At 38.8% G+C, this 288,358-nt stretch overlaps 1 non-coding gene across 1 annotated transcript; it reads right to left on the bottom strand.

The window, feature by feature from the left end:
* Positions 1-231,169: 231,169 nt before the first annotated feature.
* Trnav-aac (transfer RNA valine (anticodon AAC)) lies at positions 231,170-231,238 on the bottom strand. Its single transcript has one exon. It is a non-coding gene; the product is annotated as a tRNA-Val (tRNA).
* Positions 231,239-288,358: the final 57,120 nt, after the last annotated feature.

A 288,358-nucleotide genomic window follows, 5' to 3' on the forward strand; every position in this document is an offset into this window, starting at 1 on the left:
CTAGTAAAATCAAAAGGCATACAGGTGAGAACATGCAGCACATCCTTAGACCTAACAAGCATTGAGTAGATGAACCAATGAGGCATTGACAAAAAACAGAATAGACCAACGGGATCATGGTTTTCCCAGGATCTGTGGTGGTGAATTTACTAGAGCTGGACAGAATCCTAAAGTGGGATGGATGTCTAATTAGGCTAATTAAACAGGGACCCTTTTCTTTTTGGCTCTTCTGTTTTTCTGTTGGCTCTAATAGAGAGAAACGAGATAATGAAAAACAAACATTTCCTAGGGAGCCCTCCTTAAACAGCTGAGGGTTGTTGCAAGGTTGAGAAAGAAAACAACTTCAACTCAATTCAAAAGGTCAGGAATTAGAATAACCAAAACAATCTCATGACAAGAGCCAGTCCCTGGGAAGCCATGAGTGACAGTAGCCCAAGGCTATCTAACCAGTGTGAAAAACAGGAAAAGTCCTGGGAACAAAGAGAAACAAATCTTCCTCAAAGTTTGGGCTCCATTTCATCACCTCCTCCTCCTGGAAGGCCACAAATGACTTCAAAGTAATTCATAGGCAGGAGTCCACTGAGTTCAATACCAGAAGTAATTTCTTCTCCGTAGTCAAAAAATGACTCCCAGTCATGTTCAAGTTCAAAAAAATTGCAGTTCTAGTTGCTAAAACCTGTTGTCATTTCAACACACCCTTAGGAGACTTAGGGTGTCACTCTAGACCTCCAGGGTAATAAACATTGCATAGACTTGGGAGGCAGACAGGAAGGTGAGTAGAAAAATATCTCCCAACAAAATACCAAGTGAATATAAAGAGGAAAAGTAATAAATATAGGGCTGAGGAACTTGGAAGACCCGGTCACTATTAGATAAGATCATGGATGGCAGTATGATAGTCCTCCTGTTGGAGGCACTAAGAAAAACCAGGATCAGTTCTGTGTTTTCTATCAAGAATTCATAACTAGAGTCTCATCACCAAGAGACACAGACAAACTCTGGTGGAGGAACATCTTTAGGAATGAAAGTTTTGCGCTTTTACAAAGACAGAGACATGATCAATAATCAGGAAAGACCAAGAAACTATTCCAGATTGAAGGAGATATCACACACACACACACACACACACACACACACACACACACACAAATGAAATGCATGCTCCTGAACAGGATCAGAAAGAATAAAGAGACTTTGTTGCGACAGTTGTCAAAATTTGAACAGTCTACAAATCCCCTACCACAGTGATAGCTGCCAGAGGGTGGTTTTTCACATTCATCACTGCACCTACATGTATTGGCTGGCATTATGCTGTAAGAAAGAACATTCATTTTTTTTCCTCCTTCATTTACCAACTGGTATTGGTACATACTTGTGGATTTCTACATTATTCAGTGGGCAGCCATCCAATAGTTTGGTGCTCAAGTTGTCCCTTCTTTTGTTAGGGAGACCCTATAGGTAGGCTTCTGTGCCCTTTTGATATGAGCCTCTGGTTCCTCAAACTCCTTTATAACTTCTGGTACCATATATATTCCAGGCTCATCTTGTATTTTCCTGCCCCACGCCTCCATCAGATCATTTTCCCAAGGATTCCTGGTTTCTTATAGCAAAGTATTTAGGACCAATCTGGATATTAGATATGTTTTCTGCTTCTGGGCCCTTATAATGACAATAGGTAGAGAACATATGCGCACACACACATATTATCATTTTTTCATAATGTATAACTATTTTGTTAGCAGTCATACCCAATAAGTTTTATACTTGAGACGTGTAAATACTATAAACTTACAGACATACAAGTTGAAAGTTTTACTATTTACATCTTTTACATATACATATATAATTCCACTTCCAATGATTAAGTACCATTGTAACCAATCTCCCCAGTTGGATTTAAATGCCTTTGGGACAAAGAATGGTATTTTTTAAAAAAATTTTCAATCCACTGCAGCTTACAAAGCAGTCAGTATTTTAACTCAACATATATGAATAGAATGGAATATGTATAGATTTCCACAGGCTTTGAAGACAGAGATAGGAAACGAAAAAACAACAACAAAAAAATTCTCAACATTCCTCAGTGTCTCCCTGTGTTTAATGTTTAAGAACTTCCTTCTTATTTGACCAAGTAGAAGAAATTCATCAGGATGTTCCTAGTCACAAATTAGAAAACTTTAATAAGAATTGTGCTTCTGATTAAATTACTTTAGATAGGGCAGAAGTCTTTCCAATGCAAGGACAGATTGATCCACCTATAGATATTTCTTTAATATTCAGAATCAGAGAAGTGGAGAATATGTAGGTGCTATCTTTGGATGTGACTTGATATGTCTCCCAAGGGTTCATGTGCTAGAAGTTAGTCCCAGTGTGGCAGTGTTGAGGTGGCGATACATTTAAGAGGTGGGGCCTAGTAAAAGGTGATTAGGTTGTAGGGGCTCTGTTGTTGGAAAGAATTAATTCTGGCCTCCCAGAGTAGGTTACATCTAGAAGGAGAGGGTTAGTGCCCAACAGAATGAGTTGCTATAAAAAGAGCAAGTCTAACTCTTCCTGGGTCTTTTGTTTCCTGTCTTCACCATGACATTTCCTCTGGAGACTGCTACCCATGCTGTGATGTGGCTGGAAGGCCTTCACCAGAGGCCAAACTGTTGGAACTGCCCAGCCTTAGACTTCCAGCCGTCCAAAACTGGAAATTAAAAAAAAAAAAAAAAAAATCTTTTCTTTATAAAGTACCCAGTCTTGGATATTTTGTTTTAGCAACAAAAATGGACTAAGATAAATCAGACGAAATATTGAGAAAAATAAAAATGACTCATTCTTTGTTTTATGCTGTAGCTGGGAATATGTGTCTAAGATCAGTTCACATGCTATGAGTTAATTACCAGTCATTTTTGTTTAGTACAGAGACAAAGCAATGTAAAACTATCTGAATTTTTTGAAGTAATTTTCATGTAAAATCATCTACTAATAAAAATTAAGTTTTTCAACAGATTATTTGCATAACAGGAAGACATTCTTCTGTTTACACAAGCACAAAAGACTTGAGAAAGTAGCTACATTCTTGATAAGCTCCAAATTGATACTCTGGCATTTTGAGGTTCATTTATAAATTAGGAGGAGGAATTGGGGATATAGCTCAGTTGGTAGAGTGCTTGTCTTGCAAACATGAGCCCTGGGTTCAATCTCCAGCATCACCAAAAAAAAAAAAAAAAAAAAAAAAATATATATATATATATATATATAAATTAGGAAACAAATATCTTATATGTGAGTTTTCCTGGCCACCAAATTATAGGCAAATGAGACTAATTCAGGTACATTATGTCTAATTTATTCCATCCCTGAACTCCTGTTCTTATCCTCCTCACTCCTGCATCTGTGATAGAAAAGTTAATTAATAACTTACCACAAGATAGTTTAGGTTGAGCAAATGCAGATGAATAATCCAGTGGCAAACGTTCTGGGACCAAATTTCCCAAAGTTTTTCTCACTTGACAGTCAGCTCCAAAAGAGCAGAAACTAGGTTTATTTATCTTAGATCTAGAGTTACTAATAGTAACAACTACTATTTATTGAGGCACCAAAAAGAGTCAAATATCTATTATATCCATTCTAATTCTCATGATAGTCCTTCAAGACAGCATTATGGTTGTACTAATCAGCTTTCCATTGCTATAACATGTACCTGAGATAATCAATTTAAGAAGAAAAAAAGGATCTATTTTGACTCACAGTTTCAGAGATTCCCATCCATGAGCAGTTGTTCCCATTGCTTTAGGTCCGTGGCAAGGCAGGGCATCATGCAGAAGCTCATGGTGGAGCAAAACCACTCACCTCAGGCTCAGGGAGCAGTTGTGCTTTCAAAGGCATATCCCCAATGACCTAAAGACTTTCTCAAGACTCCAACACTTAAGGTTCCAACACCTCCCAATAACACTACTTCAGAGATTGAGCCTTTAACACATGGGCCCTTGGGGGACATTTAAGATTCAAACAATAGCAATGATTATCCCAGTATTCCAGAAGAGTATCTGAGGCTCAGAGAGGTTTTCGGGCTGGGAAGTGAACTGTCAAGTCTGGCTGGTTCAGAGCCTGATTCTTTGCATGAGGCCATGCCCCCTGCTCCACCCCAACACAAGGAAGAATGCCTGCACACAATAGATTCGTTTGTGATCACTGAAAGGAATTGAACTAGACTGGGCCATGAGGAGCCGGGCAGCAGCATCTAGCAGCCCCTGCAAACTGGGTGCAGGCAGACATAGGGAGTAAAATCTCTCATGGGAAACCTGCAATGAGCAACTCCAACTTACTTTTTAGTTTCCAAAATGTGAAATGAGGTAGCTGTGCTTGACCACCAGGGTGGCTTCCAGGGTTACTATTCTTTACTTTGGCCAAAATTCCTTCCTTCTACAGCCCACAACCTGTCTCTAATTTTAGAAGTAGTTTTCATAAAAAAGGCTTCAACCAATTGGCTGCTTTGGAAAAGCAGATGCTTAGCAAACAAAGGTGTGATACATGAGCGATTCCCACTGAGAAAGTGGAAGAATCCACAATGTGACCAAGAATTTTTTTTAAAGGTCCGTATTTACATATCTTATTTTTCTCTTCTGCATTAAAACAAAGAAAGAACAACGAATGGTTGTTTTTCTTTTTCTTTTTTTTCTTTGCTAATGGGGGAGTATTAGCAATGAGAATCAGCATACACTGTAAATAAAAGCCAAATTTCCTATAAAAAATAGAAAGGCCTTTAGATATGTGACAAAAGCTATTCATTCCGTTGTCATTCTCCCATGAAAGACCTAATGCTGTTTTTAAGATCAAACACTCTACCTTGTGCAAATGTGCTTGGTAATAAAGTTGGAGGGGAAATATTGAACATGTACTTATTTCAAATGTATGTTATTTTTAATTTCTAATTGTCCAAATGTGAACCAATATCAGCACCAGGCAAAAAGTGGGGGAAAAGGCAAATGCTAAACCGCTTGGGGGAATGAATGTATTTTCCACATGGAGTTTGAAAATTAACACTTTCGAGAACCAGCAATCATTAGCACATCAGGAATGAGTGTGATACCTCCTCTTTCAGCCCAGTTAATGAAACAATTCTCTTTATTTGTTTTTTTCGCAGAATGCAGCATTCACAGGGCTTACAGAGGCAGAATTCCATGGAGGTCAATGGAAGTTCACCTGTCAAAAATAGAAGTACTGACCTATAAAGAATTTTTTCCAATGTAATCTTTTCGGGTGCTGGGAGTAGTCAAAAGAAATAACAACCGACAGGGGCAGAAACTGATGTTTGGAGAATGGAGGGCTGTCAAACACACATCCTCTGCTGGAGCCCAATAGGTTCTCTGCTTAATTGCGTGCCCCTACAGAACCCAGCAAGCTGGGCTGCAGCAAGCTGATGCCTTCTCCCTAGGCATACTGAGACAGAAGCTTGAACTTGTTCTCAGAATAGAAAAAACGAAACTCCCAAATGATCCCCTCAATAATTAAGTCAATGGAAGAGGCTGCATAATCTGAGGAAGAATTTGCTTTATTTTTGCAGGACTGGAGATAGAATCCAGGATCTTGCACATGCTAGGCAAGTGTTCCACCACTGAGCCCCATCCCTAGCCTGAGAATTTCCAGTTTAGAAGCAAAATTCCCTTTGAAATAATGTCTCTTTCTCCTTAAAGACTGCTGAAAATGTCTACAGGAAGCAGTGGAAACTACTGCTAATTTCCAGTCCACAAACAAACCCCTTAAGCAATAGTTCTGTTCTGTATTAAGAAAGCAAGTGTTTGGTTATTTGTATCACAGGGCTGGAGATGTGGCTCATTGGTAGAGCACTTGCTTGGTGCAAGGCCCTGGGTTTGATTCACAGCAAATAAAAAAAAAAAAAAGAAAGAAAGAAAGAAAGAAAGAAAAGAAAAGAAAAGAAAAAAGACAAAGAGGGAATTTGCATGACAAAAAGGATTTTTCCACATTTAAGAAGTTTCACTACATTACTTTGTTGAATTTTTTTTACAGTTTTACAGGCTCTTCGTATAAAAATCCTGGAAAACATGAATAAGAACAAAAGTAGAACAAAGTCTCCATAATCCATCATCTGGAAATAAACATTGTAAATGCTACCTCCTCCCAGGTATTTTTACTCTCTTCATATACAATTTCACATATATTTTCAGGCGAGAATGGAATCACATTAAATATGCCATTTCATAACCTATTTTTTCACTTAATGTACATTATTGACATCTGTTTTAAATGAAGAAAATATTTCTTCAGCATCATTTTTAATGGCTATATGGAATTTGGTCATTTCATGTTTAGCTTCTTTTGAGGGTCATTTACACTGCTTTCCATTTTTTACATTTATAAAGCAAGCTGTGGTGCAAATTGTTCAGCTAAATATTTACTTTAGTCAATTCCTTATTTCTTTAAAACCGAGTTCCAAATCTGAGACTCTGTTGGAGAGGGCACACACAGCATGTGTTGCTTTTTGTGTGTGTGTGTGTTGGGGGGGGGGTGGTGTCATCTTTTTGTTTGTTTTGCAAGACTGTCATCAGGAAATCTGCCATTGAAATGTGTACTTCTTAATTACCACTTAGATGGAACACAGTTTTGTGTCTTACTTTTTTTTTTTTCTTTTTTCCAGCATGTCCCTGCCTATTTGTAGGCAGCCTGCCAGCTGGTGCAGGTATGTAGATAGTGATAAAATTAAAATGTTGTGATATCTCATTTGGAAAGCCTTTTAGGAGTAATTTCCTATTGTTTCAACAGAACTTCTTGATCCTGTTTCCACTTGTCGTTTTCTTTCTTTCTTTTTTTTTTTTTATTTGCTATTGCCTCAAAGATGTGTTAATTATTGAGATGACAAGCCAGCTCCTTCAGTCCCTATGACAATCTGGTGAGGGAGTCACTATTGTTCACAGCCATGGAATTCAATGAAATCATGCTGTGAATTACTTTTGAGTAGCTACTTTTGCAGTATCTCTGAAGAGGCCATGATGACTTAGCACCCAAGCTTTGTGGCAGGGACAGATGTGGGACGCCATCTTTCTGGTTTGCTCCCAGATTCTTCATCCAGGATTGTGAGGCTTGACTAGCATATACTCCACTTGGAAATGGTAAAACTCCATTTTCCTTAGAACAAATTCCTTTTTAAAATTTATTAATTTTAAATAGATAACATTGTATGTTTATGTCATGCACATGTTTGTTTTGAAGTAGATATGCATTGTAAGATAGTTACATCTGGCTACTTAACAACTGTATCACCTTTATGTGATTATCATTCTTTTTATAGTGAGTGCTATAGCTTCTACTGGGTGTCCCCTGCAAGCTCCTGTTAATGCAGAACTAATCAGCAGTAAAGGGAATGGATTGTGAGAGGTGTAAACTAATCAGTCCATCCTAGTTTGAATGGACTGCCTGGGTGGTAACTGTAGGCAGGAGAGACGTGACCAGAGGAGGTGTGTCACTGGAGGTGTGCCCTGGAAGGGTGCGTCTTCCCTGTCCCTTTTCCCACTTCCCTGCTCTCTATACTTGCCAGCTGCCATGAGCTGAGAAGCTTTCCTCCACTGGCGGGGTCCTTCCACCATGGTGTGCTGCCTCACCTTAGCTCAAATTAGCTGTCTATAACTGAGAACTCTGAAAGCAAGAACCCCAAATAAACTTCCCTCCTATAAGTTCTTCTTGTTGGCTATTTTGGTCATAGTCACAGCAAAAACTGGCTAAAATAATGAGAGTGCAACGTATCCACTCTTGGTACTTTTTTCAAGAACACGGTGCATCATCATTAACTCTAGTCACTTTGCTGTGCAAGTAAGTAATCTCTTGAAATGTATTCATCCTAACTAACTACAACTGTGTATTGAAGGCCAGTGCTTCCCCATCTTCCTCTCCCTCCTAACCACCACCAAGACATGGAATCAAACTCCATCCATGAATGAATAGATAAAGAAAATATGGTCTATCTACACAGTAGGATAATATTCAGTCATAAAATCCACGAAATCCTATCATTTACAAAGACATGGATGAACCTAGAAGACTTTAGAAACAGTGAGACACAGAAAGATAAATACAGCAGGATCTCACTCGTGCTATCCAAAAAAGTTGGTCTCATAGATCCCTTTTAGAAAAGGCTGGGTATAGTTTTGTTGCTTGAAATCAAAGTTCTTTGAGATAGATTTAGCTTCCTAAAGGTGTTTTCTAGGATAAGATGTGACCCTGTTCAGGAGAAAAAAGACTGATTTGTTGAAAACCTTAAGTGCTGAGAAGAGCCTCAAAATCCTGTATTCCAAAATGTCAAGTAATAACTAAAATAAATGTCAGGTAATATGAAGATAAAATTCCTTCCATTTGAACTTCGCATTTTCCAAATCCAAAAGATCAAATAACTTTAAAAAGTATTTGTTCTCTCCTCACCTGTCAAAAGTTTGACTAACCAACCATATCAACAAGACCAAAAATTAATTTTTAAAAAAGGTATTCATCTTACTTTTATTAATATTTTTTAATTGATACCTAACAATTACACAAATTTTTGGAGTTCTATGTGGCATTTCAATACGTGCATATGACTAATGATCAGATCAGGATAACTGGCAAAATCCATCCCCTCAGTCATTTATCATTTCTTTGCACTGGGAACATTCAAAATCCTCACTAGAAGCTATTTTGAAATATTTAATTCATTGTCATCAACCCAGTTACCCTACTGTGCTGTAGAATATAAGGAGTTACTCCTCTTATCAACTGTACCCATTCACCAACCTCTCTCTATCTCCCTCTCCCCTGTATCCTTCCTAGGCTCTGGTAATTGCTATTCTTTCCCCTACTTGTCTGAGGTCAACCTTAGCTTCCATATATAAATGAGAACATGTGGCATTTGTCTTTTTGTGCCTGATTAATTTCACTAAACAACTTCCTCCAGGTTTATCCACGTCACTGCAAATGACAGACCTTTTTATGATTGCATAATATTCCACTGTGAATACACCATATTTTCTTTATCCATTTTATCCATTCATCTGTTGATGGATACCTAGGTTGATTCCATCTCTTGGTTATTGTGAGTAGTGCTGCAGTAAACATATGACTGCAGATGTCTCTTCAACATTCTAATTTCATTTCCTTTGGATATTTACCTATAGTGGGATTGATGGATTGAATAATAGTTCTATTTCTAGTGTTTTGAGCAACCCCACAGTGTTTCCCTTAATAGCTATAATGATTTCCCACCTACAGGGTACAATAATCCCCCTTTGTCCTCATCTTTTTTTTTTGTCTTTTTGGTAATAGCTACTCTACTTGAGGTGAGATTATATCTCATTGTTGTTTCAATTTGCATTAGATTAGTGATGCTGCACATTTTTCATGTACTTGTTGGCCATTTGAGTTATTTTGAGAAATATCTCTTCAGGACCTGGTGAATAATCTGCAAATTTTTTTTTTTTTTTTTTTTTTTTTTTTTTTGCACAGTCTGAAAAAATCCCAGCTTTTGCTCAGATTTGTTTTTTAGGTACCATTTTAATGCTGCTCCATTAAATCCATTTTGTATTGTGGCCCTGGATAAAAAGTAGAATGTATTCTTCAACTTTCTTCCTTCTGGTTTCATGCAATTTTTTTCTGGAAAAAAGTACAGTTCTTTCTGTCACTCTGATGCCAATTTAAGCAGGTACAAATTCCAGAATAATAACTATGCATCACTTTTGTCAATAGCAAGATGAGTTGCAGTTGCCTTTGTTTTGCTTGTATGCTGCTTGGCATCCTGGGACTGAGAGTCAAACCCCAGGTTCTAACGTGAAAAGCCGTTTCTTGGTGCTAACCCCTATCAAGTGTTGTCCTTCACCCTGACCCTCATGCTATCCTGAGATGTATACAACACATACTTGTCTTATACTTTGGGAAACAAGTAGGATGATAACTTTTTTGAAAGCTTTATTATTTTTCTGTTAAAGATGTGCTACCAGTAGATTAAAAAATGTAGAACAAACTCTACGAGTCATGCCTTCAATCTTGTGCAATATATTCCTTAAAGGAAATTTACTGCCAACTTTCCCTGTGAAGGGGAGAGTTTGAAAAGGTGGCTAGCATACAGCCTCCAAGGTCAGTTCAGTCAAAGACCATGCCACCAGGCTTTACCTTTGTCTGGGTTTGGTGGTGGCTCCATCTATACCACGGACCTAAACTATCAGCTGAGTCAGTGAGAAGCAGCTCTATTATCTGAGGTGCTAATTTTAAAAATGCAAAATACCAATGTTTCCTTATTTTTATATTTAGAAATGATACATATATTAGTTTTAATGAGGACATAGAGAATGTAAAACAAGATTGAACTATTATTTCAGAATTTCTGTATCAAACGGATTTCTGTATTTTGGGGAAGTTTTCTGAAAGTGCACAGTCAGCAAGAACTGTGCAATGTGCAATTGTAATGTGGCAGCTTTGAGGTCCTATTATGTTCAAAGGAAGAAGAAAAAGAAGAAAGGAAAGCCAAGTAGCAGTGATGGTGAAGGAGATTTGAATAAATTAGGGGTGAGGGATATGGAGGCTACTTGATGAATTTGGGGTATTGTGGGTCTTTATATAGGGACTTCAGGTCTCACTCAAACATTGGAAAAGCTGGGAGTGTAAAGGAAAGAGAATCCACCTCTGTTATGAACTGAATGTTCATGTCTCTGACAAATTCCTATGTGAAGCCCTAATCCCAAGGGCATATTATTTGGAGGTGGGGCCTTTGGGAGGTGATTTTGCTATTTAGATAAGAAGATAAGGGTAGGGACACCAAGATTGGACAGTGCCCTTATAAGAAGAGGAAGACACAGCAGAGCTCTCTCTCTTTGCCATGATAGCACACAGACAGGAGGTGGTTATCTGCAAGCCAAAATATAAGCCCTTACCAGGAATCCTTTATCAACACTTTGATCTTGCCATTTCCAACCTCCCAATCATAAAAACAAAAATGTTGTTTAAACCACTTGGTTTGTGGTATTTTTCACAGTAGCTAAGATAACCTGGGGACTTCAGCCTAGAACACCAATGTGGGGGTTCTCGAGAATGTTCCAGAAAAGCACTGTACATCTCACATCTGCTCCTATTTGATGGCAAATGCCTGTGGGGAGTAAGGGTTCTCTTTCTCACCCACATTCTACATCTCATGTGTCTCTCATTGGCTGGTAACACCTGGGCCAATGTAGAAAAGGAGATTTTAGAAAATGCTGTTGCTACCTTATCTATCTGCAGCCTAAACCATACTATGAGGTGGCAGGGAATACCAGTTAACAAGAGGCAATCTAGGCTATAAGATACTTTCTTAGCTCCTATGTGTTGCTGAGGGATGTGGGGCAAACCATCTGGAATGGGAGGTGTCCCCGATCAAGTATGGAGAGAAGAGACCACAAGTTTATCAGCTGTAGGAACAAGAAGTCACAAGTACACAAGGGACACCAATGAAAAGGTAGTTAAATAAATAAATAAATAAATAATAAAAATGATATAAATTGTTCTGAGAAGATACCATTCAAAATTTGAAGGTATACAGTAGAGTGACCAGATAATATAAAAAAATTTGAAAAATGACTTGTGTTTAGAACAATGTGTTTGCATGTATAGAACAGCCTACAACACAAAGAATCAGGGAATCTCACAGCAACCAACCACAAGTTTAGATACGGAGCAGTCTTCAACCTCTTCAAGTTCTGCTCTTATTTCACTTACATCTTATGCTATCCTTGTTTCTCTGCAGACTGAGTTCACTGCTTGTCTGTAGCCATGAGAGTGGTCCCACAACCAGTAACCTGAACTCCGGGTCCACAAAACCTTTCCTTCCAAGGTCTAACATGCCAACCTCAATCTCTGCCTCAACCATAAAAGAAGATTGGTCTATGCTGTGGTGGGTGGAATAACTCTAGATTATTGTGGTGGGAGAAGGGAAAGATTATTTTCAAAAGGCATTGAGAGTACACAAAAAGCAATTTTCCGAGGGAACTCTTAGCAGTCTGTGCTATTTTCTTATCATGGCACTATTAAACCATAACCCTGAGTTAGTGCCCTTTCTGTTTGAAGAACATTAAGCATCCATGCCATCAGCAAAGGGATTGTTAAAACATGTATTCCGTCTGGGTGCAGTGGTGCATGCCTATGATCTCAGCGGCTCAGGAGCTAAGGCAGGAGGATCGCAAGTTCAAAGCAGCCTCAGCAATTTAGTGAGGCTCTAAGCAACATAGGGAGACCCTGTCTCAAAATGAAAAATAAAAGGGTTAGGGATGTAGCTTAGTGGTTAAGTGCCTGTGGGTTCAATCCCTGGTACAAAAATAAAAAAATAAAAAAAAACAATAACCATATATTCTTCAGAAGTCAGTTACCAAAAACAAAAGTCCACAAATACAAACAAGTCACATTCAGATTAGAGAGAGTTGAAAAGCCATAGTTGATAATTTGCTGGTAGTACTGAAGGGCAACAAAGTCTTGGAAATAAATTAATTAATTAATAAAGACCCTGCCTTTTTAATAGTCTGTAAGCAAAAGCAAAGTTTTCCAGTAGGACCTCTAGTAAGAAATTGGTGTTCCAGCGCAATTCAGACAAGAAGGAAATAAAACAAGGACAAGACCAAATCAGATCAACACAAGCCATTGGCTTAGCCACTTCATCATACTCTCCCGCTAATTCCTTTGTGAGGGGATCAGAAATTGATTTCTGAATCCAGAGACCATCTTTCAGAGATCGTTGTATATAAAGATACAGTAAAACTGTGTACATTTATTTCCACTAGCCATTATAAGCAAATCCTTTGATTGTTTAATACAGCCCTGAGATACCACGTCTGCCATGTGTTTTTATACATAGATATTGAAATTGAGTAGACTTCTGTCCCTGCTATGGTGTAACCGTGTCTCTTCCACAATTCCAGTGTTGCCAATGTGACACTGGAAGAGGTAGAGTCTTGAAGAGGTGATTAGGCTGTGAGGATCTTTCCTTCCTGGATGGGATTAGGTGCCCTACTAAAAGGGCATGACAGAGGGAATTTCTCATGTTTTCCCATCTGCCTTCAACCATGTGAGGATGCAGAAAGGTGAACCCCACCAAACCCTAGATGTTAGTGCCTTGACCTTGGACTTCCCAGCCTCCAGAAATGAACTTCTGTGCTTTATAAATTATTTAGTCTCAGACATTCTGTGATAGTAGCATAGAATGGACTAAGACCATTTCTTTACAGGAATCTCTTAATAAGTCTTACTTCTGTCCTGACAGAGCTAAGTCCTATTCCTATTCTAAACATATAGGCTTGTGTCTGGCACATACTAGACGCTCAGTAAATAGCTGTACTTTACAGTTTAAGAACTACTTGCAACTACATTAGTTGATTTTATCATTATAAGAGTCAACTTGGGTAAGTAAGGAAAGTAAATAGGATTTAAGTGCCGCAGTATTCTTTTTCTCTCTTCTAGGTTGTCTTTAAAGTCCAGGATGAGCACAGATGTGAAGAAAAACACAGATGGAAATATTGAGTACTGTGTCTTGTGATCAATTTAAGTGGGAAAACCAGATTCTATCAGTTTGCATTTTAGTCTCACCTCCAAATTCCTCCTAGGTTGAGGACTTCTTACTTGGTCTCACTGGAACTTTCTTATGGAATAGATGGTGAAGGTTAGAGATTGGGATAAGATAGTGTGCTGGAAAAACAACAGCAGAATAAATCAACAGAGTTCATGAATTCATGTCAGTTCCTGGAATCATTCATTCATTCATCCTTGCATTCAGCAAACCTTAATTACACCAGGTCCAGGGTCAGCATTGAGGACATGCTATCCTGAATCATGGCCCCTGGATGAACGGAATCCAGCATTCACATGAAGCAATGGCAGAGGAAAAAAGTATGTGAGTGGAATTATAATCAGAGATGTTTGAGCAGTTAGATACTGGCAGGAATTATCTTGTTTAGTGATAAAATTTCTCTGACTAAAACATATCTTACATGGGATCAGTTAGATTAGACTTTGGTTTACTGTTACATCTCTGGTGGAAAAGAAGCTCATTATTTGGTACAACTTATTCCAGCTGTGAATTTCCTGGTTATACTACTAAATCTATACAGAACATCTTCCACATGCTACTTTAGCAAATCTTCTCTATTTCACTCAGGGAGAAATGACCTTTAGAGGGTCATATCAGGAGTAGGTGCCTTCAAAGATTTAAATCCACTTTTTCTTTTTCTTTTTGTAGATATCAGTTCAAAGTGGAGATATGTAGACAAAGCAGACCCCCAAGAGATAGAGGTGAAGTTTCCAGTATTGCAGGCAATGGAGCCTCTGATGAAAAGAAATTCAGGGATATCTCTGTATATAAGTTTAACAGAAAGGGGAAAAAAATGACTGTTTCCTCCAACTTAAAAAAGTGATGGATCTTTCTTGTCTGCATCTTCAACCTACTTAAAACAAAGAATGGTCTGAATCCTGTTGGAACAGATAGTATTGAGTCTGACTTTGGGGATATTCCTATGTCTAATTATGTGTATGTGTGACATGTATCATAATCACCTTCTGTCACCAAAGAAGGGGGCTTTCCTTTATGCAGAAATGAGAAATGTTTTCCACCTACTTTTTTTAGTAATGTGTAGTTATCAATTCTGTCTCAATTCCGGCATCCTGTCCACTGATCACACCTAGCTCCACCCTGGTGGCACTGACCACTCCTCTCTTGTGCTCCCATATACCCTGCACATTCATCTATTGCTGCACTTGTGGTACTTGTTGTCCATACTCTACTTGTTTCCTAATGTCTTATTTCTACACTAGTGTTGGAAGCAGAGGTGCTACCATCTCCTAAAGTGATATTTTGAGAACTCGTTGGCAAGAAGAAAGTTATTTTTTTTTTTCTTTTTGTTGTTATGATGATCTGAAGGGTACCCGGGGCATTGAGTGAGTGAGAACAGGGGAGGTTGGATGTCCTGCAATGTAAGGACAGGTACTAAACTTCATCTCTTTTTACTTTTGGTGGGTCAGCTAGATGTTCACAGAGAGTGGATATAATGGGTGCAACCTCTGTAGGTACTGCTCCAGTCCGATCAGCATGTGTTACCGGCAAGGGTGCAGGAATAGCCTATGCTGAAGTCCCTCATAGGCATGGTGTCCACAATAGTTGTGTTATTTCCCTCTGCCAGTCTATGGGAATGAGTACCTGGGAATAGGACTTGAACCCTCCACTCCCACCCAAGGCATGCCTAGTTGGGTTCAGGTCATCCATTTTTATCTTCCCTATTCTTTAAGTTGAAGTATGTGCCAAGGTTTGAGTAGGACGAGGCTATGGCTGGAGTAAGGTTCAGTTTCTCTTAACTAGACTGTGAGTGCAGCTCTGTGGCATTGGGCTACAGGCTTGAGTGCTGGGCTTGATGCCCACCTCTACTCGGAAGAGAGAAAAGACACAACATAACACCCACAACGTGAAAACCAGCCAGATACAGAAATGCAGCCACAACCAATTAAAGCAACTACAAACACAATACCAATAACAACAACAAAAAAAAGGGGGAAATATTATAGAATAAACTAAAAAAAGTGAAAGTTAATAAAAACAAAATTTATTTTAAAATGGAAGAAAAGACACAGTAGAAGAGAGAAAAATCCTATTGAAGAATAAAATATAAAGTAATAAAAAATAACAAAATCAAGATGATAAAAAGAATAGATGAAGGGAAAGAAAAAAAGTCAAAACTCCCTCCTAGCTGAGGTGTTTGAATTGGGGGTTCTTCCTTGGGGGCATGTGCACACGGACTCCAGAGGCTCATGGCCCGTGTCCCCGTGGCATGATCAAGGTTTGGGCTGTGACAAGCCCTTCTCCCCTGCTGAGCTTCTGCATTTTGTGCGCTGTGCTGGGCAGGCATATATCCTGCTCTGGGGACTACACTGTGCTCCCAGGAACATGGCAAATGACAATCCACAGCATACACCCAGGATGCCTCAGGGTGTGTGGAGCAGTACTCAGACCTCAGGGCCCAAATGATTTGCCGCGTCATTCTCAGTGTGCTCAGATCTGTCTTGAGACATCACACGTGGTTGGTCTTCTTCTCCATCACTGACTGCTGTGTCCTTCACTCAGCATCCTGGCCCACACACCCCACTGCTCAAACCACTGGGTGGTTTGCGTCCATCACCAGTCCCTCGAGCCAGGACTGCCTCCTGGGGCTGAGTCCCTCCAGTCAAAGCACTGGGACCCTTAATTGTGATTACTCCAAACCTTCTGCTCCTCAGGGGAGTTTAATCCTTAACTATAGGACCCAAATCAAGAAGGCTTATAGTACACTGAGCGTTTGTCCAGCAATGAATTGACTTCCTTCTCAAAGCCAGCTTTCTGCACAGGAGTCACTCTCAGATCCCGCCCTGGCACTAGATTTAAAGTTCATATGAACCGTGGACTTCTCAGGGTTGACTGCACCCTCCAGGTTACCTGCCTGCAGCTCTGTTTCACCTTCCCTTGCCAGGAAGCCCAGCAGTTCTGACTTGCTTTGTGCCTGTCTCTGCATTGCCTTTCTGATTCTTTGTGCTATTACTGCTTTATTGGTCCTCAGAGTTTTTCCTTACTTGCTCTTCTCAGGATGTAATTTCTCCTTTGTTCCTCTGACTCTTCTCACTCAGAGTTGCACAAAGAATTTCTATTCCTCCATCTTGCTTCCTCTGAAGATTTCTTAAATAACACTCAGAAAGTGCAGCCTTAAAAGAAAAGAAGGATAAACTTGACCACGTTGAAAGTTTCTGACCTGGAAGATGTCATAAAGACATATTAGCAGTTCACATAACTCATGAAGTATCCAGAAAATATTTTTCAAATTCATATAAGTTGCTAAGAACAGAACAAAATATGCAAAAGTTGGTAAATCAATGACTGGGAAATTCACATTGCCAAGAGATCCTCAAAGTTACTCAACCTTATAAGCAAAAAAAAAAAAAAATGAAATATTGAAACAGCATAGTGTTTTAGGCTCTTTAGTTTGAAAAAACTTAGCACATTTGGAAAAAGAAGTATTAATAAAGATTCAGACTTTCAAATGTAGCTGATAAGGGTATAAGTTGATGCCACCAACTGTGGAGGATAATTTGGCTTGCCTAATTAAGTATGAACAGAGTATATGACTCATCAAATCCATCTCTAGATAATTACCACCAGTGGAGTACATGGAAAACTGTTTTTAAACAATCCAAAGTAGGTAGTATATTTTATAGGACCACCAGGTACTTACATACATAAGCATTTTTAAATACAATAAAATATAATTTAATGAAGCTGTCATTGCCCTAAACTACATATGATGCCCTGCTTTTCATACTAGTCTCTCAGACATCCCCAGGGAGACCAGCAGGAGTGCCTTTACTGCAGCACCTTTGGAATAGCAGTGACCCAGCACTCATACTCCCAGATTTGCAAACTTTCTGAGGACATAGGACATAAGAATCATTGAATTACTTGGTAATTCTCTGCTCTCATTCTACAACTTCAGTAACTAAAGGAGAGAGAAATACAATGGCTTAGCCAAGGATACCCTTAGTGAGTACTGAGTCATCGCCAGAACCCTATTCTCCTTAAACTATCCTTAATGAGTTTCATCTCACAGATCTTTCTGCAAGTTTTATTGTATTTTATTTCTTTGAAAACTAGCAAACCATCAAACCATCAATGGTTGTTTCAAAACCTCATCTGCTACTTTTTGACTCTAATAAAATACTTTTGTCAAGGAGTCTTTGAAGTTCTTTGAACTCCCTGGGAAAAAAGTGCCAGCTTAATGTGATGATGCTGTTCCCTTCAAAGCCAGGCTCCACGTCTTCAGTGGTAATCTGTGCATCTTCATGTGAACTTCAGAGTATCTGTTTCTCTCTCAGCCATTAGGCATCCCTTTTCTATCCATGGCAAATTGAACATGTACCTGAGGCCAAGTTTCCATTGTCACTATAAATTTCTCTTCCAATAGCTCAGTTTAATCATTTGCTGATAAAATGTCTCATCTGGCAAATTCTAATGGTGGTAGAATTACACCATTGATATCAGGTCATGAGCAGCAGTAAATCTAGTTATCAATTTAAGAGCCCAGATAAAGGGGCACACAAAAGAAGAGATCTGCTCAAAAGCAGGATTGGAAAATAGACTCAATATGCCCTTCTGAATAGTTTCAGGTGAACATAATGAAGTGGGATGTGTACATTCCAAATCACTTGGAGTGCATTTTTCAAACCAGTGTCTCACAACTGCTTTTCTATAGGTTGTCATTATATGTACTATAAACAATTTGTCTGTGTTCAATAAGATCATGAACTATGAGGAAGTAAAATTAGACCCATTATTTAATTGTTGAAATTCTCAGAAATTCTATTATTTTGTATTTATTTTGGATCTTCCAAAACAGTCCCCAAATGTTTCTTTGTCTTGTTAAATCACAGCATGTGTTGTGATTTAACATGTATTTTTTTTTCTAGAGCATCCATTAGCATCTCCTCTGTTAATTTGCAGAAATTTCTTTGAAAAACACTATGCTGGAAACAAAAAGTATGGATGAAGGAAATGAGCAACGTAGCAAAAGACTGAAAGCCTAATACTGACAAGAAAAGTATGACTTTTTTAACCCTGAATGTAGGTAGATTAAACACTCATTGAAATCAAAGATTGTGAGATAAAAAAAAACCTGGCTACATTTTAATGTCAAAAGATGCAGGGAAAATAAGAAAGAACAGACAGGGAGAAGGATTATGTTCAAATTTTAACATTATGTTGTAAAATTTAAAAGAGAAAAGTGGGATAGAGAATGATGGAGGGAAGGGAAGAAGAAATGAAGGAAGGAAAGAAATAAGGAAGGAAGGGAGGGAGGGAGGGAGGAAGATAAAAAGGAACAAATGAAGGCACAGTGGGTTAAAAAAAAGAGAAGAGAAATTTAGGTTGACAAAACAACTATCAGGAATAATAGAATTCATTACAAAATTAAACTTACAAATTGGGAAGAAAGAGATAATCCACAATAAATTTATCATAGTTATGAATCTACATAGTCCAAGTGACCTAGAATTCAAATATATAAATAATTCAAATATATAAATAAAAATAGATATAATTGACAAAAGCACAGCTCTGGTCTCACACCAAATCATTAAACTAGATTATTAGGCTAAAATATGGAATAACAGAAATGATTTAAGGGGTATAATAAAGTTATTTTTATCAAATATGTTTATATATCAAATTTTATGCCCAAAGGATACAGTACTTTCCAAAAGTGAATTGAACAGGTACATGCTGCACAGGGTGAGCCAGAGTAGTTTCCACATCTACAATGCCAGCCAAGACTTTAAGCACTGGATATACAACTGACCGCACACCCCCAAGTTCTCCATAAGCTCCAGTGCTCGCTATAGACCTTCTCACTCAACGCCTAGTTCCAGACCAACCCAAGTATTGCTACAGCTCCTTGCCCACACACAACCTGCACAGGAGGTGCAGAGAAACGACACAAAAAGACTTCTGAGGACTATTAAGGGAGCTGGAATATGGCCTAGTAATTAGAGGAGGTGAATAATTATTGCAATGAAAAAAATCAGTAATATTAACAAAAGAGTTACAAAGCAATATGTTCAATATGAACTCACATTTTTACAAAATTATAAAAAATTTGGAAGGACCTGCACCACCATGTTAAAGGAGTATTCTGTGAGGAGTAAGATACAATATGTTTATATTCCTATTTTTGTTCTCAGTAATTTTAGAATTTTCTAAAAATGTGAATCTCTGCTTTTGTAGTAATGAAACATGATTTGGCAAATGAAATAATTGTAAAGTGATCTGTGTATAAGACTGCCCAAAATTTTAAAACTACATAAAATGACTTGAATATGTGGAACTTTTATAATTTTTTTTAAAAAAGTAATCTATAAATAATGAATTTTCAGTCCCAGTTTCAATTAGGCAATATTTTCATCTTTATTATCATAGTGCTAAAAGCAAGAGCCATAAAAGAAAATGAACAATTAAATGAAACTACGTGTCTTTTATAGTTTAGAAGTAATTGAGTGGGAAATGTTGAACAAGGGACAATATCTTACCACACATACAATTTAATAATATGAAGAATTATTTTAAATCAATGAGAAAAAATTGTTCTTCAGCAACAAAAGCAAATGATATTAACAGACATAGCAAAGAATTACAAAGTCATAGTTAAGAAAGTCTGTGACCCCCCAAACACCAAGGAGAGCTTCTGGGCAAAGATGAGCTCACTTCACACTGAGAATCTCTAAATGGGGTTGCAGATTCCAGTATCTCCATGATCGGGCATGTACATGTGGAAGCAGGTCATACGGTGGGGACAAAAGGATGGGGTGTGATGAGGACAGGTGCCTAAGTCTTACCAGAGGCTGTCAAATCCCATGATAGTCAAGAAATTCTGGAATAGACACTGCAAACAAAGAATCACATCTTTGAATATGTAATGAAGGAAAAGTATAGGTGATCTCCCAGAGCAGATTTTTAAAAATATGCTGGTGATGCTGGTGATTTTACCTTAAAGGTTTCAACTGGGTAAATGGAGGCTTTGGGTGATTTTCAAGGGAACAGATGTAGTAGAACTGTAGAGATACCTAGCAGGAAGAAAATAAGTTAGGAGCACAGGACCAGGGAAATAGATGTTGAGAGAGCTTGTGATTTGCTGTAGAAACCAAGTATGAAAAGACCTGGAACAATAGGACAATGGCTACAAGTGGGCACAAAACCATGGGGAAGATCTTCCCAAGATAATAGTTACTGTCTGTGGAACCTATTGGCCTAGCCCAGCTACTTTTCTTATTTATAAAGACAGTCCTTCACCAGCTTGTGTAGTGTCTTCCTAAAATTCATATCTACCTAGAACCTCAGAATGTCATATTTTTTTGGAAGCATGACTTTTGCAGATGCAATTGATTAAGAGAAGGTCATATTGCATTAGGGTAGGCCCTAAACCCAATGACTAGACTCCTTAGAAGAAGGTCATGTGAAGATCCAACAGACATACTAGCAGGGTGACCGTGTGACATCCTGTGGCACATGATGGCAGGGAGATGTCATGTGACTACAGAGGGAGAAATTGAAAGCAATGTAGGTATCAACCAAAGAATGTGAAAGATTATTGATAGCCACAAGAATACAAAAGGAAGCAAGGATGATTCTTCTCTGGAGTCCTCAGAGAGATCATGGCTCTATCAACACCTTGATTTCAGATTTCTAACCTCCAGAATTGTAAATGAATAAGTCTCTATTGTTTTAAAATACCCAGTTAGTGGTAATTTGTTCCAATAGCCCTAGGAAACTGACACCAGCTCCATGTTTGGCAGTGGAGAAGTCAGAGGCTAAATGGTATGGGTTCTAATAAAAAGGCAGGTCCTCCTAATAAGAAAGCCCACAAAATTTTCTTGAAGACACACAAATTGATACTAAAGTTCTCATGCAAAAGCAATCATGAAACAATAATCAGAAAGCAAAGAATAAGAAAAACAGGTGAAGAGGTAGATTTAGTTCTAACAGACAATAAAATATACTACAAACCTTCTGATGAAAACACTATGGTACTCGTGCATGAATAGACAGACAAGCCATGGAATAGATTGGAAAATCCAAGAATAGATTCACATTCACATTGAAATTTACTACCTGATTTATCTTCTTTTGTTTTTGTGCTGTGCTGTTTACGTTTTTTTTTTTTTTTTTTAAACAGATACGGTCAGCCGAAAACATTTCTCCTACAAGAAACAGGACTTTGTCATAAGGTGAAAAGGAAGGTTGATCTCTGCTATGGCTACCAATGCAACAGTGTTGAGAATTGGTTGGATCTTCAGAACATGTTTGGGTCATGGAGTTTTACATTCATAAAGGATTGATGTAATTTTCACAAAATAGGCTCATTATCCTAAGAGGAGTTTGTTATAAAACAAATTCAGTTTCCTTGGCTTTCTTTTATTGCTCTCTTGCCCTTCTGCTTCCCACCATGCTATGTTGCAGCACAAGACCCCACCAGAAATTAAGTAGATGTTGGTGCCATGTTCCTGAACTCTCTGATCTCTCAAAGCATAAGCTAAATAAACCTCTATTATTTAGAAATTTCCCAGTTTGTGGTATTTTGTTTTAGCAACAACAGCCACAAAAAATAAATGGACTTAAGCCATCTTCTAATAAATTGAGAACTCTTGACCTTTGAAAGTAGCTTATGTGAAGAATAGAGATCCAGGAAAAGAGGGTCTTCTTCACTGGCTGTGGTGGTGCACACCAGTAATCTCAGAGATTTGGGAGGCTGAGGCAAGAAGATTGCAAGTTCAAGGTCAGTCTCAGCAACTAAGCAACTCAGCAACTTTCATTTAAAAAGGGCTGGGAATGTAGCTCAGTGATAAAGCACCAGTATGAAAAAATGAAATGATGGCATTCTTCTTCAAATGAGATCTCCCCCAACTGGTAGGAGGGACAATCACTTAAAACAAGAGATAAACATGATGGAAGAATGGGACCAAACCTATTCAGAGGATTCCAGCATCCACATGCACACCGATGAATCAGAAGTAAAGAGGTTGGTAACTGAAATGTATGGGGATCTGGAGCCACAAACCATCAGCCAAGCGGTAGACTGGGATAGAAGAGCAGATGAAGACTTGACCAAGCAAAGACCATCTTTTCATCCATGGCCCCCATAACATGAGGCACAATCAGTGAAGGGAAATTCACGCTGAAGGGTTTTTGCTTCTGGAGAGTGTTGAGACTTCATGCTCTACTTGAGACTCCTGGTCCACCCTGGATGGGACCTGATCTCAGGGAGGCCCCAGTGCCTGGAGGGAAAATGCATCCTGCATTCCACAGTGCAGCAACCCTCTCCAAGGCCATGATCTTTCAGGTCTCATCAACTCCTCAGCCATCCTGCACAACTGATTCCTCCTACAGAATCTGCCACAGACAGGTTGGGCTCCAAAGCAATGCTGGAGAAGCTGGTGTGAAATCAAATAATGATGGACACTTGTACTTTGTTAAGGTCTAGTCACCATCTTAGTTGTGTGACTCTGGGAAGTGTGAGAAGGATGCGTTTCTCATTCTCACTTGTTCTTTGCATAAATCGGATACATTTATTAAGCTGTCTGCAAGGAAAGAATAAGCAGAGGGTAACAGGGTCTTAGTATTCAATAGAGAGTCTTTCAAATGTGGGAAGTACCTGACGTCTCCTTGGACATGTTAGAAAAGAACTAGTTAGAAAAAAATACCAGCAATTTTCCAATCCAAAACCCTGTGGGCTACACAGTCAGAGACAGAGACCTTCTGAGTTCATGCTGTGCTTTGTTTTTGCTTTTATCCTTTTCTGAGTCGATGTTCTTAACTTGAGTTATAGAGTAGTGATAAATGATATATTTCAATTGATGGCAAATATAACATTTTTCCAATTGTTCGAGAATATGTGCTCAGAAATGATTTCGCACATTTGGATTCAATTGACTTTTTAGCAGAATGAAATTAATTGCTGTTAATAAAAGTGTCATTTCTTTATGTTTCATTCTTTCCTAATTCATTAAATAAGAGTAATTTTCGGTCTCTCCCTCCCCTCTTCAGTAATTCTACCTTCTTCAAAGAGACAACTGGGCAACATAATGACCCCTTTCAGTTCTCTGACCAGAAGTGTCATATCACTGACTTCTTATTTACTCTCTTTTATATACTAGGTCAATAAAGCTCTCAAAGCTCTCTTTTCCATGTTCAAACAAAAACCAACAAATTCTCTGCTTTTGCACCCTCATTTCACTGAGGAATTTGCTTTAATCATAATTAGATTAAAGCTCCTGAAGTTCTATTCAACCAACAGTGCATGTTAGAAGGATTCTTAGCAAATAGTTTTCCAAAGCCTGTAATTTGCGTAGTAATGCAATCAGTTCATCCCTAGGATTTGCAGCAATGACTACTGTTTAGTTCAGCATCATGCCTAAAAAGCATTCTAATGGGCTCAAAATGACCATAAGTGCTATTTGCAAAGGCCTGGAAATTGTGGATAATGGTATTCTGTGCAGGAAATCATTCTCTTAAACTAATCCCACACTCTTTTCATTTTGTTTGCCCAGGTTGTGCATGACTCTGCTTAGAATGGCATATCTTGTTGGGTCACAAGCCAGTGACATTGTTAGAACTCTTTAGTTTTACTGGGAGATGCTTGACACAATCTCCCCAATGAAGGCCAAACAGAGAGTAGAATCAATTTTTTGAATAATTCAAAGCAAATTAGCCATATCATCATCTTCACCTTCCACTTAACTTTGCCTATGAAGAGTAAGCTATGTCTATGCATATAACCAATTGGATCTAGAGCTTGGAGTTACCATTCAGATGAGTCAATGGGTCAATTTAATTTCAATGAATTGCATTAATCAGTTATTCTTCTTGCAGTCTCTATGACTGAGCTCATAGCCTGTCCAAGTTCACTATGTGATTTACACAAGGTCCCCTTCCCATAAAAAACTGTCATTGATGAGGTCAAAACAACTGGGTGATTCAAACAATTCAGTGAAAAACACACACACACACACACAATAAAAGGTCACTCAATGTTTGTGTTCCTGCCAATCACAGATCAGGAGCATCCTGGCCTATGCTAGTGCTGAAAGCTGTCAATCATGGACCATAAGTGTCAGTATCCTGTGTTCCAGGGTTGACCTCTACAGACTGACATAGTCAATTAATTCAAGAGAAGTTCATTCAATGACCATTTGTAAATAGTTAATTAAAAAAGTAAACCAGGGAAATCTGCATGTTTTAGAAGAGATGGGCAAGAATAGTAGAGTGGAAGAAGGCCAAAAGCAGTTGGTTTCAGACTTAAACTACCCTAAATTCTCTTGAGTGTGTGAAGTAAATGCATAGTCCTGATTTACCTGCACATGCAGAAGACTTAATTCTCCTGATTATTTTATATCTTCTTTTAGGTAAAGATTAAAACCTACAACTATTTCTAACCACAGGGAGCAATTTGTTAAGGAAATGATTAAGAGGTGTGCAGTTTTCTAATTGTTAACTAATTTAAAATTGATGTAAGTTTTGTGACTGGTTAACTGAGGGTAACCCATCTTCTATTTCTAATCTCAGAATTTGGTCCAACCCTCTGCCCCTCATGGACTGTGGAGCTTATTTGTGTTATTGTGGCTGGGGACTGGCAGATGTGCTTCTAGGAATCTCAGCTATTTCTTAGCCTGTGACCTAAGAAGACCAACAACCTGAAGATGAGGTCTGTGGAGTATGGATAATAATGGAAGCAAAATTGTGGAGTTGGTAGGATAATATAATGTAAACAACCAATTGTTACATTCCCCCACTTTCTGAAGGGCATATAAATCACATTTTCTTCACTTATGCATGACTTCTTTCTTAGGTAGTCTGGAACTTGGAACATTGCTGTGGAAGTCAGCAGGGATTCTCTCTTTCCTCCAGAATTGACTGGCATTGCACATCCTCAGGTATGGCCGTGACTATTGGTTTGACCAGTCAGACATGAGCAGACATAGTGCCAGCTACCTCCATGCAGAAGCATAAAGATCCAGTGTGTATTCAACCACCCTACCCTTTATTCCGCCTCCACAGACACCCCCAATGTTTCTCATGGTAGTGGCGTTTGCTCCATCCATCAGGGCTCAGTGTGGATAAGGACATGAAGCAAGAGTGTCCAAACTGCTCATATGGACATACACCCAGAGAGATAACTTTTTTTTTGGTGTGTGTGTGTGTGTGTACATGTGCATGCATATTAAACCAATACTTATTTATTTATTTTTAGTTTTGGGGGTACATTCATCCCTCAGTATCTGCAAGAGATTATTCTTAGAACTCCCTATGGGTACCCAAATTCTTGAATGTCAAGTCCCTTATACAAAATGGTATAACATTTGCATATAACATATGCATATCCTCCCATATCAATTATCTCTATTTCATTTATAGTGCATGATTCAGTGCTTAGACCTCATGTCATTCAGGTGAATTCAGCATAGTATTTGGCACATAGAAAATTCAAGTTTTAATTTTTTGAATTTTCTGAAAACTTTTGTTTAATATTTTTGATCTGTGGATCCTGTATTGGTGGATTCACAAAGTTGGTAGATCTGCAGATGTGGAATTCATGGATATGGAGGGCTGATGTATGTAGTTCCATGGCATGACCACATCCTGATTCAAACAGTGACCTGATTCAGCCTTATCACTAAGTGAGCCAATTTCTATCACCTGGATACACTCAAAGGTAACTTTTGACCTTAGCTTTAGGGTTTGCATACAATGTTTTGTATGCAAGTATGAGTTTTAGAAAATAGTGATTTCAAGAGAAAGCTAGATCAACTCACAGGACAGATGGCTTTGTGATTTATACATGTAGAAGATGTGTTCAGATGTTTGTTTCTTTTAATGAAAGCTAATGTTTACTGTAGGCTCATATGTATCTTACAATGTGATCTGGCAGTTTAGTTTGTTCCTGGTGATAATTTGTGCAAAGTCTATACTTCTTTATTCTCCCTTTGTGTAAACTCTGTGTCCCAATCTTGGTTATCATGTCTATGAGCCCATATAAGCTACACTTACAACTAACTCTTGAAGTGAACAGGAGGAGAATTTTTCTTACTGTTCAAGTCACAGGGCCAACTGAGTCCTGAGGTGTTGGAAAAGAATATTTCTAGATGATGGTGTTGTATATTAAGTCAATCACTAGAAAGCATCTCAACAGCAAGTACCACTGGCTTTACTTGGAATATATCTTCTTTCCTGTGACAAGCTGGCTCATGCTCTGAGCATTTCCAGTTAACAGTTTAAAATAGGAGCCCTAAAGATTTTAAGCCACTGTAAATGTACAGAGATTAAAATGTAATCTATGATCTGAATATAACAATGTGAACTTATTTTCATAAATCAACTAGAACTGAGAACCATGTAAAAAAAGTGAGATGGTGCAACTTACTTCCTGAATTTAAAAATACTCTTATTATTGTTATTTTAATAATGAAAAGCAAAAAGAAAGTATAAATCAATTGGGTGAATTGGCCAATGTTTCTGTGTACAATGATTCTGGTGGCTTGAACTGGGTTGTACGCACCATCTCTGTTATCTAAACCTTCCTATTCCCCAGTCTCTCTTGGGATGCTGAGGCTATGGGAGATTTCTTCACTGAAACTTATTTATTAAGAGTCTGAGGGTGGTGGGTGGCTCTGCTAACCAGCTTAGTCTTCCAAGTTAGTTGGAAACACCTAGGGTTTGCCTTAACCAACTCTGGACTCTGGTTCCACGCACATCTCTTCCAATGACTTGGCAATGTGTCCACCAGAATGTACATTTACAGTAATGAATTTGTTTCATTAATATGTTGGGCATGTTCCATGGCTGTAAAGTATCCCACAAGGGGAAAGTCATCGCTGAGAACAGACATATTTTATAGCCGCTGTTGATTTACAGGCCGGTAAAGTCACTTTTCAGTTGCCCTTGAAGATAAGAAAGAGCCAGAAAGAAGGTGTGAAATCATCCAGAGATGACCCTGATCTCTTCTGAGGTAGCGATGAAGATACAAAGACAGTGGGCACCTCAAGTTAGCATCTTCCCCTTATGGAGTGGTTTCAGTTCAGCCTTTCTATTAAAAAATCTCAGCTCTCTGTAGAGGTATCTGCCAGGTATGGTGTTCTCAGAGAGACTCTGGAGAAAAGAAAGAATGGAAACAGAGAATGAAGAACAATATGATAGAAGAGGTAAAGGACAAGAAAAGGGCAACAACAAAAAATTCCACATGTGAGCAATGTGAAAGAAAATGATCAGGAATGGGAATCATGAAATATAAAATATAATCTGAAATAAAATTAATGCCAGTGAAAAGACTTAATGAAAATGATAATATGTTCTTGTTTTCGTGTGATGACTACAACTTTCAGTCAGAAACTGCAGTTTTTATTTTGCTCCTAGAGCAACCTAGGAATATTGGGCATTTGGAGTCCAGTAGACTAGAAGGGATGGACACACATAAGGAGCATTGAGTTAGGAAGCTATGCACGTCATTAACCCTCCACTCTCCATCCAAGTTCCCCCTGAAGAGAGTGACCAGGGTTGGTAGCCACAGGAGTGAGCAGGAGGAGAGTGGGTAATTGAAAAAAGATGAGACTCCTGGGACCTAAAACTGCAATGAAAGGAAAAACCAGTATTTTATCCATCATCTACTGCATAATCAACCAATTGATATGTATCAACCAATGTTATCAATCACTTACTGTGGGCTAGACATAAACTTTACTTTTTATAATAAGCCTATGAAATTGACAAAATTATCTTTATTTTATGGATGAAGAAGGAACTTGGGGGTTCAGTGACATATATGAGGATACAAAACAAATCATTCCTTTTCACCCACTTTTGGGTCTCAATTTCATTGATGTACTTTGCTGTCTTACCTTCCTCTGGCCCTTCAAGTAACCAAGACTTCTATTCATATACACTTGTAGGTTTTCCTGCCTCTAATAGTCAGTAATGCCATAAAAAGTTTATTAAGGTAGAAGAATATAAAAATAAAAATTAACAATTTTCCCCCATCCCTGGTTCACAGCCTAGGAATCATCAGATTTAACCATTTCTGTTGAACTTTAAATAATATTATCCTAGCCCTCTCTTTCTTGGTTGTCTTTAGAAATTGCTTATTCAGTCTCTGTTATGAAAAATAAAAGTTTGATGTCTACAATAATTCTAACAGTCTTCTGATTTTTAAGTTTTCAGTTCATCTACTGGTTATCATTAATGCCTTACAATAAAAATTAACATTTCTTGACCCAACAATTTTAGACAGCCTCTTTGACTCACTCTTATGCAATATCAAGGCTCCTGCTGTTACTTTTGTGTCCATCTTGTCTTCTGTCATTATTTTCCACCATCCGTCTACTTTATCATTTCTTCTATATTGCCACAAAATTTCTTTATTTTATTTTGTAACTAAAAAGTCATTACTGTCTTATCTATAAGTGAATTTTAAAAGTTTCTATAATTATTATTTAACATATTGACATTGTCTAACTATATTTCACTGCAGAACAAGTACTGAGTTTGATTGATGGAAAAGAAACCTCTCTAAATTTTTGGCATTCAACATGTGTCGCCCAAAATTACCAGAAATTTCTAGGAATGATGGTGCAGTACTAAAAATATTTTAGCCTTGGGTCTAAAATGCTAAAAACCAAACCAAACAACTTTAGCTTTATGATAGCTGTTGCATTGGTTGGAACTTATGTAGAAATGAAAGAACTATGTTTTAAAAGCTATGTTTTATTGTTTCAGCAGAGCAACTATATTTTTTGATATATTTCTTGATACATACATTATTTTTAGTATAACCCAGGTGGTATTTATTTATTATTCCAATCTCTGTGCATAAATTATCTTATTTACTACTTAAAACAACATTTTAAAATAGATATTGCTGTTCCCAGGAACATCTAAAGAGATGAAGACACTGAGACATGTGAGTTCTGCTTTCTGCTACCTCTACCATGGACTGTATCTGAGTTTTACTGACCCAGGAGACATAGGAAGAAATATATCAATGGTAAAATAAGATTTCAGTACTGACAAAATAAGTGTTACTGAAGAATATAGGCTTCAAAAATTGGAAGTCAAGAGGGGAAAAGAAACTAATCTGTACACTTCATGTTTCTAATGTTAATACAAATTTTTGTCATATTTTTATTGTAATTGACCTGCTTCTTCATTGTAATTTATGGGGAATTACTTTTCTACCTGGCATTGTTTCCAGAGCCCTTGAGCTTTCAGTTAAGTTTGGATTGCTTCTTTTCCACATCTGCTGCAAAGAGATTGTCCTGGCATTCTTTTTTATTTGCTCTGCTCTTGGGTGTAATCAATCTCTCCCTGCCACCTTCCCTCGTCCCTTTTTCCTGAATTTTTGAAAAAATCATTTTGCCGACGCACATCTTGGTGTCTTGGTAATAAATTTTTTGCATCTTTCCCGTCTGAGAATACCTGTAATTTCCTTTTCCTGGGTAGGTTCGTTATCTTGTGTATTCTCTAAACTGCATCCTCCCTGGCTTTAATTTAATCTAACAACCTTCCCTCTTTCCCAAAACTTTGGAAAGTCTGTAGTCTGCTATTGTGTTGCAGTCTCCCAAACTCTTGGCCCCATTATTAGCACTCCGATAAATTCAATGCATGCTCTTCAGGGAATTGTTAGGGAAGAGAAGGAAAATGTGTTCAATTTCATGAACCATAAGGCCTCCAATCAATACTTAATATAATAGTACAACCATTGAATATTGATGCCTTCAAATTGGTACCAGATTGATGTGTAATGAAACAAAACTTACAATTTTTTCTACTGTTTCCATCAGGAGACAGTCACTATATTAGTAGTACTTTAATAAATAGTCTTAAAGCACTTACAGACATACTTGCCTTTTATTTCCCTTAGTAAAAATAATACTATCCTTTCAGTGGAGATTCTTTTAATGAAAGTTGGACTGTTTCTTTCTACCCTGGGCTTTATTAATTAACTTCTCAAATTGAATGGATGTTTATGCTATGATTATGACCTATCAAGACAGCCAGGAAATTACAAACAGGAGTACAGTAAGTCATCATGACAAAGGTGATATGGATCTGAGAAAGTGCTCTGACACACACCTGTCTCATAGGCTTCTTTTTTCATGAAAGATTTGTGTTGGGGACACTGGAACTAGGTTTTACCTCTCTTCTTAGAATCCCAGTTAAACTGGATTCTGATTCTAATTGTGTTCTGAATTTTTTACCAAAGCCCACTATTTAGGGACAAAATACAACATTTCTCAATGATGTTTTAAACAGGATTTTAAAAAATACAGAATTATTTTTAATTATTCTGAACAGCAAAAATTATATATTTAGACATTTCTTCTCATTAAAGTTTCCAATATGGAAGATAAAAGAAAATTTGGTCCAAGGAAAACTTTCTAAATTAGTATTTCTCAATATTTCTTGATCATAGTTTAAAATATTTATTTCAGCATCTCCCAAAGTGTTTTACACCATACTTAAAGGTGGTATGATCTTTAAAAGGTCTTCAACCTCAGCAGTCAGGGAAGAATTGAGTTAAATACTATTTTTAAAGCTCCACTTAAAAAAATTAAACATACAAACAGAAATATTAATATACAAATTGCAGTATAGTAATCCAAATGGGTATGTATCAGTGTATCACATTACTTTATATATGATTTAGTAATCTTTAATAAAATCTCTAATAAAAGATATTTTCTTTTTAATCAATTAATTTTTGGTACTGAGGATTGAACCCAGAGGCTCTTTACCATTAATCCCAGTTCTCTTGCTTTTATTTTTCATGTTAAGACAGGGTCCCTTAAGTTGTGAAGAGTTTCACTAAGTTGCTGAGACTGGCCCCGAATCCTCCTGCCTCATTCTCCCAAGTCACTAGGATTACAGGCACACACCACTGTACTTGGACATAAAAGATATATTTTAGAAAATAAATCACTGATAACTGAAGCTTCCTCTGTTCCTTGCTCTAGTCCAGTTATCATATCTCACTTCTAAAATAAAATTGTATTCATAAATTTGGCATAGAACTTATTCTGTATCTATTTTATCAATTAAAAATACATGGTAACTTGTAGATTTTATTTAATCTTACATAAATGGAATCATACCATGAATGAATCTCTTCTATCATTTTTTTCAATTTTTAAATATTTCTCATTATCAAAGAATAAAGATGCTGTTCATTTCTTTCACTGTTACATGCGACTCTATTCTATGACTAAAACATTTATTTTCCATCCTCCTAGTGATGGACATAAATGTTATTTCCATTTTTGTAAACTCCAACGGTACAATGAGCATTCTTATACATGTTTTCATAAGCACAGGTATGAAATTTTCTCTCATTTAACTATCTATAAGTAGTACTAATGAATTATTACTTATAGACATTTTCAGCTTAAGATTGCCAGATTCTCTGAACTTTAACCAGTAGTAAATGAATGCTTACAGTTAATCTCCCCATATTAGCCAACAATTAGCATTGTCAATCTTATATAATATTTCTGACAATCTATGGTAAGAAATCATTGGGTTTTTTAGACTTATTTTCTAATTATTAGAGAAGCAAAAATATTTTGTTCACATATTTAAAGATAATTTGTTTTCCTACTTCTGTTAATTACTTATTAATACCATATGACATATTTTTTCCTGTGAAAAAATTATTGGCATTTAATTGCTACTAATTCCATTTGATTACCCCCTAACCCCAGTGGGGTGGTTGTTTTCTTTCTTTCTTTTCTGTTTTATTTGTATTTCTTTTTTATATCTTGGATACTTTTTTCAAATTTCCTTTTCCCATCTATGATTTGAGTTTTGCCTTTGTTTATGGCATTTTTGAAGCATAGGAATTTCTCGGAATTTTTTTTCTCAGTACTAGGGATTGAATCCAGGATTTTGAGCATGCAGGCAAGTACTCTACAACTAAGCTACATCCCCAATCTTAAGCATAGGAGTTTCAAGAGAACTATAGGTTGCCATCAAGTCAACCAATCTTGCACTGTGGAAGTTCCAGAAGAAGAGATAGAAAAAGAACCAGAAAGGATATTCAAAGAAACAGTGGTTGAAGACTCCCCAATCCTATGAAGGCAAAAGAAGTGAACTGAAAGAAATTCACAGTGAGACATTTTATAATCAAATTGTTAAAAAGTCAAAGATAAAAAGCAGAAATTTGAAAGCAACAAGAGAAAAGCAACTTATTACACGTAAGGGAAATATCCTAAGACCATTTTTTTTTTTCCACCAACAACCTCGTGAACCCAAAATAAGTGGAATGATATAATCAATACAGAAAGAAAAAAAAAACCTTTTAATTTTAGCTTTAAAGTTAAAAGACAAAAGTATTAAAATAATTATAAATAAATGTAATTAGATATAAATTGGGATCATGAAAATATAAAATATATGAGGGAGCATTGAAGTGTATAGTTTTTTGTATACCATTGGACTTACATTGTTTTCAGCTTATGAGAGACTGTTGGAACCATAAGACAGTTTCTGTAAATCCCAAAGTTAGTGCACACACACACATACACACACACGCACATGCACACAATAACTGAAAGTTAAATGAAGGAAATAAATACATCGACTGAATGGATTAAAAACAAAAAACGAACAAGAACAAATTAAATACTCTCTACAAGAAATTCAGTTTAGGTATATGGTCCCACATAGGCTGAAAGTTAAGGGATACAAAGTGATATTGAAGGGAAATTGTAACCAAACAAAAGCAGGTGTGGCTATACTTCTACCAAAATATGCTTTAAATCAAAAACTTTCAACAAGTGACAAAAAGGTGTTATATAATATAAGGAGCCCAACCTGTCTAGAGAATATAACAACTATAAACTTGTATATATCCAACATCAGAGTGTTTAAATATATAAAACAAATTGACAGAACTGAAGAGAGAAATAGCTATATATTAATATTGGGGAACTTTAGTACCTAGACTTCAATAATTGACAGAACATCCAAATAGTAGGTCAATAAGGGAAAAGGACTTGAATAACATTACACACCAAATGGACCAACACACCCACAGAGACCAAAAAAACAAACAAAAAAAAAAACCAGAAAAATGCACATTTCTCTAATGTATGCATGTATTTTTTTTCTCTAAGACAGATCACATGTTAGGTTGTAAAACAAGTCTTAACAAATTTGAAAAGTTTTAAATCATACCAAGTATCTTTTCTCACTACAAAAGGCATCAAACTAGAAATCAATAGCAAAAGTAAAACTGGAAAATTCACAAATATTTGGACATGAAATAATTTAGTCTTAAACAACCTTTGGGTCAAAGATGTAATCAAAACAGAAATTAGAAAATGCTTCAAGATAAATGAACATGAAAACACAACACAACAAAACTCATGGGATGCAGCAAAGGCAACGCTAGGAGGGAAGTTCAGAGGCTCAGTGCCTGTGTTAACAGAGAAGAGAGGTATTACAGAAATAATAATGATCATCAGAGAATACTATAGACTAGTATATACAAATTGGATCATTGAGAAAAAAAAACAAAAACTGATAGACACCTAGGAACATTCAACTTTCCAAGATTGAATAATGAAAAATGTAGAAAGTCTAGCCAGACCAAGGACTAGAAAGGAGACTAAGTCATTAATGAAAAATTTTCCAAAAAAGAACATTCCAGGTCCTAATAACTTCACAGAAGATTTCTACCAAACACTTAAAGAAGAATTTATACCACATCTTTCTCAAACTCTTCCAAAATATTGTACAGGAGGGTCACTTTCAAACTCTTTTGATGAATCCAACATTACCCTTATATCAAAGCCAGACAAGTCTCATTGGGCCCACAGTCTTTGCATGGCAGAGCAGAAGCCTTGTCCTCTACAAAGGCTCCAAATTACAGAACACTTGGTGCAAGCAACAGAACAAAGACTCCATACCTACAGAGATACATTCTCTTTTCTTTGTTGAAAAACTCAGTAGGTATACCCTCAGTCTCTCCCCTCACCCCAGTAGAACTTTGCTGAAAATGGCAAAAAGTAGCCAACCAAGGCCAATATTCTAAAATTCTCAATTTCCCTTAACAACATAACCTTAATCAGCTTGTGGTCTGCAGGCGAGAGTTTGACCAAATATTTTGCTACTCCTTTAACACATTACAAGTTTTCCAGATTCAATATCTGTTTCATCACCTCCTTTAATAACGAATGCTGTATTTTAGGTGTTTTTATTACAACTTAGCACTTCCAGATGCTAAGTTGTGCATCTGTTAGGAACACCTTTAGCATGGCTTAGGCAAGGTGAAAATTTATTTCTCAGGTAAATGAAGTCATGAAGATGAACAGTCAGTGGCAGATTAACTGGTTTCACAAAATCATTAGAGAATCAGACTTCTTCCAGCTTAGGATCCAACTTCATCCTCCAAATTTAACATTAAGGCTGGAATATTGCATCCCCACTCCAGGTAACGAACTGCATCCTGATGGGCAAAATACATAAGCCAATATTTAGACCCACAGGCATCAGGCTTAAATACTACTTTTGTACAAGATCTTTGGCTGTGGTTATACCTAAAATTGACTGAAAATAAGTATTCCAAAACTTGGAAATTTTTAAGAATCCTAAATTGACCCGCAAAAATCTATGACTATTACTACTCAAATAATCCCTTGGTCCCTGAACTCGCATTAGCAAAAGGTGTTGTACATGATCCCTAAGAGGGACATGTGTTCTAATGCCAACTCAATATGTACCCTTGGGTGACTGTGCCCAAGAACTAACCGGAGGTCTGGGGTCATGGATGACAATGGACAGTGGGTGAGAACATTCCTTCCAGATCCCAGCACCAGGAATATTCTCCAAAGAATGTGCTCCAGTTCCAGATCAGATGCACTCACTATTTACATTCAACAAGGTTTGATCATTGCTATGAGCCTATGACCACTATGCTTCCTAATTTCAAAGTGGAAGATTTAATTACCATGGCCCTTTTCTTCCTCTATCATGCCGTGTTGAGACCCAATTATCTTTAAATATTTGAGTTGTCAGACTCCAAGAAACAGCCAGTGGAGATGGATGGAGAAGACTGTAGACCCAAGACTTGGAGCTAGAGGCAGCAAATAGTTGAACTTTGTGTTCACACTTTGGAGATGGCCATGAATGTGTCCCTTGCATAATAACAACTCTTCCTTTGAATATTTTAGGAGTCAAAAGTGGTGAATGATGATAGAGAACTCAATTTCTATTCTCTCCTTCTTTGTTAGTAATAATAACTCAGATTTCTGACTGAACTTTAATTTCCCTTCCTTACTTGCATTTATATATAAACACATGTTTAAATTCTGGTCAATGCTATGTGAGTGAGGCTGTTTCTAAGAAATGTCTTTAAGAAATGGTTGACATGTGACCTCTGCCCTTCTTTTTTGTGCTTCTTCCATCCTGATAACTAGAGCTTGGATTTGATAGCTGGAGTTATGACCTTTATCTTTGATCACTGAAAATAAAGTGTCATCCTACAAATAGTGGACCTATGAGTTGGCAGTATCAAGGGTTCATACGGATTCTGGAAATCTAAATGCCTACTTCACTTACATAGGAAATAAATATGCCTCTACATTGTTTAAGTCACTATAATGTTGAGTCATTGTTTCCCCTCACATCAAACCTAATCCTAATTTACACCCTTTTCTGGAAACCCCAACATTGTGTTGGAGATAAGTGGTGAGAAGAGAGGAGAGAAGGGGGAATCATGCCAAGGAGACATTTAATTTGTACCTCACTCACCTTATTTCTTTAATTAAATCCAGGAACCCCAAAGCAGAAACATGCAAATCACATTCTCTTTTGTGTAACAAGGTCTGCTGAAATGGACTCAGTGCTCTGGGGCAGTCCGGGCCAGTGACTTCACAGAGGCTGGCCCTGGAGAAGCGGGTAGCGCTGCAACATGGCAAGTTAGGCAGCTGACTGCAGAGCAATGTTAGTTCAGCCTGTGGGGCCTTTGGGTGGCTGGAAGTCATTTTCTCCAGATGGTGCCTTCTGTTTCAAAGGCACATTTTGAAGCCTCAGCAGCTGATCAAAAAGACTTCTGAATATTGTTCTCTGTGTGTGATAACTGAAGTGGGATATAGAGCTGCAGGAAGTGACTCTGTTGACTTCTGAAGTTAGTATTACAGAGCTCTCCTTCTGGGGCTCTTTCTGTCTGTCTCTTTCTTTTTAATTGTTACCTCCTTCCTCTCTCCCACCTCTCTTGCCCCTACCCCTACCCTTCTTCCTCCTCTCCCCTCCTCCTTCTTCTTCTTCATCTTCTTCTTCTCCTCCTCCTCCTCCTCCACATCCTCCTCCTCTTCCTTCTTCTTCCCTCTCTCTTTCATACTCTCGCAAGCGCACACACACACACACACACACACACACACACACACCTCCCAAACTGAAGTTCTGACTCAGCTTGTCAATCATACATTGACATTCTTTTGGCAATAAGATTCAAAACTTCTCCCAGATCCAGATCTGCTGATCACTGGAAAGAGATGGGGAAGTGTTAAAAATGAATGCTTGTTTGCTAAGTATTTAAGAGGATAAAACAAAAGCATGCAAACAGCAAACATGAGTTTGCCTAGGACAGGTCTCCAAATTACTTAAGACAGTTTTTCCATTTAATGTACAAGTGAATCTCAGCTCCCACAATGAGACCTGCTAGAGATGGGAGATGTTGAATTTTGCATCACTAACGAAGTAGCATGGCATCATTTCAAAGTTTCTCTGAATGTTTTTTTCATCCTGACTCAAGCCCCCAACCTTCAATCCCATGGCTTTCCAACTGAGGCATTTTCTAACATCATCCCTTTTTGTAAGTCCTCCTCAATTCTGCTATAGTGATACAACCAAACCATTTTATGAACAATTCCTTTCCTTACCCACAATCCCTCCACCGCTTCCAGTGGTCAACAAGTACCATGAAGGCCTAAACCCCACTGGCTTTCTCAAACAAACCTCCACACACCTCCCTACCAATATTGCAATCCAGTTACATTGAATGTCTTGCCTTTTCTATAATATTACATTTTCTTTCATGGCTTCTTTCTGTAAAATGCTTAGAGCGATTAATGATTATATCCAAAGTCAAACACTTGGGAAAGAGTAGACTTCGGATTTAAACTCATGCACCTTTCCATTGGGCTAGTCATTGTGCTAAATTAATATGGATATGTAGGTTGTTTAAATATGGATGAGTACATTGTTTGCCATTCTTGAAGTTATAAACAGACTTTCAGTGAACATCAATGGGCACTCAATGCCTCTATGATTGTTTCCTTAGAGTAAATGCCTATACATGGGTTCACCCAATCTAAAGATACTATCTATTGGTTCAAACTTTCTGCTAGGTAATTTTGCAACATGTATCCTTTAATCATTTTAAATCTGCTAATAGAGTATAAAATAGCATGATTTTGGTTTGTATTTCTTTGGATACAGGATAAACTAACTTTTTATTCCCAGGTGGTTTGCCTATTTATATGTTTTGTCCATTTTGTTTCCCAGCACTACTGATATCTCTTGCTCATTGACTAGAAAACTAGCATATTAAGGATATTTGTTCTTTGCCTATGATAAATTAAGTATCCTTGTGCTTGCTTGTAGCTTGTCTTTAAGCCTCTTTGACATTTTAGTCTCACTATTTACTTTTTAGTCTTACTCTTGACTAAAATGAGAACTCTCTGAACTGAGTGACTATCAACAGGCAGAATACTTGGATTGGTCTTGATTTTATTTAATGGAAAAATCCCCTCACAGTCTTGTAGCAGGAGGGCCGCATTGATATATGCAGCCGCACCCTGCTGGAGCAACCCCTCTCTGACAGGGAGGCCTCGCATGCCACATGGACTGGTTCTCTAACATTTGAGTCCGTGTATGAAATGCATTTTATTATCCAACATGCCCTCTGTGAGGTCCTTCTTGTTTCTGGCTCTACTAGTCTCTTCTTTAGGAAATCATTATTTATTTACCTATCCAAAGATATTTAAGTACCTATTGTTCAATAAAAAATACAGAAATTCTTGTCCCCATTGAATTATATCCTGGTGGGTTTTATTATTATTGATACTAAACAACAAGCTTAATAAATACATGCATCATACAATGTTATCAAAATTAAAGCAGAACAAAACAGCTAGGGAATAAAGGTGTAGGGTATGAGCTGAAATATTAATAAGGCTAAGCATCTTAATAGTAAAAGACTTGAAAGAGAAGACAGAAACTGTCATACAAATATATAAGGGAGGGAAGTTCCAAGAAGGAGAAAAGGTTAATGTGAAGACCCTGATGAGATTATACCAGGAATGTTTGAGGAACAGTGAGGGCTCATTGTGCTAGGAGAGTGAGTAGGAGGGAGAGAAGAGAATGTGATCAGAAAGGTGGTCTCCGGTACAGAGTCATTGTAAGGGGGGTTTGCTTTGTGCCTACATGAAATTGGGAGCCACTGCATGCTTTAGAGCAAAGGAGTGACACTTGCATTTCAACTTGCATTGTAATAGATTTACTCCAGTTTCTCTGATTGAAATTACTATAGTAGGTACAAGAGTAAAAACAGAGAATGTGAATTCTGTGTAGCAATCCTGTCAGAAAATGATGTTGCCTGGGACCACAGAGCTTAATATAGGTGGTAAAAGTGGTCCACTCTCTGGATATCTGTTAGAGTTTGGATAAGAAAATATATAACAAAATACCTGAAATAATCAACTTATAAAGAGGGAAGATTTATTTTGAGTCACAGTTTTAAAGGTTTCAGTCCATGACAGACCCATTGCTCTGTGGTGAGGCAGCAGATCATGGCAGGGAGCATGTGTACAGAGCAAAGTGTTCATTCACCACATGACCAGAGAGAGGAGGAAGGAAGAGAGGAGAGGGAGAGAGGAAGAGGAAGAGGAAGGGACTCAGGTCCCCATACTCCCTTCAAAGGCATGTCACCAGTGACAGAAAAACCTCCTGCTAGGTACCACCTCTTAAAAGTTACACCAGCTCCCAAAAGAACCACAGGCTGGGGACCAAACCTTTAATAGAAGGGCCTCTAGGGACACTTATCTAATCCACAGCATTTGTCAAAACTAAGAATTGCTACATTATTTTGATACATCCCTACTTGCACATTACTGTGAATTAAACTCCAGACTATTTTCAGATTGAACTAGTTTCCCACTCACTCCTGTCCTTTCTCTCTGCCAGTCTCTTATCCAGGATATTTCATTGCATTAAATTCTCATGTCTTCTAATCTCCTCTGACCTGTGACAGTTTCTCAATTCTTCTGTTTTCTTTGACCTTGACATTTTGAGGGACACTGTTCAGGCATTTTATAGAATGTTTTTCACTTTAGATTTTTCTGACTCTTTTTCATGCTTGGATTAGGGTCTCATCCCATCAAATCAGAGGACATCTGACATCAATATATCTCAACGAGAGTGAAGTTAAATGATCACTTGGTGAAGGTGGAATTTGCCAGGTTTCTCCTTTATATCATTATGATTTCTCCCTCACTCAGTGGTAGAGCACTTGCCTAAAGGTACAAGGTATTGGGTTTGATCCCCAGAAATGAAAAAAAAAATTCTCCTTTTCTGGTGGCTAAGTCTCCTCTACTATCAAAAGCAGTGAGTGAGGAAGAGGGTCTCTGTTTTTTTTTTTTTTTTTGCTTCTTAGCCAAAAACTTTTTTTTTTTATTTTTGAAAATTTTTAAAGCACTCAGAGGAGAAAATAAATATCCATCTTCTGCTGATTGGTTTCTATATGATAGTCACAGAGGCTCTTTACCTACTCTTCCTTTCTTTCCTCTGTCAAGATCTAGCACAGTTTAATCCCTTATGAAGAAGTTTCCAATTATCTCCACCCCCAATTTTCCTACATAACCCCTGAGAAATGCTGCTTAAATAATTCTATATTGCAATATTTTCTACATTATATGTCTGTGCAAAAAGTGAGTGAAGACTAAATTCCAGCTAAATGGATAAAGAGATGAATATCTTTCATGAGTTTCTCCTTTTCTTCTCCTCCTGGAGGGAAGGCAGCAGATTTAATTTTTCTCTTTCCTCCTCACAGTAACTGAGGTTGTAACTAACACTCAATAAATGCTTTTTATCAAACCGAATCCGATCAGTGATGGAAGAGCTTCTAAATAATCCACAATTCTCTCATCAAACTGTCAGACCCAATAAGTGCCAATAAAATTTGGAAGAGGAATTCAATTCCATGGCTGAGTCCCAATGACATTTTCTCACAAAGATTCATAATAATCATCATCACTGGAAGGCTGGGCTATTCATTTCCCTATTGTTCTTTGTAGCAGGGCTGTGAGCTTTGGTTTTTGCTTTGTTTTGTTTGTGTTTTCAAAAACAAAGAATAATGCACAGTTACTTTTGAGAAAAGCATGGAGTTAATGAAATAGGACCAAGGGGGATAGAAAAGAGGAACTACAAAGGACAAATTAAATTCTGTCCTTTTGGCTTTGAGGGTGCCAATTTTTGCATTTTAACAAGCGTAAACCATCCTTTGTCATGTCTGGAGCTCATGGAAGGAGGATAACAAAGTGATTCTTGTGGCAATACTGAATACCTCCCTCTCCCTCCCCCCTTTCTCTCATAAAAATCTATGATCCTTGTGGAAATATTATAAAATGTATGTAAAAAAACAAAGGGGGAATGTCTGTAATTCTGGACAGATGGGAAAGAGGGAAAGGTGCACTATTGTCGACTTGGGTGTCTCTTTTGTGTTCATCTGCAATGGGGAAGCTGATGGCCTCAATCTGAAGGAGGGACTTTTCCAGGAACTTGAGAAGTGAGTGAGGAGCAAGGGGTGCCTGGAAATTTACTACCTTCTTTCCTCAGCATGACACCCCACATCAGATACCTGAGGCAGCACTCTGCAAGGGAATCTGGGAGAAGGCAGAAGTCAAGATGGGCCAAATGGCCATCTTGAAACAGAAAATCAGCATCCTTTTCTGTTTTCCTCCTTTCTTTTTCTTCATCTGGGGAAGAAGGGGTGTTCACTTATTTCTCATTTGCTGAGATAAAATCTGAGCACCACTGGAATGGGAGGCTGAGGTTCTCTTTGGAGACGTGTGATAAGAATCAGACTCTTGCTTTGTATTAATTTTGATATAAGTGAGAAAATAATTACGGGATAGCATAAGGGTCAGCAAATCCAGACATTTTTGTAAATAAAATTCTATTGAAGTACAATGTGGTCATTCATTTACATATTGTCGGTAGCTGCTTTTATACCACAATGGCAGATTTGAGTAGTACAACAGAAACCTAATTGCCTGCAAAGACTAAAATATATGACCTCTTCCAATCAAAGTTTGTCAGTCTTTGCTGCACTTATTGGTAAAATTGACTTGGGGTTGATATGCCCAGGTTCTGGTTCAAGGTCAACCTCTGTCAGTTTTTGTGACTTTAAATAGGTCCTTTCTCTTTCCTTTGTTTCAGTTTCTATTTGTAATTTTCCTTATAACTCTCATGCCAAGTGGGAAAAGTTGGACCAAGACTCCCAACAGGCAAGCCATAGGCTCTGCAGACAAAAGCAACAACCCAGGAGAGATGGCAATGATGAGGAGGGGGAGGTTTTCCTATCTTTTTCCCTGTCAGCTCCTTGAGTCCTTATATGTAACATGTCTCTTGTAAATACCACAGAACTTAGAACTAATGTTTAAATCTCTTTTAATTGAAGGGTTGAGCTTATTTGTATTGTTGTGGATTCTAATAAATTTGGGTTTATTTCTACCATCTTAATTTTACTTCCTATTCGTGCTTCTATCACACAACTCTCGCATCCAGATTTCCATCATGCTAATCCACCATTTCATTCCAGTTATCATGGCAGCCTGTTCCATATGGGTTTAACTTGTATATCCTGATAACAACCCATCTCGGCTGTCTAGTTCCTTTTATCTCTTCCTCTGGGGGGTCTCCATTGCCACCCTATGGGATGCCTCTTAGAACACTCATTGCTGTGATGCTTGCACAAGAGCATGAGATACAATTGCTGTTGCTGGGAGTGTGAAGAAGTTCACACCCCCTGGCCAATGGGTGATGGATAGAAACCAGAAAATAAGTCCTCCCCTCTTCCATCCCCAGTTGGACAACTATGGAGCATGTGCTTCATGGCTCCTCAGAGGATGCCTGTTGGGATTTCAATGGCGGGGTCCAAATGATGCATCCTTAGACTGGCTTTCCATCATCGTTCCCTATTTTGCTCTTTTCTGTATCCCACTTCCGTTTCATGGGTCAGCTCCTAAAAAAGCAGTCTGTGCATACAAGATATCTTCTTCTTTTCTTTTTCTAAGATATATTCTTCTATTTCTTTTTCCTTCCTTTCTTTTAGTCTTTTAGAAGGACTGAAGTATTTTCCTTTGTGCTCCATTTTTTTTTCCTTTTCAAGTTTGGAATTTGCACACATGGTTACATTATTTAGTGATTATCTTCAACAGAGTAATATGCATTTTTAGCATACTTTTAAGCCAATCATTACTTTGCTCCTGGAAAATACAAAGTACTTAAGCTATTTGTACTCTGAATGACAAACATGGCTTATGTAATATTTCTGCCTCTGATTTGCATGTAACATTAATGCCAAACTCGACTACTCACATCAGTAGATGCTGCAGGCAAGTAGTGGCTACAGGGCCCTTAGCTCCCTGGATCTATGCACCAACATTTTTCCTGCCTTTGGGAGAATAACTTTTCTTTTGTACAATGTCATCTATGCATTTCAAAATATTTTCAATACATATTTCTTTTTCTAGAATTTGTTTAGTCTTGAGAAAGTTTCAGAATAGCTACTTAATCTACCATATATTCCCAAATAGGAGGTTTTCATGAGAATCAGAAATTACAAATTTTATGCTTGTAAAACAAGTATGTTAACCAACATGAGTATTTCATATTGTTTGTGAGTATATAGGCAAACTGTAAGTTCCTTTACAGAAAATGGGTTTCATATCTATAGCAAGGGAAAAAGATGTCACATCTTCAATTTCCTTGCTGAAAATCTCTCTTTGTTTAGAAATCATATTTTCATGATATCAGTAACTATATCAAGAAAACTGACCTTAGGTGCTTCAAATGAATCAGGAAATGTAATTTTCCATGACTACATTTTCTGCACCAAGGAAAAATATAAAAGAAGCCAGAATGTCTTCCAACTGATAAAATAATCAATTGTCACATACAACATTAGCTATGTGGTCATGGGAAAATTCCCTTTGTGCTCCCAGCCCCATGCTAGGCAAATGCTGTGCCACCGAGCTACACCCATAGCCTAGTAAAGTGAATTTCATTAAGTAATAACAGGAACCTTTCAGTTAGGGACTGTTCTAAGGTTGGCTCCTAGAATTTTGAAAATTTCCCATGTTGTTATGATGAAAAGAATCAAAAAGAATTCAGCCCAGAGGAGATAATTTGTCCTACTTCCACCAGACCTATATCTCTCCCTGCCCCACAGCAAAACACACACCCAAACTTGCAGAATAATGCTAACCAGTTGCGTTTCTCATGCATACAGCCATTATGTGAAGTGAAATTCCACACAAATGATGCTTTGCAGATCACTCCATAGCTTATAACATGCCTCATATGATGTTTTTTTTTTTTTTTTAATGTATTAGTGTTTTTATTTTTTGGTGTGTCATTCTTAACATTATAGAAAAAGACAGTAAGTCATTCACCATCACCTTACCTGATCATAATGTGCTATCTGGTTGTGTGCAGATTCTGTTAACTTGGGTAGAGGACAGGAGTGGTACCAAGGTTTCATCTTGCTCTTTTACCTGTAGTCTTCTCACAGATGTCCTGAATTCCAGGGTCTCTCTGCCACTGTCAATGTCCAAAGCAAGAACTGGAATTTATGATAAGTTTTCTCATCTGCTTGCAAGATATTCTTATTCAGATCATTCAACATCTAAACTTCCATTCCTATATCCATAAAATTCTGCAGCTTGCATCTGGATACAGACCCAAGACCCAGGTTCTGTCCTAGAAATCTGACTTTCTTAGACAAAATAAAGGATGACCTATCTCTGGAGCCAACTCTATATCTTAAATATCTCAGAAGCCTTCATATATTATTTATTTAATGAATAAATAAGTTCTGAAGTCAGATGTCCAGAAGTCATTTTTATTATGATTTTGATTACCACAGCTAGTCTGTAGTTGTTCCCTGATATCCATTAGACACAGCAAACTGGCACACATTTCCATAAACTTCTAACTACTCTGTCCTTTAGTTCTGTTAGTCCTTTTCTTTCCCTTGAGACCTATTTCATCAAGCAATCCATGGATGGCTATGTTCAGAAGATATTATGGAAACAATCAGAGTCATAGAAAATAATTTATAAGCTTAAGATTTCCAGAAGGAAATCTGCAAGAAGAGAAGATCTGTTGTTACCAAGATCTACTAAACATAATAAATGGAGAGAAGTGGTGTTAAGAAATGGGATATGACCAGAGAAATCACTGTATGACTTCATATATGTTCCCTCCTTCTCTTGAGTCTTTGTATTCACACAGAAATGATGATTGAACATTAAAGTCTTAGGATCTCTGTCCACTTCTGACATTGTATTTTCTGAAGGGAAAAAGATATTTCAATCCACAATTTCTCTTTTACCCAATGAAAAAACCTCTGACAGAAACCAAATAGCAGAACCAGAGAGAGAGTTGAGCCCTGTTATCATGGGTGGAAGCTGGGCCAAAACTGGTTAAGGACCCAGCTGCTGGAAGCCTATTAGCAGCAGCTCGGATTTCCTGGTTCCAATGGGTTACAATGCACTCAGGATTAGCTTTGCCCACAGTCAGTGGTTAATGACTGTTTGTATGGTAACAATCTGCTGTTAGGCTGACAGAATGCCTGTAAAGACTATGTTCAGATTTTTGAGAGAGGCCATGTATTCCCCCCACGGATGGCAAAGCCACTTAGAGAACAAAAAGACTCTGGTATATGTTGCCTAACACCCGTCCAGCATCAAGCTCTGAGCGTCCATCATTACAATGCTAGAGGCAGTTGGCATCCTGCACCATGAAATGGAACATTAACATCCACCAAGGATACCTGGCTTCATTCTCTCTTCCATCACTATTATCAATTTCTTTCCCTTTATGCTTTCTTTCCTTTTCTTTCATTGCAAGCTTTAAAAGGTCTCTAACATTCCAAGGGAGTGGGAGTGGAGTAACCTTTCATATTTTAGCAAGATTTTATACCCCCATCATCCAGTACATAACGTAGCATCTTACAGCATAGATGCTCAAGGACAGCTGAATCACTGTTGACTTTATTTTGGATTCAACATTTAGTTTTTACCCAAGAAATCAAAGGAAATTAAATACAAACGACACACCTCTCTTGGTAGACTTGTGGATTCAGGGATGCTGAAAATATCTGGAGTTCACTTTGAATCTTTTGCTTAATATGATGGAATAAAACTGTGTATCCTTGTAAGTATGCTTGGAAAGTGATTATGTTCTTGTAGACTTGGCATTTAGTAAGTTAGTAACTTAACAGCAGTTTGACTTAGAAGCAAGTTGTAAATTTTAGAGGGGAGCTCCAGGGCTTAGTTGTGAAGAAAATGACTCCTGTCTGATTGAGAATATAATTACAAAGATTCACACAAAGTTACACAAAAAGACCATAATCTTCAGTCTTGTGGGGCTTCTGCCAAGTTGCATGAAAGAGAAAAGTTAAGTTCTAAAAAAGAGGCAGGAGATAAAAGCTTCTGAGGAAAAGAGCCCTAGAGAGAGTGAGAGGGACAACAAAAGGTGGCTTTCACTGGAGGGAGCCCGAGGGACCTAGAAAGACCATGAAAGAGGGAGGCCTGAAAGAATTTCCACACCAACACAGGCCAGTTAAAGATCAAGGACAACGCTGCCTGCTTGGACCTAGATATTCTCATTTCTTTACGTTGGCCTAGAAATACATCTATTTCAACACAGTATCTTTCATGTTTATTGTTGGCCTTTTTATGAACATTCTTTTTTCTTACCTATTGGAAAACCTTTCCTAAAATTTCCTTCCCAGGAACAAAAATATAAATGACCAGGTTATTTTCAAAATTTAGATGAATATAGGAATGTGATGCAGGAGAAAAGAGTCATCTGGGATAGTATTTTCTAAAGTCCCATATTTCAGCTTCCCCCATTATTATATATGGTAAGCTTTAGTGGAAGTTACATCAGTGCTGCTGTGATATACAAACACGTGTTGGATATCCTGCTATGAAAACACAGCAGTGTTCCCACTGATAGGGAAAAAGGCATTGTGACCAACGAAAGCAGAACAGTGACAACAGAAAGAAACTTGTGGTCAGAAATATTGATTCTAGAGGCAAAAATACAAAAGGATGTGTGTGAACCCATTGCGGAATGACCAAGAATATCATTAAGTGCTGATATATACATGTACTCATAGAAGACCCCAACATCGAAATCAATATTTTCACTCTTTTTAATAAGTATAACTTGGTTGATGAACAGTGATGCTCCTTTATATCTCAATGAGCATCCTTTTACCTTTTTCAGACGTCTCAGGGCATGGAAAATTTATGAGTCACATGATTACAATTAGTTGTGTCAATCTGCTTCTCTGTGGAAGTAGACATAAGTTATCCACAATTATGGGTGCATATTGTTTCAGGTTATATAATGATGATCTTTAGAAGCTTATAGTTAAATTTAAGGGAGAAGTGATTCTCCTACAAATATTTTAAAATACTAATGTCATATAGCAAATGTTAATTTTAAAATGGGAGCAAGTGCCAGGCAGCAATAATATTATGAACAAAGGGCATCTTCCAGCTTGGTTTAACCTCCACCTCCATCACTTAGAAACCCGAGGTCTCAGGCAAGGGTCTTAACCCTTGTAGCCTCTGCTTCCTCATCTGTAAAATGTGGACGGCAACACTTACCACTTTGAAGATGGTGGTATTGGATGGCAGGCAACATGAATAGAGCTCATAGCAGGTGATTAACAAATATCAACTGTAGTTGTTTCTGGGGGAGAAGAACTATAGAAGAGATGACTATTGGGTAGGAGCATTTGGAGGCTGAGTTACAACTGAACAGTGGACTTTCCAAAGGATTTCCCAGAAAAGAATGGAAGCATGGCAGTGGGGAAGACAGAAATACTAATCAAATGTCTGGGCATGTGGGTAGAACTTATGGTTGGAATAGAAGCTTTGATTTAAAAATAAGGGTTAGGTACAGAAGGAGTAGAGTGGAGGGGAAGAAGTATATGGGGGTTGGACCATGAGTGACTTTGATTCCTTTATGAACATAATGTGTGTTTTCTCCTGCAGGCAATGAACATCCACTGGATGTTTTTAAGTCTGGGGAAAATATTATTCAAATATTAATGTTACTGACCTGGGAAGGTTAAATGGGAACATAGGGACAGTAAAATACTGAGAGAATGTGCTGAGTGATCCATTTTGAAAGAACACAATGAAGAAAGATTAAGTCAAGGTTGGTGGGTAATTGGGTGAGAGAGGGATATGGTCAGGATTTCAAATCCAGGTGTCTAGGAGAATGAATGTTATTGGCACCATGGAAGGAAAGATGGAAATTCAAGAAAGATATTGATTTAAATAGGAAAAGAATTTATATGAACGAAAATCACCCAGGACTCTTACTAGAGCTACAGTATCTCACATTTTTATTTAAGCTCTTTCTACTGTCCCAGAGACTACATTAATTGTTTGCTCCATATAATCTTCAATCCACACAACAATAATAAATGAGTCACCTTTATTATTTCTATTTTATAAATAAGGAAAGTAAGGATGAGAAGGATAAAATAACATGTCTACCATTACAAAATCAGCAAGTGGGAAAACCAGGATACTAACCTAGCACTCAACTCTGACCTGCTTTGCCTTCCCTCCCTCTTGGACTTCAACTAGAGATGTGCAGGCCAGGCTAGATGTCAAGATTTTTAAGATCCTGGAATGTGGCTTAATTTATGATGAATGAATGAGAAAGTTGAAGCTACAGAAGTAACTGGATCTATTGTAAGGGGAAGTCTAGAGGAAAGAGGAGAGGATTGAAAACCGGCATTAGCAAGTGTCCTCATGTAAAGCACAGGTTCAAAGCTAGGTCAGATTCTCAGTTCCACTTCTTTGTGAAAACTCTATAAACTGCCAAGTCTTTTTATCCTCAATAGGGTAATAATATACCTATCTCATAAAGTTTTGAAAACTAGAGATAATATAGGTAAATGTATTTGGTGAGTTATAAAATAATTTACAAGTCCTAGTCTTAGAGAGAACCTGAGAAGGGAGAGGAACTGTTGAAGGCCACCAAAAAACCCTACAAGGTTCACTGGAGTGGAGTCATAGTACATAGTACCCTGGATCCTAAGGAGAAAGAGCTTCAAGGGCGAGGGCATACTAAAGCATTAAAAGTGACAAGAAAAAGTTGCTTATAAGTAGATCATTGGTGACCTTGGAAAGAGTGTTTTCATTGAGGAAGGGGGGACAGAGTTAGATTTTATGAGATTAAGGAGAAAGTGGGTGGTAAGGAAATGGGATCTGTGGCATATGGACCACTTAATTAAGACGTTTACCTTGAAAGGAAGCAAAAAAAAAAAAAAAAAAAAAGTGGGACAGTAGCTTGCGGGGACAAGCTTAAATTATTACCGCTTATAAGGATATAGCTATTTTAACAGGGATTAACACCTTAAACTAAAGGGATTAAGTGCTGTTGGTAGAATTTCAATCAGACAGGGGATGGGCAGGATTTTCCTGCTTGACACTTTGGGTACTTTCTAAAACTACCGAAATCATACCATAAATAGGCATTTGCTATTTGACCTATATGTTAAACTAACCCTTCATAGTTACAGAATTTGGGGTTCTTATCACTCACTATTGTAATTCTAAATGTTATATAATTTTAATATTTTAAAATACACACTGAGGAATGTAAATTGGTATAATGATTATGAAAACTGTATGGAAATTTCTCTAAAAGTTAAAAGTGGAACTAGCATATGATGTAGCAATCTCACTTCTGGGTGTACATCCAAAGGAACTGAAATAAGTGTGTCGAAGAGACAGCTGTACTCCCATGTTCACTGTATCACCACTCACAATAGCCAAGAAATGGAGACAGCTGAAGTGCCATTGACTGATGAGTGGATAAAGAAAATGTGGCATATACACAATGAAATATTCTTTAGCCATAAAAAGAATAAAATTCTGCCATTTGTGACAACACAAATAGAACTGTAGATTATTAGATTAAGTGAAACAAGTCAGGCACAGAAAGACAAGTGCTGTATGATCTCGATTATATGTGGAATATAATTTTTTAAAATTTCAGAGCAGTTGAGAATAGAATGGTAGCTACCAGAGACTGGGAATGCAGGCAGGGAGAAAAGAAGAAATGTTGACCGATGGTACTAAGTTATTATTAGATAGGCATAAGGAGGTCTGGGGTGTTATGCACAATAGGATGATTATAGATAATAATAATATAGTGTATATTTCAAAAAAAAGAAATCATCTTGAATGGTTTCACCATGAAGAAAAGATAAGTATTTAAGGATATAGCTTTGTTTACCCTGATTTGAAAAGTACACAATTTATATTTGAATTGAAACCTTACATGGAACTCTACAAACATGTACGGTATTTAAGTATCAGTTAAAAATAAATTTAAATAAAAAAGAAGGCAGCAGTTTGATCAAGATGATAATTCTATGAAGTAGATCCTGCAGGAATAGGAATGAAAGGCCACTTACCTGAAAGTTTGATTTCCATTAACTGTAGGCTTGCAAAATATCAAACTTTATTAAAAAATTGGTGGGGGGAGGGTCTTTCAGGTTGCATACCTGTCTCAATGTTCATAAATTCTTCTCCATAGAGAGACAGCATTCTGTCTCCAGACGTCTCCAACTAAATATTTTATTTAAAAATAAATGAGTCAGGATTGCTTTCAAGTTCCTCCATAATCTTGGTCCTAACCAACCAAACATCATTCTTCCTGGGAATATTCCTCTACTCCAGCCTTCAGCCTCCTCAGGGCTCTCCCCCACTCCTGCCCTTCCTTCCTCTCCCCTGCACCTGTGTTAATGCTGCCCCACCTGCCCAGTTTCTTCATCCCCTTCCTCCAACTCCATCCCAATTTCATCCACCCACATGGTTTGCTTTGATTGTCATTTACTTAGGTTATCCTCTTCTCCAAGTCCTCTAGATTGATAAACTGTCCCACCTAAGTCACCACTCCATTGGTAGGTGGAAGGGTTTGGATTCAAACCTTTATCTTAACTTGTAGTTTTACATGATGTCTGAATTGTTCCCTGCCTGGTTGTTTTATTTTCATAAAACATTTTCAGGTTTTTGAGTGCAGGTGCCACTTCTTATAAGGGTACATCTCTTAAATACCTACTTAATGCGTGTGCACTTAGCGGATGCATTTTTATGAACTGATTTGAAGATGTACAGGTTTAAGCTTAAACACAGGGCTTCAAGCAAAGGTTTTGAACAAGAAATTCAACATGTTCTAAAAGTGCCCCCTTTGGAGGCAACTCTCCACATGCAGAGGTTAGTGTGCAACATGACAGAGAGTGATGATCACCTCTAGGAATAGGAAGATAGATCAACAGATAATGAGGGAAAGGTGTCGTTTTTGAATCCTGAGATATCAGGCAGAGAAGGCTAGAATTTTCAGATTGATCGATACATTCTCCTTTTATGCACTACATAGTTGCCACTCATGCCGGAGATATTACATATTGATTTCTGGTGTGTAAAAATATAAAAGGATTTGGTTGTTTGGAGTATTTCACAGAAATGCCTTCTTTCCTCCAGTCTATCTGACAGCCCCATCACATTCCCTTCCTTCTTCATCTTCTTTTCTCCCCTCCCCACAGCCCTGGAGGAAAAGGCAAGCTAAGATCAAGGTTTCAAGTCATATTTCATATTTTTCCATGTGTTTTACAAGGTTTAGCATTAGTTATTCCTGAAAAAAGTCCCATTAGAAGGAGAGGTGATGCTGTTAAATCCATTCTACTTTATAGCTTTGGAAACAGAGGTACCAAAAGGTTAAGTGGCTTGGCTGAGTTGCCCAGCAATTTGAAGGCAGAGATGCGTTTTAACCCCTGAACACCCTGTCTGTGTCAACCGCCTGATGGGATCCTACAAAGAATGTGCAAGTACCAAAGCATCGGCAGTGTCTGTGACGAGGGATGTTTAGATAGAATCATGCATTAGCATGCAACTAGAAAAAAAAATATAAATGGTTGCCATTTAAATCTGGAGCACAGAAGTGGATAGAAAAGAGAAATCATAAGGAAAAGGAAGTTTTAAGTCTAAATTTGACAGAGGGAAGACTATGAATGATCAGCACACAGCTGGCTCTTAGTAAGTGATATAGTGTAGCATCAAAGACTGGAGAGGAAGTTCGGAAGCCTCCTTGTCCCTCACTCTCCAGCAGGAAGCCCCTTTCTAAGTTGAAGGAGCTTCATAATGCACTAGCCTGAGACATGTTAGTATTCTAACTCTGTCTCCTCCTTTATAGCTGTTCATGACTCTATCTGATGACAAAGCGGCTCTTTGCCATTTAAAGGTCGAATGCCAGTAATAGAGAGATGGCATTTTATCATCAGATGAGTGCAAGCAGAAGGGAGATGAAAACGGTGAATTGCGCCAAGTGCAATCATGTCCCTGGATGGAGAGTTCCTGAAAATGTGTAATGTACCTTCAATTAACCTTTTACAAATACCTGGCCACAGGGACCAATTTATTCAAAGGTGGGTATTGGTGTTTGGAAAGCATTTATTACTTGCTGAGATGGAGGAAGGGTATGCTCTTACTGTCCTCTAGTCCCCCAAGGTAGAGAAGCTCCCAAATCTCCCAGTGGTCAAGAAAAGATGCCCCCGATAGCTCTGAGCACAGAGATCAGACTGTCAGGGGCCATAAAGGTAGGAACTCTCCCAGCAAAGAAGATTCTCGTCTGCTTTAAAAAGAAGAATTTTAAGTTGCAGAGTAGAATCTGAGTAATTACGATAGAAAAGATAATGCAACTTTATGTTAAAGGTGACTTTATCATTTGAAAGCCTTGTATACATCTGGTCTCTTAAATTCCTTCGACACCGTGAAGCAGATGGAGAAGGTATTATTTACATGTGACTCAGAGAGACCAAGTGAATACCTCAAGGTCAGCCAGATAGGAAGTGGCAATGTTGGGATTTGGGGGTTACAAGGATTTTTAATCCAGTGCTTTCTGCCATTGCCATTGCATCTTGAAATCATAATTACAGGTCAGGATTAGGGTCTGCAAAAAGAATAGGGGCTGCCTTTTGCCTCAGAAAAATTCAAGGTAATTGTATCCTATTCAAGGGGATGTGGATGTGCTTATCTTTCTCTCTCCCTCTGCCCTCTCCCTTGCACCTTTCCCCTCTTTACGCTCCTCTCTGCCTCATCCTTTCTTCTCTTCTGTCCCCTAATACAAGGAGTAGAAGACCTTAATTAAGGTACAGTCACTAGTGCCCTTGGAAACCCTGGATGGAGCAATATCACAAACACAACCAGTCAGGGAGCGCTCTGATCGTATGCTGGGAGCTTCACTCACTAACCTTTCAGTTCTTGCAGCATTAGATTCTCACAATCATGAGAGGTAGAAATTATTTCCCTACTTCAAGAGTGAGGAGTGTGAAACTTGAAGTGGTAAATGATCCCTCTGAGATCACTCCATTGGTAGGTGGTATAGTTTGGAATCAAACCCAAGTTGGCCAGTCTTCCAAACCCCCACTCTTAGTGTGCATGGATGGATTCCCAGGAAGGCAGGAACCCAGCTGTGTGGGTTAGACAGGTAGAGGCTGGCAGAGGCTGGACCAAGCCCTCCCTCAGGGCAGGTTGGCCCACCTGTCATCATCCTGGTGCAGCTTGACCCTTGAGACCCATCCAGCTATGTCTTTTCTGGGTCTTTCAGGAGGGGTCTGGGATTCATTCAAGTCTATAAAGTTAGTCAATTATATAGAAGAAACAGAAAGTCTCAGTTTCCTCACTTATAAAATCCTAGTAAGAGTACCACCACCCCACACTGTTGGAAGGATTAAAGATGACCAATAAAGACAGAGATTTGAAACGCTAATGTATCCTATTAAGATTTTGTTTCATTATTGGGAAACTACATTGTATTTTCTGCTCTTCTTTTATTGCTCATTTTTTAGCCAGTGTAAGAAAAGCAGGAAAAGAGTGTGTGGAGATGAACGGTATCATTGGAAAAGCTTATCTTGTCTACAAACCTGAGTGGTGACAATAGGGAGTACTTCCTCTCTGCTGGGTTCTCTTTAACTCCAAACCCCTCAGCATCTTAGGCAGCTTTGTTTAGGGCGGACCCTCAACACTGAAGTCATTAGGCCTGTAATTTACCCCCTACTAGAACATGAGAAAATGTAATCAAATAAATATTATTGTTTTTCCTTCCTTTCTTAGCAAATTACCACCTTCCACTCTGCTCTTCCCCCAAGCTCTACTAGTTGGGCAAGTCTGGAACTGATCTGTAGACAGAAACAATCATTTAAATCAAAATGCTGCCATCTGTGAGAAGTTGTCCTATCCGTAAGCCCAGGAACTCCCTTCAGAAATCAGGAAATAAATTCCAATTTGGCTTCAACCAAAGATGCTCAATTGGGTTATTAAATTCCACGTGGTAATTTACATGTGTGCTGTAAAATAGAAATTGCCAAGCAAGATGCATTCCAGTGCCACTAGGACAAAGATTTAATTCCCTCCTTCTTCCTAAGGAAATTCTGCACAGTGACACCTTGGTAGTACAAGCAATGTATGAAGATTGAGGAAAAAGAAAATGAAGGGAGAAAGGAAGATGGAAAAGATTAAGGGAGGGGAGAACAACAGTTGTGGAGGGTTTTTTTTCTGCACATAACAATGTGTTTTAGTATGTGTGCATGTGTGAGTGTGTTATCACTAAATGTATGTCAGTCACGTGCCATTTTTATAGCCAGTCGCTCCACATGCACACACTCTTAGATGCATCAGTGTTTGCAGTAACTTCCTTAATGAGAACAGATTTAACCAGAGCTCAAGTCACAGAAACTAGTGAACCAGTGTAGATGTGCTGCCTGCAGGTATTTGAGAGCTTGCTTTGAGAACTCAGTTTTGTTGAAATGCGAAGACACATAGCAGCATTTAGCCAGCTTGCTTCTTTTTTCTTTGTATTTTCTCTCTTCTTTTATTTCTCTTTTTTCCTACCTTTCCTTCCTCCTTCCCCAACCCTTCTATTCTTCCTTTCTACCTCCCTTGCTTCTTTCCTCCTTGCTTTTCACCCTTTCTTCCTTTTTCCTTCTTTCCATTTCTTCTTCATCCAACTTTTTTACAAAGAGAGAAATTATATATACATATATAAATGATTTCAGTTCTTAAAATCAGAGCTAGATAATTTTATGTTTAATAGGCTTCTATTTCTACTTTTAAATCACTAGGACAGGTGAATTAACTTACGAACATGTCTCGCTTCCTAATGCTCTACCTTTGTTTTCCTATCACTTTTCAGTGCTCCAAAGCAAACCTCCTAGAGGAAATGATCTAGAATTTCACATGTACACACTATGATTTCACCCTGATTCTGACTCTTCCATCTTCACCATTAGGATCTAAAGGACCTTAGATTTCCACCTCTGGTCACCCCAAAAAAGTGTGTTCTACTCTCCTGGACTGCTGGAATAGTGAAATACCAGATTTGTACTTATGATAGATATCAAAAGCTACCTGTATATTCAAATTACATAAATTTAATGTGACCCAACACAGTATTTTCACAAGCTATCTCACTTATGTCTCCCCCAAGCTTCATTAGGTAGATATTGATAACTATATTTACAAATAAGTTATCAGAGGCTCAGCTACACTACTTGGTTTGCTAACACTGCTATAACTAGTCAGTGTTTGTGCCTGGAACACAGTAGTTGCTCAATAAATAATTCTCCTTCAGCATCCCTGGGGGATTGGTTACAGGCCCCTGTAGATAGCTACAGATGCCCAAGACCCTTATATTAAATTATATTATATGCATATACCCTATACACATCCTCCCATTTATTTTAAATCACCTCTAGAGGACTTATGATACCTAATACAATGTAGATGCCAAACGAATAAGTGTGGTACTACATTGTTTAGGGAATAAAGACAAGAAAAATCTCCACATGTTCAATAGAGGTGCATTTTTTCAAATATTTTGGATCCAAGTTTGTTTAAATTTGTGGATGTGGAAACTGTGGAGACAGAGGGATAACTATTTGCTAAAAGAATGAATGGTCAAGCACAAGAGCTGGTCTCCCTGACTCAGAAACACATGTCATTTTCTAACAACATCAAATCACCTTGAAAAACTTCTCATGTCAATTTTTGTGGTTCTGATGATAACCATTGCATACACTTAAACAATCGCTTTATGATTTTTTTGAGTAAACTCTCCATTTCCTGCCATTTTGAAGGTTTATCTTGTGTTAGATTATTGTCCATTAAAAAACCATGTGTTAAGAGACTACCATGCAAGACAGCTAATCCCTAGAACTTCAGGGATGATTTGCTAGAATTGTGGAGTCCAGTAGGGATGCAACCTATAAACAATTTTGATAAAGCAAGTTAGGTACTGAGAAGAAGCACTGTGGGGTGGGACTAGGGTGCAGTGGGAATGTAGTGCACACAGTGCTCAGGTTCAAGTCAGGGTCTGGGGAGGCCTGTACAGAGGCCATGACTCAGGTGTGAGTCTTTGGGTGTAGGGATTGCTAGGAGGAAGTGACCCAGATAAATATGATCAGGACCGATGGTGGATGAGCTATCAAGGGCCAACAGCAGGACATTTCTGAATGATCAGTGAAGAATCCTGTAGACGAGTGCTTCTTGAATAATATGCATATGAATCATATCTCATAAATTTAAATTCTGATCCAGAATGTCTGGAGGGGAGCTAAGATTCTGCATTTCCAGCAAGCTCCCAGGGGATGTAGATGCTGCTGGGCCATGGGTTACACTTTGAACAGCAAGGCTATGGGTGAATTTAAGAGTAGACCAGAAAAACTGTCCACTCATACCCGGTCTTTTTAGTATATGTTGGCATTTATAGAGCATGCACAAAGTATGGGATCAATAATAACCTTTGCTTTGTAACACATGCTCATCATTGACTCGTGCACAGTTAGCTTTACTTTTCTTCTCCCTCCTTTTTCTTTACATTCCTTTTTCATTTTTTTTCCTTAGAATGATGTAATAAGCATTCATGATCTCACCACTCCAAACAAACAAACAAATAAACAAACAAAAACAAGGATTTTGGCAATAACCTATGTTTAGTCGCATGCCTCGTCCTTCCTACTTCTTGTTTTTAGCCCACCTGAATTAGGCATCCTCCCTGTTGTACTGGGTCATTTTCAGTTACTAAAATGAAAAACCCTAGACTCAGTAACCCATAAAGAAAAGAGGTTTATTTGGGTTCATGGTGTTCATTTAATGTCCAGGGGACATGTCTGATGATGACCCTCTTGCTGACAGAGGTGTTACAGGACATCACATAGCAAGAGACAGGGAGCATGTGTGTATCCTGGTTTCTCTCCTTCTTCTTATAAAGTTATCAGAATTCAACCATGGCAGTTCCAACCTGATGAATTTATCTGATCTTAATCACATCCCAAGCCCCACTCCTAAATACCATAGTCAGATTAAGTTTCCACCCACTTAATGCCTCACAATGGGGATGAAATTTTAGCATATGGAATTTTGGGGGACTCTCATACCATATCAAAACCATAGCACCTATACTCCTTAAGTACTTGCTATCTTTTCTGTATCTATATGTATTTCGAAGAATATTATTAATATATATATTGTTTTCAGCTTTATAAAAAGGATATCAAGTTGTATTTAATCTTCATGGACTCCTAGTTTTCCCTTAATAGTGTATTGCTAAGATGTATCCACATTGTTTCATATTGCTATAGTCATTGATTTTGGTGCACAATATATCATTGTGTCCATGTAATTGTTTATTCATGCATTCTCTCTTAATGGATATTTGCATTATTTCCTGTTTTGGGTGATAGGAAATAGTGCTGCTAAGAACTTCATTGAACATTTTGGCTGTGTGCTTGTTCCTCTTAGGAATAAACTTGGGAATGTTCAATTACTGGGTGCCTGAATGTTCAGTTTCGCGAACTAATATCTCAGAATGATTGCACCTCTGAGTACCTGTAGATCTATAATTTCTCCAACACTAAGTATCGTCAGCCTTATAAATATTTGCCAATGAATATAAAATTATATCTTCCCATACTCTTTAGTATTTCCCTGATAACTAATATTGTCACACATCTCCAACATGCATTTTGGCTACATGTGAAAATCTGTTTATGATTTTTTCTCAGTTCTATTTGTCCTCTTATTACTTATTCGTTTTTTTTATTTTTTTTTTTATTTTTTTTTTGGAGGAGAGAGAAATTTTTACTCTGACTTGAACATTATAAAACATATACATGTTGGACCAGGGCTGTAGCGGAGTGCTTGACTAGCATGTGTGAGGCACTGGGTTGGATCCTTAGCACCACATAAAAATAAACAAATAAAATAAAGGCATGCCATTCATCTACAACTACAAAAATTTTAAATGTATGCATGTATTACTACATCACAAGGTACCCCATAGAGATGTATCTTGATACTAATATTTGGTTCCTATGTATTGCAGATGTCTTCTCCAAGTTTTTAAATTATTTTTCCCATTTAAGATTCTCTTTCAATGTACAAAGATTCTTTTGTTTTAAATTAGTCAAATTTACCAGTTTGTTTTCCCACACTGGAATTTTTTTTATTATTTAAAAACATTATCCTTACCCTCAAGTCTAAATTACATATATTTACTATTTCTACTAAGTGACTTAAAGTTCTATTTTGTCATTTGATCCCTAGTCCAGATCAGAGTGATTGCTGTATACAGTGTGATTTAGGGATGCATGTTTCCCTATATCATCTACTGGTTCTTTTCCTGCTCTGTTTATTAAAATCCTTCCTTTCCCCATTCATCTGACCAGTCACCTCCCTTAATACCCAGACCTTGTGCATGTGTGGGTCTAGGTCGGGTTCCTCCTTCTATTCCATTAATCAATCAGTTATCCCACTGCCAACACTCATGGACTGTAACTAAAGAAGTTCAACTTTACCACCGGGCAAGTCTTTTCAAAAATGGCTGGATGATTTTGACTCGAACACGTCAATGTAAATTTCAGAATTATCTTATCAAGAGGACTCATCCTCTTAAATCTATTGATATTTTGCTTAGAAAGGCAATCAATCTGTAGATTATTTGGGGGATATATTTGCCTATTTATAAAATTATCTTTCAATAAATATGGTGTGATCATTTAGGTCTTAAAATATCACTTAAGAAATTTTTAATAGTTTTCTCTGTTAATATTTTCTAAATTTTCTCTCAGCTTTATTTCTAGATCCTTGATATGTTCAAATACCCTTATCAATTATGACTTATATTAATAAGTTTCTCATTATTACTGACATTGGGAAATTTAACTTTTGTATGTAAACCCTTTTTATCCAGATTGCTAAATTTTTCCATGATTTCTAATAATTTACAAATTCCTCCAAGTTTTTCTATATAATAAAGCATACATCTTGAAATAGCAACTGTACTTTTTTTACATTTTTGAAATTGTCATACCTCATAATTTTCATTGCATTTGGCTAGAACCTAAGAATTGTGTGCACCATGTTTAAATCCTGATTTTATATGGAATGTTTTAAAGTTTCCTCATGTAGTATGTTTTCTCCCAGAACTTTTATGTATTTTATCATATTAAGAAATTCTCTCTTCATTTCTAAATAATGAGTACATTTTAATTTTCTATTGCAATTGGTATTGAATTTGTTTGATCTTTTCTGCATTTTGGAAGGCTCATAATTTGTCTTTGAACTTGATAACTTTATAATTACAATTATTTTTTCATATCAAATCATTTTACACAGACTGAGACAATTTCAACATAGATGTAGAGTTTTTTTGTATTTTTTTTATTGTAAACAAATGGGATACATGTTGTTTCTCTGTTTGTACATGGAGTCAAAGCATACCGTTTGTGTAATCATAAATTTACATAGGGTAATGTTGTTTGATTCATTCTGTTATTTTTTCCCTTCCCCCCCACCCCTCCCACCTCTCTTTTCCCTCTATACAGTCCTTCCTTCCTCCATTCTTGCCACCCTCCTTAACCCTAACCCTAAACCTAACCCTAACCCTAACACTAACCCCTCCCACCCCCCATTATGTGTTATCATTCGCTTATCAGTGAGATCATTCGTCCTTTGTTTTTTTGAGATTGGCTTATCTCACTTAGCATGACATTCTCCAATTTCATCCATTTGCCTGCAAATGCCATAATTGTATCATTCTTCATGGCAGAGTAATATTCCATTGTATATATATGCCACAGTTTCTTTATCCATTCATCAATTGAAGGACATCTAGGTTGCTTCCACAATCTGACTATTGTGGATTGAGCAGCTGTGAACATTGATGTGGCTGTATCTCTGTAGTATGCTGATTTTAAGTCTTTTGGGTATAGGCCGAGGAGTGGGATAGCTGAGTCAAATGGTGGTTCCATTCCAAGTTTTCTGAGGAATCTCCACACTGCTTTCCAGAGTGGCTGCACTAATTTGCAACCCCACCAGCAATGTATGAGTGTACCTTTTTCCCCACATCCTCGCCAACACCTGTTGTTGCTTGTGTTCTTGATAATCACCATTCTAATTGGGGTGAGATGGAATCTTAGGGTGGTTTTGATTTGCATTTCTCTTATTACTAGAGATGTTGAACATTTTTTCATATATCTGTTGATTGCTTGTACATCTTCTTCTGTGAAGTGTCTGTTCATTTCCTTAGCCCATTTGTTGATTGGATTATTTGTATTCTTCATGTAGAGTTTTTTGAGTTCTTTATAGATTCTGGAAATTAGTGCTCTATCTGAAGTATGAGTGGAAACGATTTCCTCCCACTCTGTAGGCTCTCTCTCCACATTACTGATAGTTTCCTTTGCTGAGAGGAAGCTTTTTAGTTTGAATCTATCCCAGTTGTTGATTCTTGCTTTTATTTCTTGTGCTATGGGAGTCCTGTTAAGGAAGTCTGATCCTAAGCCACATGTTGAAGATTTGGACCCACTTTTTCTTCTATAAGATGCAGGGTCTCTGATTCTGAGGTCCTTGAACCATTTTGAGTTGAGTTTTGTGCAGGGTGAGTGATAGTGGTTTAATTTCATTCTGTTGCATATGGATTTCCAGTTTTCCCAGCATCATTTGTTGAAGGGGTTATCTTTTCTCCATTGCATATTTTTGGCCCCTTTGTCTAGTATGAGAAAATTGTATTTATTTCGGTTTGTGTCCATGTCCTCTATTCTGTACCATTGATCTACCTGTCTATTTTGGTGCCAATACCATGCTGTTTTTGTTACTCTTGCTTTGTAGTAGAGTTGAAGATCTGGTATTGCAATACTCCCTGCTTCACTGTTCCTGCTAAGGATTGCTTTAGCTATTCTAGGTATTTTATTCTTCCAGATGAATTTCATAATTGCTTGCTCTATTTCTGTAAGGTATGTCATTGGGATTTTAATTGGAATTGCATTGAATCTGTATAGCACTTTTGGTAGTATGGCCATTTTGACAATATTAATTCTGCCTATCCAAGAACATGGGAGATCTTTCCATCTTCTAAGGTTTTCTTTAATTTCTTTCTTTAGTGTTCTGTAGTTCTCATCGTAGAGGCCTGTCCCCGCCTGAGGGAGCCAGGCTGCTCGGGGAAAACCTCTCGATGTCCTGTCTTGGTCCCAGAAGCTGCCTGCAGGCCAGGGCCCACCACTGGGTTCAGGGCTTGGGGTTGGCTCTGTGCAGAAAAGCTCTCACTGGGCGGCCTGCTCCTAGTAGCTGGCTGTGGATCGAGCCTGCTGCTGGAGAAAGCAGGGCTGCTTGGGGAAGACTCTAGCTGCCCTGCCCTGCTCCGAGAAGCTGCCCCTGTCTGGGCCTGCCGCCCGGGGCCGAGCTTCACCCAGTGGGAGGGACTCACCCCGCGGCTCTATGTTGGTCTGGTCTCTCAATGCCTCCCTTTCTTGAATTCTGGGTTCTGGAGCAAAGGGAGATGCAGTCACCCTCTAGTCTGCCATCTTGGATCTCCTAGATGTAGAGTTTTATGCCTCAATTCACTATTCAAGTCACTAGTGTATCCAATTCATGAGAAAAATGACCCTTTAATATTCATTTCAGGTACTGTAATATCTTTGGGATTTTTAATCAGGTTATGATGGCTTCAAAAAAAATTGTACAATCATACTTATTTTTATTTTGCATATCTTTTTCCATCATTTTACCTATGAATTTTGTGTGGCCTATATGCTTAGATGTCTCTCTTGAAAACAGCCTACATTTTGGTTTTGGTTTTGGTTTTGATTTTTGAATCTTCTATATTGTTGTTTTGTTTTAATTAATGAGGTTAGTTGTTAAATAATTTTGACTACTGCATTTGGAACTATTTCTATCAACTTAGTTTTAGTCTGTCCCATTTTGTTACTTTTAATTATTTTTACTTAAAAGATTATTTTTACTTAAAACCTCTGTTTTAAGCATATATATATATATATATATACACACACATACATACATATGCATGTATACATACATCAAAAATTCAGAGTTTAGCACTTTCTCAGGTTCTTTGTTCTCTCTCTTAAATCTTCTAATATTATATGGATATATAAGCTTTCATTCTTGTATTATTAGAGTTATACTTTTCTTCTTTGTATTATCCTCCTTTTAAAAAAGATAGTAAGGGGCTGGGACTGTAGCTCAGTGGCAGAGCGCTTGCCTAGCAAGTAGGAGGCACTGGGTTGATCCTTAGCACCACATAAAAATAAACAAATAAAATAAAATGCATTTTGTCCATCTACAACCACAGGAAAATTGTTTAAAAACAATAGAAGAATCAGGTACAGTGGTACATGCCTGTAATCCCAGCAGCTCCAGAGGTTGAGGCAGGAGGATCAGGAGTTCAAAGTCAGCCTCAGCAAAAGCGAGGCACTAAGCAACTCAGTAAGACCCTGTCTTTAAATAAAATACAAAATAGGACTGGGGATGTTGCTTAGTGGTCAAGTGCCCCTGAGTTCAATTCCCGGTACCCCCGCCAAAAGAAGACAGAAGATTTTACCAATGAATTTGACCACCTTCTTTTATCTCTTGTGATATTCCTTGCTGCCCCTTCTCTACTAGAAAGAAATTCACACACACACACACACAAACACACACACGTATTCACTCATAAAAAGGAAAATCCTGCCATTTGAGACAACATAGATGAGCCTGGGGGACAATAGGCTAAGTGAAATAAGCCATACCCGGTAAGACAAATACTTCTATTTTCTAGATTTTAGCACATCATCTCTCTCCTCCATAGACCTTGCCTTTCAATGATGTATATCTATCTACTTTTCTTCTTCCATCTGAGAAATTTCCTCAATATGTCTTCTAATTCACCAAATGGATACTCAGCAATACTGGTTCTCTATTTCTTCAGTTTGTTTTGTCTCATTTTAACTTCCCTAGTTTTCATATCTAATTTCATTCTCTTGTTTTGGTTCTGTTTTCTCATTGCTTTTTCATGTTACTAGCACATCCTGCCTGTCAGTTTGTCTTTTTTTTTTTTTCTTTTTTTTTTTTTTTAACTAAATTCCTCTAGTGGTGAACGTCCTCCCATCTGATCCTCTTAGACTTTCCCAAGTGCAGGACTTCACCATTGCTCTGATTTCACTCCTGAGGACGCCAGGACCAGATATCAAGATACAGCAGGTGTCAGGGCAGGTACTCACTTGTGCCAAGGCAATGGCAATGAAAATTTAAGAGAAGAATGCTAGTAAATCTTTCCTGTTTTACTGTTTCCCAGCCAACTTCCTGCACACATGTATACACACTTCTTCACCCCGGGGTTTATTACAGCTTTCTTCTATTTCTTGCATTTTCCGTTTGTGGTCTTCTCAGCACCACTCTTGGCAGAGGGATCCTGCAGTTTTTTGAGTCCAGTATCTGGGCTACATACAGAACTGGAACTTCAAAATCATTATTCCCAAACTTTTCATTTTACTGAGGTCACAAAAGTGCAGAGAAGCTAAGTGACTGGCCCACAGCCTGTCAGTCATGTAGATATCCCTGCCACCTCTGCCCTTGCAGTTCATTTAAGACCCAAACCATCTACTTTACAGTGATACTTAGAATTTGCCTAATGTTCCATCAGTTATTATGGCAAGCTATTAGATTGCACAAGTATTAATAGACCTGACTGTAATTCACTTAGACCATTTGGAAGGTATATATGTTTCTTTAAGATTTCATGACTTTCAAGGGTATTAAATCAATCCAAGAAAAAAGTACTGGAAGAACTGCATATACCACTAATGCAGTTTGGACATGGGTTGTCCCCCAAACATTCCTGTATGGGAAACTTGGTCCAGGTGTAGGGATGTTAAGAGGTGGTAAAGTTTTAAGAGGTGGGTCTTAATAGGAGGTTGTTAGTGGTCCCCCTCATGCTCTGGCTTCCAGTCTTACCATGTGGTCTCTCCCTCTCACATAACACTTCTGTTGTAATGCCATCTGCTATGAGGTGCTGCAACTCAGAGGCCTGGGCTCAGGAGAGCCAGCAGCATGATGTTTGAACTTTCATCTTCCCAAACTCTCAGCTAAATAAACCTCTTTTCTTATAAGTTTCCCACCCTCTTGTATTTCATGATAGTAATGAAAATCATTTTCCATAAATACACACAGTTTTCTTTGAGACTTCCTGAGTAATATTAATAGATCCTGTAAACTGAGTGAGATTCACAGCAGCCACATTGAGTGCTTTGGATCCTCCTAGTAGCAACACTCCATGGAATGCAGACTCCAGTGTCCATGAGGATGAAATCAGCAGTGAGAATTAGAATCTATAGACTTTTTGATGGCAAGTAGCGTTTTTGTATGGGAAGGAAACCAGACCAGGAACTAAACAGATTGAAATGGGAAGATTGATCTCTTGCCACTACTTGTTACTAAGATTCTACCCTAAACCCCTAGGCCTGAATTTCGTCCTTCTCATCCAAAAGAAGCCAAGTCACAGAGGAATATGTGTCTTAGGAAGGAAGATTTGAATATGATTCTCATAATAAACACTCAAACTTGCTTGGGAGATTTCATTATCTTTTACTTCCAACAACACAATCTCTATGAAATAATAAAAAAAAAAAGAAATGAGCATCACATACCTATATTTACTGAAGAGAAAACATACATTCTTGTCATATTTAATACCCAGCACCTAAAAAACTAAAAAAGAATTGAGTTTTCCACCTATTTGTTCCTCGGCTTCATTCAGCCTTCTCTGCACCTTTGTGGAAGCACCAATGGAGGATGGAATTTCCCAGATTCTGAGATAAGAACCTGCTTACCCAATCCATTCTCCTGTGACCTCACCTTGGACAGTGGCCTCCTGACTGCAGTAACCCAGTCTTGCCCAGAAGTGACATTTTCCTGGCCATTTCAACTGCGTAATGAATAGCCCTGGATTAGAACTTCAGACAGAGAAGAAAGCTAGGCATTTTCTGGAAACTGCCTGATAAAGCTGAATTCTCAAATAGTTAGTCATCCCAGCCCCTGGTGGTAGAGATTTGAGAGTGCATGGTAAGTTAGTTTCTCAGGTCCATTTATATAAAATAGGCTTTATACTAATCCCCAAAAACCAAAGGTCAAATGTTTTCTCTGATAAGTGAATGATGATCCATAATGGGGGTGGTAGGGGAGAGGGGTAAGGGAAGATTGGAGGAAGGATGGATTGTGTATAGGGAAATGAGGCGGGGCAGGGGTGGGTGGAAGGAAAGATAATGGAATGAGACAAACATCATTATCCTATGTACATGTATGATTACACAAATGGTGTGACTCTACTTTGTGTACAACCAGAGACGTGAAAAGTTGTACCCCATTTGTGTACAATGAATCAAAAAATAGTTAAAAAATAGACTTTATTATATCTTAGAGCTGTAAGTACCCAGAGATCAGGTAGTCCAATTTTTTTTCTGATATGCATGAATAGATGGAGTTCCAAGGTGATTAAATTACTTGTTCAGGGTGACATAAATACTAAGAAAATGGATCTGAGACTTGGGTCAAGGTCTGAATGTTTTTCTTTGTGAGATGGTCCCTCTGCTCACTCACAGAACTGCTTGCACTCTCTCCATGCTTTCTCATTTCCTTTTACATGTTTCCTGCATATTACACTCAAGTCCATGGACAGGCTGGAACTGTGAAGACCCAGTTCCAGAGGAGAAGAAACATCATCAACAATCTTATGTATCTGACATCATTTACTTGTACTGCCACTTTCTAAGTCTGTCACCCATTTGCAGCCCAAGGAGAAGATGCAGATCTGACCAGTTGAGATCCAGATGGGTGTCACCAACATGTGCCCACTCAATCATTATTCAAGACACATTTACTGAACATCCACTTTGTGCTAAACTCTATGTGAGGCATAATGGCTGCTTTGGAGGAGCTCATAACATAAGGAAGATACAGATTCATAAACAAATAATTTCAACAAACAATATACAATATTCACACAATGGAATACTACTACTTAGGAAATTAAAGAACGGAACAAACTACCAATAAGCAAACAACATGAACATGTGAATAATTATCAAAAACAAAAACCCTACAGAACTGGGCACCTGACACCCACATTTGCTGAGAGGAAAGCATACTATGTGTATCCATTTACATGAGGTTCTAGAAAAAGCAAAACTCAACTGAAAAACAGAGAGCAAACCATCAGGTATGTGGGTAGGGATCAGATGAAGGTGGGAGACTCATAGGGAAGGAGGCTGAGGGAATTGTCTAGTGTAATGGAGATGGTCTATATCCTGATTGAAGTCATTATTATGTGAGTTTGAACACTAGTCAAAACTCAAAGAACTGTACACTTAAACCATGCACTTTGCCAGGTGTGAGTGTGGTGGCACATGCCTATAATCCCAGTGGCACTGGAGGCTAAAACAAGACAAGTGCAAGTTCAAAGCCAACTTCAACAACTTGGTGAGAAAAAAGCTCAGTGCTAGGGAAGTGGCTGAGTGGGTAAGAGCCCCTGGGTTTAATGCCTAGTACCAAAACCAAACAAATCAACACTCATGCACTTTATTTTATGAAAAAAATACCTCTAAAGTTGATTATAAAAATAATAGTAAAATATATTCAAACTGAGCCCTTCATTTTATAGCTATTTATGAATTTCCTGTTATCTTTATACCTGGAAAGAGTATGGGGTCATGGGAATTCCTGGTTCTCTACAGAATCTCATTCATGCTTTGATGTGTTCTCCTAGTCCCCTCTCCCCAAGTGAGCTGCACCTGAAGTACAGAGAAGAGATCTCCACGGGACTCAGGGAAAGAGCTGGAACACGTGAAGTATTCCACTTACACCAGGTTACTTGGTTATCATTGGACACAGGTCCTCAGATGAGGAACTTGAGCCAGTGAAGAGGTTGAATAATTATTGGTAGCAAGATGAAACAAGTTAAATATTAGAAGGGTTATTGGAAGAGAATATTTATAAATACCTCATCATAATCCAGATTTTAAATTATTCAAAAACGGATAATTTGCAAGAATGGAAAAAGGGTGTGCTAAATCTTTTATATAGTTGTTTTAAAAGGTATCATATTCTTCTTGATGGTATTAGAGAATTTGAGATTCATTCATTTTTCTAAATAAGGGTAGCTATAGTTTAAAATAAAATCAGATGCATAACTTTCAGGTCACTGGAGGATAAATGTAGGTGCTGACACTTTGATGCCACTCTCCATTTTCCATGCACTGTGTATGTTGGTTAATGGATTGAGCATAGTAGTCCTATGAGGCAGGAGCCATTCCTGCTACCCTGTTTTACAGATAAGGAAATGGAGGGAAGTTGACTTCCCAAGAGCCTGCAACCTCTGGAGAGGTTGGAATTCACACCCAGTTGTGTGACTTCAAATGACATGCCTTAACCAATGCATTACAGACAATTTAAGGAGCAGAACAAAAATTTGGAAAAAGAAAAAAAGACAGAAGAAAAAGAAGGGGGGATTAAAAAATAGGAAAGAAAGCTGTGAAGAGGCATTTTTAAATATACAAAATGTATTAGTGATTCAAACGAAAGGATAAGAAAGAAAAAGAATCCTTCCAATAAGAGATAAAAACTCTAACTGGGTTTAAAATGCTCTATCTTATGATATTTATATCATTACTACAGCTTACAGAAATGATATGACATTAACTCCAAGCAAACTATGTATTACTATATAGTAATTTCATGTGTGACCACTAAAAATATAATGCAAACGTGTATGTAGACAGTATGTAAATTGAAGTGGAATTTTAAAAATGCATTCAAATAAACCAAAAGATAGGATGAAGGAGGAACAGAAGAAAAAAACAAACAAACCAAAAACAAAGCCAGCAACAATGACAAGAATAAAAAAGCCCAGAGGAATGAAGAAAAACACAAATAATAAAATGGTAAGCTTAAGTCCAATGAATGTCAGTTTGTCAGAATGACTAAAACAGCAAGATCATACATAACATTTATAAAAGATCCACTAAGACATAGGTATGTTTAAAAAATAGATAGAAGTTTATGTACAGGACAAACAGTAAGCACGAGATGACCAGGTATCTATATTAAATCTGAAATCAGCCTCCAAGACAATTACCAGTAATTAAGAGAAATATTAATGGCAAAAAAATAATTTATCAGGAAAACATAGGAATCATTAATGGGTATGAATCAAATGCCAGCTTGAAACTACATAAAACAAACACCGATAAAATTAAAGGGAGATAGGTATAATTTAGTAAAACATACCTTGGAAGTTTTAGCACTCTTTCTAAGCATGGATAGTATGGCTAGACCATAAGAAAATCATAAAGAAAAGTCATTAGAAAATCAAAGTAACTACTGCTCAGGTTGACTGTCATTTGCTGGTTGCTACCTACTGCATCTTCTGGAGAGAATGGAGATGGTGAGTTCAGGATCAAGGAGAAAAATGGTTTGATTGATGATATCTGCCAAGAACATAGAGTGTCTGAGAAAGAAAGCTGAACCTGGACCACAAACCTTCTTCACTCTGGCTGAGCATTAGAATCTCTCACAGAACCTTTTATACATAGCAGTGTCTGGGCCTCTCAACCACATATTTTGCTTTATTCATCTGTAGTGGGACCCAGGTATTGGTATTTTTATAAACTCTCCCCATGTGAGTTTCAAGGGCAGCCATAATTGAAAACCCACATTCTAAACTACCAGGAAATGAATATTCTTACAACAATGAAGGACATCCAAAATATGCATAATATATATTAGGACCTTAATGAATCATTTTATCTAGAAATCCCATTTCCAGGGAAATAATAATGATGTAATAATAATTTATGTTCAACTGTGTTTCTTGCAACTTCATATATAATAGTCATACATACATGTATGCATACTTACACAGATAATAGACACATAAATATATAGATACACAGATTAAAAAATGGAAAGGAGGAATTCTTGTGACTTTTGATGTTTTTTATTTCTAACTTGTGTAAAATGTGCATGTGTATAATAAAATAAAAACTTAAAAAAAGGAAAAAAGACTTCCTAATTATTGTAGTCACTCTGAAATGGGGACAGCCTAGTTCAAGATCTCTAGTTCTTGAACAATGGTCAAATGGATTACTACTTAAGCCTGTAAAGGAATTAAGAATAATGTAGATTATGCCCGGCATAATGGCATATGTTTGTAATCCCAGCAACTCCAGAACCTGAGACAGGAAGATGTCAAGTTCAAAGCCAGCCTCAGCAACTTAGCAAGATCCTGTCTCAAAATTAAAAATTAAAAATAGCAGGGGATATAGCTTAGTGGTAGAGTATCCTTGGGTCCCATCCCCAGTACCTAGAAAAAAAAAAACAAACGAAATAATAATTTAAAATAGTTCTGTTGAAAGGTGTGGAAACTGCTGCAATACCTTAGGTTAAAAACAAACAGGAGGTTCCCTTTGATCTGTGGGTGCCTGTTCCTTTCAGCCTTGCCTGGGTGGATCTGGAAGGCGACCATTAGAGAGGGTGAGGCCAGCTTGTCTCCACCTGCTGTCCTTTCCAAGGTGTGGCTGGGAATGTGGGAACTGTTGAGATTTACCCCCAATTATCCTTCCACTCCAGAAAGTTCCCACCTGTTGATCCATCTTCTTCCAAATGGAAAGAATCTGGGCAGACCCATTTGGATGGCATGGAAAGAAAGCCAATCTCGCTCATTAGCAATGCTAAACACTCCCTTGCCCCCACACCATTCCTCCCTCTTCCTTTGTGTTTATTGTTTTAAGACCTCAGATGCTCCCTCTTCTGCCACAAGAAAAGTGATATAAACATCTCATTCTCATGAAATCATCAGGAACTGAATTTTAAGCAAACCAGAGACATTATGTTTATAAAAAAATGACTCTGACACAAGAATTTCAAGCACCAATTTATAAGGAAGGGAGAAGCCTCATATATACTTGTCCTGGAGCCTGACTCTTTAAGACAGCTGTCATCTATAGGGAGTATCTTGAGAAACTAAGTGAAAAGAATGTTTTTTAACTGGGCTCAAAAAGTTGAGACAAACTTCATTACCCTACATGTATGATTACACAAATGGTGTGATTCCGTGTACAACCAGAGAAAAGTTGTACCCCATTTGTGTACAATTAATCAAAAAAATTAAAAAAAAAAAGGGCAGCCCAGATCCTCGGGGCTATCTGATAAACCTATCTTCTCACTATCAGGCAAAGTAGCCAGATGGTCTATGTTCTAATTTGTTTAACATCTCCATAAGAATTGTACTAGCACACTGGGATGTGCTTTGCATCAACAATCTAGAAAATACTCCTTGATATCCAGTGACCCAGCAAAGGTCCAAAGGTGGTGGCAGATCTCTGCTGCCTCCTCCTCCTGCATCACTAGGTAATGGCTTACTCTTAAAAGGAGCTGTAAAGCATAGATTCTTTTGGCCTCTTCCCTGCTTCTGTGCTGCCAAGGTGATGGGTGCTTGTCAATATCATCCTCCAGTGACTGATTAGTTTAGTCTCCAATCCCTGTACAGTGATCATTTATCACAGGGCAATCACGTATGACACAAAATATAGTGCCCTTGTGACTCCTCACTCTCTAGCACTCACTGACAGCAAATGAAAATGACAGTACCTGCCAGGACCAGCCATAATTCAACCTCATTTTCCAGAAAACCTTCATGGGGCACTACAAAATAATGAGATGTGCACTGCCTAGAGGTTACAGCATAGCCTAGCTGCATTACATGCAGATAAATCAGCCCAACAAATGATCAGTCCACCCAGAAATAAAAACCATCCTGTTGTCCTACATATTTTCCTGTATAATTTAAATAAATGAATTTGGTAGGTATTCCTCTTTGGTCATAACCAAGAAGGTGACAAATATTACCCTACCTGGTATTGGTTTTGAGTATTAAGAAAAATAATTTTGTATCCTAATCTTAGGTTCACCCATCTCGAACAACTGAAAGAAATTTGCACCTAAAATAATGTTTATAGTATTTTTAAGAATGATGTCAATCATGACGATGACAACAATGTTGATATTCTGACGTATGGGATGCATTCAGCTTTGCAAAAATATCCCATTCAGTTTTTCATTTAATCTTTACAGTACATCTATGAATTAGATCATACATATAAATTATGCATTATTCAGATGAGATGGCTGAACCCAAAGGTTATAACTTACAGTGTGTTGTGTAACTTCTAAAAGAGTTGAGATGGTAGAGTGAAACAGTCCTGTTGTTCCCTACTCCAGCATGTTGCTGACTAAGCTATTTGAGACTTAAACCCTTCTCGTTTTACAGACCCTGGAGCAAATTCAGTGTCGTTAGCATTAAGGTAGGATTTGCAAATGATATAAAATGAAGCAAAAATCAAAGTTTTGACCAAAATTATTTTCCATTTTGGAAAAAAAAAAAGTTAAGGAATAGTTGAATTACTGCATTTATTTCTTGAGTAAATTTTAGAAAGTATTTTTCGAACCGTTGTTGAGTTAGTTTGTTGGCACTAAGGTGTTCTCAAAGTTTAATATCTCACTGAGTTTAATATCTCACTGTAAATGTTAAGAAAATAGGGTACAGGATTAAAGATGTTCCAAATGTAGTATGCAGTCAGCTATGGAGTGGAAATTTGATCATCTTCTAGTTAACTGAGTCAAGACGGACAAGCTGAAAAGTTTGACTTCTCAAAGGAGACAATGTTAGAATCCAAATCACAGAGACCATGGACAGCCCAGGAAGGACAACCCTGCCTCTAACTGTTCTGCCACACACTAGTCTAGAGAGGTGGTTTGGCTTTTAAAATAGTGACAAAGCCTGATTAGATGCACTTCCTCTTTGTCCTTAAATAACCAACTTTCTTCTCCACTGAGTTGTAAGCTCCATCCTAATATCTAATATCCCAAACAACCATCTAATGCCTAATGCATAATATTTTTTTAAAAACTTTCTTTATAATTCACATACCAGAAAATCCATGTCTTTGTAGTATACAATTCAGATATCTATTCATAAGTTTGTACAACCGTCACCACTACCTAATTCCAGGATATTTCCATCACCTTGTGAAGGTACTCCATATCCATTAGCAGTTACCCCTTCTCTTAGCCCCTGGAAACCACTAATTTGCTTATGCATCTGCCTATTCTGCAGATTTCAAGGATACATGTGAACTTTTGTGATTGGCTTCTTGCCCTTAGCATAATGTTTTTGAGCTTTATTCATTGTGGAGAATGAATAACTCTCATACACTGCTAGTGAGAATGTAAATTCATATCATTATGAAAGACAGTCTGGAGGTTCCTCAAAAATTAAAAATAGACCTACCAGGTGATCTACCTCTCCCTACTTCTGGGTGTATATCAAAAGGATATAAAATCAGCATATCAAAGAGAAACATGTTTATTATGTCACTATTCATGATAACCAAGATATGTAACAACTTAGGTGCTTGATGAATGGATTAAGAAAATGTGGCATCTATACACAATGGAATATTATTCAGCCACAAAGAAGAAAGAAATCCTGTAATTTGCCCCTAATTGAGTGAAACTATAGGACAATGTGTGCAGTTAAATAAGCCAGACACAGAAACACAAGTACCACATGTTCACCATCATACAGGGAAGCTTAAAAAAATAAAAAAGTTGACCTGAAACGTATAATATCAAGTTTAGAGAGTGTGTGGGGAGGGTGGATATACAGGTTGGATTTGATTAGAGCATGCTCTTTTCATTGTTGAAGTATCACACTGAGCCCCACTGAAATGTACAACTAGTACACATTCATCAAAAGTTAAAATATTTTTAAAAATCAAACATCTTTAAGTCCCTGGGATATTTATAAGAAAGACTAATAATGACTATCTCATACTAGAAGTTCCATGCCATAGAATGTATCACCATTTCATGCCTTTTATAGCCTAAAAATACTCTACTGTAAGAATATATTACATTTTATTTATCCATTCTTCCATTGATAGAGATTTGGATTGTTTCCACCTTTTCATTGTCACAATAGGAGTTGAATACTAGTTAGTTGAACAAATAGGTGACCTTCTAAATGTTCATGCCATTTGCTAAATATCTAATATTTGTGAAAATTATTCAACTTCACTAGTAATCAAAGAACTAGAAACTAAACACTATACAAGGTCATTTTCTAGTTTTCAGATGAGCCGAAACTTTTTAACTCTAAGAGCTCTTACCTACAAGGGTGTGGTATCCATCAGGTACTATCTATGGAAAGGAAAATTGGTGCAAGCATTTTAAAGCAAGTTGCTGTACCAGGACCCTGGACATGTTCACATACTTGGACTTCCCTAATTCTGTCTGAGAAATCTAGATCAATCTAGTGCTTTTTTTGTGAAGATGTTCATCTATATTGATAGAATATGGGAAGCAAATCTAAACACCCAGCAACGATAAAGTTTTTTAAAAAGATACGGTGAATGCCTGTGATTAAATTCCATACTTTCATTAAAAATTACAAGTTGAAAGAGCTTTAATAGCATCGAAAAGTATTAATATTCAATGAAAACAGGCATGGTACAGTTGAATATGTGAAACTTTCACAGGAAGGTTGGAATATGAGACACTATACAAAAATGTTCATTTGAAACTTTTTGAAAGGTGAGATTTATGATAGACTTTGTAGGATCATGAGAATGAAGAAGAGAAGAAGAATACTAAACATGACTGTGCCTATTATGTCTTGAGTGTAGTTTTTTGCACATGTGGTTTAGTTCCCCTTGTAAAATGGTAAGTTCTGAGAGGACAAAGATCTTAAACAGCACCATTCTTATATTAGATACACAAAAAAATTTTCCAAATTAATAAAAATTTCACTTTTATTAGACTCCATTTAGCCCGTTCCTCTATGTGAACTTAGAATAGATTATTTCTGGTGATTGTAACTGTCCAGAACCAGGTAATGGATGTCTGGAAAGTTCACTAACATAAGCTTCTGTAATTCTTTTCAACAAAGTTAGCCCAACGTGATTAAAGAATTGTTGGCCTCCATTACCTACCAGCCTCCCAGCCTCAGAAAACATGTTATTATAAAGGGCACATGGGAAACATTAGACATTCAGCAAGAATGTAAATGGATGCTGTGACAGAGACAAATGGCTGATAAGTCACCTATGGGGTGAAATATGTCATGCTTAGTTCTTCTGCCTACACAAAAGGTATGTTTTTATCATGTGTCCATGAGCAAAGTGGCAGGTGGGAGAGGGCACTCTAGTTGTTGAGGATAAATTCAGCAGTAATGTCCTTTATGTTTATGCAACTGTTACAAATTCTGAGTCTGTGGAAGCTTTAAACACATGTGCCCCAAGCATCTTTTTTCCATTATATTTAAACACTCAAGTCCCTTTTATGAAAAATATGTTTCCACATGGTCCTAATTCACTTCTACTTAACTTATCAAAACATTATCCCATAAGATTCATTTTAAGTTCAGAAAAATATCTGAGTTTCTTGTACAAGAGTGGCATTAGTTCTACTTATAAACAAGTTCTTTAAATAACTGATTTTGCACGCGCTTCAGTTTTGCATGTGTTTGTGTGACTTGAGTTTAATTCAAAGTTGAATACCTTTGAAAATGAGCTTCAGACATTATTCAGATAATTCAAATGTTAAGCCTCCATGTAGTTCAAATGAACAGAAGTAAGGAATGGTTTGAACTTACTCTATGTACATAACAGAGGCAAAACTCAGTTAACTGTGTTAGTCAGCTTTTCATTGCTATAACAAAATACCTAAGAAAAATAAACTTAAAAGAACAAAGTTTTGTTTTGACTCAAGGTTTCAGAGAATTCAGTCCAATGTCAGCAGACTTGGTTGCTTTTTGTGGGGAAGAACAAGGTTCAGAAAAGCTATTCAGTTCATGGTGGCCGAGAGCAAAAAGAGAAAGGCATTCCAGTGTCCCCTTCAAGGACGTGCCCTCAATGACTTTTCTTCCACTAGGCCCCACTTCCTAAAGTTTCCACCCATTTCAAAGCTCCACATGCTGGCAGCCAAACCTTTTACACATGAGCCACTGGAGGACATTCCAAACACAAACTATAACATTACCCTTATAAATCAATAGTTGATAAAAGTAATTGAATCAACTGATTATGTTCTGAGGCTTGTGTTATTGTTTTACATATTTTCATTTAATCATCAGAAACTGGTTAAGATGTAGGTATTATTTTGTCCCACTCAGTGAATGAGAAAACCAAAAGAAAAAAATGTCTACAAATACTGACTTGCAAAAGAATATTCACAAAACTTCCTTTTTAGTGTCCCCAATTTGGAAATAACCCACCCACATGTCTGCCAAAAAAAATGAATGAAAGAACAAATTGTGATATATTCATAAAAAGGAATAATGCATAGTGATTTAAAAAAAAATGAACCACTGATATGCATTGCGACATGAATGAATCACAAAAAACATAATGTTGAGGAAGAAATCCAGCCAAAAATGAAAATACAAGTGGTATGATTCTATCTACAGTAAGTTCTAGTTCAGGTAAAAGAAATCCAGTGATAAAAATCAGAAGGAACCACATATTGATTGGAAGTGGGCATGAAGAAACTTTCCGGAGTGATGGAAATGTTCTATATCTTAATTGAGGTGGTGGTTTTGTAGATCTGTGTGTTTCCAAATATTTGCAAATTCTTTTTAAACTCCCTGAATTGTGCATTTTATGAAAATCACATCTAAAAAAGAATATTATAGAGATGATAGTTGACTACATGGATGGATAGATAATTAATAGATAAACAGAAGAGGGGGGTACTTGTTATTTCTTGGAACTAATGGAAAGTTTAGTCATTTGATCCAGGTTACAAACTATAGGGGAAGTAGAATTTGAACACAGTCTTACTCCTTGCCAAGTAGTTCATGAAATAACCCACAAGTATATTTGGCAACAAGTATGTGAAATACATTTTTCTGGCTGCTATGGGGATAAAGAAGTTCAATTAAATGAGTTAATACGTGCAAAGTGCTCATAACAGTGCCTGGAATATACTAAGAGCTCCAAAGTGTTAACTACCATTATTAGGATAAGATACAAGCCTTGCTCTCAAGACAATTATAGGCTCTGTTGGGAAACAGTAATTCATAAGCTATTAAACAACAATGTAAGAATCATAATTTAGTATAAAAAATGGCACAAGGAACCACACAGAAATTCACTGTCTAGATGTGCCAAATAGCTTAAAAAACAAAAGTGCAATAGGGATGTGAGGCACTGGAAAACAGTTCCCATTCAATGGGATAACCACTCATCACCAAGTTATTGCCGTCATGTGGCAATGTAAAATCGCTGTTCATGACCTTCACATTATGAGTTATGAACTCCTATTATGTACACCTCTAATGCACTGGTTAAAAAATGTGGATGGAAAAGTAAATAATGAATAAATATCCTTCCTGAGTCCATAAACCCATATTTTAAAAAAATGGGTATTGGCTAAAGATCATTTTGAGATTCAGGTTTCTCAAGACAGAAGTTTTGTAAGGTTTCCTGGTTTTCCATTTTCTGCATAAAGAAGCTATCCTGGTAAGACTTTGTCATGGTGTCATATTTAAGGAAAATTTCTGACAAGAACAGGAAGAAGAGATGTCTGTAGTCCCAGTGGACTGTGAAGAGTCTGAAGCAAGAGATGCAGGTTATTTTGTGTGCCTCCAGATTTCTTCTTTCCAGATTCAAGTTCCCAATCAGAGTAACCTCAGTTCTTCCACATCATTAGGCATGAAGAAGGTTTGTATAATGTTTCCAAGTTTCCTTTGGTTCATGAAGCAAGGAAGGAACTCTAAAATCTCAATATATCTCCTTATTAAGTCTAACTGGGGTTTTGCCAAATCTGATTGCATGGCAAGATTAAATGATTTTATGGTCAACGGCAAAAGGGTAGACAGTTTAGGCAAAGAACTTAGGAACACAGTTGTAGCAAGACTTCAAGGGGTCCACAACATAAGTGAGATGAAACGTTGAGCCAAGACCAACAGGAAGGGCTGGTGGCATAGACCAAACCCAATAAAGGAACCAGACCATGCGCAATGCCAGCAGATATGGGCATCCTCCATGGTTCCCACTCAGTCTTCCACAGTCCAAAGGGTCCTGCTCCTCTATGTACCCTAGATCCTGATTCACCTCTACAGTCAAAAAAGCATAAAAGACACACTCCTTCTCTGTTTTCATGTAGGGGAGAAAGAAGGAAAGGAAACATATCAGAAAAACTTTTATCTACCCAGAAAATAGGCAGTTGACTAAAGATAATTATGAATCAAACCAAGGAACCAGATTCAACACAACTTTGCTTTTTCCCTTTCCATCAAACCTATTTAGGTTCTTGAAGTATATATAGTAGATCAATTTTAAGTTTCAGTTGATAAGACAGCATATCAGAGTGTGCTTGGAAGTAAATTAGTGACCCGGCCTGAAGGCTTCCCTTCCAGATGTTTATAGAAATAGACATCAGTAAACTAGGATCCTCTCTATGTCCAAAGTCCTTTTTAATAATTCAGTCATCAAATATTTAGTGAGTGTTTATTATGTGACAGATACTGTACTGAGTCCTGAGGATTCATTGTGGACCAAAAGTAAACATGTTCTTACTATTGAAGCTGAAAAGTCTACTCATGGTGGGCTGGGGTATAACTCAGCCTCAGAACACACACACATACACACACTCATGGAGAGAGGCATTAATCAAATCTGTCAAAAAATATGTACAAATACATCGTGAGAGGTGCCAGAAGGAGGCATTACATAGGATCTGAGAGTATCTTGGAAGAGGATTCAACCTAGTCAGGAAATCAAGACAGGCTTCCTAGGGAAGTGATGATTTAGTTGAACTCTATAACTTAAGGAGGTGATTTCAAAGCAGCAAAATAGAGACTCCAGGTAGAGGAAATAGCTGTCAGGCTGTGCAAAACTCAGTTCATACCGGCTCCTCAGAGACTGTTGAATTTTCAGGAATTTGCAAGGCAGCTCATGTCATGTTGAAAATATTTACACCACAGAAAATGAAAATTAGCCAATGCCACAAAATTAGGATTTTTAAAAGAGGGGATGGATTTTTTGTTTTTCTTTTTTTGAGGGCCAGATTTTAGATACTTGTCACCATTGTGACATTTGTCATTGAAAGCAGGAGAGCAGAGACAGTGGACAAAAGAAGGTCAAGTGACTAGAGGACCAAGAATGAAGGAAAATTAAGCAGAGAATTAAGTAGGACCTGGACCATGCAGAACTGTGAAGGTCTTGTTAAGCATTTTACTCTTCCTCTTAAAAGCCACGCAAAGCTATTGACATATTAATAAATAGGATGAATAATCTGTATTTAAAATTACTTTGATAATATCTATCTAGGTGAATATTAGAGACTGAATTGAGAGAAGGTAAGAGAAGATGTGGATGATCATTCAGAAGGCAATAAGTAATCCAGGAAATAACAGTCACTTGGACTAGGATATTGCCAGTTAAGGTAAAGAGACATAACGTTAAAAGTAACAGGGAGATGAAAATCAATAGAATCTGAAGAAGAACTTTATATGGGAGTGAGTTGATGGGGATTTATTAATTGGATGTCTGGTCAAGGCCTTTCACAAAAATAGAAAATACTGACGGGATCAAGTTTTTGGTGACAAGAAGACATGTAATGAGTTGTTTGGTGACGCGTCTTACTTGATATCTTTGACAGTCAAAAAGGACTTGAGGAATGAGGGTTCTGGGTCTGGAGAGAGATATTTACCAGTCATACTTAGAGAGCTGTAAAGGTAGGCATGGATAGTATGGTGAAAATATGGAAGGAGAAAATTGGCCTGAGTACTAAGTCTTAAGGAATTGCCAGTTTTGAGGATATTGTTGAGGAAGAAGAGTCTGGAAAGGAGAATGAAAAGGGGCAATGAGAATTCTATTAGTTTCTGCCACAAATCATTCACAGGTTTATCAAGTGCTACCATAACAACATGAAGGAGGACAAGGCCAGATTGAAGAGGGTGAAGAGAACAGACACTGAGGAAATGGAGACAATGTGTACCGACCACTCTTTCAAGAAGTTTAGCTGCGATGCTTAGAATTCTGCGATCCCAAAAGCTCTACTTGTGTGTGTCTGTTTCAAGTGGAAGAGACATTAAAAATGTTTTAAGACAAAAACTCTGGAATAGCCTAAATTGAGAAGGAGAATCAAATATCAAAGAAAAAGTAAAATAGTCTGGAAGAGGGGCGTGGAATCCACAAGAAGAGGTACAGAATCTATGGTCCTTAAGAGAAAAAAAAAATGAAATAGATACTGATGGGTCAAGGTAATTCATTTCATATGGGAAAATTATAGGAATTCCTGTCTGGTTCTGTATAGAGTAGAGGTTGAATTGCTATACTCTTTATATAAGGGAGAGGGAGATTGAACTAAATAGTTTCTGTGGTTTCTCCCTGAAAAATCTTTGAACTCCTATTAGAATTGCATATGTATGTATGTATTGAATTTTCTGATTTGGAGACTCTCAGAACCTAGAAGCCAAACTTAATGAGCTTATCCACCCCCTTGATTTCAGTGCATTCCCTGAATATATACTGGGCATCCACACTGCTAGACTCTCTGCTAAGCGCTGGGAGGCCAAAGATAAACAAGACAGCTCTGACTTAGAAGAAGTAATGGAATACAAATATTTATATAATTAACTATGCAGTAACTACAAGCACCACAGCAGATAGATGAACAAAACTCAAGGCTCTTGAAGGAGGGAACTAGTTTGGTTATATGGCCAGAAAAATGATCCAAGGCTTTAGATGCCAAAAGCAATGCCTTTCTCACTGTCCACATATAATATTACTCTTATTATTCCACACAAAGATATTCTGTGTTAATCTATTTATGCAACCCACAGAGATGAGATAATCTTTCATCCTTCTTGTTAATATGCTACCATAACTAATCCAAAATCAACATCCAAATGCACTATTGGCTGAGAACTATATGATTTGGATTCTAGTATAAACCACTCATTTCCCTTTAAACATTAGTTTGGAAACCATTAAGCAGTAGATGGCCATCACCCCACATTTATTATTCACTAGAACAATTCTACTTAGCCATGTCTATACAAGGCCACAGAATCAACCACATTTTTGTTACTTTATTATTTTTTTGTTACTGCCTCTGTCATAATTCAGACCAACTAGTTAGAAGTTGCCAAAATGTTTTCCCAGTTTTTAGGTCCATGTCTTTTATTCTCTAGACTGAACTTGTACATGTTAAGAAGTAAAAAAAAAAAAAAAAAAAAAATAGTTATTGATGCTTTGGCATTATGTGGAGTAAAATATACATTTAAATGAACGCTCACCTTCCTTTATGGTTTTTTGGGAAATTCATCAAATATTTACAGAAGACCCACTGTTGCCTGGGATGAGGTCAAGTGCATCAGGGAGGAAAAAAATAAAGGGATAGCGCGGGTTCTCCTGGAGTTCGTAATGCAAAACTGCAGACATTTGATCGTGAACCTGATTTTACAGCAGATATTGGTTCTTCTAAAGGGGAAAAAGAATTTTAAAAAAAATTTAGAACAAAGACTGTGTAACAATGAATTTCTTTCCTCTGAAACTAACAATGAAAATAATTTGGAAGCATCAAGTACTTAATTCCTTTACTTTCTCTCTCTTGAGTCTTTTCCTGCTCTGAGAGCTGTTCCACAGCTTGCTTCACTCTGATTGGAGAAGAATGTGGTGAGCAAAGGAGTTATGATCAATTCCTTAATCTGTTCACTCCACAAACAACCCACCACCTGCCAATTAACAGGCATTACAACTCAGCACCATGGGAGGAATATAAAGACGAAGATGCAGTTGAGAAATGTGCAGTGTTGTGGAGAAGGTGGTGAGGGAAAGAGCAACGCATAATGACATTTATGCTAAACAGGCACACAGGCAACATGCTGTGGAAATTCCGAGATGAGATATCCTCTGGTTGGGGGTTGAGCAGAGTTTCTCAGGAGCATTTAAGGATGAATAGGATTTAAATGTTTGAAAGCTTGGGACAGACTTTCCAAGCTAGAGCTTCTGTCTTTGCCGAAGTTACAGAAACTGTGTTGCAAATACCACTGCATATACCCAGATAAGAATTCTGCTTCCCCATCCTACCCCATTTGGGAACCACTAAAATGTGCCCTTTTGAATGACTGGATTTAGTAATAATTTGTGCAAATCAGCACCACAGACTTCCTTTAAGATATTCCCTCCCTCCTGGGTGTTCTTGTGGAAGCCTTGCTCACCACAGCTCCTGCTGGCTACAGCTTGTCCCATGCTCCACCTGCAACAACAGCAAAAAAAAGGATGGAGTGGGGGCTGTTTGTTGGGGCATTAGGAGAATAATCTTTATAGTCAGTGCAAAATTCGCGGTCTTCATCTGAATTGTTTCCAGTGGGTTTCAACGCTAAGTAAATCTATCTCAACAAGGCCCAGTTCCTGAATCGAGGTGGGGAGACAAACAGTCGAGCATCTTACTTGAGGGAAAAGGCAACAAACCAAGAAAGAGATTAATTTTTAAAAAGCCAAGTGCTAATCCGACAGTGGTTTTCCAAGAGAGCCTCAAGCATTAGTAGATCATTAAATCTTTGTTAACAGGCCAGGAAAAAATGTAAAAGGAAGGAAAAAGTGGGTCATAGTCCTGTTTAAATTTATACAGCATGGAAATTTCATGAAATCACAGCATTGCAGGGATGAAAGAAACCACAGGAGTCCCAACCAGGGCTTCTTCTACTGAGCCCCTCAACAGCATCTCAAGACAAGTTCCACTCACCCTGTCTCCTAAGGAATGCAGCTCACCTGGAATTGCCTGATTCATATCTCAATGGTGGAGACACTCCTTTATTTTCTTCGGAAAGTTGTCTCATTTTGGTCCTACTTTTTTTGATTTGGGAATATACAGGTCAAGTCTAATCTGTCTTTCACCTCCACTCAGAAACTTTAAACTGCCTTTATGACCTTTCTGAATCTTCCTTTCTTTAGGCTATTCCATATACAAAAATGATAAAAAGAAATTTAGCCATATGTAAAATATTTGTTTGACATGAAATTTAAGACACCATGATGAACAAGCATGTGTGTGAGTGCACACTCTTAACATGAGCACGTCCATGTACATACACACAATACCACACATGTACACTCATGTGCATACCATGCACTATATGTGCACATGCATGTATTTTTACATAATGCACATGATGACACACGACTGGAGGTTCTGCTGTTGTGATTGGCTGAGACTGATTACTTGTTAGGTAGTATCCGTCCTGCTTAGGTTACACTCTGTTCATATTTTAGGTTACAGTTCTCTAAATATAGAGAATTCTTTAGGCCAACTTGAGGTATGCACGGAGGCAACTCTAGGCCAAATTTAATTCAACTTAACAACACATAGAGATTAACAACCATATGCAGAGATTATGATGCCACAGTCAAAAACTTAAGCAGGAAAAAAAAGAACTCTCTTAATTTGTTTGTAATTGAACATAAAAAATTCTCAAACTCCTGTTCTGAGATAGTAGAAAACAGAGAATTTCCAATTCAGGGTAGACTTAGAGGTATGTAGTCTCTTTCAGGTAAATACCCAGTCCTACCCAGGATTTCCTTTTGGCACCCCATTTTCCTCTCCTTGCTACCAGTGATCTAGCCTCAGATGCTGTGTAGGGGACTGTCACATACTGCCACCCTCTGCCTCAGCCCTATGCATCAGGGAATTCCATGCTCCTGTGACTCCTCCCTCCTAACAACCTACTGCCCAAGTCTCTCCACCTTTCCCCAGCAGTAAGATCTCTCCTGTCTTCTGACTTGCCCTCAATCTCATCACATCCCTCCTGGAGGTTCAGAGGACCCATAACCCTTCCTGTCCTATTCTGAGTTCATGGGAGACTTAGAGGAGAGAACACTGGGTACCTCTGCTTATATAAGTCATACCCCATCTTCATTTCTATTTTATGTGACTTCACCTCATAAGCCAGAGAAGGAAAATCCGTTAGAAGTCTCCTCACTTTCTTGAACTCTACTTGAAGTATAAGGGACAGGCTGTTTGTGGCTTCCTAAAATTATCTAGAGATTCTTTGGTCTACTCAGAGGTTTGACTGGGGAGCAGGAGAAAGTTTTTCTGTGGTTCCTTTGCAGGTACTTAATAGCCCCTAACTATAAATCATATCCTCTATAGTCTTTCTCCTACTGCCAGCTACTACCCTTTATCTGCTTCAAGTTTGGAAAAGTTTTCTTACATCATTGTGCATTGTGGTTTATGGAAGAAACTCTATCCTCCAAGTCTCCCGATCCTGAGTCTTTGGGGGACTGGCAGGGGGACTGTATTTGGCCTATAACTGTTGCCCCAGAAGGCCCCAACTTCCAAAACCATATCTCTCTTAACTTTTATAAACATTTGAAAGTGTTCCTTGCTCTTGACTGTGTCCATGTCACCTGAGGGGATGAAGTATCTGACATAAAGGGTAGAGGTTCTTGAGACGAAAGGACAACTACAGGATTATTATTATGGAGAGATTTCATTCCTCCATACTAGTGTCATTGAGAGCTCATTGATTGATTCAGGAACATGGGCTTCATACTTAGTAACCTATTTTTCAGCACAATATCACATAGTTTGTGAGTAATGAAAATACAGGAAACACCAAAGTGTTTTTCCTACTCTCTGTTCTCACTCCCAGTCACCTCATGTCATCAAAATGCATGTGGGTTTTCCCCAGATTAAACAAACCATTCTTTAGCAGACACTAGCTGGGGATTCTCTTATTCAATTCAATTCTCATGTGGTATACCTGGAGATTGAGTCAGAGCCCACAGGCACAAGGCTCAGACTCACCACAGAGTCCTGCACTTCAGATGCCCATCACAAGTAGTAGGTTGTCTCCTTTGTATAAGAAGTAAGTGCAAGACCTATGAATAGTCATCATTAAGCCTCCCTTTGGACTGAGTCTAACAGGAGTTTTACTACCACTCAGAGATTTTTTTTTAATGTATATATATTTGGCCCAGTTCTGAGAAAAATGCATTGAAATACATAAGATTTCATAAAGTTCATCCACAGATCCCCTAAGACCCCTGGATCCTACTTTAAGGACCTCTATGCCAACCAAAGGACTGATGTCGTTCAGAGACACTGTTCATCAAAGGGCTGAGATGCTAAAATTCAGGGAGCAGAAACATCTTTATCCCTGAATTGGATGAATAGATTTCCCCGGTGCCTTACAACAACTTAAGGTTTGGCAGAGAAAGGAGTCACTGAAAATATAATGTTATGAAGGAGAAGGAGGAGGAAGAGGAGGAAGAATGAAAACTTGCATTCAAGCAACAATTGAGTACCTCCTGCACACAAGGCACTATACTGAGAGCTGCAAGAAACTAAGGTCACACTCCAGTAAAGAGAAGACAATAGGAGGAAAAGAGAAGAAAAGAATAGAAAAAAAGAAGGAAATATGAAGGAGAGAAGATGAGTTCATAGCTTCCCATCCTTGATCACTCACACCAGGGAGGATTTGGAAACTTCTATGAAGAACTTAGGTGCAGTAACTGGATTAGAAGGATTAGATTGAACTTTTTTTCTTTCTTTCTTTCTTTTAACAAGCCTAAGAACAAATTGTCTGGTCAGCATCAGCCTTTACTATGTCTCATTTGCATTAGCTTCCTCCTTTCATTTTTGTGCACAGTGGAGAGGGCAATTCTTTGAACCTGACTCTCGAGGACTTCCACAGTCTATCACATCCACTCTTACAAATTCATCTGGATCCCTCATAGGAATGATCCTTACTCTTCCCCACTTCTTCCCTCACAGGGGCTGATCCTTCCTTGGACTGCTTCTCATCACCTTCCTCCCTCACCCTGATTCTTCTCTACCATGCCCTATACATATCACTCTGTTGTCTGTACCTCATGGCTACCTCTATAAAATTACTATAGCTCCAGTAGAAGGATGTATTTTATTGGAAGAGAAGCAGTAGATGAAGTGTAGTTGGCCCTCCACATCTGCAGGTTCCATGTCTGCAGATTCATCCAACTGTATCAAAAATATTTGGTAAAAGTATTGCATCTGGACTTAACATGTACGGACTTTCTTTTCTTGTCTGTGACTCCCTAAATGACACAAAAGAACAACTATTTGCATAGCATTTACATTGTATCAGATATTGTAAGTCATCTAGAGATGATTTAAATATATAGGAGGATGTGCATAGGCTTATGTATATGTTACACCATTTATATGAAAGATATGAGCATCCTTGATTATTGGTATCCCTGGGGTTTCTGAAACCAATCCCCCATAGACACCAATGGATAACTGCATCTATATCATGCTATCTCTCTTGCCAGGTAATAATAACTTATTCATATGTTTCATATACATTATAAATTCATATAATCCTCATTGATCTTGACACCTTAAATCACTGACTCACCCTAGTCAATCCATACCCCTTTTTCAGATATAGGTTTCAAAATAGACATCTGGCTCAATTCTGGCCAATGAGAAAAGATGACAGGTTTCCTAGAATGTGCCTAGAAAATGCTTTCCACTCCAGGAAGACATCAGAAGACACTTTCTCCCCTTTGGGCACTGTATGGGTGGATTTGATGCCTAGAACTTTCTCAGTCATTGTGCTCAGGATGGAAGCCACCACATAGGATGCTTGTCCCTAAACCTCTCAGGATATTTAAATTGAATCAACCAATCCAAACATCCACTCGCCCTCTGGACTCACTGATGAGAAGCACAATATCTATTAAACAGCTGGAGTTAAGGTCTCTGCTATTTATAGCCAAATATCCTACCTACACATTTAGCATAGACATGTTTTTCTTGATGATGGCAGGAAAAATAGAAAGATGGGAAGAAGTTAGGCAGCATAAAAAATTAAATAGAATACAGAAGTAGCAAATGAAAGTCAGATACACAAAATAACAACCCCAAAATAACTATATTAGATGATACATATGATTCATTATTGCTGAAAACACAAAAGGTTGTTTGATCCAAGATATATTTCTAATATGGTAGAGCGTTTTAAGGAAGTAATTCAAACAACAAAAAATAGATCACTTTGAAGTCCTACAGACTAAAATTGAATCCCTGCTCCACCCTTGTCTGGTTCTGTGACCTTGGGTAAGTCACAGAATGTTACTGATTCTCAGGTTTTTGTCTATATAAGAGGAACAATAATAATGGCTAAAGCAAAGCATCTTTAGCATTAAAGAATGTAAGGTACGCAATGCACCTAGCAGATTCTTTACAGATAGCCTGTATGTCTCCATAAATGTCCCTTGCTAATACGTGTACTCTTAGTTTTTATTTATTTAGTACCGGGAATTAAACCCAGGGGCACTAAAACACTGAGCCATGTCCACAGCCCTTTTTATTTTTTTATTTTGAGATAGGGTCTCAGTAAGTTGCATAAGGGCTTGCTTGCTAAGTTGCTGAGGCTGGTTTTGAACTCAGATCCTCCTGCCTCAGCCTCCCAAGTCACTGGATTACAGGCATGTGCCACTGAGCCCAGCCTTTCATATACTTTTACAGAACTTGGAGAAAAGTGAGAAATTATCACCTAGGTTGATCACCTGCTCAATAAGAAAAATAAGTACTTTGACCATCAGAAAGAAAAGAAAAAAGTCCACCCAGGCAGAAGTAAAAAAAAAAAAGAAAAGAAAAAAGTCCACCCAGGCACAGTGTAGAGAAAGCAATCAAATTGAAGCGGGTAGGACAGGAAGATGCCTCATTTGTCTTTGTACTTACTAGAATAAGTTGTAATTTGCAGTGTTTGCTGGCTACATACTGATGGTTCTCATTCTGAAAATCAAATGTGGCCTGAAGCTGGTGAATTCTTTCTAAGAATTCTTTGTCTTATCTTCAACCACCTGGATCAAAAACATTCTGATCTCCTAGAACACTGACCTATAAGAAATTCAAAATGAGAGGCCTTGAAAAGCAAAGGAAATTGGGCTTTCCTGGTTCTCTGAGTTCTAGGTCACTGCAAATGGCAGCTGACACATGCAACTGTAAACCATAGGACTATAGGTTTCAGCCCTTCCCAAAATCCTCTCACAGCCTAAGACATCACGTATTAACAGAAAGAAAAACACTCAAGTACCTGAAGGATGAATAGTTTAAAAATTATCAGACTATCCATACAATGGAATATTATTCAGCCTTAAACAGGAAGGAAATTCTGGCATATGCCACAGCATGGATGAAACTTGATAACATCATGCCAAGTGAATGAGACAGAAAAATGCATTTGCTATCATGGACTGTGCGATTCCATTTAAGCAAGTTTCCTGGAGTCATCAAATTCAAAGTAGAATGGTGTCTGCTAGGGGATAGGGGAGGGGGAATGGGAAGTTCATGTTTAATGGGTACAAAGAGGTACAGAGATTCAGTTCTACAACATGAAAAGAGTATTGGAGATGGAAGGTGGTGATGGTCACAAAAAACTTGAAAGTACTTAGCACAACCAAGCTGTACCCTTAAAAAGAGTTATGATGGTACATTGTGTGTGGAGTTTGCTACGATGAAAATGAAAAATCGTTTTAAAAGAGAGAATGAAACAGAACAGGTTTTTTAACAAAGAGGAAGCAAGGAAAAAGACAAGAATGGAAAAATCAAACAGAAAGTTAGAACCTGGTAAATTTTTAATGATAATCTTACATCAGAAAATCTAGCTCAGGCCAAATGAACGCTGTGCTTCTGGGGATGTGGCATTTCCACCGTGACTTTGGTTTTCACCCCCTAAACAGAGTAGCTAGTCTGTGTCTAATTGTGTTTGTTTTTCCCCCTGCAGGGATGTTTAACAGTCCCCTAACCACTGAGATGGTCCCATAAAATTTTATGACAACAATTTCTTAAGTGAAATTTCCATTCAGTCTGTTTGTGGGACCTTCAAAAAAAAAGCCAGAGAAAGCCAAATAGATATAACTTGGGACATTTTCCTGAGGTCTAATTTAATTATAAATCATGACTTTATGAGCCTACCATTCCAAACTCATACAGCTCCTCAGCAGCACAAAATAATTTACTGCTCTGCAAGACAGTGAGCTCATGCCGGGAACCAAAGGGCACCCTGAACCACATTCCTTTGGGAAGCTTTACAAGCTATGTTCTGAACATGTGACGTCTGACATTTGAGATTGGAAAGCTCTGTACCCCAGTCCCACCCCACAGGCCAGTATCACCCTGCACAGAATAGAGATGGGGTTCAGAGGCCTTGAGTACTTAGTGAAAGAGACCAGAAGAGGCAACTCCTGGATACAAATGGCTGTGTTCATCCCCGTGCAAAGACAATCTGCTCTCTGGATCTTTCCACTGTTCACACCCGTGGCAGTTAGGAAATGGCTGTGCTGAACAATCACACTCTCTAATTTAAGGCAGAAGTCTCAGAAAGGGAGTCTGAAATTATTGGGTGTGAAATGCAAATAGATTTAGCAGCTTTCCCACTATTTATGTAGCCTTCAACTCTGCCTGTTGAAGTGGGGTTTTCTTCTTTTTTATCTGAACATCTGGACATTTGTTCAAGACTGTTTGGCTCTGTGAAAGTTGGCCTCAGGGTAGTAACAGTTCTCGGCTCTCAAGACTGGCCAGAATCACCCTCTCTGGAAGGAAGGGATGGAACTCATCACCAGGAGATTTTTCAGTTAAGAGAGCAAGGTAAGGATTCTGAATGTGTGCAGCCCTCTAAGGCTAGGGACAGATGCATTGCTTATGCAAAACCCAAAACTCAGGGCTGAAGTTGTAGCTCAATGATAGAGCACTTGCCCAGCACACATGAGGCACTGGGTTCGGTTCTCAGTACAACATAAAAATAAATAAATAAAATAAAGATACTGTATGCACTTACAACTAATATATATATATATATATATATATATATATATATATATACCAAAGCACAGACAATATGAGGGTGATTCTCTCCACTGCAGTAACTTGACCGTGTGTAATGAAAGACATTGTTGGAAGTGACCCACTGCATGCGTTTCCTTCAGTGATATTAACCATTTGACAGAGACTTGGAATACATTGTGATCTGATCAATCAGAAATGAGTGTAAAGCATATGTAAACTCATAAATTAAGTCACCTCCAACATCAAAACACAAGACCATGGTCACAATCTTACAAAATGTTGATTTCAGTTTTTCTCTAGTGCTGTATGAATGGTTGGGGTAGGGGAAGTGATGATAACCTGAAGTTCAATCCTGGCTCTTCTACTTGCTATCTATATAACAAGGAGAAAAACTGCTTAATTTCCCCAAACACAGTTTTCTCTTATTGGGGTTGGTGGGGGGGGGGAGAGGTTGTGGTGTTTTTAGCAATTCCCATTTATACTATGAGGCTGTTACAATTAAAGTTTACCAAAGGAGAAAGTACCAAATGGCAACATACTTCTTAAATCTAAAATAATTGCAAATATTTATATAACTGTGTTTTATTCATTGCATTAATAATTAATTCATCTAATCTTCCCAGTAACCCTAAGAGAGGGTACTATCTTCAATATACAGATGAAGAAACTAAAGCCTAGAGAGATTTCTTCCCCAAGATCAAAACACTTATATAGCATATGCTTCTCTGAATCATCATGTTATTTTTAAAGAACAAGCTTCCAACAAGTAATGTCTAGTTTGCAACTGACCTTGAGTCATTATTTTAAAAAAATTCAGAGGTTATTATACAATGCTGAGTTATGAATTAGAAGATGATGCTATGACTGGTGACTGGCCCTGAATTATCTCTTATTGCCAAGCCTGGGAAGATGGACCATCCTTAAGCTTCCACACCCCCTGTAGGCTCTAAGAAGCCTCAAGTTCATAGGGAAGAATCTATGGCAGACCAACTCCATCAGAAGTTGTCCAGCTAAGTGGTTCTTCCATCTGCACATGGTATTGTCCCTATCTCTGCACATTGTCTTCCATCTGTGTGTATCTGTGTCCAAATTTCCCTTTTGTATAAGAATGCAGTCATATTGAATTAGGGGCCACTCTAACAACCTCATCTTAATTAACCTGGCCGTCTGCCAAGACCTATTTCCTAATAAGGTCACATTCATAGGCCCTGGGGCTTAGAAGGTCAACATCTTCTAGAGGATATAATTCTAGAGGATATAGTGAACCATAACGTGCCCCCTGTATGTTTTTGACCACCTTTTGTCTCATCAACAATTTTGTTGATATCAAGGCTTCTAGCACTTAGACTCAGAATAGCCCATGTGCCTGTTCAGCAAATCATATAAAAGTGTATGTCATAAAACATACATAGTTACATATGAAAATATATGTCATGGTCATGAATCCTAGGTTACAATCCAACCAAGATGGCTCAGTTAGTCTTAGTCTTACTCCAGGAAGGCTCTTCAATGAAGCTTACTTAATGTACCTCACCCCACAGAAAGGAAGATATCAAGCAACAAATGTTATTTCCAGACAGAAAGAGGAAATCAGAAATCTATCCCTTCCTGACTCAGCAGACTTGGCAGGGTATTTCATGCAGGGCAATTACCTTTATAGAGCAGAAAGAAACTCCATCTGATATCTCAGGGCTTGTCACAGCAAAGGGTTACTACTTGTTCTTTGAAAGTCTGATAAGGAACAGGCATCCTGCCTCCAACTTGGAGCTCAGCCATCCTTAATTCTGAGGCTTCTGGTGACTTTTTATGGCAGGAGAAGAGACGGATGGTAGAGTCACAGCTGTTCTTAGACAAATCAGCTTGAAAGTGATAATTGTTCCCAAAGTCACATGGCTCAAACAAACTACAAGAGAGTGGAATGGAATGTTTGGTGAGTACTAACTGTCTCATCTATAAAGGGAAAAGAGACAGATGTGTGTGTTCTTGTTTTTCCTTTCTTATAATAGAACCCTGAAAAAGGAAAACGAGAAAAATTTAGACAGGTGTAGGCAAATCCAAGAATGTCAAGAGATGCTGGCCACCGACTGGAGATGCTGTAATGGAAATCACCATACTCAGCATGTCTGACAGGGCAAAGTATGAGGGCAACCTTGCCAGAAGAAGGGAGCTGGGTAGAAAAATCTAATGCTGGACCCTTGAAATTCCATGGCTGCTGGGAGGAATCTGAGGTCCCACATGCTTCACTGAGGGGATACAGAGATGTTGGAAAGATGGTGGACCAACAGAGGGCCAGAACCAAGACAAAGAGGCTGCAGTGTGCAACCAGAAGCCCATGGTCGAGAGGGAGCAGCAGGCACAACATCAGTGGTCTCCAGGTGCCATGCACTGCTCTACACAGCTCTCCCATACCCAGAGTGATCCATCGGGGAAAAGGGGAAAAGATGTGAAAGACCAAGCATTTCTTCAGAAGAAATTGAGTCATCAGAAAACCTACTCGTTATGGTTTAGATATAAGATGTCCCCCAGAAGCTCATGTATTAGACAATGTAAGACTGTTTGAGGTGAAATGATTGGATTATGAGAGCCTTAACCAAATCAGTGGACTAATCACATACATGGATTAGCTGGGTGGTGACTGCAGGCAGGTAGGGTAAGCCTGGAGGGGATGGGTCACTGGGGTGAGTCTTTGGTCACTGTGAGTGGATCACTCTGCTTCCTGTTTGCTATGATGTCCTGCCTCACCTTGGGCCCAGAACTATGGAGTTGGTCAAACATGAACTGAATCTCTGAAGCCATTAGCCAGAAATAAACTTTTCCTCCTCTAAATTATTCTTATCAGCTCTATTGGTCACAGTGATGCAAAACTGACTAAAACACTACTTATATTAAAAGCAACTATGAAAACAAACACTGGCAAATTTAAACTTATTCTTTTCTTCCAACATGGTGAGGGAATTCAGAGAAAGATTAGATAGATCATTTAAAAAAGAAGTTAAAATTTTGTGTGCAGCTAAATACAATGTAAGTAAAATTGTGCTTGTGAAATATAGATGAATTTAATTACTTTCTGTGGAAATCTAGATTCAGTTATAAGCATCTATAAAGAAAAATCCAGTTTCTGTAAGTTCTTTCATTAGAAGGAAAAATTAGAGAAGGGTTTTCCTGAATCTTATCCATGACAGTCGTGTGACTTTTTTTTTTTTGAATGTGCAAAGCTTCATCTGGGAATAATGTGCATTACTAACAATTTGATCCATGTCAGGTCTGAGACCTGAAAGCTGACATGATCACTGGGCAGAAAAGGTGTTAGAATAGTGAAGTGCTGCCTCATGCCAAGGAGAGTGAAGAAACAGGAACTCTGGAAGCAGGGAAGTTCCAGGCAAGTTGAAATCCTGCATCCAAACCAACCCATCAAGAGAGATCAGCAGTACATGCAGTGGAATGCAATCAAACATCCTCAGTGCATCAAATAAGAAATAAATACAGAGCCCAGATACAAGCTGGCAGAGATTTGCCTATCAGCAAGTGAACTGTGAGTTTTTATTGATGATGTATTTCAAAGGGTTCAAGGATATGCTTCAGCTACTTAAAACACAAAGAATCCCAGACTTTGCAAATGCTATTCCCTTGCAATGGGATTATGTCCTGATAGACCCATTTTAAATTTAAAATATCATTAGTTGGAAATAAACTACCCACCTACCATGCATGCTGGCTCAGCAACACAGGACACTGTAGAATATCTATCCTTACCTTCCTGATCCTATGGCCGACTAGCAGGTACAGCTCACAACTGTTGCCCACCATCAAAAGACAGTATTGTATCATGTATTGCTAGTCTGGAAAAGACCAAAATTCAAACTCAAGGTACAGTTTCTACTGAGTGAGTTTCACTATCACACCATCAAGTGGAACTGTTGTAAATTGGGGACAACCTGTATTAATAAAGGCTGTGAATGTTTATGATAGTTTGTGCTTATCAAATCATACAGAACACTAACGATGGGTGAAAGACTGAACAAATATCCCAATTTATTCCCCCTTGGTGGGACTATTCTAAAAGTGTTCTAGAGACCCAAAGCATGAATGATGACCACTTGGTTGCATAAATGCAGCCTGAATTACCTTCCTTCCCTTCTCCACCTCATTTCTTCACTCTTTGCTTGTGCTTGCCAGAACCACCTCCCAAATATCCACCTCCATTTCAGTCCTTATTCAAGGGTGTGCTTCGGGGACAGTCTAGCCTAAGACATTACCATATGGAGTTGCAAATGACATACGAAATGGAGGGTATTTATGGAAGAGACGGCAATTCATGTGGAAAGACCTAGAACATGTAGAGTCTGGAAAGGATGTCTTACAAAGAGCAGTTAAAAGAACAAAAGACCTTTAGCTTAGGAAGATGCAATTTAAGGAATACAATTATCCGAAGGCATGTTGGGGAGAGAGAGGATGGCCTGGTGTATGTTGGTTTAGTGGTGACCAATGACATGGTGATCTCAATAAGAATCTCCACGAGGGAAAACTGGGTGCTTCCACTCTGGAAAATGAATGCGGGTTGGAGACAGCATAGAATAATGAACAAAGACAAGGTCTTAATAGACTCAGACTGTTCAGAGTGGAGATTAGTGTTGAGATAAAGGTTTTAAAAATGTTGAGGTTTTTAAGATGAGATTGCTACTCAGGCAACAGCCACAAGACTGATTTTTTCATTAATCACAGAGGGTCCCCTCTTGATTTGGATAACTTCTGGATGACTAGTTTTAATGAATTCAGTGTGTCCTGATATTGCCAAGGGGACTTACTGGCTGCTTGGCAGCCTCTTACTTGTGAAGATGAGCAAGATAATCACCCTCATTTCAAGAGGCATAGGATAAAGAGGCTGAGCTTAAAAGGAAGAAGTCAAAGGAATTCAGCCACATTAGAAACCAAAATTCCTGAGAGCTAATGTGAGCATTGGAATGTGCATCTCTTTTATAGTCACTGCAATTTAACAGCCACTGTGCTTAGGTTAGTACCTATGAAAATTTAAAGTTAATATATTAAATGTGACTCCTATTATAGAGATACATCAGAAAAAAATTTACTTAAAATGTTTAATATTAAAGTCTTCTTTCAACCTAAAATGATAAACTAAAACATGCTATAGAAATTTTAAAATGCTAACTAAGTAAATCCTGGCATGGATTAGGACTTTCATTGGTTAGGAAAATTTCTGTGGCTTTTCATATAAAATTGAATAGGGGCTTCATTCATGGAGACATTTGTTGCTTACATGACAAGGAACCCTAGGATTGGCACATTGGCCAATATCATATCATCAAGGTTCAGATTTTCCTCTCAACATTCAGCCTGTATCCCGAACATGTTCACTTGCATTCTGGTTTCTTACCTCATGATGGGAAGATGACTGCCATAGTGCCAAGCATTGCCTTCTAACACAAGAACACCCAGCATATGAATATTTGTAACCACATTATTCCTTATTGCCTAAAGCCATAAGCAACCAAGATGTCCTTCAACAGATAGTGCATAGACTGTGGAATATTATTCAATGGATAAATAGAAATGAGCTTCAAGCCACAAAAAGAGATGGTAGAACTTTAAATGCATGTCATTACATGAAAAAAAAAAAAAGTCTATAAAGTTCTCATACTGTCTGATTTAAATTGTATACCATTCTGGAAAAAAAAAGACAACTATGGAAACAACAAAAAAGTCAATGTGGTCCAAGGTTCAGAGGGAGGGAGAGGATTTAAATGGATGAAGGGCATGGGACTTCAGGCCAGGGAAGCTACTCTGGATGAGCCTAAAATGGTAGACGTGTAACATTACACATTTGTCAAAACCCACTGAATGTATAACACCTAGAGTAGATATAATGAAAATCAGGGATTTTATTTTACAATCACATATCTATATAGGCTCATTGATTTTAAAAATGTACCCCACTACTGCAATAATAATGGAGGAAATTTATGCCAAGGAAATTGGGGTACTATGGGTATATGAAACTTTTTGTACTATGTGCTCAAGTGGTTTTTGTGTTTTTGAAATCTAAAACTACTTTTTAGAAAATACTGGGAAATGGTATTGGCCAAATTATATGGTTGTATTGTATGCAAGTATGAGTATGTAAGAACAATCCCCCCATTATGTACAACTATCATACAGAAATAAAAAATGGAAAAAATACAATCTATTAACTATTTTTAAAAACTTGATATAGAAATGGAGGGAAAGAGGTCAGAAATATCACTCCATATTTCTTTTCTTTTATTAGGAAAATCTTTGCCAGACCCCTAATACATGTTAGAATAGCTCATTGGCCAGATATGGGTCGACTCCAACTGCTGAGGAGAGGAGAAAAACAAATGCCTAAGAAAAACCAGGGGTGAGGAAAAGACTGTATGAATGTTGGGTTGGTAAATAACGGTCTGAACTGAGCCATTCCTGAAGATGAGAAAATGATGTGGTAAAGATTCTAATATTCAGCTATTGAGAGCATTAGTATGAGAAGAGGATTTGGGACTTTTACTTCAAGTTGAAATCTGAATAGAAATTCACAACCAAGAGTCCTTTATTTTCTGACCAAAATAACCATGAATACTAGAATTTTAAAAATAATAACATAGAAATCCTCTGCCATATAAGAAACTTAACTGAAGTCAAATTATAAGATTTTAAGAATCTTAGAAGAATTTTCACAAACAATAAGTTATGAAGCAAACATAAAATCCCAACCTGCCACTGCCTTAGAAATATTTTCCCAGTCAAGAATAAGTAAGTTTGTCTCTTGAGATATGGTTAATTTTCCCTCCACTTAACCTACTGCCCCATCGAGTGATGGAAGATCTACACCAACTAGAACAGAAAACCTGTCCCTCAACATGGGAGAGATGGAAGCTACTGCATTTGGGGGTTCAAGTCCTGCTCCAGTCATTGCATCATCCCCACCGTTGTATCTTTTCACCTTTATTTTGGAATGATGATCCCCAGGTATGGAATAGGGCTGGGGAAGAAGGGATCGGCACCAGCATTCTCTGTCTCGGAGAGTTCCTCAGATAGGAAGGAGCAGAAGCATGAAGACAGCACAGAGCAGACAGCTTTGGAGATCTCACGTTTTCAGTTTCACTCTCTGGCAAAGAACGAACTGCAGATATTTGCTGGCCCTCATCTGATGATGTGAAGAGAATTCCAACAATTAGGCAGAGGATAAGGGGATCTAAGAAAAATTCACCTACCCAATGTATGGAAAAATACTAGTCTTGAGTAAACTTTCCTCACTTGATGAGGAGTCAGTAAAATAGGAAGCCCCTAAAAGTGTTCAGTTACATAGGAAAAGGAATTCGATTTTTCAATATTAAAAGGAACTGTAAACCTGAAAAATATTTTGCTGCAGGATATGAGTACATGTTACAAATCACCTGATTTGTGTTCTAGACAATTTTTTTTAATTCAAAACAATGAACACTAAAACAAAAGATAAAATAATACAATAACAGACTGAAGAAAAAATAAAGGAGACATGGACGAGATAAGAGAAGGTAACACAAAAAGTAAAATGTGGTTGCAAAATAAAAATTTGCATTAGAAGCAATAAGGTACAGAGTAAACACTAGTACATAAGAAATTATTGATTTCAAGAGAAAACCTCAGGAGCTTGTCAAAATAGGATGGGAAATGTGATAAAATAAAGAAATACGTGACAAAAAAAAGAGGCTATCAGGTTGATAAGGTATTTTCTACTTCTGATCAAGATACTGGATCAAATGGAATGGAAGGTAACTTTTCAAAGTCCAGGAAAGAGTAAAATCTTCAGATTTGAGAGGTTTATCAAGAGCCAGGCAAAATTAATTTAAAAACAAGGGTATTACTCTTATGAAGTTTTTGTATTTTGAAGATAAAGAAACAGTTATAAATCTTCCCGAACAAAATCAAAAGAGGTCATCTGTAAGATAATTTTTCATTTAAAAAATATTTTAAGATAATTTTTAAAACATTTGCTCTAAACTGTTTTCACTATAATGTTAAATGTTAGAAAATGAAGTTAACATTCTTGAATTTACAAGGCAGAAAGCTTGTGATCCAAGAATACTTATTTAATTCATTGTAAAAGAGATTAACTGCAAGATAATATAAGATATTGAAGGATACAGAAAAATATCACCTATATACCATTACTGTTAGAAACTACTCAGACATAAATGATATATTAATATAAAGAATTCAAGAATGGGAACAGGCTGACATCACAGGAATGGTGAGAGAACACTGAAACCAGCAACATGTAGAATTAAAACTAAGATACAAATATTAAACAGTTTTAAAACAAGAGCATAAGACTGATATAAGAATACACCATGATTTAATAGTTACTATACATGCTGAATATCATGGAGTATAACTACAAAATCAGGACAACTTTACAGGTTAGGTAAGTGAAGACAAAAATTCCAAATGTCCATTTTACTAAAGGGAGAAAATAAACACTGCTATTCATGATGCAGAACATTAGAATACAAGTTTATAAAGACTTTGTATTTAAGACCTAATCTTCAGCAGAAATAGAAACTGGATGTTACATTAAAAATTTACCAAATTACAAAAAAAAAACCACATACACGTGCATACAGATGAAGACAAGAAAGAAAATAAATAGGAAGCACAAAATTAAACATAGATTGATACAATAAATAGACATGGGCTAATCTCCTTTCACTTGTCAAAAGAAAAATAATCCAGTTGTATGCAGATTGCAGAATTCTAAACTAGACAAAAGCATGACAAATAACAAAAGATAAAGAATGAGTATGTTGTGGTTTGGATATATGATATCCCCCAAAAGCTCCTGTGTTAATGCAGGAATGTTCATAAGTTAAAATGAGTAGATTGTGAGAGCTATAACCTAATTTATTAGTCCATCCTAATCTGAATAAACAGACTGGTAACTGTTTATTACCAGGGTGGGACTTGGCTAGAGGAGATGGGTCCCTGAGCCTGTCCCTTGGAAGGGTACATCTTCCCTGTAGCACTTTCCCCTTTCTCCCTCTTCTTCCTGGAGGCCAAGAGCAGAGCAGTTTTCCTCTGCTGTGCCCTTCTGCCATGATGTGTTGCCTCACCTTGGGCCCAAAGCCATGGAGATGCAGTCTTTGTACTACGACCCCAAATAAACTGTGAGTGCCAGATAAACTTTCCCTCCTCAAAGTTATTCTTATGAAGTATTTTGGTCCCAGAGATGCAAAGACAACTAATACAGAGTACAAATATATCAGGTAAATGTGAACTGAAAGAAACAGATGACCTCAAACTGACATCACACAAAATAGAACTGAAGACAAAACATATGTGTGTATGTGTGTGTGCATGTGTGTGTGTTAAATAGGACAATTGACCCTTACAATGAAAATTTGTCATGATTCTCTATCCACCAAGGTGCAGGAGCTCATGAACACAAGTCTAAAACTTGCAAGGTTAAAAAAGAAGACTTAAATAAGTGCTTACAATGTGTACTCTTTGGGTAAAAGAATCCATACTATAGAGACAACAGTTGTCCCCAAAATGTTATATTATTTTAGTGCACAATTCACCAAGACCCTCCTCCTTCCCAAATATTGCTTCTGGAAATTGACGGAATTATTCTAAAGTTCCTGTGGAAGAACAACATGGATGAGAACAACAGGGTAACGTTTAACAAAAAGATTGAACAGCAGGTTTGGAGCACTGCAATGAACACACAGAACATTCATGGAGCCTCCCATTCTGTGACATTCCTCTCTTTACTGCCCCTTCCCACCCTACAGGCTAGCTATCTCATCTGCAGTCCTCAAACAAACTCCCTCTCACTCAACCCAGTCCATTCCCAGATTCTCCTCATGATTCACTGAAAGGAGAAGGAACAAGTCAACAGCTGGAAATTCTCACATCTGAACCCCTCCCTTTTTCTATTACTATGGTGAAAGTTTAACTCAATTTATCAAAGCCACCATGTTCTGAATCCCATATATACTTTATTTCTCAGTGTTTCTCTCTTTCTTGGATTATTAGCATCAATTTAGAATAATTCTTCAATGACTCCAGTCATAAACCAACAAAAAACCTCCTTAGGTACCTGAGATAATAAGGTCCCACCATATTCTTTCTCTCCATGACCAAAATTCTCCAGAAGAGGAGGATTTTGTTTTCTTTCAAACTCTGATTTGACTCCAATCAGATTTCCACCTCTAATATACCACCAAAATATTTATTGCCTGTACTACCAGGGACATATGCCAATGTAATCCTGTCATCTTCACCTTACCAAAGGTCTCAGCAATATTCTCCTCTTTCAGGAAACCTCCCACTCCTTGTTCTGGTGACTCCAGGCTCTGCTTGCTTCTTCCTATTTCCCATTTTTTTCCATTCTCTTCTGAAGTCTGATTCTAGTCACTAAAGACTGGGGTTATTTATTCAGGGCTTGCTCCCGTGCTGTCTTCTCTTTCCACTAGACCTCCTTTGTGATATCATCACGTTGCTCTTTTCATCTGTACCAGTGTCTCCCAGCCCACAATTCTCTTCCAACCTGACCAGTACCATCAGCTACCATACCTTCGGAATATTTTACAACCATCTTGGTTTACTCCAGTTGAAAACCAAACTCCTGTTTCACTCTACTTTCAGCAGTCTAGTTCCATCTTTGGTCTGATTTTTTCTGTGTACATGGCACCATGATATTCTGTCTCTCAGACTAGAAAACTCCTGACACCTCTCTTTTCTTCACCTCCACATTTAGTCAGTCACCAGTCTTGTTGGTCCTACCTTCTAAAGAGTTCATGAATTTATCTACTACTTCCCCACCAATCTTATATCAAATAATCATTATTTCTCTGCAGATTATCTTTGACTACTTCCAAACTTGTCTTCACTCATCAACTGTTTTTAAACAAATAAACAAAGGAAAAAAAGAAATACGATCATAGGTTCCCCCAGATTTAAGCTCATCAGTGGTATTTTTAACCACAGAAGTCTCTGTGTTGAGCTCATTATTGTCATCAATATTTGGAATGATATGGTTAGTTCTTTGCTTCCCTGCTCATGTCTGCCTCCCCAGTTCAGCTGGGTCTGATCCATGAGGTCAGGAACTGTGTCTTCACTGATTTTTATGAACCAATCTTTAGCTCAGTGCTGATCAGAGGGCAGCACTCTCTGAACTGAAGTGCTAACACTGGCATAATTACAACAGTATGTTACAGCACAAAAAATAGACTGGGGGGAGGTTCAAGATGGCGGACTAGAGGGCGGCTGCATTTCATGTTGCTCCAGGACTCAAGATTCAAAAGAGGAGATAGTGACTTGGGACCAACTCAAAGCCGCCGGGGGAGTTTCTCCCATAGGGGAGGCGTCCCCGATGGGGCAGTAGCCCCGGAACGCAGAGAACTTTGTGAAGTACAGTGACTCGGCGGGTCGCCCCTCCCCCGCCGGAGCGGTAAAAACGGACAGCGAAGCGGAGCGAAAAATGGCGGATTGAAGTTTCCAGGACCGCGGGCAGATTCTCTAACCTAAGGAGACTCGTCTGCGAAGGGTGAGGCTCTCAAGCCCCGGAGGGAGGTCCGGGCCCCTGGGAACGTTGCCTGCGAAGGCTGCCCTGCCCAGGCGGCAAGACACACCTCCCCTGCTGGAGCAGTGAACTCGGAAAGCGGGGAACTTTGCAAGGGAGGTTGTGCGACACACTGCTTGGTTTTGAAGCGATCTGCCAGGGCTCCAGCGGCTGCCAGAGAAAGAGTGGGGCGGCGAGTTGTTTGGATCCAGCAACCGCCTGAGCAACGGGGAGGGGGCTGCCCAGAGGAGGTGGAGGTACGCAGTGAGTGCCTTGGTCTCCAAGCGCCCACACCTGGAGGAAGAGACGAGCGACGGGTCACTGGGGCTTGGAGCATATGTACGAGGCTCCAAGTGACTGCTCAGAGGGCGGGTCACATAGCCAGGCGATTAGGTGCATAGCAAAGTCCGGTCCAGGGACCTAGGCACCTTTTCTTGAATGAACTACACAGAGACAAGCTGAGGGGCGAAGTGAAGGTTCCAGGACTTCAGGCAGCGTCTCTGAGAAGGGACAACCTAAGGAGACTCGTCTACGAAGGGTGAGGCTCCCAGGCCCAGGAGGTAGGTCTGGGCCCCTGGGAAGGCTGCCCTGCCCAGGCAGCAAGACACATCTACCCTCATTGGAACAGTGAGCTCGGAAAGTGGGGAACCTTGCAGAGGAGGCCGAGCAGCACACCGCTTGGTTTTTTGGTTTTTTGGACCAATCTGCCAGGGCTCCGGGGGCTGCCAGAGAAAGAGTTGGGTGGCGAACTATTTGGATTCAGCAACTGCCTGAACAACGGGGAGGGGGCTGTCCTGAGGAGGTGGAGGTGCGCAGTGAGTGGCTTGGTCTCCAAGTGCCCACACAGAACACCTGCCTGGAGGAAGAGACGAGTGACGGGTCACTGGGGCTTGGAGCATATGTACGAGGCTCCAAGTGACTCTTCAGAGGAGGGGTCGCATAGCCAAGTGATTAGGTGCAAAGCACGGTCCGAGCCGGGGATCTAAGCACCTTTTCTTGAAAGAGCTACACAGAGACCAGCTGAGGGGTGGAGCGAAGGTTCCAGGACTGTGGGCAGCTTCTCTGAGGAGGGGCCACCTAAGGAGACTCGTCTGCGAAGGGCAGGGCTCCCAAGCCCAGGAGGTAGGTCCAGGCCCCTGGAAACGCTGCTTGGGAAGGCTGCCCTGCACAGGCGGTAGTTGTGGACTGAGGGGAACCTCTAGGAGGGGAACGGACTAGTGAGACCTCCCCACCGGGTGGGTCTTCCCCGCCGAGTGAGGTTTTCCCACAAAGACAGTAAAACCAGAGACACAGGCCCAAACAGGCATTGCCTTAGCCCGCAGTCTAGCTCCCCTTTGGATGACCATTGGTCAACAAGTAGAGGCACCTCTGCCCTCTAGCAGGGAATATACCCCACCTGAAGACCACCACCCCTAGAGAGGCAGCTACCTAGGGGAACACCGAAGTATCAACTTCCTCTAAGACTTCAGGCTACTGAAGGATAAGAGGGGATACACTAGCAATCTTCAGGGACATTATAAGTCAATAGAGGAAATCTGCAACATCTCTGCAGTCCACTGATACCTGAACAATATGAGAAAACAAGGGAAGAAAATGCCTCAAACAAATCTGGATGTTATATCAATAAAATCCAATGACAGCATGGCAGAAGAAATGTCAGAAAGGGAGTTCAGAATGTACATAATCAACATGATAAGGGAAGCAAACGATGAAATGAAAGAGCAAATGCAGGCATTGAATGAACGCACCAATAGACAGTTAAAAGAGCAAATACAGGAAGCAAAAGACCATTTCAATAAAGAGTTAGAGATATTGAAAAAAAACCAAACAGAAATCCTTGAAATGAAGGAAACAATAAACCAAATTAAGAACTCCATAGAAAGCACAACCAATAGGATAGAACACCTGGAAGACAGAACCTCAGATATTGAAGACAAAATATTTAACCTCGAAAACAAAGTCGAACAAACAGAGAAGATGGTAAGAAATCATGAACAGAATCTCCAAGAACTATGGGATATCATGAAAAGGCCAAATTTGAGAATTATTGGGATTGAGGAAGGCTTAGAGAAACAAACCAAAGGAATGAACAACCTATTCAATGAGATAATTTCAGAAAATTTCCCAAATCTGAAGAACGAAATGGAAAATCAAGTTCAAGAGGCTTACAGGACTCCAAATACACAAAATTACAACAGACCCACACCAAGGCACATTATAATGAAAATACCTAACATACAAAATAAAGACAGAATCTTAAAGGCTGTGAGAGAAAAGAACCAAATTACATTCAGGGGGAAGCCAATACGGATATCAGCAGATTTTTCAATCCAGACCCTAAAAGCTAGAAGGGCCTGAAATAACATTTTTCAAGCCCTAAAAGAAAATGGATGCCAACCAAGAATCTTATACCCAGCAAAACTTACCTTCAGATTTGACAACGAAATAAAATCCTTCCATGATAAACAAAAGCTAAAAGAATATACAAAAAGAAAGCCAGCATTACAGAACATTCTCAGCAAAATATTCCATGAAGAAGATATGAAAAACAAAGAAGCAAATCAGCAAAGGGAGGAGATATCCTAAAGGAACTCTCAAATAAAGAGGAACCAAGTTGTGTCAAAAATAAGCAAATAAATGAATAAAATGAGTCAAATGACCGGGAATACAAATCATATCTCAATAATTACCCTGAATATTAATGGCCTGAATTCATCAATCAAAAGACATAGACTGGCAGATTGGATAAAAAAGAAAGATCCAACATTATGTTGCCTGCAAGAGACTCATCTCTTAGAAAGAGATACCCAAAGACTAAAGGTGAAAGGATGGGAAAAAACTTACCATGCACATGGACCCAGCAAAAAAGTTGGGGTATCCATCCTCATTTCAGATAAAGTGGACTTCAAGCCAAAGTTAATCAGAAGGGATAAAGAAGGACATTTCATAATGCTTAAGGGAACCATAAATCAGCAAGACATAACAATCATAAATATCTATGCCCCAAACAGTGGCTCACCCATGTATGTCAAACAAATCCTTCTCAATCTCAGAAACCAAATAGACCACAATACAATAATACTAGGTGATTTTAACACGCCTCTCTCTCCACTGGACAGATCTTCCAAACAAAAATTGAATAAAGAAACCTTAGATCTCAATAACACAATCAATAATTTAGACTTAACAGACATTTATAGAATATACCATCCAACGAAGAGTGAATACACTTTCTTCTCAACAGCACATGGATCCTTCTCTAAAATAGACCATATATTATGCCACAAAGCTAATGTTAGCAAATACAAGAAGATAGAGACACTTCCTTGTATTTTATCAGACCATAATGGATTGAAACTAGAAATAAATGAAAGAGCAAAAAACAGAAATTACTCCAACACCTGGAGATTAAACAATATGCTATTATATGAGGAATGGATAACAGAAGATATTAGGAAGGAAATTAAAAAATTCTTAGAGGTAAACGAGAACAAAGAAACATCGTATCAAAATCTCTGGGACACTATGAAAGCCGTACTTAGAGGAAGATTTATTTCATGGAGCGCATTTAATAAAAGAAGTAAAACTCAAAAAATAAATGAACTAACACTACAGCTCAAAGCCCTAGAAAAAGAAGAACAGACCAACACCAGAAGTAGTAGAAGACAGGAAATAGTTAAACTCAGAGCTGAAATCAACGAAATTGAAACGAAAGAAACAATACAAAAAATTGACAAAATAAATAGTTGGTTCTTCGAAAAAATAAACAAAATTGATAAACCTTTAGCCACACTAACAAAGAGAAGACGAGAGAAAACCCAAATCACCAAAATTCGGAATGAACAAGGAAGTATCACAACAGACACGACTGAAATACAAAACATAATTAGAAGCTATTTTGAAAATCTATATTCCAACAAAATAGAAAATTTCGAAGATATCAACAAGTTTCTAGAGACCTATGAATTGCCTAAACTAAACGAGGAGGACATGCACAATTTAAATAGACCAATTTCAAGTAATGAAATAGAAGAAGTCATCAAAAGCCTACCAACAAAGAAAAGTCCAGGACCTGATGGTTTCTCAGCCGAGTTCTACAAAACCTTTAAAGAAGAGCTCATTCCAATACTTTTCAAAGTATTCCATGAAATAGAAGAGGAGGGAACCCTCCCAAACTCATTCTACGAAGCCAATATCACCCTGATACCTAAACCAGACAGAGACACATCGAGGAAAGAAAATTTCAGACCAATTTCTTTAATGAACATCGACGCAAAAATTCTCAACAAAATTTTAGCAAATCGCATACAAAAATGTATTAAAAAGATAGTGCATCATGATCAAGTGGGTTTTATCCCAGGGATGCAAGGTTGGTTCAACATTCGGAAATCAATAAATGTAATTCACCATATCAACAGACTTAAAGTCAAGAATCACGTGATTATTTCAATAGATGCAGAAAAAGCATTTGATAAAATACAGCACCCCTTCATGCTCAAAACACTAGAAAAAATAGGGATAGTGGGAACGTTCCTTAACATTGTAAAGGCCATCTACGCTAAGCCCATGGCTAATATTATTCTTAATGGTGAAAAACTGAAAGCATTCCCCCTAAAATCTGGAACAAGGCAGGGATGCCCTCTCTCACCACTCCTATTCAATATCGTCCTTGAAACTCTAGCCAGAGCAATTAGACAGACCAAAGAAATTAAAGGGATACGAATTGGAAAAGAAGAACTCAAACTATCCCTATTTGCTGATGATATGATTATATACTTAGAGGAACCAGGAAATTCCACCAGAAAACTCTTAGAACTCATAAGTGAATTCAGTAAAGTAGCAGGATACAAGATCAATGCTCATAAATCCAATGCATTTTTATACATAAGTGATGAATCTTCAGAAAGAGAAGTTAGGAAAACTACTCCATTCACAATAGCCTCAAAAAAATAAAATACTTGGGAATCAATCTCACAAAAGAGGTGAAAGACCTCTACAATGAGAACTACAGAACACTAAAGAAAGAAATTAAAGAACACCTTAGAAGATGGAAAGATCTCCCATGTTCCTGGATAGGCAGAATTAATATTGTCAAAATGGCCATACTACCAAAAGTGCTATACAGATTCAATGCAATTCCAATTAAAATCCCAATGATGTACCTTGCAGAAATAGAGCAAGCAATTATGAAATTCATCTGGAAGAATAAGAAACCCAGAATTGCTAAAGCAATCCTTCGCAGGAAAAATGAAGCAGGGGGTATTGCAATACCTGAACTTCAACTTTACTACAAAGCAATAGTAACAAAAACGGCATGGTATTGGTACCAAAATAGACAGGTAGATCAATGGTACAGAATTGAAGACACGGACACAAACCCAAACAAATATAATTTCCTCATACTAGACAAAGGGGCCAAAAATATGCAATGGAGAAAAGATAGCCTCTTCAATAAATGGTGCTGGGAAAATTGGAAATCCATATGCAACAAAATGAAAATAAACCCATATCTCTCACCGTGCACAAAACTAAACTCAAAATGGATTAAGGACCTCGGAATCAGACCAGAGACCCTGCATCTTATAGAAGAAAATGTAGGTCCAGATCTTCAACATGTCGGCTTAGGACCAGACTTTCTCAACAGGACTCCCATAGCACAAGAAATAAAAGTAAGAATCAACAACTGGGATAGATTCAAACTAAAAAGCTTTCTCTCAGCAAAGGAAACTATCAGCAATGTGAAGAAAGAGCCTACAGAGTGGGAGAAAATCTTTGCCAATCATACTTCAGATAGAGCACTAATCTCCAGAATCTATAAAGAACTCAAAAAACTCAACACCAAGACTACAAATAATCCAATCGACAAATGGTCTAAGGAAATGAACAGACACTTCACAGAAGAAGACCTACAAACAATCAACAAACATATGGAAAAATGTTCAACATCTCTAGTAATAAAAGAAATGCAAATCAAAACCACCCTAAGATTCCATCTCACCCCAATCAGAATGGCGATTATCAAGAACACAAGCAACAACAGGTGTTGGCGAGGATGTGGGGAAAAAGGTACACTCATACATTGCTGGTGGGGTTGCAAATTAGTGCAACCACTCTGGAAGGCAGTATGGAGATTCCTTAAAAAACTTGGAATGGAACTACCATTTGACCCAGCTATCCCACTCCTTGGCCTATACCCAAAGGACTTAAAATCAGCATATTACAGAGATACAGCCACATCAATGTTCATTGCTGCTCAATTCACCATAGCCAGATTGTGGAACCAACCTAGATGCCCTTCAGTTGATGAATGGATAAAGAAACTGTGGCATATATATACAATGGAATATTACTCAGCCATAAAGAATGATAAAATTATGGCATTTGCAAGCAAATGGACGAAATTGGAGAATATCATGCTAAGTGAGATAAGCCAATCTCAAAAAACCAAAGGAAGAATGATCTCGCTGATAAGTGGATGATGATACATAATGGGGTGTGGGAGGGGTTAGTTTTAGGGTTAGAGTGAGGGTTAGGGAGGGGGGCAAGAATGGGGGAAGGAAGGACTGTATAGAGGGAAAAGAGGGATGGGAGGGGTGGGGGGAAGGGGAAAAAAATAACAGAATGAATCAACCAACATCACCCTATGTAAACGTATGATTACACAAATGGTATGCCTTTACTCTATGTACAAACAGAGAAAGAACATGTATCCCATTTGTTCACAATAAAAAATAAAAAAAAAAAAATAGACTGTACACTGAACAGAAAAGAAAACCAAGAAATAGACCCACATACATGACATTATTTTTTGCTGAAGCTAACATATAAAAACAATTTATTGTGATGAAATTATTTGATACTCTTTTACAGAAAAAAAAAAAAAAAACCGAATCACAGGAGGAAAAATCAATCTTTATATCAGGTCATACCAAAAAAAAGATAAATGTTAAATGACATCATAAAATAGCTAGGAGAAAACACATGTGAATATTTTGTAATTCTTAATGATAATAGGTATAAATCTCAAGGAGTTATTTTTCACAAAGAAAAAACTGGAAAAATATAAAAAGAGCCTTAAAGTTTTAATACTCATACCCTGTTATTTTCTGTTCTAGAAATTTATCCCAAAGAAATTATTAAAAAATGGCACTAAAATGCACATATAAAGATATTTAATAATAGAAAGGTATTAGAAATGTTCTAAATTTAGAAGATTTGAAGCATGGTGAAATAATTATAACTCATGCAGACAAAGCAATATTACATAGTCATTCTCCATTTGAAAAATGAAATGCTCACAAGGAAGTGCTAAGTGAAGAAAAAGTGCTCCAGACAAAAAATAGAGTATAATTCCATTCCATTTTGTACATTTTAAACATATAAAAAGTGAAATAAAAGGCATTCAATATTTCCCAAACTATCCAGATTGAATGAACATTAGCTTTATAATCAGAAAACAACAAATGTCCTTTATATACCCAAATAGCTGGGTAGGGAGACAGTAGATGATTATCAGACCATTAAAGTAAGAGCTAAAACATTTCTTATAGATTTTTCATATGTATATTCGAATAGTATTTATTAAGCTACGAAGTTTTTAAATTTAAAAATCATCTAAGAGAATATTCACAAAAATGACTTATTCTCATTGAAAATTTTATGGTAAGGGACATGTAAGCTAAATAGAAAACAACTGGATATTCAGGAAGCTATATCCAAGCACAGACTGTCTTTACCTACACCAATGACTCCCATTATTGGCAAAGGAAGTAGGATGAAATGCAGTCCACGTACCTTTATTCATTTATTAAAACAGTGTTAAATATCTAGCATGATTAAGATGCTGGAGGACAACAGGAAGGTAAAAATCAAAGTGCCTTGAGGTTTCCAAGTTAGGATTTTTAAGGCTTGCTTGGAAATTAGAATGAAGTTAGGCATCTGTTTATTATTTTATGTGAATAACCTCCTCCATCCAACAGACGTGGGTAATTTTTTTCTTCTTCTTACTTTTCCATTTTCTGCAACATCTCAATGTACTTATTTTCTAGAAGGAACCCAAGACCCAAACAGCCGCAAATGTTTGTTGGTCTCACTGGTTAAGAATGGTTGGTGGTTTGCAACATATAAATAGAAGAAACTATATAACCAGTTTCAGTCAGTCTGACGCCATGAAAGAACTGATGAATAAATAATGAGAGTGCCCTGCATCTTTCACTCATTCGGATCTGGAGCTCTCAACCAGTGGCGCCATAGTGTTCTGCTTCTGTTATAGGCATTTTTTCCCCATGTCGGATGCAAGAAATTCAGGCTGTTCCATTTGAGGTTCCTGGGGAATCCAGTGTTTCAACATGGTGCCTTCCTGAGAGGGACCTCCCAGAAGATGTTTTTCTTACTCAAGGGAAATTGTTCTCATGTACTTAATGCTGATAAATTAGTACCATCTTCTTTTTATATTGCATTTTCTTTTGCCCAATCTCTTCCTTAGAGAATGTATTCACTCCACTCCCTTAACTGCAAAGTTAAAAGAAGTGACTCCATGGATAGAACTGAAGTTACAGACCCATATTTGCTTTAGTTAGTATCAAAGAGACTTTGGTACCTGTTATTCAAATTATTCACTCTTCTAGGTCTGATAATATATGTGGCAGCTTTGCTCAGTGGAGCATTTTCATATGCATTAGCCAATCTAAACTTCACAGGAACCCAGTGAGGTAAGGAGGGCAAGTCATGTGCTCATGGTCATTTTGCATTAAAAGTCAAGAATTTAAGAAATTTCCTCAAGACCACGCAGCTTTGTAAATGTCAGAGACAGTAATGGAATTTGGAATGTCTGTCTTTAAATTAGGTGGTTTTCCTACTTATACTGCTAAAATCAGATTGATCCCATCACTTGGCAATTCTTTATTGAGACTTTCCTCTAAGTCAGGTCTCGCCTGGGCACTGGGAATCCAACAGTGAATAACCCAGATAAGCCCCCTGCCGTTTCAGATTCCTGTGGGTGGAGATAAAAACCCTGAAAAGCAAATAAATTAAATTAGAGAAAATCTTACATGGGATAGAACACAACTAGGGAAGTAGGGTACCAGAGCGACCATCATCAAAAATTCACAATTCTTTGAGGAGGTGACATTTGAGCCCAGCTCCAAACGAGAAGAATCAGCTCACCATGTGGAGTTCTGAATGAAGACTCCTGTAGGCAGAGGGAACCGCAAACGAAAAGACCCTGAGGCAGGAAGAAGCTTAGCATGTTCCTGGAACAATAAGATGTCCAGTGTACCTGGGATATAGATGAAATAGAGGATGTTGGTTAATTTTATTTTAAAGAAAACTGAAAATTTAGGCAAGGTCTGACAGGTCAGGGTAAGGGATTTGGGCTTTAACCCAGAATCAGTGGGAAGTCACTGAAGGATTCTAAGTAGGAACTAATATCTGATGGACAATTTTTAAAGATTCATCTGACTGCTACGTGAAAAATGGAATGGATTCTGTTGAAAGAAGAGTGAAATCAAAACCTGTTAGGAGGACATCTCTGTGGTCCAAGAAAGGGTTGTAATACTTGAACTCTGCTGGAAGGCATGAATGGGGAGATGTGAATTGACTTGGGATGCATTTTGAAGTATAGCTATAAAATTACTGATAGGTTAGCTGATATAGAATCAGTAGAAAACTACTAATAGGTTACAAAGAAAAAAAGGAGGAGGGGAAGAAAGAGTCAAGGATGTAGCTTCCTATGTATTTGGCCTTGTAACAATTGATGTTTGTTATTCATTTACCAACACATTCAATAATTTATCGAGACTGGGGGCAGTGGTGCACATCTGTAATCCCAGCAGCTCGGGAGGTTGAGGCAGGAGGATTTCGAGTTCAAAGTCAGCCTCAGCAAAAGTTAGGTGCTAAACAACTCAGTGAGACTCTGTCTCTAAATAAAATACAAAATAGGGCTGGGGATGTGGCTCAGTGGTTGAGTGCCCCTGAGTTCAATCTCCAGTACTCCCCCAAAAATAAGAACTATTGAATGCTTATTGTACCCTTCAGTAATTGCCTTCTAGCACTTAACCCCCAAAAGAGATGCGACCCATGCCCTCCTAGAACTTATAGACCAGAGAGGAGCACAGGCGATAGATTTGCAGTCCAGTGTGATAGGCACTATGATGTAGTAAGGGGTTTGGGGGGAGACAGGGCACCAATCTGACTGTGGGGAGTGCTAATTCTGATGTGTGTTGTCCCATAAAGCTTCCTATGCTAGAGGTTAGGTCATCAATGAGGTAGGCCTAGTGGGAGATAAATAGATCATAGGGTCATTTCCATTGGAGGAAATTAATTCTGGTCTCCCGGGGTGAGTTAGTTTTCACCAGAATGGTTAATTATGAAGCATGGCCACTCCTGGTGCTTGGCCCCTTCTGCATGTGACCATTACTCTCTCTGTTTCTCTATCACATTCAGTTTTAACCAAAGATACCTTGCCAGAGACTGTTCAAAGGTTCTGCCCAATCATGGACTTTCAGCCTCCAGAACTGTGAGCTAAATAAACATTTTTTCTTTATGCATAATTCTGCCTCAGGAATTTCATTGTAGCAACAGAAAACAGACTAAGGGAGGGAGGGAGGAAGTGACATCTCTGCTGAGTCCCTAAGGATATGTGTGGGGGGTGGGCAGACAAATAGGAACAGAGGCAGGAGAAGATGGCATTTAAGGAACAGACAGAGGGTCAGTATTGCCAAATTCAAGAGGGAATGACAGTAAATTGGAGAAACAGATAAAAAGCAGGAAATGCAAAGTTAAGCCTTCAGAAGATAAAGGGAGAGTAATAAATAGGTCACACAGGGCAAATATATGATTTGTATTTTAAAAACACCTGTTGATCTGAAGAGGGCAATCTGCATCATTTTTTACAAAACAAAAGAAAAGATGTGTGTATGTATTTGTGAAAAGTTTAAATGGGTGTTAAAAAAGCAGATGTGGAAAGAAATACAACAACCTGATAATATTAATGATCCCAAGAGTATGGAGAGGAGGGTGAACTTACTTTGTTTCTTCATGTAATTTCTTATGTTCAAAAGCACATATTTCTGTGTAATCATTTTTTAAACATATTTTTAGTTGTAGCTGGACATAATACCTTTATATTATTTTTATGTGGTGCTAAGGATCGAACCCAGGGCCTCAGGCTTCACACATGCTAGGCGAGCATTCTACCGCTGAGCCACAACCCCAGTCCGTTGTGTAATCATTTTTAATATTATAAATGAATCACTTTTAAAACACTACTCTGTCCACCATGTGAAGAAAGAATTGAAAACAGGCCCCCAGGTAGAGTTATTGCAGACACAAAATTCAGACAGAAGGGGGTAGAACCACTGTAGGGAGAAAATACAGGAGAGGAGGGAAAGAGCCATCATATCACATTCAGGGGGTGATGCATAGAAAGTGCAGGACTTGGAAACTCACCTGCTGCTGGGGTACAAAGTGGTGATTTTCAGTGAAATAGGAACAGTCTTGTGGAAAAGAGCTGGAATTTTAATGGTGCTAGTGTTTTGTGAGTAGGGGTTTCAGAAGAGGCATCTAGACTGTTGTTACACATATGACTGATGTGAAAGACATCAGTCATCGTAGTTCACCCTGGTAGAGAGCGAGGGGCAGGAGGAGGAGAGAGCTTGGGATCACTGAGAAGGTTTTGGATCAAAACTCCCCAAATTCCACCATGAGTCTGATAAGTAGGATCTAGGAAGAGATCCAGGGATCATGGTGAGACCTCTGAAATAATTACTATGCAACCAGTTTTATCTTTGCAATAAACAATGAGCTTAGATGATGATAAATTTAAACTCTACAGAGAGTTAAAGAGGTCAGCAGTGAGTGTGGCCCGAAGAACACCAGAGGTACCTCCTTCTCACACCCCAAGTTCCTAGCAGTAGAGGAGGGAAAATTTGCAACTGAACTGAAAAAAATAAAAAATTAAAAAAAAACCCGAATTCATTGACAGACCAGGAATTCTGGAGTATCCTGGGAAATGGAATGCATATGGGATGTGACAGAAGAGAACAGAAATGAAAACACACACAGGGACAGGAGGAAGATGCAGTGATGGGAGCAGAGGTGGCACTGTGTCAGCCTGGGAGGACCCACGACTGCCCTCGGGAGGTGAGGGACTCCAGCTGGTTGGCAGAGCACTCCCTTTGCTAACAGCAGGCACAAACAGCACCCTGAGTGACTGAAACCAACCCATCACCAGACCACCAATCTGCTTTGGGAATTCTGAGCTGCATCACCACCTTGCCTCCCTCAGCCCCACACCCTTTTCCATCACTATTTCCCGGCCCATTCTCACCCCCAACCTACAGGCTTTGGAGCCACTGATGCCACACATCACAGACCAGCCTTCCCAGACTGATTGGGGAATTTAAACACAGAAATGAAAGAAAACCAAATTTATAAACTACTTGAAAGTGGCTACCCTGAGAACCACCTGGGTCAAAATCCAAGAGTGGTCAAAGTTGCAGAGAAATTGTTACCTTAGGGAATTTAGTAGAAGGAACAGAAAACAAAGAAACAATAACATAAAAAAAAAAAAAAACCAACGATTTATAAATGTCCCTCCTTTTTGAAAGGAACCAGGAGGGTTACTAACAGGACAGTTACAGAGAGGAGTAGAACAGTTACTAAGTAAAATTTCAAAGCAGGTCCAGTATCTCAGTTTTTCTTTCCTCCATATGAACTTTCTCACCCTATGCCCTCAGTTGGCCTGATGCCCACAAGGACCTTCCTTCTCCCCGTTGCCCACTTTTCCTCTTCCTTTTCTTTTAACTTGGCTTTAGTCCTCAAGGGTAGCCAACTTCAACCAGGTACTAAATCGTGCCATAACACACAGCGCATAATATTTACCATCATCGCCGTTTTTAAGTGTGTAGTTCAGTGGTGTTCAGCACATGTCCATTGTGGTGCAGTGGTCACCACCATCGATCTCCAGAACTGTGTCATCTTCCCCAGCCGAAACTGTATCCATTAAATAGCAGCTGCCCATTCCCCACCTCTAGTCCCAGGCAACCACCAACCTACTTTCTGTCTCTACTACTGTATGTGTTCATACAAGTGGATTCACACACTAAAGTCATGCACAAGACCTGGCATGGAAGCACACACCTAAAATCCCAGCAAAGTTTAGAACCTGAGGCAGGAGGATCACACGTTTGAGGTATCCTTAGGCAATGTAGTGAGACCCTGTCTCAAAATAAAAAATAAAAAAATAAAAAGGTCTAGGGATGTGGCTCAGTGGTAGGGTGCTCCTGAGTTGAGTCCCCAGTACTGGTAAAATAAATAAAGTCAAGTGCCAGTTAATGACTTTTCAGTCAAGCGTGAATTACTTATACTGTAGACCTAGAATTTAATCACCTAGAGATGATAGCTGTCTTAGTTTGTCTAAGTACATGCCATACATATTTCTCAGAATATACAGCCTGTTGAGTGCTGTGTGACTACATTTGTCTGTGACTGTCTTATTTCACCTAGCATAATGTCTTCATGGTTCATCCATGTTGTAACAAGTCAGAATTTCCTCCTGTGTTAAGGCTGCATAATAATCCATTGTCTGCATGTAGTAGGAGTGACCTTTTCTCTGCTTTCTAAAGGAGGACCCTGACCACTGCACTTGGCAGATCTCAGGTACCATAGAAGAGAATCTCAAGGCATTTGACCAGGTCCTGCAAGAGACAGAAAAAGGTGTCTGATGCTCAGGAGTTGCCAAGAGCTCCCAGCAGCTTTCAGGTAAGTCTCATTTTCTTTGCTTTAAGCTCACCCTGGAATGCTCTTCCATGATCTTCCTTCAGTTCTCCTTTATGTTCAAGGTTTCTCCTTTCCTTGTTCTTCTGAGGAGGTGCAACTCCCTAGATGATCACCCTTAGCTGGCTAGAGTTTTGGTTAAGGCACAGAACCCCTCCGGAAACCTGGGTTCCTTCTGGGTGGCCAGCTGAGATCAAAGCTGCAGGTCATCAGCTCGATGCCCCACACCAAGCCACAAACTGCACCCTGAGATGGGGACCGCATGCTCTGCCCTTCTGTTCACAGCCAGAGAAAGGTAGCTAGAACTCTGTGGAAGAATCAGCGCTTTTGTTCCTGGAACACTTTGAAGATGTAGACAAGATAAAATACACACACTGAAGTGCCAAGTTAAACCAATTAGTAATGTGCAAATGACCTCCACAATAGGGAAAAATTATTTCTGCTTATCTCATACTTTCTCTATTTCTAAATCACCCTGAACAGAATCACTTTGAATATTTTCCATGGAGCGTCATCAATTCCTAAGCTGTCTGCTGCTGATTTGTTGAAGGCATTTTTTTAATCCAAATAAAGTGTCACAATGAACAACAGCAGAAAACCACACACACACACTACAGCTTTGTTTTGTGTTTTTAGAGCCAATCAGGTAGGGAATGACACTTCAAATGACTTTCAGGAGGGAAGTTGGAAGCAAAATGGAGATAATCATGAATCACATCCTAATCTGATGCATTGTTTTCCTACCCTTCCAAGTTTCCAACTGAGGAATATAGCTGTTCTACTTAACTTTTTGTTACTATGGCCAAAATACATGACAAGAACAACTTAGAGGAGGAGAAATTTACTTGGGGCTCACAATTGCAGAGTTCTCAGTCCACTGACAGCTGACTTCATTGCTCTGGGCCCAAGGTCAGTTAGGACATCATAGGGGGAAGGGAGCAGTGGAGGAAAGCTGCTCAGTTCATGGTGAGGTCAGAAAGCATAGAGTGAGAGAGGTGTGGGGAGTAAGGGGTCAAGGTAAGATGCACCCTTACAGGGGACCCAACCCTCCAATGACCCACCACCTCTAGCCATGCCCTACCTACCTACAGTTCCCACCCAGTCTGTCCATTCGAACTAGGATGGGCTGATCAGGCTAAAGCTTCAATGATCTAGCATTTTACCTCCGAATATTCCCGCATTAGCACAGGAGCTTTTGGGGGACACTTCATATCCACCCCATAACAGCAACGCTGCACTCAACACCTTGTGCACAGGCGAGTGTATCTTCACGTTGACCCAGCATGTAAAGGGTGAATCTGTCATAGGAATTCTGCTTGCCATATGGCTATGTATTAGCCTGCTCCTTCCACTAACCAAGTTTTCCACTACAAATGCAGTCCTGGAAACTTTTACCAAGTATGCAGGACAACACAACAGCAACATCTCTGGGCCCCAGGAAGCATCTTGTGTTGATTAATTCTTTGGTTATTTCAGGAGTAATAAAGGAACACATAAACCACTGAAGTATGAAGTTAGTTATACATTTTTTCCTTTCCTCATAGCTTCAACATAACCCCTCAAGGGCCAAAGGCCATATTTGCTCTATGGAACTCAAAAAATATGCATAACGGGAAGAAGCCCCTCCCCCAAATTACAGCTCTACAGTAGAGCATTCAAGGCTTTAATATGTGTGGTTTTGATTATGTGAGAGTAACCTTGAAGATTCATGCCATGTAGCAATTTGTAATCTCTCTGAGCCAAGAATTTGAATCATACAGGCTAAAAGACAGATGAGCTGGAGAAACAATCTAGTGGCAGCCTGGCCCAGGGCCCAGCACCTATATCTCTTTAGGGCTTTGGTAGGTTCTGGTCAATAAGAACATAGTAACTCCTGAGAATGTTTTAAAAAAATCTTCTCTCTCCTTGCACCATAGAAGGCAACATGAATTTCAAAGAATCCACATTCAACTACTATTGCTGGGACTATTGGGAAGCAAAGGACAAGAAAGAAGACTTCACATACCCTTTAGGAAAATTTCACTGAGGGAAATGATATTCTGTAGTGAATATTTATGAGTACCAAACTTTTAACATGTATCTTATTCAAATATCAAGGATGCTAATTCTTTTCCTTTTTTTAGCGGTACTGGGGATCAAACTCAGGGCCTTGCGCTTGTGAGGCAAGCACTTTACCAGCTGAGCTATCTCCCCAGCCGGTAAATATCAAGGATGCATCATCCCTAAAGCAAAGGGGGACAGTAAAACCCCATGTCCCCTTTCTGTTCCCAGAAACCTAGCCAAGTTAAGAGAACAATGAAAGCAAGCCTGGGCTGAGAAGTCCAGAAACATGTCCTCTTGAAGAACACTGGCTTTCTCTTGTGCACACTGAGAACTAGGTAAGTTAGGGTTATCTGTAGAAAGCTGTACGTTCTCACATTTATAGTGGGATAGTTGCTCCTTGGAATGCTGGTCCTACAAGAAAACTAAACAAGCCAAGGCTGAAAATATTCTGCAGCCCAAGCTGTAAAACTCCTCTCTGAGTGGGGACAGGCAGGGAACTGAGGGCATATGTCATTTGTCCAGCTGGCCACCACTGGACAAAGCACCATGAGGGACAGAGATGCTGCTTTGTGGGGCATGTTGAAGGACAGAGGTGCTGTCAATTCTCACCTATGAATGCATCTTGGAGCAGTCACTGATTGCGTTTAAGTTGTCCTTCAATAAATCACGTCTCCCATGCTGTCTCCAGGCACTTCCTCTGACTTTCTACAACCTATTTCTCTGCCCTGGCACAACAGGACTGGAAAAGACAAAAGGGACTCCTGTTTTTCCTAATTATAAAATTTTGTTTGCTCAGCAGATATTTGTGGAGAGCTGAGTAGACACTGAAAACACTTGCTCACGTTGTTCCTCTTCTCTTCTCTAGGCACAATTTCCAGCCCCCTTTGAGTTAGGCAGAGGGACTGTATAACTAATTTTGGAAAATAAGGCAGAAGTGAGGCACTTCTGAGCTGGGACACTTAAAACTATTGGGCTTCCCCTAAGATGTTCTTTTTGGTAGTAACCATGGTGTGACAGGTAGGAATTGGAAGCTGCTGAAATTTTAAGAGCTAACAGATCCACACTGGACTTTATGTGGGTCAGAAATAAATATAATCTATTAACCCCTGTGATTTCAGGGTTTATTTGTTCTTGCAGTATTATCTGTACCCACCCTTGCTCACAAAATGCTTACTATCCTATGAACTATCAAGCCAAAAATTTGAGTAGCCAAATTTTTTTGTGGAACAGAAAAGATGTTTGGAAGAAAATTACATTTAGAGAAGCAAATGTATATGTGAAATATGTATGCATATGCTATTGTTTAGGTATGGAATCTTTCCCCAAAGACCCATATGCTAAAGGCTTGGTTGCCAGACTGTGGTGCTATTGGGTTGTGGTGGAACCTTTAGGGGAAGGGCCTAGTGGAAGAAAGTTAGGTTATTGGGGATGTACCCTTGAAGGGGATGTGGACACTCTTCTCTTTCTCTCTTTCTCTCTTTCTCTCTTTGCTTCTCAACTGCCATGAGATGACCAGACCCTCCTCTGCATGCTCTTCCCCCATGATATACTGTACTGTCATAGGCCAGAAGCAACATGGCCGAGTGAACATGACTGAAACCTCTGAAACTGTGAGCCAAAATAAATTGTTCCTTTGTTAAGTTGATTATCTTAGGTGTTTTGTCACAGTGATGGAAAGCTAGCACAGTATATACAAACATAGAATACAGTGTATTCTTTTCTTTCAGTCATAAAATTAATTTTATTTATTTATGTTTTTATTTTTTCTTATTTTTACAGACTGCATTTTGATTCATTGTACACAAATAGGGTCCATCATTTCATTTCTATGGTTGTGCATGATGTAGATTCATACCATCCATGTAATTATACATGTACATAAGGTAATTATGTCTGTCTCATTCCACCATTTTTCATACCCCTTTCCCTCTCATTTCCCTCTATGTTATCTAAAGTTCCTCCATTCTTCTCTCTCCCCCGATCCCCCACCCCCATTATATATCATCATCCACTTATCAGGGAAATCATTCAGTCTTTGGTTTTTTGGGATTGGCTTATTTCACTTAGCGTGATATTCTCCAATTCCATACATTTATCTGCAACTTTACACCAAAAATACAAAGAGCCCAATCGATAAATGGGCCAAGGAACTGGACAGACACTTTACAGAAGAAGTTATACAGGTGATTAAAAAACATATGAAAAACTGTTCAATATCTCTAGTAATTAGAGAAATGCAAATTAAAACAACTCTAAGATTTCATCTTACTCCAATTAGAATGACTATTATCAAGAACACAAGCAATAATAGACGTTGGTGTGGATGTGGGAAAAAAAGCACACTTTTACATTGCTGGTGGAGTTGCAAATTGGTGCAGCCACTCTGGAGAGCAGTGTGGATAATCCTCAGAAAACTTGGGATGGACCCACCATTTGACCCAGCTATCCCACTCCTCGGTTTATACCCAAAGGACTTAAAATTAGCATACTACTGTAACACAGCCACATCAATGTTTATAACATCACAATTCGCAATAGCTAGATTGTGGAACCAATTATGGCATTTGCAGACAGTGTATTCTGTCTGTATTCCAACTATATACAGATAGTTAGACACATACATAGATGTATATGCATAAGTTTCATCAATTGGTTGAGAGTTAACAGGATTATAATTGCTGTTGTTCCAGCCATAATTCTTTCCTATTCTAATCCATCCTCCACAGCATCAACAGAGTGGAGTTTCTAAAACATAAACTAACAAACATAAATTGGACCTGGTCATACCCCTATTAAAGTCATTTTTAATCCACAGGTAAAGTATAATCGCTTCACATGAATGCATATATCTACTTATTTTCCCTCTGTCTCATTTCTAACAGGAATTGAGGCAGCATCTCTGATAAACATTGCTACACTGAAGAAATTCAAAAGACAGAGAAATGTCATTCATAGCACTGGGTGGGCACTTTCTGATCTACAGGGAAGAATATAGCTGCTATAAGGGAGGTTTAGAATCATACTAAGGCAACCAGATATCTAGGCAAAAGAAAGTGGCATGGGTGATAAATAATATCAGTCCTAGAAAGAGAAGGCAACACACAGCGGTTGGAAGAGTTTGGAGTTAGATATTGGCTCTAATGCCACCTCTGCCATTGACAGTTTCCCCCTCTGTAAAGTGGGACAATAATGTGACCTAAGTCAGCAGTTTACCAGTGGGCTGAAAGGAGACAAGGTGTGGAAAGCACATTTAGAAAATCTTGTTTGCATTCCATAGCACTCAATAAATAGTGACTAGTATTGTTTTATTTAGTTTGTTATTTATTGGTCTTTAAAACGTCAAAACTGAAAGTATATTGGAAAATTCAAGAAAGATCCAGCTGACAAAACAGAGCTGGAGTGGGCTGCTGGATAGGGAGGGCACGCATGGCTCTCTGTGGCAGCATGTGCACAACTTGAGACTCGGGGATGCCATGTGGGTGTCAGGGCAGGACAGGGTTTCAGATAGGGCTGCAGAGGGACCAGAGGGCTACAGCAACAGCTAGGAGTGATTAGGAGAAGAGAGTTCATAGGTTAGAGGGAGTCTGATGGGAACTCTTTAAACACAATGAAGCCAATGGGCAAGACGGCTGCTCGTAAGGATGCTGTTATTAACGATGTTGGAGGATGTACTTTGCTGGAGAAGCAGAAGCATCTGAATTCATTCTGAGCCACTGTAGGAATTCAAAAAGCAGGTGGAATGGTATTTTTTGCCCCAATGGTCAGGGGTTCTGTAGAATGGGATGAGGGAGGTAGACGAGGTAAGAAAATTTGAAAAATGCAACATGGAAATTGTGAAGTCTCTGAAGAGAACAATTGGGATTGAAAGAGGAGCAGAGAGGAGAACAGTGACATGACGAAGGGACAGATGGAAGGAAGAAAACAAAGAACCCAGAGATTGCTTCTTGTGATGAGCACACCCTGCCCTAAACGAAAGTAGGAAGTAGCTCCTTCTGTCCCTGCGCATAGAAGTGTCCTTGCAAACAGAAGTCTATGCAACATCCTGCCTTCTCTGGGTTGATACCTGCTCTAAGCTCCCAGTCCAACCCAACCTCCAAAGTAGCCCCTGTTTTTATCTACTTCCATGGGATCCTTCCCTAAGGCAATCTCCTGGGCTTCTCCTCTCTGCCTGCCATTCCTAGACAATAGGGCAAGCTGAAGATCCAGTCAAAACTGACCCTTGCAGTGACCCTATCCCTCAGGCCTGCTCTCTGCTAGGTAACAGGGAGCCAATCTAATAAAGGTAATTCTGTTAATACATTAATGGCTCTGGCAGGTTCATGCATTTTCTCTCTAATGCAACTTATTTGTGTGCTAATTGGTTATCTAAAGACAATCATTCACTCCCAAAGACGCTAGGGTCTTTGTTATGCCTTTAATAACCTTAATGACTTTATTATTTTCTCTCTCTAGGATTTGATTTCTTCATTTATTAAAAAAAAGTACATCACACCTAACATTCTACCACATCTAGAATTGAATTGTTCTATTCAGCACCATGAGTGGAAAAGAACGTTCTAGGAGTCACTTCCTGCCAGGGACTTGAAGGTATTTCAAAGTTTCCGTGTACTCTAGGTTATGTGCATAGTCACAGTAAGGCCCCAAAGTGCCAGGAGTTTAAAACTGGAGATATATGAACTATTAGAAAAGAAGTTTGGCAAGAAGTTTGGAGAAGAACAAGGCATACTCATTTGGAGCATGCAACTCCCAAAGCAAGATAAAAGATGTTGTATAGAATTTCATAATATATTTGAAAGTTTGTTAATTTTCTGCTATTGTTCCAACTATAAGCTTACACCAAGATATTCCATGTCTTGCTTTAAAGACCAAATGAGATTATAACAATAGCAACAACAACAAAAAAGAAATTAATCATTCAGATGATACTATATAAATTGTGGTAAGTTCCCACAATGGACCGTAACCGAGAAAATGAATGAAGAAAGTTAGGGCAACATCATAGATGTATGTTGGAAGTATAATGTTGAGTGGAAAAAAAAATTTCAGAACTAGGTATGGTACAATTCAATTTTTATAAAATTTAAAAGTAAGCAAAATTAAACACAGGTGGTTAAAAAAAGTGCAAAGCACACAGGTACTCATAAAGTGGCACAAGTATAAGAAGTACAAAAGCTAGGACATGGTTATTTTTGTTTTGTTCCCATTCTTAAGGGCAAAGGGGTCAGTTTTTTTCCACCATTTGCTATGATGTTAGCGGTAGATTTTTCATAATTCCTCATTATTAGATTATTTCTTTCTATTCTTACCTTGCCAAGAGATTTTATGATGGTTTTAAAATTTTATCCGACGCTATTTTTTTCTGCTTAAATTGAGTTGATCGGGGAATTTTTTTCCTTTTATTCTGTTGCTGTTGTGAAATGCTCAGCTTTGTTTTTGAATGTTAAACTAGTTATGTATTCTTGAAGAAAGAACCCACTGTTTTGTGAAGTTTTATATATATTGCTGAATTCAATTAGCTAATATTTTGTGAGGGATAATGGAGTCCCCGTGTTCATGAGGGACACTGGTCTGTGGTTTGTTTTGTTTTGTTTTATAATGTCCTTTATTGGTTTGGGTGGTAGGGTTATACTGGCCTCACATTTTCACATACAATTTGCATAAAACTGTTTTATTTCTTCTTTAACTGTTTGATGGAATTTACTACTGAACCCCTTGTGAGTTTTCTTAGGAGAAAGACTTTTAATACGAATCAAATTTAATTTCACATATTGTGGACTAGTCACATTTTCTGTTTCTTCGTGTGTCAGTTTTGACAATGTGTTTCTTTCAAAGAATTTTCCTGTCATCCAAGTTGCTAAATTGAATTAGATTGTGCATAGTATTCTCATATTATTATTCCTTATACTGATATCTCTCTTCAATACTGATATCTCTCTTCATTCCTGATATTAATAATTTCCATTTTCTCTTACTTTTTAAATCAATCTTGCCAGAGTATTAATTTATCAGTAAAAGCTTTTCGATTTTATTGATATTTCAAAGAACCAACTTCTGATGTTACTGAATTTTCTCTATTTGCATGTCTATTCTGTATTCAATGGCTTCTAATCTTGTCTTTACTGTTTTCTTCCTTCCACTTAACTTGGATTTAATTTACTCTTTTCTTTCTAGTACCTTAAGATGGAAGCTTGGGAAATTGATTTCAAATCTTTCTTTTTCCTAATACAAGTATTTAGAATTACATATTCTCTAAAATACTTCTTCAGAGTTTACTATGTTGTATTTTCCTTTATCATTCAGTTTGAAATATTTTACTTGAATTATTTTAAACACATGGATTATTTGGCAGTATATGGCTTTTTTCTACATATTTGGGAATTTGCTACCTTTTTGGTTTTGACATCTATTCCATTATATTCAATGAATAAACTGTACTTTGTAATCCAGTACTTTTGTATTTATTAAAACTTGATTTTGGCCCAATATTTGGCCTATCTCTACTGTTTCATATCCAATAGAAAAGAATGTGCATTCTACTATGGTTATATTTAATTGTTTAAATATCAATTAGGTTAAATTAAATCATAATACTGTTCAAATTTATGTTATTTCTTATTTGTGTATCATCTGCTTATTCTATCAATTATTGAAAGGAAATTATTTAAATTGCCAACTATAATTGTGTTTTTGTTGATTGCCCATATTAATTATCATTTTGTTTTTATTTTTTTCTAATTGTCTGATAACGTTCCCTGTCTTCGTCCTTTTTTTCTTCATACTAATATTTATGCTTACTTATGATTAATGGTTGCATAGATCTTATTTAAAGTGTCTTTAATAAGAAGTATATAATTGGGAATGTAGTTAGATATTTTTTGAGGGAACTCTATCTCAGAAGTCCTAAGAGCATAAACAATGATGAATTTTAATCTTAAAAAATGAACATAGAATGTTGACCCCCCTTTTTTATGTTAGTAACTCTTGGTCAGGAGCTTCAACAAACTCCAACAACACAAAGAGATAATATGCTAAGATTGGGTCTACATTTGACCAAAACAATGATCAGTATCCACATCTATATCAAGCATGAATTGATACAAACTGTGGGATCTACTGGTGGACTGTCTGTAGATAAAACTAAACAAATATTCTATTCAGGCTAGATGCATCAGATCAACATAGTTAACCAGTCAGTAGGACAGCTAGATAGTTGTTCTATCCAGTTTCAGACCCACTTGACTATTTTCTGAATGAAATGGCTGCTTTGGAAGAATTTCAGACTCTGTTATTTGAACTGCAAATTTATCTCAAGACCCTGAGCTACATCCAAGGGTGAACAGAATACAATTGTAAATTCTGTTTTAACTCTCACACAGACACCACTGACATGCTCTCGTGTAATTAATTCAAAAATATAACTGGGGTGAAGGTCGTGTACACTACACAGAGCAGTAATTTATTCTTCCCCAGTGGAAGATTAGATTACTGCAGCCCTTGTCCCCCAGATCTTCCTGCAGATCCTCAAAGGAATGTGTTCAGGCGATATTCTCAAGAGCTGTATGTTCAAAAGCCATTCTACTGTGTACCCGAAATTGGTAGGAAAAGGGATGGGACTATCCTAAGTGAAGGAAATCATTACAATGAGCAGACTTCAGTGTTTGAACCTAGGAGAACCTCTTTATCAATCTTGAAGAGTCAAATCATTGGAAATACGGATTCTGGGAGAAAATATTAATAAAAATTACTCTGCATCTTCAATAGTCCAAAAGAAGGTATAAATGCTGCGCCTTGTTCATATGGGTTTCCCATCATATTGGAAAGTCATGAAGAAATAGACTCTTCTGACCAGCGACTGTTGATATCAAGGTCTTTTTCCTATCATTCTTTTTGCAGTGCTGGGGATGGAACCCGGGGCCTCCCTTGCTCCACCACTGAGCTACAGTCCCAACCCCCATATCAATGAATATTCACAATCTCCATTCAAGGTCTGTGGACTCTTGTGGGAATCGACTTAGACAATCAAGTGCAACCTTTGATTTTTTATTTTGATGCTTTCTAAACTAAGCAGAAATCTCTGGGATGGTGTCTATTTGAAACACTTTTGAGGTGGCTGTCTCAAATTGGTCCAAAATCTTGTGGCCCAGAACTCCTACAGTAGACATAGGAGACGGATGTCACCCGTTGTAATTTTGGAAGACAGATCAACTGGAAATAGTAAGAAAACTTACAACATATTTTAAAACATTCAGGGATTAAATGGGACTCTTCCTGCAGTGGTCCTTGGTGCCTAAATTTGAAAAATCAAGTCTCAAACAGGCTCCACTAAACCATCTCAACTTAGTCGACTATTTCCAATAAATATAAGCAATTCAGAGCAAATTGTAAGGCATGCCAGAATAAGACTAAATTTGCAGGATACTACAATATAATAGCCCATCAAGAAAAGAAAGCATTTAGTCAATCAAATAACAATTTGACACTTTTTCTTTTTAGCTGAAATATCAAATAGTTTGAAGAAAGCAGATTATGGGGTGAAAAGAGCACAAAGCTGGAAGTCGAGATTTGAATCAGCTTCCACTTTTAATTCTCTGCAATCCATACTCTGCACAGCAGTGAGAATGTTGGCTTTAAATCACGAATCAGAGGATATCGCCCACATGCTTAGAACCCTGGAGGGATTTCCCAATGCTCTTAAAGTCTAAACTCATCCCCTTAGTCTTTCTGTTTTTTTGAAGTTACAGGATCTTTGCACCAGATGGTTCCACTTTCACTGGAATGTTCTTTCTGGGCTATTGGAAACAACTAATTCCTTCTCATCACTCAGGCCTCAACTCAAATGTCACCTTCTCAAAGAGAAATTTCTTGAATGGTATTACCTCTTTTTTTTTTTTAATTTTTTTTTATTTTTTTATTTTTATTTTTTTTTTCACTGCTCTGTGAAGTAGTTGTTTTTATTATCCCATTTTACAGAGCCACATAGAGATTCACTACTCAAAATCACACAACTGCATGTGTGAAGTGCCTATAATTGGAGACCAGACCACGGGAAACCAGTTTGCACTGGGAACTTTTTGCCCAACCACTTTTAAGGATTTCAGTTACTACTGCTTTTTTTTTTTTTTTTTTTTACATTTACATAGGGTAATGATGTTTATTTTATTTTCCCCTCCCCCCACCCCTCCCACCCCTCTTTTCCCTCTACACAGTCCTTCTTTCCTTCATTCTTGCCGCTCTCCTTAGCCTAACTCTAAACCTAACCCTAAACCTAATGCTAGCCCCTCCCACCCCCCATTATATGTCCTCATCCGCTTATCAGCGAGATCATTCGTCCTTTAGTTTTTTGAGATTGGCTTATCTCACTTAGCATGATATTCTCCAATTTCATCCATTTGCCTACAAATGCCATAATTTTATCATTCTTCATTGCGGAGTAATATTCCATTGTATAAATATGCCACAGTTTCTTTATCCATTCATCAACTGAAGGGCATCTAGGTTGGTTCCACAATCTGGCTATGGTGAATTGAGCAGCAATGAACATTGATGTGGCTGTATACCATGCACACGGACACAGCAAAAAAGCTGGAGTATCCATCCTCATCTCAGATAATGTGGACTTCAAACCAAAACTAATCAGAAGGGATAAAGAAGGACATTACATGCTGCTTAAGGGAAGCATAAATCAGCAAGACATAACAATCATAAATATCTATGCCCCGAACATTGGCTCATCCACGTACGTCAAACAAATCCTTCTCAATTACAGAATTCAAATAGACCACAACACAATAATACTAGGCGATTTTAACACACCTCTCTCACCACTGGATAGATCGTCCAAACAAAAATTGAATAAAGAAACTATAGATCTCAACAACACAATCAGCAATTTAGACTTAACGGACATATATAGAATATACCATCCAACAAAGAACGAATACACTTTCTTCTCAGCAGCACATGGATCCTTCTCTAAAATAGACCATATTTTATGCCACAAAGCTACTGTTAGCAAATACAAGAAGATAGAGATACTACCTTGTACTCTATCAGATCATAATGGATTGAAATTAGAAATAAATGACAGAATAAAAAACAGAAACTTCTCCAATACCTGGAGACTAAATAATACACTATTATATGATGAATGGATAACAGAAGACATCAGGAGGGAAATAAAAAAATTCTTAGAAGTAAACGAGAACAAAGACACATCATATCAAAATCTCTGGGACACTATGAAAGCAGTACTTAGAGGAAGATTTATTTCATGGGGTGCATTCAAAAAAAGAAGTAGAAATCAACAAATAAACGACTTAACACTACAGCTCAAAGCACTAGAAAAAGAAGAGCAGACCAATACCAAAAGTAGTAGAAGACAGGAAATAGTTAAAATCAGAGCCGAAATCAACGAAATCGAAACAAAAGAAACAATTGGAAAAATTAACAAAATAAATAGTTGGTTCTTTGAAAAAATAAATAAAATTGATAAACCCTTAGCCACACTAACAAAGAGAAAGAGGGAGAAAACTCAAATTACTAAAATTCGGAATGAACAAGGAAACATCACAACAGACACGAGTGGTATTACCTCTTGGCATTTGGTTCCCCTCATATCATCTTAAGTTAATTCCATCTCTATCTGACAGTGTAATTTATTTGTTTATTTCTACGTTATATGTCCCCTGCACTAATGCAAGTTCATGAAAGCAGGAAACTTGCTGTTCTGTTCCCCTGAGTCAAGAATAACACCTGTCACACAATAGGTGCTCAATGAACACATATTGGATGCATGAGCACAATCATACCTGGATTAAATTTCCAAATTTATCACAAACCATACGACTACAATGTATATCCATTTTCTATTCTGTACATGAGGGTAAATATAAATTTTCATGGGAATTAAAATAAGTTATTGTTCCCTCTTCTTCACCACCTTGTACCCACAAAAATATTAATCAGGAAATGAGGACAAGAAGTTGTCTATGAGAATTACCTTTTAAGAAAAATGCATGATGGCTTGAATCCCAGATCAAAAATCAAGTAGGAAAAACACAATAGCGTTCAACTCTTCATAATTTATTGAGAACATTTACATATCTAAACTTCCCAGCAGTATAGTTGGTCCGTCCCAAAAACATAGCAAAAGGAGAAAGCAAGAGTCATATACTGGCATTTCCTGTCTTATATGTGGAAATCAGAAAGCTAGCTACCTCTAACCGATTGAATCATGGAGTTCTCCAGTTCTGGCTCCATACTGGGCAAGCAGCCTTCTGATTATGAGTTGGCCTGATTATATTTGGTTTTGCTTACAGGGAGAGAATGTGCTGATCTCACATACTCTGAGTTTTCCAGTCATTGTGACAACGGTCTGTCATTCATTGTAAATCACCAGATTTGTATTCTGGTATCTCCCTTGGTCTTGAGTGCTTTTTTGTTCCAGGGAGTCATTCCTCTGGAATCCCACCACCTCCGAGAGCTTAGAGAAGTCAACCTTTGGCCCTCAGAGAGGAAGGCAGGAACCTGGGCCTCAAATGCTTACCTCAGTGATAACTTGGTTTCCCTGGGGCAGGAAAAACAATTTGGATCTAACCGTCTATTAAGCATCCCAAGTGTATGCTTGGGTCACCAGCAAAGACAGGGATCACAAAACAAAAGCAAATGATTAAAAATTGCAATAACTTGACATTTCAATATATAGAAAACAAATATAACATCATCTAATTTCTTCTAATTATTTTTACAGTTGAGAACAGTTTGTATTTGGAATGGTGATGCTGGCGAATAGGGAAGCAAGGACTTCCTAATAATTTTAGAGCTTAGGTCCACTGAAGACCTTAATTCACTTCCAGCAACAGTGTCTCAGGGTGGCTGCCAGCAACCTTTCTGATCCGAAGGACAGTATGCTAAATAGACTCATCACCCTCACAGAGCTGGATGGGATTTTCTGAGGGAGGGAGGGCATCTCTCGGACCCCACATCTGACAGCCTCCTGGGGCCGGTTTCCTCTTCTCCCTTCCTGCCCAGTTTCTACCAGGGTCTCATCTTAGGGAAACTCTAAGATAGCCACTAGTTCTGGCATTCAGTGATTCTAGGAAAGAATAAGGACATGAATCCTATATTGTACTCTATGCCTGTCTTCTCAACCTTAACCAAGAATCAGAAGAGACGGAAAAACTTAACTTTCCCTCTGGTTCTCCCTACCCCTCCTACCATCTCAATCTTCCTTGGGAGCAGGGAAAAGTCAGGCCTGAAAGTATAAATATTTTGTCAATTTCAGGACATGCTGTGTCTACACAGTTGGGTGCCTGATTTAAGTCTCCTGAGCTGCTTTTAGAGGAACCTAAGTCCCTACATTATTTAGAGCCTGCGGGGGTCTCACCGAAGGCAGAACAATTAGCGATTGATCCAATTAGAGCAGAGAGACTCGATCAATGACCAAAGGTTTGGTGAGCCCCAAGTATGCTCAGAGTGCTGATGAGAGTAATGTAAATAGAAAAACGTAGTAGGAAAGGGGATAGAATGCAGGAAACAAAATCCTAGAGAGGCATCCTTCTTTCTGCACCATCCAGAATGTTAAAATGTGTATCAAAGGTTTTAGTGCAGTACTAACACGTACGAGGTTCTCAAAAGGTGTTTATTAGTTGAACGAACAGGATTAATGAAGCCATTGTCATTTTTTCAGGAAAATGCCAATGGTCTCTTACAGAAAAGAAAGTTCCCTATCTAGAACATCTTACTGAGATTTTAAGAAGATTTCTTCACAATAATTGACAGACATGAAAGTCACAAAGAAGCATACATGTATTTTCTTTTTCACTGGTATTGTGAGATCCTTGCCTTCAGAGTGGCAAATCAGGTTGAGTGTGGAAGAATTCCAGTGCTGCTAGCAAGCTACCTTTTTGGTCTCTGTGACTTAGGAATACAGATGCCACCTGCGGTCTATTGACCCTTGGTCCTCCACACCAGGTGACCAAATCATCTGGACAACCTTCCAAACTTCCGAGTGAGAGACCCTGAAAGAGCAATTCCCTTAATTAACCGTAGTTTATAAGTCTTCAGAAGTGCATTTTTCTTCTAAAGTAAAAGAAATTTTTATCCATGAGAAAAATAAACCATGTGCATACCAAACCAAAACAATCATCTGATGGTCAAAAAAAATTTTTTTGGCCTAATACTGCCACCTGTGACGTTCTTTCAGCAGAATTAATCATTCCATGCTTGTGCTCATTACAAGCCTTGGTGATCTCTTATCACCTGGGTTGCAATTTTTTTTTTTTTCTGTCTCCCTTTAGTGAGTATCGTGGAAGAAGAGAGAAGAGACCACATTTTATTCATTTTAGCATCAGAACCAAATAGAGGTCTGCACATGTACAGACATTCAATAAGTATGTGTAAAGCAGTAGTGCCAGAAAATAATGAATAAATGAAATACTGAATGAATGAATGAAGCCACGTGTAGGTTATAATGTGAATAAAGGAATGTGTGACTGAGTGCACCATGTGTTGAAGCAACTAAGAGTGGCATGTAATCCTTTGGAATCTGGAAAACATATCCATTCAAACCACTAGGGAAGGTAGAGAAAGGTGGGAGAAGTGGTGTTTTTATTTCATTTTCACCTTTCAGACTCACCTGCCCTCCAAAGTAACCCCTACCCCACCTGGAACTAAAGTCCTGTACTGTAAGCTTAACCTTTCACACATATTCTCAGTCCTGCCCAGTCACAAGAGCTCTCTGACAAGGAAGGGCTGTGGGAATGAAGCCAGAAAGCCTCTGATGGCGAGCTTCAGTGTGCAAATACAAACGCACTCATCACGTTTAAAAAAAAAATGTTTTCGGGCTGGGGAGATAGCTCAGCTGGTAGAGTGTTTGCCTCATAAACAAGGCCCTGAGTTCGATCCCCAGTACTGAAAAAAAAAAAAAAAAAAAAAATGTTTCATGATCTCTATTCAATACGAAGTGCCAATTTGGCAACTGACCACTTGATAAGAGAATAAATTTGAGGGTCAAATTAATATTTCAGAATGGTATTGAAATCTAACGTATTTCCACGTATCTGCATTGCTCCAATGAATGTCCCTTCACATGTCATTTTGAACTGTGTGACCCATGCCCAACCTTTACAAACACCCATCTCTCTCCCTCCTACATTTTACCAGATGAGGTGGCTACACTGTGGGTGTGGAACACCAACCATATCAACATACCCCTGCATGTCTGCTTCAGAAAGGTCTCATAAAGAACCTCATAGAAGATGCCCGGGGTCATATTCTCTTGCCATTGCCAGAACACAAAGCACTTTGGCCTCAACAGAAGGACACGACCTAAGCATTGCAAGATCCTGTCTCTCCCACCCATTTCTTGCATTGTTGGCCTTTTAGGGACCTAGTTAGGATCCCACATTTTGTAATTGTTTTCTATTTTGCAGTGAGGGTATTATTATTAATAATTTCTATATTTCAACAGAATTTTTGTTTCAAAGATCAGGTCAAACCAGGCATAACAACCACTGAGATTGAGGCAGGAGTATCACAAGTTCAAGGCTTTCCTGGGAAACTTAGTGAGACGCAGTCTCAAAATAAAATTTAAAAGGTTGCAGATGCGGCCCAGGGGTATAGTACTGTCTTAGCATGTGTGAGGCCTTGGGTTCTCTCCCTAGCACCAACAAAACAAAACAACATGGATTAAAATGGACAAATTCACAACTCAGTCCAATGGGGTCCAGCAAATGACAACCATTTCTCTAAGATTAGGAGACATAGCTTGGGAAGAGTAATGAAAGTAGATTTGGGAAGGAAGTTGAGATAATTCTTCGTGCTAATATTTTACATCCCAACAGGGTTCTGGATGTTTTTCACTAAATTCCTTTCAGGTCTACTACTTCATTTAATCTCATACTATAATAACATACCTCTGAGTCACTTAGGGTTCTCATCAGTATAATATGATTTATTCTTGTCCTGGAGCATAAAAGAGACTAGGAAATTTGCTATAAAATTCATTTTTAACCATTTGTAGAGAATGAATCATGGAATTAAGAAAAATGTTAAAACTAAACAAGCCTCAAGAGCCAGTAGATATTCTTCATTTACGTACATGACATTCATGACCCAGGAAGGTGAATGACTCATCCAAAGTCATAGAGCTAGAAAAGGTCAAAGCCTGTCCTCATTCCAGATAGTCACTCTTTTTTAACCTAAATATAAAATGATTACTAAACAAAACTTGGAAGTGAAAAGTCATTTGTCAGGAAAAATTTTTAAAAAGCTCAGACAAAAGCATGTCTTAGGGCAATTCTGCTAGTTTGTTTAGCTTTGGTGCAGCCTCCTGGGAATACGTCACATGTGGATGTGACGGTACCCATCAGGCATCCTGCCATCTTGCTTTTCATGAGTCCTTCTTTTGATCCTCAATGTACACCTACTCAACACTTAAAGTGTCTCTTTTCTTTGTTTCCTACTAGATTTCATTATTAGCTTGATGTTCTTAATTCTCTAAATAGCTTTATTAGAAGAGTATTTTACATATCACAACATTTGCTCATTTCCAGTGTGTGATTCAGTGTCTAATTTACTGAGAGGTGCAACCATCACCATAAATCAGTTTTAGAACACTTTCAATCCCCTGATAAGATTCCTCAGGCCCCTTTACATTGAATCTCCATTCCAATCTCTTAGAAAGGACTGGATCTTTCTATTCAGCTGTGAAAAGAAAGTAAAGAGAAACAGTTAATTTTTTACATTGAGGGAGTTTTGACCTACTACATTCCCTCAATACAAAGACTATTTTGTGTCCACAAAGATAGTTTTCCCACAGTGGTTTATCTCAGAGTGAGTCTTGGGTTGTTTGTTACTGGGATAGTAACTCCCACTAAAGCTTTGAAATATAAGCAAGTCCTCTTTCTGCCTTCCAAGAACGAGATGGGTAAGACTGCTACCTCTTCTGGTTGTATCCTTTCTCTTGCCCCATCTCTAGGTCATCTCTGTGTATGTGACTATCGAGTTAAACTGTAGACGCAGGAAGATTGGTCCATCCCTCTTTCCATATCAATAGAAGTTCCTCATCTTCTCACCCACCTCCCTTTTTCCTAGTGGTGGGAATTGAGTGTGTGGGAAGTGAGTGTCCATCAGCTCTTCTTTGGGTGGATGGCTATTTCTGTGGGTCACCAGTGCACGCTCTGTCCCTAGCTCCTTTCCTGGGTATTTTCATAACAATAGAGCTCAGAGAAAACCCACAGATCTGCCTATGAAGTGGGCACACACATCACTGAGTACATATTTCTATATAACTACTTAAAATATACTGTGAGAACATATCTAATGATGTAGAAAATTCTTTATGCCAGTATATTAAGGGAAAAAGAGGATGCAAAATTAAATATGTGTCACAAAACCCATCTATAACTAATATATTTAGATATGTGAGTCTAAGATTCTGTGTATCAAATATATCTTTTTTTTAAGTGATAGAACACTTGTCTAGAATATATATAAGACCCTGGGTTCAATCCCTAGCACCTCCCTCCACCACGCACAAAAAGACAACAGGGGTCATCTTTGCATGGCCGGGTTATAATTAATTTATAATGATTGATTAATGTGTTCCTAATTTTTCAAACGTTCCACGAAGAACATGTGTTGCTATTGTAATATGAGAGACTGAGAGAAGGAACAATGAGTGTTACAAAAAGAAGAATGAAAGATCAGCACTCTGGACTGAGAGAGCGTCTTCCCTGTCTGCTACAGCCCAGGTGCACTGTCAGCACAGGGTTCTTCTTATTATTAACATCACTGTTATTACTGTGCTAATCACAGTGTACATAACTCCTTCCTCTGTTCTAATCATCTGCCACACCTGGGAGACTGATCTTGGTTGGGGAGACGAGGAATCCTGAGTAGACAGACAGTTTGGACTGAGTTCAGAGACGAGTTAGCCAAATGATCAAGGGAGCAGGGAGGACTGTTTCTGGCGAAGAGATGAAAGGCTCTCCATTTTTATAGCTGTGCTGAGCAGAGACTGGGGGTGGGGGGGACTTGAAAACAGACCCAAAACATATGAAAAGCATGAGCAATAAAGAGTGAGGAGGGAACCAAGCAGAGCCTGGTCCCCATTGGTAATTGGATGCTCCACTGGCCGGAAATATGGAGCATGAACATCAAGGAGACTCCCATTGGCACAGCCCATTCAGGTTCAGGACCGATTCCCATGGGAAGGGAAAGCCCCACCATTCAGTAAATAGAACATGATGTTGCATTGTACTGGGAAACCCTCTGGCTTCACAGAGCACTGTGAGCCTTCAATCCCACATTCCTCAAGGTGAGGAGAGGCCCTTCTGGTTAGAAGCCCAGATGCAAAATGCATCCATCAATTACAGGCCAGGCACTTCTACAACAAAGCTGCTATGGTTCCAGCAACCTTGGAGAGCTGTCCAGCTACGAAGCTTTGACCACAGAATCTCCACTATTTATTTGTCTTTCTCACACCCACCCCTTCAGAAGGATCTCCTCAGAGGCTCCTGTTACCCAGATTTGTACTAAGTACAGTTGAGAAGTGAACTGAACAAAAGACTTGACCTTTGCCCCAAAGGAGCTTGCACAGCTCATGAGGTCAAAAAGATAACCTTTCTTAGGTGTTGCTTGGCAATGCTCTGGCACCTCCTCAAAAATTCAGGGGCCCAGAGTCCAAGACCTCAGATGAAATGAGTCAAACCCCGCAAAGACATGTGGGTTCTGTCAAACACAGCCAGTCAAGCTGACCAGGGTAAAGTGTCACTCTTTTTTCTGAGCTCACAGAAAACATCCACTGCTACTCCCTAAAGAAGGAGGAGCACCTAAGTACAAACTCAGGAGGCTCCCAGCAAAGGAATCCATGTATCAGCTCTTCCTTTCAAGAAGATACAGTGATATGGAGGTTGGATGAAAGGGCGAAAGACAGGAAGCATGGAGGATCTATGAGGATCCTGCTGCAAGGGTGGGTGGAGGCCAGCAAAAGCTTGAATGAAACTGTGGCAGAGAACACAGGGAAAGCAATAGATGAAATGCTAGGTCAGTAGGGGGCCTGCGGAAGGTGATGGCAGTGCTATTGCTGACAAGCAGGTTTCTAGAACCACTGGATAATGGGTATTGATTCTAATTAGTGCCTTGGAAATCAGAAAGGAAGCATTGTGGCTATAGATTCATGTTAGATAAGTTAGCTTTAAAGTCTCAGCAAACCATCTATTTACTCTAGCAGGCAATTGGAAATAGAGTTCTGGATCTCTGGAGGGGAGGGTGGGGTCAAGAGGCATCTACTTATAGGGCACAACAGTGGTGGGAAGTGATGAGTGGGAAAGAACGTTCTGCAGATGAATAAATGCCGAGAGAAGGAAACCTTGAAGAGGTTTTACTTTTAATGGGGTACTTCTACTTTTAATGGGGTATTTTCATATACTAAGTGCATTCAAAGGAAGAATCGTTAGCAAAGATGCATAGGAATGTTGCTGAGGTGCCCCATTGCTGAAGATTGGATATGAAATATCCCCAAAATGTGTTAAAAGCTTGCTTTCCAGCCGCAGTGGCACCATTGGGAGATGGTGGAACCTTTAAGAGGTGGAGCCTAGTGGAGAACCATTGAGGATGTAGCCTTGAAGGAGATATCTGAACCCCTGCCCTGTCCCTTCCTGTCTATCTTTACTTCATTTCATAGTCACCATAAGGCGAGCATCTTTGATCCTCTGTGTACTACCTGTCATGATGTTCTACCTCACCACAAGTCCAAAAGTCATGGGCCAACAAACCAGGGACTGAAATCTGTAAAACTGTGAGCCAAAAGAAACCTTTTCTCCTTTTAAGTTGATTATCTCAGGTGTTTTGTCATATTGATGGAAAACTAAGACATCCATAAACAGAAGCCATAGAATTCATTTTATTCAACATACACTCAAAGAGCTTCTTCTGTGAATCAGATACAATGTGCTTCTGGAGATAAAGAAATGAGTGACAAATGGACCCTGACATTAAGGTGCTCATGGTCTAATAGAAGACATGTATATAGGAACATGATTTCAATTATCGATACAATACTCCAACAGAGATAAGAATTTGTAAACACGAAGAAGACAGTGATAACTTAGGATGAACAGAAAAGGGCTTTAAAGGATACATAGGAGTTGACCAAGAAAACAAATAAGGGGAAATTATTATACACTACTAGAGTAGTACATGGTAAGATAGCAGGCTAAATTTATAGTGTTACAAGGAATGAACAGGTCTTGGTGGATGAATACAAAGATAAAAGTGTTGGATTAGATTAGCAAGATTTATAATGTTGATTTGATTTTTTTCGATTTTTTCAAGTAATAAAAATAATAATTTTTACTATTTCCAAGATGTTTCTACACCCAATTTCATATTGAAGCATGCTGTTTTCTAGATTAAAACTATCTAGAGCACAGGTCTTCAACTTTGGCTTCACATTAGAATCACCTGGAGAGATTTTGAAAATATTGGGTACTAGACCTTTCCCCAGAACAAATGAATCACAGCCTGGGGGAGAAGATGTAGAACTTCAGCATTTATGTCTTACAGATTTCTGGACCCCCACCCAATGTCAAATTCAGAAGACCAGGGATTGGGCCTCAGAATTTGCATTTCCATTGGCCAAATTATGTTGTTATATTGTGTGCATGTATTAATATGTAATAACAAGTCCCAACATTACACACAACCACAGTGCACCAATAAAAAATGTGGAAAAAATAAGTAAATAAATAAAAAATAATTTGCATTTCCAATAAATTCCCAGAGGATTTTGCATTTTAAAAGTTAGGTAACAAAGAAAGTAAGCAGTGCATAAAGTAATCACATCTTGAAAGAGAATTCTGGAATAGCAGCCAAGGGAAAACCAGAAGTAATTACATTTCCTTCTCCCGACTCTCTGGACCACCTTTTCCTCCTATCAGTTAATTATGGCAAAAATAATGTTATCTAACAAATTATCTCAAAGCTCAGTGACTTAAAACTGTAATGGTTTGTTCTCAGAAACCAGAGGGTTGATGGAGATTGGTCGAGTCAGGACCAACACTATCACACAAGTGCACATGTCTTTTGCCTCCTAGACCAGTTAGGCAGACTTGGACATAGTCACTTGATGTCAATGACAGAAACACAGAAAATCAGGAGGAAACATGCAATATCTCCTGATGTATACACTCAGAAGCAGCACATCGCGGCTTACACCCCATCTTTTGTCCAAAACAAGACACAGTTAGGTGTCAGGGAGACAGCAATGTCACAGGACAAAGTATGTGGATACTCCTGTGTTAATGCAGCAATGTTCAGAGGTGAAATGATTCGATTGTGGGAGCTGTAGCCTAATTAGTTCGTTCTAGTTTGGTAACTGTAGGCAGGTGGGGTGTGGCTGGAGGAGGTGGGTCGCTGGCCATGTGCCCTGGAAGGGTGCATCTTCACTCTGGCCCCTTTCTCTGTCTTCTCTCTCTGCCTCCTGAGCAGCTTTCCTCCACAGGGCTCCTCACCCACTTTGTGCTGTCTCACCTTGGGCTCAGAGCAATGGAGTCAGCATTGGTGGACTGAGACTTCTGAAACCATGAGATCCAAAAATCTTTGCCTCCTCTAAGTTGTTCTTGTCAGGTATTGGTCACAGCAACAAAAAGTCAACTCAAAGAGGTCACAATGCTATCTCCCATATTCTTCTACCTGATCATAAAGTGTTTTGTATTTTAACTTCAAAGTTCACAATCCTGCCTCTCAACCAGCTCCGAATAAGAACCTTTTTCCTCTTAGATTACATAAAGTATCCTAACCATCCAAAAGGTCTATCTTGATTCATGATAAATCACTTATTGAAAGTCAACTTAAAAGATTTATTTTTCTTTATCCCTAGACAAGAATTTAACAAATTTTAACAAATTTTCCATGTTATATACCAACACAAATATACGAACAATGTATTTAAGAATAATTATATATTTAACAAATATGCTGAATAAAAATGAATTATCCTTTTATTTTCCACCATACCATTTTCTTTCCCTGTTTAAAAAAATTTTTAATCTTGTATCAAGAGTTGGAAACAGTCATACAAGGAATGGACAGAAGAAATAAATGTTCTACTTCCTTCTTTTGTTGGGTTTATTCTTTCTGCTGCCTTTCATCTTACATGGGGCAAGGAGTTGAATGGTATTGAAACCCTAACCCTAGACCTGAGACTGTGACCTTATTTGAAAGAGGGTCATTGCAGATGTAGTTATTAGGTCAAGAGGAAATCATCCTGGAGTCAGGTGAGTCTTTATTCTAATATGACTGGAGTCCTTATTGAAAGGCAATACGAAGGCCCAGGGAGGGACCTCCCAGCCATGTGATGACACATGGCAGAGACTGGGGTGAGGCAGATGCAGGCCGAGGAATGCCATGGATCACCAGATTTCAGGAAGAGGCAAGGAAGGATGCTACCCAAAACCTCAGAGACAGTGTGGCCTGCTGGTATCTTGATTAAGGATTTCTGGCCTTTGGAACTATGTACAACACATTCTGTTCCAGGTACTTTGTTACAGCTGTCCCAGGGAATTGATAGACTTGGGTAAAACAATCCAGTTTCTGGCTGTAGTTGTCAACATGCTGTGAAATGTTCTAGTAGGAATTATACCCCTGTCCTAGGAAGGAGGGATTATGGTGGGGCCTCCACCAAGCAGGAGCGGGCAGAGGGAGCTACTTTGTCATCCCTCAGAGTGCAAAGGCTGCAAAGTCACCCAAGTCAGCATCCTCTCTGCTCTGTGCTTTCTCTAACAGACTGGGTTGCTTTATTTCTACCCAAAGGAAGGAAGAACACATAAAGGAATTCAGAGGCTCCCTCATCCAAACTCCTCTCTAGCCTGAGCCTCTCTACAGAAGACTGAACAGGTGTCCCTCAGCCTCTGTCTGACCAAAACCAGCAGCCTATGTCCTGTTCTTAGACTCATCCTATCCATTATTTAATAGTCAAGCTTCTTGGGAAGCATATCCTCAAAGCAAGCCCCATTCACTGTACCCCTCACCGATTGGTCTCCTTCAAACTTCTAAAAAGATACTGAACAAACCCATAGGGTGGTTTCCCGATTTTTAACATGTAACCCCTTTGAGGGCAAATGCTCCCAGGATTTTTGCCTCTTCTTTGTTCATTGTGAAGACATGAATTCCAGAACCTTCGCTCATCATAGACTTTCTTTTTTTTTAACAGTACTGGGGATTGAACACAGGGCTTTATGCATGCTAGGCAAGTACTTACCACTGAGCCACACTCCCAGCCCTTTTTCAATTTATTTTTTTTAAATTTTGAGTCAGGCTCTCAGTTCAGTCTTGGGCTAAATACCCAAGTTATGTTTTAAAAACCCTTACTATACATGTAAAAGCCCTCTCTTGGCTGCATGTATGTGGTTTGTTTGATTCAAGGGGTCCCATCAGAAAGGAAATGTAGAATTCCATGGAAGTGCATTTCATCTGTCTACAAGAATGGATGATTTCTGAACATGAGACAGGCTGCCTGTCATCACAAGCTGGACATTTTCCTCCCAGATCCCAAATTCCCTATCAACGGGACCCTGTAGCCCTTAAATGGAAAGGAAGGCTCAAGGCTGCCCTTGCACCTGCTCACCTTTGCACACCAGTCCTCATGTTTGTGGGTGCAGAAAGTCAGTGATAGGAAGAGGGATTCCAGGTGCATGGAAGTGTAACTGAAGTGCTGAACCCACTCCGTGCAGTCTCTTGGATGCCTCTTCTCTGTAGTTCAGGAGTCTCAAGGGCTGGGAAGAGACCTGCCTAGGGAAGCCCAGCTCAGTCCTCAGTATATTGGACAAAGGCTCTTCTCCCTGTCTGGTGTGCCTGCAAAAAACAGCGTATTTCTTTATGGTTAAAGAAGGAAAACACATATTGCCAAGATTCCCACAGAGAGTAGGAGGAAAGGAAATTCTGGCCTCTTTTCCCAGGTCCAAGGAGGTTCCCCATGGTCACGCAGAACTCACCAGGGCACCTCACTGGGGTCTGGGGCATAGATATCATCTGAATCGAGACTTTAGCCTTGTCTCCTACATCTACCTCCTGGGACCTTGGCATAAAGGTGATGAAGGCAGGAAGGAGCTCCAGATCTCAACATCAACCACCAGGCATGAAAACAACTTGAAGACTCTAGGATGTGTCATGGAACTAGGTGCAACGTATAGCTAAAATGGGGAACTGGAGAAGATTCTCATCAATGGAGCTGACACTTTGGGGTGCACTACTCAAGTAATTCTAAAAGCTGGGGGAAAGGCAGTAAACACAATAGATTAAAATCTTGGCTTTTACAAAGCTTATAGTTTGGTAGAAGAAACAAATAGATAAGTACCTTATATATACACACATATATTTACATATATATATATATATATATATATATATATTTATAGGTGTGTATGTATTCAAAAGCAATTAAGTGATGAGAGAAAGAAAACCAAGAAAGAGGAAGAAAAAATTAAGGGAAGGTTTGGGGATGTGGTGACATTTTAGATAAAGTGTCTAGGAAGGTCTCCTGGAGAAAGTGGATTTTGAGAAAAATATGGAAGAAAACCAGGAGTGAGCTCAGGGCAGGAAGTAAGGCTCATCTGTGGGTGCTGATTTTGAAAGGGGCATCAATCAAGGATACCTGACACTGAAAAGGAGTTTAAGTGAACATAATAATTAGAAGCCAGAGTGGTGGTGTATGTCTTGTAATCGCTGCAACTCTGGAGGCTGAGGCAGGAGGGTTGCAAGTCAAGGTCAGCCTCAGCAACTTAGTGAGACCCTCAGCAACTTGGTGAGACCCTGTCTCAAAATAAAAATAAACAGGACTGGGGTTGTAGCTCAGTGGTTCAGTGCCCCTGGGCTCTACCCCCAGTTTGAAAAAGAAAGAAAGAGAGAGAGAGAGAGAGAAGGAAGGAAGGAAGGAAGGAAGGAAGGAAGGAAGGAAGGAAGGAAGGAAGGAAGGAAGGAAGGGAGGGAGGGAGGGAGGGAGGGAGAGAGAGAGAGAGAGAGAGAGAGAGAGAGAGAGAGAGAGAGAGAGAAAGAGAGAGAGAAAGAAAGAAAGAAAGAAAGAAAGAAAGAAAGAAAGAAAGAAAGAAAGAAAGAAAGAAAGAAAGAAAGAAAGAAAGAGAGACTAGGGGAAGGGCAGGGAGAAAGAAATGCACATAAAATAATAAATGAATAGGAAGAAAGAAATCATTTTTAAAAATCCAAGAGCTGATTCTTTAAAATCCGGGAGTTGATTCTTTAAAAATACAAATGAAATGAACAAACTCTTAGCAGAAACCAAGGGAATAAATTTTCACATCAGAATTAAGAAAGAGTGAATGCCACAAATACACAGGAGATAGAATAGATTCTTACAAACTATGTGTCAAAATCCATTATGTTTTTTAATGGAATTTATATTTTTTTATGTTTACAGGATGCATTTTGATTCATTATACACAAATGGTGTACATCATTTCATTTCTGTGGTTGCACATGATGTAGATTCACACCATTCATGTAATCATACATGTACATAGGGTAATGATGTCTGTCTCAGTCCACTATCTTTCCTGCCCTTACCCCACTCCAGTCTCATTTCCCTCTAAGAATGGAGGAACCCATTATGTTTTTAATCTATGCATTATGATTATACTTAAAAGTGAAATTCACTGTGATATATTGAAAATACTGTCAAAAAGCTTCTCCAAATATAGACCATGCCAAGAATACATAGAAGTAGTTTAGTTTATAGTATGGCAGTTTAATTAACAACACTGTCCATAGCTGAATAATACAAAAGTAAAATAGACACCAACCAATAATTGAGATGAATAGTTTCAATATCTGAGAGAAAATATAGAACTGCTGTGAAATGGTCTCTAACTTAGAAGAGTTCAACCGAGGATTTTACTTCGTGACAGTGCAAAAGTGTAGTTGAACAACCATTTGGTTTCCCACTTTTGGTATGGGTGTTTAATAAATTACATCAGATATTCAACACTTTATTTTAAAATAGGTTTTCTGTTCCATGATTTTGTCCAACTGTAGGCTAACGTGTTCCAAGCATGTGTAAGATAGATGAGGCTAAGCTAAGATGGCAGATTCAGCATATTAAATACCTTTTTTAACTTACGTTATCTTCCATTCATGATGAGTTTATTGGGACACAACCCCATCTACAGTTCAGGAGCATCTGTAGCTACTCTTAAAACTTAAATTAATAACTAGCAAATTCATTCTTAAAAAATGTCTTACCAAAGAAAGTTAGGCAAAGAACATGGATATAAATTGCAATATTTTTATGTGAAAATATTCAAGTTATTAGTAAATAAAACCAGTGAGCTATTATTTAATATCTAGTCATTTGAATTTTTAATTCAAATTCTTGGAATTTGTGTGAGGAAATACTGAGACCTTCCTGGTGGGTATGAGACATGGTTGGATATTTCTGGAAGACAGCTAGGTCATGCACATCCCCTATAAGTGTGCATCCCTTTGACCAGTGATCTAACTTTTAGAAGTACATCATAAGAAAAGACATTGGCTAGGTAATAAAGACTGAGCCCCTGGGATGCTTACTTATAAAAGCACTGCTTATTCTAAAAAAGAAAACTTACAGGAATTATGATATAACTTCATAATTCAGATATCAAATAATATTCTGCTTAAGAACAATTCCTATCATGAAAAAGTAAGTTTTAAAGTATGCCAAGCATGATTTCAACTTTCAGCTTTTTAAAGAAACAAAAGGAGAGGAACGAAGAGAGAGATTAGAGATAAAAAATACAGAACACTTACAAAACTATGAATTGCATTTCTGTAATCAAGTCACTACATATCTGTAGCCATGAAATAACTAAATTGCATTTCTCCATGCAGTAAGATCACAGGAAATTTTACATTTTTTTTTTTCTTTCCTTCTGTTGATCCAAAATGTTCCCCACTCTGCACATGGGTTACTTTTGTAATTGAAAGAATAGCAGTGTGGACTAGTGTGTATTGCAGAAAATGACTGATTTTCAGCACCTGATTTCCAGCACCTAATATTGAGTTGTCCAGTGTTATACTCTGTTCAGAGAGCAAAGGACATTTTCCTCTTTTTCATGAGGGTCGAAACTCTCTGCCAGGCCGGTCCCCGCTCAGCCTTCACTTGATTTACGAGCTCTCCATCTCCTTGCCGCCACCTCCCCTGTATTTTTTATGAGATCTGGGAACTATAAAAGGTGCCAAATAAAATGCAAGCTTCTCAGTTGTCTTACTTCCCTGGGTTGTTTGTCGTCTTCTGGGTAAGCCAAGATCAAACCAGCCCTCAGCTGTTTCCATTAATAAGATTGGTTTTAACAGTTACACTGCATATGGCGATTAAAACTTAAATTATTTAGGATTTCTCCCAAGCAGCAGAGGAAGAGTGAACTCAAAGAGTAACCTTGGTAAGTATCTAGAAATCTCCCTGAAAATGAAACTCAAATGGAAATAAGGGCCAGTGTCTCATGGCCGATCACATCCACCGGTAGGAATCCATGGGAAAGCAAATTGGGAGAAAATGGGAAAATGAGGATCATGTGAGAGATTCAGACCCGAAACTGTGGTTACTTACTCCCCAAAAGCAAAGGTTGACCTAAATGTCACCATTCCATATTCAAAGAGTTGTGATGAAGAATTAGAGCAAACGGAACGTTTTATGATGTTTTTATTAGAGTGTTTTAGGTATACATAACTGTGGGGTTCACTGTGACGTATACATACAAGCACACAAAATGAATTGCTGCATTTAATTCCCCGTACTTCCCCTTTCCCTCTCTTCCCCCCTCCCCTGACCCCCTTCCTCTACTCTGTTGGTCTTCTTTTTATTTTTTTTAAATTTGTGCATTATGATTATGCATAAAAGTGGGATTCATTGTGATGCACTCACACATGTGTCTAACATAATTTGGTAGATTTCATCCTCCAGTATCTCCCTTGTCCTTCCTCCTGGATCCCCCTCCTTTACTTTCTGCATATAAGAAAATATGAGCAAATGGAATTTTAAGAGATTCTAAGACCAAGGGAAAAACTCCAGCAGCTTAAGTTTTGTGGAACAACAGAATAAGATATTGCAGGATGTATTAATGTTATTTTCTTCTGAAAATGCTAAGGGTGAGACAGGAGTGGACCTGCTCAGGGTCATTCTGATGATGAAGAGGATGAGTAAGACTTACATGACCAGGGACAGAAACTGCTCTGAGAATCAGCAGCTTCATATCCTCCACGCTGCTCACCCACCTGCCCGAGTGTCCCCTTTATAAGATGTGCAGGGCAGGCTAGGGGGTTTCTCAGGTAGACAGGTGCTAGCTAAGGCACCTTGAAGATTCAGGAGGCCACCAAAATGTTGAACCTTTTTGCAAATGTCTTGGGATCAGTAAGGAGTCCTTCAACTGTGTCCCAAATATTTTCGGATCTGCTAAAATCCACCTGTGGTTTGTCAATGAACTTTTTCCTCTAAACTGTTTATGCTTGTTTATTTTAAGAAAAACATAAAGCTTGGTGTTGCTGGGTTTATTGACACTTAGCTCATTAGAAGGGTTTGAGAGCCTGTTTTATGTCCAAGATGCCCCGTGGGATTCACTGAGGAGATGCATTTGGTGAGCGTGAAACAGAAACCAAAATACAAGAAACCTTTGGCTCAGGTCTTTCTACACAGCCCAAGATACTCGAGCTGGGTCTCAAACTGAGAATCCTCCAATAAGCCCCAAAGTTCGTAAGCTGTGTCTGTGTTTGGATATTGATGCTGGGCTGAAACCAACAGGTTTACTTGTTGGAATTGAATTCACGTCAGACAGATGGTCATGCTGGATGAAGCTTTGCTGGGGAATATGCAGACATGAGGATTGCAGAACATCTTGGGTAAGCCCTCATGGTTTGGTTTTTCTAACTTCGTTTCTATCCCATATTTAGGCCTTCATGTTTAATTCTAGAAAATGTCAATTGACACATATACCATTGCTCTTGCTATGTGTGCTGAACTGTCCTGGTTAGAAAGTTGATGAAACATAATATGTAGTCCTTGCAACCTTAGGAGCCAGAGTTTCTAGGTGTGAAGTAACTGAAGGGTAATTAATTATGAATTACCTGGTATAGATTTCAAGAGGATTCGTGAGACAGAGTGGTCTAATTAAACATAAGGTGTCCCAAGATGGCCTTAGCTAGAACGTAGGGAGGGAGAGAGGAGGATGAGAGAAAGAGGTGCAGGAGGAAGAGAACTGAGCAGGAAGAACATAAACCAAACATCTATAAAAGACTTGTGGTGAATCACAGTGTGACCTATGAGTTTTGAGCAGAGTGGAGGGTTCTTATACTTAGGAGTGGAGAAAGCAAGATTTGAAAAGCTTTTTGGAAAAGACCTTACCAGTCAGGAAAATTCATTAATCCTTGATACAGAGAGTCCTAGGCAACCACTGTTGGTTTTTAAGCATAAACATGAAAAAAAGCAGCTGTTGAAGCAAAATCAATAGGAACACAGTGCACAGAATGAACTAGAGAGGGAATAGGCTAAGGTTAGGGAATTCATGGGTGTAACTGTTGAAATGATCTAGGTGTAAAGCACAAAGTTCATATGCACACAAAAGTGTGGGATCTCAAAAACTCCCTTGGGATGTTCATAATGGTTTATTATTAGGAAGAACAATTTAAAAATGTTATTGATATTTAATAATAGTCAGATACTGGCAATTCCATATGGTTCCACTAACAACTGAAAAGTCCAGAGAAATATGGACTTCAGGTGTGGCTTGATCCAGCAGCTTAATGACTTCATCTAGAGCTCAGTTTCTGTGAATCTTTTCTCTACCATGTGAGCTTCCCCCAAAAGTTGCTTCTTCTTTCATTAAGAGAGTAGCATATTGCAGTTCCTTTGGGGAAAAAAAAAAAAGAGAAATAACTTTCCCAGAAGCCCCTAAAGTGTCTCCAAATAGCTCCTTGGTCTAAAATGAAATATTCATCACTTAACCAAACCAGGAAATAAGATGTGGGAATTTTATTAAGTCACTTAGGATTCACCTTAGCACTTGGGATGGGTTTAATCTTACCCAAAGTCATGCAGCTTTAAAACATGAGGCCCAAATGGAAAGTGGAGAAGAGGCAATGGATGTGTAGAGGCAACCAAAGGTTCAGTGCAGACTCACTGCTGGGTTTATCTTCTGCCACATGTCACTCCCTGGGACTCCCGGTAGAAAGGAGTTAATGCCAGGAGACCCTCCAGCAGAGAGAACTCTGCCAAACACCACAGACTAGCCAGTCTGTCTGGGAGGAGTCTCAGATTATCACACAGAAGAGGTCTGACCTAGGGAGGATAACCAAGGCTGAGAAAAGCAAACAATCCTGGTCAAGAAACAACAACTCATGCCAGGCGCAATGGCATATGCCTGTAACCCTAGTGACTCAGGAGGCCAAAGCAGGAGGATCACAAGTTTGAGGCCAACCTCAGCAACTTAGTAAGGCCCTGTCTTAAAATAAAAAATAAAAAGGGCCAGGGATATAGCTCAGCTATAGAGTGCCCCTGGGTTCAATTCCTGGTAATGCAAATAATAATAATAATAATATTAATAAATGTGTGCGTGTATATAAAAGAAATAGGAACCCAACCTCTAAGAAGCAAAGAAGGAGAAGGCCACTTGTAGCCAGGATAGAAGCCCTGCCTTATACACCCTTGCTGGTTGGGGAGATCTGGATGCAGTGGTCTGCAGAAACTGTCAGAAGCACATTTGTGAAACACATTCTTGCTAATTCAGAAGAGTTATTAAAATCACCAGAAGGCCCTAGTTATTAGATCATCATTGAAATGGGCAAATAAACAGTTCATAGAATTTTAGATCTCACAGAATTGCAGATTCTCCATCTTGTCACCCATAATCATTTGGCATGATGTTTGCCTAGCAGTTTTGACAGCACCCCATAGATTATCCCTAGCACCCCAGCCCGATGTTGCTAGAGCACTTTCTCAAGTTGTAACCAATACCGCAGAGCCCACTGTCTGCCCTTGGATATGACTTTAGCCTTAGCTCAGTACCAGACACTTCATATCATCCGGACTCATCTGCCACATTCCTGCCCAGGAACACACAGCCTCCAAACCCTTCCTGCAGTTTATCCCCGTCAGCATGACAAGGCACTTCCTGGATAACTTTGTGCCATCTGCTAATTTAAAGATCTCCTGGTGCCCATTTGAATCACTTATTTTGGGGGAAAAAAGTTAAACAAGACCAATACCCACACCCGTCTCTGGGGAGAATCCCTATTTTCCACACTCTGAGCATCAAAGCTAATCTTTGGTGACTTATAGCTGGTTTCTCCCTGGTGCTGTATTTAGATCCTTTCCCTGACTTTGCACCTGGAGGTGTTACAAATTCTGCTTTTGTTTTTAGCTGCAATAGTCACAAGGCAGTCAATATAAAATAGGACAGGTGTTTGCACCATAAAACAAATCAATGGCCTCAAGGGACTTGGTGGCCTCCTTTTTTCCCCTAATTTCTTCAAATACCTCAGTCTCACCAGGCACCATGCACTCCACCAGAGGGACAGCTGGCTGAATAAGACCAAAGAGAGCCGTCAGCTGGACACTTATTTTACGAAGACTCAACAGCTCCACAATAAATAATAATAAAAAAATCCACTTTAACCACTCTTTCCAAATGTGCTCCAGGGTAGATCCCAAGGCAGACTTTTCCTCCAAGTGCCCCAAGAGCAATTAAACAGAAAATAGGGTTGACAGATGCTGGTAATATGCAAACCAGCCACAGAAACACTAATCTACCAGATGTGTGGGTGGATTGAGAGCAATCTTAGCATCGTAAGATTGAATAGATTAAGATCTAAAATTAGGCTGGTCTAGAGGTGGAAAAAGACGAGACAGTACTGAGCTCAGCAAGTTTCCAGCCTCATCTCTCAGCACTTGCCAACATCAAGTCGGAATAAGAAAGATGGCGTCTTATTTGTAATGTCATTCCACACACTTGTGTCATTATAGATGTGTCACAAGCAACAGCTTCCTGTTGCTGTGGCCAAAATATCTGACAAGAACAACTTAGAGAAGGAAAGGTTTAGTTGGGGCTCACGGTTTTAGAGGTTCAGTCTCTGGACAGCCAGCTCCATGGCTGTGGGTCCAAGTGAGGCAGAACAGCCTGGCAGAAGGATGTGGAAGAGAAAAGCTACAAAGCTCAAGACAGGGGAAGCAGAGAAAGATCTGGAGGAGGCAGGGACAAAGTATGTAAGCCCCAGGGGGTCCACACCCCCAGCAACCTACATCCTCCAGCCATGCCCCACCTGCCTACGGTTACCACCCAGTAATCCATTCAAATTATTAATCCACCAGTGGTTTCGGTGCTCATAAACTGATCAATTTACCTCTGAGCATTCCTGCATTGTCAAACGTGTGTTTCACATCCAAACCAAAATAACAGTGAAGGTGGTAGTTCCTCTTGGAAGAAGCCACAATCATTTCTCACTATTCATAGCCTTAAATTTACATCCCACTGAGTTTCAACCTGACTCAAATGCAGATTGAGCATCTCCAATCAGAAAATCCAAAATCCAAAGTGTTCCAAAACCTAAAACGTTTTGAGCACTGACATAACACCATGAGTGAAAACTTCCACACCATGAAACTTCTTGCATGCACAAAATTCCTGATAAATATTATGTAAAAATACCTTCAGGCTGTTGTGAGGTGCATATAAAACATAAATGAAGTTCGTGTTTAGAATCATGTCCCACTCCCACGATATCTCATTATGTATGTGCAAATATTCTAATATCTGAAAAAAATCAGAAATATGATTTCTATAAGAAATGCTATTTCTATAAGAGATGCTCAACCTATATGTTCATTTACTTACTATTATTAATGTTAATGGAAACACTAATAAGGAAAGTATTCATATTTCTCTAATAACAAAAATATATAAAGTAAGGTAATAATGTGTTGTCTTTTGCCTGTTACATAGACTATCTTTTTTTTTAATGGTAACATTCAATGCCAGAAAGGATGTGGTGTAAATTGGCATAGCTTCTAAAAAACAATTTGGCAATACATATCAAGAGCTTTAAAAATATGACTTTGGATCTAGTAATTCCAATTTCAGATATGATCCTACAAAAATAATCAAAGGTGCCAATTACAGTAATATGATACTGGTGAATAGGGAGAAATCTAAAATAATTAAATGTTTACATTATATTCACATATTATGTAGATAACATTCTGCTTTTACAAGGCCTTACAAATGCTTATTAAATAATCATAATTGAACAAAGCAGGATACATACTCACAAAGTTGATACGTATTCAGAAGCCCAGAGCGTATGTGTATGCTCTTATATATCTGTGTACTTTTCAGTGTTAAAAGGTCTTTTTTTTTTTTAAACATTTCTTCATTTCTCTAAATTTTTATTGAACAAAACAATTCTGGTTTTAAAAGTTTCTCTTCCTTACTTTCTTAAAAAAAACAAAGATGCATTAAGTCAATAGCTTAAGCCCCTTGAAACTATCCATAAATCAAAACAAACCTGAAGATGCTCTTTCCCGAGGTCTTTCTTGTTGAGCATACAGGCTGAGGAGGGCTGGAGCATGGGACAAAGTCCTAGTCCAGCTGACCAGTTACTGGCCCACCTCACCTTAGAGTTGGGGCCACTTCAATGACACTGGCATGCCTAATGAAGAGAATTCCCCTTGTATCTAGGGCTCTCCTAAGTTTAGTAGGGGGATTTAGGTACTTCTTATTAGATGCTGGGCATCTGTAGGGATTTAGTTCATTTTTTCTTGCCTATAGCTAAGTACCTAAGAGTGGGAACCTACCAAGGCTTATCGAGCTCACAGCTGTGGAGGTTCAAGAGCATGGCACCAGCATCTCCATCCCTCTGGTGAGGAATTCATGGCAGACGGCATCGCAATAGCAGGAGTGAATGGGAAAGGTGCCAGGCTCACTTACAACAACCCACTCGCGGGGGCACTATTTCAGTCCTACCAGACCAGCCCCACTCCCCACACCTCTTAAAGGTCCCACCACCTCATACCACCACACCGTAGACAAGGCTTTCAGCACATGAACCTTTGGGAGACAAGCTCTATCCAAACCAAAGCAGTCAGCCAACCTGTGTGTCCCAGAGTTGGTAACTGGACTTCTGCATTGCTCCCAAGGTGCCCTCCCAGTCCTGTGTTCCCACCTACACCCCTATTTAGCACAACAGAGTCCTTGCCTTCTTACCTCTCCAGAACTAGGGATCCAACCAGGTTTTTGCTGGCTAACAATCCTGGCTAGTGATCCGCTTGTTTCCCACTGACTTCCTAGGACCAGTTGTTTGCCTGGATTTTCAAAGATCTCTGCCTCCTACCCTCTTCCAAGGAAACTTCATGGCTACTCTGCCATATCAACTCCCCAGCTGATGAAGTGTTCCTTCTTTCTTTGGATCCCCCGCCAATCCCTGCCCTGCTGGACTTTTTCTAGGTACCTAGGGGTGGGCAGGAAGCTCCAGGACCACCCTGATGGACTGTAGAGCTGGATCTCAGCCCCTCCTATCTGCATAAGACACTACAGCCAAGAAGACTGGGCCTGGCATTTTCTTAAGACATGATACTCCTTGCTATTCTACCCTAATCAATTCTGGAAGCAAGCTTCCTTGGATCCACTGCAACTACAGAACACCCTTTATTAATTCACAATTGCAGTTCAGCTTATTGGACATTTGTTCATGACTCTGTATTCAATTTTTGTGAAATAGATTACACAAAATAGAGTTTTCCAAAATACATTTTACAAGAAACTAGAGCAAGATTCAGTCCGATTATATATCCGTCTTTGGATAAAAGGTAGGAAGACACTGCTTTCCTCACACACAATCGGAATTATAGGAATCTTTATTCCAGAGGAAAATCGACTGTCTCTCACGTGGTGAATTCTTTGATATCAGAAGTGTCCAGACAAGGATAGATGAATGGTTCTAAGATGAACAGAGGGAGGAAAGGCAACGGAATACTGAGGCCAGTGGGGAACTAGATAAGAGTTCCCCTGAGATTCTGTGATTCCTCTCTTGATTCTTAACCTTCATGTAGACTTTAGGTTTGTTGACCTCCTTCAGCACCTGTTGTACTAATTACATTCAACAAGTATTTGCTGAGTGCCGACTACACCCTAGACACCATGGCAGAGAACTAGGACTATAAAAGTCATCATTAGAAAGAAAGCTACTCCTTAACTTGACTTCCAGGAAAACTGTCTAACAGTGGGTATGATCCCAGGAATTAGGGTCAAATAGAGCATTAATCTCTCTTCTTTTTTTTAATATTTACCTTAAAAACTGATACAGGTTGATTATCACTTATCTGAAATATATGGGACCAGTATTTAGGTCATAGGTGTTTAGGATCTAAAATATTTTCAAGTTTTTGAATTTGTGTGTGTATATATAAAGAAATTTCATAGGGAATAGATACAGGTCAAAACAAAAAATTCATTTATGTTTTGTTTCTAACTTATACACATAGCCTGAAGGTAATTTTATCTGATGTTTTTAATAATTTTGTACAGGCAGCAAAATATGTTGTGGAATGAACTACTTGTGGTGTCTGGTCTTTATGCACAAAGCTTCAGATTCAAGTTCAGGTGCTGTGGCACAGGCCTGTAATTTCAGCAACTTGGGAGGCTGAGGCAGCAGAATCACAAGTTTGAGGCCACCTTCAGCAACTTAAGGAGGCCCTAAGCAACTTAACAAGACTCCATCTCTAAATAAAATGTAAAAAGCACTAGGGATATAATTCAGTGGTAAAGCACTCATGGGTTCAATCCCCGGTACCACGGAATTTTAAAAATTCAGATTTTAAATCATTTTTCATTTCAAATGTCCAGATTAGGGATGCTCAACCTGAAGAGCTATTAGATGACTGATGAGAAAGATCAACTCAGTATTTCCTATGTGCTAGTCTTGGGATAGGATACTGGTAAAGGTTATTATTGTTCAGGGTTCCCCACAGTCCATAGATGAGACCAGTAGTGTTGACATGGACATGCAATGCCCCTAGTGCTCGGGTATCCCTGCCCCATAGAAGAACTCTAGTCCCTTCGGAACACTGACCTCTAGAATTCAAGAATTTCTGAAAGCCTCCAAGGTGACCCTTACCTAGTCCCTTGTCCTTGCCCTGTACCCCTCTTTCTGCGGCTTCCATTTCATCAGCAACTTCATCTTGTCCCTGCCACCATACCTGTCCCTACATGACTCTTCTATCCCTTCTCTCCCTCCCCAAGAGGCAGCAGTCTACCATCAGACTTGCCATTGTTCTCAAAGCACTCCCAAGAGTGGGTTGGCTGCACGAAACTTTGAGAAGCAAGAAAAACGCTTCTACATCATGCCTAGATCGGGAACCCAGAGCAGGTTCACTTGTATCACAAAATGCTTAAAAATATCTTTCAGTTCACATACACGGTGCTTTTCCTCCATGAGATGTGGATATGCCACCAAACTGCCTGGCTTGAGGTAGTTTTATATGGGGTAGGCAGTAAGTTCATTCTCAAAAAAGAATTTGTTTTGAGTCTCTAATTGTAGTGATTGTCAATTTCTATAGTGTAAACCTTCCCAACATGGCTGAATTCGAGCTACCACCTTATTGTCACTGAAAACAGTGGTGGAAAGAGGATCTCACAAGCAGGTGTGAGTCAACTCTGACACACCTAGATGGTCATGATGGACAATGAATCACTAGCAAGAGGCCCAAATGTCAAAGGTCTCAATTTCTTGGTTCCTTATGGAGGATTCTCTCTAGGAACTCTACTGTTGTCTCTACAACTTCCCATTTCCTGTCCTACAAACACATCAAAGATGACTTTCTATGCTGAGCATCAATTGTGGACAAGTTTAAATCTCTTCTCCCACCTCCCCCACCCCACTGCACCTCTGAGCTCCTAAGCTCCTATTTGCTAAGCTAAGCAAATTTTCAGTATTCAGAAATAAACCATCAATATAATAATAATAACCTCCTCCCTAACCCTGCCACTTCCCATCCAAGTCACCCTCAAAGTCTGGTTATTCATTCTTCATACCGTGGAAGGAAACTAGGCCAGTTCTTATGACTTCCTGGTCACTTTCAGACCTTCACGTAATCTATGTTGGTTCATAGTCCTTATTTCAGGAATTAAAATCTCCAGGTCTATGTAATAATTAATTCTAAAATTTACTTTAAGACCAGTTTTCTCCCTTCTCCCAGACTAAACCCTTAATGACAGATTCTCTAGTCTTATAATTCCTTCCTCCCATGGGGCCATTTCTGCCCTTTGAAGCTTGAAGCAAGGGGAGGAAGAGGAGATACTGGATCCTGAAAACTGTTTCCTGCCTGGTACAGTTCATCTGCTGTCATTCGCCTCCGGCCAGAGAAGGTATTTTAGCCAGCCTTAATCTCCTAATGTTTTTGTGGGTTCATTGGATACAACCTTAAATAACCCACCAAATTCTCTGGTGTAGGTGAAGGAACATCCTTTAGGCGTCACTGTGTGGATATTTGATGGCATGCCCAACCGCCTTCTACTGAGACCCACTCTCTTCTCCTGGTGCCAACTGGGAACCTTAAACTTTCCCAGATTCAGTTCTGCAGAGACCTTGTTCCAAGTCACTGAATTGTTCACAATACCTACAAGGTAGGTGGCAGTATTGCTATTTACAAAGGAGGAAGCTGGGATCCAGGGATAACCCTTACGCTACTTGCCTCCTGGGGCCTCCAAATCACCCCTTCTGTGTCAAGACTGAGGCAGGGAGGGGATTTGCCCTGTGAAACACAAACTTGCAAAATTCCATCTCAAGTAGGCCAAATGACCATCTGGGGTTCATCTAGCAGGCATCATCTCCCAAAGGAATGGTTCTAGCTTGAAGTTCTTTTAGTTTTTATAATGCTGGGGATGGAGCCCACACTGATGCAAGGGTTCTACCACTTGGCCACATCCCCAGTCCCTAACCTAAGGTTTTTTGTTTTGTTTTTGCTTTGTTTTGTTTTTGTCATTTTTTAATTTTTGTTTGGTAGGGCATTGATCCCTGGGGTGCTCTATCATTGAACTACATACCCAGCCTTCTTTTTTTTTTCTTTCTTTTGAGACAGGATCTCACTAAGTTGCTGAGGCTGCCCTCAAACATGTGATCCTCCTGCATCAGCCTCTGGAGTCAATGGGATTGCAGGTATGTACCACCAGTGCCTGGCCCTAACCTCATGTCTTGATGAAGAAAATCAAGGGTATTTTTGGAGCATGTTAATGCTCACATTCTTCCATGAGACTGATATACTATGTGCTAATGGTATAATACCTTTTTATAAAATAGGCATATTTATATAGTAAAAATATAATCTGAGCCAAAAGTGGTATAGTGACATAATGTAGAGTGTCATGTGTGATGTCACAGGGGTATTGGACAAGGAAAGGAGTCCTAAGGCATCTGAATAAAATGTGGACTTTATTTAATAATGTATCAATAATGTGGACTTTACTTAATAATGTATCAATGTTGGTGCATCAATTGTGCAAAATGTGCCACACACTAATGTAAGATCCTGATGGAGGAAACTGGGTAGAGAGTGTAAGAGAACTTTCTATACTATCTTTGCAATTATTTTGTAAATCTAAAGGTATTTTGAGAAATAAAGTATATATAGACACATTATTTCTTATGTAGAGAATACATATTGTGTTAATCAGCTTTGCATCTCTGACCAAAATACCCGACTAGAACAACTTAGAGGAAGAAAGTTGGTTTGAAGCTCTCGGTTCTAGAGGTCTCAGTCCACAGTCCATTGCTCAGGGCTGGTCAAAGGCGGGGCAGAACATCATGGCCAAAGGATGTGGAGCAGGAAAGCTGCTTAGCTCCTGGCAGTCAGGAAGGAGAGAGAGGGAAGCGGGGAGGGGCACAGGGAACATGCACCCTTCCAGGGACTCCCCAGTGACCCACGTCCTCCAGCCACACTCTGCTGCCTACCATTATCCATCCATCCATTCAAACTGGGTGGACTGACTAGGTCACAGCTCTCACGATCCAATTGTTTTGCCTCCAGACATTCCTGAGCTAACATGGGAGCTTTGGGGGGACACCTTGTATCCAAAACATAACATATATCTAGTCTGATACATATTCTCTCTGTACATATTTGATAAAAATAGTTACAGATATATCTAGATAGATTCATATGTGTATATTTATTATGTAGAGAAAGCATATCTTTGCAGTTTTTCCAGCCATATCTTATTTCTTCTCAATAAAGGAGTGATAACCCTTTGCCAATGTGTCTAAGAAACTAAATCCTGGTTGTTTTTGTTTTTTATTTTTTATGTGTCTCTTGGGCACCCATTGCAGGGGGATGCATTTCTCACTTCATGGCCCTGAACTTCCAGCAGCCCTGGAGCTTTATACATGTGAGCTAAGCTTCTAAATTTTTGCTTTGGCCACCTCCAGGAAGTGCTGTGTCAAGCTGTAGGACTTCCCCACAGGATGTTTCTGCAGAAGATCATGACCTCGTGTGTGTAATGTGTGTGTGTGTGTGTGTGTGTGTGTGTGTGTGTGTGTGTGAGCACATGCACATGGGTGTCCTGCCCATCTGGCTGCAGGTAGCTGCACACCGCCTTTCCCCACCCCTCCCCAATTGTAGGGTGTCTTCAGGTGACTGCTTTTCTTTCAAAATATGCCTGTATGTGTGTGAACAGAAGAGAGATTTTCAGATTTTTTCAAGTAGAAAGATGACTTCCTGTTTGAACTCTGTATTTTACAGAAACAAGGATTCCCCTCCCCAGGATTCAGCCCCCTCTGCCCTCCCCTGGGTCTCATCTCAGAGCCCCACCCATGCCCCAATCAGGAAAAGTACCTGTGCCTGTTAGTCTCCTCACCTGCTGTCTTTCTCTCCACACGGTCCACCTGGCTGGTTGCTTGTTTACTCGGGCATCCTCTCTCTCCCACCACGAAACGGAAACTCCATGAAAACGCAGATGTTTTCCTCTTGTTTTGCTGTCGTCACCATGGTGCTCAGAAAAGCAGTTCTTCTATTTTGCTGCACATTGGAATCACTTGGGGAGTTTTGAGAAGCTTCAGTATCCAGGTCACACCCAAGACCTGTTAAGTAGGGCGTGGGCCCCAGATCTCAGTGCTTTTTATAGCTCCCCTGATCTGAGGGCTAATTTTATGTCTCATCTTGGCTGGGTATGGGACCCAGTTGTTGGGTCAAAACTAGCCTAGATGTTGCTGTGAGGTGTTTTTATTTATTTATTTTTTAAAGATGAGATTAACATTGAAATCAGCAAAGTTTGAATAAAGCAGATGACCCTTCATAGTGTGAATGGGCCTCATCTAATCAGTTGAAGACCTCAAGAGTAAAGACCAAGGTCCAAAAGATGAAAGAATTCCACCTCCATGTAGCTTTCAGATACAAGACTGCAACATCAACTCTCTCCTGGGTCTCCAGTCTGCAGCTCTTCCCTGCGAGTTTCAGACTTGTCAACCCCCACAATCACAAGAGTCAATTCCCTAAATCAAACTCTTAATCTCCCTCTCTCTCTCTCTCTCTCTCTCTATATATATATATATATATATATATATGTGGGCAGCACCATCCACTAGCTTGGGGGCCCAGATGGTACAAAAAGCAAAAGCATGACACTAACACATGCAGATAAGTTCAATTCTTCTTGAGCAGGTGTTGGGACTAATGACACGTTAACTAACTCAGGCTGACTCCTTACTCCCTGGCGAGTGAGCAAGATCAAGGCTCAAAGGCGGTTTCAAAGGTTCATGAAGATAAACCGGACCACTGTCAGGGATTGGTTAACAACAGTTCCGCGAAGGTGATCAGCTCGTGCTTGCCATATAGTCCAATGGGACTCGCCTGCGTGAACCCCCCCTGCCTTGCTGACCTTTAAGCTGATTGGTTCCCACCTAGCCCCCACCCTACATAAAAGCTGTGTGACTTCCTCAATAAACAAGTTACTGCTGTGATGGGTCTCCCTGACGCGTCTGATTGTCCTCCGCCTGGAGGGCTGGGAGCGGGCGGTCAGTTGGCCTTACCTATCCTGATCTGACCTTGTTGGGGAGTGTCCCCTTCCCTTGCCGCTGGTCGAGAAGAGCAAGGGGGCTTAAGACCCCGACAAGCAGGTACTTTTTTTTTTTTCTGCTTCTTCAATCTTTGAGTGTAGATTTATAACAGTGGCTCTCTAGGGAACTTTCAGGTCTTCAGTTTGACACTAGGGTTCATTATTGGTCCTCCTTGATCTGAGGCTTTCAGTTTCTTGGACCAGAAAAAAATTAAAAAAAAAAAAAAAAAAAAAAAAATATATATATATATATATATATATATATATATATATGGACTATTGTTTTTAAATGCTGATTTCTAAGTCTTCGGTTGCCAAAGAATGAATGATGAGAAACCCTCTCAGATCATTCCCATTCAATAAAGCCATCCAAACCCAACAGTCCTCACTTTTCCCAAATTCCCATTAAAATGATCAAAGGGAAAGCTGTATCAGCTCAAAACCAGAGATGGGCATTCCCCAGGGCCTTACATCCTTAAAGAGAAGGAGCAATGGACAGCAGATTACACAAAGGACTAAGAAAGCCATGGCTAGGTGATGCTCAGAGTCACAGTCTCACTCAGGATGTCTGAGGCAGCAAGGAAGGACGATAGTGTTGGCCTGTGAATATCTTCAAGAATGCATCTAGTGCCTGCATCTTCCCCAAGTGGGACTGAGGAGACATCCGTAGCTCACATGTGGCACGGAAGAAGAGTCAAGCAAAGCAGGCACACTAGGGCAGTGCATGGCTCCTTATGACACCAATCTATTCAACAAGGGACTCAGATGACAGGCTGCAGCAGAAGTCACTCCCCACAGCCCTCCATTCTGGCTAAAGATAACCACTGCAAGCCTACCTCTTTCTCTGTCCATTCACCTGAGCCTGGTAGTTCTGAACAGGGACCCAAACACTCCCTGATAAAATCTGTCTCAACTGCCAGAGGGAGAGAAACATAGATATCCACTCCTATCCCAACCCTCGAATCAATGGAAAAATAAAAAAGACAAAAATCAGTACAGTAGTTCTCTCTCTATCTGCAAGGAATACCTTCCAAAACCTGTACTGGATGCATGACCCTGTGGGTAGTACCAAACCCTAAATATACCACATTTCCTACTACATTTACATGCCTGAGATAAAGTTTAATTTATAAAATTAGGCACATTAAGAGATTAACAATGATAACCAAGAATAGAACTATTATAATAATCTACTATAATAAAATTTACCAGTAGCTATTTGGGGACCACAGATGACCATGGGTAATCAAACCTTCAGAAAGCAAAACTGTGGATAAGGGGGAACTATTATACTTGGAAAGAAGAAACCAACTGAAAAAATAAACACGTAAGTCTCTCCTGCAAAACAGACTAAATTCTAGAAACCAGAAAAAAAGTCCACTTCATTTCTGATTTTTGGAATGGGGGAAAAGGTAAGGATCACACAGAACACCCAGCCAGGTCGACATACAGAGCTGATAATTTGAGAAATATCAGGTATCCACTCCTAGACAGTCTCACATTTCAGTTTATCCATGAAAGTTTAGAGAGGGTGAACCAATCCCCCTTGAGAAAACAGGACATGCTGTGCACACTGTCCAAGAGAATAGCCCCAGAGTCTGGAAACCATAGAAAGGACGGGATGAACACTGCCTTGTAATATGGGCTGTGTTTTGTTTAAAGATAATGTGGCACCTTCCAAGGGGCATCTTAAAAGTTCATCTTCAAAAATGGAACAAAAACATTTCCTTAGTTTTGCACATTTAATCACCACTGGGTTTCTTTAAGATGTACAGTAAAATCTCTAAGATGTCAGAAAAAGTTTGTTTTTAGAATAGGATTTTTTAATTGATTTGCTTTTTATCTCATTTTGTTATTAATCGATGGTTTTGTCTTATTCATCAAGAAAAGAGAAAATCATATTTTCCCCAAAGTTTAGAAATGTGAGAAAAGGTGAGAAAAAACTATTTTAAAATCATGTATTACTTGAAGCAAATTATTGTGTAGAAACCTTTATATATACACAGAAGCCTATAGATAGGCCACAGAAGACTATGAATTTCCTCCCCAAAATTGGAACAAGGGGAATTGGAAAAATAAATTAATAGATCATTAATAGAAATATTTAGAAAATGGTAGAGAATCCACAAAAGCCTTGGGGAATTCACTAGTACCTAAAACCCTGGAATCTACTTTGTTTAAATAAGGACTTTTTTTTAATGTGCACAATATTACCAGGAAGCAGAGACAGCACCAGAACATAATGGCTTAATGCACTGTGTAAAGGGAAAAGGTCTAAAGAAAAAGCAGATGGCAACCTCTTTTGCAGGAGCCATATAATTTCATGGTGTATTTTCTCTTCATGGCTTCACTGAAATTCAAGCCCAGGGGCCAAGTCTTTCTGGCAGCCAGGATGGGCTTGGCAGGCAGGGAGGAATCAGCAAGGATGGGGGCTGGGAGGGGGTATTTACAAAAGGGTGGGATGCTACTGTCTCCATTTCTGCGTAAATGTCCTCTTTCCTTGACCACTGACTTCCATAGCTTCTGCCCAACCAAAGACCACAATGGTCAGCCCAGTCCCATCACTACCTGATTGACAACCCAATTTCCCTCCATTGTTACCTCACTCAAATTTCTGAGGGGTCAGGCTAGCTCCCCTTTTTGAATGAAGTTACACAAGTCAAAGGTCAGTGGCTAGCTTACAGATGGACAACCTTTAGGGCAGCACCTGATCACTGAGGGCAGCAGGGACTATGCATGGCTTGATTTCCCAAAAGAGTATGCAAGTGGATAGCTACTCTTCAATATGGTAGCACTTGGAAAATAGATTAATTGAATCCCTAGAACAATAGTTCTCAAAGTGTGGTCCCTGGACCAGAAGCATTACTTCACCTGTTAGACATGGAAATTCTCAGACCCTAACCCGGAGTTATTGCATTAGAAACTCAGGGAATGAGCCCAGCATTTGCATATTCACAAACCCGCCAAAGGATTCCGAAGCATGCTAAAGTTTGAGAATCACTGGCCTAGAAAAATCCCCAAATATCTTCAATCTCAGTGCAGTAGACACTGAAGGAGAAGGCAAATTTCATCTCTTTAAAAATACTATGGGTCAATTTCCATCAATAGATGCATGAGAACATGTGGATTATTATTCAGTCTTAAAAAGAAATGAAATTTTGACACAAACTACAACATAGCTAAACCTTGAGGACATTACAACAAGTCTCCAAAGCCAGTCAAAATAGTATAAATGCTGCATGATTCCACTTAGTGAAGCCTCTAGAGTAATCTAATTCATAGGGACAGAAAGAAGATTGGAGGTTGTTACGGGGGCTTGGGAGAGAGGATATGGGAAGTTACTGTCTAATGGATAACAAAGTTTTGGTTTTGGAAGAAGAGAAAAAGTGCTGAAGATGGATGGTGGTGATGTTTGCACAGCAACGTGAGTGTACTTAATACTACTGAAAATACAAACTTAAAAATGGGTAAGACTATAAATTTTATGTTATGTGCATTTTACCACAATATAATAAAAACTTTGGGCCAAGGAGGACACAGAACTCTAGCCAAGGTGCTCCCTCCCCATCTGCACTTGGTCAGGACACTGTGTCCTCCTGGAAAGGCTTACAGGAAAGATGCTCATGCTAGTGAGGGAAAGGGGCTGTGACTCTGCCAACTCAGCATCCCAGAAAGGAAGCATTTGTCACAGACAGACTCATCTCTCACTGAGTGGTGCCTTCCTCATTAACTACAGGCAATAGAGCTCAAAAATCATGTGGAGGGATCCAGCATAACATGACTACATTCATCTTGGTTGTAACCACCATTTTGACAACCAACTGACCCTGCCGTGCATCCCAAGCCCTAACGATGAACAGAACCTTCTAAATAGTCAGTTGTGTTGAGCATTGGTGCCCAGACTATTCCTTAACTGGCAATGAGTATGTTAATATATATTTTTTAGAAAGTTGAGGTACATTCCAGTTGGCCATGGCCCATCTTCCTTTAGCTTAAATCCCTTCCTCCTGCAGTGGGGTGTTGGGGTCTCCTTGTCATGCTGCCCCACAAGCATGATTCTGTCCATAAATCCCCAATAAATTGTACTTTGTGCAATCCTGGATGTCTGCCTCTTTCTTTGGTTTCAAAGTAACTGGCAGCTGGTTCCCACATACCCAGAGGCTTTCCAAAACACGGTGACATGTGATCTATACATCTGAAGGTGAGGTTCTGACCTGGACAAACCCAGATAGTGGGAAAACTGCAATCCTATGAAAGATCTGTGGAAGTGACCAGTGCTGCCCACAGCAAAACTGCTCTCTGCTCACTGGCCACTGCCCACTTTTAGAGGGCTAAACAAAGGAACTGTGTCACCATGGGCTGCTGACGTGGGCACTCAGGCCAACTAAAAGGACATACCACTTGTGCTGAGCTCTGGGTGACCACAACAAACACAAAAGGGACCACTCACCAGAGTTGTATTGTTTCTGCCTACAAAACTTCCTGAACTAGAGGAAGATTCCTGCCTATATCTCACAAATGACTAGAGGCCTAATCTGAAAAAAGTAAGAACTTTTTTACCATTTCTTTTGTAAGTAGCACATTGGAATGTGAAGGCCTCCATATCGACAGGACCCCTGTCTCATCTGCCTGCAAACCCAAACACACACCTTTTCAAGTGAAGATGAACACACAGGTAAATCATCCTACCTAGGAATGCATGGAATCATTCAAAATGAAGAGAATAATTCAAGGAGTCAGTGCCAATGCCCTTCCTTCTCTGACACCAGTATATGCCACAAAGTAGATTTTTAAAAATAACTCTACATTTTCAGTAAGATCAGAGAGAATGTTGCATATTTACACTGAGAATAATCTGGTTATCAAAAAAGGGGGAAATATGATATAAAAGAGAAATTTTCTAATATTTTATAAGACCTGAAATCAGATTAAAAATTTGAAATACACACATTCACAATCAACCCCCATGTGCTTACTCACCCAACTTAAGAAACTGAATGTTACCAAAACAATACTGATGCCTTCCGCATGTCCTTGTCCTAGCACTTCTGTCATTCTCTCCCCAGTGGAGCCATCTGGTTACAATCTTACTTTGTGGTCACTTAATTTTTAAACACCAGTATGGCAGGAAATAAGTCATATACTCTAGACTCAAGAAATACTGGCCAAGAAAACAATGACTTGTTACAGTGTTATCATATTTTATAGATACATTTAAAGCATTTCCAAAGATTTTAAAAGATCTTCCTTGACCAACCAAAATTCAACCTAGGAATTCCATGGATTTCCTATGTTAGAAACTGTAAGAATTCATAATGTTAGTAGCCAAAATGCTGACCATGAAAAATGCCCATAAGAACTGCGATTCAAATTAACATCCATATCTTATTAATGGAATAACCATCATAAATCACCCCTTGTAATATTCTCTATTTTTGGTGAAACATGCAATTGAAATAACTATTTTCATAAATCTGAATCATGAGTCAAAGCAATAAATAAGAAAAATAATAAAAAATCTAGTCTTACTTGTGAAAGATATGCACCTAAAAAATCGAGAATCCACTACATCCCTTAAAACTAATAAAATTCAGTAAAATGTTAAGTGATAAAGCAATAGACAAAAATGTTTAATGTTGTATTTCAACCAATATTCAAATCTCACAACAAGAAATTCTGCTACTAAAATTAATCCTTAAGATGTACTCAAGAAATGTACACATAGTTAGAACAATGCTGGGAACATAATGGTCAATAAATATTTCTTAAATAAAAGAGGGAATGCATGAATGAATATACAGAGATGCTTCCTCCTAGGTTGTTGGTAATAACACTAAAACTGACTTTAAAAGAGGGATGGAGACAATGCATCTATATAATTTAAGACAATGCAACCATTTGCAAAGCTTTGTTAAAATAATATTTAATTACATGGAAGGAGATGTAAGATATATTACTTAGAGTATTAAAGAACATCTTATCTAGGAATATCTGATTGGAGAGGTGATAGATAACTGATAGTAGATAATTGATACATGACAGATGATGGATAGATAATTGATAATCATAGATGATTGATAGATGGACAGATGGTTATTGCATGGAACAGGCAAAAGTATTTACACTAAAAAGTTCCCAGTGTTATCCCTGGGTGAAATGAGTCAAATGTGATACTGTAAAATTATTAACATATGAGTGTGTTCCAGCCTTTTCTCTCCATAACACCTAAGAGGAGTCTAGTCTTTTTGCTCAGTTTCCTCCCAACATACATCCTCTGAGGAAGGTCCTGGTGCTGCACTGGAGTTCTCTGGATACTTTTGAGGACAGGGGAAAAGACTTCTACAGTATGTGAAGTTGGTGTTTAGGAATGATTGGAATTCCAAGGAGAATTGTGATTGCTTATATGACCCCTCTTGAAATAAATGCAAGTGTAATGTAAGAAACACGAGTATATCTCAGTTGTGGATTCATAGTCATTCGATTTTTTTTAAAAAAGTAGAATTCCAACATGAAATGCAAAATTAAAAATTGCAAAGACTGCCTGCTGTTCACAAAAATCCAGTCCCTGTCCTTTGTAAGCACAGCTGGACTATATTTCCCTGCCTCCCTTGTAGTTAGATGTGGACATATGACTGGGTTCTGGTCCCTGGCACATAATAAATAGTGATATGCAACATTTCTAGACCTTACTGACAAAAATCTCCTACTGCTCTTGCTTTTTTTCTTATAGATGATTGAGAGGGCTACTCTCAAAAAGATATGTTGAGGATGACCTCATCCTGGGTCCCTTCCTTGCAGAGGAAAGCTCCTACCTCCTACCACTTCCTCTAACCCAGAACAATTCAATGATTCAGCACTGTTACTGAGCCAGAAGCAGATGCCTATTGTGTTGAGCCACTACACATTTGGGTCTAATTGTTGCACAAGCTGAACTATCTTCATAATATACCACCACATGCAGATTTTCAAGAGAATGGTTGAATAGCTACTCTAACTGGAATCTCCTCACCCAATTCAGAAGTTTCAAAGGGTTGATATCAATATAATAGAGATGGTCATGCAATTATTTTAGCAGAGGTAGTTGCTAAGCTCTGGTGTGCTCAGTAAGGGACAGGGAGGTTTCCATACTGCAGATTCAAGCCTGGCAAGGGGAACTTCAAGAAGACAGCTCTAAAAGCTTTGAGATGTGTTCCTTGCAGTTGGAAAACATGAAAGCCAAGTGCCCAACACACTGAAGAAAGTTAAAGCAGGTTGTGGAAACCAAACTGAATACCACATGCATGTCTAAAGATAATGATTAACCAGTCACACTGAGGGCACAACCAGAAGGATGCAGACATCAGGATGAGCCAGATGTTACATAAACAAGATATGAATAGCTGTTTACAAGGGGACTTCAGCAGAAAGAAGTCATGTTTGCTTGCCAGGATCTGAGGCATTTTAAGCAACCACTTGGAACAGAGATGTATCTATATAGGTCAAAAGAACTCAGGAGAAAGCAACCAAACACAGAGTTTCAGAGAATTCAGAAGTGTCCCCCACAAAAGAACAAGCCATATTTAAACCAAACAAGAAAAATGTAAGGGGTCTGTTTGTCACAATGTCCTTACTGTAACCATAGGCCAGCCATGGGTGCTAAAACCACTAGCCAAGGTAGGGAAAATAAGGTAAAGAGGAGAGGAGGGAGCAAAGGGAAGAGAGGAAGGAAGGGATGGAGGAAGGAAAAGAGAGAAAAGCAAAGGCAGTCTCATCTCCCCAATGCAGGCTTCTAGTCTAAAGCAGGTGTAGAAGAAGAAAACATAAGACTAAATTAAGTCTGAAGCTTTAATCTTTTTAGATAGAAATGTAGGTTCTTATTTCTGAAAGAAACTGTATGATATTTTCAGGACTTTTTATTACCTAAAGCAAGCAGAAAAGTCCTAGATGTTGAAGTTTTCATCAGTAAGGGAGGGATGAGAAAGAAGATGCACTCATTAAATAAGAATTAAAGCATGGATAAAAGACAAAGTTAAGTTTCAAGTATGTCATGAGTCATACTTGTCCAATATGCTAATTGCTGGGTAAAGATCATGAGTTAGGGATACTTTGAAAGTAATTTTTGATTACATAACTATTTTGATATGTTCATTCTGTTTGGGCTTTTGCCCTGAAGTGAGAAGCCTCCTCACAGGAAATCCCTCTTGAGTCAAGAACTGAAGGGAACAAAGAGTTGGGTAGATAAAGAAGGAGTTACAGGAAGGGTATCCTCAAAAGAGAGGAGGACACATGCAAAGACCACTTGGTGAGAGGACATGGCCACCTCAAAGAACTGAAAGGATCAGGACTGATATTAAAAACAATTCTGAAATAAAAGGCAATACAACACTACTTATCTCAACGTGGGGGTGGGAAACGCAGCCAATGCAGTTCTCAAGAGGACCAGGTGTAGCCACAAGTGGATCCTCTAAGAAAACTAAGAACAGAAGGTGAATAAACTGTTGATTCAATCCAAAAAACTTAGAAGAGTACATTTTAAATAACAAAGGGGAACTTTGTGCTTAATTTGAAATACTGAAGAATTGCACATAGCTGAGTTTTAATCAAAACTCAATTTTTTAAATCTATAGCTCTCAAAACTCAATTTTCACATTAAACAGTTGAACACAAAGGTTGAATTTCACTTATATAAACCCAGTAGTTGCATCAACACAATATACCCATTTAATTGATTTTGATTAATTTCAATTTAAAATTGATAAATATTTCCCTAAGTAGTTAATAGCATTTTAAATTAAATCAATTAAATTTTCTCAAACATTTCAAGTTGCAATCATAATTTTAACATAACTGATTCACTCAAACATTTCAAACCTTTAAGAAATTAAACTTATGTATCTAACAGATACTAAACCCTTTTAACTCTAAAAATCCAAAATGATATAAGTAAAACAAATTATCTTAAACTCCTTAAGCTTCTAAAATCAAAGCAAACACCAAGAACAAAAGTAATTATTAAAATTGTCTACAATTTAATTTAATCTCACATTGTGTTTACTCACTCCTGCATCTCAGAATTACAAATTTATTCAACTAAATGGGGAAGAGGGAGCAGAGCAATCATATCAGGCAAGTTGAGCTTATAGATCTGGGTTTAGAGTCAGAGATAGAGTCAAATCTCATGATATCATCTAAGATTGGACCTTCACAAGCTAAACTGGACACATTCTGTAAATATATGCTGCCATATGAATGATTTTAATCCATACCTTTCATCTGGGTCTTCCCCAGTCACTTAAGTTTGTATCCTTCCAAGGTACTGTCATTTTTGGATGACCTTGCCTAAAATTAAATGGTACTTCTTTGACCTCTGAGTTTTAGTTAGCTTTTCTAGGCACTCAACACCTTCCCATTTCCAACAGCAAAATCTTAGAGACCATCCACATTCCAATTTGCCAACTCTTGAGACTTCCAAGGTAAAAGTGTTAAGCTCTGACCTGACCATTGCATAACTATTATGTAACCTCCTGCCTTAAGACCTAGATTTTCAGATCAGCTATAGAACATATTTTGAATTCAATAAGTTTTGTTGTTCAAAAAAATTTATCTTTTGTAAATATAATTGGAAGACCCATATGGCCTACCTCATATAATCTCATCTCTTGAGCATCCTGAAATTATCATGGTTCTCAAAGTCCTAGTTTACATCAATGAAGCACAATTTTTGCTCTATTTGTGCTCTTTCTACTGTCAAAACTTGACTAAGAGATGGGCATAAGGAGAGCTCTAACTGTCTCCTTTGTTATTTCCACATACAGCCACACATTACTGAAATTCAAGGACTACCTTATTTTCTTAGAATCAAGGTGTGAAATAATTTGCTCTCCAAGGACCCTTGGTTGCTTCTTGCAGGTCAGTAGTATTAAAGCCCGACTGAGTTCCAGTGAGTTTATATGATAATTTGATATGACGACTCAGGAAATACACTGCATCTATACCTGATTGTGATCAAAACAGAAAAGGTAATTCTCTTCTAAAAGGACACAAATTTATGTTGCTGTCCCATTATAACTAATTTTATTATGTTTTAATTTAATCTTATTATCCTATATAATATTTTATTTTCCCCCATTTTTAGCAACCTACTTCCAACAAACATTTTGTATCAAATTTAGTATACTTCTTGCTTAAATTATAATATCACTTAAATTTTAGCAACCATTATTTTCTTTAAAATGTACTTGGAAATTTCCATGTATATCCCCTCACCTTGATTAAAAATATGTCCATCTTTTTCATGATCCTTTAATGTCTTATTCATTACTATTCTGCAATTTACATGGTTGACAGAAAATGGGCAACAAAATAATCCCAGAGAAGGAGGAATTAATAAAGATAAAAGCAGAAATTAATAAAACAGAAAGACCAACAAAATAAACAAACCTTTGAGAAGTTTAATCAAGGAAAAAAGGAGAAGAGACAGAATTAAATAACATTTGTAAAGAATAAGGATATGTAGATGGAATTTCAAAACATTTCAAGTGATGGTTTTAATTCATGGTCAAGGACATAGACTCTGGAGGCCACATGGTTAGTTTCACATCCTAACTTTTTTTCTTTTATTTGTATCCTTAACAAGTTGTCTAACCTCTCTCTGTCCATTACCTTTATTTTTTCTTTGTAATTTTTTTTTTTTGGCCCCAGGAATTGAACCCAGGAGTGCTTAACCACTGAGCTGCATACTCAGACCTTTTTGTTCTATTTTGAGACAGTCTCACTAAGTTGTACAGAGCCTCGCTAAGTTGCTGAGGCTGTCTTTGAACTCATGATCTTCCTGCCTCAACCTCCAGAGCCACTGGGATTACAGGGATTACAGGAATGCACCATTGTGCCTGGCCCATTACCTTTCATAAAAAAAAAAAAGGCAGATGTAATAATACCTACTTTGTGGAACTGTAGCAAGAATTGAATTAGTTAATGGATGCGAAGTTCTTAAAGCAGTGTGTAACAAAGTGAGCACTCAGATTGCTCCTCTCCAAGTTATCCTCTTTTTTATGAATTAGTGACTCCATTTTTCCAGTTTCCAAGTGATTCTAAAATTGGAGAGGCATCCTCAACTTCTCTGTTTCTCTAATAACCATGTCCAGTCCACAAGCAAATCTTGTCTTCTCTATCTTCAAAATGTATCTGGAATTCAATCACTTCTTACCTCCTCCATTTCTAAGACCCTACTTCAAGTTATCTGATAATTAGATGATAGACTGCAATAATTAATAATCTGATCCCCTTGGTTCATCCCTCACTCTCTTGTAGTCTCTTTTCCATGAAGCAGTTCAAGTGAATCATTTGAAAAGTCAGATAATGTTAATCTTTAGCTCAATGGCTCTTCTTGTCCCTGAACATAATAGCCAGTTTTTGCAATATATGCAGAGAGCTGTATCTGATCTTGCTGTCAGAGGCTATCCTCCAACCTCATCTCTTTGCCTTCTTCCTCCTCTTCCATCCAATCATTCTTACATCCTAGCTATTCCTTGCAATGCCAGGCTAGCACCTATCTCAGGGTCTTCACACATACTCCTCAATCTTTCTGGAATACTCTTCCCCCACAAAAAATGTATGATTACCTCTCCCACTTCCTTCATATATTCATAAATGTCACTTGTTTTTAGATCTTTCCCAACAACCCAGTTTGAAAGTCCATTTATGACAAAATCTCCCTGCAAACTAGAAATAGATGGGAACTTCCTCAGTCTGAATCAAGGCATCTGCAAATGTACAGCTAATATCACACTTAATGAAGGAGACCAAATATATTTCTGTAAAATCATAAAGAAGGCAAAGATGTATACTCATCATTTCCCATTCAAACTCCAAATGGAAGCCCTAGCTTTAAAAAAAAAAAGTCAAGAGAAAGAAATAAAAGGCATACAAGTTGGAAAGGTAGAACTATACTGTACTTAGTTGCAGATAGCAGAATTTTCTGTGTATAAAACTAGAAAAGTAAGCTCCTGAACCTGAGTTTATCAGTGTAGGTTCCAAGGTCAATACATAAAAATCAACCATGTTTCTACAGACTGCGATGAACAATTGGAAACAGAAATTTTTAAATAGTATGATTTACAATAGTTTCTACTGAAATGCAATACTTAAGTTTAAATGTAATAAAACATGTATAGGATAGATATACTGATTACAGAAAAACACAGACAAAAGAAAGAACTAAATAAATGGAGAGACACACTGTGACTAAAATTTATATGAAAAGGTAAAGAAACTAGAATAGCTCAAAGAAATTCACAAAGGAAAAATAAAGCTGAGTGTCAATGAGTCAATGCCTGATTTTAAGACTTAGTGAAAAGCTATAGTAATTAAGATAGTGTGCCGCTGGTAAAAGAACAGAAGCAAAGATCAATGAACAAAAGAAAATGCCTGGAGGTGGACCTACAAAAATATTCACTGTTGATTTTTTGTCAATGATGAGCAGGCAAATCAAAGGAGAAAAGATAGTTTTTTTCAACAAACAAAAATTGTTAAGTATACATGCAAAAAAAGTCACAATCTAAACTGCACACACCCAATACAAAAATTAACTCCACATGAATGATAGCTGTAAAGATATATAGCTAAATTTCATTTGTTGAGAGGGCCACATGGCTGGGTGCAAGGAATGGAAGACAAATAATATGAGCATCTCCTTAGCTTTGTCTATAAAACCACCCCTTGGGTCCTCCACCTACTGTCTCATTCACCTCACCTGTGGCCTGACACTGAGGATTGAGTGAAAGAGGCCCTAGGGGATGGCAGAGATATTAAACAGAGGGCGCTTGGATCCCCAAGTGCCTTGTGCAACAGAGACCCCATCCTTTCTACTGTGGTCCAAAGTTGGTCTGGACATAAACCTGAAGTGAACCTTTATTTTATAAAACTATCAAGATTTTGGAATGGTCTGATAACAGCAGTTGGCCTGCCCTGGCTAACATATCCACAATACATCAGTGTTAGATAAACAAACAAATGTCAATGGATTTCCTAAGCACTAGCAATAACCATTTTCAATATACATTAAGCAAGATTATCACAGCTACGATGCCCCCTGAAGACACACACACACACACACACACACACACACACGAACACACAAGCGCCCAAAAATGATTGTCAATCAAACTTAAAAAGAAACAATGGGGCTGGGGAGATAGCTCAGTTGGTATAGTGCTTGCCTTGCAAGCACAAGGCCCTGGGTTCGATCCCCAGCACTGCAAAAAAAAAAAAAAAAAAAAAAAAAGATCATGATTTATATGAAGACAATGATAAATTTGGGGGAAAGAAATAATATAAGACTTGAGTAAATAGAGAGATATACCATGGTCCTAGATAGGAAGACGGACTATTGTTAATTGGTTTGTGGGATTATTGATTCTTGATGTATAAATATTCCCATTGAGACCTATATTATGTATCCATGACCTGTTCAGTGCTGTGACCTATTCTACGTCATCCAACAGAATTGGGAGAAGAGAGGTGCAACACTGCTCTGAGCATCCTCAGCAGGGCACAGGCCCCCTGTCAGATTCCCAGGTATACTGTAAGGTGTTTCATGCCATGTAGCCTCAGTGCAGGACCAGACAAGTAGGTCAATGGAATAAGCTGAAATCAAACCATGAAAATAGAAAAATCTAGTTTATAATTGATTTAATGTCAAATTGGGGTTAATAGGCTTACTAGTATATAGAGATAAGATAAATGTATCCCTATCAGGAGAAAAATAAGTCCCTATGTCATGGCATACACAAAAATAATAGTTAAGAAAATATATCTGGAAGACGGCGGCTTAGAGGGTGACTGCACCCCTAGTCGCTCCAGAACCCAGGAGTTAAGAAGGGGAGGCATTGAGAGACTCGGACTGAAATAGAGCCACAGGTGAGTCTGCCCACTGGGTAAAGCTCGGCCCGGGTGGCAGGCCCAGATAGTGGTGGCTTATCGGAGCCAGGCAGGGCAGCTAGAGTCTTCCACAGGCAGCCCTGCGCACTCCGGCGGTGGGCCCTGCCCACACAGCCAGCTCCTCCAGGTTCTCGGAATGGGCCCGCTAGTGAGAGCCTTTCTGACCAGAACAAGCTCCAAGTCCCGGAGCCACTGCAGCGCAGTGTACTACGGCACACAAGTAGCTTCAGGGACCAGGATAGGGCAGCCAGAGACTTCCCCAAGTAGCCTGGACCCTTGCGGTGGGAGGTGCCTTTCAAGGCTAGCTTCTCAGACCAGACCGCCCAGTGAGAGGTTTTCTACATAGAACCAGACACAAGCCCCCGAAACAACAGAGAGCTTTGATCCGCAAGCAACCTCTGGGATCAGGGCAGGGCAGCCAGAGACCTCTTCAGGCGGCTCTGCCCACTCCGGTCGCAGGCTGTCTTCACGGGGTCATCCAAGATGGTGGCCTAGAGGGTGACTGCACCCCCAGTCGTTCCAGAACCCAGGAGTTAATAAGGGGAGGCATTGAGAGACTCGGACTGAAATAGAGCCACAGGTGAGTCTGCCCAATGGGTAAAGCTCGGCCCGGGTGGCAGGCCCAGATAGAGGTGGCTTATCGGAGCCCGGCAGGGCAGCTAGAGTCTTCCCAAGATAGCCTTCCACACTCCGGCAGTGGGCTCCTCCCACACGGCCAGCTGCACGGTGCACGCCCACAGTGAGAGCCTTTCCGCACAGAGCCAGCTCCAAACCATGGAACCAGTAGGGGGCTAGGGGCAGTTTTCTTCGGATGCGCTGCATTATCAGATTCCTCCAAGACATCAGGCTACTGAAGGCTGGGAGGTGATACAATAGAAATCTACTGGGACACTATAAGCCAATAGCGGAAAACTGCAATATCTCAGGGTCCCACTGACAACTTCCCTTGTTTGAGAAAACAAGGGAAGAAAATGTCCCAAACAAACCTAGATACTACATCAATAAAACCCAATGACAGCACAGCAGAAGAAATGTCAGAAAGGGAGTTCAGAATGTACGTAATTAAAACGATCAGGGAAGCTAATGAGGAGATGAAAGAGCAAATGCAGGCATTGAAGGAGGAGATGAAAGAGCAAATGCAGGCATTAAATGATCGCACCAATCAACAATTAAAAGACCAAATACAGGAAGCAAGAGATCATTTCAATAAAGAGTTAGAGATACTGAAAAAAAAAAAAAAACTGAAATACTTGAAATGAAGGAAACAATAAACCAAGTTAAAAACTCCATAGAAAGCATAACCAATAGGATAGAACACCTGGAAGACAGAACCTCAGACATTGAAGACAAATTATTTAATCTTGAAAACAAAGTTGGCCAAACAGAAAAATGGTAAGAAATCATGAACAGAATCTACAAGAATTCTGGGATATCATGAAAAGGCCAAATTTAAGAATTCTTGGGATTGAGGAAGGCTTCGAGAAACAAACCAAAGGAATGAACAATCTATTCAATGAAATAATAACAGAAAATTTCCCAAATCTGAAGAATGAAATGGAAAACCAAGTACAAGAGGCTTATAGAACTCCAAACATACAAAATTACAACAGACCCACACCAAGGCACATTATTATGAAAATAACTAACATACAAAATAAAGACAGAATTTTAAAGGCCGCGAGAGAAAAGAATCAAATTACATTCAGAGGGAAACCAACAAGAATATCAGCAGATTTCTCAATCCAGACCCTAAAAGCTAGAAGGGCCTGGAACAACATATACCAAGCCCTGAAAGAAAATGGATGCCAACCAAGAATCTTATACCCAGCAAAACTTACCTTCAAATTTGACGATGAAATAAGATCCTTCCATGATAAACAAAAGCTAAAGGAATTTACAAAAAGAAAGCCAGCATTACAGAACATTCTCAGCAAAATATTCCATGAGGAAGAGATGAAAAAAAACGATGCAAATCAGCAACAGGAGGCGCTAGCCTAAAGGAATAGTCAAATAAAGGAGAAACCAAATCATGTCAAAAACAAATGAGTCAATTGACTGGGAATACAAATCATATCACAATAATAACCCTGAATGTTAATGGCCTGAATTCATCAATCAAAAGACGCAGACTGGCAGATTGGATTAAAAAGAAAAATCCAACAATATGCTGCCTGCAAGAGACTCATCTCATAGAAAGAGACACCCATAGACTAAAGGTGAAAGGATGGGGAAAAACATACCATGCACATGGGCACAGCAAAAAAGCTGGAGTATCCATCCTCATTTCAGATAATGTGGACTTCAAACCAAAACTAGTCAGAAGGGATAAAGAAGGACATTACATGCTGCTTAAGGGAAGCATAAATCAGCAAGACATAACAATCATAAATATCTATGCCCCGAACATTGGCTCATCCACGTACGTCAAACAAATCCTTCTCAATTCCAGAAATCAAATAGACCACAACACAATAATACTAGGCGATTTTAACACACCTCTCTCACCACTGGATAGATCGTCCAAACAAAAATTGAATAAAGAAACTATAGATCTCAACAACACAATCAACAATTTAGACTTAACGGACATATATAGAATATACCATCCAACAAAGAACGAATACACTTTCTTCTCAGCAGCACATGGATCCTTCTCTAAAATAGACCATATTTTATGCCACAAAGCTACTGTTAGCAAATACAAGAAGATAGAGATACTACCTTGTACTCTATCAGATCATAATGGATTGAAATTAGAAATAAATGACAGAATAAAAAACAGAAACTTCTCCAATACCTGGAGATTAAATAATACACTATTATATGATGAATGGATAACAGAAGACATCAGGAGGGAAATAAAAAAATTCTTAGAAGTAAACGAGAACAAAGACACATCATATCAAAATCTCTGGGACACTATGAAAGCAGTACTTAGAGGAAGATTTATTTCATGGGGCACATTCAAAAAAAGAAGTAGAAATCAACAAATAAACGACTTAACACTACAGCTCAAAGCGCTAGAAAAAGAAGAGCAGACCAATACCAAAAGTAGTAGAAAACAGGAAATAGTTAAAATCAGAGCCGAAATCAACGAAATCGAAACAAAAGAAACAATTGGAAAAATTAACAAAATAAATAGTTGGTTCTTTGAAAAAATAAATAAAATTGATAAACCCTTAGCCACACTAACAAAGAGAAAGAGGGAGAAAACTCAAATTACTAAAATTCGGAATGAACAAGGAAACATCACAACAGACACGAGTGAAATACAAAACATAATTAGAAGCTATTTCGAAAATCTATACTCCAACAAAACAGAAAACCTCGAAGACATCAACAAATTTCTAGAGACATATGAATTACCTAAACTGAACGAGGAGGACATACACAACTTAAATAAACCAATTTCAAGCAATGAAATAGAAGAGGTCATCAAAAGCCTACCAACAAAGAAAAGTTCAGGACCACATGGGTTCTCAGCCGAGTTCTACGAAACCTTTAAAGAAGAGCTCATTCCAATACTCCTCAAACTATTCCATGAAATAGAAGAGGAGGGAACCCTCCCAAACTCGTTCTATGAAGCCAATATCACCCTGATACCTAAACCAGACAGAGACACTTCGAGGAAAGAAAAATTCAGACCAATATCCTTAATGAACATCAAAGCAAAAATTCTCAACAAAATTTTAGCAAATCGCATACAAATATATATTAAAAAGATAGTGCACCATGATCAAGTGGGTTTCATCCCAGGGATGCAAGGTTGGTTCAACATTCAGAAATCAATAAATGTCATTCACCATATCAACATACTTAAAGTTAAGAATCACATGATTATTTCAATAGATGCAGAAAAAGCATTTGATAAAATACAGCATCCCTTCATGCTCAAAACACTAGAAAAAATTGGGGTAGTGGGAACATTCCTTAACATTATAAAGGCCATCTACGCTAAGCCCATGGCTAATATCATTCTAAATGGTGAAAAACTGAAAGCGTTCCCCCTAAAAACTGGAACAAGGCAGGGATGCCCTCTTTCACCGCTTCTATTCAACATCGTCCTTGAGACTCTAGCCAGAGCAATCAGACAAACCAAAGAAATTAAAGGGATACGAATAGGAAAAGAAGAGCTCAAACTATCCCTGTTCACTGATGACATGATTATATATTTAGAGGAACCTGGAAATTCCACCAGAAAACTTTTAGAACTCATAAGTGAATTCAGTAAAGTAGCAGGTTACAAGATCAATGCTCATAAATCCAATGCATTTTTATACATAAGTGATGAATCTTCAGAAAGAGAAATTAGGAAAACTACCCCATTCACAATAGCATCGAAAAAAATAAAATACTTGGGAATCAATCTCACAAAAGAGGTGAAAGACCTCTACAATGAGAACTACAAAACACTAAAGAAAGAAATTAAAGAAAACCTTAGAAAATGGAAAGATCTCCCATGTTCCTGGATAGGCAGAATTAATATTGTCAAAATGGCTATACTACCTAAAGTGCTATACAGATTCAATGCAATTCCAATTAAAATCCCAATGATGTACCTTGCAGAAATAGAGCAAGCAATTATGAAATTCATCTGGAAGAATAAAAAACCTAGAATAGCTAAAGCAATCCTCAGTAGCAAGAGCGAAGCAGGGGGTATTGCAATACCAGATCTTCAACTCTACTACAAAGCAATAGTAACAAAAACGGCATGGTATTGGTACCAAAATAGACAGGTAGATCAATGGTACAGAATAGAGGACATGGACACAAACCCAAATAAATACAATTTTTTCATACTAGACAAAGGTTCCAAAAATATGCAATGGAGAAAAGATAGCCTCTTCAACAAATGGTGGTGGGAAAACTGGAAAACCATATGCAATCGAATGAAATTAAACCCCTATCTCTCACCCTACACAAAACTCAACTCAAAATGGATCAAGGACCTCGGAATCAGACCAGAGACCCTGCATCTTATAGAAGAAAAAGTAGGTCCAAATCTTCAACTTGTTGGCTTAGGATCAGACTTCCTTAACAGGACTCCCATAGCACAAGAAATAAAAGCAAGAATCAACAACTGGGATAGATTCAAACTAAAAAGCTTTCTCTCAGCAAAGGAAACTATCAGCAATGTGAAGAGAGAGCCTACAGAGTGGGAGAATATCTTTGCCAACCATACCTCAGATAGAGCGCTAATTTCCAGAATCTATAAAGAACTCAAAAAACTCTACACGAAGAATACAAATAATTCAATCAACAAATGGGCTAAGGAAATGAACAGACACTTCACAGAAGAAGATGTACAAGTAATCAATAGATATATGAAAAAATGTTCAACATCCCTAGTAATAAGGGAAATGCAAATCAAAACTACCCTAAGATTCCATCTCGCCCCAATTAGAATGGCGATTATCAAGAATACAAGCAACAATAGGTGTTGGCGAGGATGTGGTGAAAAAGGAACACTCATACATTGCTGGTGGGGTTGCAAATTAGTGCAACCACTCTGGAAAGCAGTGTGGAGATTCCTCAGAAAGCTTGGAATGGAAACACCATTTGACCCAGCTATCCCACTCCTTGGCCTATACCCAAAGGACTTAAAATCAGCATACTACAGAGATACAGCCACATCAATGTTCATTGCTGCTCAATTCACCATAGCCAGATTGTGGAACCAACCTAGATGCCCTTCAGTTGATGAATGGATAAAGAAACTGTGGCATATTTATACAATGGAATATTACTCCGCAATGAAGAATGATAAAATTATGGCATTTGTAGGCAAATGGTCGAAATTGGAGAATATCATGCTAAGTGAGATAAGCCAATCTCAAAAAACTAAAGGACGAATGATCTCGCTGATAAGCGGATGAGGACATATAATGGGGGGTGGGAGGGGCTAGCATTAGGTTTAGGGTTAGGTTTAGAGTTAGGCTAAGGAGAGCAGTAAGAATGAAGTAAAGAAGGACTGTGTAGAGGGAAAAGAGGGGTGGGAGGGGTGGGAGGGGTGGGAGGGGTGGGGGGGGAGGGGAAAAATATAATAAACATCATTACCCTATGTAAACGTAAAAAAAATAAAATAAAAAAAAAAAAAAAAAAAAAAAAATAAAAAAAAAAAAAATAAAAAAAAAAAAAAAAAAAAAAATAAAAAAAAAAAAAAAAAAAAAAAAAAAAAAAAAAAAAAAAGAAACTGTGGCATATATATACAATGGAATATTACTCCGCAATGAAGAATGATAAAATTATGGCATTTGTAGGCAAATGGACGAAATTGGAGAATATCATGCTAAATGAGATAAGCCAATCTCAAAAAACTAAAGGACGAATGATCTCGCTGATAAGCGGATGAGGACATAAAATGGGGGGTGAGAGGGGTTAGCATTAGGTTTAGGGTTAGGTTTAGGGTTAGGGATAAGGAGAACGGTAAGAATGAAGGAAAGAAGGACTGTATAGAGGGAAAAGAGGGATGGGAGGGGTGGGGGGGAAGGAAAAAAAAATAAACATCATTGCCCTATGTAAAAAAAATAAATAAATAAATAAAAACAGGAAAAAAATATATCTGCAATCTTGGAATAAGAGAAAAACTCTAAAAGCAAAAAATTAGGGGGAAATATTTTTTTAAAGTCTATTCACATTAAAATTTAAAACATCTGCCACAACATACCATATAAAAGTTAAAAGATCAAAAATATATGGGGAAAAGTATCTGTAATGTTCAAAAGAATTAACATCTTATCTATATAAAGATGGAGAGAGAGAGAGAGAGAGAGAGAGAGAGAGAGAGAGGCGGAGGGGGGGCGGGGTAGAGAGAGAGACTCCCAATAGGGAAAATGGATAAAGAATAAGAATGAAAAATTGGCAGAGGGGGATAAAAGACCAATAAATATTCATCAAAAGAACAAAGGAAAAATAAACTAATAAATATTTGTCAAGAAATAGATATGGAAATACAAAAATGTCCTAGTTTTTGCCAATTAAGAAATACTAATAATATGATTGAGAGAACTTAAGTAAATTAATAAAAATCCCAAATTCAGGGCATATTTTGGTGATTTGTTTTTGTTACACTTTTAGTAGTAGCAGTGACTATGAAATCTAAGTACTAATCCAAAAAAGCTTCAGGTGCATGCAGAGATTTTATAAGTATTTTTATTTCCTTAATGTTCATTATAAGAAAAATGGAAAAACATAAATATCAAAAAGTAAATATTTCACACACTATTAAATATTTTGCAACAGTTAGAAAAAAAAATATGCCCACCTTTTTGCATTCAGAAATAGCTCCGAGAAATATTGTAAAAAGTAAAAAACATGTAGTAAGAAAACTTATGAAGAATTATTCCAGTTCCATAAGAAAGAAATCATGAAGCAGAATCATGTATTTCTACCTGTGTTCCTATATGAACACAAATGAATAAAAAAAATTAAGGAAAGTTCTTTACCTAGCTGATAAGAGTGAGAGGAAATGGAAGTGGATAAGCCAAAAAGAAATTTTGATATCTCTTTATTCAAAATTTCTATGAACAAGAAGATACAGTACTCATCGGTTATTGATGTACTAAACAAAGAACTAAATAGGAGGGGAAATTAAATAACGAAAATTGTGCTAGTTAATTGTACAGTAGGAGCATTACATGAAGTCTTCAACTCAGGTCACCAAGAGCAGAGAGATGGGAAACTGGATTCTACATTCTGCCGTTCCTAGAAAGAGAACTTGTTTATCTGAATCTGGATTGGGAGAGATGGAGAATGTGAGCGGATGAGGACACCCACTGGGCACCCCACATCCTTAAGACCTCAGTGAATTGGTGGGATTGCCCCCCAATTCATGGGCCTTCCACATGTCTCTACTGGGAGAGAGACCAGGGTGGGTCTTCAGGGCTTTGCTGACTGGGCACATGGCCTTTCATTCCCTTGATGTGCTCCTAAATTATCTCCACCACTTTCAAGAGTCGTAGCAGTACACTCTGGGTTGGGAGTCATAGCACTCTGCATGTGCTCAGACTGTACCCTCCTCAGGAGTATTTATGGAACTCGTCCTGTCCAGCACTACAGGAAACCAGTCTATGGCAAATAGCCAACTTACCAGAGTCAACAGCAGACTTGCAGATACGTCAAAACTAATAGCTAAAATCAGAAGCCACAAACAACCATTTTATTTTTCTTCAAACTCAAATGACATGGTAATTTATCTTTTTGGAAGTTTCACTTGTAGCAATCTCTTCATCTCACTCTCTTTGTCAGTTATCGAGTATTTCATCAGAGTTTCCCATAGGGTAATTTAAAATAACTCTTATCTGCACATCATTATAAACTTAATTATGCAGCACAGCCTGTATAACATTCTAGGTTAAAAAAAGATCCATTTGCTAACAGTGCTCTTGTACTGCCTAATCCCAAAGCACCAAATTCATCCTTTCTCTTGCCTTTAAAGGTCTACCCTTTTTCGGTCTGCTTTTTCAAGATGGCTTCTAACACATAGCCTTACTCCAAAGAATTCTTCTCTAAAACATGCTTTGCCACTTCTGCAAAATTATATCATATTATTTAAACTCCTTAACTCAGTTACTTAATTTGTTCTAGTACATGTTTGGACATAACTTGGTCACTTTCCTATGCTCTTAGAATCTATCAGGAATGTACTTTTTAAAGTGGGGTAGGAGGTTCACTATATGACTGAACTGGAGTTTGGTATTGTTCCAGACAACGGACCTGCATAAGAAGGAGTCCCTCTTTATTTATTTTAACTTTTTAATATTACAGAGACTAAAATATGGACTCTGAAGGTGGGTATGGGGGGATAGTAATGATGCCTTTAGGAAGTTAGCAAAGAAAGAGTCAAACATTCTAGCTGGTTCGTATTCAGCCAAGAATCAAACAAAGGTGTTTCCTTATTGATTAAATTAATCAAACTTGGTTCTCTCTCTCTCTCTCTTTTAAATTACATAAGTTTGATGCATGGTACAGAAAAGAAAAAGAGCTTCATGTAAGAAACAGAAAGGGAAAACTTCATAAAAGAAGAAACGTCCAAGGTAAATCTTGGGGGAAAAATAACAAGGAGAAGAATGAAAGTGTGTTCCAGGCAAAAGAAACCACAGGAGCACAGATGTGGGGTTCAGACAGTGGAGACATTCTTGGGGTTACCTGCAGGTAACTGGCATGGGCCTTAGAAGCAAGGGACAGGGAACAGAAATTGAGCATCACAAATAGGCAGAGACCAGTTCATGAGATGCCGTCAGCACTGCTCTAAGCAATGTAAAAAGTATGTTTAAAGACATTTTACGATTTAATGAAAACATTAGTTAAGGTTACACTAGCTGCTGAACCAAATAATCCCTAATCTTTCAGTGGATTTACACAACAAAAATGTATTTTGTATTTAGCGTAGAATCCAATGAGGGGGTAACTGATTGAATGGCTTTCCTCCAAGAAATGATTCAGGGTCCCAGACTCCACAACCCTTGTGAGCCCATAGCCCTCACATGTATCCCCTAGGGTTGTTGTGAATGGGGAAAGAGCCTGAGAGTTGAAACTTGTGACAGAGCTGGTCACTTGTCACTCTGGAGATATCACTTTTTCTCTGGCTCCTATGATTTTCTTTCCTATCAACCAATCTCTGGCTCATTATTAAATATCATCTTTCCTCCAAAACTCATATTTTTCCAAACTACAGCATAGAACTTTTTATAATTATTTTCTTAATCATAAAAATACCAAATATTTATTGCAGAAAAAATTTGCACTTCCAGATAAGATACAAGACTGAGCAAGCTCAGCTTTCTCCTCATTCAACTCCATCATTCAAGTGCTTGCATTTGCTGAAAATATGTTAACCAATGAATCAAAATGCAGTCTGCAAAAATTTTAGAAATTTTAAAAAGAACACATATTTACATTTTAAAATGAAAAATTTCAAAGTCTAAAATCAAAGTGGAGGTATACTCAGTCTCCAAAGCAACAATGCTTAGCAGAAACATGATAGAGATTCCTCATCCCAAGAAGCAAAAGAGATAAATCTCTACCCACTGGCACAGAGTCTGGATTTGAAATTGAGCCATACCCCATGCAGAGTAAACTGTAATCCCAGTGACTTGGGAGGCTGAGGCAGGAGGATCTCAACTTCAAACTCAGCCTCAGCAACTTGGTGAGACCCTGAGAAATTTAGCAAGACCCTGTCTCAAAATAAAAAATAAAAAAGTCTGGGGATATAGCTAAGTGGTTAAGCATCCCTTTAATCCTCAGTGAAGAAGAAGAAAAAGGAGAAGGAGGAGGAGGAGAAGGAAGAGGAGAAGGGAAAAGGAGGGAAGGGAGAAAGGAAGGAAAGAAAGAAGAAAGGAAGGGAAAAAGGAAGGAAAGAAGGAAGGAAAGAAGGAAGGAAGGAAGGAAGGAAGGAAGGGAACTTTGAACTCTTCAATATCTAGGTCAGGTCTTCAATATCTAGGTCAGGATCTGGATTCCCGTTATGCATTTTTCCCAGAATGGAAAAACAACTTTTTTTTTTTTTTTTTTTTTTTTTTTTTTTTTTTTTTAATAAACAAATGGGATACATGTTGTTTCTCTGTTTGTACATGAAGTAAAGGTGGAAAAACAGCTTAAAGACAGTTGTGGACCCAATGACCAAAGCAAAGTGGGGCACAAAACACTTTACAACTCTTTCCCAACCCCTATCCAGAATGTCTTTGTAATCTAGTTCACAGATTGAAATTCTGCTGAAGAGGAACTCAGTCAAAACTTACAAAACTGCCAGGTGCAATGTGCACGCCCATAATCCCAGAGGCTAGGCGGGTTGAGGCAGGATGATTATGAGTTCAAAGCCAGTCTCAGCAATTTAGTAAGGTCCTAAGTAACTCAGCAAGACCCTGTCTCTAAATAAAATCTAAAAAAGGGTTGGGGATGTGGCTCAGTGGTTAAGCACTCCTGTATTCAATACCCAATTAAAAAAAAAAAAAAACTGACAAGAAAAGAGTTCTAAAGGACAGTTGGCAGATTAGAAATAAAAAAATCCAAGGATCTAGAAAAAACCCAATATTAAGTCAATGTGTTAAAATAAATGTAAGGAATAGAGATAAATAAATGGATTTTCTTTGCAGTAATAAGAATTGATTACTTGAAAGACAGTTTTAAGCCCAGTGCAGTGGAACGGGCCTGTAATTTCAGGGAGTAGGAGTCTGAGACAGGAGGATAATAAGATTAAGGTCAGCTTCAGCAACTTAGTGATACTCAAAGCAACTTAGTGAAACTCTGTTACAAACAGAAAAATTTTTAAAGACTAGGGATGGAACACAGTGGTAAAACTTCCCTGGATCCAATTCCCAGTACCAAAACGAAAAAAGAAAAAAAGAAAAAAAAAAAAAAAAAAACAGTTTAAAATGAACCAAGTAAAAACCTTGCAAATAAAAATATAGACAACGTAATTTAAAGCTGAACAGAATTTTACCTAGTAGAATATCATGTCTATGGAGGCGGGGGTTTTGTTCATCTGGTCTGGGTTTGGGTTTTCGGGTGTTTGTTTGTTGTCATCTTTGTCTGTTGTTTAATCCCCAGAACTTAGAACACTATCTGAACATAATATGCAATCAATAAATATTTTAATGAAAAATGAATAAATAGATACATGGGTTAAAGAGTAGAGTTGGCAGAAAAAAGTAAATGGGAAGATAGAACTAAACAAAACATACAAATAGAGGAAGAAATAAAGGAAGGGATGGAGCAGGAAGGAAAAGAAAGAACGAAGGGTGGGAAGGAGAGAGAAAGAAGGAAAGAAAGAGAAGGCAACATTCTAGCTTTCATCTAATAGGGATTCCAAACGAACAAATGGAAAGAAGGGGGCAGAGGCAATATTTGAAGGGATGCTGTTAAGGTTTAGATCTAAGTTGCTCATTTGTGAGACAACTAAAGAACATTCAGGGTGAAATGACTGGGTTACAAAAGCCTTAACCCAATCAATGAATTCATCTGGCTAGGGATTAACTGAGTGGTAACTGAAGGCAGGCAGGGTGTGGCTACAGGAGGTAGGTCATTGGGGGCATGTCTTTGAGGTACATATTTTGTATCTGGTGAATGGAGTCTCTCTGCTTCCTGTTGCCATGTCTGAGCAACAACGTTCCTCTGCCATTCCTCCGCCATGTTGTTCAGCCTCACCTCGAGCCCCAAGGAATGGAACTGGTTGTCTGTAAACTGAGACCTCTAAAACCTTGAGCCCACAAATAAACTTTTCCTCTAATTGTGCTTGTCAGGTCTTTTAGTCACAGCAGCAGAAAAACTGACTAAAAGAGATACAATCAGGTAAATTTCCAATATTTAAATTATAAGAACTCCTAAAGTTAATAAAAAGTAAATAAGAAAAAAAAAATGGATAAAAACCATTAGAAGCCAATCCCTGAAAAGATCCAAAGGGTTAATTAACATATGAAAAGATGTTTGGCCCTATTGACAATCAGGAAAACTCAATTGAAAAGAGCAATTAGATTTCATAACTTGCCTATCAGTTTGGGAAGAATTAAATACTCTGATAATATCAAGTGTGGGGAAATAGCAACTTTTATACAGTGCAAGAAGGAGTATAATTTGGACCAATTAATTTTGACATCTAGCTAAAGATTGCAACCTATGACACAACCAATTTATTTCTAGTTCCTACCCTAGAGAAAGTCTCACATTTGTGTCCAAGGTAACAAACATTTACAACAAAATACATTGCCACATTGTCTGCAGTGCTGAAATATGCCAACAGACCAACTGCCCTTCAGTGAGGGAGTGGATGATTATATTGTGGTTGGTTGACAATGTGATATTATATAGAAGTGAAATAAATGAACTAGACCTGCATGTGGTAACAGGGATAGATTTCAAGTGACAAATCAATGCAACCAGGATAGGCATATTATGATACAAAACAATGCTAAATGTAGTTTGCTTAAGGAGATTTGTATATGTAATGTAATAAATGTACAAAAACATGTGAAGAGTGATACACATCTACTGCAAGATAAAGATTATCACTAAGCAGGTGAAGAGGGGTGATGTAGGGGGTTTGATTAAGAAGTGGAATTTTAGCTCAATCTACACACATTTTTCTTAAATGTATGAAGCAAAATGGCAAAAGCTAACTCAAACTCAGTTATATTATTGTTCAGGATTTTCTGTATCTTTAATATATATAGTTATTCAAAATAATTTCAGAGAATGAGGCAAGAAAGACATTTTTAAGTCTTCAAATATTAAGGGAATTTACAACCTCCTAGAGACCTTTGCTAACACATCATGATAAATATATTCTTTTAGTTTTTTTAAAGCAGTGAAATACAAAAAGCAATAGGGAACAAAGAAATTAGAATCATGCTAAAATGTTTAACCATGGACAGTTAAAAAAAAGTCAAGTGTTGCTATTAATTAATTTTGATATAAAACAAAGCAGGAGTAAAATGCATTTTAAATATATGAAAGAGGGGAGGATAAAATTTGGGAAAAACAAAAGCATACCTTTTTTCAATGTGCCTAGAGGAAAGAGAGAGACACCACATTTAGACTTAGCAAAGGGAAGTTCAGTAAATGTGTTGGAAATGTTAAGGTGAAGGCTAAAAGCATACACATACAATGTGTAATTTTAAAGTCAGTGGAAAGCTAAAAAGGGAAATACTGAAAATCTTTATTAATTTGACAGAAGGCAAAAGCTATCAAAAGCAAAGTAAAGCATTTTAATTGCAAATGCAATACAAAAATACAAATCATTAAAATAAAGTGAGTGGATTTAATGCTCACATTGAAGTCAGAGACTATAAAAAATGTGTATTATGTTGTTTACAATAGACATCTCACCCCCATTAAAAAAGGGTAGCTGAAGTACTGAAACAAAAGAATGGAAGAATATAACAGGCAAGTTGAAATAAAACAAACAAGTAATGATATCAAACTCCACCAACAAAATCAAAACAGGAAAGAAGAAAAAGGACACAAAAGAAAAGGAAATTGGTATGGAGATAATAGCATCAAATAAAATAGCATGCTAAAAACACTAAGAATTACTTACAGGAAAATAAAAGTCATCTGTAATGCCAAGCGTTGCCAGTAATCACTAATATTTGTTGTATATATTTTTTCAAAATTGGAATTCTATTAAATACAGTTTTTATTATTTGTCTCCTTCATTTATTGATCTGCTGGCATTACATCATTTCTGGACATCTTTCAACCCCTTAGTGTCTACTATTTTCTATCAGATAGTCCACAATGTTTTATTTTTTGTTGGACATTAAGATCCTTTCTAACTTTTTACTTGGATAAATAAATAACACTGTAATCAACACGGTCTGGTATAAACTTGGATGTAGTTTTCTGCATGAATTTGCATTTGTCTTTAGCAGACAAAGAATCTAAATATGCATGAGTGGAAAGTTATTTTATTATTTAATACGAGTCAAATAATTATTTATTTATTCAACCAGTGTGATCAATGATATGACACATGGTAGAAATTTGTTAACAAAAGCTCCTCTTAACTAATGGTAATGTCCAGAAAGACAAGAGGGAATCATCTTGGCCCTTTTTCCTAACAACTGGTGACTGGGTTGCTTTGGTTCAGCTGTTCATCCCGGTCTCAGCAAATGCAGAGATAGAAAGACAAAAAGCCCTATCCCTATGGAGCTCGTGCACTGTGAGAAGACAGGACACAGACAGACATAAGAACAACACAATGCAACAACTGGAAAAGGAGGGGTCCAATCAACTTGGCTCTGACTTTTCAGACTTTTCAGCAAGAAGGTCAGAATTCAGCATTAAACCTTATTAGCAAGTTAGAAAAGGGACAGAGACTTGCTGTGATTTGGTTATGGCTTGAGGGTGTTCCTCAAAAAATAAAAAATTGTGGACTATCTGATAGAAAATAGTAGACACTAAGGGGTTGAAAGATGTCCAGAAATGATGTAATGCCAACAGATCAATAAATGAAGGAGACAAATATACACTCTTCTAAATATATCAGAAATAGAAGTTATTAATATAACAATTGAGTTATTTCCATATTGACTTACATTGAATACTGAATATCTAAAGTAGTCATATGTTTTATGCTCTAGAAGCACTCTTTTCATTGAAAAGATTATTACAGTCTCTCAAATAGCCAATCTACATCCAATCTCTGACCTCCCAAGTCTAAGCCATTAATCCAAGTCCTTATGAAGGTGTAATGTGTCCTGTACCCTTCCATTCTTGGGAATATGACTTCCCACTGGTATACAAGTTGGTATATTGGATGTTTTGCTAATGAGTTACTTCTAGGAAATGCTGAGATAAAAATCAAAACTTGGAAAAAAACTATAAACTTTTACAAAACAGTGAATTTTTACAGTGATAACATTTACTGAAACCCACGGCAGGTGAGTAATCAAGTAGTCACAATAATGGCTTCACCTTCAAACACCCTTTAAAATGTGGTCCATGTACTCTTCTTGCCAGAACTGGGCAGCTCCTCGCACATATTGGAGGAGAATCCTAAACATAATGAGGAGAAACAAATTAACTGTAACCTGATGCCATCATTCCCAGAGTTTGACTCACCAAGCAACGATTAAAACTGGGGAGCAGATGTTGGGAAATCTCCAGGAAATAGTACTATTCCAGTAATGCTCTGTCCACTAAAAGTACATCAGCGATCAAGCAAAAGTATTTATGAGAACTCTACTTGGGACTGGAAAGAGAAGGGAGGTAGGGGACAGTGATGAGGACAAGTTTGACCCGAAACCCTGGCAATGTAGAGAAAAAGCCAAAGACAGAAAGCAAAAAGGTCAGAATTCAGCATTAAACCTTATTAGTAAGTTAGAAAAGGGACAGAGACTTGCTGTGATTTGGTTATGGCTTGAGTGTGTCCCTCAAAGTTTCATGCATTGAAAACTTGGGCCCCAAGATGGTGGGTTAGTGGAACCTTTAAGTCAGGACCTCATGGAAGGTGACTAAGTCACTGGGAGCACTGGAAGGAATTAATATAGTTCTTGTAGGAATTAGTCCTTGAGAAAGTGGATTGTTATAAAGTGGGGTCACTTCACATGCTTGTCCTTTTTGTATACAGGCATTTCCCTTCCTGCTTTTCCACCATATCGTAACAGGTAAGGAGCCCTCACCAGGCTGAACAGATAGGCCTCTCCAATCTTGGACTTTCAGGCTCCAAAACTGTGAACTAAGTAAACCTCTTTTCTTTTTAAAGTACTCAGATGTTTTGTTGGGATAGACAACAGTGGGATAGACAAGATCTAGATATCACCATGGAGGAGAAGAACTGGACCTTGAAATAGTTAATAGACTTGAGAGTAACTCCCTGAGCACCAAGTCATAGAAATCACAGTGAGTCAGGAAAACATGGGCACTCAGGGTTTCTTGTGTATCTCCCTGATGGTCATGGTGCAGTGTGGTCTTCTTCTCTGTTTACCTGTCTCTCCTGATTGCCATGAGCACCTTGAAGCCAGGGCTTCTCTCTCCCCACCTTTGTACCCACAGGGCCCAACACACAGAGGAGGCTAGGCCACAAGGAATGCTGATAAAGAGTTAAGCAAAAAGCTATCATCCTATCATCTTCCAGAAATGCAATAAAGGGCACATGTAGGGCCATACTGGTATATCAGGTCATTTGGGTGAAGTTAGGGGTTAGAGAATTTTGAAAGCCAGAAGTGCCAAAGACCAAATTATCAATATATAGATAAAGGCTAAATATATTAGCTTTCCAGGAAAGAAGAGCTGCATTATTTGGGGTAAGTTCAGGAACTCTCCCTTTGTGTGTGTGTATGTGAGGGTGTGATATATTTAGGCCAGGTTGGATTCTAAACAGTCCTCTTTGGTGACAGAGGAAATTGAAAAGTCTTCCTGGAGAGGCATTGTTTTTTTACATTCATTAAACAGGGCCAAAGCACACAAGGTCCAGGGTGAATTGTGTAAGACTCAAGAAATCTCAGGGTTGTCCTAAACGCAATCTCTTATACACTAAGCAGAGATTAAGCAGAAATTTCCTTCAGTACCAACAGGCAATAAGAGCTACTGAAGATTTTTGAGAAGGAGAGTAAATAATCAGGATCATACTTTAGAAAAATAATAACCTACTATCCACTAGTGTCCACTATGTACCTTTCATTTGTTATAAAGATGTGTCTGATGTCTTAGTCTATTTGCATAGCTACAATAAAATACTGTAAACCTGGAGGCTTATAAACAAATGTTATTTATTACTCATGGTTCTGGAGACTGAAAGTCCAAGATGAAGGGAGCTGATTCAGGATCTGGTGAAGGCTATCTTCCTGATTCATACTGTGTCCTCACATGGTGGAAGGGACTAGCTCTCTGGAGTCCTTCTTACAAAGATACTAGTCCCAGTTATCAGGGATCCATTCTCATGACCTAATCCACCTTTTAATAATCAATCACCTTGAAAGTTGGGATATGAGTACTTAGTCCGTTGGTATAATGCTCATGTCAATTTCAGGTTTGACTTTGGTTTGCTCAATCCAATTTTCATCTCTTGGTCATATTGAGCACTAATTATGAATCTGAGACCACATTTAAAAATGGGTCCCATTCATTATATCAGTGTTCCAGAATTCCAACTTGGAAACTGGAGATATCTAGTCCATGCCTATCATCTACCTACTCCTCTTCCCTGCAAGAAGAAAGGAAAGCTTGAGGTCAGCTTGTCTGGAAAGGTGTCCTCAGGGCTGGGAAAAGACCAAGTTAGTTCCTGGGAGAAATGGGTGCAGATGTGTTATCTGGATGAGGGTCCCTGAGGTAGGTCTCAAGCATCCATTAAACAGGGGCAGTTTACAGAACAAGGGTGAATTGTGTAAGGCTCACCATGGGTGAAGAGATGCTGGCCAAACTTGGTCACTACAAAGACATTCTGGGTGAGAAGTTACTAGGGCAGGCAGGGGTGTCTATCACTAAAATCTGAGCCATATGGAGCTCCAGAGAGGTTCAGTTGGATGTAAAACACACGGGGAAGGGCCAAGTCATAATTTATGTACATACCTTTCTTTGGACTAGACTGAACACTTCTTCAAATAAACCTTTTTTACTCATCTTGCATCCCCAAGCATCTGGCACATTGACTCACAAATCTGGATTCTAGGAGCATATCAGTTATACTTTATTAAAAAGACTCTTTCTTCCACAGTCAGAAACTAAAAGAGATTCAAGGTCAAAGCAGTGTTTGAGGCACCAAGACCCATAGTTAATGCCTTCTCCCTTCTGCCACCTTCACCTCCTCAAATCCCACCTCATGGATTTTCACACCTGGAACCTGAGTCTCTTACTTCCTTCTGATCCCTGCTCTGCATTCACATACAATGGATCCTCTCCTGGAAGAGACCTACAGAGGGCTCACAGATCTTCTGGGGATATCTCCACTCCGAAGAACCTGTTTTTTTTTTTTTTTTTTTTTTCTTTCTTTTTTTTTTTTTTATTGTAAACAAATGGGATACATATTGTTTCTCTGTTTGTACCTGTTTTCTTTAAAGGGAGTCACATCCCTTTCCTAGTTACAAATCTAAACCATGCCCAAACACAGATTTATAAATACATCTGTTGAGCCAAGCAAGGACATTCCACCCGAAAATGGCAAAGTGGTTTTTCCATACCAGGCCTGGCTTGGAGTCAGCTCTGTCCCCATAGACATGTGGACCATCTGGCTGGAACCATGTCTGGAAGGATGTACTTGCCATCAAGGGCACTGGAGCCATCAGGCCCTGCCAATCCTACCCACTCTGCAATCCTACATTAGCAAACTGAGACATTTTCTGAATGGAAACCTAAAAATCATATATTCTGTATTTGCATGTTACCTGTAGGGATTGGGGGCCAAATCATTATTTTATTTTCCCAACTTGATTTAGGTTGAATTTCCACACAATGAAATATAACCATTTTAAGCTGGATGAGTTTTGACAAATATACATTTGGGTAACCACTATCATAATCAAGATGTGAAATGCTCCCATGATCCCTGGAACTACCCCTTTTCAGACTACCTTCAACCCCAGCTCCAGCCTTTGCTAAACATTCATGCAAATAACATCAGATAAGGTGTACTCTCTCACGATGACCTCTTGAGCTCATCCTTGTTCATCTAAATGCTGGGTTCCTTTTTTTAATCCTAATATGGATATTCCAGAATTTTTATCCATTGCTGGTGATTTGAGTTGTTTTTCATGGTGTAAATGTGCCAGATTTTTTACCCATTGATAGTTCTTTGGGTTGCCTTCAGTTTGGGGCTGTTATAGAATAAAGATGCCATGGACATTCCTGTGTATAGTTTTATGTTTCTTGGGTAAATACCTAGTGTGAAATTGCTGGGTCTTGTGCTAAGTGCATGTTTAATTAAATAAGAACTGGTAATAGTTATTCAAAGTGTCTGTACCATTTTGCATTCTCACAAGCAATGTATGATATTCTGGTTGCTCCATGTACTTACCAATACTTGGTATTGTTGGGGATTTTTTTCCCATATAACTATTGTGCTTACATAGTAATTGTGTTGTTGTCAGGTTATATTCCCCTGATGGCTAATAATGTTGAGTATCTTTTTGATGTTCTCAATGATCATTCATGACTTCTTTTGTGGAGCATCTGCTCAAATCTCCAAGATAAACCCAAGTATAATGAAAAGGCTTTGGATTAAAGGCCAATGGACCACGGCTTGAAAATGTGCCCTTTGAGTAGCTGCATGACTTTGTGAAGTGATTCATGGACTCTAGGTATCAGTGTCTTACTTTGACAGTAGGGAAAAATGACTATAAGATCTTAAAAGTACTTTTACTACTCCAGAGACCATAGCTACAATCTCCATTTCTTCTTTTACATGACAGGCATGTCCCTGGGGCTCAAAAAACAGTCATAGAATGTTAAAACAGAAAGGGACATGGAAGATCTCATCCAGCCTCTGCTTTTATTCAAATGCCAAAAGTTTAGCATTGTCAACTATTTAATGGCATAGATGAAACTAATCCCAGGGTTCTTGGCCTCACACAACTATTAATATAGGAATTTGGTAAATCAGCATCTACTCTGTTACAGACTTCAGAGGAAAGCCCTAGGAATAAGAGCTAGGCAACAAGTTTTTTTTTTTTTTTTTTTTCACTAAAACACAGACATGTTCATCTGTACCCCACAAATTCATGTGAACAACAGAGGAAAAGTAATAAATAAAAATGATCCGGAGGGTTCCTCAGACCAGGAATGGGTCTGGGAACTGCTCCACCCCATTGCCACAGGTGCATTCCCATTAAGACACAGACCCAGGGACCTGAGCTCAGGCAGTCTGTTTACAGAGCTGTGACTGCTATAAACATTGCCACGTAAATTGCATTTGCACTCTGGTCTCCAGAATGAGTTCTGTAAACTGACAAGTACTTAGGGGCCAGAGTATATTCCTCCATAATTACAGCATGTTGTTCCCAAGGGTGTTAATGTTTATAGAAGGCTAGTTAACCTTGTACGGAATCTGGGACCACAGGGCCGTGTGTGCCATTTAGCTGCAGAGCTAAAGAATGCATTTCCATGCCTGCCACATGTGTACCAACACAGAGGGGACAATTGCATCTTGTTCTCAGGGCCAGGGCAAGGCCCCTGGACCCAGCTCATGTCGCCTCAGGTTCCTTGATTGCTCGACCACGGCCTGAAGCTTCACTTTCCCTGAGTGGCCCTGATTTAATGGACTGTGATTATTGGTCTTACACTGTACCTCTGTGGTGTTACTTGAGCAAACCATGTAGTTACACATTCATTTGTAACTTTGCAAAGACCCCCTAGGAAAAAGGGGCCATTGTAAATCTTTGAAACACAACCCAGACGTGCTGAGAGCCTAAGAGATTGTTTCAAGTAATATGAAACTGCTTTTCATCAGGTGAAAAAGAGTAAGACATGGTGCTTTTGTTCCATAAGTTTACAATCTATAGTTTTCAGGTAGACAAGGCAGGCATACATGAAAATATTCAACAAGATGCAAGAGGGTGTGTGCTAAGTCTCAGCAGGAATACAGAGGCCAGTCCAGTAGAGGTTCAGAAACGGGCAAGATTGCTGTGGCTAAATGAGGAAAATTTCAGGAAGCAGATGGGATCTGAAATGGCCCTTGGTGGATGCTGGGGTTTGGGTATACATCTGGTCAGGTTGTGGAAAAGTGTAAGACACATTCTGGTCAGAGGGAAGGAACTAATTTGACTGAAGCAAACCAGAGCTTTGAAGTCAGATCTGGAAAGCAAGACTTACACCTTAAAATAACACCAATCTTCCTTTGGTCTCCTCACCTACTTCAGTTACTTTTCCACAATTACCTCTCTTCATTCAACTTAATGTATAAGCACTCAGGTGGCTTGAGAGCCAACAAATCCTGTGCACAGAGAGAAATGTATAGTTAGCAATATTTTGTTTGTCTTCCTAACTCAGAGTGGAAACCTAAGTCCTAACAATGGCACTGTGTCAGCTCCCCACCCCAATCCCTCACTGATCCCAAGACCTTCCTTGGTCGCTCCACTCCAGCTGTACTCACTGTCTGCTTCCTGGGAGGCAAACATCTTACTGCTTCTGCATTTTCTGTTGTCTCTTTCAGAAATGCTCTCTCTACTGAGTGTCCCCTTGTCGGTGTTCCCTCCCTGATGGCTCGATAGAATACTGCATCATCCCCTCACCCTGGGCTCTTTCCCATCCTCTTTTCCCAGAAGCATCTCCCTGTCTAACCTCGTATACTTACATATACATGTATGCATATGTATACAAATGGCGTGTGTGTGTGTGTGTGTATAAACAAATAATTGCCTGTAGAATTACTTAGCTTGCTTATTGTCTCTTCCCCAACTAGAACACGATCTCATGAAGACATGGAATTTTGCCCATTTTGTTCACTGATGCATTCCCAGTACCTGAAATCATGCCTGGATACTCAATAGATATTTATCAGATGAACAGATGAGTGATTATTTTTTAAGAGTACTGATGTGATTAAAAAAAAAAAAAAAGCTGTCTTAGATGCACCAGCAGCATATATTGCAAGATTCAGAAAGTACACTGCATGAAAGAAGCTAGGGGAAGATACGGACAGTTCCTAAGTTATGATGGTTTGATTTATGATGCTTTTTTACTTTACCATGAAACAAAAGCAATATGCATTCAGTAGAAATGATATTTCAGTTTTGAATTTGGATCTTTTCCCAGGTTAGTGATATAGTACTCTCTTGTGATACCAAGAAGCAGAGGCAAGCCACAGATTTGTCAGACACATAATCACAAGGGGAAATGACTGACATACTGCAGCATACTGTGGTGCTAAGCTATGATACACAGTAGGTCTGGTGTCTTAACATCTTTTCACCTTATGATGACATTTCACCTTATGATGGGCTTACTGAATATAATCCCATCGTCAGTCAAGGAACATCAGTGTAGGATTTCCTAGTCTACAACTATAAGACAGGTTAAAGCAGGCATTAGGACCCCTTTGTTGCAAGCAACAGAAATTAAATTCCAGTAAGGAAAATGGTAATTTATTGAAATAAGTCAAAAGCTCACAGAATTGATGAAAGACCTTCAGAAGACCAAGTTAGGAAATGGCAAAGAAGAAGGTAGCTCTGGAGACCGTATATCATAGGCCACAGCCTCTATAAGCAGAGGGCAGTGTGGTCAGAAGCTGTGCTGAGAGGAATAGAAAACTACATATTTTTAATGTCCTTGTTGCCCTGCTCAAGAATTAAATCCGTTTGGCCTCGCTTGGGTCATAGGCTGCCACTCATCATTCATCAGAAAGACATTCTGTTTTGGTTGCCTAGAAATCATTATTTCTTTCTAATATCACCAACCAGTATCTTTTTGAGCCACTTTTTCCCCACCAGATAGTTTGGTAGAATTATAACCAAGAATTTCTTGATCTTGTTTTTCCTTTCTATGCTTTTAATCAGAATGTATGACTTTGGGAATTGAACAAAGAGATTGTGTTAGAATTCTTTTAGGAGCTTAACACAATAAAAATAATTTTAAGGAATATAAGACCCTATGGTTTATGTACTTCTACATATATTTTCATTTGAATCACAGTTCCATGAAGTAGGTAGGTTTGTCCTCATTTTATAGATGAGGAAATTGAAACTTGGAGAATTTAGGTAATTTATTCAAGGTTATAGTGCAAGAACTGTTTCGATACTACATTCTGTTGTAATGGTGGCACTTCCTGTGTTAAGCACTGTTATGCACACGACATGTGTTTACTAGATTAATTCTCACAATGACCTTTCAAGGTGAGTACCAATATTCTAGTTAGTATGCGAGGAGACTGCAGTGGGGCCTAGGAATTCATGACATATTTACAAAGCACAGAAATAGGTTTCCACTCCTGAGCCTTCTCCTGGGTATAGCACTATACCACACACTACCTACTATTTTATTAATTAAATGGTGATAGATACATGACATCAACCATACTCACGTGTACCAAAATTCTAGAAAAACACATACCTCTGTTATCCAAATTTAAAGATTCCAAAGATGCAGTGTCTGCTTTATACTGGTCATTCAATAACTATAACTTGAATGAATGAGTGAGTGAATGAATGAATGGTCTTTCCCTCACACACTCTGCAGCAAGAGGTTTTGTATTCCAAGTAACACTGCAGATTCTAGAACATGAGAAGTTTTCACTACAATGATAGGCATTTGAATTTCTATTTTATGCCCTTATTCTATGCATAAAAGAGAGTTCATTTCCATTTCTTCCCTTCATTCTGAGGCACAAAAGACAAGAAAGAAAGAAAGAAAAAGAGAAAGAAAGAAAGAAAGAAAGAAAGAAAGAAAGAAAGAAAGAAAGAAAGAAAAAGAAAGAAAGGATATCTCCATTTTTTGATATTCTATATCTAGTCTTGCTCTGAGTTATTTTAAGGTAAGGAAAAGTCTTCTGCTGAGAAACTAATCCTAATACCACATTCTTCATTTTTTCTGTTATGCCAACATTGTACCAATGAGTTTCCCTGTCTGTGGATGCCCTTTGCTTATGAATACTGAAGTGAGGAGAAAACAAATATGTTGACCCAGAATATACATTGGCTGCCTAGGCCAGGCACTGTACTAGACTCCAAGAATACAGAGATGAGCAAGACACAATCCTTACCTCTTGGGCTTGCTGTTGTTGCATCTGTTTTGAAAGGTTCATGTTGGTCCATGTATAAGCCACAGCATTTTGGGGAGCATGTTTTGGGAAAAGGAACCAAAAACCCAAACCTGAATCAGAACACCCTGATCTGGAATCAGAAAACCACTCAGGAAGCTATAATTATTGTGTATCCATGAAAAAAGAAAGATCTGGCCAAGTATAATTCATGAGTGTGAGAAATGAGGAAAGGTGAAAGATACTAGACTCAGGCTAGTGGTTTTCTATCATCCACATCCTATTTGGAGTAGATATTTAATCTCACATTGTTCTACAGAAAAGTTGGACAACAAACTAGACATGTAGAGGCACGAACCTGTCCATCTCTTAGTAGGTGATCAAATAAATATTTCAACTTTTTAAAATTTTTATTTTATTATTTATTTATTTATTGCAACACTGGGAATTGAACCCAGGGGCACTCTACAAGTGAACTACATCTTCAGTACTTTTTATTTTTTATTTTGAGACAGGGTCTCACTAAGTTGTTAAGGGTCATGCTAAGTTGCCCAGGCTGACCTTGAACTTTATGATCGTTCTGCCTCAGCCTCCTGAGTTACTGGAATTATAGGCCCCACTGTGCCTGACAGCATTTCAATTTTTATACTTCCTTAAAGAGATGTACATGAATAGACTACATTATCAACTATATCTTTAAAAGATTATTTCTCATATAGCAGTTACATTTCAAATGGATATAACTGGATTAAGAAGGATAGTGGAAATCTGAGAAGTCACCAGTTCTATCCTGTCTAATCACCTAGAAAAGCTTTTGCAAAGAATGAATATTTCAGCTGCTACTTGAAGTAAAGGATCAAGTCAAGTTTGATAAACTCAATTAAGTATCAAACATCACTTTAAAATGCAAATCCATATCTTTAGTGTGACTTACTGCTTAGATTAACTCCCTTTACTCACACTTGAGTACAAGTCAGTTTGGGCAGATATTTTTCTTCTTCCTTCTCTTTCTTTTCTTCCTTTCTATTTCTGCTTCTTTTTTTCTCTTCTTTTGTCTTCACCTCTCTTCTCTCCTCTCCTCTCTCCTCCTCCTCCTCCCCCCTCCTCCTCCTCCTTCTCTTCTTCTTCTTCTTCTTCTTCTTCTTCTTCTTCTTCTTCTTCTTCTTCTTCTTCTCCTCTCTCTCTCTCTCTCTCTCTCTCTCTCTCTCTCTCTCTCTCTCTCTCTATCTCTCTCTCCTTTTTTTTGTGGGACTGGGATTCAGACACAGGACCTTACACATGCTAGGCAAGTGCTCTTCCACTGAACTACACCCCCAGTCCCTCAACAGATATTTTCTTTATGTCAAAAGAACCAGAAGAAGAATCTAGAAAAATGAAGGGAAGAATTTTGGGGAAAATGAGCTCTGCTCTGAAAGGTCAGAGAACACTAATTCAATTCAAGATTTCCATGAATTGTTTACTTTCTATGAGTGAAAGTATTGACTATAAATCTGTCCTTGAGATTTCCATATGCAAATCATTAGTCTGTAAATATCTGCTGGGTACTCCTGCATCACCACCTTCATCCAGAAAGTGACCATCAATCAGAACACAAGATTTTAGTCCTACTGTCAGGGATGGTTTTACTCCAAGTATGGCCTTGGATTTATTCTTGGAAAAGCACGTGAATCTACCTTGGAGAAGGAGCCCCAATAAGGGTCCCAGATTTTATGAGTAAACCATTCCATTCCACAGCCTGCAGTTTCACACCTCCACGAGCTCTCTAAACATCAACAAAAACGCCAAAGATTTGATGGGAAAATGGTGTTAAGTCTCATGTTGTTTCAGGAATTTCCCAATATGCACTAAATTAACTTTTGGGCCATATGAGGCCGAGTGGTAGGAAATCATTCCATTGGATACAGATGGCAGTGCTAATGTTCCCAACAGCTGTTGCACACACATGAAATCAGATTGGGATTAACACTTACCTTCAGAGTGGTTGCACCCGGATGAGATGGCTTCTCTGTAATATACACCGAGCTTAGCTTATGTCTCTGAAAACACCTGACCTCTCAGGTCTTGGGAACATTTGATCCAGGAAATCTGAACTTCGGCAGAAATCATAAAGCATCAGGTACATGTTATACAGGAATTTATCTGCTTTTTGTCTGAAGTGGCCTCACATCCGTGCAGCTTGTGTCTGAATCTGAGTAAAATACTTTTAGGCAAGCTGCTTTCTAAGGTAGAGTTATAGATATATTCAGGTTTTGGTGTGAAGTGTTTCTGCCCATCGACAGGTTCTGCTGGAACCTAACTTCCAAGCACTCACAGACCCAAGATCATTTGTATCACTGAGCTTTAGCACTGATATCAGAATGGAAACCAAAGTAGAATTAAGTACTCCAATATCCCTTGTGTCTTAGAACCCCAATGCCCCTTCTGTCTTGCTTCAGGAAAGAGAAACACTTCCTTTGGCAAAGTTGCCACTTTACAACTTCTAAAACTTTCTTTGATACTATTTTCAGAACTGTGACTTAATCCTACAAATAGATTTACAAATATATCCATGGGTATTTGATTTTTAGAAACAGCCAAAGTTCATTTAGAGCTACAACCAATGATTTAGGAAGGGGATCAAGTTGGGTGATCTCAATATATGTCAAAATGAGGTGTGACTTTTAATTAGTAAGGTGGATTTTATTTTATGGCTTATACATATGGTCTTAAGGCAGTTCCAAGAGTGTTCTTTCTGTTAATGCCAATACTTTAGCAATTCAAATGCCTAAACTCTAGAATGTTTGCTTTAAAATGACCAGTTTTATTACCTCCCATTTCAGTTTGCATGTAACCCTAATGAAGGCCAAGTTATAGAAGGATATCAAGAAGTGTGTCCTTTCATCTAAGAATTCCTGGTATCTGAGGCTTTTACTCTTCAGTTTTCAAGATTATTACATTTTCCCTTGCTTTTCTGTCTTATCAGGGATTGACTAACCAACTTGAAATGTCCTTTCATTAGTCTGCTTCATGTTCTCAGAGTTTGTGGTTCCTCTTTTGTAAAAAGGCCCAGAGCTCAGCGGTTTAAATCTAACAGAAGTTTATTTCTCTCTCATTCCACTCATTTTTAAGGAGTGCAAGGCTGGTATGGTGACTCCAGGATTTTAGAAAACATTAGTCCTTTAGTTCTGCCTTCCTTCTTGGCTGGCTCCCACATTGTTTCCCAAGAGGGCTACTCCAGAACCAGCCAACAATCCACATAGTAGCCAAGGGTCGAGAAGGAAGAGGAATCACACGTCTTTTGAAGGAGTCAGCCTTGATGTTGCATGCACTACTTCATGGCTTCTGTTTTAATTCCTCTGACCAGAATGTGACTGCGAGCAAGCCTAAGAAATACAGTCTAACTCTCAAGCATGTGTCAACTTAAAAATGTGTGGTTTTGTTGTTAAAGTAAAAATGAAAGAATGGATATTGGGGAAAAACAAGGAGTTTATGACACACAAAATCTTTGATAAATTTTTATTTAATGTGATGAATAGTTTTAGCTATGTCCTGAGGAATTAGAGGAGGGAAGCTGTCACATCTGGGAAGGGGAATCTACCAAAAGACACTAGTCATGAGATGACCAGAAAGAGGTGACTGGGTCATCTGGCAGAGGTGGGCAGTCAAGATTGCTTGGCTGTCTAAGGTTTCCTCAGAAAATCCCAAAACTAGTTATGCTAGCTGTCAGGATGGACAGTCTATGGGCATTAAGATATAAAAGAAGAAAACTTCCCAAGAAAACTATAGAGCATGGGAACATCTAAACTTCAGCAAGTTCCCATGTTACACAAGAATATTCCTGTTCTGAAACACAGACCATTCACTTATCAGAGCAGAAGCCATTCTGACACATTTGTTCTTTAACAAATGGCAACAGAGCAGAGAGGAATCATGGTTAAGGGAGAGAATAACTTAAGAGCATGTGGGATTACTAAAAAACAAGTTGGAAGGAATCGTTAAACTCCCTGTAGTACTTAGTTGGCAAATACTGCAGAGTTAGCACTCTAATTACTCCACAAAGTGAAAAGAGCGTTTAATAAGTTTAAGATCAAGAAATTCCACCATCTGGCCCCATCACCACATTATGTGGATTGATGTCTCTGACTCAGGAAATGCCACTTGGGCATAAGACAAGATTTCTCCTCTCTGACATCAGTACCTTAATACTTAGGAGAAAATAGTTCTTGTTGCTAAGACTGCCTGTGTCCAGTTGTACCCAGAAGCCCAAAACATAGACTGAGAATTTTCTTAATGTGTGTATGTTGATAACCATTATTGCATGTTTTAGGTTACCCTTACAAGAAGAATTTGGCATTAAAAAACTAAAACTGTGTGCGATGGTTCCTGATCATGCTCCTAAGTCAACAGAGTGGAAAAGTCATAAAGCACAAGTCAAAGTTTGTGAAGAAACACATAAAATCCACTTTCGAACACTGCTAAAAAGTCAACCACTGTGAAGACTTTTTAAGAGGCTTGTAACTAAAAACTCAAATTTTCAAAAAGCCAGTCAATAGTCAAATGGTAGCAGAATATAAAATGGAATCCATGCTATTCCAAGACCTGTTAAGGGAGAAACAAGAAAAGAGAAAGAGGAGGGAGATGAGTTTTAACAGTGTTGGAAAAGACAGGATGCCATCAGTGGACCAGAAATATCCAGAATTTCTTAAATGATGCAAAGCAGTAAAATCAGATCTACCATATATAAGCAACCAAGCACCAAATTAAAAAAAAGAAAAGAAGCCACAGCTAAGAATATGTGCAGATGGAACCTTCACAGGGGAAGAAGTAGTTCTCTTTCTTTCTTTCTTTCTTTCTTTCTTTCTTTCTTTCTTTCTTTCTTTCTATCTTTCTTTCTTTCTATCTTTCTATCTTTCTTTCTTTCTTTCTATCTTTCTATCTTTCTTTCTTTCTTTCTATCTTTTTCTTTCTTTCTTTCTTTCTTTCTTTCTTTCTTTTTCTTTCTTTCTTTCTTTCTTTCTTTCTTTCTCTTTTTGAGAATTGAAACATCCATCTTTAATCAAACTACCATAGATCCATATGACAAACTTTATCACATATACATGAAATTTGAATCAAATCAGATAAGTATGGGTATGGAGTCTCTTCTCATGTTGAGCACACTGGTGAGATTCAAATACAGGGTGGAGAGTAGGAAAAGGCTACCAATGCAACTGTCTTTTTAAACAATAAGAATAAGAAGAGAGATAAAGGGAGTTCCCCACTGAGTTAATTTCATTTTACTTTTTACATTGAAAATTGTAAAGCAGAGATGGTAAAGTAATAAACACACATGACCATCGATCAGCTTTAACAAAATTCAACAATAAATGCAGAAGTAAGAGCAGATTTAGAGATATACAGCATCCTTGGTAGTAAAAGATAAAATTGATCCAATGTCTGTATTTTTATTCATATAAACAAATTTTCAAATCAAAAAACAAACAAACAAAAATCCTATTGCAAAAGTCATTTGAGTTTATTATTTATTTATTTACTTATTATATTTTTCTGTGTCTGGCTTTTTTATTTTATTTTATATTGGGAATGTTCTAGCATCTAGTACTATTTCATTCTTTTTCATTACACTGGAGTATTCCATTAGAGCTGTTTCATAGTTTATTTTACAACTGGTAAGCATTTGAGCTATTTCCAGTTTGAGGTTATCGTGAGTAATGCTGATTTAAATTTTTCTTCTTTCCCACATGTTTTCTGATGTATTATAGTCGTACATAATGGAGCTGAGAGTTATTTCAACCAACTTCGGTCTGGGGCCATTCCAGCTGGCAGGTCTGTGAACAACACAAAAAGAGGAAGAGGTGAACAAGCCCCAGCCCCCCACCCACCTTGGTTTATAGCACAAGAAACAGAAAGAAAGAAAGACAGTTGGGAAGAACCTGTTCTGAAGGTGTATCAGGCCAGAGCCAACAGTCACAAGAAGAGAGAACAGAACCCTCACTGCTTAGCAGGGTGCCTGCTTCCACAGCTACACTGGGGCAGTTTCCTCCTTCCCTCTCCAGGGCAATCGGGAGAGGTAGTCATGGCAAGGGTGTCAGAAAAACAGCAAAGAGCCCCAAAATGCAATGGCCCTAGAAGACTCAGTCAATTCCTATACCCTGAAGACAAACCAACCGTATCCATCATAGAAATAAGTCCACTCCTCTTGCTCAGCGGAAGTCACCTCTGTAAGCAGACCCATCAGTCTTAGGTCAGCTCCACCCTGGGACACACAGGAACACTCAAAGGTGTCCCCCAGACAGTCCCAGAAACAAGTGTAAGAGGGGCTGCAAACTCAGACCAGGCACTATCATCTGAGACAACGAGGAAATGGAAGACTTTAAAATATTAAGAATATTTAAAATGTTGCTCATGTATTTAGAAAGAGTCAAGAGGCTATTGCAACCATAATAATCAATAGCTGTTCTTGAAGATTAATTTGACTCATCAAAAACTTTTTAACCATTACAAATGGGACAAACAATAGAAAAGTTGCAGCTGAAGTAAAAACAGAAAGATTGAGGAATTACCTAAGAATGAAAGATTTTTAAAAATGAAAGTATTAGAGAAATATTAAGTTCTATCATACACCTGATTTAACTTTTTTGTTGTTTTTCTGTATCCATTAAAATCAGAATAAAATTAAAATGCCACTTTCCACTGTCATCCAAAATTATATGAACTCCTTGCACAGACACGTCAATGTTTTAAGATAAAAAAAAAAAAAAACCAGAAATCTAGATCTCAAGGTAGAGAGGAACAAACACTCTCAACATTTTTAGGTGGTAATATCTATCAAGCAAATTTAAGAGAATCAGCCAAAAACTATTAGACCAATAAAAGTTTGCAAAAAGGGAAATGGATACAATACCAGTAGACAACAATCTTTCTGTATACCAGCATTAACTTGCTAGAAAATGTTTTAAGAAACAGTATCCCACTGACAAAAAATACAGGAAACATAAAACATCCAAATGGATGCACAAGATCCATATGCATAAAACTACAAGGTAGTACCAAAAGACGTAGAAGAATGACATAAATGGACAGATAGGCCATTTATTAGATAAGAAACTTTTGTATTATGAAGTTTTAAATTCCAAGCAAATTAGTACAAATTCAAATAATCCTTCTCTAAATCACGATGGAATTTTGTGGAGTATAGCACACTAATTCTAAAGTTCCTGAGACAGAGAAAATGTGTTAAGAATGGACCAGAAAAATATTGATGAACCAGAAAAACAGGTGACATATCCTGCCCTGCGTGAGAATCACGGTGTGCTAATTTACTGCTCAGCTTGAATACTTACGTTTTGTCTGCATCTTTTAGAAGGAGAATGGGTTCGTGAACTACTTGCAGTACACATTGCCACTTTTCTTTCCCAAAATCTTTTCTGGAATTATTCAATGCAAACATTGGAATCTAACTCTCCAGCCTCTGATAGCCACCGTTCTACTTTCAACTTCTAGGAGGTCATCTTTTTTAGATTCCACATAGGAGTGAAATCATGGGGTACTTATCTTCCTGTGCCTGGTATTTTTCGTTTAACATAGTGATCTCCAGTTCCATTCATGCTGTTGAAAACGACAGGGCTGCACTCTTTTTGACAGATGAGTAGTATGCCATTGTGTGTATGTACCACAATTTCTTTAACCATTTATCAGTTAATGGCCACTTTGGTTGCTTCCATTCCTTAACTATTGCAAATAGTGCAGCAATAATCATGGGAGCACAGATGTCTTTTCAACATACTGTTTTCATTTCCTTTGGATATATACCCAAGAGTGGGATTACTGGATCATATGGTTGCTCTATTTTTAATTTGTTTGAGGAAGTTCCATACTGTTTTCCATAATGACTTTACTAATTTACATTCCCACACACAGTGTGCAATGGTTCCCTTTTCTCCCTCATAAGCACTTGTTATCTTTAGTCTTTTTGATAATAGTCGTTCTTACTGGGATGAGGTGATAGTACATTGTGATTTTGATTGGCATTTCTCTGAAGATTAGTGAGGTTGAGCCACCTGTATATCTTCTTTTGAGAAATGTCTACTGAGGCCTTTTGCCCAATTTCTGAGCTGCATTTTCTAAGCAAGGCATTACTAAGAATTTGCACAGGAGAAAAAAAAAAAAAGAAAACACCACCCAGACTTTATGAACAAGAGTTGTGAGCCAAAGTCAAAATGAGATAAGGAACTTTTCAAAAAGACCAATGTGGAAATTTTCTATAAGTCATTACCTCCCCTGCAATCCAAAAATAAATCAAGAAATAAAATAAAAACCATCCTGGAGGTAGTTGGAAATGTACATCTCTCACCAGACACGTGATGATCAGTGTCATTTGTTCCACTGCTGTTAAAAAGTCATGCTTTTTTAAAACCCGATACTGCTGGCCAAAAGTCCTATCCTACTACCCTGCCTTATTACCCTGGATGCCAGCAGGTGCTGGACATCTGGGACACTTTCACTAACCAGGCGAAACTTCTCCATTTTATTTGAAACAGAGGCACAAATGGAACTTAATAGATTTAATGTTTTATGAAAAGATGACCTTTCATATATACACTCACAAGAAACTAAGTGTAAATAAGTGATAAATGCACATCATTATTAAATACTTCTTTAGGTAAATATTTCTAAGGTATTCTATTCAGACCTCTATTATAATCAGTTTAGTCTAGAATTATTTTAATTATCAGTTTACATACCCCAGTCTAGCATTATCAAAACTATGAGACACTCCATAAACATTTATCAAAGCGATTTCAAGAGAGTTTCTCACATTGCAACATAACCATTATCTAGTCACTGCAAAGGCGCTTGGTTTCCATCTATTACTTGAAGATTAGCTTCTGGTTTAGAATCCTTGGTGGCTAGTCAGGATCCCTTGGGGGCTAGGTAGGCCTGCCTGTGCCACCCCTCTATGACAGACACAATCCAAAGAATTCATTATCTCTGAAACTCACTGCTCCTTTGATATATAGTGATTTCCTTACTCAGGAGCACATACATCCTCCATTCAGGGCCGTCACTCAAAGCTCACAGCTCTCTACACACAGCTCAGTGACAAAGTCACTTTTCCCACCGTACTCCTTTGGTAACCCAAAAGGGGAGCACCTGGGGAATAAGATTTATCAAATGATGTTATCTGCATGTACAAATATGTGACAATGGCCTCCACTTTTATCTATAGTTATAATGCACCAATAAAAACCATGATAAAATTATGCATGGTAACGTTCTGATTTCTCATTAACCTAGCTACCATTTCATCTCCTGAACTAGGCTACGGATATTTCATTGCTATTAAAATCAACTTTTCTCCGCAATGGTCCTCAGTCTGAACTCATGGTCTTTTTCTCCCTGGCTTATTTAAACTGACGTCTCCCTCTCAGCGGCTTCATTCCTACATTCTTTAACTACAAATTGCATTCTTGGATATTAATGGGACTTCTTCAGTTAACATTCCATGGACAAATTTTCTTCAGAAATAAACGTCTGCCTTCTAGTTTAAAATTGCTTCCAGATTCCGATTAAAATACCTTTTAGAATGGGAAAAGCAGGAAACTTAGAGTACTATAAGACAAAATTGACAAGCAACAGAGTCTGAGGCAGAATCTCTATCAACGGATGTGGCAAATGGAGCTGCATCTGGAAAATCCTACTCACAGGAGGCTCCCTCCGAGGCCCCCTCCTCTCCAGCCTCCTGGTATCTCATGAGGAAAGAATGCCTTCTCAGCCACCACCTAGCTTGAAAGGACACAAAGTTGGTTCTTCCTACATTAACAAATAGAGCAAATGACAGAATAAGCTCTCATCTGTTGAACAAAATGTCCACAAGTTATTACTGCTCTTTAGCAAATTATTTATGTTGAGATGCAATGGACGTTGGGGTTGTCATTTTCAAATGTGAGAATGTCAAGGAGTCAGTAATCTTTTGAGAGCCCTTTTGGTCCTCTTTTAGAGCCAAATAATTCCTGGCTGGCCCTAGTAAAAACAGGGGAGAAGGAAAAGAAGAGAGAACGAAGTGTGAGAAACAGAAAACGGAACATCATTTCCCAGCTTGAATCCCCCCAATGGATCCCGATACACTTTGCAGAACTTCCAAAGCCTCTGCTCTGCAGTTACAAGGCCAGTACATCATCAGGCCCAGTTCTTCCCCAGGTCCTCCAATATGCCTTCCCTTTCTCCTACCTCAGATCCTTTGCCCTTGCTACCACCTTTCCAGACACCTACAGGACTTCCTTCATTCAGATCACTTCATACACTCCACCCTACTGCCTCTCTCACACTGCTTCACACCCTATTCCTCACCTTCCTTAAATTTGCTTCATGGCAACTACTTACCACGTGACAGTGTGCATGTGTGTGTGTGTGTGTGTGTGTGTGTGTGTGTGTGCATGCACATTTGTGTATGCATGTTTTTCCTGTCTGCCCTCGCTAGGCTGGAATTCCAAATGGGCAAGGATTTTGAATGGTTCACCACTACATCCCTTTGTTTGCAATAGTACCTACCGTTCAACTAATATATGTTGAATTTGTGAATTCAACAATATTGAGAGAGGAAGGAAGAACTTTACAGAGCATAGAGAAAATAGGCAATCCAATAATTGTTTGAAGTACTGACCTGTCCAACCCACAGACACATGAAACTGATAGTCCCTTGCGAACCCAACACTCATGTTATTTTGGCATGCACTAACGAATAATGTATTTATAAATATTAATTTGCTGATATGGGAACATAGCTGGCATAAAGGGGAGTAATACCATCGAATGAGTCATAGTAATGAAAAGTAGCTGAGTGCATGGCATTGGAAGAGATGGGAAGTCAAAACAGTATAAATCAGGGATTTGGTTCACAAAGGTAGAGAATGAGAGAACTTTCTGAAAGCAACTTGGGCAGCTCCAATGTAGGGGTGGTGACCCTGCAGGGATCAGGCAAGGAACATAGATGAATGAAGCAACCTGAGATGTAGGAGGCAGGAGTGATGGAGCCAGGAGGAACTGCAGAGCAAATATAAAGCAAGAAGTGGCCACTCCTCATCTCCAGCAACTCAATGTTAGCTTCAAAAAGGACCAAATTGCTTGGTTTTCCAATATTTCAATCAAAAACAGAAATCTGATTTTTATGGAAAATTACATGGTGACCAATTTTTAAAAATTAAAGGACAGAGCAAGGGCAACTCTATCTAAAATCTATTGAATCTATGGATTGGCAGTTTGAAACTTCTGCTCTTTATGAATAATGAAGAGGAAGGTCTGAGGACAGATTGTGGTAAGGGCTGAATGAGAAGTCCTAGCCTATCTATCATAGGAACATAGCTAATCCTACATAGTACTATGAAACTGGTAGTACTATATAAAACTAGCTTTTTTATTATATGGTACATTTGCTCAATTGTCATCGCTTCTTACAGATGTTCACACACAATCTGGTCACATAAATGTGCTTGAATTGGTTTTCACAAACTGAACATTCTTGTGTAATCAGCAGAAGTTACACCAACCCCAGTGTCCTCCCTGGAAAACCCTCCCAGCCAGGGTCCCCCCATCTCCAAAGCACAGCCTCTATCATGGTTTTGTCACCCAGATTAGTTTTGTCTGTATTGCACCTTGTATAAATAGGATCATGCAGGATTTATTTTACATGTAAAACACTTATGTCTAGCTTATTTTGCTAATGTTGTGTTTCAGAGATTTGTCCACACTCATAAATTGCAGAGTGTCTGATCCCATTTCTCTATGATCTCTAGCTGTGTGAACATTCCTCAATTTCTGTATCCATTCCATTATAGATAGACACCAAGTTTTCCAGATTTTGATTATAATGAATACTGTTTCTATGGACAATCTAGAAGATATATTTGGGGAACCTATGCATATATTCCTGTTGTGCATATTCCTAGGAATAAAATGGCTAAGCAATACTGTACAAGGGAAGCAAAACTTTACCCTCTTAGGGTCTCCCTCTGGGCCTAAGAATTTCATTAACAGAAAACAGATTAACAGGAGAAAAGCATTCAAAATTTTTACATGGAAAATGAAGACCCAGAGAAATGGAAACACCTGAGTGCTTATACACTGAGTTGAACAAAGAGAGGTCACTGTGGAAATATAACTGAAATAGATAAGGAGACCACAGGAAGAGTTATTTTAACAAGGTGTTTTTGTACAGAATTCTCAGCCTCAAGTCCCTGTGCCTGTTGATAGAATGTCCATCTCTTCCTCATAGCAGGGGGGCCTCTTTCACAAGGGGGATTTCACCTCTTGCTCTCAGGAAGAAAAGGGGAGGTCAAGGCACCTCTGCTGCACCTGCTGCTTCTCAAGTGCATTTAGTTCAAAATAATCCTCAGGCCAAAGGGCGATATTTTGGAGTGGCATGTCCTGCCTCACTCAGTACTCATGTGATTAACTTTAACTGATGCCATGAAACATTTCACAAAGCAGTGCATCCGATCAAATTGTCTTCCAATTAGCAGTGCCACTTCACATTCTAAGGCACCCACCCACGGCCAGTGCTTTAAAACTGCAACAGGACTGGGGGTGGGGGATGCAATCATGGCTCATTTGCATTTCCCTTTTAAGGAATGAAGTTGATTACCTTCGCAGGTAATGAGTCACCATTTGGATATTCCCTTTTATGAAGTATCTGCTCAAATAGTTTGCCATTTGCCTATTGGGTTTTCTGCCCTGAGTAATTTGGAGAATTTTTTTTCTTATTCTGGCTGAATCTTTTGTTGAGTGAATAGAAAGAGGGAGGGTGGACAGATATGAAGAGGTTTCTCTCATTCTGTTGGCTGCCTCTTTACCGTTTTTATCATCTCTTCTTTAAAAGTTCTTAGTTCATCTCTTTTTTAAAAAGTTCTTAATTTTTAAAATAGTCCCCCTTTTTTTTTCTTTAGGGTTAGCACTTTTGTATTCTGGTAAAAAATATAAAAAGAAAGGAAACCACACCACTCCAAGGTCATGAAAGTGTTCCCTTGAGTTGCTGCTTCCTAAAAGCTTTATTGATTTACCTTTCACATTTAAATCTGCAACCCATCTGGAACTGATTTTGTGTATGGTGTGAGTTAGGGGTCAAGACAGTTTTCTTCTTCCATATGGCTACCCAATTGATTCAGCACCATATTTTGAAAGACCACCCTTTCCTCACTATTATTTTTAATTTTCATTCTGCTGACTCACACTGAATTTGTGGCCAACCACATAGTACAGATGCTTTTCACATGAACTGTATTAAACAAGGTCTTCTCATCCTACATGCTTTGCATGTGTATTTTATATTCATACTTATTTGTTTGTTTGTTTTACCTAAACATGGCCTCATCATTTAATTCTAATAAATTTCCTCTTACTCTATTCAACCTATTGTTTCCCCTGGTTAAGGAATTTAGAGAATTTCATGTTATTGTCCAGTATATTTTTTGTATCTGACAGGCTTAAATAAACATGGCCAGGCATGGTGGCACATGCCTATAATCCCAGCAGCTCAGGAGGCTGAGACAGGAGGATTTCAAGTTGAAAGCCAGCCTCAGCAAAAGCAAGGCACTAAGCAACTCAGTGAGACCCTGTCTCTAAATAAAATACAAAATAGGCCTGAAGATGTGGCTCAGTAGTTGAGTGCCCCTGAGTTCAGTCCCCAATAACCCCCCCAAAAACATGTATTTTCTTTTTTCACCCAAAATACTTAAAATATTGAAGAAGTAGAAGTCTGGTATAGTTTCCCCTATGTCAAGCCACTAAGGAACATCATTTAGGTAAGCACTGTTGGATCTGTAAATCACCTGCATATCTCTCAGCCATGTGTCCTTCTTGATCTGTCTCTTATACCACCTCTGTGGTCATCTGTTTTTAGACCTACTTTAGTTTACCAATATGCTTCCCCAAAATAAGAGCCTAAAATTCAAAACAATGCCAAAATAGTAACCCAGCAGCACAAAACATCATTCTCACAATCCAGAAAGCAAAAATTTCCAATGAAGCTTGAACTTGGGCCAATCATAGTAGAGTGATACACGTGTACCAATGTTTCAGCAGCATAATTCCAAGTTATGGAACCAGCCTTGATGTCCATCAGCAGACAAATGGATAAAGAAAATGTGGTATATACATACAGTGGAGTTTTACTCATCCATGAAGAAATAAAATTATGTCATCTGCTGATAAACGGAAGGAAATGGAGAATGTCATACAAAGTAAAATAAACCAGTCTCAGAAAGTCAAGGGTCAAACGTTTTCTCTTCTATGTGACAGCTAGAGAGAGATAACAACAACAAAGGAATAAAAAAGAGATATCATAAAAATAGAAGGGAGGCCAATAGAGTACTGGAAGAGAATTGACAGGGAGGGAGGAAGAGACAGATGGAGAACATAGGGAATTACTAAGAAACAAAATCTACCAAATTACTCTATGACTATGTATGAATATGCCATGAAGAATTCCACTTTAATATACAATTATAAGGTGCTAAGTAAAATAATAATAGATCAGGAGGTGGGAGAAAGGGGAAAGGGAAGGTACTAGGGAAAGATTGATCAAATTGTGCACATGTATGAATGGGATAATGAATCCCACTATTATGTGTAATTATAATGCACCAATTAAAAGAGACAGAGGAAATCCAACAAAATTCTAGCCAATCACACACACAAATCCCTGCCTCTAATACATACCAGAGCAACACTGGTCCATCAAGTGCCCAGCATCCTCATCCAATCTCCTTGCAGTGGACCAATAGTCTTCGGTGGAAACTTTCGGGGAACATTCACCACTCTCAGCCAATGTACTCTGGGATAAGTTGACTTCAATCAGTTCTTCAAGATTAAAGTATGTGCTGTAGTTCAGAACCAGTTGACAAACTTGGCTCTATAAAGGACCAAACCGCAAACATTTCAGGTTTTGGAGGTCACATAGTTCTGACACAGCCACTTACATTTTCCATTGTAGTACTAAACAACCATAAACTATATGCAAACAAATGAGCATAGCTTCCTATGTTTTAATAAAACTTTATTTGCAAAAAATCTCATACTTTACCAACCCCTGGACCTAGACTAAACTAGCTAGGACATTTCAAATCATTTGACCATTGTGATTAGTTTAAGTCAGAATAATTAAGTAAGTGAGTCTCCATTCTGGAACTCTGAGGTACAAGGAAAACAAGTTCTCTCTTTCTTGGACTGGGCATTATGAAAAATGCAAGACTGAAGCCATGGGGAGATGCAGTAAGTTTCCCAGAGTTGGAGCCTTCATAGAAAAGGAGAGGGTAGGACTGAGTTTTATTATATCCTTCAAATTGTAGATCCAGACACTCAACAGCTATTATGTAGCACACACACAACACAATTCTCATTTTTTTTTCTCAATCTTATTCAGCTTGTGTTTTCAAACCCTTGCAACTAAAGGAGACTTATCAGACACAAATCTCCCACATTCTGCACCAAATAGAACCCTAGTTTCAATATGAGCTTGCACATCTATCCCTGTTAAATTCACCAATGTGCTCTAATATTGCTCAGCTAGGTTTAAACCTTACCTATTCTCTGAGGTCCAAGTGAACATACTGAGATGAAGGGAATCTTCTTTATTACCTATATTTTATAAAGGTATTATGGCAAATGTGTCCATAAGGTGAGAGATTTTAAATGAAAATGACTTCTTTGGGACACTGTATTAGTCAGTTCTCTGTTACTATCATGAAATAACTGAGAAATTAATTTATAAAGAGAAAAGATTTCTTTTGGTTCATGGTTCTAGAGATTCTAGTCCAAGGTCAGATGGCCTGTTCCTTTGTGCCTCTGGCAAGTGTGGCACATCTTAGCACAAATGTATAGTGGAACAAACTAGTTACTTCATAAACCAGAAAGAAGATAATGAGACAGAAAGGAACTGGGGTCCCACAATCCCCTTCAAGGGCACATCCTCAAATGACCTAAAGACCTCCACTAAAGGTCCAGAGCACCTCCTGATAGCACTATCCAGGGAACCAGGCCTTTAATACATGGACCTCTGGGCAGTCAACCTACTAACTAAGACAATTACCAAAAGGTATGCACAAATGGATTTTAGTGATTTTGTGACATTGGAGAAGGTAAAGTAGAAAATTAAGAGAGGATCTCTCCCTATAACGAATGTAACACATATTGCTCATGACAATCTCTATCCACCAAACTGCCATCTCTACCTTCCTCCTTTGCTGTCATACACCTGATTTTGTTCAAATTGTGGAGGAAGAGCTCTGCCCTCAAGGAAGGTACTTTTTTCTGCCAGCCCAGGCAAGCTGAAGCAATCATGGTAGTTTCTCTCCACTTTGGAGATTCCCCCTTCCATGGTTTTCTCTGTAGAAGGGACTCATGAAACACATTTCTGAACGATAGGGACTAGAAGGATGTCTGGTGAATACTCCTAGGGAGGACTTTCTACCTAGATTCAAGGACAAAACCTTAGGAGAGAAAAGCCTTTTGCCTCGCCTCTCACCTTCCCGCTTGGGATGTCAATCTAAAAACCAACAACAAGCACAGCTGCTGCCATCTTGCAACCATGAAGAAGAGACTCCCAGAGAAACTAAGCCATTGCTATGTTATATCAACCTCGGTTCCAGCTATTTCTTACATGAGATGAATAACTGGTAAGACCACTGTACTTGCAAGTTTTTCATTGTTTGTTGCTAAAAGTACTCCTAAGACATCAGAAATTCAGGAGTGTGCTTAACACATCATTGCATGAGAATAGTAGAACTTTGGGTGTCTTGTAATAGAAACCTAAACATTATTAGAAAATAAAAGCATCCACCACTGGCCTTTGAACCCATCCCAAATGGTCATACCCTACACCAGCCATTCCTATAGGGTGCCACCTGTAGACTTCCCATGTTTCCAGCCGGTCAGTTCTACTGATACATATACCAATGAGATAAGGTTAGGAAAAGAGCCACACAACTTATCCCTGTAGGCCAAAGATTTTACATTCAAAAGAAGACAAAGGCTGTCATTCAATATGCCCATCATGGAAACAACATTAGGGAAAAGTTATGTCCTGCCTCTTACCACTCACATTCATTTCAGTTTATGACCAAGGAAATGCACACTAGTTAGATTTGACTCACAAGGCCATGGTCTAGGTCATCACAGGTGTCAGATAATTTATTGTCCAAACCAGCACAAATGGGAGAGTGAAAAGATGTGCTTGTAACAGTTCCTCCAGGACAATAGAGATAAACTGGGAGCATTTCAAGCAGGTAATACTCAGCAACAATAATATTCTCTTGAGGAAGGCAAGGTCAGATTTACTTCTACTAGAACTACTACTAAAGGGTGAGGTAAATATCTCATTCAACTCTGGCCACTCTTTCTATCCAAGTGTGTTAGTCACTTTTTCATTGCTGTGCCAAAATTATCTGACATAAACAAATTAAAGGGGAAAAAGTTTATTTTGGCTTATAGTTTCAGAGATTTCAGTCCATAGTTGGTTAGCTTTGGGACCTGAGGTGAGACAGACCATCATGGAAGAAGAGCCTAGTGAGGAAAGGTGTTCAGTTGACGGCAGCTGGGAAGCAAAGAAAGAGACAGGAAAAGACCAGGGACAAATACAGTCCCCAAGAGCATGCCCCCAGTGAACTAATTCTTCCAACTATGACCCACCTGCCTAGAGTTCACCATCCAGTAGTCCATTCAGCTATCAGTGGATTAATTCACTAATAAGGTCAGATCCCTTATTTCTGATCACTTCCCAAAAGCCCTACCTTTGCATATTGCTTTGGGGAACAAGCCTTCAACACATTCCATATCCAAACCATAATATCAAGGTACCCCCAAGGACTGATGGAACCCAGTTTGACAATGTATGCAGTGCAAAGCCTAGAGGTGTTATTTAACTCGTTTGTTGTTCTTCTTCACTCACCACTGGGTCTCTCTGAGGTCTTGGGATAGGCATTGCCAGGATGGAGGAGCAGTTTTTCCTGAGCTCTGGTTATTCCAAGGTCCTTAAATTGACTATGGCAGTAGCATGCTGTGCAAACATACAAACTGTGGTCTTGGAAGATTTTCAAAGTCAGGCATATGCACAAGTTCTCAGTTCCAACTTCAGGGGGACTCCCTTTCAAGGCCTGGAGCTTTGTTCCACAGCAGATGTCAGAAAAAACCCTTGTAGTTAGAGCCATTCTGCTCCACACATGGTGAGCCCTGGTAAAGTCCAAGAATCCCGAGGCTGTCTATGGTAAAGTTAAGCTGCACAGTCTACCTGAAGCACCATTTCCCTGCCCACACATTGGTCTTTCCAGGATTTTGAATCTAGAAAGGCCAATCATTAATCAAATGCAATGAACTCACACATTGGTGAGTTTGAAGCCAAAAAATGCATAACCAGAAGATATAAAAGTGGAGAAAAATTCATTACCTGCAGCAGATGAAGAAAGTGCTGGGGTTGTATTCAAAGCAATGTTCTCCTTAAAACAAAGGAAGAAGGGGGGATTCACTCAGGAACCCTGTGCATATTCACATAACACAAGGAGGCGAATGAATATTTTGAGCATGCTCAATTTAAGGTCAAAGAATACATGCTCAAAAAGGAAAGATGGAGAGCTGGGGCATGGTGGCATGGTGGTGCACACCTATAATTCCAGCAGCTCAGGAGGCTGAGGCAGGAAGATTACAAGTTCAAGACCAGCCTCAACAAATAGGGAGGCCCTCAGCAACTTAGTGAGATCCTTTCTCAAAATTAAAAATAAAAGGACCAGGGATGTATCTCAGTGGTAAAGCACCCCTGGATTCAATCCCCATACCAAAAAAATTAAAAAGGAAGGGAAATGTGGGACTTCTGGGCATGCTTGGTTTATTATTACAATGCACCAAGTTTACTCCAGGTTGCCTAAAAGAATGACAGAGTAGCATGGTGACTTTGACTTGTTCTTCCTAAGTCTCTTCAAAGAGTTTTATCTGAAACAAAAAGAAAGAACAACTTTAAAGGTGTGTTTAAAGTCCCTTAAAGTGGTGTTAGCTCGTGCCCCCCACCCCTCAAGGTGTGGGCCTCACTTGGTACCTAAGGAATTCATTGGTGGGACACTCTAGTTTTTTCCACTAGCCATGCCTCCTCCCCACAACTAGTTCAGTTGCTACAAGGGTTGATAATCACATGAAAGGAAACAAATATATGCATTGAAAACAAAAAATGAGGGAAAGGAGTCTCTTTATTGAAGAGAAAATGAAATCACTTTAACTTTTGACTTTCCAAGTTGTCAGAACTGAAAATATCTTTTTAAAAGAAAGAAAGAAAGAAAGAAAGAAAGAAAGAAAGAAAGAAAGAAAGAAAGAAAGAAAGAAAGAAAGAAAAACCTTAGTTCCTTGAGGGCATAAAAGGCATCTTAACCACACCTCATAAAATGTTTATCATGTATCACAGCAACTGGCACATAGTAGGTCTCACTAAATGTTTCTTGGAGAATCTTAGCCAAATTTTTAGAAGTAAAAATTTGAGTTGAGCAAGGCACACACTCCTCTCTTATTCTCTCTTCTGCTTATCCATAAAGGGATCCCAGGTTTTATATTCACTTAATTTATTACATCTTTAGCTTGGGCTTTTAAAAATTGACCAATCTAAACTGCCCTCAATCCTACCCTCAGCCCAAAAAGAAAGCAGAAAAGTGGAGAGGAGCAGACCCACCATTCCAAGTTTCCTAACAAAGGAGTCTGTAGCTTGCATATTTGCATTTCAATAAAGCAGAAAACATCATTTCTCTGTGTTTTCCCAGACTCTCAGGAGTTCCTTCTCCTTGTGGTTCGATTAATCATTTCAGGATTAATGTCTGTTAAACCATTACCTTCATGGGTTGGGGAAGAGGGTTGAAGGAAGCTAGGGTTCAAGGTGGAGGAAAGAACACAGTAAAACTTCAGAATAAGACCATGGCAGAAAGGGTGATAGTTGGGTATCCTGCCGTGGCTATTATGAGCAGCAAGTGCCAGAATGTGGCCCCCTAGACAACTGGCCAGAAACCCAAGCTCACATATAGCAAGTAACAAAGTCACACTTCACCTGTGTCTTCGTGTGTTTTCAACTACTATAATAAAACCATATGAGCCTGGGTACTTTATAAAGAAAAGAGGTTTATTTACCTCACGGTTTGGGAGGTTCAAGGATATGTGCGGGCTTCTGATTGGCCCTGGTGAGGATCTCACAGCAGATGGCAACATAATGGTAGGAGCGCTAATAAGAGGGAGGGAGAGATCACACAGTGAGACAGGAAACCAGAAGCAGAGAGAGATTGGGGTACCACAAGAACAATGCTAATGCCATTTGAGGGCAGCACCCACAGTCACCTAACCAACTTCCACTGGGCTCCACTTTTAAAGATTCCACCACCTCTTAACATCACCACACTGGGGATGAAGTTTCTAACACTTGAACTCTTGTGGGACAAACTTAGATGATATTCTAACCATAGAAACCAGGAATTGGGAGATGGATTTTTTTTCCTTTTTTAGCATTGAAACGGCATTCCCAAATTTACAATGAATTATGTTTGGGGAGCAATAAGGCTGCTGGTGTAGTGAATCTAATGTTTAACAAAGAGCCCCAAAATTGTCTATTGTGGTCTCTCTTCCGGCACTTTACATGACCCATTGAGAAGAATCAAGTGCATGCTGACACCAGAACAAGTCCCAAGTGTCCCTAGTCCTAAGCCCACTGCCATCTATCTGTCCTTTCAATTTCCTATGGCAGCAAGCAATGTTTCCCTTTCCTTTCTGTTTTCACTGAGGCAAAAATCTGCCTAACAAAATCAACCATTTCAAGTAAACAACTCAGTGGCACTTAGTGCATTCACGATGTCGTCAACTATCACCTCTATCTAACTTCAAAATATTTCCATCGCCCCAAAGGGAAACCCCACACTCATGAAACAATCCCTTCTCTTCCCCTTCTCCTTCTCTCTCTCTCAACCCCTGAAAACCACTAATTTACTTTCTGTGTCTATGGAGACACCTTCTGAATATTTCATATAAATTAAACTATAGAACACATGGCCTTTGTGTCCTACTTTTCTTATGAGCATATTTCCTAGGCACATCCCCACTGGAACACGTAACAGTACTTTGTTCCTTTATACGGCTGAATAATACTTCATTGTAGGGAGATACTGAATTAAGTGTAGCCACTCATGAGTTGGTGAACATCTGGATTGTTTTCACTTTTTGGCCATTGTGAACAGAGCTGCTGTGATCATGGGTATACAAATGTCTGTTTGAATCCCTGCTTCCATTTCTTGGGGTTATATACTTAGGAGCAGAATCGCATGGTGATTCTGTGTTTAACTTTCTCAGGAGCCAAACAGCAAGGTTGTTTACATGTTGATAAGGGAAATTTTCATGAACTGTGCTATGTAACACTTACTAATGAGGGAAATTGGTGATTTAAAGAAGTAAGGGGCTGCTTCCCAGCCAGCGATGTCACTGGAGAGGAAAGACAAGGGAAATAATGGGGGAAAAAAAAAAAAAAAAGCAATACAAGACTGGATATTTGAAGCATTCATGAAATAGCAGGACATGATTGCTTTGAAGATTCCAGGGAAGGGAGGGAAAAAAAAAATAAAAGAAAACAGGACTGGACACTCACTAAAGTGTCTCACCTCTTCTAACTCTAAGGAAACTACAGGGAAACAACTTTAAGGACTCAGAGACAGACAGGTAAGTGGACCACAAACCGTGCCTCTGGCTGAGAAGGCAGCTCATGTAGGTGTAGGGGAACACTGGGGATGAGGCTGGAAAGGAAGCCAGGTTAGGAGGGCCCTCAGAGTTTAGAATAATTTCAGGCACTTCTTGGTTTACAATGGGGTTACATCCCAATAAACCCACTATAACCTGAAAATATAAATGGAAAATGTACCTATTACAACTAACCTAGCAAATATCATAGCTCAATTTAGCCCATCCTAAATGTGCTCAGAATGGTAGCTACGGATGGGGGAAATCATCTAACACAACACATTTTTATAATCAAGTGTGGAGTACCTCATGTAATTTTTTGAATATCTGTGCACACAAAAACACTGAACCCATAGCACCCTGTAGAGTCCTGGTCATTTCTCGCTGTGATCATGGAGCTGACTGGAGCTGTAGCACACTGCAGCAGGATTGAAGGAAACTACAAAATGCAAAGATAAGTTTATCACCATAAAAAAGTGACACTGTCCATCCACCAAGTGACTTAGCCCCATCACATTATTATACTACTGATTGTCCTCCCTATGCCACTGAAAGCTTGAGCTGCATCTCAGAAAGCAAATGACACCAAGCTGGGTCTTCCAAATAAGGAAAAGAGGTTTAATTCCTTATGTCTTATGATGAGACCATTGTCATTGATGTATGAATGTGGAAGCTCCCTGAAGTGTCCCCTCTGATTTGAACCTAAGAAAACTTCAGAGAAAACAACTTTGAGAACTCTGACCTTAGAAGCTTCTGACATGAGCAACTCTAACTAAAAACAAAATAAACAAAAATACCCACATACCTGCTAAAAATTCAGTACAATACCTAGAGGAACTTATGTCCCTTCCAATTCAGAATAAAAACAAAGTTGAGATCTTGCTCTAAATTCTGACTTTTACCAGTGTCATGGAGGCCCTGAAACATGAGATTCTGCCCCAGAGTCCATGCCTTAAATACTGCAGAAGCAAACTTCAGAAGACAGACAGCTCATGAAGACAACTTCAGAAGACAGGCAGAGTGATAGATTTGCCTGCCTAAAATTTTAAAATATTCTCTATCACAAAACATCATTAATTTCATTAGAAGGCAGATAGTGAGTTGGGAAGAATATGTGCAACATATATTATCAACAAAATTGAATGACATATCAAGAAAAAAGAAGGTACAACAATGGACTCAGTGTGTCCCCTAAAGTCCGTCTGTTGAAATTCTAAACCCCAATGTGATATATTAGAGGTGAAGCCTTGGCGTGGTAAGTATGTCATGAGGGTGGAGCCTCATACGTGCTATTAGTGTCATTGTGAAGGAAAAAAAAAAAAAAACTAAGAAATCTCTCTGTCCTCTTTCTGCCACATGAAGATAGAGGGAGAAATTGCAAACCAAATGAGAGCCCTCACCAGAACCCAACTATGCTGGCACCCTGATCTCAGACGTCCAGCCTACAGAACTGTGAGAAATAGATGCTAGTTCTTAAAGCCATTCTGCCTATGATAATTTGTTATAGCAGTTCTAACTGACCAAGACAGTACAAGGCTTTAAAAAGAAAAGGGTACCTTGTGATACAGTCATTGCACTCCCTTAGTATGTACACAAATCAGTGGAAAATACATGTCCACACAAAAATATACACATTGATGTTTGTAGCTATTTTGTTCATAATGGTCAAAACTTTGAAAGTAACTGTGATGTCTTTCTGAAAAATGAAATGATAAACTGTGATACATCAGAAAATGTCATATTACATAGCACTAAAAGGAATTGAGCTAGTATCTCTATTTTTTTGTATTTACTAATGGCTTCTTTGTGGCATAGTTTATGGTCTATTTGGAGAAGGATCCATGAGCTGCTGAGAAGAAAGTATTTTCACTTGATGATGGATGAAGTACTCTGTATATGTCCGTTAAATCCATATCATTGATTGTATTATTTAGTTCTGTGGTTTCTTTGTTCAGTTTTTCTTTGGAGGCTCTATTCAGTGGTGAGAGTGGTGTGTTAAAGTCATTATCGTGTTTTGGTTTATTTGATTCTTGAAATTGAGAAGGGTTTGTCTGATGTATGTAGATGATCCATTGTTTGGAGCATAAATATTTAAAATTGTTATGTCTTGCTGGTTTATGATTCCTTGGAGCAGTATGAAATGTCCTTCTTTATCCCTTCTGACTTAGATTTGAAGTCCACGTTATCTGATATAAGGATGGAGACCCCTACTTTTTTACTGAGTCCATGTGCATGGTATGTTTTTCCGCATCCTTTCACCCTAGTCTGTGGATATCTTTTTCTATGAGATGAGTCTCCTGAAGGCAGCGTATTGTTGGGTCTTTCTTTTTTTTTTTTTTGTTTTTTGTTTTTTGTTTTTTGTTTTTTTGTTGGTGTGGTGCTGAGGATTGAACCCAGGGCCTTGTGCTTACAAGGCAAGCACTCTACCAACTGAGCTATCTCCCCAGCCCTTTTTTTTTTTTTTTTTTTTTTTTTTTTTGGGTCTTTCTTTGTAATCCAATCTGCAGTCTATGTCTTTTGATTAACGAATTTAGGCCATTAACATTCAAGGTTATTCAAGGTTATTATTGTGATATGATTTGTATTCCTGGTCATTTTGGCTTATTTTTGGTTTTTAACTTGACATGGTTTCTCTTTTGATTGTCTTTTCCTTTAGGGTAGTTCCTCCTTTTGCCGACTTGTATTGCTGCTTTTCACTTCCTTCTCATGGGATATTTTGCTGAGAATGTTCTGTAGTGCAGGCTTTCTATTTGTAAATTCTTTTAACTTTTGTTTATCTTGGAAAGATTTTATTTCATCATCAAATCTGAAGGTTAATTTTGCTGAGTATAAGATTCTTGTTTGGCATCCATGTTCTGAAAGAGCTTGAAATATATTGCCCCAGGCCCTTCTTACTTTTAGAGTCTGGGCTGAGAAATCTGCTGATATCCATATTGGTTTTCCCTTGTAAGTAATCTGATGCCTTTCTCTCACAACCTTTAAAATTCTATCTTTATTTTGTATGTGAGGTTTTTTCATTATAATGTGCCTTGGTGTGAATCTGTTGTAATTTTGTGCATTTGGTGTTCTGTAAGCCTCTTATATTTGATTTTCCATTTCATTTTTCAGGTTTGGGAAATTTTCTGATATTATTTTGTTAAACAGGTTGTTCATTTCTTTGGTTTGTATCTCTCTGCCTTCATCAATCCTAATAATTCTTAAATTTGGTGTTTTCATGACATCCCACAATTCCTGGAGCTTCCTTTCATGATTTTTTACCATCTTCTCTGTTTGGTCAACTTTATTTTCAAGATTAAATATTTTGTCTTCATTGTCTGAGATTGGCATTTGCAGATAAATGGATGGAATTAGATAATATCCTGCTAAGTGAAATAAGTCAATCCCAAAAAACTAAAGGTCAAATGTTTTCCCTGATAAGTGGGTGATGATATATAATGGGGGTGGAGGGTGAGGGAAGAATGGAGGAACTGCAGATTATGTAGAGGGAAATGAGAGGGAGGGGGTAATGAAAAATGGTGGAATGAGACAGACATCATTACCCTATGTACATGTATGATTACACAAATGGTATGAATCTACATTGTGCACAATTATAGAAATGAAATGATGTACCCCATTTGTGTACAATGAATCAAAATGCAGTCTGTAAAAACTAAAACAAAAATAAAAATAATAAATAACAGTAGGTTTACCTGTCAAAAAAATAAGATAACAATGAAAAACACCATAAGCATGCTTTCATTTCACAAAGGTAAAGTCATTATTTGAGTTGATCGTTATTTCAAAAACTTTAAAATATCACTACCAGAAAGTGAATGAGCATTTTGATATATTGACTTTAAATCTTGAATTATTTGCATGTAGTTTTTCTTTTTCTTTTTAATTAAGTTTGCTTGATCTTGAGTTCAATGGTAAATAAAGTAAAAAAAAAAAAAAAAGAAAAGAAATGGGTTATCAAGTCCTGAAAAGATAGGGAGGAAACAATGAATGTTACTCAGAGAGGCAATGTGAAGAGGCTACATACTGTACAGTTCCAACTCTATGACATTTAGGAAAAAGCAAAACTATGGAAACAGAGAAAGAAAAATCAGTTGTTCCTAATGGCTAAAGGAAAGGAAGGGGTGAGTAGGCAGACAATTTTTTGGTCAATTGAAAACATTCCATTTGACACCGTCATGGTGGATACATGTCAATACACATGTCTTCAAACCCACAGAATGCATAACACCAAGAGTGAACCCTAATGCTAATTATGGACTTTGGGTGATAATTATGTGTCATTGTTGGTTCACTGATTGTAAGAAATGTACCACTGTTGTGTAGGATGTTGAGAGTAGGGAGACCATTTGGGGGTATTATGGGAACTGTGCATTTTCAACTCTTTTTCTGTGAATCTAAAACTACTTTAAAAAAAAAGTCTATTTCATTATTAAAAAAAAAAAAGAGGATGAGCAAAAGATTTGAATAAGTAATTCACAGAATGCAACAGTCCAATGAAAAATTACATTGAAAAATGTTCAACTTCATTTGTAACTGAAGAAGTTCAAATAAAATGATACCATTTTGTCTAATAAACTGACACGATTTTTTTAAAAGTGGAAAAGAACAAGGATTCCAAGTTGGCAAGTACACAGATAAGCAGTAGTGTTTATATATTGTCAATGACAGAGTAAATTGTTAACAGTTTTTCTGGATTCACTTTGGCAAGATGTTCCAAACAACTTGAAAAATGTGCATACCCTTTACCCCGCTTCTGCACTAAGAAATTTATGCCAAGGGAAAAATCGTGGATGTTCATTAAACACAGCTGAGACACCACTAGAAAATTGCAAATAGTCAAAATGTTAAAATACAGAAGATTGATAATAAAAACTGGTATTTCCATGATTCTAATGCAGTCATTAGAAATAATGATGCTGAAGTTTACTCAGTGACATAATAAGATACATGTAATATAGTAATTAATCATTTTGTAAAAAAAATTTTAATTAAGTTACATTATAATCCCATTTATGCTAAAAATTCATATGTACGTAAATATTTATGGAAAGGAAAAGGTCTAGAAGACCATTTACTAAAATGTTAATAATAGTTATCTACAGACAGAAGGTTTTGTGAATTATTTTTCTAATTTTTCTTCAAGAAATAAAGACTTGGTTCCTATCAAGACTTTTGATCAATGGAGAACTCGAGGTTTGGGCCATGACTTCAGACACGGGGGCAACTCCAGAGGCACAGGAGCACCAAGTTCAACAAAGATCAATACAAATTTCTTATTGAAGCCTTTGAAAGAAACCAGTATTTAGGAATTAGTATCAGAAAAGAACTGGACAAGCTGCCCAGCTTCCTGAGCCAGGAATCCACGTCTGGTTTCAGAACCTGAGAACTCTAACACCAAAGAGAATCCAAAGAAGTCCCAGCCGGGAGGCAGCCTGGACACAGCCCTGCTCAGACTCAGCTCAGTCTGGGGTATTTGCTTTCAACTACTTAGACCAAAAGGGCCATCTGGGGACCCTGAAAGAGATGGACCACTTCTCCTTGGAATTGAATATGCTTCTGGACAAGCTGACCTCCGGGGATTGAATGGGGGTGAAGACTCCAGTCTGCATGTGGAGCAAGCCTTCTGGAGACCTCTGTGGTTCTTTATTCTCAAGTCCAACTGTGTTTTCACTTCCTGCTGGGATTCAAGTTTGTCTGCAGGCACTTGGGTGGCTACTACCTGGTGACTGGGCCCTGCCTGGACAAGAGCAACATCATTGTACTGGGGAGCTAGATTCAGGAGTGGCATCTGAGTGTCCAGGACCCTAGAAGCAGCTAGTGCCCAGCAGCTCTGGCTGCATCTAGCTTCTTTCCTTCTGCTCTGGCCTCAGCCACAGTCAGTGAAGGGGTCTATTGAATGCCAGTAGCAACTGCCCCCTCCCTCAGGGGATCTGCATGATGTCCTAGAAGGCCTGCACCCAGTGAGTCTGCACTGCAAGCTGCTGTCACAGCAAAATGGGAAACCATCTAAGTATCTGTTCATTAATGAGAGACAGATGAACTGAGCTATGGTTCAAAATTGAAAAATTGCATATGCAAAATTTAAAAAGAATACAAAGACTCGTATATTTTGCCATGGAAAGGCCTCCTAGACATACTTTTCAGAGAAATGAAGACAATCTTCATGTGGAAATGAAGGGAAAAGAAAACAGACAGAAGACATAGGTAGGGGTTTTCCTTAGTTGGGAGAAAAAAGGATTTGAAAAATTCATCTCCCCCTTCCATTTATTAACTGAAAAGATAAAGAGTACTTACAATGTCCTATAAACTTGACTAGAGACAAGGGGCTCAGGGACAAGATGAAGACTACTGTGCAGAAATGCATTATTCTACAATAAATAAAGCACAAGGAGTCACACACACACACACACACACGCACACACACACACACACACACACACAAAGAAATATAGGCTCATCTAATAAAAACCATAGTGAAAGCAAACAAGAAAATATGGGCAGAATCTTAATTCTGGTTCTGTAATGTATTTGCGATCACTGTTGTGGGACCAGCAGGCCAAGTTTGGTCTCACACCATGACTGAGTGATTTCATAGTCCCTCAGGCTGGAATGTGTTCATTCCCATTTCTTTTTCAGACAAAATTTCTCCAGACTGCCATTTGCCTCTCCCTCCCTGTCTTCTCCTCTAAACAAATATTGACACTAAGGGAGGGTGGAACCCTCCTAAAGTTCCCTGCTAATGCCTTGTGTTATTGTGACAGCAGCTGTGTGTCAGACTGCAGCCCTGACATCTGTGCTTCATAGAAACTGCTTCCCAGGAAGTCAGGAAGACCTCACAGTAGCCATAATTCCTCAGGAAAACAACAACAACAACAACAAGAATTTAAACTAAAAATGCAGGGTTTAGCTTTGTGGGTTTGGGATGTTTATAACAACAGCCCAACTAGCGTGCGCACCTGGGAGTTTGACGTGTTACCACCAGAGTTTTGAAAAGGTCTGGAAATAAAGTCAATCCATGCAAGAGGAAAGAGGAATTCCCCAAAGCTGCCAGGTGTCAGGAGCTGTCCAATTAAACAGGAGAGGGGCATGCAAAGTGGGCTTCAAGGGATGGGAATAGGAGTTGCCATCTTGGATGTGAACCATTTCCAAGACTGTGGTCAGATTCTCCTCTCAAAGACTCTGCCCATAATTCCAAGGTGCCACTGAAAGGATCTATTCTGTCATATAGAATTTCACAGTTGTGGGGTGCAAAAGGGACATATCAACAAGACATTTCCAAATTTGTCCATAAAAACAATGGGGAAAGTAGCTACAGATGTTGTGACAGGTTTTGGAACCTATCCAAATACTGGCCTCTCAGTCACCCCCTTGGTGGATAGGCCCCTCCCTGCCATCTCACAGACATGACTAGGGAGCCACTTCTTTGGGATCCCTGATGTTTTCTTTGGGCTCTCCTGCCCTGTTGTCTGTTATTGATAAGGGTTTCCAAAGGATGTCTGAGCCTCCCAGGTATCACATCTGCAATGAACATTAGAATTAGAACTATATAGTACTAGAGCTGGGAGGAATTGGAGGAAAGATCTGATCCTATTTACAGCACTTGCGTGATTGCCAGGCAGTTAGTGGCTAGCCTGGTCCTAGTACCAGATCTCCTGGCCCCAATCAGTTTTCTCCATGACCTTGATCCTCACAGCATGGTTGTGGTCCAGAAGCATTGGCACCACCTGGGAGCAGCAAGAGATGCAGAATTTTTTCTAAGCTTCACTCTAGACTCAGAATTGAATCTGAGATTTAATAAAACCCTTGAGTGGACATTTAAGTTTGAAAAATGCTTCCAAGGCCTTGGTCCTCAAACTTGTGTGATGCGGAATTCCCTGGATCATGTGTTCAATGTGGAGTGCTGTTCACCCCCAGAGCTTCTGATGCAGTGATATTGTGGTCAGGTCTGAGATTATGCATTTTTCAACAAGTTATCAGGTGTTATGGTCTGAATTTCTGTGTCCACCCAAGAATTCATACACTGAATCTTGATTTGCCAAGGTGACAGTAGAAAGAATGGTGGTGGAGGGGGACAGTTTGGAAGGTGATTATGTCATGACGATTCCATGTTTATGAGTGGATTATTGCCTTATTAAAGAGACTTGAGAAAGCTCTTCTGCCCTTCTGATACAGGATGGCATGTAGAGGCATCCTCTGTGAGGAATAGGCCCTCTCCAGACACTGAGTCTGCTGGCTCCTTGACCTCTGACTTTCCAGTCTCCAGAAATGTAAGAAATACATTTTTTTGTATATAAATTACCCAGTCTTAGGTATTGTGTTATAGCAGCAGAATCAAACTAAGACACCAGGTGATGCTGATGCAGGTGACTGAGGACCTTGAGAACCTCCGGGTTCTCTGCAGCACTCTGTTAGCAATGAACCCCACCAGGCACAGGAGAATGGCCAAACAGGAAGCCTAGGGTCTCTCTGAGGATGGCCTGCTGCTGGGGGCCTTCCACCAGATAGGACAGAAACAGGATGGTAAGAGCAGGGCTCAAGAGCATTCTCTGACAGCCCTTGATTCTGAACCTCCTTCAGCAGCCTCTTTCTGCTGTCCTAACACAGAGTGGGTTGAGGGGAGTGGATAACTCTTTAGACCTCTTGGCTGCATAAACTCCACTTGCATGATGTGGTCATCACAAGAAAATGTCTCGAATCTAAGCTAACCTTTCAACTCTTCACCTATTGCCTCCTTTGATCCGCTCTGTGAATGGGGGAAGAGAGCGGGTCATGGATTATTGACTCCCTTTACAAATGAGAAAAACCACCAGCAGAGAAAGTGAAAAGGGCACCCACCTAATTGCTGACAAAGCTAGAATGAAAAACCATTTCTCAACTCTTACTTCATTAATTTTCCCCTGCAATAATTCACTGCCCTTTTGGGTTCTATAGGAGTGAGTGTAACTAAGGTGTTTCAGATCATATTCCAGATGGGCAGGTACATTGCTATTCCAGATGAGCAGGAAAGAACCATTCCACTCATTTTAAACATAAAAAAGACACACACACACGCACACACACACACACACACACAAATACACACACATCCAAAGTCCTGGTGCTAAAAACATATTGAACTCAGCGTCATTCCTGGAAGGATCAAAGACTTTCAAGGGAGAGACCATCCGCAACAAGAGAAAATCTGGTACTAATTTAACTCTGCCTTTTGCCATTCATAAAAGTGTAGGCAGTGCCAGAACCTTAAAGTGCTATGCTCCAAAAAAGTGCAGTTTTAAGTGAAGTTTTAATATTTACAGAGCATTTAGTACATACTTGTATTTGAAAATTAGTACATTTCTTTGAAAATTGTGATAAATGATAGGAACTTTCTCAGGCTAGTCCATAAAACCTTATTGCCTTTTACCTCTCTGATAGCATCTTTTGAGGGAGAAGGCATTCAAATTTCTTTTCTTTTCTTTTCTTTTCTTCTGTGATACCTGAGGTTGAACCTAGGGCGTTGTGCCACTGAGCTACATTCCCAGCCCACATTCAAACTTCTAATTCCAAGTAGGTAACACAGGTCTTTCCCCACCATTATCTCATCTTTTTTTTTTTTTTTTTTATTTGTTTGTCTTGTTTTGTTTTTAGTACTGGGGATTGAACTCAGGAGTGCTGAACCACTGAGATACATCCCCAGCTCTTTTATTTATTTTTAATTTTTTGAGATAAGGTCTCACTAAGTTGCTTAGGGTCTCACTAAGTTGGTGAGGCTGGTTTTGATCTTATGACCCTCCTGCCTCAGCCTTCTGAGCTGCCAGGATTACAGGCATGTGCCCCCATGCTGGCTCACCTTACTTTTTTAAGAAAAATTTTGTTTGTCCTAATTAGTTATGATGATAGTAGTTATGCTCTTTGATATATCAAACATAAATGGGTGTAATTTCTCATTTTTCTGATGATGTACATTGTAGAATCACATTGGTCATGCAGTCATATAAGTACATAAGGTAATGTCTGTTTCATTCTACTGTCCTCCTATCCTCATATCCCTTCTCCCTTCACTCTCCTCTACCTAATCTAAAGTAACTCTATTCTCCCCTAGCGCCCCACTCCCTTATTGTTAATTAGCATCTGCATATCGTAGAAAACATTTGGCCTTTGGTTTTGGGGGATTGACTTACTTTGCTTAGCATGATATTCTCCAACTTCATCCATTTACTAGCAAATGACAGAATTTCATTCTTTTTTTTTTTAGTAGAAAATTAACATTTCTTGTTTGTAGCTGAGACAAGGAGAATAATATATAAATAAAATGTGAAAATGTGAATAAGCAAATTAACAAAGTGGATTAATAAGCATATACAACATGGTTCCAAATGCAAAGAATTTTAAGTGTTTTCAAGCACACATAAAACTTTTCTTAAAATACACTATATATTTGTTCACAAAGAAAGCCTACATGAATTTAATCTTAAAAGAAATTTCAAAGATGCATAATCTGGCAACATTCCATCGAATATATATACCACATTTTCTTTATCATTTCATCTCTTAAAGGGCATCTAAGTTGGTTCAATAGTTTAGCTATTGTGAATTAATTCCAAATTAATCATCAAGAAAAGGTATAATGTGAGAATTTTTAACTTGAAACATTCCAAAAAATTAAAATTAACTTCTCATCACATTCCATAAAAGAATTCATTCTACCAAACAAGGACATATAAGAAAAAGGAAGATTTGGACATATAAAGAAAAGTAGAAAATTGAATCAGGAAAGAAATGATGATAAATTCCAGAATGATGTGGAAGGAGAGTCCAATATAATAGCCGATATAATACCTAGGTGGTAACAGGTCCACATGAGGTAGACTTGAGAGAGGGGTGTGTTGAAGCCTATCATTGCCATGTACGCTGCTGTAATCAATTCAACTTGGATAATTCCTGGAGGACATGCTTCCCTAAAAATAAGCAAGTAAAAACAGCATCCAAGCAGAAGGAAATTTAACTTAGAAGGAAGGCAAAGGAATTCCAATAATTGCAGTACAGAGAAGCCTCATAATGACAGCTCTGTAATTCAGATAGAAAAATAATATTAATAATAATGATAATAATAATAATTGAGAACTGTACTAAGAAAAAAAATGGAGCAAATGAATTCCTGGTGTAATTGACATTATAGAAAATCTTACTAAGAAACTTTTGGAAGGCATGAGGGAAATAAGCAATGAGCACCAAGAAAACCAGGCAAGTAAATAAAGCACAGGAGCATGAGTGAGCAGATGAGTACCAGCAAACGGAAATTTAGAGGTTGCCTGCATATCTGCTTGACCTGAACTTGGGTACATAATATCTAGAAAGGCATTTTTATTTTTCAACCTGGAGAAATTTCTGGAGTACAAAAAATTTAGTGCAATAAAATAATGATCAAAGATGCCTAGACCAGAAAATCCATAAATTGAAGTTAATTCAAACACAGACAAGTCTAGAATATCTGATGGTCCCTTTTAGACTTTGTGCTCTGTCCTCACTACAGTAAAGTCAAATGTGGTTTTGGACAGATGGCTCACTACAGCAGGGAGGCTGGGGCAGTAAGCAAAGAAAAGTCAAGGAATGAGAAATGAAGTGGTCTGGAGGCCATAAATCTAAGTCCCACATTCAATGTACAAGGTAGAATCACAAAACATATCAGAAACAAGAACATGCCTTCAGAGGAGGCATAAAGGGATCATTGCTGTTAGCATAGGTCTCCTCCACATGTAACAATGTGCACCTCTCTCTGCCTCGGTAATGGCCATCTTGATAGTCATATGGATCACTTAGTCACCAACACTGGCAAAGTAGGTATTTCCTCTGTACCTCTGGGTTTGGAGGGTCACTGAGGGATAAGGTGTTTTGTAATGAAGGTCATATGCATGTCACCTTCACAATCTTTGTGATACCTTGGGGTTTCCTGTATTAAAATTTTAGTACTTTTGTTACAATCAGATGAAGTTTTAATGCTTAAATACAAGTACCTAAAAGGTAAATTCATGGCATTTTCTTCAAGAGAAAACTAAACATGTTCTGTGGTGGCTGGCCTCCAAAATAGTCACTCCCGCCTCTAGCAAATTCTTGACCTGTGGTAGTCACACTTCTGGGTTATCTCTCACCAAAGAGGGATGACATATGTAACCATGAGGATATTATAGAAAAAGCAGATCATGACCTCTAAGATTCAGTCATCAAAAATTGTCACCTCAGGGGTAGGGAGATAGCTCAGTTGGGACAGTGCTTGCCTTGCAAGCACAAGGTCATGAGTTTGATCCCCAGTACCACAAAAAAAAAAAAAAAAAAAAAAAGATGAAAAATTGTCACCTCTACCTTTCCCTCTCTTAGATTGCTCCTTCTAGAAAAACCAGCTGGTGTGTCCCAGGATGTTCAAGCTGTCTGTGAAAAGGTTCACATGTGGAGAAACTGAGGCCTCCTGTCAACAGCCATGTGAGTGCACCATTTTGGAAGTAGATCATTCAGCTCCAGCCAAGCTGTCAGATCAGTGCAAACTCATGAGACCTAGGTCAGAAATGTCCGTCTAAAACACTCTTAAATTCCTGGCCCACAGAAACTGTCATACAAAAAACATATACTGTTTCTATTGGTCACTACTTTTTGTTACTTTTGGGATGTTTTGTTATATATTCAGAAAAGACTAATATACTTCCTATAAACAGCAAATAAAAACAAACTAATGTTATTAAATTCTACTTGAACATGAGTCCCTGGGTAAAGGCTCAGAGCCTAAGATCTATTATCTTTTGGTTAAAGGAGAGAAATTGGCAAGTATCAGGGTGGAAGACCAATCTCAAACATAGGTTTGTTCTCCTTTAGGTAAACAAGAGGAGAGAATGAGTATTGAAAGGCATGTCTCCTTATGTGGTTGCATTATTTAATACCCTAACACACCATCTAAAATGATTTAAGTAACCAGCAACTGTACAAATCCCATATTCATGAAAAGCTGGTGTGGAAAGGTCAGGAGATGGTGTAAGAGAACTCTGGAATTTCTAGGACCACTTTTGAAAATCCTCAGTGAGTGATTTGAGCACACGAATTCAACCCTGTGGACCCCAAGCTCCTCCTCTGCCCTAAGGAGAATCTAAAGATGGCTGAGATCCCCTCTAATTCCTGTAATCTACAATTCCAAGTTGGACCCAAGGCAAATAATAGCACTATTTGCCAAAATATCACAGGACTACCCTAGCAACTTGTAGAAAAGCAGTCTGCAATATTTATCTTTAAGCATTCATTGCTTAAAATATTTAAATGTGTTTTTCTAAGTGTCAGATATATTCATTCAAGATTTGAAAAATAAATTTAGTCACATGCTGTAATTTAAAAACTAAACAGCACTCCTGATTTATGCATCCAGAGCAATTCTGATCTTTGCCAAAACTAAAGCCTTTAGCCTGAGTTACATCCAAGTCATAATAATTAAATACCAAGGAGCAGAAGTTTGAAAAGGGCGAAGTCTGGTTTCATTCCAGATGTGCATTTTTCACTGACTGTCAAAGTCACAGTCCCTGCAAGTCAAGGAAGCTCGTACCATTCTGAGCATTTGCTTTGACCTACAGAGAACTAACCTGCTGGACCTGAAATTCTGAGAGTTACTTTTCCAGAGCAGCCTAATGTTATAATGACCATAAGCTGACTCTAATCTCCCTGTGAACACATGTGTAATCACTGTGACATTTCAACCCAGTATTATTTTCATCACATATTCATTTTATTGCATCTCACCTCAGCATGAAGGCAATGAGATATCTTCCACAGAGTATCTTTGTCTGCCATCAACCGAACATCTCCTGCTTAACACTCATTTCCAAAGGTTAACAATGCCACAATGTTACTTTCTCAGATTGGCTAGTTTTAGTGCAAAGAGGAGGAATGTTTTTGCTCATGAAGTCCTCTGAGAAACCAAATTTGAGAATTATATACCCATTTTAAAAAATTTCAATTTTGTGCGTGTGTGTGTGGTGCTGGGGTTTGAACCTAGGGTCTTGTGCTTATAAGGCAAGCACTCTACCAAATGACTATATCCCCAGCCCCAATTTCAAATTTTGATTTCAACATTCTTCCTGTGTTTAGATAGATAGAGAAAATAGTCGATGTGGCTCAATTTAAGGTCAAAGCTCACAAAACTTCATTCAGTAAATATAAATAATAAATAAAATGGGGATGTAGAAGAAAAAGAAATGAAAGAAGCAAGAACAAAGCCAAAAGGAAGAAGGAGAGAATGAGGACTAAAAAGTAAGAGAAAATAGACAAAATGAACTGAAGTGATAGAAGAATAAAGAGGAAGGAAAAAAGAAAAAGGTAGAGAAAATGTTTCTTATTCTTCTGCCTCTCCCGATCTTTTTCTTTAGCATACTACATTTTTACAGATAGCAATGGTGAAATGCACTAAGAAATCATTCAGTTCTGACCCCTCCTGCCTTTCACAGGGGACTCTACCCAAGGTCACACAGTCACTCAATGGCAGATCCACCTTCCCGTCTCTGTCCACATGACCCAATGGGGACCCAGTTCTTGTCCATTTATTTGAAAGAGCCTCAAATCATTCTTCAGACAATTACATAACCGTCATTTGCTTTCTCTTTATTTCTGCCTTTCCAGTTCTAGTTGGTAGTGAAGAGTTTCTTTCCTTGCCTTGGGCATTTGGGGAAGGTAGAAAATCTAGAACTGCAGTTCTTATTGTATTTTATAAGGCTAAACTTGCTGATGAGATTATGTTAAGTATCCAGAAAGGGAAGAACCAGGTGTTTGTGGGTATGTGTATGTGTGTGTGTGTGTGTGTGATGTGATGTGAGATGTTACTGGGGATTGAACCCAGGACCTCGTGCATGTTAGGCAAGTGCTCTACCACTGAGCTACATCCTAAGTCTTTTTTAACTTTTTAAAATTATTTTGAGATAGGGCTTGCTAAATTGTCTAGCAATTTGAACTTGTGATCCTCCTGCCTCAGCTCCTGAGTAACCGGGAAGGAAAATGTCTTTGATTATAGCAAGACAGGAGAAACAGGTATTTGAATTCTCCCCCAGAGACTCCTCCAGGGTCCTGGACCTGGGTCTAGTGGGGGAGCAGCCAGAGTGAAGAAGGAACACCTGGGGGGTACAGAGGTCTGTATCAGGGGTCTGCCTACAGTCTATGCCTCTTCAGATCTAGTACCCAGAGCTATAGTGCATAGCTGTGCAAACTGCGCCCTGTACAGAGAGTGACAGCCTGGCCACAGGGGAACTCAGTAACTAAATCCAGCCTGCACTCATCAGTACCATGACACAGGTGGGCAGCTACGAAGTGGAAAGACCACCCTTTTCAATACACAGGCATGTACTGTATGAACTGGCTACAGTCTCACGGTACTTGACCATCTGTGGCCTTTCTCCCCTCTCTGGCGGAGAGAGCATTTCTAATGACTAGGCACGAATTTCACATCTCTAGAGCATGATGGTAGTCTTACAGACAGAGGTTGTTTAAAGAGAAAAAGAGAAAAAGAATGTCTATTGTATACCATTCGTAAGCATAAATTCATACTCTCTGAACCAAAGCATTTTAAGTGGTCAACCTTTCTCATACCCAAAGTCTGGAATGGTGAATGTTGCCACTGCAGCCTTTCTGGGTCTCAGAGGCACATCTTGCGGAAGCAGCATCCCTTATAGAAGGGCTATAGATGCATCATTAGTCCTCACTCCTAGAAAAGGTAGGCAAGGGAGACAGACTGGATGCGAATCCACCTAAACAAATTTGAGGCCATCTGATCCAACACTGAGGACCAGCAGTTGGGATTAAGGTGGAAGGGCACCACCCATGAAAACTGTTCTTTGGCAGGAAGGCACCACTTTCCATTATCCTGGGGCACACAGAGGCCACTGTTCATCCAGGGATCCCATAACAGATGTCATCCTGTTTTAACAGCAGCAAGACCTCTGGTCTTTGACCCATGCAAATCTCAATTAGCCAAAATTATTCAACTGTGTCCTGGTTCTGTCTTCCTTCAAACACCTAATTGTGTGAAAGCTACATTCCTTGCAGCCACAGCCCCATTTACATGATCTAGCCTTCCCATCCCCAGCCTCTCCCCAAAAGTATCTCTACCGCTTTGTTTCTTCTCTTAATGAACTGTGCCAATCATTAAGGAAATTCCACTGCACCCTTATTACTCTTGGCCATCCTTCACTCATTAGCCAGTGAGCCAAGCAAATGTCCCCATTTATAACTGCTTCCACCTCCCAAGTCCAGCCAGGCTCTGCAAGATCCCATCAGCCTTTCTATCTACCCTGCTGAGAAAACACAGTGAGGCAAATGCTCAAGAAACATAAAGGGATGTTAATATGGTACCAAATAACAGTAAGCAAACCTGCAAGCCAATTATCAGACATCCGCTTCCTCACTCTGCATCTCTTTACCCTAACCTCTGTGGAATAAGTAATTAGAAAGAGTCACATAATCTGGAGATTCACATGTATTCCCCAATGGTGAACTCTTCAAAATATGCGCATGCTGTTTTGTTGATGAGATTATATATCCTATTTGAGTTTTGGCAGGAGGTTGGGCATGATATAAAGCCAAACTGAGACCTCATTACTGTGATTCACTCATGGTAATAAGACATCATCCTCAAAGTTGCATGTAGTGACACCATTGATAACACCAAAGCAAGGATCCAGGATGCTGCAGGCATCTGTCCACCCAGGAACGGGAGGCTAGATATAGACTGGCTGACTACACCATACAGAATCTACTGGAAACTGATCCAGGCTAGATAATGTCCAAATAATCACAAGTCATCTCAGGCTCTGGAGAAAAAAAATTTAAAAAAGTACTTAAAAAAAATAAAAAACACTACTCACCTTCATAACAAATTTTTTAAAAGATATGAAGATGGAGTTCATTTTTCCTTTTCCTCCTTCAACCACTTCTCCTGTTTCTTAGAAAACCACATCAGACAAATGAAATCCCCACTGAATAAGCAGAAGCGGAATTACATTTGGCAAATGAAAACAGCAAATGCTAATTCTGCAAATTCACATTAGGTCACTTTGGCTTGATTCTCTGTCTCCTTATGTAAATAAAACAAAGGCAGTCCTTCTTTTGTTTTCTCTATTCTCTGGTTAAATGCTGTTAGTTTACTGACTCAAAAGAAACCTAGAGAAAATCCACCTAAGTTGTGGATGTTGGAACTTAAGCTGCAGTAACATGGGGAGTTAAAGGCCAGCCCTCTCTTTCCACCCATCTGCCCAGTTGACTCTGTGCTGGGAATGGGGCTGGAGCAGGACTAACTAGAAAAGTGAGAAAGTAATGAGGAAGGGGAGAAAGATGCCGAAGTGCTGCAGACTCTACCACAAGCTGCGCATGGTCCTAGGGCACCCAGGGTACCAGGAACAGTAAATGCCGAGGGCAACATGCTACTAAGATAAGGCTTTAAGGAGCCCTTCTCCTGTAGACCAGCACTTAGCATGATGCATTGCAAGAACTGATGCTGAACCTGAGTCAGTAGAAGCCTGCAAAAGAGCAGAAGAGTGAAAGGAAAAGAGGGAAAAGAGTTAGGGCTGGAAGGTGCCTCAGGATGGCCTTTCCAATACCTCAAACATTATTCTAGAACCCAGTGGATCAGTAGCATCTGTATTCCCTAGAAGTCTGTTAAAAATGAAGACTCTCAGGTTCCCAACTGAGACCTCTAAGTCAGGATCATAAGTGATTTCTATGCACATGAAAGTTTAAAAAATCAGGTCTAGATCACAGTTGAATAAAAGCAAACACTAACCTTAGGTCTCCAGCAAAATAAAAGGTATAGAAAGGAAGAAATGATGGGCAAAATATGCCAACATAATGCATACTGAAAGATGTAAGAAGAGAGAGGAGAACCAAATGTAGAATCCACCTACCAAGTGGGACACTGGTTTCCTTTTCAAATCAGATGCATCTGTTTTGTTTTCTTGCAGAAACAATGTACACCTAACCAAACTCATACACATTTCACTTATCGTCTCTCATCAAAATTCTGCAGACACTTCCTGGCCGGCCTCCTGCCTGTAGTCACCTCCCTCACTAACACCTCGAAGCAGCCACCTGCAGGTCAGCCTCCCTAACACTTTCCTGGCTTCCATGGTCCCACGGTTTTCCTCATAGGTCTACAGTGGCTGCTGTTCGACGTGCAGATTGAACTCATATGTGTATCCCCACTCCCTCTGGAAACCCCGTTTAACTCAAGCAAAGAATTTTTTTAAAACAAAGGTACAACCCCAGAAGAACAAAGTAAGCTGGAAAGGAAGCCAACATGAGAAAAAACAATCTGTACGTCTTAGAAGACAGAAAATAGAAACCAGAGGGAGGGTAACTGACCTAAGAGGGCAATGAAAACTTTATTCTGTTGCTTCAGAGGAGGTTGTTGACTTGGGAAAAAAAAAGGCAATTGACCCAACCAAATCAGAGAAAGGTTCAGAAGGCACCAGGTACCGGGGAAGGTAGCGTTCAGTGGGGGAAGTTGCTAGAAATGGTGAGCTTCACTGAATCTGTGTATGTTTTCTAGTTTCCAGCATGAGTATGACTTTTTTTCAATTTGTTATATTTCCAGGTCATTTCTCTTGTAATTTAAAAATCATGAGTAAGGTTAGGAGCATGTGTTAATATCATTACCAAAATCTTGAAGTCTCATGGCTGATTTTCCCCTTCCCTTTGGTTAACTACAGAGAGTGGAGGTAGGCAAAAACCTGTTAGAATCCCAGTTCATCTCTCTGAACCTCAGTTTCCTCCTCTATAAAATGGGAGACATGTTAATACTAACCTTGCAAGGTTGTTGGCAGGACTAAGAGCTAATGTGCATGAAGTATATGAAATATCAAAAAAAAAAGACATAACTAAAAAAATGGCATTTCATTAAAAGGAGAAACATATATCAAGAATTCAACAGCCATCGGAACCAGGAATGGTATAGGTTCCCAGTTTTTTCTTAGATGCAGTAATTCCCATCTGTTTCACCAGATGTTCCTCTCAGCCCTTATTTCTAAACTCCTCTGAAAAATCTTCCCTGGAAATGAGTCCCACCCTTCTTTCAAGTTAAGTCCCTCTTAACCCGAAGGATCTGCCTTCACAGTTTCAGTCCAACCTTTATTGCTCAAATGTGTCCAGCGCAGGAGGGGGAACATCTCCACTCTGCAGTGAAACAGAGCCTACTAGACTACTCCAGCCCACACTTAGAAAAAGAACTTTCCCAAGTTGGAGAGGCCATTGAGGAGCCTTCCCTGGCTAGGAAGAGAGATGCAAGAGAGGCCAAATGCCCAGGGACCAGTGCCCAACCAGGCACGAAAATGTACCACAACCTTTCGACACTTCACACTCCCTCCTGCGGAGGAGGATCCTGCCACCTCCATCATGGGATGATGATGACAATGCTGGTATGTAGTTCATTTCCATTTTCAAAACACCTCCCATCCGGTTCACTCCTCCAAAATATTCTGAGAAGTAATTTGGGTGGGCTCTACATATCCATTTTACCAATGAGAAACTGGAGGCTGGGAAGGTTCAGATGATTTGCTTAATGCTCTGTGGCCAGCAAAGAGCAGAGCAGACACTGGTGACAAGAAACCTCAGTGCACATCCCAGTGCTGTTTTGGGTTGCTCCCTTTAAAAACAGGTGGATGTAGTCCCAGTGCCGAGCACTGTGGAAGCAACCATGAAAACTCAGCTCTGGGATTCTGCTCATTTCACAGCGGCCTGAGAGACAAATGCTCCTTCCTGCCTGTCTGGGACAGCTCTGCTGGTGACGAGGGATATTGGAGGAAGAATGCTGTACAAAGGGCACCTAAGCAATTACCCCTGGAGGGCACTTAAGACTGAAAGACACCTGCCCAGCTAGAGTAGCATACATCTGAATTCCTCTAAAAATATCAAGGTGGACTCAATCACCTCGTGCCATATGGAACTCATTATCTTAGGAGCCTGTATGAGTCAAGTATTAATAGGTTAAAGAAGGTTTTGAATGATGATATGGTCAATTGATCCAAATTGGATTATTAAGAAGGAAGCCCGGCTATTAGAGTTTTTCCCCTTGTGTTTGGGGATGATTTTGAGAGAAGGAACTTCGGAGACTAATTCTCAGATGGTTTGATATGAGCCGATCAAGGGTGGAGTTTTCTGTGCGCTTGTGCAGACAATTTTTGTGGTTTTGATAAACAGTCCCCTAGAGAATGATTAAAACTTTTTGGCATTATGACAGGGCTAATGTCAACAAGATAATCCAAATAAAATGCCTTCTTTTCTTGCATTCTTAATTTTGAGGCTTATGGCCTTTGGACTAGATTCACTTCTGACTATTTAAAAAAAAAAAAAAAAAGACAAATACAAAAATAGTGGTTCAGTGTGTCATGTTTTCCAGTGACTGTACTAACCCTGTAGCCTTATAGTTTTGATGCTATTAAAGGTCTTCACCTTTGGAAAAAGACAGTTTTTGTTTGTTTTTTGTTTTGGATAATAATCCAGTATAAAATCCTTCTGTGTTGCTTTTTTCTTCCTTTCTTTATTTTTTTTATTAATTTTTTTAGTTGTCAATGAACCTTCATCTTATTTATTTATATATAGTGCTGAGAATCAAACCCAGTGCTTCACACATGCTAGGCAAGTGCTCTACCACTGAGCCACAACTCCAGCCTCCTTCTTTTTATAAACAAAGGACAATGGAGAAGAAAAATGGGAGTGGGGAGATATTATAAAGTTTACAAGAACTGAGGCAGTAGAAAAATGTAAGAAAAAATGCAAAGGTCAATGTGAGGCCAATAAAAGTAGTGGAGATTCCATGTGAAGAGATTCAGCAGACAGATGTGAACAGCAAACAAAAATTCCAAATAGGAAATAAACTGAACAAGAGCTGAGAGAATAAAGGGAGGGAAATAAAAAGAACCTCAGGGAAGAAAAGGATCAAAACTGGAAGTTTAAGAAGAATCACTGAAGGGGCAATACTGAGACCTGGAGAGGGGAACTCTGAACAGGAGGATTAAGGAAAGGGAGTTCCAAAAGTTGAGGTATCTCTGAGAAGTCTCTAGAAGCTTTTCCCTAGATAACAAAGTTTGCAGCAAGTGAATGTGGGAATGATTCCACTCCTGCTCGCCCACAGCCCCTCCCCATAACCATTGTGCACATTCTAATTCCTAAGTTATCTTCCTATTAAGTATGTCTGACACACACCAAGCAGGCTCCCTGGATGGCCACAATCTAAAATAAACAATGGTGAGGAAGGCCCCGTGATAAGCACACAGTGCTAATCAACAGAGGCTCTCGTGGTCCATGATGCTTATTATCAGCAGCCACTGAGCTGAGAGTCATGCCTGGTCCCGTTAATCCCTCCCTTGACATGACATGGGTTTCCCAAGAAAAAGCCGTAAATCCTTGCCATTCCTCCTCCAGGCTTCCAGCTCATTAGAGCAGTTAGAGACACACTGACCATATAATAACAGTTCATTAGACATATCAGACAGCAGGGTCCAGTTGCTATCTAACCATGCCAGTGGGGTGGGGGAGCTGTGCTTCCAGGAATTCCAAAACCCAGAGACATTCAAAGGGATGCTCAGGGTCATGTAGCTCAGACAGGATGAAGAATAGATAGAACTCTGAACATCACAGAGATGTTCTTAGGAGTTTGACCGTATGCCCATCCTTCTTTCTGTTGGAGCCAGGCCAAGAAACAAGGCATTTTTTCCAAATGAGGAGGGAAGAGGTTCTGGGAAATTGATTCTGAATCCCCAAAGTGAAAGAAGATGAAATCTCTTGTAATGTGTTGGTAGAAGTGCTCTAAACTTTCTGTTTCACACTGTGGCCCAGACACCTGGGATGGAAAGCTTAGAGTTCCCTCTTAACATCTCCCAGGTTTCTCCGTTACCAGTGCTTGCCAACCCACATCCAGGAAGATGTTCCACCCTCTCCATTCCTGACATCTCAGCCGAAGTCAAATTCATTACCCCCGACTTGGAATTACCACCATTGCTTTCTAGCTGTTCTTCCTCCCTGTTGGCCATCCCATGACCCCCTCACCCTTTAGACAGAAACTTCTTAGACAGCATTTTCTTCCCTCCCCAGATAACCCATGGAGGCTCCTCTTGACCGGTTACTACAATCTAAACACTTGCTCTGCATAACCCAGCCCTACCCACCTTCCCACCATGTTGCTCATGGCTTTCCTTTAAGACACAGTCCACTCCAGCCCACCATCCCTCTCAGTTCCCCAGGCATACTCAGTACTTCCTGCCTCTATGTTTCCAAACCCTGCTTCACTTTCCTTCCAGAGTTCTGTCCAACCATAGCCACACATTACATGGAGCTAATGTGACTAGCACTTGAAATGTGACTAGCCTGAACTGAGATGTGCTGTTAAAGGAAAAAATACATACCTGATCTCAAAGACTTATTAGGAAAAAAAAAAGAATGCAAAATATCTCATTTCTAATTTTTATCTTGATTGCATGCTGAATTGCAATGTCATATAAGATTTTGAAGATATAGTATGAAAAGAATGTGAAAATTACCACATTAATAATTTTATATGGATTACATGTGAAAATGGTAATGTTTCAGTTGTATTGGGCAGAGTAAAGCACATTATTAATTTTACCTCTTTCCTTTCAAAGCATTTCCTTAATTCATAAAGTCGCTTAATTTTGCTATTGGAAATTTTAAAATTCCACGTGTGACTCTTACGAGTAGCTCATATATTTCTACTTGACAATGCTGCTGTAGGACGACTGTTCTCCTACTGCCATGTGTTCAACTCCCATTCCCTCTTACAAAGCCCAGATTGAACTTATTATCTGTTAAGCTTTGCATGACCCATAGGAGCCAGAATTAGTCTTTCTCACCTCTGAAATTCCATAAGATTTACATTTTGTCTTATCAATCTCTACCCTATAAATAACAAATATTTCTGTTCATACCTCCCTGTAATATACCCCACCCCCTCAGACAAGAGCCATCTCTGATTCAGATTCCAATTTTAGTGATGCTAAAAATTTTTTGTGTGATGTTCCAGCATCAGACAGACTCAGTTTGGGGTACAGGCTCCATAATTGGCCAACTATGTGATATTGGCTAAATTGCATGACCTCTTTGGACCTTGCTTTTCACATTGTAAAGTAAGTAGGAATAATAATCAATAATGCCTATTTTTTAGGGTTTTAGTAATGTTTAAATAAAATCACATAGTATAAAACACTGAAATATGGTAGTTATTATTATGACTATGACCTTACCCCTGTGTGACAGAGTTCTCTAGAGCAACCAAATTGAGAGAGAGAGAGAGAGAGAGAGAGAGAGAGAGAGAGAAGAGAAGAGGAGAGGAAAGAGAGCGCCAGCAAAGTCCAACAGACTGGAAATTCACCTGAGTTGGTGTTAGTCTTGTGTTTGAATTTCAGAATGGAAGCTGAAAACTCAGGCAGGATTTTATGTTGCAGTCAACAGGAGAATCCCTCCTTTCTCTTCAGGAAACCTCAATCCATTGCTTTCAAGGCGTAATCTGACTGGATGAGGCTCCCCCACATTGTGGAGAGCAGTCTGCTTTACTCAAAGTCCACTGGTATAGATGTGAATCACATCTAAATAATATCTTCAGAGCTGCATCTATACTGGTGTTTGACCAAACAGCTGGGCATCTTAGCCTCACCAAGTAGAAACATGGAGAACTCTCTCACCCATAACAGAATATTCTCTCCCTCTCCCTCTCTCTCTCTCCCTCTCCCTCTTAGTACTAAGGGTTGAACGCATGGACACTTTAGCACTGAGTGACATCCCCAATACCTTTTATTTTTTGTTTTGAGACAGGGTCTTGCCAAGTTGCCGAGGGTCTCACTAAGCTGTCCAGGTTGGCCTTGAACTTGTGATCCTTCTGCTTCAGCTTTCCAGGTCACTGGGATTATAAACCTGTGCCACTGCACCTGGCTACTATATGTTTCTTGAAAACATTAATGATGGTTCACTCTTCTTGTACCCCAGATCCTCAAATCATAGAATTAAGTTGACTAACTGTTCCTCAGTCTTCAGTCTGTACATGAGTCAGTCAATCCACAAGTACTGAATTTACAGAAAGTATATGATGTAACACCATCTGTTCAAAGTAATGGAGACAAATAAGTGATGACAGAGCCCTTGAACTCAAGAAACATTCTCACGGAGAGAGGTAGATACTTGTTTATTTGTATAAATAGGCAAATATGATCTTTTTGGTTCCTGATAAGAGCTGCAAGGGATATAAAGAAGTTGATGAGACAGAGTTGGGGGGAATGACTCAAGAGGTGGTCACTTTGCTAAGTGACCAAGGTGGCCTTCTCTGAGACCTTTGCATTGAGGCCTGCATGCAGTCAAGAAGGTCACGCAGAGTTGGAACTCAGAGCTCCACAAAGAACAGGGAGCACTGCAGCATATTGCTCCCAGGGAGAAGCAGGGGGATGTGTCCAAGAGACCAGGAACGCTCACAGGACACTCCTACCAGCCTGAGCTGCCTCACAGTGTCAAATGCTGACCTGCAAATTCTTCCAAAGTTGCAGGCAAACTTGAAATTACTCCACTATACATACAAATACACACTCTCCTCCTCTCATTGTCCTCCCATATTGACATCTTGGTGTAAACAATTCCTTTCCAGGAAATGAACCAAAAGCAAACACAGCAGTCAACATCCCAGGGAGAGGCAGGCAGTCTTCCTGAGACAAAAAACAAAGCTCTACTGGTCTGTTCCCAGTCGCTAAGCCCATTCTTTTCATACAATGAGGGAGATTACAGAGGAGACCTGGATAAACCACTCCAACTCCCTGCTGTCCACCCTTTCCACCAAGGCAGGAGCTGCAGGCTGTATTGTTAGACTGTCTCTGAAGATGTGTGAAATGGGAAGCTGTTGTCCTGGTCTTGGGGGAGCATCATATGTAAGTACACAAGTGGGTGTGTATGTGAATATGTGTGCATGAGCATGTGTACATGCATTGCATGAGTGTATTCGCGTGGGTACGTGAGTACTCACACATGTCCACGTGTGATTTTATGTGCACATGTGAAGAAGTAGTAAGGAAAAGACATACCTCAGCCATTCTGGTAGTAGCTGATCTGTTAACAGTCTAATCTACAACCTAATCTGTTTTTTCCCCTAATATTTAATCCTCAAAAATAAATAAACATGTTGGTGCTCACTGGAACTGTTAACCAAGGCAAAGAAAAGCCAATGTCTGTAGAGAACATCTGGCAAACCAGACCCCATTTACCCCATGAAGGTCCTTTGACTTTTTAACATACTAAAAGAGTCAAGGAGCTTCTACTTAAAAACCACAGGTTCCCCTGTGGAGAAAGAAAGATGGGTGAGCTCATAACAGGTTAGGAACAGACAAGCACAGACATGCAGCTAAAATGCAGCACCAAAGAACAATTTGCCTTCTTCCTCTGTAGGGTTTCTGGTCCCTTTTGCAGGCAACATCTCAGAGAATTTTCCAGAATCTGTACACAGTTCTATTTTTCTCTGCAACAGTCTGTAGAACAGATATCATTATGCTATTTAGTCCTGGGCTACCACATATGATACCCTGACACTCACTTGGCTAATTTTCTTCTCAATGTTAAGTTCTTATCTGGGTGTCTAAGATGTAGAGTCCTGGAATATGAATTACCTGGATTTCAGACTTCCTGCTTTCTCCTTAGTTGGTCTCATTAAACTGTGATGTTTTAGGACTCTCTCTTCTGAGGAAAAAGAAAAGAACTATGTGGAAATAGAAACTCGCAAATGATGAGTTCTAACTATACAATTAGGCACCCCTACCTTCATTCCCATTTTATCTTAGTAGCTATGCTGCTAAGGGAGGTAAAGTAACTCTATTAATCTGAATTTTTTTCATTGAAAATGATATAAATTCAACTTAAAGGAACTGAAATCTAAAAAATGAATGTATTTCTTCAGAAACTGTAAAGTCCAAAGAGAATTGATAAATAAGGCAAGGCTGATATGGTTTTCTGAGGGGAAACTCAAGAAATTTTTGAACTTTGATTACTTGACCCTTCTTCCCTCTGTGTTGATTTAGATCCATTTTCAGATGAAGTCTTAAAAACAGTGGTAGCAAAGGCCCCTAGTCTAGCATCATCCAAACAGTTGCCGATCCAAGCAAAAACCTGATCCATCCCTTCTCAAGTTCTTGCCAAACCCCTATAGCTGATTCTCACCAGGCAGAACTAGGTCATATGACTATTCCAGAGACAGAGGATGGGAGGAGTCCTCCCAGGACCATTGGAACTGAAACTGGGAAAGAATGTTCCTCCAAAAGAATTTTTTTGTGTGTGTATTTTTTTTTTTATTTTTACAGACTGCATTTTGATTCATTGTATACAAATTGGGTACATCTTTTCGTTTCTATGGTTATGCACGATGTAGATTCATACCGTTTATCTAATCATACATGTACATAGGATAATGATGTCTGTCTCATTCCACCATTTTTCATACTCCCCTCTCATTTCCCTCTACATAATTAAAGTTCCTCCAGTCTTCTGTCACCCTCACCCCTACTCCCATTATATATCATCATCCACTTGTCAGGGAAAATATTTGGCCTTTAGTTTCTTGAGATTGGCTTATTTCACTTAGCATGATATTCTCCAATTCCATCCATCTATTTGCAAATGTCATAATATTATTATTCTTTATGGCTGAATAATATTCCATTGTGTATATATACCACAGTTTCTTTATCCATTCATCTGTTGAAGGGCATCTAGGTTGGTTTCACAATCTAGCTATTGTGAATTGAGCTGCTATTAATATTGATGTGGCTACATTACTGTAGTATGCTAATTTTAAGTCCTTTAGGTATAAACCATGGAGTGGAATAATGGGTCAAAAGGTGGGTCCATTCTATGTTTTCTGAGGATTCTCCACACTGCTTTCCAGAGTGGCTGCACCAATTTGCAACTCCACCAGCAATGTAAAAGTGTGCCTTTTTCCCCACATTCATGCCAACATCTATTATTGCTCGTGTTCTTGATAAAAGCCATTCTAATTGGAGTAAGATAAAATCTTAAAGTTGTTTTAATTTGCATTTCTCTCATTACTAGAGATGTTGAACACTTTTTCATATATTTATTAATCGCCTGTATAATTTTGACAGACTTATTTTTAAATGTGCCATCATCCCTTCTCAAGACAAAGACTCACTGGGGAATGAATCCTATACCAGAAACTACACAAAGGACTATGGCTAATATTTTAAGATATTTCACTTCACACATTTTTTAAACACTAAATTTTTCCATTGTTTTTTTCTTTTAGACACACACACTCTCTCTCTCCCCACCTCTCTCTTTTAGTTTGTTATTATCCGCCTAAGTGACCACATCTGCATTCTGAAAATCACTACCAGGAGAAAGCAAAGGATTTTAAAGCCTCTTAAAGGTTTCTGGGGAGGAGCTGATGAGCAGGGTGTTGGGGTGAGTAGAATCAGCCTCTTCATAGGACCTAAACAAGGGCACCCAAGTTCAAAAGTCTTCTATACCATTTCCAAATGTTTGTTCTGGAAAATATTAATCCCTTATGATGCAACACAAAGAAAATTTTCATGATCATAAAAAGGTTGAAAACATCACAAGTATATCCTACTTCATAGTGGGGGTCACAATATGCATCCGTTCATTAAAAACTCTGAGAAGCTCTTAGAAGAGAAAACAATTTTTGATGCAATGGTTATCAAACCGTCCTATTGCCAAAATATTTTTATTTACATATTAATATCTCCAGAACCACAGTAATATATGTTGGAAAATGCTGGTCTCAGGAAGATGTATGAGGGTTTATCTCTCCAAATTCAATTAAGTTCGAAGGTAAAATAAAGCCCTTTCAAAGATTTAGGTTCTAGAAAAGTACGTTTCCCATGTACTCTTCTTCAGGAAGCTATTAGAGGATATGTTCCTCTAAAACAAAGGATTAACCTAAGACAGAAGAAGTTATAGATGTAGGAAGCAGAGGATTACACTCAGAAAAGAAGGGAATTTCCAGGAGAGTGGAGAAAGGAGAGCTAAGGATGGCAATCATTATCAGAATAAAAGATTGCCAATCCATACAGGAGCACCCCAGCTTTGTTCAGCAAGATAAAATTGCTGAGATCCTTGATCCAACATCGGAAGAGCAAAGTTGAGATATTTTGTAAAAGTTACAGAGAAACACGTTCACTATTTCCAAAACTGAGTGAGAAAGAGAATATTGAGCTCACAAAAATTCAAAGGTTTTACATAGGTTTGTTCAGAGAGAAGGATTTGCAGTGATGATTCCCATTCTTCACCCTCTCTGCACCGGTGTCCTTTGCCCTGTGATGTCACAGTTGCGAGTAACCTTACTTGCTTCTCAGGCTCAATCATGTGACTTGCTTTGGCAAATAGGAGGTTAGTAGAGGCTTTAAATGGGCTTTGTCTCTGGTGCCTCCTCCATCTCCGTGAGAACATACCACTAGATGCCTGTTAGGGGAGGAGGGACATGTGGAGAGAGCCAAGTCACCCTGTTGCAGCCCAGCAGCATCCAGCCTAGACCAGTCAGTGCAGACCAACTCCCACACACAGGGGGATCTTAGTCCAGATCTGTAGAGCCACTTGACCAAGATCATCAAAATCTAGCATTTGAGAGAGAAATCAAAATTTTTAATTTATGCCATTGAGGGGCTGTGGCTGTTTGTTGTGTTGTATTGTGTGATCAGAGATAAGTCATACAGAGGAGATGGGACTGGGAAGGGTATGCTTATTGATGGAAGTAGATGGAAGAAAAAGAGCCAAAAACCTTATCTTCTATAGTAAAATGTCTATTGTTTAAAGGAGGGTAACTTAAAAATAATACAGAAGAGGAGAAAAAGAGGTGGAAGAGGAAGAGAAGAAAGAAAGATGAGCATATTATTTAAAAACACAGAAAATTGTTTAAAGTACTGGTCTTATTGGAGGAAAAATTAGGGAAAAGAGAGGTAGCGATTGCTAATTTTCCTAACAAGGTGTAAATACCACTTACCTCTTTCAACTATATGGATATATATGTTTAAAAAAAATATTTAACAATAAACTTCAAAAATAAGAACCAAGATTAAAACTTTCAAAGAAAATTTGGAAAACTGTCCAATAAATTATAAAGAAAATTAGACTGAAACACTAAGAGATAAAAGTAAGAGAGAAAAGATTAGAACTGGTGAATACATCTATGGAATTTGACATTCAGTTAATGAGATTTTTGAAAAAGAAAGCAGAGGAGATTATTAAAGAAATAATGGAAGTATATTTTTCAGAGTTGAGTGGCATGATAATCAAGCCGGAAAAATGTCCTGAACTTTTATAACCACACCTCCCATTTCATGGTTTTAAAAGACGTAAGGTAAACATTCAAAATCCTAAAAGAAAGAAAGTAGTTTTCTCCACCAAGAATGAGAAGCAGACTGGAAGGAAATTGCTCATCAACACCACAAGAGGTTGGAAAATAATTATGAGATACCTTCAAATTTCTGAGGAAACATGAATTTCAATAAAGACAAATCAGTGATCAAATGTAAAATGTAAATAAATTCACACTCCAACACAAAATGGTTGGGATATTTATGTCCCAAAGCCATGTCCTTAGGAATATCTTAATCAGAGAAGAGTTGAGAGATACTATTATTGATGAAACAACAAATAAACAAATATACATATGAGAGTGTAAAGAATAGGGGAGAAATGAGATGATGTTAATATTGGGGGAATAAGAAAGCATAGGTAAGAATTATGAATGAACTAAATCCTCACCATAGCCTAACATCAAAATACAAGGTCTACATTTTTAAAAAAATTATATTTTGTAGTATAAGCATATTATTTACAGCTACCAATAAAAATAGCTTAAAAAGTTCTAAATTAATGCCTCTAAGAGAAGAAATTTAGTAGTATAAAAGAGGGTATAATTATTTTTTTCACTTATAAGCCCTCCAAATATTTTAATATTTTAATTACATGCATATATTACTCCAATGAAGGAACTGATTTTAAAGAATTCAGTGCCAAAAATCAAGGCTACCTTCTTCTCTATGCCTACTATAAATGCTTCCCTACTTACAATGTGACCACAGTCTGAAGTTGAAAATATCATAGTTCAAAAATGCATCTTAGACACCTACCTGCCCATCCTTGCTTAGCAACACTGCAGGGTATCAGTCTTTCATTCTAGTTATTGCATAGCTGACTAGGGTCTTCAGCTCACTGCAACTGCCAGCATTGTGAGAGAGTATTTATTGCATTTCTCTAGCCCAGGAAAAGATCAAAATTCAAAACCTGAAGTATGGTTTATACTGAAGGTGTATCAGTTTTGCACCATCATAAGTTTAAAAAACTTAAATCAAACTAATGTAAACTGAGGCTCTTCATACTTATGTCCAATCAAAACTCAGCTCACAATTACAAAATTGGGAGGGATGTATCCTTAACCCAAACCCCCTTTCTCCAACCACTCTCCAATTCCAACCAAGGTCTGGCTAGGATAGGACTCAGATTCCTACAGAAGGCCAGGTGACACCTCTGCACGTAAAGTGCATCTCCTGGGAAAGAGAAACCAGAGAGCTAAATGAAGAAGAAAAGATTATCAGGTGACCAAATGCTTTGTCAAATGCTGTGACCTAAAACATCCTCACACTGTGCCATGCAATCAACAACTGAATATTTTTTTTAAATAGCAAGAGACTTTGTGCAACTTTAAGACCCATTTTATTTACCCCTACCTGTACTCTGTACCTTTATTTTTAAAAAATACATCATAAAGTCCATAATTGACATCAAAAGAAGCTTGCACTATAAGTTTAAAACTGTGATTCTGTGTTTAAAATTTCCATTGTAGTTTGTGAATGTTCCATGTGAACTTAAAATAGATGTGCAATCAGCAGTTGTTAGATGCAATTTCCTATATATGTCAAGTAGGTCATCTTTATTAATCATGTTTTTCAAATCTTTTCTGTCATGATTGGGTCACCCAGATGACTTGAGACTGAGGACAGAATTATTTCTGGCTCATCTTTACTCCTAGAAGGCAGTCATTGGTGGTCCCAACCCAATTCCAGTATTCCAATGAATACTTTCACCTTTAGCATATTCTAGCCTCCAATTTTTATTTCTCTAACCAGCAAAGTTGTTAAAAGTTCTTCACTCTCATCTACCAGCAATACCAAGAATCAACAATGCATCCAAGGGGAAACAGCCCCACATGGCAATCTCACCTCTGAGATTTCTGTTTTATGCCTGGATCTTGGTCAGTAATTTTTCGCTGCCTTGTTGGTTTTCTAAAGGTTTCAGAAGGATTTTTTTTTTCACATTTGTCTTCCTTTTGTAGATGTCCACAGATAGAGAATTTATCCAAATGATTTCATGAGCCATTACTGGTAATAGAAGTCCTTCATGGGAGATGATCATTACTTCCTTTTTTACTGTGTTTCATATTATCTGTACCTTTTGCAATGGGAATGTATTGCTTTAAAAAAAAAAATCCTTTTTAATCAGATAAAAAGAACTGTCTCATTCATTAAAGATACTTTAATAAAAGAGAATCTACAAAAATTCCTAAATTCAGAGCCCCTGGCCACCACCACCATTGCCAGGAGAACTACACACCCACCCTGTAGCCACCACCTCCTGAAGGTCCCGTGATGCCCCTAGAGGGCTTGGCTCAAAGATGGGCCTAGGAGTGAAGGTCAAGAAACCCATCCTGACTAAGTTCTTGAACTTGAACTTGAACTGGGTGGTCCTGAAATCCAGTCAGATTACAGGCACCATGTTCACAGAGCTCAACAATGAGAAAGTGTTGGCAGGAACTGAACAAGGACTTCAAGGAACAGTTCAAGACTAAGTCCCAAGGCCCCAGTCTGGACCTCAGTGCTCTCAAGGGGAAGGGAGCCCACAAGGCACCCAATAAAGCAACACTCAATGAGGTCAACAAGGTCAAATATCTGACCATCAACTGGGGGTCGGAATGCATCTTCCAGACTACTGAAACCTAGGACCCGCAGGCTCTCGACCTGGACTTCTCCAAGTGTTTGATCTGCTTCCTGGCCACAGAATATCATCATAGCCTGCTTTGAGCCGGGTGGAGGAGCTGTCAGAACAGGATCACTTCATGCTGTACTTCAGTACAGCTTTTCAGCTGTACTCCCACACCTGGGGGACATGTGGCCACTCTCACCTTCCTGGGCAACTTCCCAGATAATGGCCCAGCTGCTCATGCCACAACTGAACGCCACTGTTGCAACCTCAACGTCTGTTAAGTCTCTGACAAACTCCACCAGATCCTGGACACAGTCCTGGCCTTTGGCAACTACATGAACAGCAGCAAGAATAAGGCATCCTAGGGTTTCCGGTTCCAGAATCTGGGTGTGCCGGTTGAGATCCAGAGCAAGTCGAATGACACAAGCAGACACTGCTGCACCACCTGGTGAAGGTCATTGCTGAGAAATACCCACAGGTTGCATGCAGGCTTCCAAAGTGACCTGCACTTCCTGGACAAGAAAGGTTCCGTGTCCTCGGAAAGTGTCCTGAGGGGTGTGGGGGGGGGGGTGGTGCACTCCCTGCAGCCGGGCCCAGAGTTGCCACAGGGGGAGTTTGTGTGGCAGGATAACTGCCTGATGCTCAAAGAGTTCCTGAAGGTGAACTCTCCCACCCTGGACCAGCTACGGGCAGGCAGTAAGACCGCTCAGGAGACCTATTAGTCTGTGGTGGAGTACTCCGGAGAAAACCCCAAGGACACACACACACACACACACCTTGTTCTTTTCCCTCTTCAACTATTTCACCAAGGCCTACAAGAAAGCTGAGAAGAGGTGGAACAATAAGAAAGAAGCTGCTACTCAGGAGGCAGGTACCAACACCTCAGGCTGGGGGATCCTCCAGCACCCAAGTCTCCACCCAAGGGCCCAGCAACAACAGATGGGCTTCATCTTTGAGCTGAAACAGAAGGAGTGGAATGAGTCACTCATGTATGAGAGTGACCGTTGAAAGCACATGGGAGGGAATTCAAAAAGAAAAAGAAATTGGAGGCATACCTCATGGACCAGAGATATTTTATTCAGCACTGGAGGCGCACATCTTCAGGGACAAAAAGGCTGCTGGCCACCACAAGGTTCTGGGTTTTAAGTGCAGCCTTAGCAGAGCCAGGCCATGGGAGGAGTTAGTAACTTTTGGTGGGCAGGAGGCAGGGCCAAGTCATCGTGGCAGGACCATTTAGGGCAGGGCGGGAGGACAGGTAGGTAACATATCCTTCAACCCAGATGGGCTCACTGAAGACATCACCACAGATCTGCTGAAGCAGCCCTACATCTGTGCAGAAGCAGGCCATCGGCCCCCTCCAGAACCCACCCCTCCCCGAAGGTCACCTCTGATCTCTTACTGTAGCCTATTTCCTCAGGTGGATTCTGTAGCAGGTGGGGCTGTGGACAGGCTGGGGCTCAAAGAAGGTGGTCCTCAGGGCTGCCGCTCCTCCTGCTGTCCATGCCTTGGCCCTGCCTTATATGAGCCAGAGCGACCTCCTCTTGCAGCAGAGGGCAGAGTCTTGGGTTTCAACCCCCAAAGCTGCTTACAGCATCCCCCAACTACCTCCACCACCAGATAGCCACACTCAGCCTGAGCGGGGCCCTGGCCTGTAATTTATGAAGTGCACCTTGCCCTCCACCATCAAATCCCAGCCCCAGGGACTCTCCTCGGACCTTATTTTTATACAAGATTAATAAAGATGTTTGAAAAATTTTTTCTAAATTCTAGAATTCCATCCCATAGTTACAGTGCTGTGTTTTTAGTCCATAAATGTCTTTTTTTTTTTTTCCAGTGCTGGAGACTAACCCCAGGACCTTGTGCTTGACAGGCAAGCACTCTACAAGCTGAGCTATATCCCCAGCCCTGTAGTCAACTTTCAGTGTGATTGGTTGGGGCATGTGTGGTGGAAGGGCTATTGCTGTGAAAATATGACTTTTACTTATTCTTTTTTGTTTTTTTTTTAAGTGGGGGATTGAACTCAGGGGCACTGGATGACCATGACACATCCTCAGCCCTATTTTGTATTTGATTTAGAGGCAGGGTCTCACCGAGTTGCTAGTGCCTTGCTTTTGCTGATGCTGACTTTGAACTCTCGATCTTCCTGCCTCAGCCTCCCAAACCTCCGGGATCTCAGGTATACGCCACCATGCCCGGTCTATTTATTCTTATCAATTTAAAAAAATTTTTTTTGAAAAAGAAAGAAAATTTTATTTCAGTGCAAATAATTTTCTATTAATAACTCTATGAAAGTCCACTTCCTCTTGAAAACTCATTTAGTTTAGTCTCTTTCAATGTTAAAAAAGGATATTCTTTTTAATTTTTATTAATACATGTTAAATGTGCATATTAGTGGCATTCTTTAATGGCCATGCCTGCACACAGCATGCTCTGATAAAGTCCAACCTCCCTTATTCTCCTGTCCCCACGCACACTTCACAATCTCTAATAATCACTATTACATTTTCAGGTCAGCTTTATTTAGCTTCAACATCTGAGAGAGAAAACATAGTACTGGGCTTTCTGCATCTGCTTTATTTCACTCAACATAATATTCTCCTTTTCTATCCTTTGACTGCGAAACACAGAATTTAATTCTCCTGTATGTCTGAATAATACTCAATTGTGTGTATATCTACCACATTTTCTTATCTGTTCAACTGTTGATGAGCACCCAGGCAGATTTTCTATCTTAGCTATTGTAAACAGTGTGATAAACAAGGACATGCAGGTATGCTCATTTCCTTTTCTTTGACTATGTACTAGAACCAGGAAGCTGGATACTATGGCAGGATTTTTAAGGAACCTACTCACTGTTCTCCATAGTGACCATACTAATTCACATTTCTACCAACTGTGTATTAGAGTTCCTTTTTCTCCACCTCTTTATCAGATGTATTATTGATTGTTTTCTGTTTTCACTTTGATGGAAGTCATTCCAGTTGGGGTGAGATAGTAGCTCAATGTAGTTTTGATTTGTATTTCCCTGATGGCTAATGAAGCTTTTCACATGTTTGTTCACCATGTATATTTATTCTTTTGAATGTTGTCTATTCAGATCATGTGCCCATTTTTAAAAAATTATATTCCATGTTTTACATTAAGTTTTTTTAGTTCCCTATATATTCTGAATATTAACCCACTATCAGATAAATAGTTGGTAAATATTTTCTCTCATTTTGTGGTTTGTCTCTTCATTTTGTTGATTGTTTCCTTTGCTATGCAAAAGTTTTTTTTAATTCGATATGATCTCATTTATGTGTTCTTGCTTATTAGAGTCCTTTCCAGAAAATCACTGTCTGTACCAATGTCTTGAAGTCTTTCCCCTCTTTTCTTCTATTAGCTTCAGACTTTCAGGTGTTATATTTATGTCTTTGATGTATCTTGAATTGATTTTTGTACAGGGTGAGAGATGGGGGGCTAGTTTCAGTCTTCCACACGTGGATAAAGGATATCCATTTTGAAGCAATGAACAAGACAAGAGTCAGACACATTCCTATCCTTCTCCATCCCCAAAGACACATCAAATTCCAGTCTTAAGTCCTGTCTCATGACAAAGCTTTTCCCATGTCTGTGCCTAATATCAGCTTCATTCCCCTCTGAAATAGGACTTATTACATGGTCTGAGCCTCCCTGGCTTAGCTATTTTAGAGATCAAACAAAAACCTCTGGGAAAGCAATTTTAAAACATTACACAAGCAGAAGTTACAAGTCTAATTTTTAAAGATCAACATGCCTGTTAATTTTATTTTCCTAACTCTTTGACAGAGGCCTTGTCTTTTGGCTTCTCTTGTATATCTTCCAAATATATTGTTTTAATGCAGAGCACATTGTAGAAACTTAATATAATTGAATGACTTAAAGGAAGAACAAAACTTCAGTATTTACAGTAGAACTTGATAACTTCAGTCCCCCTTCATCTTCTGCAGCAATGTTTTAAGATGGATAGTACCAAACCCTTAAATGTAATGTCTTTTCAGTGTTAAATATTTATACACTGTGGCTATATCTTCACAGTTTGAGGTATGACTACAAAACTAACACAATATTTTCCCTCTTCATAATTTCATAAATAAAATATTCATTCTTACCATAGATCTTAGTAACTTCAATATATGATTTTTTTCTTTCTCTCTTTAAGTGGAGAACTTGCCAACATCCTGACTCTTGTGTTTTGAGTCATTACTATGTAAAATAAGGGTTCTTTGAACACAAGCAATGCAATACTATGACAGTCAATTTAAAAGCCACCATTAATTACTAGCAGATAGTATGTACAGAGTGGAGGCACTGGACGAAGGGATGAGTCACCTCCCAGGCAGTATCGATCAAGATTTTTATCACTCTACTCAAGATAGCATTCAATTAAAAAACTTATGAATTGCTTATTTTTGGAATTTTCCATTTAATATTTTCCTACCTGGGTTGATTGTGAATAACTTAAATCATAGAAAGTAAACTCTGGATAAGAGGGGACAGCTGTACTTTATATTCCACCCAGCTCATACTGAAAGTGAATTGGCAAGTGCCAGCCTAGAACAATCACTTTTAAATTATGACAGTGAAACGCTGGCTAGACTACAAGTTCAAGATGGCAAAATAAAGCTACATCTCTGCTTCTCTTCCCTCTTGAAATCTGGTTATAGGAAGGGTTTTGTTTGTTTGTTTAAATCACAAGCACATACAGAAAAGGAGACAGAATAAGTTTCATCAGTAGATGAAACATTTGAACCAATTGCTAAACAAAGGAAAGTAGATGGAATCTGAAGTTCATATGGTAACATGTTTAACATGTGTTAAATCTGGGCAGAGGGGACCAGGGTGTCCTAATAATTTCCGTTTATTTAAAACATCCATGATCATAAAAAATTAAAATTAAGTCAAAGCAGATGGAGGTGTACCAATGGATGAAACAGAGAAAATGGCTCCACAGCCCACAATACAGGCAGAGGGGCTGCAGCTGGGACATTAGCCCCAGTGGGTGGTAGAGTCCCAGGGGGCTGGGGAAGACCCAAGTGAGCAATGGGGATGGCACATGGGCGTTCACCAAGGGCTCATGTACCACCTGCATCATTTCCCTGGAGAGTAACAAATACTCAAGCATTTGCTAAATATTTCAAGATGTTTTTTTCTAAAAATTGGGTTAATCCCTGGGGAAAATGAGGACCAAGTGAATATTGGCCCTCTGAAGGTCTTCCAGAAAAAAGGAACCTCTTTTCTGGGTTCAGTAGTACCTCAGATTCTTGCCTATTTCCCCTAAATTGAAGACTGACCAGCTGGAAGACCTGCCATACTCACAACTCTCCAGGCAGCTTTATGTATAAACAGGCAAAAAGATTTGCCAAGCAATTAGGAATCCCACCACAGAATGATAGACACACAAAAACAGAAAACCGACTCTGATGGAAAGAAAGACGATCTTTTAAGATAGAAGAAAACTTTTCTGAAATGCTGTAATGAATCTGCTTATAGATCTTGAAGAAGCATTTTTTTTCTTCTTCTTTTCTTGGTTTTGTTGGAGTTCAAATCCAAGATGGGGTGCATGCTGGGCAAATGCTCCACCACTAAGCTCCATCCCCACCTAGGACTGCATTCTAGAATGCTATAGGTATAAATAAGGACTGGAATGCTATAAATATAAAAGAATGTAGAATAAGTATAAAAGAATATAGAATATGTATGAAAGAATATAGAATAAGGACTAGAATATTATAAGTAAAAAAAAAATCAGAGAACAGGAAAGAAGTCTTACAAAGTACAAATATGAAAGTGGAAATTTAAAATTCTACTTTATTGAGGAAGCCATGAAGAAAATAGATATAAAAGGAAAGAAGATAGAAAAGAGAGAGAGAGAAAGGACACAAAGAGGATTAACGGAAGAGATTTAGAACCCAGAACAAAGAGGAAAGAAAATTGAATAGGAAAATTACCAAAGAACTATTGGAAGAAAATCTCAGGGTCTTCCAACGGGAAGAACTTCCAGGGCAGGGCTGGACCTGCTGTGGTTGAAAGGCCCCATCCTCTGGGAGGTTATTCTGACACTGTTTGGGTTAGTGAGATTTTTACCTCACGAAAATTAAGCATCAGGCCCCTCTTTTCTATCTTCTGATCCTAGAGTTTTTCCGTGCAGCAGAACAAGTCTGAGCCCCTGCCATTTGACCTCCCACTGGTTGGCAAAGAGGGAAAACAAAATTGGTCATTTTCTTTCATAAGCTAAGCCACAGTCTCATCAGAAATTCTCTCCCTTGGCCCCCTTTTTTTTAATCTTAGCACCCAATTACCAAGAGGAGGTAAAGTCTCAGAGGCCTGGAGTGGTCTCGGAGTTCCTGTAGGAGGAAGAGGCAAGACTGCTGGGCCAGTTCATTCCTCCAGGGGTCCTGCTGAGTTGCTGTGAGACAGACCCCAGGTGAAGGACAGGAGTAAGTGGCACTCTGTCTTCTCACAGAAGAGAAGAAACAACCTCAGATCAGCCTGAGTATTCAGATCAAGAACATGTTCTGAATCCAGAGTTTACCCCAGCACTGCAAAGGTTTGTATTTTCACTCATACAGTGTCTTTCTCATCTCATCTCCATTTACATGAGGACCCCCCTAATTAAAACCAGGACCCAGACGGTGCTTAAGCTGTGATGAAAATATTTCCAACTATTACAAGATTTTGGGAACTGGAGAATATTTCAGGAAACAAAGTATGTGTGTGAATATGAATGTACAGGATAGCATGGCCTCATTATTTACCATGGAGAAAAACTAGAGGCATCCCAGATGTCCAACGGTAAGAAAATGGATAAATAATTTTATAAAAAAATCTTAACACATTAATAATGTATTAATGCATCATTTAAATAATAATATTTATACCCCATATCACAACCATTTAAAATTATTGATCCTATATCCAATACAGTGACTCATGCTTATAGTCCCAGCAACTCAGGAGGCTGAGGCAGGAAAATCACAAGTTCAAGGCCAGCCTTGACAATTTCGTGAGACTGTGTCTCAAAACAGAAAATAAAAAGGACTGGGCATGTAGTTCAGAGGTAGAATGCCCCTGAATTCAATCCTCAATACCTCAAATGATGATAATGATGATGAAGATGATGATGATGATGATAAAATTATTGATCCTTAGGAATATGAGGAATGTTTAACAGTATGGAAAATGTTCACAAAATAATATTAAATGGAAATAAAAACAATGTAAGAAACACAATATAGTTCCAATGCTGTAAAAAATGGAATAAATATATGTCTTTATGTGTGTGTATGTATTTTTGTGCATATTATGTAACAGTGATCCACTTTATGCTTTGAATATAGCCCTTGCTGCTCTGCCACTACAACTGATCTTTTAAATGGTCATGTTTCTTTCTCTTCCTCTCTCCCTGCTCCTCCCTAATCTCTCTGCCTCCCTAATCTCAGGGAAAACAGGATTTACTCCCACCTTAGGAACAGGTAATCCAGACTTTGGGGATGTATCAGAAGATCTCAGAAATGACTATCTCCCAAATTAGCAAGTGAATTACGACTCCAACAGAGAACACTTGGAATGTAGCCTCTGAATCACCTCTTTTAAAGCCCCCTGTTCCTGCTGATGGGCAGAATCACAGCTCCTGGGACATCACTACAGAGATAAAATAACAATTTAAGAATATTTCCTAATAATCCTATATGTGTTACCGGAAGCTCTGTTCTTGTCCCTGATTCCAATCCAATAAGGAGGACATGGTTTTGAGGAAAAGGAAAAAGAAGTTTTATTGCTTCACTAGCAAAGGAGAAACACAGGGATTCCTGTCCCAAAGGCTGTGATTCTGCCCATCAAGGGGAGCAGGAGACTTTTAAAGAGGTGACTCAAAGGCTACATTCCATTGTTCCGTCTGGAGTTGTAATTCACTTGTTAACTTGGGAGATAGTCATTTCTGAGATCTTCTGGTGCTCTGTCCAAAGACTGAATTACTCCCTTCCTATGGTGGGTGTGTGTTCAGGGGCAGATAACTGCCTAGAAAGCAGAAGAAAGGTAACCCTGTTTCCCCTGAGATTAGGAAAGGGGAGCAATTAGGGAGGAGCAGGGAGAGAGAGGAGGAGAAAGAAGCATGTCCATTTTTTTTTTTTTTAAAGCCGCAGTGGCAGAGCAGCAAGGGCTATATTCAAAGCATAAAATGGCCACTGTTACAGGGGCCGGTGTAGATACCTTTGATTTATTTACTTGCTTATGTAGTCCCTAATTTCTGCAAGAAAGAAAGAAGAAAAGAAAGAAGAAAAAAAGGTCATAAAAGATAAAAACCCTGCTTCTCTTAACATGCAGCACTGAAAATAACAGATCTCAACCTGAAAATCAAGTCCCTCTCAAGTAGTCTTCCCACTGTCTCTCCCTGTTCTTTTCCAGTTTAAAAAAAAAAAAAAAAAAAAAAATCTAAAGAAGAACCTGTGCTGTCCGGGCCAGTGTGCTTGCCATTCAGATGGTCCACACCTGGCTCCACCCCCGCTGGAGGCTCAAGCTGATGGTACGGAGGGAGAACAGGAGCTCTCTACCAATATCAGTGGCATTCTGAGTGTCACACAATGGGCAACTCTCAACTCCCTCACCTGAATGGACAAATGCTGTGTTCATGTTCTCCCATGGAACCCTCCTGCGATGACCAGCCGAATAACACTTCTGTATGTAACAAGAGATGCTGAGACAGAGAACTTCAGTGTTGAAGAGATTTGGCATGTGACTGACATGTTTCACTGGCATCCTTAGGATGAAAGGAGCTTGTCCTTCATTCTCTGAGGCCTGACTTAGATTCTGCTTGCTTCAAAAGCTTATGTGCAGCTCTTTCTCTCCACCCTAAAATCACAAGCCAAGGTCTGGCAAACACCTGTGCCCCAAGGAAACGTCCAGTGACCACCCACTTGAACTTGGATTGTCACTTAGATGGATACCAACTGCTTACTTGGAAAGAAAGGACTGTCTCAGAGTGAAGGTATGCCCACTGCCCACATGGTCATTCATTTTAATTGTCATGAAGAAGGATTTGATACTCTAGGGTGACAGCTGCATTCATGGTAAGGAAGAATACAGGTCTAAACTCCACTGGAACTGATGCATTATCTGAGATGGACAAGTTGGAATTGGCACCATAACTGGAACAAAGTCTCACAGCATGTTGGGATATGAAAAATCTGTTTCACTTCTGTATGAACGCACTTGCCTGATCTAGTTGTGAGAATGTGCTGGCTGCTTCTGCCCAGATTCAAGGTTAATATATTATAACCCTTACATGCCTCTCTGTCTACCACTTCATGTGGCTCATTCATTTGTTCGTTCAGCAAGCATTCAAGGGGTACCAAGTGTATGTCAGATGCCAAAGAGAACACCACATCTATATGTCACTCTCTTGCTTATGCAGTGTCCTCTCCTCAGGGGCTTTCCTCCTATTTGATAATTCAAATTCAGGATTCATCTCACCCCTGCCTTTTCTACCACGCTTGCTGTCTACCACAACTCCAAGCTTCAGCATGACTTCCCACCTCTAACTGCCACTCAAGTGGCAGCCATTCATGGAATGGAATTCAGATCATGGAATCTGAAGTCAGGGAAACCTAGATTTGAATCCTGGAGTCAATATTCATTGGCCATGCGACACTTAGCAAGAATTTCCTTGTCACTCAGGTAGGGGTGATAAGAATACCATTTGGTGGTACTATGAGGATGAATCTGGAGGACTTTGTGCTAAGTGAAATAAGTCAGACACAGACAGATTGCACTTATATCTGGAATCTTAAAAGGTCAAACTTATAGAAGCAGAGCATAGAACGGTGGTTGCCAGGGTCTTGGAGGTGTGGGGAAGGAAGATGGTGGTCAAAATATACCAACTTTCACTTATGCAGAACCAATTAGTTCTGGAGATCTGATATGTAGCATGGTGACTGTCCTTAACAGTACTGTATTATATATTTGAAATTTGCTAAGAGAGTAGATTTTAAGTATTCTCATTGTAATGTACAAAGTTGCTCTCCCCACCCTTTCCGTTGCAGCCATTTTCCCAGCCTCCCAACTACTGTTGGTCTGTGAACATCCTGTTAGCTATTGGTTCATCAGTCAGCTTGCAAGTATCCTTCTCCGTTATTAGTCCCCTGTTAGCCCGGTGGGATTCTTAAAGATAGCTTCACTGCCATCTTTTCTCTTGCTTTTCTCTCCCCCAACTCACTTTCTTTCTCCTCCTCGCTTTTCCACTCTCTCTAGCGCTGGCCCTTTCTCTTTCCCTTTCTTTTCCTCTCATTTTCTCTCTTACCCTGCAGGGAGACACTCTGTTTGCTTAATAAACTCCCTTATGTGATTTCCCATGTCCAGCGTGGTTTTTGTGGGATTCCTTACACTCATTGTGTTAACTACTAAGGTGATAGATATGTTAACTAGCTTGATTATGGTAATGCGATACATACATATATCAAAGACTATGTTGTATACTTCAAAAATGCACAATTTCTATTTGTCAATTATATGTCAAAACTGACAAAATCGTCCTTCCTCATAGGATTAACATGAAAATCAAATAAATAACTTCTGCAGAGCCCCCAGCATGACTCCTGGCACATAATCAAGAGTCAATAAATACAAGTTAATAATAATAATACCAAGACCAACTCAGACTGAAAAGAATCTAGAAATCAATATATAAACCCACCCCTTAGCAGCTGAGGTTAAGGTCACTCATCATGTTTGGAGCTGGAGCTAAAACTCACGTCTCCTGACACCTAGTTCAAGGTTATTGAATGGTCACTAACACTCAACTTCTGATTAGCATGGGTGGTATAATTTGTGTTTCTATGTATTTCCTGAAGAACAGTATTCTCCAAATGTGTTGGGGGCTGTGCCAGCCAGAACGGCGCCTGATCACATGGGCGGTGGGGAGGTTAATTAACATAAGCGCACTCAGGTGATTTATCACTGGCCGTATTCAGTTAAGTCCATGCGCACAACACGTGCACAGGTGTTCCCGAGCGCGCCTGCTCAGGCCTGCTCGTTTTTAACCCTTGCGGTGATAGGGCAGCTGGCTCCTCGCCTGATCGCAACTGGCGTGGCCCCACCCTCCGCCTCCTGGAGGGAATATAAGCGGGCAGTGGGCGGGGGCGCGACAGTAAGAGCAGCAGCTAGCAGAAAGAAGCGGAGTAGAAGCCACTAGCAGAAAGGAAGAAGAAAAGGCAGCAAGCAGATAGAAGCAGCTCACAGAGAGAAGCAGCAGGCAGCAGGGGAAGGCAGATAACAGAGCGGAGAATTGAGAACACACCTCTAGATCACAGATAGGTAAATCGCAGTACGCGGGACGCATCACTAAGAAGCACCTCAGATAGATGCACCCTTAGTTCACAGGATGCAGAACGCACCTTTAAGAAGAAGCAGTAGAACTAAGAAGAAATAGATCTCTGATAAGCGTAGAAGCCTCTCTTTCTCTAAAACTTTCTCTCTAAGCAAAGTTTCTCTTCCTGATAAGCAAAGTTTCTCTTCCTCTAAGCAATTCTCTTCCTCTAAGCAAAGTTTCTCTTCCTGATAAGCAAAGTTTCTCTTCCTCTAAGCAATTTTCTTCCTCTAAGCAAAGTTTCTCTTCCTCTAAGCAAAGTCTCTCTTCCTGATAAGCAAAGTTTCTCTTCCTCTAAGCAAAGCCTATCTTTCTCTCAAAGTCTCTCTTCCTCTATAAATTAGTGAATATAGGAAAAATAGTTTATTTCCAGGTCCCTCCGATAAATACGTGCACAATTGTTGCCATGGGCAGCGACACAAATGCATGATCTTCAGTAAGTATGTATTTAAAAAGTCCCCTATAAGAAAATGAGATTCTTCTCTGATCCATGGTTCAAGTTCACATAAACCTGCAGAGGAATCAATTCTGGCTTCATCCCAAGGGGAAGAAGACTTCTATCCAAGCTTTTTTGTATAATATGCTTGGAAGTTATTAAAAGCTGCATTTGTTGAATTCTTTCTTTAGCTACTTGTTTTCTTTCTTAGGGACATTCACCCAGACCTCCCTACATCAGGATCAATATTGCCATCTTGGTATTCCCCACCCAAGCATCAACATCAGTGAAGAAAGAGGAAGAAACTTGTATAGTCACAAGACATCACCTTGCAAATGATGCTGAGGAGTTCATCTTTCAGAAGACATTGTAACAGCTCTACTATGGTCCACCATAGACCAAGACTTAGAAAATTGTTTTAAGCAGATTTAAGCCTATGAAAAAATGATCAAAATACATTTATACTTGCTGATTTATGTCAATAGATTTTGTATTTCTGTTTATCTGTAGTATACGTGAGAAGGAAATTTCTACAGTTAGCAAAAAGGACATTTCTCGTGTCTAATGTGCATATCTACAAATATCATGTAATTATTATATATTTGTATTATATATTTGTACAAAAATAAGTATAATATATAATTATTTGTGTAATATACAGTATGTAATTGTGTTGTATAATACACATTTTACATAATATATATTTTATACATTGTATATTTTAGAGAATGAAAAAAGAAAAAGACCAGAAAATTAAGTGATGATGAGATTTCATTGACAACCAAGAAAGAAGTTTCAAAATAACATTAAGAGAAGAAGCAATTTTATGAACAGCATAAAGATTAAACATACAATAGATAAAGACGGAATTAGAGGAAAAATGTTTTTCTGCTGTCTCCTGTGCTAACCACTGCTCTTTCCAGTGGTGGAATTATGGATAATTTTTATTTTCACTAATTTAAAAAATCCTTAAGCTGGGAGTATAGATCAGTGGTAGAGCACGTGCTTAGCAAGCACGAGGCCCTGCATCTAATCCCCAGAACCACACACATACACAAATATTTATCAAATATAAATGGAGCCTACCGGGCACAGTGGCACATGCCTGTAATCCCAGCTGCTCAGGAAGCAAAGACAGGAGGATCCAAGTTCAAAACCAGCTTCAGCAATTTAGCAAGGCCCTAAGCAACTTAGTGAGACCCTGTCTCAAAAAAAAAAAATAAAAAGGACTGGGGATGTGGCTCAGTGGCACCCCTGGGTTCAATCCCAGAGAGAAAGAAAGAAAGAGAGAGAGAAAGAGTCAGAAAGGGCATAGACTATTTAAAAAAAGAAAGTGGTGGTGGTGGGAGGGTGCTTCTATAATGAGGTTAGTATGGATTACAGCAGGTCAAAGACAAGAAGGCTGGGGAAGAAGAGGAGAGAATGGAACATAGCAAAGACAGTGGAAGAAAGATTGGGCCTTCTCCCAAAGCAGAAGAAACCTGAACTTCTTTAAGGTCCACAAAAGGACACCGAGGGAGGGAAAGGATGAATCTGCTAGAAAGAGAGGACAATTAGAGGTTGGAAATGGGTTTATCTCAAGGGCTCAGAGGGCCTGCTTAGAAAAGGTGAGCAAACCCTGTGATTCCTAAAAAGAGGAGAAGGCAATTATAGGGAATAGAGATTTACCAGGACAGAGGTGAATGTACCTAAAGGACCAAGAGCCTGAAGCTCCCGCCCTTTAAATGAAGTAAAAAGTGAGTACTCTAAGGGGAAAAGTGACAGTGACTTTGGAGACCTTGTCATTGGGATTTCAAAAGGAGTCATGAAAAAATGGACTTAGTTGAAGCAAACCAGTGAAAAGATTGTTTTCATCCATGGCCGGAACTCTCATCAGGAGCCAAATGTGATATCATTCTTCCAGATTCCTCTACCAGAAGGCTGGGGAAGATGAGGTCCCAGCATATGGTGGGCACAGTGGAGCATTATCCTCTGTTCTTCCCTGCTCTGGTCTCTGATCCACAAGTTCTGATTTCTAGGCAGACTTTGAGGCTTCCCTTAGGAATCTTATTTTCTCCGAGCTTCCTCATCCTGGCCTGTCCTTCAACCTTCTGCCTTGTTCGCCTGTCCTTTATTCTTGGATACTGCATGCATGTGTGGCAGGAGGGGCCAGTCTGCCTGCCTCTCCCCACCTTCACCCTTGGATCCTTCAAGGACAATGTTCCCAGAATAACAAAGAATCTCAGTTATGCTGCAAGAAGAGTTCAGAGTTAGCAAGAGAGGCTTGTTTAACAGAGGATGGATAAAACAGGAGTTCTCAAAATGTATCCAAGATTAAACAACTTGGAAAACAAGAGATAAAGGTAATAAAGAAAAAGAGGAAGAAAAATGAAAGGGAAAGGGCTCCTCAGGGCCCCCTGTAGGCCAACCTGGGCACAGACTAGAAGAACAACAGAAGGAAATAGAAGTCAAATCTCCTGGACCCTTCACAAAATTGAATATCTTTTTTTTTTTTTTAACATTGTAAAGTACACAGCTTTTACCCATCCTTTTTAGTTAGTTAATTAGCCCTTTAATTGTCACGTAATAATTGTACATATTATGGAATTCCCAATACTTTGAGACATATATACGTTATGCAATGATGCAATCGTGGTAATTAGCATATCCATCACCCCATAAAGCAAACAGAACAGTGGTTCCCAGGGACTGGGGAAGACAGGGAAGAGCAGGGGGATGGGAGAGATTACACAATGGATATGAAGTCACAATTAGATAGGAGGAACAACTTTTGATGTTCTATTGTACGGTAGGGTAACCATAGTTAACAAAGTTGTAATGTAGGTTTTACAAAGCTAGAAGAAGGGATTCCTAATGATCTAAGTACATTGTTTTCTATATCATTTTATAGGTCCAACTTTTAAATTGTAAGAGAAATTCAAGACTCTTGCAAATGAAAGTATAACTTTCAACTTTTTTTTTTTGATACCAGGGAGTGAACCCAGTGGCACTTGACCAGTGAGCCACATCCCCAGCTCTTTTTTATATTTTATTTAGAGACAGGGTCTTGCTGACTTGCTTTAGGACCTCGCTAAGTTGCTGAGGGCTGGCTTTGAACTGACGATCCTCTTACCCCAGCTCCCTGCCCCACCAGCCACTAGGATTACCGGCATGCGCCACCACGCCCCACACCTTTCAACTTTTATAGGGAGAAGGGTGTGAAGAACCAAGCCCTCACCACCACTCATGGGGAGAGAAAAGTTTCAAGGGCATGATCGAGTCTGTCTGGAGTTCAACACTAACATCGTTCAATTCCTTCTGAGCACTGGCCCCTGGGGATGTCCAAGACACTGTTTCAGGGTATACTCCACCCAAAAGTGGGCTCCAGAATCCAGCATCTGGCAAGACCAAGCCAAGTCCCACACACGGGAATCACACAGGAACTAAAACAGGAAACCAACCTCCGAATGCACATGGCGCAGGAAGGCATGAGCTTCCCTGCTCTTTCACCAGCACAGACTCTAACCTCAGTGTCCCTTAGCAATTAAAGTCATTATGCTGAGGAAACACCATGAGACATCCCTGCATCTTCATTTTCAGAGAGACATTTGATCCAAACAAAATAGGTCTCAATAAACTCACTAGGAAGCTTAATGCTTTGGCACTTCCATCTATTCCCTTGCTAACTGCAGAAAAACAGAAATTGAGGAAGGTTAGACCCCCCCTGTGCCAGCAAGCCTCTTGCAAGAGACCAGCGGAAATCTTTCTTTTTCAGAAAGATCTGATTTAAGCCAAAAACCCCTTCATTAAAAATAGCCTAGAGACTCTGGCACAGCAAGGCCCTCTCACATTCTAACTTTCTATGAAACTCAAATCCTTCCTCTGGCAGAGAGAAGGAGAGCAAAACTGTTTAAAAGGTAAACTGAGGCACAAAAAGTATTTAAAGATTTTATTTGAGCAAATCATGATTCATGACGGGGCAGTTCCAAACCAGAAGTGGTTCAGAAGCTCCACTGAGGGAACATGCAAGGGAGGCATTTGTAAAATGGCCACAGAGGTAAAGCCAAGAAAATATTTGGTCACCGTTATACAACGACCTTCTTTGGTCTACTTTGTCGAAAGTCTGTAGTTCCAAAAGGTTAAGTTTTTTCACTGTTTCTGATTGGTTGAGCTGAAGTTCTGTTTTTCTTTAGTATATAGGCATTTATAAGAAACAGCTCAAGTTAAGTTTTGTTCAGTTTGCAAATAAAGTTTAGGTTACTGCTGAGGCCTAACTGGTTCTGTCTACTCACGCTTCAAGCTTGTTCTCCATTTTGATTAACTGAACCAAGACCCAGAAGTAGAAGATATAAGAGGAGAGGTGTGAGGAAGAACACTCAACAATTAGAACTGGCCCCAATTTGTACCATGTGATGTAGGATGAGATTTCTGCTCCTGGAAATGATCAAAGCAGAGGCTGAAGGTTTTTAAGCCACACTCTCGAGCAAGGCGAGGTGGAGAAAGAGTGGACGAGGAATGGCTTATGAGAGCCCTTGGTCATGGTTCCTCTCCCCCATCCCTGTCCTTTCTCACCCTACCTTTGTGGGAGCATGGCATAGTGAAGGGAGATTCAGGGTCAGGCAAATCTAACTTGACTCTCAATTCTGGCTTTCGCTTATTGTGTGAACTTATATAAGTCACAATCTCTTTGCTTCTACATTTCCTTATCTGCAAGGTAGGATCATTCTTCTGACAATACAGAGTGTTGTTATTGATAGGTAGAAGCTATATTCAGTGAACACTCCATAAATATAACAGTTACTGTTATTATTACAAAAATAAGGATGAGGTCAGACCTGAAGAGACCCTGGAAGTGATCTCATCTGTCTTCCTCATTTTAGCATGGAAGAAACCAAAGGCTAGGAATTCCCCAAATTTGACAGTAAGTTAGTGAATGAGCAATATGATTAGCCAGGTCAGTTTTTTGACAAACACCATGCTGTCTTCCCCTGATTCAGCTTGTTGATTTGAAATAAGAAAACCTCTTCCAATCAAGATCATGTCTCAAGCTCTAGATGTGACATTTATCAAGTACTACTCTATGTACACATGAAGGTACCAGACACAAAGGAGGCAAAGATGAAAAGATAAAATGTGCACCCCTGAGGAACAGATGTCCCCTTTACCTGGGAGCAAGACATGGTTATTTCAGTCCCTAGAAAAGAAGAAGTGTCACAGCTTAAACCCCATAGTGTCTAAGACTCCAGAAGGTGGTGAAGGGGGCATGTGCCTGGGACTTCAGGTGGTGATAGTTAATTTGAAATCTGGACATCACTTTACTTCTAGAGCCTCATAGGAAATGCTTATAACATCGGTCAGTGCCCTAGGATTTTCCAATAGAAAAAGGCCTCATATATTCTTGGTGGTATATACAGGACAGCATCAGTTGTAAAATCCAACATGCAGGCCTATATAGCTTTTTATTTTGAAGCCAACATACTTTCTTGACTTCTCTCTTTGAGGACCAGTGATGAGTATCAAAGCTAGATGCTTTCATGCCAGGCACCTGAAGGGTTTCCAAGATCCTTCCTTCACCCTCCAAAACGCCCTTCAAAAGCCTCCTGTTCCCAAAGAGGAACTTTCTTGACCAACCAAATGTCATCAGGCATCATAATCAGAGCACAGGGAGAATGCAACCACTTACCATATCATGGGGTGTCATTGCCCACAGTTGTGTCTTTCCAAGTGATGGCATGTGAACAAGTCTCTGAGCCTTCATTTCCTCATCTTAAATGGAGAGTAAGACTAAGTCAGTAGTTGTGAAATTGTGCTCCAAAGAGTTCAGGAGTTCAGCATGGTGCTTCAAATACCAGCTTAGGGATGGAAGGCTGGAGAAGATTGGGTTCTGCCTCCCCAGTTCTCCCCTCTCTGAGCCCCTCTGTCTCACTGCCTCTTTCATCCTTTACATATCTATACGTTTACATCCTTGACATACATCCTTTGCCATATAAGATCTTAACTCAAAAAAAGGATTCCACTGCTTTCAAAACTCCAAACACTATAAACCCAGTATTCTTTGAGGACTCTTCCCTCCTGAAAGCTCTGAATTCCTCATATCCCATGCTTCACGCAGTGGTGACCAGACCCCAGAGCCCAGCTGAAAAAGCCTTTTTATTTGTGAAGTCAAGTTTAAAAGACTGACTTTTTGTGGAAAGTGGAGAGTAGCAAGATGAAGTGAACCAAAGCTTTTTAATGCTAGCATCCTTGTTACTAGTAACAGGGTTGCCACCCCTTTTTAAAAGAGTAAAGTTCTCCAAATTGAAAACTCATATTCATCAAACAGTAACAATGCCACCTGTTACTGAGTTACCAGAACACCTTATAGGAAATCCTTTGTATCTCATTCTACCACCTTCTTTGATCTGAATTCTCCTTTTTTTGTGTACCTGCCTTTTTATGTCCAACCTATTTTGCAAGGGTATAAACTGGCAATCCTTTGTTGTTTCCATTCAGAGACAGATTTCAAATAGAAAGTATTGCATCTGATTTCAGGTAGTGTGTTCTGTTGTTTTTTTATGAAAAGAGCTCAAAGTTCCTTTAAAACTTTTGTAAGTCATTTGTCCTCCTTATTTGGAATGTGATTTGAACAAATTCTTGGATTTCCCCCCCTTTAACTTAGAGCAATTGACTATACAACCTTGTGAAAAATTTTTAGTAGAAAGAGGGAAAATCGTGGAGTTTCTTGAGTAGAAAGACTTGGAGAAAGATATGCAAATGATGAGACAGGAAAACTCAAGTAGATCCTTGAGAACAGGGACAATGTCCCATTCATTTATTTATGTGTCCCAAGATACTAAGAACATGGGCTCAGTGATGCTGAAGATCATAACTGTAGAGCAAATGTTAGTTAAACTTTCTCCTCCATAAATCTCCACTAACCCACTTCATGCTTATAATTAGCAGAAGGCATAGACACCCTCTGAGGATGGCAAAATTTCAACTGCATAAATGTAAAGGAAATTCCTAATGATTTCTGAGTGTGTGTGTGTGTGTGTGTGTGTGTGTGTGGCATGTGTATGTTGCAAATATTTGCTTTCACACCTCTGATGCCCTTCCATTTGGCTCCTGAAAATTCAATATTCCCTCTCATTTGGAGTTGATACCTCCTCAAGGCATTCAAAATTTATTTTTATATTTATAGTTAGATAGACTTGGGTTTGAATATGAGTACAATGCAAGGGTTATACCTACATGGGCCTAAAGTGATCATTTAGGTTATAGATGGGGAAGCTGAAGAGAGGGCTTGCAAAATTAATTGTTTGAAATATACACTAGCTGTAGGGTGGAAAAGTTGGTAGGAAAGTAAATTCCCTGGTCATTTGCAGGAGCAAGTTCAAACTTTATTGCAGTAGTCCAGGTAAGAAATGACAATATATTAGAATTAGGAAGGTAGCAGAAAATATTGAAGAAGATGGATAAGATTGAGATATAATTTGATGATCAACCAGATACGAAAGATGAGGGAGAGGGAGGTATTAATAGTGATCCTTAGGTTTCAAGCTTGTGCACATGGATGTATAATATTGCCATTATTCAGTCCTTTAGAGTGAACTAGGTTCAGGGAAAGAAGAAAAGATCAGCGGTTTAGCTTACAATTGAGGGAGGGGATCTTCCTACTGGCATCTAAGTGGGAGAGGTCAGGAATGCTGCTAAACTTCCTACAATACACAGTACAGTTCTTAAACCAGAGAATTATCTAGACAGAGGTGCCAGAATTGGGAAATCTTTCTACAAAGAAATGAAGAGCACTGAAAATTAGTAACTGTAAATACATAGTTATTATGTAAAAAAATAAAACATTTTAAAATTTATTATTTAAATATCTTTAAACATAAATGATTGTTTAAGATCATATGTAATGTAGTGTGGAATTGGAGAATATCATGCTAAGTGAAATAAGCCAATGACAAAAAAAGAAAAAAAATGTTTCTCTCTTGTATGCAGATGCAAACTCAAAATAAGCAGGGTGAGGGAAGAATAGAAGTTAGCTGGATTAGACAAAGGGGAATGAAGGGAAAGGAGGGGAATAAAAGAGACAGTAGACTGAATCAGACAGTAGACTGAATCAGACAGTACTTTGCTATGTTCATATATGAATACATGACCAGTGTAACTCCACATCATGTACAACCACAAAAATGGGAAGTTATACTCCATGTATGCATGATATGTCAAAATACATTCTACTATCATGTAAAACTAAAAAGAATGGAGGAGGTGAGGTCAGAAAGTCAGTAGTCTGTGCTAAAAATATTAAAGGTGATGCTGAGAATAGGAAAGAAGAGTCACATAACCCCTGAAAATTAAAAGATTAAAGATCAAAAACTTCAGCCAGGTGTGGTGGCACATGCCTGTAATCCTAGCAACTCAGGAGGCTGAGGCAGGAGGATCACAAGTTCAAAAGCAACCTCAACAACTTAGCAAGACTCTGTCTCAAAACAATTTATATAAAAGGGCTGGAGATGTGACTCAGTGGTTAAGTGTGCCTGGGTTTAAACCCCAGTACCAAAAAAAAAAAAAAAAAAATTAAAAACTTCAACATATTATATAAAGTATATTTGATACATGAAATTTGTTCTTTTCACCTGTGGGGTTGTTTTTTGTTTTTTGTTTTTTCATACTATGGAAAGTAAGTAAGCATCCTGTCGGGAAAATACATGTCTTATTTTGAGGTTTGAAAGTGACATCCTGTAACATCTATTTCTCCAGTTGTCTTGATCAAGAATCAAATAATATCCCCCTTGGGCATAATATGCAATTTGTGTTTTCTCCTACCATTCTGCCTCTTTAGCTTTTATTTTTGTGTAATACAATAGCACTAAATTATTATAATTAGATCATTACTTTCACACTATGGGCATTTTAATTTTTTAAATTTGTTTTAATTAGTTACATGAAGAGTTGATTTTTACACCCTCATTCTGTTTTATAATCCTATATAAATACCATCCTCACTGGTCCTTGTCTCAGTGGTCACTGCCATGATTCTTCTCCCTGGAGTTCTGCATTTTGATTCCATCACCAATAGTTAAGCCCTGTCTCCTGCTGCTTCGGTCTCCTGCTGCTTCGTTTCTCAGGTTGTAGCCATGTAAAGTCATGTTTTCCATTGCCCTTTTACTTGAACAAGAGTTTTCTGAATACACATTTCTTAGAAGGCAGTCTTTTTTCCTCCAACATTCTGTTGCTGTCATTTTCCTTCTCTTGCCTTTAAGCATCACAGAGAAGAAATTTTAAAGTTGTTTGATTTTTGGTTCTGTGGGGCAGCATATTTTTCTGTCCAAATGCCTTCTGGATATTTTTTTCCTTGGTCTTCATGAGGAAATATCCAAGTATTGATTCTTAGTGAGCCTTTTGGATATCCAGATTTAGGGTTTTTTTCTGCCCTGGGAAGATTTTTTTGCCAATTCCTAAATGTCTAGAACAGATAACAAATAAAATTGATGATGATAAAAATAATAATGGCTACTGTAGTTTGTCCCCCACACCATGCCACCCTAAAAGCAGAACATCAGACAAGGACTTGGGTCTAAAGAGTATATTCAGAAAATTATTCTACTCCGAAAAAGTGAGGAAAGAGGGAAAGAGACAAGAAGGAAGAAGAAAAGTCAGTATGATATTGAGCTTGTTGCCCTTGTGGACAATTCATATCAGTCTCTGCTCCAGAATGCACTGAAAGACAGGAGGCTGTTTACATACAACTATGGTACTCCACTACTTCCTACCTGCATCGATACAGAAAATGATAAAATCCTTGATGCTCTGAAAAAGGGATCACAGGCTCTTAAGGTGGGAAGGAGAGATGAAAAGCCATAGATGGGCTTCAGGACTGTCTAGCAGAGCAGCAGCTAAAGTCATAGTGGGCCAGGGGACTGTGGTCCTGAATACCAATAGCATTTGCTATTATAATCAACCTTTACTCAGGTCCTGCTGTGTACGAGGCAAGGATCAAGGCACTGAGCATGAATTAGCACAACCATACTTTATGATAACCCTGAGATGCAGGTAGAGAACCATTGTTGTTGTTGTTTTCTTTTAGTTGTCTTTATAAAACCTCATCCAATTTTTTAGCCCTTTTCAAAAGAGATACTAGGACCCTTGGACCCCCAAGACAATTTTATTTACTTCTCAAACTTTCAAATTCTTCCTAGATTCTTTCACCATCATCTACACTCCTAGTGTTTCCCCCTTCTTTCGTTGAACCAGTACAACAGAACAGGAGACCCACAGTCTGCCTCCTCAGCTCCATAATTGAAGCTGATCAGTGCTGTTTAAAAAAAAAAAAAAAAGAAAAGAAACAACTAGCCTTTGCTATTCCCAGTCTCCCAGCTCAACTAAACATTCACCATGATCCAATGATACCAACTACTCCTATTTGGGCAGCTTGTCTCCCATTTCCATTATTAATCTGAAAAACTTTTATATTTCTCTCAGGACTTCTACCGATACTTAACTTTTCACCTTAAGAAAAGAACTTTGCCTCCTACTTCACCAAGAAACTTGAGATCTTCAATCTCAACTTTCTGTCTCCATCTATGAAACAGATCTACACATTTTCCCTCCACAGAATGGCAAGTCCCTTCTAGGTATCAAATTCAACCTTCACCCACCCCTCACCATACTCCTGACTGTGTCTCCTTTCTGTCCTGTCTGACCTCCTATGTTAATTATCTCCTTTTAGCTACATCATCACCCTGTTTTCTCTTCCTCATCACTATAAATATGCTCAATTTTTCTTCATGCTTATAAAATCCTTTTCTTGAGTCTGCCTTGAGATACCATCTTAATACTCTCTTCTTTTTAGCCAACTTTTTAGAATGATTTTATTTCAGCTTGGTTCCCATCTAGTCACCAATCTCTGCATTCCACTAAAACTGCTCTCAATGAATATCTACATTGCCACATCTCAAAACACCCTTCTCCCTGGGATTCACTGACACCAAATTCTCCTGGTTTTCTTCTTACATGGTGGATTTTTCCTGCTACTCAAAATCCTTTGCTGGTTCCTTTCTTGTCAAACTCTGAATAGCCAGGAACCCTAGGTTGATCCCCAGCCCTCTTCTGTTTGTAGATACCCTCAGTTTTTCCATGTAGACCAACCACAGATCCAAGCAGCTTGACAAACTCTAAGCATGAGTCCCAGGAAGAAAACAACACTAAGGCACATTAGGGTTAAAGAGCATCTTTGCCCCTGAGTTCAATCTCCAGCACCCTCCTCCCCACAAAAAAGAGAGAACACCTTGAACCCTCCCCCCACTCTCATTAGGGGTAAGGCTGGCCAGGCTATGGTTACCATGACAATGGGATGCCTTGCCATCCCTCACTTCACTTCAAATGGAGTAAACAGTTGGCCTACCATGAAAGTTTTTAACTGTTATCATAATTTTATGAACCGTTTCTGCCCTCAGCTTAAAGGAACTTTGATCGCATTTTCCACTCCTGAATATTTTAACACATATTTATATTAGAAAGAACAAGTTGAAATCCTGTGACTTAATGGTTTCCTCATAGAAATGAAGACCCTGAATTGCTTACCAGGGACTCGAGTTGATTCACCACATATGTGAGTCTGGGCAGCACTTTCAATATCCATGGAGATAAACTAAAAATGATGAGAATGGAGACTGATTGCTGACCTGAGAAAGACTGGAAATGGAAAGCACTTCCTGTCAGGTAAGAGGAGGACACCTTAAAACATGCTGGCGGAGAAGGACCTTCCAAACTCAAAGCACGACTATAACTATAACAATAATAATATTGACTTTTTACTAAAATTTCACCAGAATTTATTTTTCTGAGTGAATATTTCCATAGTTTACACTACTTGCTAATCTTCCTCCATAGGTAAACTGTTAGGAATCACCTTCAGAAATAACCACAAAACACACAAGAAAACCATTATCTTCTATATTGGCACATTTTGTAAGGAAAACAAAATTACATTGTCCACTTTATTTATCAGATTCATCTCTAAATGATTTTGCCAGCTTTCAAAAACCAAATTCATCCTGAAAAGATTAAGCTCTGCCATTATTGAGATTATTCCAAAAAAACAGACCACAGGCTCTGAAGTTCACGGTTTGGGTAATTTTCCTGACAGGGAAAGCATTTTAAGTATGTGAACAATATTGGAAGATAGCTCTACTGAATATTTTATTATGTTGACTTCTATGGTTCTGTCATGGTTTGGAATGCCCCTCAAAGGCTCATGTGTTGAAGGTTTGGACCCCAATGCAGCAATGTTCAGAGGTCAGTGTTTGGGAAAATGATTGGATCATGAGGGCTCTTACCTCATCATGGATTAACCCATCAATGGATTCAGGCTAAATGAGTTTATTGGGAGATGATGGAAACGGATGAGGTGGAATCTAATAAAAAGGAGCGGGTCCTTGGTGGTGTACGCTTGGCGACTATATCTTGTCCCCGGCCCCTTCCTCTCTCTCTGCTTCCAGGCTGCCACAAGGTGAGCAGCTTTGCTCTGCCACACCCTCTGCCATGGTGTTCAGCCTCACCTCCCAGAACCATTGGAGCCAAGTTACCATGAACTGAACCCTCTAAAACCATGAGCCAAAAAACAAAAACAAAACAAAACAAAACAAAACTTTCCTTCTCTCAGTTGATTTTCTCAAGTATTTTGTCACAACACAAAACTGACTAATATAGATCTCCACATAAAATAGGTCACATTTTGTGTCATCCTATCCTAAAATAAGTGCCACAGTCCAGGATACAATCAATTAGTGTATGTTAAACTGAGCCAGTGTACAAATTGTAGAAAAGTTTAAAAGGAACAAACAGTCCTTTTTAGTAATCCTACAGAACTGTGAATTTTTGTGGAATTGTGTGAGAAATTTTATTGGGGCAACAGATATTTTTAAAAAGCAAGACCTAAGGACTGGGATGTAGCTCAGTGGTAGAGCATTTACTTAGCATGCACAAGGCTCCGGGTTCAATCCCTAGCATACAAAAAAAAAAAAAAAAACCTCCAAGGGAAAATAAAAGCAACACCTAAGTTTAAAAAACCTTCATTTCCTTCATTTTTCATTTCAAAGATTGTCTTTGGATTAAATTCTGTAGGTAGAAATCAGAAAGCGGCACAGTAGACTTGCCTCCCCTGTCATCTACACAGCTCTGAGCAAGTGAACATCTCTGAGTCTCAATTTATTTTTCAGCAAAGAATTATTATTCCTTCCTTCCAGATTGCAGGAATATTGAAATGTCAGATGAGGTGACATACACATGAGATGATGAACAATTTCTAGGCCAGCACATCACGGACCCAGCAACATTGCACACACAAGATTTGGGGGACGACCATCACACACTGAGTATCTCCAGGCTCACGACTCAGGCTGTCTCCTCATCACAACTGCCTTCCCCTCTTTCCCCTCAACATCCATGGCACACAACCCCATGCTCTTCCTCCAAGACACAGGAACATGTGCAAATGTCCTGGGAACTCCTGGCAGCCTCAGCTCCCATGGACCTAGGGATGCTGTGGAGCAAAGTCCATCTGTGAATGATACCAGTTCACTAGCAGAGTGACCAGAGACTCTGACCACGGCAGCCCAACCTGGCTTCCTTCACCCAATCTGTGAAAATGCCAAACATTCTCATTCCCTAACAAGTTGCCACCTAGTCAAGACCCCAGCAAGATGGAAATATCTCTCCTTATATACATAAAGACTTCTCACACATGGGAAGAACAAACATAGGCAATATAGGGATTATCAAATCCAGTTCATGTAGAATCAAACCCAAACTCATTCCCTGTGGTTCAACAAAGCTGCCTTGTTATTTGACTGCTATTGAAATGGTAGTCGTGAATTCATCAACTCCCTAGCCACAACCCTGTAAGAGACATTTCCAAAAATAGCTCAAGTAAGCAAGGTATCCAGAAAACTGTAGGCTGTTTGCCCTCTGGCCTTCCCAGGAGACAGTCTCAAATGCCTCTACTGTTGCCTTATGCCCCCCATGGGGAGGGCTATTTATTGTCCCCCATACTCAAATAGAGATTCAATTAAAAATCAAGATTTGGCAGCAACAAACTGTTTTCTTGTCAAACACATTGTAAATTGTATAAAATCTATTTTGGTGCAATTTACAACTTTGGAAATGAAAACACACTCATACAGCAATTTGTCTGCTTTAGCACTAGGAAGTCTGTATGCCTTGCTCCTGGTCAGGAGCTGGAAAGTGGCCAATCAAGGGAATGTGTTTGAGGGTGGAATGTGTACAGCAGTGAACACCAACAGCTAGGCGTGGACACAGAAAACGGCCCTCCTCCTCCGAATGCTGAGTAAAGATGAAATGAAAGATATATTAAAATACTTAGCACAGTGCCGGCACATTGTATTTTAATAGAAGGAGTGGGAGGACTAGTAATAATACTAGTGGTCATTGTTTAGACAACTGTGGAACTGGAGCCAGGAACACCCAGCTCCCAGTTACAGTTCTAACACTAATAGGCTTTCCAGTTCCTCTTTCCCAAATCCAGGAAAGATCAATAAAGACATTGGAAAAAGCAGATCAAAAGCAGGTCAGAACGTTTTGCTCAATGACAGTTCATTACTCCTAATCCAGTAATGATTTGTAGCAGCCAAAGGGTCGACAGATCCAAAGAGAAAATTTAGCTCTCAGGATCTCAGAATGGAGCAAAAACTCATCAAATGTCCAGTTATTCATGCACCTCAAAGATTCCCACAGAGCAAGAATAGGTGGAAAATTTCTGAAAGAGAAGATGCTGGGGCTTCCAGATACTAAACGTGCATATGTTACAGAAATTGAACTTTGTTATGTAATGCCAGGACAGGAATGGACAGACAGATAATGGAAGATAGTGGAAATAATAATAATGATAATGGAATCAAGATATTGGAAGATAATGGAATCAAGATAATGGAATCAAGTGGAAAGTCCAGAAATGAGCCACGCATCTGATAAAGGCAACACTTTAAATCAATGGGGAGAAGAAAGGTAAGTAATTAGTAATCTATAGATACAGAAAAAATAATCTGGGTAAATGATAGTCTTCTGGAAAAAATAATTTTATGTCTCTAACTCATATTTTATAATAGAAACAAATTACAGATGAGCATAAATTTGAAATATATAAAATAAATCCATAAAAGCACTCAAACAGCATAAGGCCCTTTTTCTTAGAAAGAACAAAGTAAAAAAAATAAATGGAAAAAAATTTTAAACCATTATTGACAACCCAGAGTCATTAAATTAATAAACTTGACTACCACAAAGTTGAAAAAGAATATCTGCATGACAGCACATTCAAGTAAAACAATAAAAACAAAGAAATTTAAAAATGTCAAATTGCGAGGGGCAGGAGGTATGGAATATTGTCAAGTCTTATCACAAAGAACTGATTTACCCCATGTATAAAAATTTCTAGACGTCAACAACAAAAACACCAAATATATGAGGAATTGTTCACAGACTGAAAAATAAGAATTCTCTGAAATCATACCAAAAAAGTTTAAACTTACTTATCATAAGAAAAACAGAATTACAGGGTATCAATATTTTTTTAATTTCTCAAATTGACTATAAAAAGAATGGGGAAAACCTGAAGTAATGTGGTTAAGTCATAAAATTAAAGATACATATTTAAGTAATAAAAATAATTATGGTAGATAGATTACCATTTTTAAGGAAATGTGGAACATTTATATGCTTGTAAATTCATAAACTCTTTCTGAAAGAATGAAGAGGGAACTGGCATCTGTGGTTATATCTTAGAGACAGAAGAGGATAGCTGGGGGTGAATCAAAGGAGGAGAAAAGGACCTACTTCTTATTTATGTTCTTTTATAACATTGGGATATTATTGTGCATAAACTGCCTATTTAGAACATTCAGTAAAGTAACAGGTAATTCAGGAGGAGGGAGCAAGAAAACCTTTCAGCAATCCTGTCTGTGGATTCCTCAAAAGGACTGTGTCTGTCACTGGCATATTCTATTCCTTCTCCTGAGCTCACTGTTCCTGCCACTTCCACCAGCGTTCTTGCAACAGCCACCTCCTGTTAAGAACCCCTAATGCTCTGTCTTTACCTACAATATCTTCCTGTTACAATCTTCCCTGGTATCCCTGGCCAATGGGTTCCAAAACACCTGCAGTAGGCCAAAATCTGTGCATACTCAAGATGTTAAAGGGCATAGTGTTCACAATTAACCAATGTGCATCCTCCTTCATAATTTAAATCATTTTCAGATTCCTTATAATCACTAATCAAATGCAAGTGTTATGCAAGCAGTTGTTACAAGAAAAAATATCTTTTCATGTTCAGTAGGGTTTAATTTTTAATATTTTCAATCCCTAGTTGGTTGACTTTGTGGTTTAGATATGAAGTATCCTCCCAAAGCTCCTGTGTGAGACAATGTAAGAAAGTTTACAGGTGAGATGACTGGGTTGTGAGAGACTTAAACTAATCAGTGTATTAATCCATTTAAATGGATTAACTGGGTGGTAACTACAGGCAGGTAATTTGTGACTGGAGGAGGCAGGTCACTGTGGGGTGGTGCCTGCAGGCTATATATTTTGTCCCTAGTGAAAACATGGATACTAGAGCTCTTTCTGCTTCCCAGTAGCCATGTCCTGGGCTGCTTTCCTCTGCCATAATGTTCTGCCTCACTTGGGGCCCAAAGTCGTGGAGTCAGCCATCTATGGACTGGGACCTCTTAAACTAAGCAACAAATAAATATTTCCTCCTCTAAAATTGTTCTTGTAAGGTCTGTTGGTCACATCTCTGGGAAAAAAAAAATGACTAAAAGAGTTAAACAATTGAATATACTGATGTAGACCCAGTGGAAACAAGGCTGATTTGATTTCATTAGCCATTTCTCCCATTATCCTCTGAGTTCTGTGAAGCTAGAAGCCTTTGTGATCCTATTTTCTCCTTTCTAAGTGCCTTCTATTGTATACATTTTTTTTGTCCCCCCCCTCTCATTTATTTTACAGTTGAAAAAGGGACCACATAGCAAACCTAGGCTCTTACAGATATTAAGTGGCTGATCATAAACAGAAACCTTAGCCTCTTGACACTGCATTCTTCTCTTCCTACTACACTGCTTTGGTTGCCTGCTTATTTTTTAACTGGTAGCCAAGCACCCAATATTGTGGACCATGTGTGCCTATATGCCTATGCCCTTAATTATTTATCAACATTTTCCCCTTCCTTCAAAACATAGCTTACTCCAACTCCCTGCCTGCCATTCCTCACAGGTTTGTGAATAGCAATTGTACATTATTACACTCTGGTTAGTCAATAATCAAAGCAGCATTGGAAAACTGGAAGGATCCCTGGGCCTGTCCTCTTGACAGATCCTAACTAACATTCACACTAGCTGGGATACCCATGTGATCTTTCTAAGTTCCCTACCTAAGAAGCGGAACATCTCTCATATCTCATAAGACTGCTGAGAAAATCAAATATGTGAAAATGTTATACACATTTCACAGAATTGTCTTTATTATAAATATTTGGGCCCTGTTTTAGTCATCCTTCTTGCTGTTGTAACTAAAAGACCTGACACAACTATAGAGGAGGAAGAGTTTATTTGAGGGTTCTCGGTTTCAGAGGTCTTGGTTTATAGAAGGTCGGCTCCATTCCTCGGGGCTTGAAGTGAGACAGAACATCATGACTGGAGAGTGTGGCAGAGGGAAGCAGCTCACATCACAATCAGAAAGCAGAGAGAGGGCTGGGGATATAGCCCAGTTGGTAGAGTGCTTGCCTTGCATGCACAAGGCCCTGGGTTCAATCCCCAGCACCACAAAAAAAAAAAAAAAAAAAGCAGAGAGAGTTTCTACCCTCCAGATATAAAATATATACCCCAAAGCCACACCCTCAAGTCCCACCTCCTCCACACACCTACCACTTCTGTTTTCACTCAGTTAATCCCTATCAGGGAATTAATTCACTGATTGGGTTAAGATTCTTATAACCCAATCATTTCTCCTCTGAACCTTCTTACATTGTCCTACACATGAGCTTCTGGGGGACACCTCACATCCAAGTCATAACAGCCCTTAAAGAAAGTCTCTTGTTATCGTTATTGTTATTGTTATTGTTATATTGTTATTGAATGGAAAAACTGGTTAGCACCACCCCATCTGAGTGTTTGATCTTTTTTCTTCTCTATCAAACCTAGTCACTGTCTAAAAGTAGGAAGCACTCTGAAAGTGAGCATGGAGGGAATCTCTCCCCATGCTTCCCAGAATTAGTTCCAAATAGGAAAAAACTGTAGAATGTTTTGTCTTTCCTTCTTAAAATTACTTTCTGAAGTTCTATCAAGACAAAAACCTCGTGATGCAGCGGAACCAGAAGATGTAGCAAGGCCACAGAGTTATGACGCTCTTTGTTGACTGTTAGATTCAGAGCTGTCCCTGGAGGGAGCAAAGTTGGTAACTGCATTCCTATGGGTAGAGGTGATATCTGGAGAAAGAATGGAGCATTAGCACATGTATGCATACACACACAGACACACACACACACACACACAGACACACAGACACACACACACACACACACACACACACACACACACGCCCTACGGTGGGAACCAGCAGAAACTAATTTTTCTATTTCCTACTATACCACCAACTACTTGTGTGATCTTCAGTAAGTCAGCCATCCTGTTTCAATCTCAGTATTCTAACTCTCAGGGATGCTGTGAAGGTTCAATGAAATAAGAGATATAAAAGCACTTTGACAGGTGCCACCCAGGAGTGAGTTATTGTACTCCACACTAGTATTCCCCCAGATGGTGCTCTGCAGAGCTCTCTTAATAGGAGGTCTATTACCAAAGTGCCTGTGTTCACAGGAGTGGGGGAATCACTACTCTTCCCAGAACCTTTAGCAGGTTAACACACATAGTCTCCAAAACCAATATAATGGATTGATGTTGCAATGATTCCCAGTATGTTCCAAAGAAGGTCACTTTAGGAAAAATGCTTTTCTCAGTCCAATTCCATTTGGAAGGTAAAATCGTCCCTCATTTCATTTCCTGGTATAGAAGCACAACAGAGAGCCAGCATTACAAGTCTTTTGGTTGTTATGCTGTTTTTTCTCCTTGAACCGTCACTGCTTCACCCCACCCACCTACCCCCTCCATTCTCCAACCATTCTCTGCTCTGCTCTGTGGCACAGGATTCTGACCCCCATGGACCAGACTCCCTAGCCTTCTGGCTTCTAGTTGGGTCTGATCAATGGAAGACACTGAAGAAAATGCAACAGTAAAAGGGGAGAGGAGTGGGGCATTTCTTTCCCTGAGACTTCCCTAGGGGTGTCATGGTTCCAAAAGAGGCTGTATCCTTCAATGACAGATTCTTAATCTAGAATCAGTGGATTCCTTAACCAAGACAGATAGAAATGGGATTCTGAGTATCTTGGAAGGAGGGCAATTGTACCATGTTTTCATTAACTTTTACAGAAATTTAACATTTTCTTTGATTACATTTATGGGCAACAAACCTTATTAATATTAGTGTCCATGATCTGTCACTAGTCAAAATTAAACAAATTTTGTAATTTATTACTATTGTTGCAGATCTCTTTAAATATTTTTGATAATTATTGTCTTCAGATTAAGGCTTTCCATTTTTTTTACATAACATGCTAATAAGGAGTTTCTATATTACAAATTTGAATTTTTTTCCACAAACCTTTATTTTAAATACTTTCTTTTTGTACTGGGGATTGAAACCAGGGATATGCTGTCACTAAGCTACATCCTCAGACCTTCTGTTTATTTTTTTTAAATTTTGAGCCAGGGTCTTAATAAATTGCCCAGGCTAGCTGAGATTATAGGTGTGCACCACCATATATTCAAAAATATGTTTAATGACTTTGTTTCAATGTAATTAGCTTTCTTTGTAATCACATTAGTTCTTAGTCAATCAAAGGATCCATAAATTTTACCAGACTGCTTAAGGGGTACATGGCACCTGAAAGATTATCCAAAAAACCAAAGGCCGAATGTTTTCCCTGATAAGTGGATGATGATATATAATGGGTGTAGGGGGTGGGGGTGAGAGAAGAATGGAGGAACTTTAGATTACGTAGAAAGAAATGAGAGGGAGTGGATATGAAAAATGGTGGAATGAGACAGACATCATTACCCTATGTACATGCTTGATTACACGAATGGTATGAATCTACATCGTGCACAACCATAGAAATGAAATGATGTACCCCATTTGTGTACAATGAATCAAGATGCAGTCTGTAAAAAATAAAAAAATAAAAATTTTTAAAAAAGATTATGAACTTCTGCTTGAAGTATTTGAATAGATATTTCTCAAAAGGAACTCAAATAGCCAATAAGCACCAACATTCATACATATCACACAAACATGCACACACACACACACATTTAACATCATTGGTCATTAGAAAAAATTAATGAAGCAAACCCACACTTCAATGAGTTGCTACCTCACATTAAATAGAATGACTATAATAAAAAAGTCAGATAATAAGAAGTGTTAGCAAGAATGTAAAGAAGCCAGGATGCTCTTAACATGACTAGTAGGAATGTAAATTGATGCAGTTGCTTTGCCAGTCTCAAAGTTCCTCAAAAATTAGAATTGCTATATGACCCAGAAATTTCACTCCTAGTTATTTTTTATTTGTTCTTTTTAGATAGATATGACAGTAGAATGTATTTTGACAAAATTTACATACATGGAGCATAACTTATTCTAATTAGGATCCTTTCTTGTGGTTGTACATGACGTGGAATTTCACTGGTTGTGTATTCATATGTGAACATAGGAAAATTATGTCCAATTCATTCTACTGTCTTTCTTATTCCCATCCTCCCTTCCTTCCCCCAACTCCCTCTGTCCAATATGGTGAACCTCCCCTTCTCCCTCACCCATCCTCCCCATATTGCGAGTCAGCATCCACATATTAGAGAGAACATTCAGCCTTTGGCTTTCTGGAATCCACTTATTTCACTTCGCATGATAGTCTCCAGTTCCATCCATTTACTGCAAATGTCAAAATTTCATTTTTTCTTTATGACTGAGTAATATTCCATTATGTATAAAATGCCACATTTTCTTTATCCATTCATCTGTAGAAGGGCAGTTAGCTTGGTTCCTTAGATTATCTATTGTGAATTGAGCTGCTGTAAACATTAAGGTGGCTGTATCACTGTAGTATGTTGATTTTAAGTTCTTTGGGTACAAACTGAGGCATGGGATAGCTAGGTTAAATGGTGGTTCTGTTCCAGGTTTTCTGAGGAATCTCCATACTTCTTTCCCTAATGGTTGCACCGATTTGCAGTCCCACCAGCAATGTATGAGTGAATCTTTTCCCCCACATCCTCACCAACATTTATTGTTACTTGTATTCTTGATAAATGGGATTCTGACTGGAATGAGATGGAACCTTAGTAAAGTTTTAATTTGCATTTCTCTAATTGCTAGAGATGTTGAACATATTTTCATATATTTGTTGACAGTTCATATTTCTTCTTCTGTGAAGTGCCTGTTCAATTCCTTTACTCATTTATTGATTGAATTATTGGGAATTTTGGTGTTAAGATTTTTGAGTTCTTTCAGAGATCAATGCTCTAACTGAAGTGCAGGTGGCAAAGATTTTCTTTCATATTTTGTAGGCTTTTTTTTATTAATGTTCTTTTTGCTTGCCAGTGGACCTTTATTTGTTTGTATGTGGTGCTGAGAATCAAACCCAGTGCCTCACACATGCTAGGCAAGCACTCTACCACTGAGCTACAACCCCAGCTCTCCTCTGTAGCCTTTTTCTTCACATTCTTGATTGTTTCCTTTTCTGTAAAGAAGTTTTTAGCTTGACATCATCCCATTTATTGATTCTTGATTTTACTTCTTGCACTTTAGGAGTCTCATTGAGGAAGTTAGTTCCTAAGCCAACATGGTGGAGAGTTGGGCCTACATTTTCTTCTAGTAGGCACGGGGTCTCTGGTCTAATGCCTAGGTTCTTGATCTACTTGGAGTTTTGTTCATGGCGAGAGATAGGGGTTTAATTTCATCTGCTACAGATGGATTTCCAGTTTTGCCAGCACCATTTGTTAAAGAGACTATCTTTTTTCCAACATGTTTTTGGCACCTTTGTCTAGTATGAAATAACTATATTTATGTGGGTGTGTCTCTGTGTCCTCTATTCTGTACCATGGTCTTCATGTCTGTTTTGGTGCCAATATCATGCAGGTTTTTTTTACAATAGCTCTGTAGTATAATTTGAGGTCTCATATTATGATGCCTCCTGCTTCACTTTCTTGCTAAGGATTACTGGCTATTCTGGGTCACTTGTTTTTCCAGATGAATTTCATGACTGCTTTTTCTATTTCTCTGAAGACTATCATTGGAATTTTAATAAGAATTGCATTAAATCTGTGTAGTGCTTTTGGTAGTATGACCATTTTGACAATATTAATTCTGCCTATCCAAGAACATGGTAGATCTTTCTATCTTCTAAGGTCTTCTTCAATTTCTTTCTTTAGTGTTCTGCAGTTTTCATTGTAAAGGTTTTTCACCTCTTTTGTTAGACTGATTCCCAAATTTGTTTGCTTGTTTTGAGGCTGTTGTGAATGGCATAGTTTTTCTAATTTCTCTTTCAACTGATTCATCATTGGTTTATAGGAACACAATTGATTTATGGGTGTTAATTTTATATCTTCCTACTTTTCTTAATTCATTTATGAGTTCTGGAAGCTTTCTGGTGGAGTTTTTTTTTTTTTTGGGGGGGGGTCTTCTAAACGTAGAATCATGTTGTCAACAAATATAGATAGTTTGAGTTCTTCTTTTCCTATTCCTATCCCTTTATTTCTTTCTCTGTCTAATTTCTCTGGCTAGGGTTTCAAAGACTATGTTGAATAAAAGTGATGAAAGAGGGCATCCCTGTCTTGTTCCAGTTTTTAGAAGGAATGCTTTCAATTTTTCTTCATTTAGAATGATATTGGCATTGGGTTTAGCATATATAACTTTTACAATGTTGAGATATGTTCCTACTATCTTTAGTTTTTCTAGTGTTTTGAGCATGAATGGATGGTGAATTTTGTCAAATCCTTTTTGTGCATCCATTGAGATAATCATGAGACTCTTGTCTTTAAGTCTATTGATGTAATGAATGAGGTTTATTGATTTTCATATGTTAAACCAACCTTGCATCTCCAGGATGAATCCCTTTGATCATAGTGCACTATCTTTTTAATATGTTTTTGTATGTGATTTGTCAGTATTTTATTAAGAATTTTTGCATCTATGTTTATAAAGGATATTGGTCTGAAGTTTTCTTTCCTTGGTGGCTTTGTCTGGTTTTGGTATCAGGATAATAATAACTTCATAGAATGAGTTTGGAAGGGGTTCCCTCCTTTCTATTCATGGAATGGTTTGAGGAGTATTGGTGCAGGTTCTTCTTTGAAGATCTGGTAGAATTCAGTTGAGAATACTCCTTTTCCTGGGCTTTTCTTTGTTGGTAGGTTTTTGATGGCTTCTTCTATTTCATTGCTTGAAATTGATCTGTTTAAATTTTCTAAGTCCTCCTGATTCAATTTGGGTAGGTCATATTGTTTCTAGAAATTTGTCCAATGTCTTTACGCTTTTCTATTTTATTAGAAATTAGTATAAATTTTCAAAATATTTTCTAATTATCATCTGTGTTTTAAAATAATTTATAATTATTGTCTGTATTTCAGTAGTATCCCTGGTGATATTTTCTTTTTCATCATGAATTTCAGTAATTTAAGTTTTCACTCTTTTTTTTCTCCTCCATTATCTGGACTAAGGATTTATCAATTTTATTTATTTATTCAAAGAACCAGCTTTTTGTTTTGTTGATTTTTTTGTTTCAATTTTATCTCTGATTTTAATTGTTTCTTGTCTTCTACTGCTATTGGTATTCATTCATTCTTCTTTTTCTAGGACTTTGAGATGTAATGTTAGGTTATTTATTTGGTGACTTTCTATTCTTTTAATGAATGAGCTTAATGCCATGAACTTTCCTCTTAGAACCACCTCATAGTGTCCCAGATATTTTGATATATTTTGTCGTTATTCTCACTTACCTCTAAGTAATTTTTTATTTCATCACTGATTTCTTCAACTATCCATTGGTCATTCAATAGAGTGTTATTTAGTCTCCAGGTGTTGAAATAGCTTCTATTTTTTTAATTTTATCATTGATTTCTAATTTTATTCCACTGTGATCTGATAAAATGCAAGGTACTCTACTTTTTTTTGTATTTGCTAAGAGTTGCTTTGTTACCTAACATGTGGTCTGCTTTAGAGAAGGATCCATATGCTGCTGAGAAAAAAGTATCTTCAATCTCACTCCTAGTTATATATCCATCAGAAGTAAAAATAATTGTCTAGACAGAGTCTTGCACATGAAGGTGTATAGCAGCATTATTCATAAGAACCCAAAAACGAAAACAATCCAAATGTCCCTCAACTTACTAATAGATAAAATGTGGTGCAATCATACAATAGAATATTAATTGGTAATAAAAAGGAAAATACTGGTAACATACTACAACTTGGAAGATATTTGAAAACATGTTTGGTGAAAGAAGATGTTCAAAAGGTCCCCCTGTTGTATGATTTCATGAGCAATAGATCCTCATTATTCAAGGAGTCCATATTTGGGAAATTCATCCACTCACTGAAATCTATTAGCAACCACACAAACAATACCCTTAGCACTTTCAAGGTCATTTATAGATGTACCCAGAACAATGAAAAAAGATAAGTTGTTTGATGTATTTGTTCCCAACTGAGAAGAGAGAACCTTCTGCCTTCTTCATCTCAGACTTTCATGAAGTGTATTTTTTTGCTATCTGTTCAGTACCATGTTTTCACATTTTTGTACTTTCTGTTAGTGATTTGGTAATTTTACTGCTTAAAATGGCCCTCAGGCATACTGTTAAAGCACTGGCTAATGTTCCTAAGTGCAAAAGACTGTGATGTGCCTTGCAGAGAAAATATATATGTTAGATGAGCTTTGTTCATGCATGAGTTACAGTGCTGTTGGCCAAGAGTTCAATGTTAATAAACCAATAAAAGACATTAAATAAGATGTCTTTAAACAAAAGCATGACATAAAACAAGGTCACGTACTGATCGATTGCCAAAATGTTGTGAACAGGATATACATGAACCTAGCCCTGTATTTCCTCTGGAACAGCAATGATCTAGTATTTGTTAATTCAGGGTTCATGGCAACTCTATAGAACATGACTACTGCACCTACATATGAAATGTACAAAATAGGCAAAGAGATGGAGAAAGAGTATATTAGTGGTTGACAAGAATTGAGAGGAAAGAAAAGTGGCGGGAAATGGGGAGTGAATGCTAATAGGTACAAGGTTTCTTCTGGAGTAGTAAGAATGTCTCAGAATTCATGGTTGTACAACTCTGCACGTATATTAAAAAGCCACCAAACTCTACATTAATGGTATGATAGTGAATTATGTACAAATGTAGCTGAGGCAAGCAAGAGAGAAAGTCCTGTGAGATGGTCCCTCCTCCATGGCTCCAGGGCTCTAACTTTTACCAGGTACCAGTAACACCATTTCTCTTCTGCCCTGAAGGTAGCAGTGGCTTCCCATTCTTGTTAGTCCCTGTGTGATCAATACTTAGTGCATTTTCTTAACTCTGCCTACACTTGTGAAAACAGCCCCTGTGTTCAGAATCTCTTTGGTGAAACTCCTTAGAGCAAAATTCTGCTTCCGGTTGGGACCCAGAATGCTGGGGCAGCAGTTGTCTCTGGTACCATAACCTACTTTACCACCTGAGTTTGCGGTGGTGGGAAAGCATGTACGGCAATAAAATTTGGTCACACACTTGAAATAACCATATCCGGGATCTCAGTGTTCCATATTTCAATGAGGACTCCAGTTGCATGCATGCAACAGAAATTCTCTTTATGTTAAGCAAAAAAAAAAAAAAAAAAAGAAAATAGGAAAAGTAAAGGAATCGAAGGGAAGGCAGAACAAGCTAGAAGGAGGTAGTTCCAGAGAATGTCAGGGACAAGTACTACTCAGTAGTATTCTCATATTGCTGCCTCAGGAATGAATGTGCCCACTGAGTTTTTTCCATCCTGTGTTGTTCTACTCAGCATCCAGAACTGGAGGAGGCAGATCTGAATGGATCAGCGTATGTCCTAGCTCTGCCCCATCTCTGAAGCAGATGGCAGAGAAGATGATGGCAGGAAATTCCAAGGGCTTCTCTTTCTTCCATAAAGGAAAGCAGGTACTGACCACTGCACAAGAGAGTGTCCAGAGATGGATAAGTGCTTCCCCAAAATGAAACCTGAGCACTTTTAAGAAAAGAGAAAAAATGTTCTGTGTCTATTGATGACAAAAGTGGCTAACAAGCAGAGCAGGAGAAAGGATACCTTCCAGGGAGGAGATAACACAGAAAGCCAAAAGCCAAGGGCAGGGACTTTCTTACTCATGATAACTGCAGCAGTAGGGAGAAACTACCAAATCAAATGGACATTTCCTTTTCTAATTCATAATATACAGTATTTTCCATTTCAAAAAAGGAGAGAGAGGGGAGAGAGAGGTTTTTACTAGAAAAATGAAAAATAATTACCAAACCAAACCAATCTTTATGCTTTGTAGTGTACTTCCTCTGTGTATTTTTCCATAATTATAAACATGCTCATTTCTATTTCAAGATCTCTGCCCACCAGTTGGAACTCGCATGATTTGCAGACCAATCAAGTTGCCCATGGGAGAAGAGACGACACACTCCTAACTCCAGGCTCTGGAAATTTGTCAGCCTTACCTGTATTTTAACCTCACTCCAAAAGGCACAGGCCTCACCACGCAACCAAAGCAAGCCAGGCCCAGGGAGACCGGTAGGCAGCTGTGCAGCTCCAGCCTACTCTTTTCTTCAGCTAGTTTTGCTCATGAGTTTTTCTCTCTCTTAATTTGAATTAGAATACTAGAGTTTGAAATTCCCTAGCTTCACACGGAGGTCCTTGGTGGATTATGTTCCATATTCCGAATCTTTTTCCCTGTTTTGACTGGACAATGTGTTGTTTCAAATGACTTTAGCTTATAAGTGGAGACTTGCATCATCTGATAATAAATTGATTTTTATAAAAATAGCAATTAAGTTCAAGGAATCTATCTTCAAACCAGGCCTCTTACTCATGTGGAAGTCATTAACTTTTATAGTAGACCTACCTCAAATGCTTAATCCATTTGATCACTTTCTCCACAACTGTGCTTAACTCTACTATTTGTTCTCTGATAAAACCTAAGCCATTGAAAGCAGATGAAAGATAAAGTATCATCTCTGCACATCCAATCACCCACAAAAGCATGCACAGAGAGAGACAGGGACAGAAACAGAAAGAGTGAGAGAAAAACAGGGAGACAAAATTTTCCTATTATAAAAACCTGAACAACTACCAAAGGTTACTACCATAAGATGACTGGTGCTCAGATTCCAATTCAAGATTTGTCTTTTTTGTTTGTTTGTTTGCAGACACACAGCATGTTTATTATGAGTTAAATAAAAAAGTAAAAAAAAAAGATGTCTGAAAAAGACGAATGCCCCTGAAAAAAGTGATGCCTTAAATAATTTTTATTTCAAGTGTTTGCCTAATTTCCCTGGCTAGAACTTCTGGTTTCATGTTGAATGGAGCACAGAGAGTAGACATCTTTATCTTTTTCCTGATCTTTTTTTTTTTTTATTGTAAACAAATGGGATACATGTTGTTTCTCTATTTGTACATGGAGTCAAGGCATACCATTTGTGTAATCATAAATTTACATAGGGTAATGTTGTTTGATTCATTCTGTTTTTTTTCCCTCCCCCCCACCCCTCCCACCCCTCTTTTCCTCTATACAGTCCTTCCTTCCTCCATTTTCCACCCTCCTTAACCCTAACCCTAAACCTAACCCTAACCCTAACACTAACCCCTCCCACCCCCCATTATATGTCCTCATCCGCTTATCAGCGAGATCATTTGTCCTTTAGTTTTTTGAGATTGGCTTATCTCACTTAGCATGATATTCTCCAATTTCATCCATTTGCCTGCAAATGCCATAATTTTATCACTCTTCATGGCAGAGTAATATTCCATTGTATATATATGCCACAGTTTCTTTATCCATTCATCAATTGAAGGACATCTAGGTTGGTTCCACAATCTGGCTATTGTGGATTGAGCAACTGT

The sequence above is a fragment of the Sciurus carolinensis genome, chromosome 3, assembly GCF_902686445.1.
Source record: "Sciurus carolinensis chromosome 3, mSciCar1.2, whole genome shotgun sequence".
Classification (NCBI taxonomy): Eukaryota; Metazoa; Chordata; class Mammalia; order Rodentia; family Sciuridae; genus Sciurus; species Sciurus carolinensis.